Raw genomic sequence first — 265,645 nt, 5'->3', positions numbered from 1 at the left:
ACTGAAACAAATAGAGTCCATCTAATATCTGACATCTTCACAGCTGCAGTAGTGACAGCTTATTTCTCCAGTCCCTACCATAATATGCCCTGATGGTACCACAATCAAATTATACTATTTCTTTCTAGTATTGCAGGAAACAAGATTGGATCAAATGGTAGAAGTTTTCATGTCAAAGACTAACAAATTCCCTTAATATGTGAAGTATTTTGTTCTGCTTTTTAGGAAACAGCCACTTTTGTCCCCTCTTAACCCAATGTTATATGCAATTGGTAGCAACAGAAGATGCTGCCTAGCAGATTCTGACCTATTTACAGAGACCTCCAGGAGCCACTGCAAGGTTTATTAAGGGTACAGAAGTATGGCCTTTAATTTCAGATTTTCTCACTTTGGTCATTTTATTCAAAATCATGCATCAACTAAATACCCTCAAAAGTCATGTATATTTTCGGTCTCAGAAGAAAAATTAAAACAGAAGCTTTTATGTATCTGGGTTGAGATGTTATTTTTTTCTAGTCAATAAAAAAAGGAGACAGGAACAAAAACCAAAATGGTGAGAACAAAGCTATTTCACAAAGATGTTTTCTGTTTTGCTCTATCTCCCCAGGGATTTTTACCAAAAAAAGAAAAAAATAGCATATTTACAGTTATCTAGAAAACTGAACATTTTATCATATTAGGCCTTTTTAAAAAGTTGATGGGTTATTTTTTTTTTTGGTTTTTTGTTGGGTTTTTTTTTCTGGGTGTATACATAGGATTATTTTCAGTTTTGTTTTGTTTTTTTCATGCCATGAGGAAAGGAAGATGGGAGCAAGTTAAAATGGAAAAAAAAATAAATAGCAACAATGATTAAAGAATAAAGTGCTTACAAGAAGAGTTAACAACATTGCAACAGACATCAAAATGTGAGAGGGCAAGGAAAGAGGACCCAATACCAAAATTTTCTAAGTAAAGACCTAGAATTTCAGAGCTGGAAGGGTTCTTTTAGCCTAATCCATATACCTGAACAGTACTTCCCTGTCTCAAACACATAGACAAGATTGAAGTTAGGAAGACCTGAATTCAAATTCGGCCTCAGACACTTATGGGCTGTGTGACCTTGGATAAGTGACTTAATCTCTCCTTCATATGACCTTAGGCAAGTCACTCCTCTTCTATTTGCTTCAGTTTCCTCCCCTACAAAATGGGGATAATAGTACCTATCTTGCAGGGTTGTTGTGAAGCTCAAATGAGATATTGGGGGGGGTTGTTTTTTGCTTTTTGGTGAGGCAATTGGGGTTAAATGACTTGCCTAGGGTCACACAGCTAGTAAGTATCAAGTATCTGAGGACACATTTGAACTCAGGTCCTCCTGACTCAGAGGCCAGAGTTCTATTCACTGTGCCACTTAGCTGCCCCTTCAAATAAGATATTTGTAAAGCACTTGGCACAATGCCTGGCACATAGTGGGTACTATATAAATACTAGTTATTATTACAGCCTATATTTTAAGACTATACAGGCATGCCTCATTTTATTTCATTTTGCTTTACTGCATGTCACAGATATTGTGTGTTTTGTTTTTTTCTACAAATTGAAGGTTTGCGACAACTCTGCATTGAGCAAGTCCATTAGCGTCATTTTCCAACAGCATTGTGCTCACGTCGTGTGTCTGTCACAATTTGTTCATTCTTGAAATATTTCAAACTTTTTCATTATTTTTTTTTCCTCTTATGATGATCTATGATCATTGATCTTTGTTGTTACTATTTTAATTGTTTTGGGGAGCCACAAATAAAAGAGAGTGAACTTAACTGATAAATGTGTGTGTGTTCTTACTGCTCTATCCCTACAATGGCCTCTTAAGTGTTCAAGTGAAAGGAAGAGTCAATTGATACAGCAGCCTTCATTGTTGTCTTATTTTAAAACATTGTCACACCTACCCTAACCTTCAGCAACCCTCACTATTCTGATCATTCAGCAGCCATCAACATCAAGGCAAGACCCTCCATCAGCAATATGATTACAACTTGCTAAAGGCTCAGATGATGGTTACTATTTATTCAAAATAAAGTATTTTTAAATTAAGGCATGTATATTGGTTTTTTAGACATAATACTATTGCATACTTACTAGACTATTCTATAGTATAAGCATCACTTTTATACGCACTGGGAAACCAAAAAGTTAATGTGACTCACTTCATTGCAATATTTGCTTTATTGGAACTGAACCCACAACACACCCAAAGTATGCCTATAACTAGAGGCAGCTATTCCACTTTTGGATAGTTCTAATTGGTTCACAGTTTTTCCTTACATCAAGCCAAAATCTGCTTCTCCCCAACCTGTACTGGGGACTAAGGGTTTCAGAGCCCAGTTGTTCTTACAGGTATGGCCATCATACCCCAATCTCTACCCACTCCCAAACTCATTTGGGAAGCTGATGATTGTTAACATATGCATTTTCCAAAGGCAAAGAGTTTTTAAAGGAGAAAGTGGAAAATGATAGGAACATAAACATTTATTGTCTATTAAGTGCCAGGGGGCAGCCAGGTGGTACCAGACCAGAAGTCAGGAAGACTCATCTTTCTGAGTTCAAATCCAGCCTCAGACACTTGCTAGTTATGTCACTTAAGTCACTTAACCCTATCTGTAAAATGAGCTGGAGAAGGAAATGGCAAGCCACTCCAGTATCTTTCCCAAGAAAATCCCAAAGGGGGTCGTGAAAAGTCAGGCATGACTAAAAAAACAACTGAACAACATGTGCCAGACACTGCTAACTGCTGGATCATAAATTTAAAGCTGGAAAAGAATCTTAGAGATCATCTAGTCCAACTCCCTAATTTTAAAGATGAGGAAACTAAGGCCTAGGAAGGGTAAGAGCCGACTTGTCCAAGGATATACACTAAGTAACAGAGGTGAAATTCTAATTCAGCTCATTTGACTCCCAGTCTGGGATGCTTGTCCACTGCACCATAAATGACTCAATACACATAGGGTAAGAATATTTTCTTACTGGCCAAAATTCGACTCAGAATTTCTAACTGACTTAATGCCATGACATTTGTTATATGTTGGATACAAATTCAAATAACAAATGTAAGCTTTTAATATTCCTAAAAAGAGAGTTTTGTGAATGGCATTTAGTTGGTAATTAAAATTATCACTTCCCTCTTTACCAACAAAAGAGGCTCTCCTTTCAATGATTACAAATCATGCTTTCTTTTACATTAAGGACCCATTATACAATCAAATTTTCAATTTATTCTCTTGCAATACATAATTTAATTTGGAGTGTTCTGGGAACACTTAAACTCTGCCAGTGCACAAAATTAAAAATCAGTGATTCATCCACTACTACCAGTACATACTTTCTTTATCATTCTTCTATCTACATTCACTTAACCTTTCTTTCCCAAAAGAAAAAGTAAAGGAATCATAGGAAAAGTGACCTTTCATTCAATTCTTTGTTATAGTTGAACCTAATTTTTAAATACAATTATTAACCTAATACCTATTTAGGCCAGCTTCTTTTCCTTAGCATCTCCCCTATATTTTCCCACTTGGAAGGCTCCAAAGAGGAGAATTATCGCATGGTTTATTTAGCTTTAAGTGATTAACATAAATAATAAAACTGCTAGACCTAGAGGGCCTGGTTCACTTGTCCTTGCCCACTAAGGGGCTCCAGCTCTGAGCTCATGTAAGTACTGGGTTGAGTGCTGAGGGGGCAGCTTGGTTTCCAAAGGGAGGAGTTAAAGACTTATCCTCTCTGGCTCTTTATGCTCCCGAGCCCACCCCAGAGCCCAGGAGAAAATCATTTAAAGCTTATATTTGGCTTATATCTAGGATTTCCCCAATAGGTAGTAGAAAGGTTCTTAATGTAGAATGTAGATCAGACAGAGTATGGTCATTTATTTCTCCCACACACAAAAATAAAACAGCAAAAGATACAAAAGACTTAAAAAGCATCTATTGACAAACACTTAAAGCATGACACAGCAACCATAACTCCTATTACACTCTGCCAAGAGGTAGATATGTAAAACATAAAAACATGAAGCATATCCACCCTGATAGAACTGAGCTCTCTACCACAGGGACTTTAATTTGTCTTTCTTTCCCTGTTGCCCAGCACAGTGCCTGGCACACAGTAACACTGTCACATTTAATAAGTGTTTCTTGAATGTTGGGGTGATGGGGGGAGAGGAATGAAGCACTTAATGGGACTGCTTAAGTAATTTTATCTTCACCTCAGCCATGTACAGTCTGAACAGCTCCTTCAAGGTCCATGTCTTCTAGTCAGCCAGACCAGGGTTCAGGCTTATCATCTCTTCATGGTTGCTTTCTCTGAGATAAGGTGCAGATATAGTTGCAGAAAGCATCTTCTACAATGCAAGTGAGACCAAAAGAGAGACCCAGAAGGTTCTAACCTCTCAAACACATGAAGTTACCTGCCAGGCTGGAAATAACCATTCAGGATTACTGTTGGGTCACCTATACTCCAGGAAAGAATTACAAAGCTACAAGAGGCAATAAGAGGGGCCCAAGGTTCTGGCTCAGGCTAGTCTAGACAGCATGTGTGCCCATGTAGAAGAACCAGTGCCATCACTACCAGAGGGGAGAGGTGCTCTCCCCATTTCCCAAGAGGTGCTAGAGAAAGATAGTCCCTTTTGATGGGTGAAGAGCAATTGTTTCTCGTGACTCAGTGACTAAACTTCTTGAAACATCTCCTTTTCCCTGCTGCCATCAGAGTGACCAAAGGATTGCTACCAATGAAGGCTTTGCCTATATCCCCATTATAAGTAAACTGAGTTGCCAAGAACATCCATAAGTACCAAGCTGAGTAAAGCATTTAAAACCAAGAAAGGGTACGACTTTACAGTAAGCATACCAGAAAGACTCACAAAGAGATCACATGGACAGGCAGCTTACAGTATGACAGGTAAGAGGATCACTTTGCCTTTTGAGTAGAGGACTCCCCTCTCTTTCTTAAGTATCTAGGGGTCAGAGGGTATAGTCTCCTAGAGGCTAAAAAGGTCAGCAAGATCTGGCTAAAGCTCAGACACATAAGTAAGAAACAGTGAGGCAGGATGCTGTGTAGAGATTGAAGAGGATGGTGTATGTTAAGTGCTCTTTTATAAATCAGCAGTTCTGGGTTTTATCATGTAAGAAACCATTTAAATTTACATTTGCTTTGTTCATTCAGAGACTGTCCAGGAAACAACTATGCAAAACATGAATACACTTTTGGTGGAGCTGTGAACTGGTCTAAGTATTCTGGAAAACAATTTGGAATTTCACAGCCCAGAGATCCTACTGCTAGACGTAGATCCCAAGGAGATCAAAGGAGGGAAAAGGTCCTGTATATATAAATAAATAAATAAATAATATAAATATATATATATATATATATATATATATATATATATATATATATATATAAAACACTCATAGCAAATGCATTTACTAAGAGGGCATAATAACTAGCTTAAAAACATTCCTCCCTACCTCTTCACTCTACCAAACAGACACAGCATCCATGGAAATAGTGGGCACCAGCTTAAGATTATGCAGGTAGTAAGATACAAACACGGGGAACACTCAGGAGTCAGACAACTCACAAATCACAAACAGGCTCTGGAAATCTCTTCCCTTCCATGGAACTCTCACAAAGCTCACTTCTTGTATATGACACCTCTGTTGGGCAGGCTCCCAGGTACTACTCCTATCCACAGCTCAACTTTCAATTGCCAGGCCTAGATCTGGAGACTATAGATGGCTCTCTGCTGCTGCCAGCTCTCACTCCTCAAAGCTTCTTCCTCCCTTCAAGTGACAGCCTCTCTATAGCCATGTCTGCCTAGAACGTGTGTGTTTATTCACATCAACTGGTTCTTGAACTATCTCAAACTAACTCTCCAACTGCTTAATAGTGTGTCTCCTTCTGGACAAGGGCTCTGCCATGGTTGATGGGACGGAATAGAAACAAAACTCTACCTCTCCCCTATCCCTCCACCCCCAAGTAGCTCCTGGCCTTCATTCACCCTAATAGCCATCTATCATCCATAATACCATCAGAGAAAAATGTTCACACTTAGGGATCATCAAGTGTTAACTAATACTTTTTTTTTAAACACAATAATTCATTATCTTTGTTAACTACTTTTTACTTTCTGAAATTATATCAATTAAAGAAGAAGGGAACCAAACCCACTTCCTTTACAAATGAAAAGGAATACTACTGTTACTTTTCTTAGCCAGAAGAAATGACAATATAAGAAATTCAGAGAAATATGGGAAGATGTATGAACTGATGTAGAGTGAAGTAAATGGAACTAGGAAAACAACATGCAAAATGATTACATCAAAGTAAAAGAAAAGTAAAAGAAAATAAAGCTGAATACAGTACAATTATAATTACCAATTTTCATCTCACAGAAGAGATGGGGGATTATGGGTGTGAATTATTGCATACATAATCAGATACAGTTACTGTCCACTGGCTTTGTTTAATGGCTTCTTTTGTTATAAGGAAAGGTTTGGGGATGGAAGGGAAGAGGTATATCTGTAAATAACAATGCTGAAAAAAGAAATTGCATAAGTAAAACCTTTCAAGATCTATGCACGGATGTGTGCTTAATACTGACAATGATAAATTGCCTTGAAAGCCAGTGGCTTCAATTTGGAATCATATAAATAAGGTTATCAAAATGGCCATGATTCTACTGCTATGCTTATACCCCAAGGAGGCTATTGATAAGAAATTCTCAAATTTATTGGCAGTACTTTTTGTGATAACAAAGAATTGGAAACAAAGTAGATGCTCACTGATTGGAGAATGACAAAATAAATTGTGGTACATGAATGGAATGGAATATTACTGACAAAAGTGATAAATATAAGGAAAGATAGAAAAATCTACATTAACTAATAATGCACATTGAAATAAGCAATGCTAGAAAATCAATACATTTATACACAATGACTACAACAATGCAAACAAAAAAATTATGAAAAAGTCAAAAGTTAATGTTTCAAAATTATAAAGAACAAGCATGGCTTAAGAAAAAGATACCTCCACACCATCCCATTGCAGATGGAGGCAGTCCATAAGCAATGTACATTGCACATGTTTTCAGACTATTTAAATGTACTGATCAGTCAAGCTGACATTTCCTTTACTTATTTTTTTTGCTTTAAAAAATACTATTTGTTACATAGGATGGCTCTCTGGAGAGGAGGAAGGAGAGGAATACATGATGTAAAAGACATGAATAAAAACTTATTTTTTAAAAAGTGGCTTCTCCAAGAAGCTGGGAAACAATTTTTATAGCCCATGTCTCTAATAAAGGCTTCATTTCTAAAATGGAGAAATGAGTCAAATTGGTAAGAATACAAGTCATTTCCCAATTAATAAATGGTCAAAGGATATGAACAGGCAGTTTTCAGGTGAAGAAATTAAAGCTATCTCTAGTCATAGGGAAAAAGTGTTACATAAATCACTATTGATTAGAGAAATGAACATTAAAACAACTCTGAGGTACCAACTTATACCTATCAGATTGGCTAGTAGGACAAAACAGGAAAATGATAAATGTTGGAGAAGATGTGGGAAAATTGAAACACTAATGCATTGTTGGTAGAGTTGTGAACTAATCCAACCATTCTGGAGAGCAATTTGGAACTATGCCCAAAGGGTAACCAAACTCTATATACCCTTTGATCCAGCAATACCACTACTAGATCTTATCCCAAAGAGATCATAAAAAAGGGGAAATGACCCACATGCACAAAAATATTTATAGTATGTCTTTTTGTGGTGGCAAAGAATTGAAAATTGAGGGGATGTCCATCTATTGGGGAATGAATGAACAAGATGTATATGAATGTAATGGAATACTATTGTGCTATAAGAAACGATGAGGATTTCAGAAAAACCTGGAAAGACTTACATGAACTAATCCTGAGTGAAGCGAGCAGAACCAGGAGAACATTGTACAGCAACATAGTTCAATGACCAACTTTGATAGACTTAGCTCTTCTCAGCAATGAAATGATCTAAGACAATTCCAAAAGACTCATGATGGAAAATACTATGAAGTCTGAATGAAGATCAAAGCCTATTATTTTCTCTTTTTTTTTCTTTCCCATGGTTTTTCCCTTTTGTTCTGATTCTTCTTTCACAACATAACTAATGTGGAAATATGTTTAATATGATTGCACATATATGTATAACCTATACGAAATTGCATGCTGTCTTGAGGAGGATGGAGGAGAAGGGAGAAAAAAATTGGAATTCAAAATCTTATAAAGTTGCTGTTGAAAAAAATTTTGTTAATAATTCCTGTAAAAATATAAAGGTTACTACTTGGGCTGCATCCCAAATTTTGGGTATATCATCTCAAAAAAAAATAGATAGATAGATAGATAGATAGATAGATAGATAGATAGATAGATAGATAGATAGATAGATTAAAAAAAAACCAGCTTCTCTTAGGAGGTCCTGAAGCAGAAACTGGATAACAAGAGGCACTGTATAGTGAAAAGAGCATAGTATTTGGAGTCAGAGGACCCCCATATAAAACCAAACTCTGCCATTCACTTTCTGCATGACCTAGGGCAAATCACAAATTCTTGTCCTTGGTTTCCTCATCTGTAAAATAAAGGTGATAAACTAGATGACTTCTTATGCCCCTTCTAGTTCTAAATCTTATTAGTGTCCGTCTGGAGCCTCTATGATCCCATTAATTTGTAAGGGATGGTACCAAAGGGATTCTAGGCCAGGTAGTGCCTAGACTACTTTAGCCTCAGCCTGTTCTGACTCTGAGAAACTTCTGAATAGAGCTTGTAATTAGGTCTCCACAGGTATGATTAACCCATGCAAGCACTCAAGACAACACTGCATAGATTGAACATAAGACAGCCTTTACTCCATTTTACAGAAATTATGAAAAACACATTAAGGGCTAATAGTAACCTATAACTAACACAATTCTCCTCCTTGTCCAATGAGTCCTAAAGTCCTCCAGGCTCACAGTGTTACCCAAAGGGACTCCTCTGGAAAGAAACAAACTAGAAATAGTTTGAAATTCTTGAGTTTCCTCCATCCCATTTGGACTTGCACTGTCCAGATGACTTATGGCAATAACAGAGTGAAAAGTCCAGTACTTTTGGGTCCCTATATTGTAGCTTAGGCAGCTAGGTACTTCTGTGGATAGAGCATCGGGCCTGGAATCTGAAAAACTTAAGTTCAAAGCTAGCCTCAGACAGTTACTAGCTATGTGACCCTAGGCAAGTTACCCAACCTCAGTTTGCCTTAATCTCATGAAGGAAACAGCAAACCACTCCAATATCTTTGCCAAGAAAACTCCATGGGTATCATTGGAGTGCAATGGTTCATGGAGTCACAAAGAGTGGACACAACTGAACAGCTGGCCAACAAAATGTTGTTGGTTAGATTCTACTGCTGCTCTTTAAGACCATATTCATGTTCCTCTTCTCTCTCTTAGAGGTTGCTGATGTCCAGGAACCCCCTTCTTCTAACCCTAAAATGGGGTTCAGGAATTCTCAACACTACCCCAGAAAGGTGTGGTTCAGAAATTCCTATCCTGGCAGAGCCAAGGTGGCGGAATGGAAGCAGTGACTTGCTTGAGCTCTCCCCCAAACCCCTCCAAATACCTATAAAAAATGTCTCTAAATGAATCTAAAGCAGCAGAACCCACAAAAAGACAGAGTGAAACAAATTTCCAGCCCAAGACAACCTGCATGATTGATCAGAGAGGTATATCGTGCAGGGCTTTGAGAAGAGCACAGTGCAGCGAGAGCACGCAGGCCACAGCAAACCTGGAGCAGGCCTCAGAGGACTGAATCACAGGCAGCTGTGGCGGCTTCCAGACTTTTCAACCCAGGAACACCAAAGACAACTTAGAAGGTCAGTGGGAAAAGTCTGTTTCTGCAGTGCTGAGAGAGGAGTGCGGGGTCTCAGCTCCAGTTCCCTGACAGTGCAGACCATGGGGGGGAAGGGGGACAGCTGCCTTCTGAGCTTCTGGCCCACAGAATGAGGGGGAATCCAGTGGCTGATCAGAGAGGGATTGCAGGGATCTCTTTGCCAGTGCTGAGGCAGGAATCTCTTGCTTTGCCCATGTTTGGATCTGGGTCACAGTTCTGGGCAGTGGTCCTGGGGTGAGGAGGAGCGCTGGCATGGTAGAGCTTGTAGTGGCTGTAAAGAGGAAACCCTCCTCACAGTTCCAGGACAGAAAGGAGTGCTTGTGGTCAGAGCACAGGATAGGAAAGGAGTAAACACCTTGCCCCTTATCATACCACCTTAGAAGAACTAAAAATTTACAGGTCCCTACAAGTATCTCTGAAAACAGCTGTGCAGACCCCCGAAGCTTGGGACAGTACATTCTCCACATTGGAAGCAGACTCTTACCTTAACAAAGAGTTTAAAACTCAAGTAATTGGCCAGGATCATGAGCAAGCAGCGCAAAAAGAGTCAGACTATATTATCTTACTTTGGTGACAAAGATCAGAATATACAACCAGAAGAAGACAACAAAGTCAAAGCTCCTACATCCAAAGCCTCCAAGAAAAATATGAATCAGTCCCAGCCCTTGGAAGAGCTCAAAAGGGATTTTGAGAAGCAAGTAAGGGAAGTAGAGAAAAAACTGGGAAGAGAAATGAGAGTGATGCAAGAAAATCATGAAAAACAGAAATTCCCATCCCTCAGACCACATGGTTCATCTCTGTATGGGTGCCATGTCTTAGGCTGAGAGACTACTCTACTGCCTCTCCAAGGCTGGGGCCAAGAACTTGACTCCTGAATAGAGGAAATAACATGCAACGGTGACCATGGCAACTGCAACAGGACTGTTTGGATGGAGTTGGGGTATGTATATGAGTGTGGATGCATATGTTCATGCACATTTATGTATTTGGGAAAGAGATGCATTTTCAGATGCTAAATCTCAGCTTAAATACCAACGTCCAGTTATGCCTTTTGGCTAAAACAGCTACAGCTGGCAAGATAATTAATGGTACAGCCTCTTCACTCATTTTACACAATGCGGCAGTATGATACAACCTAATAATTAATAATGTAGAATTGCGAGCTGAAAAGGGTCTCCAATCTTTTTTCTGACTTGTGAACTCCTGTTGGGGAGACACCAGAGAATCTGGTGATTAGGACAGGGAAAATCTGGAAGGGAAGGAGCAGAACAGATTACCAATCACCCTTAGAGGAGAAAAGAATGAAACTGATCCAAATATAAAGAATTACTTCAATAATCCATGAGAAAACAGTACCTACAAATGGCAAGTTGTACAAGACACTTTTCCTAATTCCCCCAGTTGTAAGTGTTCCCCTCTCCCACATTATTCCATATATATTTTGTATATATATTTTTATTTACTTATTTGGTACATGTTTACCCTTGAAGAATGTAAACCCTTTAAGGGCAGGAACTATTTCTTCTTTGCTTTTGGATCCCTGGTACCTAATACAATATCTGACCCAAGCTAGGCGCTTGATAAATGTTGAATTTAATCTACAAAGTGGCAGGTAAAATGCTTTTAGGGAAGCAGTTTGGGGCAGGGGAGAAGGGGAAGTTATTTGCTGCCACCAGGACCTCCCTTAGCAAATTAGGCAAAGTTTTTTCTTTGGCACTCCCCTACTTTCCCTTTCTTCATTCCTCCTGATGCCAAATTATGCCAGCAATAAAACCAGCGCTGTGTATGGAGGAGCCCTGTATTTAAAGTCAATGAGCGTGGGTTCAGATCTGGCTCTGTTATTTATTACCTGTATTATCTTGTCACTTAACCTCTGAAAGTCTCAGTTTTCTCATCTATAAAATACGGACAACACAAACTCTTAGATCTGTCCAGTTCTTAATCTATGTTCCTGTAATACCCTTCCCTCAGTGGTTTAGCTCCCCAGGATGTACAAATCAAATCACTAAGGCAGATTTTTCCAAACCATGGAGTACACTGCATTGGGGATACAAAAGATTCTTGGGAGGGCACAAAGTCATGGCCAAAATTATCGGGAGTTACAATACTTTGAATTACAACTCCTGTATACATATATTTGCTTTTTCTTCCAGTGAAAACAAAGTTTAAATCACATTCAACAAAAGCAAGACTAAAACAGTAAATTCACTCCAACTGAGTGAATGAAGTATGAATTTAATATAGTATATATAACAAAGATAAAAGTTGAGTTGTTTGACCCAATCTGTCACCAGCACTGTCAATCACCAGGTCTAAGCCATGACACAAATGGGTTATGTCATCATACTGCTTGCTACATTTGAAAGTTATATGTAAATTCAGTTAAGCTTCTTTGGGGCAAAACAAAATGAAAAGAATGATAATGTTATATTTCTCAACATAATTTGTTTTGATAAGTACAACAATCTGGTTTCCAAAAATATGCAACTTTTAGAAAAACTGAAGTATAAATAAGTTACAGATTAACTGACTGAAATGTTCAACAACCAAAATTTAAATTTGTGTTTAATTTTTATTTACTAACAAAATCGTATCATTTGGAGTTGGTTAAATGCATAACAGGTTTCAGAGGAAATAAATCCACTTAAGCAGCTGAAACTAGTAAAAGCAAAGACAACAGAAGCAGTCTATCAGAAATAAAGAATTATAAAATAAAAAGCTAAAATGCAGAAAATACAGTGCACTCTATTTGTCTTTGTAATTTACAATTATTAACAAATTACTCTAGGAATATTATCGCTTCATGTGAATTAATAGTTCATAAACTGAAACATCTTAAAAGTGTACATGAAGAATAGTTTGGCACAACAGGAGGATTTTTTCCAGAGAAAATTAGATGGTTTTTAACAAGCAAAAGCAAATTTTTTCAAAAACTACATCTATAGTATTAAAAAAAATTGCTTATATCATATAAGAAAGCTTACCGAATTGAGAGGCATAAAAAAGCCTCTTTTGATAGAAGCTGGTCCATGATCTAAACCAGAGGTATCAAACACACAGCCTAAAAAGCCATGGTCTACAACACTCCCAAGTGCCACCTGAACTAGATTAAAATGTAAGTGGGAAATATTTAACAAAATAAATAAAAATACAATAAAACATAGATAAGATTGCATTTTTAAAAATAAGCCTGAGACAGCCCAGATGGAACACTGGGCCTGGAGTCAAGAAAACTTGAATGCAAATCTGAATTCAGACACTTACCAACTGTGTAACCCTGGGCACCTCATTTAACCTCTGTTAGACTCAGTTTCCTCACCTATAACATGGAGATAAGAATAGCACCTACTTCCCAGGATTCTTGTGAGGATCAAATGATATTTTAAAGGGCCTCAGCACAGTGCCTAGCACATAATAAGCACTACTTAGTTGAGTAAGTCAAAAGGGACCCACAGGCATCCCAGTTTGAAACTATTGGTCTAGGTGATAAAATCATATGCAAAACAACTTCAAATGATTTGACTTGCCCCCCTAAGATATGAAGAGTTGCCCATGTCCAAAGACTTTTGTAATCAACTGAGAAACTAAGATCTCATTTTGCATTGCAAGTGAATAAAGCAACACATTATAGATGCTCATTTGATTTCATTTGTATGACAGATTGCCAAAACTGATGTTAGCAAAGATTTATTTTGCAAACCTATTGATGTCAATGCTATATTAGAAAAATTTCAACATAACTGACAGATATTTTTAATACAAATGATATAACAAGAGAATTGCACAGGACTGTACTTTAGAGATCAATCATGTCAAGATGAAATACAGGTCTAAATTCAATTTTAAAATGCAGAAACTCATGCAATTTCGACACCTTGCATATTTCATAGATAATCACTTATACCAAGAACTAGTTCTTACATGAGTAATCAACTTTGTAAAAAATGATCCATTATCAGTAAGGCTCTTTGCCAAATTGTATGATGATATGGGGGCAGTGCATAAGACACTTCTCTGTCATTACAAAATAAATTGGCTCTCTCATGTCAAAGTACATCAAAGGATATTTGAGCTAAAAGAAGAAATTGACATTTTTCTTAGTGATAATAATAAAGATGAACATTTTATTTTAAAAATTTCCTTTTAAAACACATATTTGGTGCATATTTTTAAAAACCTGAGTACTCTATCAATGCAAGGTCCTCAAAGTCATACTTTGATCCAGAAAAATAAGACAGCACTTGTGAAAAGGTAGAGCTATGGATAATACATTTATAAAATCACATTGTATATATTTCCCAATTTTAAAAATACCTGCTTTGCAAATGAAAAAGAAGCATGGACCTACTTATTAATCCCTTGACCACTCTACAGAATCAATCTTCATTTTATTTTCAAGACCAAAATATTTCTAAATCTATCTGGACAATAATGATATATTTGGTCTTACTCCATTTGAACAAGAATAGTTAACAGATCTGTCTTGGGAAAATACATTGAACCTGAAGATCTTATTATGTTTCGGCTGAGCAAATAAGAGTTCTCTGGTTTACTAAACAAAGCAATACAAATTTTACTATTAGTATTATCTTATTTATATAAAACAGAGTTTTTAACTATACCTATCATAAAGAAAAATATTAATCTCAATTAGTGGTTAAAATATAACTATGAAGAATAGTATCAACGGATGCCACATTTTTAGAAATTCTGCACCGAAAAGAGTCCCATTCATCACATTCACACTGTTGTAAATATGAAAATTTAAAGGATTTTATCAATAGTTGATATTTAATTTATGTAATATTTATGTTAAAAACTGTCATAAATTCTTAATTTTATTTGAATATATGAGCTAAGATAATTATTTGCACAGACTGTTTCAAGGGCAAAGGGAATAAGCATGTATATAACACCTCCTATATACCGGGCACTGTGCTAAGGGCCTTACAAATATCTCATTTGATCTTCATCATAAACTTTGGAGAGAGGTGCTGTTATTATCCCCATCTTACAGTTGAGGAAATAAAGACAAAGAGGTTAAATGATGCCCAGAATCACAAAACTAGTAATTGTCTGAGGCTGAATTTGAACTCAGGTCTTCCTGCTTTAGGCCCAGAGCTCTATCTGCTGTAGTTGCCTAAAAAGTGTGAGAAAACGTAACAGTTTGTTGTTGTTGTTGTTTTAAGGTTGAGATGGTGTTGATGAAGTTTAGAAATTACTGAATTAAAGTGTGAAAGACTAGGAATATCATTACACCAGGGAGTATCTTCATTTTAACTGAATCTCTGATTGGTGAAAGGTGTGTTGTATAGGTTGAGAAACAACAGATTTTTTTTTGAAGAAGAAGAAAGGGAAGTACTCCTCTAGTAATTCTTATTCCTGCTTCCCATCCATCCCTACCAGAACTGAGGAAAAGAGGAGTCACCAACCTGGCAACCGCCTTTTCTGAAAATCTGCTGATCTCAGTGCTAGAATCTGAACTAGTGATAATTAGACACTTTTTCCCTACCCGCTAGCTCCCCACCCTCATCCAAAGGTGGAATTTTAAGAGGTTCCTGTATAAATGTGTTAAGAACACTTAGCAATGCTTATAATCAAAAGGCAGCATGACATAGTAGATATGGTTAAGCCTTTTTTTTAATACATATTGACTATAGGACTAGGTAAGTTTTAGTGAAGTACCTAGTGTATTATTATTAATGTTAATATTATTAATAACAAGTATTAATATTAGGGTACAAACATGTTGGGCAAATAGTAATGAAAAGCTAGTTACATTCAGTTTTTCAAGTTCTCACATGAGTAATCAACTTCGTAAAAAATGGTCCACTACGAACAAGGCTCTTTGCCAAATTGTGTGATGATATGGGTGCAGAGCATAGGACACTTTTCTATCATTACAAAACAAATTGGCTCTCTCATGTCAAAATACATCAAAGAGCATTTGAGCTAAAAGAAGAAATTGCCATTTTTCTTACTGATAATAACAAAAATGAACATTTTCTTTTTTTAAAATTCCTCCTAAAACTTGCATATTTGATGTTTTGGGGGTTTGTTTGTTTGCTTTTGTTTTTTTTAGAAACTGGGTATTCTATCAATAAAAGGTCCTCAAATTCATACTTTGATCCAGAAAATTTAAAAAAACTACATTTGTGGAAAGGTAGAGCTATGGATGATAATTTTATAAAATCACGTTTCCCAATTAAAAAAAATACCTGCCCTGCAAATGATATTAGTAATATTAGTACTTAGAGAAGTACTTAAGATACCTCTTAGTACCCTACTCTCCTCTCTTAAGATTATAAATTGCAGAGAAATTACTGCAGCATTGGCAGACCTTCTCATCTGAGAACCTATTAAATCTCACTTTCTAGAAATAGACTTACAGCAACCTCAATACCCCTTTGAAAATCTGTGTAAAAACAAAAAACAAATCAAAAAATGATGAATCCTGGACCTGGCCTGTAGTTCTGTTTAATTTAATTTTTCTTAGGATATCATCAAATTGACATAAACATTCAGGCTATCATGGCCTTAGAATCTTAGGGAACCTCTCAGAGCAAGTTTGCTTAGTAGAAGTCTGCTAAGTAGAAGTCGGAGTCTACCAAAGTTGTAAACTCAATATATAATGGATGTCCTCAGGGAACATTTAATTCAACATGTCTAAAGCTAAATTCATATTCTTTGCCACCCCCATATCCCCTCAAGACCTGTCTCCACTCACAACTTTGTATTTGCATCGATGGCACCATAATCCTCCCAGTCATCCAAACTTGAAACCTGTACTTTGCTTCTTCCCTCTCATTCACCCCTCTTGTCCATTCAATTTATGGGACTGAAGGAAGGAAGGGATCTTAGGCAACATCTAGTTCAATCATATTTTACAGATGAAGAAATGCCCACAGGGGTGATTTGCCTAAAATGATATAGGAAAGATTGTCAGTCAATAAACATCTACTAAGTGTCAAGCACTGTATTAAGCACTAGGGATATTGTTGCTGTTTGTCCTTCATTCTCGAAGAGGACCACAACATCAGGAAGGTGATGCTATGACTTGCAAGTGAATTGGATTTCTTTTTTTTTGGGGGGGGGAGGGCAATGGGGTTAAGTGACTTGCCCAGGGTCACACAGCTAGTAAATGTTATGTGTCTGAGGCCACATTTGAACTCAAGTCCTCCTGAATCCAGGGCCAGTGCTCTATCCACTGCGCCACCTAGCTGCCCCTCAAGTGAATTGGATTTAAGTGAGGCAGGGCTACGCTAGCTATCACCAGCTTCACTCTCTCCTCTGCAGCCATCTAAGTCCAGTGGCAAGATATAGATCAGGAGGACTAGATATAGCCCCCAAGGACTGGGGATACAAATTCTAAAAAGATAGTCCCTGCCCTCAAGGAGCTTACTATCGAATGGGGGAAAAAACAACATACAAAAGGAACCTGAAAAGTGGGTAGGGTTGGAAGGGGATGGGTAATTTAAGAAGGTACCCAGTATAGGGGCATGATACAGAAGTCCAAAGAAGTGTGGCCAGGTGGGAAATAAAAAGATGCTTGACCTAGGAATGGTGCTAGGATTCTAACCTAAGTGCTTTTACTTCAGGTCCAGCGTTCTTGCCCACTATACCACATTGCTAGTCCTATCTGTTGGTACTACCTCCCTTATCTCTCACCATCTAGCCCCTCCTCTTCACCAGAACAAGAGTAAGAGTCTCCTAACTGGTATCCCTGCCTCCAGGCTTATCCTTCCCATCAATACCAAAGTAAAGCATTCCCGTATTGGTCATGGGTTATGGAGGAGAGAAACAGAAAAACATTCACACTCCTCTACTCTACTGGAAGCAAAGGACTAATCGGGGAATTACAGTGAGAAGGGAAAAGGGAAATGAGTTGAGCAAAAAGTGGTAGCGTATTTGGGGAGAGCAGGGTCCTGAGAGTCATAGCGCCTGATTTAGAATGTTATAGTGTCAACTTTGCTTCCTATTGTTCTTTCCCATGGTTATATCCTTTCCCTAATAATCATGTATGACTAAAGCAGGTGGTAAAATGGACACAGTGCTGGGCCTAGAGTCAGAAAGACACATCTTCCTGAGTTCAAATCAGGCTTCAGACACTTACTAGCTGTGTGACCCTGGGCAACTCACTTAACTCTGTTTGCTTCAGTTTCGTCATCTGTAAAATGAGATTGGGAAGGAAACAACAAACCACTCCAGTAACTTTGTCAAGAAAACCCCAAATGGGGTCGTGAACAGTCAGGTACAACTGAACAACAACAACAGTAAAATTCCAGAGTATGATGCAATCACCACAATGGTATCTGCAAAAAAAGATTGCCTAGAATCTGCCATGATTTTTAAGGACTCTTTCATAAGAGCATAGTATTAGAGTCAGAAGAGACCTTGGAGGTCATCGAATATGACCTCTTCATTTTACAGATGAGGAAAGGGCACCCAGATAGGATGAATGACTCGCCCAAGGTCACATAGGCGATATGAATCTGAGCCAGGATTCAAACCCTAGCTCTTGACTCCAAATCTAGAGCTTTTTCCACACCATATTTACTATCCTATTACATTTGGATACTACAGATAATAGTATTCTACTGACAGTGGTGACCTGAGTTCAAATCTGGCCTCAGACACATAACATTTACTAGCTGTGTAACCCTGGGCAAGTCACTTAACCCCATTGCCCCCCCCCCAAAAAAAAGAAATCCAATTCACTTGCAAGTCATGGCATCACCTTCCTGATGTCGTGGTCCTCTTCGAGAATGAATGTATGATAGATCGCTTCATGTTAATAATCAGGCCTTTGAAAAGAAAGATCTCAGTGGACCATAAGGATCATAAATTTAGAGCTGAAAGGGACATCAGAAATCATCTAGTCCAATGCCCTTATTTTATAAATGAGAAAACTGAAGCCTAGAGAAGTGACTTATTCAAGGTCACAAAAATAGAAAGTGCCAGAGCTGAGACACTTATCTGACTATAACATACATATGGGAGGCAACCTGTTAAAGAAGAGCCTTTAAGCCTGCATTTTGTTATATCAAAATAAGAGTTTTTCATAATCAACCAACAATAAACACAGTGAGATTTTGTATTATATCCACTTTCACTCAATTGTGTAACTATAAAGATGTGGTCTATTATAGTCTATCATTTGTGAAAACCCTGCCTCCTCTCTTCTCATACCTTAATAACAATGCTTTTAATACCTCAGTAGCATGTTTTCATAGATTTTGTAAAGATGAGAAAGCAGGCATATGGATCAGTAGCTACTGTTGTTTTCTCAATTGTCTTTCTTTTTATGTAATAATATCCATGATTTTTTTTCAATGTTTCAGTATTTTTCATTTTCCCCCCAGATATCTTAAGAATTAATGCTCCACATTCTTAACATGGCAAAGAATTTTTCTATATTTGGTCTAGTTCAAATACTTTTACCATTTTGGTGTTTTTTAGTGTCATTTCTACATCTTCTTACAATACACTGGACTATGATGTTGAGTTCAAATGTAGGGAGCCAAGATGGTAGAGTAAGTCGCTCTCACCCTCCCTTATTGACCTCTGAAAGCCTAAAAAAAAATCACCCCAGGAAAAACCTTGGAAAAACTGAACCAGCAGAAAGATGGGGTGCAGCAGCCTTGTAGCCCAGGAAGCTTGGGGGACAAATGGGAAAGGCCTCTCTTGTTCTAGGGGACGGGGAGCAGTACAGAATAGGAGGTGTCCCAGCAAGCTAGCAGAAAGCCCCATCTCCCCAGGGGGAGATCCTGAGCCCCAGGTTGGTGGAGGAGGCAAGCACCAACACCAGGACCCCCAAATGCCTCCGTACTGGCAGAGGAACTGGTGGACCTCAGCTTAGAAACACACCATATACCACAGCATTCTCCAGCAGCCAAGTCTCCTGGTGCCTCAGCTCAACTCTGGGAAGCAGAACTCCAAGATATCCTCCAGCAGTGAAACATCCCTATGCAAGGGCTGGGTGAGCAGGAGCCAAAGAAAGAAGACCAAGTCCCGGGTAAGCAGGCATCCTCCAGGGGCCAGACTCCCCACCTATACCTCTAGAACTCCAGTGCTGCTGATTCCAGCCCAACACCAGGTAAGCTGCCAGCCTCCAACTGCCAGTACCTGAGGCCCCAGCACACAAAACCAGTGACCAGGCCTCAGCGTCCCAGCACAAGAAGCTTGGGTCAGCGCCCCCTGCTCTCCAGCAGGAGAGCTCAACTTTTTTAAAAAGTCAGGAAATAAGCAAATACCATGAGCAAATAGAAATGTACAACGACCACAGACTCTTTTTTTTCCTTTAATTAATTAATTAATTGATTGATTTTTTGGGTGAGGCAATCAGGGTTAAGTGACTTGCCCAAGGTCACACAGTTAGTATCAAGTGTCTGAGGCCTCATTTGAACTCAGGTCCTCCTGATTCTAAGGCCGGTACTCTATCCACTATGCCACTTACCTGCCCTGACCATAGATTCTTATTATGGGGACAGGGAAGGTCAAGGCAGAAATTCAGAAGAGGACAACAGGGAATATGAACTGGTCTGAAGCCCAAAAAGCCTTCTTAGAAGAGTCCAAGAAGGATTTTAAAAGTCAAATAAGAGATGTAGAAGAAAAATTGGGAAAAGAAATGAGAGGTTTGCAAGAGAGAGTCAATAGCTTGGAAAAGGAAGGACAAAAATTAACTGTAGAAAATAAGTCCTTAAAAAATACAATTGGCCAACTGGAAAAAAAGTACACTGAATTAAACAAGTCCTTAAAAAGCAGAAGTGGACAAATGGAAAAGGAGGCACAAAAACTCACTGAGGAGAAGAACTCCTTAAAAAGTAAAATGGGCCAAACGGAGAAGGAGGTAAAAAATCTAATAGAAGAAAACAATTTGTTAATATTTATTAGTTGGGCAAGTGGAAGCTAATAACTCTATGAGAGAATGAGAATCAGTCAAACAGAAACAAAAGAATGAAAAAATAGATGAAAATGTAAAATACCTCATTGGTAAAACAACTGACCTAGAAAATCAATCCAGGAGAGACAATTTAAAAATTAGTGGTCTACCTGAAAACCATGATGAAAAAAAGGGCCTGGACAGCATCTTTCAGGAAATCATCAAGGAAAACTGCCCTAAGGTCCTAGAACCAGAGGGTAAAATAGTCATCAAAAGAATCCACTGATCACCTTCTGAAAAAGATCCGAAATTGAAAATGCCAAGGAATAGTGTAGCCAAATTCCAAAATTACCAGGTCAAAGAGAAAATAAGCAGCCAGAAAGAAACAATTTAAATATAATGGAACCACAGTCAGGATTGAGCAGGACCTTGCAGCTTCTACATTAAGTGATTGGAGGGTATGGAATACGATATTCCCATAAACCAAAGGACCTTGGATTACAACCAAGGATCAACTACCTAGCGAAACTGAGCATACTCTTTCAGGGGAGGAGATGGTCATTCAACAAAACAGGGCACTTCCAAACCTTCCTGATGAAAAGACCAAAGCTCAACAGAAAATTTGATCTTCAAATACAAGACCCAAGAGAAGCATAAAAAGGTAAACAGGATAGAAAAAAATAACATGTTAGTAATAAGGGCAAACTGTTTACATCCCTACAAGGGAAGATGACACTTGTGATTCTTTGAGAACTATATTGTTATTACACCATAGACAGAGAGGGTAGGTATAAATTGACTTTGATGTAATGATAAAAAAATCTAATTAAGTGAGTTAAGTGGATCTAAGTAAGTGGATTAAGTGGATCTAATTAAGGGATTATACTGGGAGAAAAGGAAAGGAGGAGGCAGACAAGAGTAAATTACATTACATGAAAAGGAACAAAAATCTATTCCAGCAAAGGGAAAGAGAGGTGGGAGATGAGCATTGTTTGAATCTTACTCTCATCAGATTTGGTTCAAAGAGGGAATAACATAAACAGTTAGAAATCTAACTTGCCCAATAGGAAACAGGAGGGGAATGGGAAAAGAAAAGGGAGGGAGTAAATAGAAGGGAGGGAAGAAGTAGTAAGGGTAAAAGGGAAGAAAAGGGAGGGGGCTAATAGAAGGGAGGGTCGACAGAGGGAGGCAGGACTGAGGGAGGAGGTGGTCAAAAGCAAAACACTAGTAAGAAGGGAAAGGGAGAAAGGAGAAAGAAAAGCATAAATGGGGCGGGGAGAGAGAATAGGATGGAGAGAAAGACACAGATAGTAATCACAACTGTGAATGTGAATGGGATGAACTCTCCCATGTTATCCCATAATGGATAACAGAATGGATTTAAAACCATAATTCTACAATATGTTGTTTACAAAAAACACATTTGAAACAGAGGGATACACACAGAGTAAAGGTAAAAGGCTAGAGTAGAATATATTATGCTTCAGCTAAAGTAAAAAAAGCAAGGGTAGCAATCCTGATCTCAGACAAAGCAAAAGCAAAAATACATCTTATTAAAAGAGATAAGGAAGGGAACTACATCTGTTAAAAGGCACCATAGATAATGAAGTAATATCATTACTAAACATATATGCACCAAGTGGTATAGCATCCAAATTCTTAGAGGAGTTCAAGGAGTTACAGGAAGAAATAGACAGCAAAACTCCTCAACCTCCCCCTCTCTGAACTAGATAAATCTAACCCTAAAATAAACAAGAAAGAAGTTAAGGAGATCAATAGAATCTTAGAAAAGTTATATATGATTCACCTCTGGAGAAAACTGAATGAGGATAGAAAGGAATATACTTTTTTCTCAGCGGTATATGGCACTTACACAAATATTGACCATGTACTAGGGCATAAAAACCTCACAATCCAATATAGAAAGGCAGAAATACAAAATGCATCCTTTTCAGATCACGATGCAATAAAAATTATATGTAATAAAGGGCCATAAAAAGATAGACTAAAAATTAATTAGAAATCAAATAATCTAATCCTAAAGAATGAATGGGTCAAACAACAAATCATAGAAACAATTAATAACTTCATCCAAGACACAATAATGAGACAACATACCAAAACTTATGGGGAAATTTTATATCTCTAAATGCTTATATGAATAAAATAGAGAAAGAAGAGATCAATGAACTAAGCATGCAACTAAAAAAAACTAGAAGAACAAATTAAAAATCCCCAATTAAAAAACAAATTAGAAATACTAAAAACCAAAAGAGAGATTAATAAAACTGAAATTAAGAAAACTATTGAACTAATAAATAAAACCAAGAGCTGGTTTTATGAAAAACCAATAAAATAGATAAACCTTTGGTTAATTTAATTTAAAAAAAGAAAGAAGAAAAACAAATTACCAGTATCAAAAATGAAAAGGGTGAATTTACCACCAACGAAAAGGAAATTCAAACAATAATTAGGAACTATTTTGCCCAACTGTATGCCAATAAATTTGACAATCTTAGTGAAATGGATGAATATTACAAAAATATAATTGCCCAGATCAACAGAAGAGGAAGTAAAATATTTAAATAACCCCATCTCAGAAAAAGAAATTGAACAAGCCAATAATGAACTCCCTAGGAAAAAATCTCCAGGGCCAGATGGATTTACATGTGAATTCTACCAAATATTTAAAGAACAATTAATTCCAATACTGTATAGACTATTTGGGAAAACAGGTAAAGAAGGAGTCTTACCAAATTCTTTTTATGATATAAATATGATACTGATAACTAAACCGGGAAGAGTCAAAACAGAGAAAGAAAATTACTGACCAATTTCCCTAATGAATATGGAGGCAAAAATTTTAAATAAAATACTAGCAAATAGATTATAGCAACTTATCATGACAAGAATAACATACTATGACCAGGTACAACTTACACCAGGAATACAGGGCTGGTTCAATATTAGGAAAACTATCAACATAACTGATCATATCAACAACAAAACTAACAGAAACCACATGATTATCTCAACAGATGCAGAAAAAGCTTTTGACAAACTACAACACCCATTCCTATTAAAAACACTAGAGAGCATAGGAATAAATGGAGTCTTCCTTAAAATGATAAGCAGCATCTACCTAAAACCTTCAGCAAGCATCATATGTAATAGGGATAAACTAGAAGCATTTCCAATAAGATCAAGGGTGAAACAAAAATGTCCATTATCACCACTGTTGTTCAATATGGTACTGGAAAGGGTAGCTTTAGCAATAAGAGAAGAAAAAGAAATTGAAGGAATTAGAACAGGCAAAGAAGAAACAAAGCTATCACTCTTTGCAGATGATATGATGATATACTTAGAGAATCAAGTAAAAAACTACTTGAAATAATAAACAACCTTAGGCAAGTTGCAGGTTATAAAATAAACCCACATAAATTATCAGCATTTCTATATATTACCAACAAAGCCCAACAGCAAGAGATAGAAAGGGAAATTCCATTTAAAGTTACTGTAGACATTATAAAATATTTAGGAGTCTACCTGCCGAAATAAACCCAGGAACTATATGCACACAATTACAAAACACTTTCCACACCAATAAAGTCAGTTCTAAATAAGTGGAAAAATAGTTGCTCATGGGTAGGCCAAGCTAATATAATAAACATGACAATTCTACCTAAATTAATTTACTTATTCAGTGCCATATCAATCAAACTACCAAAAAATTGTTTTATAGAGCTAGAAAAAATAATAACAAAATTCATTTGAAAGAACAAAAGGTCCAGAATATCAAGGGAACTAATGAAAAGAAATGCTTAGGGAAGGTGGTCTAGCCATACCAGATCTTAAATTGTATTATAAAGCAGCAATCACCAAAAGTACTTGGTACTGGCTAAGAAATAGAGTGGTGGATCAGTGCAAGTTAGGTACACAAGACACAGTAGTCAATGACTATAGTAATCTACTGTTTGAGAAATTCAAAGACCCCAGCTTCTGGGATAAGAACTCACTATTTGACAAAAACTGCTGGGAAAACTGGAAAAGAGTATGGCAGAAACTAGGCATAGACCAAAATCTCATACCATATACCAAAATAAAGTCAGAATGAGTACACGATTTAGATACAAAGGCTGATACTATAAGTAAACTAGGAGAGCAACAAATAGTTTACTTGTCAGATTTATGGAGAACAGAAGAATTTATGACCAAACAAGAGATAGAGAACACTATGAAAAGCACAATGGATAATTTTGATTACATTAAATTGAAAAGTTTTTGCACAAACAAAGCCAATGAAACCAAGATTAGGAGGGAAGCAGAAAACTGGGAAAGAATTTTTACAACCAGTGTCTCTGATGAGGGCCTCATTTCTGAAATACATAGAGAACTAAGTCAAATTTATAAGAATACAAGTCATTCCCAATTCATAAATGGTCAAAGGATATGAACAGGCAGTTTTCAGATGGTGAAATTAAAACCATCTCTAGTCATATGAAAAAATGCTCTAAATCATTATTGATTAGAGAAATGAAAATAAAAACAACTGCGGTACCACATCACACCTATCAGATTGGCTAATATGACAAAACAGGAAAATTATAAATGTTGGAGAAGATATGGAAAAATTGGAACACTAATGCATTGTTGGTGGAGTTATGAATTGATGCAACCATTCTAGACAGCAATTTGGAACTATACCCAAAAGGCTATAAAACTGTTCATACGCTTTGATCCAGCAATACCTCTTCTAGGGCTGTATCCCAAAGAGATCACACAAATGGGAAAAGGACCCACATGTACAAAAATATTTATAGCAGCTGTTTCTGTGGTGGCAAAGAATTGGAAATTTGAGGGGATGCCTATCAATTGGGGAGTGGCTGAACAAGTTGTGATATATGGATGCAGTGGAATACTATTATGCTATAAGAAATGACAAGCAAATGGACTTCAGAAAAACCTGAAAAGACTGGTATGGACTGATGCTGAGTGAAGTGGGCAGAACCAGGAGAACATTGTACAAGTAACAGCCACATTGTGAGATGACTAACTTTGATAGACTTAGCTCTTCTCAGTAATGCAAGGTTCTAAGACATCTCTAAAAGTTTCATGATGGAAAATGCTATCCACATCCACAGAAAGAACTAAGGAGTTGGAATGCAAATCAAAGCATACTATTTGCTCCCTTTTTTTTTCTGTTTTGTTTTGTTTCTTCTTTCTTGTGGTTCCTCCTATTGGTCTAATTCTTCTTTACAACATGACTAATGTGAAAATATATTTAACAGGAATGTATATGTAGAGCCTATAGCAGATTACAAGCCATCTTGGGGAGAGAAGTGGGGAAGGAGGAGGAGAAAATTTAAAACCCAAAAGCTTACAGAAAAGATTGTTGAAAACTAAAAATAAATTAATTTTAAAAAAATTTTTTTTGAAGAGTTCAAATGTAATGGCTCTACTGCCAGTGAAAAGTTTGTCATAAAAATGTTGGTAGATCATTGTTTTTCTTCTTTTTGTTGACCCTTTTCTTGTTTAATTTTTAAATGATATTGGAATGATCTAAGAACTAGTTCTCCCACCAAGCTTTCTGAAAACTTACTTTTCCCTCACTAATTTCTGAGGACCAATTCTACTCATAATCTTCTATCATACTCTTCTATAAAGTTTTGCATAGGACTTCATATTCAAAAAAATGATTTTTCTCTTGGCTGCCACATCTGTCAGTCTGCTTGTCAAAAAAGATCAAGCTTGCTAGGTGAGGCAGTTTTTACCTGTTTTGACCTCCTCATTGTAGCAACTGCTTTACACTTTAGAAATTGTGATATTCTGTGTTGATCTGTTCATTTATTTCTTTCCAATTTTTGTGGTGCTAATAACTTACTTATATAGGTCAAGTTGAGGCTGTTGTAGTTACCAAATTTTCTTACCTTTATTCTTTCTTCTAATTTGGTGTTGCTCTTTACACTAACAAATCAATGGGCTGATTTCACAGGTGACTTGGAACGACTCCCACATTGGTAAGCAAATTTCCTAAGATAAAATCAATTTTTACTTTTTAATGATATTAAGTCAGTATTTGCCATGTCCACGGCTTTCTGATCTTCTTGTGGAAATCTTTTGTTTTTATTGAAGATATATATGAGCCTTCTGTGGAATCCATAAGAAGACTTTGGCCTCATTATTTCTTAATATATTTTTTGTCACCCTTTGCACTGGTCACAAAGTATTAAAGTGTATGCTGATTTCATTTGAAGGGTCTTATCAAGTACTCTGTAGTACCTGTAATACTTTGTAATACTTTTTCTGCCTCTTCATCCACTGTGATAGATTTTGGTTGCAAATTTCGTAAAGAGTTTGGTAAATAAGGAGCAATTATCTTCATGATAATCTTTTTTGCTTATGCTCATTATAAGCACTGCAAGGTTAGATGACTAAGTACACCATGAAGTGTTTCTAGTTTCCTTTGGATGTATGTGTGATAAAACCATCTTGGTCCAATGCTTCCTTTCCCTCTCCAAGAAGTACCTGTAAACCATTACCATTTAATTATAACTTCCTTACATCTTCTGAATTCACTTACGAGAATGTCAATATGGTCTCCAAATCTCAGAACTGTAAGGGACCTCTCAAAGGCCACCGAGTCAAACACGTACCAGAAGAAAAAAAAAAGTCTCTACAACATATCCTATAAGTAGTAATTCAGTCTTTGTTGGAAAATTCCAATGGGGGGAAACTATTCTCTGCCAAGGTAACCCATTCACAACTTTTAGATGACACGAATAGTTAGAAAGTTTTTCACTGCATCAAGAATAAATCTGCCTCATTGCAATGTGCACTCATTGCTCCTACTTTGGGACTCTGAGACCAAGCAAAACAACTATATCTCATTATATTATTCAGTTCCAACAATAATATGTTAACTTGTTGGTCACTGGACAAGGATCTCACATGTATAAAGCTAATGGTGTAGAAACTGGGTCACTCAACATCTTCTGCCTCCTTTTCTTACATTTTACCAGATACTATAGAAGTCACAGGGGGCTGCATGGGAAAGTCATTTTGTTTTTATTTCATAAAGTTGTCATGGCCAACCTACTAGTGATGAGCCTCTTTGTACTTACCTACACTAGTCCCCAGATGGCAGGCGGTCCATTGATGAGACTGGACTTGTCATTGGCTTAGGGAACTCCCTCCACCTATAAGCTCTGTACCTGCTCTGTAACGTATAATCTTTGAGTGCTGCCTGGGAAGCCAGTTTCATATGAGGCAAGACTGAACCTAAGTCTTCTTAGTTCTGAGATAGGCCCTATATCAACTATTCCATCCTGCCTCTCACTGGAACCATACTCAAAGCTTTTCCAGGATAGTAGAATTTGTCATCACCTGTACTCCACTGGCATGGCTTAGGGTGATCTCCATACCTCGATGAGGCAACACAGTAAGACTTTTGCAAAAGATATAAGGGATATCATCCTGGAAAGGTATAATGGGAAAAGGAAGTAGGCCAACAATGTAGCAAGAACAAAGAATCACATATGATCAGCCCTAATGTTACATTGGTACTCATGAACTATTGAAAGACCTAGTAGAAAGCTTCCAGCTTATCTAAATGCAGATGATCCATTTTGAATATTTTAAGTTACAGAATTACTTTCTTCCCACTATCTAGGATACTTCCAAACTTGCTCAGAGAATTCAAAATAATTTTAATGTTGGCCTAAGGAAAACATGATCAGGAAGGTACATGTTTCCAAAATCATTACATGATCCACCCAATCTTTTATTATCCACATTGCACCTTAGTATTGGTGTTGATTCACTAAGAATTGACCATTGAAGAACTTCAAAAGATAACCAAATTACTTTGTTATATAGAAACCTTATTTAAAATGCATACTTTTGGGGGCAGCTAGGTGGCACAGTGGATAGAGCATCCACTCTGAAGTCAGGAGGACCCGAGTTCAAATGCTGCCTCAGACACTTGACACTTACTAGCTATGTGACCCTGGGCAAGTCACTTAACCCCAATTGCCTCACCAAAAAAGCAAAAACAAAACAAAAAATGTATATGTTGCGAGAAATGGCATTTACACATTTAGAGGCTACAACTCGATTGAAGTAAACAAATGAAAAGAAATTCTATGAAACTAAAGGAAAAGAGGGAATGTTATCCAGACACCCTGTCCATTCCCTTCTTTTATCTTGCCACAGACAAGGTTTTATTTTAGTAAATAGTTGGTAGGATCACATATGCAGAGTCAAAAAGGAATTTAGAAGACACTGAGTTCAAACCATTCATTTTACAATAAGGCATCTGAAACCCAGAGAGATCTAGTGATTAGCCTAAGGTCACACAGATAGTGACTGGAAGAGTAGGAATTCAATCCAACTTCAGCTCCAAATCCAGTATTCTTTCCACTCTAACATGCTGCCTTTTTGGAATCATAGATTTAGATTTTGAAAGGCATTTAATTAATTAAATTAGTTATTAAATTAAATTAATTAAAATCGTTAAATTTTCAGCATGAAATCACAAAAGTACAACTTGTGGCTTGATTTGTTTTGTTGATTGTCCAATTCTAGATTTAAGAAAATGATGGAGAAAATGTAGATTCAATGTAAATGTATGTTGTGGGTACATTTTTGGAAAGCCAGTTGTTAAACATTTATCAGCACACCCTTGATTTAACCAAAACTCTCCTTTTATGGATGAAGAAACTGAAGCTCAACGAGATTTAATGCCCTGGCCATACTACTGGTAAATGGCAGAGGCAGGATCCAAACTCGGGTCTTCGTCTGCCAGATCCAGAACACCACAAATTTGGGTGAATGTTTCTAGTGGTGACAGTTGAGAACAACATATCAATCACAGATAATAATCACAGAGGATATGGTGAAGGAGAATTTAAGGGTAACTTCTACTTTTCATAAAGACAAAAGACGTGCAAATAATTCAAATCCACCTTAGTTCTCCATTAAAATACAAAAATTTATAAACATTATTTTTAAAAAGCATTTAGGTATCCTTATCAGAGAAAGGAATTGTTATCTAGTCTAGATTGAGGCCAAAAAAACGTATTTGCTAAAATACCAAAGCAGCAAAATGTAATGAACAAACTACTGTATCACATGCTTTAGGACACTACACATGCATTTGACCTGAAATTAACTCCTGGCCCCTAAATCTTTCTACCTTTTTCTTTTTTCCTTTTTTTTTTTTAACAACTTTTGCATATGCAACCTCTTACTTAGTATTTATGAAAAAATGTTAGATAATACTAACAGAATGTATAAAGTCAACCTGGATTCTTATATAAGAACAACAGCATAAACATTCCTAACATAACATTAATTTCATGTAAGCTTATTCTACAAAGCTAACTAGTTATCTAACTAGTTAACTTATGTTTTTCTATGCTAACAGACAGTAATGTTATGTGTTATCCAAAACTAATTTGGATTTGGCTCCAAAATAAGTACTTACATTTTGACTAGAACACTTCAAATGTTCTGGAAATGCACAACTTCTAAAACAAATTGAGGAAGTTACAATGTGAATACTTAATTTAGGAATAATGGAGAGCTATTGTCTCCAAATTTCTGATAGAATACAGAGAACAGTACTCTGAGAACCATGAAAGAAAACAATCCAATCCAATCAAGGCTTTTGTCCTTCCCTTCTTTCCTCTAACTAAACTTTATTTTTCCTTCTCTACAATCTAGTTCAGGGAAGCTAGGAAGGTGCAGTGGATAGAGTGCCAGGGCTGCAGTCATGAAAACTGATCTTCCTGAGTTCAAATTGGGCCTCAGACACTTAACTAGCTGTGTGCCCCTAGGCAAGTCACTTAATCCTGTTTATATCTTAGTTTCCTGATCCTTAAAATGAGCTGGAGAAGGAAACAGCAAATCACTCCAGTATCTTTGCCAAGAAAACCCCAAATGGGGTCAGGAAGGACACACTGAAAAAGACTGAACTACAACAATCTAGTTCACACCTTCCCTGGGGACAAGGTAACTAGGGCTGGTCAACTGGGCTTTGCCCCAAGGTGTTGAATGTGGAGCTAGGGTGAGTGAGCTATTTTCTTGTCCTGCTCCCATCCCACAAGTGGCCTCATACCAGTGTCATGGAGTCTCCTTCCTTCACATCATAAGGGGAAGTATAGGGGTCCTCCTGTCACTTGCCTCAAGCATGATCTACAGAGCTTGTCACTGATGCAAACACTCTTAGGGATCTGAGGATATTATACATTCTATTGGAGGAGGAAATCTCCTCAATCCTCTGCTCTTTCAATTCCACTTTGGTTGCGGAATAAATAAGAGGATGATAATTTTAAGTCAGGTTATCACAGATGATGCTGGAATATAATTCTTTGCTGCTTGAAATCATTACTGGTTAGAGAAATGCAAATTTAAACAACTCTAAGGTACAACCTCATACCTATCAGACTGGCTAACATGACAGAAAAGGAAAATGCCAAATGCTGGAGATGTGGAAAAATAGGAACCCTACTGCACTATTGCTGGAGGTGTGAACTAGTCTAACCACTCTGGAAAGCAATTTGGAACTATGTCCAAAGGGCTATAAAACTTTGACCCAGCAATACCACTACTGGGTCTGTATCCCAAAGAGATCTAAGAAAAGGAAAAAGGACCTACATATAAAAAGTATTTATAGCAGCTTTTTGTGGTGGCAAAGAATTGGTAACTGAAGGGATGCCCATCAATTGGGGAACGGCTGAACAAGTTGTGGTATATGATTGTGATGGAATATTATTGTGTTATAAGAAATGATGAGCAGGAGGGTTTCAGAAAAACCTGGGAAGACTTAAATGATTGTAACAATGTTCTACTGTGAAAGACTAAACCACTATGATCAACACAATGATCCAAGACAAATCCAAAGGATCTATGAAAAAATGCATATCTACCTCCAGAGAAAGAACTGATGGACTTTGAGTAGACTGAAGCATACTTTTTTTACTTAATTTTTCTTTTTTTTTTTTTTTGCAACATGGTTAATATGGAAATTTGTTTTGGTTTTTTGGGTTTTTTTGGTGAGGCAATGGGGTGAAGTGACTTGTCCAGGGTCACACAGCTAGTAAGTGTCAAGATCGCATCTGAACTCAGGTCTTCCTGAATCTAGGGCCAGTGCTCTATCCACTGTGCCACCTAGCTGCCCCAATATGCAAATGTTTTGCATGACTTCACATGTATAAATGATATATTGCTTGCTTTGTCAATGAATGAGGGAGGAAGAGGGGGAGAATTTGAAACTCAAAATTTTTAAAAATTGACATTAGGAATAAATTTTAAAACAGAAAATAATTCTTTGCTTATTGATATATCACAGTGTGTATAATCAGAAATTTAGCAGAATTGTGGGGTTTCCCCATGAGGGCTAGAAATCAGGCAGGCCCAACACTTTTTTCTAAGCATATTTCAATTTTACTTTCTTAGGAGCCAAGGAAGACTGAAAAAAAGGCTACCTTTGTAGCTTATAACTTAGCAAGTTTTCCAAACTAACCCTACTCCTGTAATTCTCCATGGCAAAGAGGCAACCTGGGGTCTCCAAGGCTATGTGAATTTGGATGTGAACTCTGAGGTCAGCTCTCTAGCCATTTCCCCAAGCTACTTTTCATCAATTAATCAGAGTTTAAAATACCAGCAAAGAGGGTGTGGTTGATACCTGCAATTAAATGCTGCATGTTTTCCTCATTAGGACAGTTCAATTCCATTAAATATTGGTTCTCATTTAACAAATTCTTTATTATGGCTTCCCCTTCTGCAATAAACTATCAATTATCTTCCAAGATTATTCACTTTGGGAATTATTAAGACAGGTCCCAGAACTGTTCTCATTCCTGTTCCCTAGACCTAGAGTACTTGTAGGTCACTTGGGCTCCGGCTAATCCTCTAGGGCTAGTTTTCCCCTACTAGTTGGCCCATCTGTAGGTCTATTTTTCTGCCCACTTGCATTAATTGAGAGAATGATGTTCATTAGTGCAGATAATCCAGTTGACTCTAAAAATAATTAAAATAACTTTCTTATAAACAAAAAAATGAGGTATCTTTCATGTAAACAAAAGCTTTTTATGGGCATTATTAATTCAAGTTGAAGTATAAAAACTTCTATAGAAGGGGTAGAACATTTAAAATACTGACCCAAGACACAGAAATTAAACAGGTATAGAATTCAAATATTCCAGTGACTTCTAAAAATTTTCTATGACTCATAAAAATGCTTTTTAGTTTCAAAGACCATCTCCTATGTCATATACTAATCTTTTCCAGTCAGAGTTAACCAGAGCACTCCTACTGTATTCTGAAGTATTAGTGATTACAATAGGTCCCTTTCTATCTTTCCAGTCTTCATACACTTTACTCCTTTCTACATATTCTTTCTTTTTTAATAGGCAATTAGGGTTAAGTGACTTGCCCAGGGTCACACACCTAGTGTCAAGTGTTTAGTCTGAGGCCAGATTTGAACTCAGGTCCTCCTGACTTCAGGGCCCATGCTCTGTCCACTGCGCCACCTAACTGCACCTTCTACATATTCTATTATCCAGTGACACAAACCTTGTTGATCTTCCCACAAGATACTCCATCTCCCATACCCAGGATCTCTGCCCCCTACGCCTGAAGCTTTCCTTCCTCACCTCCACCTCTTGGCTTCACTAACTTCCTTCAAGTCTCAGAAAAAGTCCCACCATCTGTAAGCCTTTCACAGTCCTCCTCTGTTCAATTTATCCTGTATGTATCTCGTTTGTACATAGTTGTTTGCATGTTGTCTCTTCAGCTAGACTTAAAGGCTATTGTCTGTCTTTGTAGCCCCAGCACTTAGCGTGGTGCCTGGAATACATCAGGTGTTAATTAATAAATGTTTGCGGACTTGGACATAGGATAAGGAAAGGACCTATGACTTCAACAGTACAGGAACTCCACAATAAGGGAACTCCTTCTTTTACCAAAGCAATTCAGCACTTTCTCCAGCAGCATATTTTTACACAGTTCCCAGGGTCTCACAGCCAGTATGAGTATGTGGGTGGGACTCCAAACCAGGTCCTCAAGGCTTCAAAGCCAACTCTGTTTACTACGTGGCACTGTCTTTCTACAGAAATTGCTTTAATACTTTAAGTATCATGTGAACTGAAGTAATATATTATGGTAAGAGAAAAACATCACAACGAATCAAAATTACACAATGACCAAATTACATTAGTCAACCTTCCAAGGCCACTTCCTTTCCCTGACTTTTGCTCATTTCACTGCCCATTGCCCATTTTCAAAGGGTGAACAACTCATTTAAAAAAAAAAAAAGACATGCCCTCCTATTTGGCTTTTTTTTAGGACCTTTGGTAAAAAGCTTGGCGAGGTAGAAGACACAACACAAAAAAACTATGCCAATGTGCTAAGTATAAGTACTAATTAACATCTTTTGACACTATTGTTCTTTTATCTCTGGTACTTGAACTTAATGTTGTTACTAAAGAACTTATTTAAACACATATTTCAATCAGCATTCAAGTATCTATTTTGTGCTGGGCATTGGAGATAAAAAGAGCAAAAGTAAACTGGTCCTCCCTTCAAAAAGCTTGTATTATTAGGGGAGACAATCCTTAGACATGCAACGGCAGCTAGGGATGAAGTGGATAAAGCACTGGTCCCTGAATAGGAAAACTAGTTCAAATACTTCCTCAGATACTTACTAGCTGAGAGACCTAGGCAAGCCACTTAACTTTAGACTGCCTCAGTTTCTAACAGCACCTACTTTTCAGGGTTGTTGTAAGGATCAAATACATAAAATTTAGAAGGCCCACTGTGCTAAACACTAAAGATACAAATAGAAAATCAAGCTAGCCCCTGTACTCGAAGAGTTTACAGTCTAATAGGAGAAGATTAGACATATGGCCTAATGACACATATGATCCAAAACAGGGGTGGGGAATCTGTGGCCTCGAGGCAGATGTGGCCTTCTAGCTCCTTTGCAGCCTTTTGACTGACTCCAAGTTTGACAGAACAAGTCCTTTTATGAAGAGGATTTGTTTTGTGAAGTTTAGATTCAAAGGGCCACACTTGGGGACCTAGAGGGCCACACATGGCTTTGAGGCTGCAGGTTCCCCACCCCTCAAAAGAGATGGTCAAGGAAGAATGTTTTGGTCTAAGTAGTCAAAAGATGGTGAATGGAGTCATAAGACAGTTGCATGACATGCCTTCTTCCAGTGCCTGGTGCACAGTAAGTGCTTACTACACAGTAACTGGCTGACACAAGCAACATGGTACTGATTTGATTATTGTTCCCAGAGCAAGAGATGGAAGCTGGTGGAAGAACAGAGCAGACAAGCCTATCTGGGGCTGGCTGGATACATCAAGCCTTGTGGCCTTGCACTCTCTTACCCATCAGAATTGCTAAACCCCACAAACAGGAGTTCCAAAACACAGTAGATTAAATCCCTCAGGACCTGGTGTCAGTATTAAGAGATTCAGCAGTACAGTGGGCAGCAACAAGACGGACAAAATTGCTATCACGATGGGGTGCATATGGGACTCAGGTAAGGTCTCATCTAACAAGTGGCATTTCAGCTGTGCTTTGAAAGAGGCAGAGGTGAGCAAAGTACATTTCAGGCATGGAGAACAGCTTGTGCAAAAACTTACAGTGATGATGAAATGTTCTATGGGGAATAAAATTGCCAGTTTGGCTGGGACACAGAGGTCTCAAAAGGGAATGATACATAAGGCTGGAAGGACAGAGTGACTCCAGTTTGTAAAGAGTTTGGATGCCAGAGGAGCTTTAGTTGACCCAAGAGGCAGAAGGAGCCACTGGAGTTATATATTGAGTAAAGAAATGACACGAACCAGTTTGGAAGCTATTTAGAGTATAGAAAAGAGAGGGGAACAGCATGCAGAAGGAAGATCAAATAAGCGTCCACAGTAATAGTTCAGGAGAAATGTGGATTCCAAGAGAATTTAAACACATAGGATATGCTAAATAACTGACAATATGAAGTGGAGGTACATACTAGTCATAGGTCTTTTCATTGAAGATAAAATTTGCCTAACAACTATGCAGCTTTATTTCAGCAAAGTTTCATATTTTGTATTCTTCTGTATACAAAAAGCATTTTCTAAACAGCAACAGCTGTATTTTTAAAAACTCATTATTCTCCTCCTCTGTATCCTTTCCCTTAGTTATCTCCTCTGGCTTTTCTACTTCAAGATCTCCTTTAGAGATCTGAAGGGGAAGAGTACTGCCATCTAGGATCAGAAATTATGGTGACAGGTTAGATCATATCAGTCAAAAACCTGAAATTTAGTTTTTAGAGGTGTATGCTGTTCTTCAAGTCACTGGTCTATATTTTTTTTATATATCATACCGTATTGTACCTTAGTCACTTGAAGGCCAAGACACTGCAAATACAGAACAATGTATTCCTTTTTCCAGGTCTGTGAATATTAAAAGGCTCTAATGTTTAGGAATGGAACAAATATGAACGCAACCAGGTTATACAACCCCAATATATATAAATTCAAATTTACAAAACATCCACTGAGGGAGAAAAGAGGTAATAATCCATTTTATAATGGGCTTCTTTGCTTTATAAAATATTTACCACCAGATTCCTTGAAGTAACAAACTCTCTTGAGATATATGTGTGTGTGTGTGTGTGTGTGTGTGTGTGTGTATATAAACTTATAAAAAGCTTTATATACAGGTTCCAGGAATACACTATACATAAACTGTGACACAGCTATTTTTTATTATGTATCTAGAATACTGTAAGGCAGGCAAAATTTAAAAGGGGTTCCCAAAACATACTTGAATGCCAAAAGCAATTGTTGAAATTTGTTAAAAGGCAGATTTTGAGGGCAGAAACCATTTTACTAAATTTATTTGGTAAATTAACTATTGGTCAGATGATAAATTGACAGCCACTATGTATTTATCACCTCCACTTGGTTATAAACTCCTTTAAAGAGGTAGGGACAGTGTGGTCCAGGGTGATCAGTATTCAAAGGACTTGAGTTTTGATTTCAGCTATATAACCCCAGGCAATTCACCTAATTTCTCTGGGCCTCAGCTTCCTCAATCTGAAAATGAGAATCAGATAATCTCTGAGGTTCCAATCTCATTTTATCTTCCTTTCTCTTCCAACATCTAGCACAGTACACCACTCATAGGAGATACCACGTTTACTTAATTGGTCAGTGGTTGTGCTAAATCATTGTAGGCCTAAACTTAACTAACCTAGCACAAAATTCAGCACCAGGAAGTGGACTTCTCTGGAGGCACTGTCTTATACTCTCAATGGCTGACCCCATAAGCCCCCACAGAATTCTATTGTATATCAACATTATTGACAATATATTAGTTAATACAAATCTAACCAAATCAGGAGGTAAAAATGACCTGTTTAAAGAGCTCATTGTTAAAATTTTACTCCCATTAAAAACCCAAAAAGAAATTGGGTTTATTTTTATTTCTTATATATAGTCAATGTGTTAAAATTTAAGGCATAATATTCATAATTTTCAAAAAGATTATTTTCTCTTTTAAAAACAAAGGTTATGACAGCAAACTGAAAAGAAACTCTCAGCAAATTCATGTATACTTTTATAACTTTTAAATAGTCAGCACCACCTATAAACAAAGATAAAAAGCTTATTTTTATCGAAACATACTAGCAGTCCCTGATTTTGAATATTAATTTTTTAATACCATTTGAAAATATAACATCTTTCAAAATGAGGTTTTTTGTAAAAATTTACTTTTTCATATATAACATTGCAAAGTTTACCTTTCATATCACAAAAACAAGAATCAGAAAACTAAAAATGAAGAGAGTAACTTCAATCTGAAAACCAACATTTGGTACCCTGGGATCACATTAATTTCTTGTAAGAGAAATAATTTGTTTAAAACATTAAATACTTTAAGATTAACTTATTTTACTTATGATTTTCAATTTTTATTAATACAACCCAGCACTGACATTAATACAATACTAAAAACCATTTAGGCTGACAAAGCAGGAATGATCGTCAAAAGTGATGGATAACAAAAATCAGTTTCTTGTCTAAACTTTAACATTCTTTCAGATAAGTGTCTTTTTTTTCCCTTAAAATTAAAACAGGGTTGCTTTTTTTTTTCATTACACCAAAATTAGTTTTGGATCTTTACTCCTTTTATTCCCAAAAATGAAATAAAAGAGAACATTTAAGATGCTAACATTTGCCTTTTAGATAAAATCTTAAAAATTTGGGAGTGCTTTCAATTATTTTTTATTATTGTTTCGGCAGGTTTTCTATTCAAAAGTTATGGATTTATTCAACATTGATGTTACTTATTCAAGCGTCTCTTTAAACTTTGTAAGTCTTCCATATTTACATCTTGCAGAACTGACACTATGCCTTTAGACAAGGAAGGATTAAATGTAATGGTCATCAGACAGCACAAGTCTATTAGAGCTCTCTGACATTTCTGTAAACCTTCCTGGAATTTTTTATGCTGAATAGTATCTTTCTTTAACTGTTTCATTTCTGATACTGAAAACCCAATCATATTTGTTAGTATTCCATCTGCAAAAGCCACATCTAGATAAGCAGTGCCATCAGAAATTTTTGCAGTTACACTCCAAAAGCCACCACAACGTGAGAGATTTCCAGTTAAGGTTACAATAAATGCCTTGACTTTCACAGTTGTTACTTCATTGAGATTTCTGGCTAATAGGACGGAAATATAAGTAAAAGGTGGAGAATCCAAATCGACAGCAATAGAAATTCGATCCATGTTGTTCTCTAATGATATTAAAGAACAGGGATATACATAACTGCTTTCATTACTGATTTCTGAAACTAGCTTTGGTACATTAACCAGTTCAGTTTTCAATGTTTTATCATTTTCTAAATTACTAATTGGGGGTTTAATTTTCTCATATATTCCTGAGTTCTTATGTTTAACTATGAAATCCTGAGGCAGGTGTGCATTATTTTCAAATGACAACATACTGCTGAGATTTTGATCTCTAACAGATAGATAACTAAAAGATTTGTCTTTACTGGTTATTTGTTCAAACAAAATCTTTTCATTCTGAACATTTTTTTCATTTGTATTAACCAAAGAAAAATCCTCTGTAATGTTAGGTTTCTGTGAATGTCTCTCTATATTTTTGTCACTGCCTCTGTTCAGTGTCAATGAATTCCTTTCTTCTGTCTCCTGAAGTTCTTTCTGGATAGTTTCCTCTAAAAACAAGACATCCTCTAGTGAAAAATCATCTAAATCTCCTTCAGCAAAATTTACAGATGGATTTGGTAGGTCTTCATCTCTTCTTGGTGAAATGATAGAAAGTCCTGAGCTAGTAGTTACATTGCTGATAGTGTTTGAAATACAGCTTCTGCTAAAATACCCACTTTCTGAAGGAGTGTTATTATTGACCACTACTGACTCATCACTTTCATCAAGGCTTGCTAGGAGTTCTGCATCTGAAGGCTCTAATGCTGGTTCTAGTTCATCTTCAAGTGCAGGAATGCATTGGCTGTGATTTGGTCTAGGTGAAGTTAAAGAATCAGGCTCTCCAATTAGTCTTGCAAGTACTCTTTCTTGGGCATGTTCTTCAACAAGAGCGTCCACTTCACCCCCTAGAACCTTCACATTTTCCGGTTTTAGCAGAAGAACACCAAGACGGTAAGAAATATTTCCATGAATGAGGATTTTTGTACCTGGAGGAATAGTTTGATGAAGAGCTGGAATGGGTTGATATTCCATGCCCTGTATTTGCCTAACTCCATCAGTTATCTGCAACATTAGCATTCGTGTAGGATTTGCTTCCCAAGGCTTTAAGGATATTTGTGTTTCAGCTGTTACTTGATCATTTGACCTGTTCAGTCCTCTCAATTTTTGTAACTGGGAATACACAGGCTGACTAACATCAACCAATGAATTAATCTGCAAAGAATAAAAACCACTTAGCTCTCCTTTTGGGACTTCCAAAATCTTATCAGGTAAAATGGGATACTCCAAATCTCTTAGATCAGTAAGAAGCCACTGGTCAAACACTTGTTTATTAATTTGAGCCTGAGTCAAATTCATATCATTATTTTCTTCTTGAATCCAATTAATACAAGCTTCTAGCCACATCATGGGAACTTTAATATGCCATGCAGAGGAAAGCCAAGTTTCCACTCTTAATGCAACACTAGATATATTCATTTTTTAAATTAATGTCCTGCATCAATGTCCTGAAAAGAAGCAAGAAAAAAAAACATTTCAATCATAATAGTGAATAATACTCTTCCATTCTCTAGGTTGCACATTTCAATCAAACAGATTCCAAAACCAAATATTTTTAAGACATTTTTTTTAGCATATTAAATTTTCTTGATTTTCCACATATTTATAATTCAAACAACAAAAAAGTAATCAGACTTCAATCATTGAAAATGCAAGTTTTCAATACCAGAGAACAGATGCTGAAATACACTTTCCTCTTCTTATTAGGGCAAAGGGGACTGCCAGTGTGGAATGCTGCCGACATTGTCAGATGCAGTCATTTTGTCAAATGATTTTTGTTAAAAGAAAAGGTTTGATTTTGGGTTGGTTGGGGGAAGAAGCTGGATATGGCAAGTATGAGGAAATTAGCATGACATAAAAAGGTATCAATAAAACAAATAAGAAAAATACATATAAAATAAAACGCAGCTCTCCTGAAACAATGCTAAAGCTAAAAACAGGATCACTATATTTGTAATATTTAGCACCAAAACAATGCAGAAAGATAAAATAAAGCATCTGCAAGATGAAATCTATTGAACTCAAGAAGCACCACTGATTTAAAAGGATTTTTCAAATTTATAACCTACAGAATAGGGGTATCAGTCTTCCACTGTTGACAGAATATGGAGTCCTAGTCTTCTGCTACAAAAACTTACCCCCTTCCTCATAAGTAACAAGGCTTTCAGCTATGGTTTATACATTTTTAATATATCCATTGGGAATTTATTTACCCAAGTTATTTCTCATCCTTTGCTGTTCAGAAATGGCTATGGGGATAAGGATAAGATATGCAGTTACAGAAACAGCTATTCCCCTAAACTGCTCAGTGTGGTGGATGTTAGCAAATTGGGGGGAGGGTAGGGAAAAAAAGAGGGTCTATAAGGAGCCTACCCTAAGCAAAGGCCAGGGCTATCCTTGATGTAAAGAGATCCATACTTCATGCTAGCTCTAAGGCAAGAACAGTATATATTTTTGCTGTACTGGAACTGTTCAGCTTAAAATTAGTATGATTCTGCACAACAGTAGTATAACCTGATCTTGCCAGTGCCATAAAAGCATCTACTTTAATATTTGTTGAATTGCTTTCCAAAGAGCAGCTGAGGAAAAACACTATGAACCTCGGTGAGAACCTCCCTTCACCAGTTGTCAAGTTTTTGTTATTCTATACCTGTAACACCTCTTGAATTTGTCCTCTTCTCTCTACTCTCATAGTTGTTGTTAGTTGTTTGAGTTGGGTCTGCCTCTTCAAGACTCCCTTTGGGGTTTTCTTGGCAAAGATACTGGAGTGGTTTGCCATCTCCTTCTCCAGCTCATTTTACAGATGAGGCAAACAAGGTTAAGTGACTTGCCCAGGGTCACACAAGTGTCTGAGGTCAGGTTTGAAATCAGGAAAATAAATCTTCCTGACTTTCAGGTCCAGTACCCTAACCATTGTGCCACCTAGCACCCCCTACTCTCATAGACACCGCCCCAATTATAAAAGCCTCCTAATTAGTCTCCCTGCCTCACAAAAAATGTCTATGGAAATCAGTTTAATTCAATTAAACATTTATTGGAGCTTACTATGAAAAAGGCACAAAGCTAGGAGCTAAGATACAACCACAGGCTTGATCCAGGACCTCCAAATACAGCTTTCATCATAGCTCACAAGCCGAACAAGGTACTTCCCACTACCCATCTTAGCAACAAAAAACCCAGTACAATTCCTAGGAATGAGGACAAAAGAAGTATCTCTCACTGACTAAAGAGAAAAGAAATAAAACTACAAAGATTTCCTAGGCAAGTCACTGTCTGCCTTAGCTTCCTCCACTATAAAATGGGGATGATAATAATAGCACCCTCCTCCCAGGGTTGTTGTGAGAGTAAAATGAGATATTTATGAAGTACTTTACAAATCTTAAAATGCTACATAAATGCTAGCTATCATCATCATTATTATTATTATTATTAAAATAACTAACAAAGTAACTTAAAATAACAAAGTAACTTAAGGTTGAGGAGTGGAGGAAAGGAAGGGAAGTAGTGATTATCATAATACAAACACTTAAAGTAAAGGGGAAAAAGAATCTCAGGAATGATGTATGGTTGGAGATATATTTTTACTAGTGGGTATAAAACCAATGGATTTCATCTTTTTCTTGTAATTTCTTCAAAACAAGATACTGTACCAACACAGGTGAACTAGAATTCTCTATAAAGCGTTGTTATATAAATATATTTCCATTAAAAGTGATTAGTCAAATTGCTTAGATGCAAATCTAAGTTTTCAAATTTGAAAACTGATAAAGGAATGGCTTTCAGAAAACCTCCAAATTATGGACATGATTAAAGAAAACACAATCCCTTGGGGGGAAAATTAAGATCTTTATATTTATATAAAGATGGGCCTATCAGCACTGAATTCAGGAGATAGAAAGGACTCCTATTCAGTGTCAATGTAGTAAATTTTGTAGAGTCAAACAAGCAGGCCTCCCTAAGAGAAATTCACATTGTCTTGAGCTGTTGACAAACAGTTCCTTAAATAAATTAATGAAATAGATGAGCAAAACACCTTTCATAAAAGACCAACAAAACCAAAAACTTTTCATACTTCTACTTCTTCGTCTGCAAAATGGGAGTACCATCTGCCCCTATTTAACTAATGAGGATTAAAAGATGCCTTTAAAGCTTTCACTCCTCTGAGTTTAATGCTACATGCTATTTTATGTTTGTGGTACATGTTTTGGAATTATAAAGAAAAATGGAGGAAGAAGCTAAATTGCATCCTAAGCCTTGATTGAGAGCTTTAATTCTATCACTTAGTATAGCCTTCTTGAAGTGTAGCTACACCTCAGAATTTGATTAGGTGTGCCCTAAAGCTATGAAACATACACCTGAAATGGGGCACGCATATGCACAAGCGTCTCACCCAAGTCAACGTAATTTAACACTTATAATCACATTCCCCACTTTCCCACAACCCTCCAGATTCTTAATGACAAAGAATACTATACCATCAGTGAAAAATGTTTGAGAACTATTAACTTAAGATCTACTTTAACACTGCCTTTATTCCCAATATTTTACTACAAAGGGTTTTGTAATCTTATCATAGCCTCTACAAGTATAGTATAATGAGCTTAGACTTGCCTTAACACAAATTTTACAAAAATTATCAGTGCCTGGAATGAAAGCAGTTTACATCTTTCCATAAAGTTTTAAAAGTTTTATATAATAAGCTATATTTAAGAGATACATGATCTTCTGAGTTAGTTTCTAAAAGTTGCTGATTGCTACATGCTCCTAGGGCAACTCAACTGAGAACACTCTCCTTCCTCATCTCCACTCCTGGCTTCCTTAAAGTCCACCAGCTAAAACCTCACCTTCTACAGGATGCCTTTCCAAATCACCCTTAATGCTAATGCCTTCCCTCTGTTGATTATTTCCAATTTATCCTGTATATATCTTATTTGTACAAAGTTGTTTGCATGCTGTCTCCCCTATTAGACAATGAACCCCTTGAGAACAGAGACTGTTTTCTTTGTATCACAGTGTTGCTTAGCACATGCCCAGCACATCCTGCTTAATAAAAGACTGATAAGTTGACTTAATCAGGCAATGGACCAAATTCAGACCAGCTCCCAGCTTAAAAAAGAAAAGAAAAAAAAACAATAACTAAGTGGAGGAAAGGGGAAATGAGGTCAAGAGTTGTGAGCTCTGTAGTACCTTCATTCTTCTATTCCCAAGTGATCACAAAGAAAAGCAAAGAACCATCAGACATCTAGTCTCTTCCCACTGAAGCTGTTCTCCTGATAACTGACAAGCCCCATAACAGAACTGCTGAGGCATTTAAGGTTGATATATAAGTAGGCGGTAGCCTTTGAAGCCAAACTAGCCCACCTGAGAGTTGGTAAAAAGGTTTTTGACTACATGAAGATAATCTGCCGAAAAGTACTTTTCAGTTTGGGTCAGAGCAACACAGAGCTAGAAACTACATTTGAAAACTAAAAATCAAGGTGAACTGAAAGGAAATTAGTTAGAAAGATACAAAATTGTACCTTGTCATCTTATTTCCTTAAAAAGTTTGTTTTAATTTTAGAATCTAAAAGAATTACCCATCTCAGTAGTCAAAGCTACTTAAGAGATGGATTAACAAAGAGGCATATTTTAATAATAAAATGTTAGTACTAGAATATTGACTATAAATCCTTTTGATCTTCTATCAAAGTCTTACAGGTTTGTGACTAGGATACCATCGACACTATCTAATGTAACATTGTGCCCAAACTGCAGTTCAAACCTAACTTGATAAAATAAGAGAAAATAATGCTAAAGTTACAAGTCTTTGGAGAACATCTAGCCCAATTGCAATTTCTTTCCAAGAAGAAATGGAGGCTCACAGAGTTAAACACCTTGCCCAAGGTCACAGAGCTAGTTAATTGGTAGAGCCTGAGTTCAAACATCACATGTCTGCAAAAATATTTTTCTTATCCTTAGGTACATCAGTGACTATGAATGAGCAATTCAATTTTTAAAATATTTACTGAATGTTTACTATGTGCAAGGCACTGTGTGCTGGATGCAGAGGATACAAAGAGAAAAATCCCCTGCCCTCAATGAAATTATCTCCTCTGGTAAGTGCTGCCAGTGACTTTTTCAGTATCTGTCAACACTTTTACTTCTCTATGGCCTGATATCTTTTAGGCTTAGTATAATCTTTGAAACTAGAGTCAAGCCTTGATAAGAACTGTGAAGTACATAATCTAATCTGCCAGGAATATACTTTCAGTAGCAATGGCAAAGAGGCAAATTGTTTAATCTCACATGTCACAACCATAATCAAGCCCTTTATATCATTTTTATTATCCTACAGATCACCAAGAAATACTTTAGTGGCTCTCAGCTACGGGCTATTTTCTACCCAACCCTATTCTCTACTTGATAAATACTGCCGTTGAGAAAGAAGGTGGGGTGGGGGTGAGAGGAAGATTGGTCAAATTAAGGTTTGAAGCAAAAACAAGCATAACTTTGGGAGTGAAGATCATCTAGTAAGAAGGAAATTATCTAAAGTATGATAGAGAAATGTAAAATAGTAGCATCTTACCTTTGGAAAATTTCTGACTGTCAAAGTAAATTCCTATTTATCATCTCATTTGTTTATTGAACTGAAGCAGATCCTTAGAACAGACCTGTAAAGGTAGGCAGGGCTGGTATTATAATTCTTATTTGACAACATCAAAAAACTACCACAAAGAGATTTCAACTTCCTTAAAGCCACAGAGCCAGTGAGTGATTAGAAGCAGCCTATAGATTCACAATCCTGTACAGCTGGGTGGCTCAAGTGCACTGGGCCTGGAGTCACGAAGATCTGAGTTCAAATATGACCTGAGACACTTATTATAGCTGTGTGACAGTAGGCAAGTCATTTAATCTGTTTGCCTTAATCCACTGGAGAAGATAATGGCAAACCACTACAATAGCTTTGCCAAGAACCCTCCTCCCACCCCCAAAAAAGGAGATGAGGAGTTGGACTAGAATGAACAACAGCTTTCACTTGACCATACTGTGTGGGGGTGGAGGTGGAGGTGGGGGGGAGTATATGGTTGTTACTTATCAACATTCAACTTTTTAAACAACTAGCACATATGAGAAGCTACTTCCCACCCCCACCCCCCAATTCAAATTCTCTTCCTCTTCACTGCCTTAATGTCACAACCACCAATCTCTTCCCAACCTAAGCCTTCATCCTAAGACTAAGGTTTCATTAGGAACAACATCCCCTAGTCCTCACCTCCCTGAAGCCAGGTCAATATGGAAAAGGAGGAGTAAGAGTTGAAGGTGGCAGAACACATACCTAGCGGAATTTAAAATGTACTTTTTCATGGAAATACTGCTTATAAATTAGGGGTTTTTAACTTTGTGTCAACGGACCCCTCTGGCAGCCTGGTGAAGCCCATGGAGCCCTTCTTAGAATAATATTTTTAACTGCATAAAACAAAATATACAGAATTACAAAGAAAACCAATTATATTGAAATTTAGTTAACAAAATATTTTAAGAAACAAGTTCATGGGACCCCAGGTTAAGAATCCCCACTACAAATGGTGATTTGTTTCCAGAGATATTAGTACTATCATATTTAGCTATATTATGGTTTAAATAGACTTTTAGGGATGTGCCTGCTAACTTCCCCTTTATTTCTACAGAAAAATAAGCTTCAGGTTACAAACAAACTTAAAAACTTTAATAATGCAACCTCTGATCTGATTTGCTTATTACTTATTTCAAAGATGTGATTTCACTGGCATAGACAAAATTCTATATTATTAAAGGGATGATTTGCGAACCTTTGGAAATAAAAGCAGTGATCACTAAAAGCTAATACACCTTCATTAAAAATAGGTCATGCTAGCCTAACCTCATGTCCTTTTTTTTTAATGTGTTATTGGACCTATTAAAATACTGCTGTAAATATAACATACCTAGACTTTCACAAAGCTTTCAACAAAATCTTTTTTGTTCTATCTTTATGGACAAGATCCTGAAAGACATAGGTTAGATAATTAACCAATAGGAACCATTATGTGTCAGGCCAAAAAAAAAAAATAGAACAATCCTCACTTTTAAGCAGATAAAGAGTTAATTCAGCATTAATTAAATGACTAGACACAAAGAATGGTCATTAACAGGTCTAGCTCAACTTCAAGAGAAGTCTCTAGCAAAGTATTTAGAGTCTTTGATGAGTCTCTATAATTTTATCAGTGATTTAGATAAGACATCAAATTTACAGATTACAAAGGCTAGGGAAAGGTAACTAAGACTGGATTTCAGGTTCCCCCCCAAAATCTGGAGCTGTTGTAAGATGTCCAAGAGGATGGGCATAATTGGGCCTAATTCCCCAGCTCCACTCCCAAAAAAGGCACCAAATAAAGAATGAAAAACAATGGATGGAACTCGGAGATAGATTTAAGTTTGATATATAGGGTAAAAACTTCCTAATCATTAGAGCTGCACAAAATCGGAACTGGCTGTTTCAGGAGGTAACAGATTCCTCTTCACTGTTTTAGAAATGATTCTTGTTCAGGCACACACTTGAACTATTAAGTCCAATATATAAAAATCCTTCCATAAAAAAAAATTCACATTTCAAAATAATTATCTGCTTTACAAAAGTATTCCAGGGATCCTTTAAATAGAAAACTCTTCTAGTATATTTAAAATTATTTCATTTACACAACTTTTCAGAAACATTACTGCATAATGCAAGACATATCACTACTGTTTGTCATAAATGTACCGAGACAATTTTTTTATAAATAAGGTCTGCTGTAACAATATTGTGTATATATAAAATCTCATATTAACATAGGCTTGAGTGGATCCTGCAATTTTATCAAAATCCCATTCAAATACGTCTATTATACTATAAAGTAGTGTAGGAATACAGTGTATTTATAAATATTATCAGTGATGTTTTGCTGGTTTCAAAGCAAAGATGGCCATACAAGTCGATGCTGTTTTGTCCAGAAACTGTATCTGAATGCTAAGTAAGATATTCTTAATAAAATGGACCGTATTTTTCAAAGTGTCATGTTGGCTTTGAAGTTTCACAAATTGGTTTCTTTTTGGCAAAGAGTGCTAGCTCATACAATCATGGTGCTGTAAGAAGAGTACCACTCCAGGAGAGTTCATGGTGCTTCCCATTAGCACCTTAACTAGGTAATGAGAGCCTGAGGGGCTTAAGTTTGTACACACTTTTAGTCCCCGGTATTCCCTGTATTCAGGGATCACACTCTTCCTCATTTTGTGCCTGCATTAAGCAGCACTTCTACACAGCAACAGCTGAAGATCCATGGAAAGAAGCCTACAGCCCAAGGGCCAAGGGACCTATCACCGAATAATCCCTACTAACTTTAGCACCAAAAGCCTAACAGAAAAGATTCAAATGATTTAAACCTGATCACATTTTTTAAAAACCACCATTATTTTAAGACAAAAGGAATTTTCATTTTATCTACTGAGATACTATAATGGTATTCAAAAAGACAGGATTTGATCTGTAGATCAAAAGAAAAATGTTATCTAATAATTTAAGTGAAAGTGATATAATTTATTATGAATTACCAATTACTATATAATTTATTATTATTAAATACATTTTAAATCATAGTGTAGTAAACAAGATCCATTCTAAAAATGAAGGTTGGGGTAAGAAAATCAAGCAGTATTGTCTAATTTAGGACAAAGAAAAGTAAATAGATAAATTCTTTCATTAATTGCTTTCTTACATCAACTAGTTTTCTATAAAATTTCCTAGACTCTTTCTTCCCACTCCCTCTTTCGCAATAGCAGTAGAAGCAATGGGTTGAAAAAACCTAGGTAGCAGTCCGGTGATTTAAATGAGAGATAAAGTTAGTTACCTACTCTTAACCAAAAAGAAAAGAATTAAGAGGAACACATATAAATAGCTTGGGATTTTTTTTAAACAGATAAACATATAGTTGTAAATACTAAAAAGGCAATATAGCAATCCATATAAGTAATCATAGCTCTACACTAGATGCAAGGTTTACTGCAAAAGTAATCAAGAAACAGAAAATGATCTGGATATACAAAGGAAACCAGGAAAATCCTCCCAGCCATGAACTGTTTAGTCACACTGAACCTAAAGGAGAGTTTGATATTTTTGAGTTTGCTTTACACAACCCAATTCTCATTCGAAATTTTAAAAAAGCACGTCATTTTAGCTGCACTACATAACCCTTTGCAGTGTTGTTACATAAAAATACTATTCAACATTGAAGACACAACTTCTCCATACATAATCAGTCTGCTTACCAAAAAAATCTAAGTTAATATTTACTATCTACTTCAGTGATGTTGAGAATAAGTGAAGGTATAGTAGGTACCATCATACTTCATTTGTTCAGCTTCAGAAGCTAAGAAGCAATTCCACAGAAGATGCTTATTTACCAAATTAACTGAAGCTTGCAGCTTTACCCCAAGACAATTTTGTTAATAATTTGGCCAGAAATGCTTCTAATTAAACTAAAACTTCCTGCCTTCTTAAACAATGTGAAGAAAATAACCTTTTGATTGACTCAGAAGTTAGCCTTTAAGCCTTTGCTGACCCCCCAGCACCTTGCACCTGTCACATACATACACACGCCCCCATACATATACACACACATATATATACATATATATGTGTGTGTATATGTATATGTGTGTGTATATATACACATATATATTATATATATGTGTGTGTATATGTATATGTAATATATTACATATATATAATATATATGTGTATATATACACACACATATACATATACACACACATATATAATATATATGTGTATATATACACATATATATTATATATATGTAATATATATATTATATATATATATATACACACATACATGTTTTACACCAACAGAATTTAAGCTGTGAAAGTTAAGAGCTGAGACTCATTTTTTCTTTGTATTGCCAGCACCTAGCACAATGCCTGGCACACAACAGAAACTTAATAAATGCTTGTTGATTACAATGAATATCAATTAACATACTATGCTGTCATACCTGGACTAGGTCATGAAAGCCTGAGATAAATATGTCTGTCATATACAAAAAATGGCCCAGATAGGCATTTTTGGTTCTTTTGTATTCTCTCATCAGTGGTCACTCTTACTATGTGACTGCATCACAGTATGCACAATATGACTGCATCAAGCAGCACTTCTAACTTGCTATGTATATTGAATGAGTCAAATAAGCACATTGTTAGAATTTCTGTAATATGAGTGAATAGATAAATGAGAATCTCTCTTTTAGTACATAAACTTTAAGGCAATCATTTTAGCTTCTTGCAGGTATTCCTTCATTTCAGATTCTCAGCTATGTTCAAAGTAGCTAAAGCTGCTGGACAGTGACAATGTAGCTGTCAATGGTCACCTAGGAGTTGCTTACCATCATAAAAACCATGAGGCAAATCTTTATGCATAAATTTTTTTAGCCTAGTATCATTGACACAATGGGTCAATGATTCCAAATTATCAAATTATAAAAACATCTCAGTATTACCTAAGTAATATTTTTCCTATAAATTTTATCTCTTTTTTTGTTTTCTTCCAATCACAGTTCCCAAAATTCCCACCCAAACCAAACACTTCTATCTGTTTCTATCACAGAAAAATACCACAACCATGTAAAATTTTTTGTCAGTCATCATCAATTCATTCAAGGTCCAAAGCAATGAAGTGATCATAACAGACAGAGTTCACTGCATTATTAACGAAGTGCTCGAGTGAGCAGTGATGCACAGCTTTGGGAATAAATGCTTGAACTTAAAAGATGAGGAATGAGAAAGAAAGGCAAAAGCCTCTTGATGCAAAGAATAAACCAAAGGATGAAAATAATCCTAGAAAGGAGGAAGGAACACAGGAGAAAAATTAGTTCCTTTTACACAGCTGGTAACTAACCTTTTCCATATTCTTATTACTTCCTTTTCCCTGCTTCACAGATCTAGGTAGTATGCAGCAGGTAGAATCATCTTTTTAAAAAATGCAGTGGAAGTTATGTTTTTCCACAAAATAAAGTCACAGCATTTCAGAATTGGAAAGTACCTTCCTGATCACCTAGTCTAAGCCCCTCAGTCCTTTTGTACCAGAGGAATTGAAGTGTCAGAGAACTGAAGTGATCTGCCCACAGGTCAAAGAGCTAATTTTTGGCAAGAAATGGAACAGAACCTCCTACTATATCTTTTTGGTTATAGCGATGGGTAAAGGAGAAAAGGAATTAAAAGCAGAAAAATATATACCTTGATATTAATATTCAATTTCTTCCTTTTTAAAATGTACCAAATTATATTTAGCATTTATTTTTATTAAAAGACCTTGGTCAAATCATTTCACTTCTCTGGGTCTCAGTTTCCTCATCTGTAAAATGAAGCAACTGGACTAATTCTGTAGCTAAATCATATAGGCAAATCAATGTTCTTCTCTTTCCAATCTACCAAATGGGGTCAACAGTATGTTAGAGGCAGAATTCAAACTCAGGTCTCTCTTGTCTTTTTTCTACTACTATACCTGTCTACCTCCCACCTATTTGCAATATTCTGAGTAATAACTCATCATTTTTTTAAAAATGCCATTGAATTTTTGAGCTGAAAGGGAACTTTGAGCCCAATTAGTACAAACACATTATCAAACAAATGAAAAAACTGAGGCCTAGAAAAGGGAAATGAGTTGCAAGGTTACCAAGGGAGCCCACTGCAGCAATATCCACCTTTACCAAGAATCTACTACATGTCCATTCCACCAGAAGAAACAAGTCTAAAGGGCTAATGTCCTGAGTAATAATTTGTACCTTAAAAATCTGTACCAAACATTCAGCAAGTAATCAGATTACCTTCTTTAATTTCACATTTAAATTTTACCTTGCTAAAAAGACCCTGTACTCAAGGATAGAGACAGAATCTTAAGCCTCACAGCCTCTCCACAGTATCTGGAATTACTTTTAATCTATAGCAAATGTTAAATATTTAGTCATATAATTTTCCACCACTCCCTTAAAACATTGGTGCTTCATAAAATTCTTAGTATGCCATGGTTTCTTTTATTTCTCCTTTGTCACATTTTTTTACCAGCTAGGTAAAAGATGCAGGTAAATGGAGGTAACAAGGATAATACACATTTCCAAATAAATCACACATGCCATAAAAAACCTCAACTGCAGAGTACAAATGAAATCTGCAAAAATCCTGCACCACTTTTGGAATAATATCTATATTTACATAGTGACTGAGGCCTTACAAAGGATTTGATCCATTAAGATTCTGTGATGTAGATTTTGTTTTTTCCACTTTACAAATTAGGAAATTTAGGTTCAGAGGAACTAAAGGACTTGCCTGTGGTAACACAGCTGACCAGTGTCATAGCAGAGATTAAAACCAAGATCTCCAAGTCCAGGATTCACTACAAAAGATGTTCTACTCCTGGTAAAACAGGCTCATCAGCTTTATTATTTTTTAACACACATTGATGCATACAGTAGAATCATAGATTGTAGGAACTGGAAGGGACACAGGAGGTCATAGTGCCTTAAAGTTTACCAAATGCTTTCCTCACAACAGCCCTGCAAGTCAAGAAATCCAAATATTCTCATTTTACAATGGGGAGATGGGGATTGAGAAAACTTAAGAGACTTGCCAAGTACCAATAGTTCATAATCACACTGTTAAGTTCAAGATCCAAATCTTCCAATTCTGGGTCCAAAGCTCTCAGTACTAGACCACTTATGTAAAGGATGGAATTAAATCTGTACGCATATCTATGTCTGGAGGTCATGGAGACAACCAGTTAGATGTGCAGAAGTGAGAATAGCCAGGGAGGAAAATGATAGAAAAAAGCAACACTATGGATTGGAAAATTTCAGATTTATCACATTAAGTTTAAAACTTTGTTTACAAGACAAATACACAACGGAACCTCTATCAATTTAGGTGCACATAAGATGTTTTTGCCCACAGTTCCAAGCAGGGCTTCCCATTTAAAGCCTGGGAATGCTTTGTCTGTTCAACCGGTTTAAGAAAAATAGAAATTAACTTAAAAGGTGAATTCCTGACAGTTGCCATTTTTTTAAAAAGTTGTGAAGTTTAATCACTGTGTGCTTTTACGTACTAGTGCAAAACTAATATTTACAAGACTAAACTGTCATCAGGGTTCTCCAGTACATTGCCGTGACTAGAAACATAAATTTGATTTGGTTAGCATGTTTTTATAAAATCCTGAGCTATCCAATTACATTTGAAGTGACTGTAGTTGAGAAAAATATTTGCCAAGCACACACAAGACTCAAGATAGAATTTGGGCTCTACAACAACATAACTGTAGTCCAAAAATTTTTGTTAAAATTAATAATTATTAAATCCAGGTAGGAACCTCAGTAAAACCTTTCTCCCAAGGTGGCCCAATGCCTCGGGAAATGAGAACAAAGGTGTATAATTACATCTTAAATGCAAATGTTTTGAAATGGAATAAAGACTAAAGAATCTGCACAACACTAACACACTGAAATTCCCTACAAGGAAGGCTGAGAAACAGAGATCCAAAATTTAGAGGCCAGGTTTCCCAGGGCTTTCTGTGGCTTTCGTTAAGGTACTAGGGCTCATCTCATTCTATCAGGCAAGGGGCTCCGAACTGGTGGACCGTACATAGATTTCTGGGGGTCCGTGCATGTGGATGTGAAAAAATAACGTTTATTTTCACTACCCTTCGATTTTCTTTATGCTCGTACGTATTTTATTTTATGTATTTATTTAAAACGCTATGCAGAAAATGGCCCAGGCAGGCCTTAAACAAGGTTCAGAGCTGCGGCAGTGAAGGAGGCTTCCTCCGACTTCCAGCCTCAAAGAAGAACTACCCCACGCCCCGAGACCCACCCGGCCCGGGGGACGCTCGCCGCGAGGGAGGCACCCGCATTTTCTGGGTCATTCAGAACTCGGATCACCAGCTTTTTCTAAGCCTCAGGCAGCTTCCTCTCCAACCAAGGCGAGGCGAGTGCAGAGCTGGGGCACACCCCGCAGCTTCTTCCCAAAACCGGCCCCGAGCTCCGCGTGCCGGGAACCCGGGACGCCCCCTCCCCCCCGCAAGGCCCGGGCCCGAGGGGGCAGGGTGGGCGGCAGCGCGGGCCCGCCGCGCGCACACTTACCCTCCGCCACTGCGCAGCTCGAGGCCCCGCTGGGCAGGGGAGGGGGGAAGCGGAGGCGAGGAGAGCGGAGCGGAGCCTCGGCCTGAGCCCTGCCGTCCCGCCCACCCGTCGCGCTGCCCCAGACCCCGGGCGACAGCTCGGCTTACGTCTCCCCGCCGCACCGAACCACAGCACAAGCCGCCGCCCCGCGCACTCTAACCCTTTTTTTCCTCTCTTTCTCTCCCCGTTTCGCGCCCTATTCGTCTCGCGCCCCGCCGCGCTCGGGAGCGAGCAAACGAACGAGCACGCCCGCGCTCATCCACCCTGTTTCTCCTCCCCTCCCCCCGGCTGTAACTCCCCCAAATTGCAAGCTCACGCGGCAGGGGCACCCCTCCCCCCACGCCCTGTTCTTTTGCCACCCCCGCGCGCGAGCTAGCAAGCGAGAGATTCTTTAGATCTCGCGAGATGCCGGCCCGTCAGGGCTAGTGTGTGAGAGCGAGAGAGGGAGGAGGGCGCTCGAGGCGACAGCACTGCAGACGCCATTATCCTCTGTGTTTCTCTACGGCATCGACCTCTATCGTCTGGCGTTTCTCTTGCTCTTAAACCTACAGGTAATGGGAGTTACTGAGGCCTCTGCATTGTGGGTTCGGGTAGGGCACTGATGCCTCTGAAGCGCTTCGGCAGCCTTTCTAGCCGGGTATTTTTAGGGCTGGAGAGGCCTCTCTGCCCAAAGGGAGGCGCCGGCGGAAGGCGGGGCTGCCGCCTCCTCCTGCGTTGGGATTGACGGCGCCTTGGGCCAATCACGTCGCCCTCGCGCCACCGCTGAAGGCTGAGTAGCCAATGAGGGATGGCGGTGGAGGGAAGGGCGGTAGAAGAAGGGAGAGCGCAGGCAGTGGGGGAGGGGAGTGAGGGGCCTGCGCTCGCTCTCTGTTTAGCTCGGACCGACTGGGGCAGCGGAGGCGTAGAAGAGAAGGCGGCCTCGTGCGGTAAGGACCTGGGCTGGGGAAAGCGTCGCGAGGGGGCTAGAACCCGGGTTGGAGACCATTTCTCCCTGTTTCTTGCAAAGGTTTCCTTCAGGGTGTCTCCGCATGCCCGGGGGTTGGCAAACCTCTTTGGGGAGAATGTTGCCTTGTGTCCCCCTCCCCCCACCTCCGCCATTTCCCTGATCTCGTTTTCATAGGATCCTAATACTCTAATTTTTTTTCCCCGGGAACCCCGAAACGATAAGATGAAGCCCTCCACTGTTGTTGGGGCCTTGTCGGCGAGGGTTATAGGAGGGTGGCGAAGAGGGGGCGGGATCTTGCGAGGGTTGGAAGGAGACCCAGAATCCTTGGTATCTTGGCGAGATTAGCGCCTTTGTGTGGGTCCTTACCGCGTTTTTGCTTCACCGGAGCTGGCGGTACGGGGGGGGGGTGCGTAAGATTATAATGACTGTTACATGGTGGCTCCGCTGCTTTGTCTCTCCCGCTGTGGCGGGAGGGGGGGTATCGGGGGGGGAGGGGAGGGCGGGGGATGAAGTCCTCCTGACCGCGTGGTGGGGGGAGGGGCCTCCGCCTAGTAGCACGTAGGCGCCATTACAGGGGCCGCCATTTCCCGTCGGATTCTGGTGAGGAAAGAGGCGCTGCGTTTCTGCTACGTCCTTTCGCCTTTTTTTCAGTTATCGATTCTTGGGTATTGGCGCCACCGTTGTACCGGTCGGCTTTCGGAGAAGAACAAAAATCTTTGATAGGGGACTGGCGAACCACTTTAGCCAAAATTTCGAGGTTAGCTCGGCAAAGTGAAGGCAAAGAGAAAGGCCTTAGGATGGCCAGCCGCCGCTTTACATACGTGTGTGAACCTCGCCAAATGAGATTTTACCACTCAATCTTAGGCCTGTTTCTTAGATGCAGGGAAGGGAGGGAACGTTTTGTGGACAAAATTGCTACAAGAAAATGAGTTATTAATGTTGGTGGATTTTTAACCCTATCCTATACAAGACCAATGAGCCACCAGTCGGCTCAACTGGCCACGTGTCGGCCTTTCTGCCAGTCAGAATTAGAGGGCGTCTCCTGCTGTGTCTTTCTGTGGTCTCTCTTTTGTAGGGATTAGACTGCCAGAAAATTTCGATCTAAACCGCGGCACAAGATGCTGTTAAAAAAGCTTCTCCCATGGAATTAAAGTTTAAATGCTTTCGTTAATATTAGGTTATGGTTAGATTATATGGGGCATTTGTAGCCCAAAGGAAACCAGCCAGGGTGCCCAAGATGAATTCTTTGCCATTATGTTATTTTGGATCATTATGCCTGATTTAAGTTGTTAGTGTTTAAAAGGAAAAAAAGACAACATTCTTTGCCTTGTTTCTGCTTTGTCTTAGTGATGATGCTACTGTGGGGGGAGGGAGATCGAGAGTGACAATAATACAATAGAAACACGTTTTCTTAGTAGATCTTGCACCAGGCTAGCATATCCACCAGAAATTTGACCTGGTGTGCCTTTTGAGAAAATTGGAATCAAGATTTTAAGTACTAGTATTCTAATTCTTGCTTTAAAATTCTTCCTTAATGTTTTACGTTCTCAAATTTTTTTGTATGATTAAGAAAGAGGGTGTAGTATTAAAAACAGTTTCAAAAGTACTAGGGTTTGCTTTATCAAGACATTTTATTGGAAGCAAAAGCAGGTCCTTTACATTATAAAGTAACCAAGATGAAAGAATTGGCATCAATGTTCCGCACTGTATGTAGCATACCCAAAAGATTCTTGTAGAAATAGCTAATTGTAACTTAGAATTTTTAAATTTTGTATCTGTATCAAGAAAAGTGATCTGAAATACCATGCCTATTTAACATTAGAAAGAAAGTTATTTTCCTTAAAGAGGAATGTCTCATCAGTGTATTTAGATGATGGAATAAAATTGAAATATCCATCCATTTAGAATTAACATGGTTTTTTAAGAATGTGTTTAGGGTCCTAGCTGTGCCCTGGGCATAAAAAATAAAAATTATAGGAATAGGAAGGTTGAGGTTCAATTTAAATTTGACGTCAGAATTAGTATTCAGTAATAGAAAAATCAAAACTGATTTATGTTGGTTTTTATAGGCTACTGCAGCACTAGGGTGTCAGTTGTTGATCCCGCCCAGAACAGTTCTGCCCTGCAAGGATATATAATACTGGTACGTTCTAGAAGCAGAGTCATTTCTTCACTTGTTCAGTTTAGCCAGATAGACACGGCTTACTTTCCAATGAACCAGATGTACTAGCTTGTTTACTCTTTGACAGATTGTCTACCCATTTAATCTGAGAAAATGGAGACTGAGCAGCCAGAAGAAACCTTCCCCAATACTGAAACCAATGGTGAATTTGGTGAGTGAATTTTGATACTTGTTTCCCAGTTACATGAGTAGTACAAATATGATGTGGATTTTTAAATGGAAGTGGCAACATGTTAAGCATTATAGAAACTTTAATATGATTTTTATTCTATATTCATTAAATATCCAGTGTCATTATTGGAAGCACTTAGCCATGTCCATGTTACTTACGGTTAAATTTAGTGCTTCTTTTGGTCCCTTTTTAAAGATCTAGTTCAGGATATTTTGTCACTGTGCATATTGTGCCTGATACTGGGGTGGGGGTGGAGGGTGGAACATTTGATCTAAACCGGGCTTGGAAAAGAATGTAACAGTATTTGTAGACTTTTGGTGACACTTAGCAGCAAATATTTCATCCAAATAGGAGTTACCTTCTATGTTTTAGAAACTTCAGTTCCAAGATTATTCTAACTTGTAAAATTGTCTGTAATTCTCCAAATGAAGCAGAGTTTGGGAAAGGATGATGATGTTAATTAGAGTTTTTTCATTCAAAATACCTAATTTTTAGGTAAGCGCCCTGCTGAAGATATGGAGGAGGAGCAGGCCTTTAAAAGATCTAGAAACACTGACGAGATGGTTGAACTGCGCATTTTGCTTCAAAGCAAGGTATGGTTTAATTAAAAATTGGCTGATATAATGATCAACACAGATGTCAAAAATGGGGCATCTTAAATTTTTATTTAGCTGTATTTCATGAAAGTAATTTTTTTTCCACTTACCTAATGAAGATAAGAGGTTGGGTTCAGAGGTAATAAGAATTTTTTGTTTTGTTTTTGGCAGTTACAAGTTTTGAGTGTTTCCCTGTTGGGGGGGGAATAGCAGGAGCAGAAATTGCCATCTTAAATTTTTTATAGCTATATACAGGTATCAATTATTGAGATTATTCTCAAAGTTATGTTGACATCTTTAAAACATGATGATTTTCTGCATTTATTGGGAAAGGGGTGTCATTTTAAAAGTAAGCATAAATTATGAGACTTGAAAAAATTGGCTTTTGTGTATGCTTTTATTTCTACAGCGTGCTTGGATAAGTGATTTTGAGGCCAGTGAAAATTTCGTCAACTTAATTTTTTTAATGGATCTTAAAGAACTTAGATTTGAGTGTTCTTGAACTGCAAATCTACATTAATATCTTCTGATTTGTTTGTTTTTATAGAATGCTGGAGCAGTGATTGGGAAAGGAGGCAAAAATATTAAAGCACTTCGTACAGACGTAAGTATTCAAGTCTTCAAACTACTATTCGGTCAGCTTCTGTTTACGTGTTGCTAGAAAATTTAAAATTTCAATCAGACTTCATATAATAGTCTAGGTACAAGCCATTTGTAATGATTTTTTTATATAAAAGACTTCGAGTTTTGCCATTCCTGTTACAATTAAAACCCAGATTGAGTCATGTGGGAAGAGGTTTGTATTAAACCTCTTCGATTTCTAACAGGATTCCACTAAATTATACACTTCAAGCAAGATAACATCTTAATTAGAAATATTGACAAAGCTTAAAAACCCCTTAATTGCACCATTTCCCATATGTGTGAATCAATTACAGTATTACTGAAAACCATTGCAGGTGGCTGATTTAACCCAGTGATTTTTTTTTTAATTCTTTTGATAAAACTGTCCATCTGTTCTTTAACAGCTTGCACATGAAGCACAAAAACATTAATGTTAAGGCGATTGCATGATTTAAATATTGGGTATAGGTTAGCGTAGGAACTTTATTCTATAATTGGGAAGCAATTTGTCAATGCCTGTGACTTGCGTGTTCAAATTTTATAGTGGGTTGACTCTTGTGATTAGACACATTTGATATGGCATCTCCCAGAAGTGTGTATTTATAGGACTTGACTACACCAAAGCGCCTAAATTATTTCTCATAGGCTACGCCCTTATATTTAACATCTTGCTAAAATTAAAGCAATTATGACTTTGTGTTGAACACTTATCTGACAGTATTTCGTTTCTCTTTCGGTCGCAGATCTTTGTATGTTCCTCTTGATTACTGTAAACTGAACTTGAAAAATTGTTTTGAAGTTTTCAAACTTGCCTATTAGGACCCAGAAATAAGTTTTAAACATCCAAAAACCAAACTTTTTAATAGCCAGGATTTTTGGTGGTGTGGAGTTTTTGTTTTACTTTTTTTCCTTAAATAAACATCTCTCCTCTTAATCCAGATGTTGTATATCATTATCTGGGTTATTAATTTCCCCATTTCCTCAAGATTTCAATAAAACAAGTTATGACAGGTTTTGTGTCTACCCTCATGAGCCAGCCTGCTACTGAAACAAAGTTTGTAAAAAGTAATTAGTTAGAACCATCATTTTAAGGTCCTTAAATGTTAAGGCACAGTCAGGTATAGAGCAGTCCATTATTGTGTTAGTCTTCAGAACAACTTAAGCTTGTTTCATTAATTGAGAGTAATGAGTATAGTTTGTATTAAATTAAAATTTATTGCTTTTCCCCCTTTTCCCTCTCCTTGTTTTTTTGGCCATATATCTCCGTTGCCCATGTACTGGATCGACTTACCCCTGCGTTGCCCACCATGACGTTGGCCCATCCGCCCCTGAACGCCCATGTGAAAACCCTGGTTGGCTATGCCCAAAAATGTGCTCGTTGCCAAACGGGTACCATACTTGACAACTTCTGATTGAATGCCCATGCCCAATGCCAACATCCACGAACGCCAATGACCAATGCAGTACAATGCCAGTGTTTCAGTCCCAGACAGCAGTGGCCCCGAGCGGTATGTCCCAACAGTTTATGCCTCACTGCCTGATTAGAAAGAGAGAAATGTATTTTATTACCTGCCTTTTATATAATTAAATAGTATCCCCTTTAGACGGTGTATTGTTTTTCAAGTTTCTGTCTTATTTTCCCCATTAAGTCTTTTTGTCACTGAACTTTTACCGTGAGTTGCCCACCCAAACGATCCACTAATTTTATTTCGATGGAAGGAGCACAGCTTCAAGTGTTGCATATTTGCTGCATTGTAAATCAAATTGTTTCAAAATAGTCTTTCGCTCTCTGTCTTTGTGGCCCACCTTGCTTCCCAACATTGCCTGTTCATAATTTTTTCTGATGAAACGCTAACTCTGGTTCACTTTACTTCACTTCTCATTTGTGTTGTCTTTGTTTTGTCTTGCATTTGTATTTGTTTTCTTGCAGAGCCCATTAGTAATCTAATTTCTAACTGGTCTCATAACTTTATTCCAAATATAATGTTCACCACTTGCATATAGTCCCTTTCCCCCACTTCTATGAGAAGGTGTGCCAATTTTTCCAATGTAATAGTTGAGGGTATCCTTAAATTAGTGGTGGCGGGGAACATAATATTCACTTCAGCTTCAGTTCTGGCCAATTTGTTGCCCACTTAATCTGAGCCCTTCCAAAAGTCCATACTCTTCTCTAGTCTATTTCTCTTTCTCTTCTCTCTCTCTCTCTCTCTCTCTGCAAGACTTTATCATGTCTGTTTTGGGCGTTAAAACAATGCATGTGAAAAGTCTGTAAATAAACTGCTTTAAATGGGGAATATTAAATAATCATGTGTTACTTTTCTGTGAAGTTTGCGTTTCTATGATGAACACAAAACTCATTTTTCTTTTCCACCTTTTTTGTACTCTCTGGTATTTGTGATGTTTGACAGCATATTGAGTATCAGTGCAGATATTGAAACAATTGGAGAAATTCTGAAGAAAATCATCCCTACCTTGGAAGAGGTAGGCTCATTTTTATTCATTTGTATATTTGGAATGAAGGGGGGATTATTAGTTTAAACAGGAATCTCTCAGCCAGTGGGGTGAGGTAACAGAATAGTATATTAGTACTTTGGGTACAGTAGTTGATGCTATGATTGCCTAGGCTGCTGCATAATGTGCGGCACTGCTGTGATTATTGTTAGGAATGTCATTTATGGACATTGTTATGTTCAGTGTCCCTTTTTATTATTACCATTAAATAATATGTATAGGCTTCTTAGAAACTAAATCAGTTTTAGTTATGGAAATTTGTGTTTCATTTAGCTAGAATTGGGGGGTGGTTGGGAGGGTAATGTTGCAAGCTCTTCAATTTTCTGACTGTCTAGAAGTATGAGAAAGTTTTGTTAAAATAGTTCAGTTAGACAAGGAGAAGTTTGTCTAGATAATATATGTAAGTTAAAGTGTTGTAGTAGCTTTACCAATATATGCGACAATAGCCTGATCACATTAGACACTTAACCTATTACTCTTATTTTTCTACTTTCAGGGCCTGCAGTTGCCATCACCCACTGCAACCAGCCAGCTCCCGCTCGAATCTGATGCTGTGGAATGCTTAAATGTATGTCATAGTGCCATTGAACCCCCACTGAAGTATGGAGCCTGGCCCATAGGATCAATTTCGTTTTAACATAGTGTACTTTTCCCGTCTCTAGAGAAAATGCTTGAAAATAAGATAATATGAATGGTCTTACAACTCACTGTTGACCCTGCTCCATGCTGCAGTGGGAATTAACTACATTTGCAAAGTGCTTTGCAGTCATTTATATTAATGGTGTTATTTGAATGTTGTTAATAATTTCTGTGGTAACAGCGACATGCTAAATGGCTGCAGTGTGGGTATGGTGTTGCAGGACCTGAAAAAAAAAATAGTTTTTTAAGGTGGTGCAGAATGTCCTTTTTGGGCCTGGCTATTGAGGATAATAAGCACATAACTGGTAAAGTTATTGAAATATAACTTCAGGTTGTTCACTGCAACAGTACATTGTGATTATGCTTATAAAAGATGGATGTGTTTGGGGGATTTTTTTTGGTTTTGCACTAAAATTTTATAAATCTCCATCTGCAGTACCAACACTATAAAGGAAGCGACTTTGACTGCGAGTTAAGACTGTTGATTCACCAGAGTCTGGCAGGAGGAATTATTGGGGTCAAAGGTGCTAAAATCAAAGAACTTCGAGAGGTAAAAAGGCACCTTTTTTTTTGGTTTTTTTGGTTTTTTTGCTCCTACCTTACTCCTTATAAAAGAGAAAAGGTTTTAGTACTATTTAGAAGATCTTTTCTGTGTGTAATTTCACATGTCATAGAAGTGGGATTTTTCTTTCTCTAGATTCCGATTCTGTCTGATCTTAATATTTGGGCAAATATGGCCAACTATTTTAAAATAAAGATTGCTTGTATGTCTGGGCTTTCACATTGCTATACCATACATAGCACTAAGTCCCTAGTTGTATTAGTCCTACAAACAAGCCCTCAATATTAGACATGTTTACTATCTTACACAAAGCAAATGTGAATTTATCAGGAAGTAGTAGTCTGTTAAGATGATTTAAGTCAATTAACTTAAACTTAATGAAAGTATGTTTTACTTTTTTAACTTATCTTACAGAACACTCAGACAACTATCAAGCTTTTCCAGGAGTGCTGTCCTCATTCCACGGATAGAGTTGTTCTTATCGGTGGAAAGCCTGATAGGGTTGTGGAGTGCATAAAGATCATACTGGATCTTATATCTGAGGTGAAAACACTGTCTTTAAGGTTTAATTTGGAGACTCTGGCAGGGCTGGCTGGTTCATCAGTATCTGTAGGCAATGTTGGAGAAAATGGTTAACCTTTTGTAATAGTTCACTTTGTGTGTCTTCACTGGTAACTTCCTAATCAAGCAACTTTACTTACCTAGCAGTTATTTAAGATTTCCATTATTGTTTAATTTGAGCCACCAGTTTAGGCTGGCTATTAGAGAAGAAAAAGTAGAGTGATAATATTGCCATTTTTTATTGTTATTGCTGTCTACAACACAACATAAGTAAATGACATTGCTCAGCTATCTTATTCTACACTAAGTTGTGACGAGATTTATTTACCCCGCTTTTGAGCATGTTTTAAAAATTGGCTTAGGAAGAGTACATTTAATTGGATAACAGTTAAATGCAGAGGAAAAGTAGAAACTGCTCACATTGAAGTAGGGCAAAATCGGGAAAGTCAAATACTGAAAGGCAGCATAAGATGTTGAGCACTAATGCAAAAATGAAATAGTGCTATGGCTTCATTTTTTGTATTTTTATCCCTAGCATGTTGTAGCTATTACTTGTTGATTAATATAATGTAATAATAATATAATTAATAAAATCATAAAGAATCCATGCAATTCTGCTTGAGTTTATCAAGAATATTCAAAGTTGCTGATGTTCTAAAGGTTACTGAATTTCCACGTGGGGATTTATCTCTAGCACACTTCTTTGTTAGTATTAAAATTTAGCAGACAATGGGGGTTAGGTATTATACATTTAAGTTTGGATTTGATTCTTAGAAAAATGACATTGAAGTATTCTAAACTACGAAAATGTCTGCTAGAAATTATTTGAAGTAGAATCACGTCAAAAAATGAGTATGCAAAGTGCCTCGGGAACTAAGCACTCTGCCTTTAAAGGGACATTAAATGATACATGATTCTTGCTTTCAGTTGTGTGTGTGATATTTCATAATCTTTTTTTTCCCCTCAATTTAGTCTCCCATCAAAGGACGTGCACAGCCCTATGACCCCAATTTCTATGATGAAACCTATGACTATGGTGGTTTCACAATGATGTTTGATGATCGACGAGGGCGCCCTGTAGGATTTCCAATGCGGGGAAGAGGAGGCTTTGATAGAATGCCCCCAGGTCGTGGTGGGCGTCCTATGCCCCCATCTAGAAGAGATTATGATGACATGAGCCCTCGCAGAGGACCCCCCCCCACCTCCTCCTGGACGTGGTGGCAGGGGCGGTAGCAGAGCTCGAAATCTTCCTCTTCCTCCACCACCACCGCCTAGAGGAGGGTAGGTTGTGTTTTGAGACCAGATACTTCAGGGGTTGAGTGACAAAATACTTATCTCACTTGTTATTTTTCTACAAAACTAACTTAAACATAATCTACGTTTCGCTTTCAGAGATCTTATGGCTTATGACAGAAGAGGGAGACCCGGTGATCGTTACGATGGCATGGTAGGAATTTTGATTTTATTACATAAAGTTATCTTGCTATGTTTTCTAGTAACCTTGTAGCAATTTAAGCTAATTAGCAATTTCATGTTCTTAAGAAATAAACTTTTAGTTTAATTTGGGAAAGACATTAGATGGCACGTTATAAGTTTGAGGTGCTATTTGGAAATGTTATACATGTAACATTTATTCAGCCAAGATTGGAGAAACTAATTTTGTCATCCCAGTGGCAAAATGCACTACCAGAGCTCCTTTTCCACAAAGTCACCGTATCATATAATGGAAAACAATTAATGAATCACAAAATCTTTCATCAGTATAGTGTATTTATGTTAACTAAGACTGTCTATTAACTGTGTAATGCAGGTTGGTTTTAGTGCTGATGAGACTTGGGACTCTGCAATAGATACATGGAGTCCTTCCGAATGGCAGATGGCTTATGAACCACAGGTTGAGTACCATGAGTTTACGGTATTACATTTTTTTTTAAGTCTTAAAACTTTATTTGAATCATAGATTGGTGTGGGTGCTTAGTGATTTCTGATTTGAACTTAATTAGTAAGGGGTGGGGTTTCTTTTTTATATAGAAATAAACATAGTTGGGATCTTTGTTATTTTAGTAAATGGGGATTAAATAAAGCTCAAGACATTCTGAAGGTGTAGAAATCCTTCTGAAATTAACTGGAAATAATATATGATAATGCCTTATGGGGGGGGCGTTTTGTTTTTTAGAGTAAAGACTTTGATTTCCTGGGTTCAATCAAAAAGTTGCATGAACATTTAATTGTTTTTAACACTGATCTTCATATAAATGTTTTATGGAATAATTTTTCGCATTTCTCTTTCCACAATCTTTAGGGTGGTTCTGGATATGGTAAGTGTTTTTATCCTTAAGTTAAAAAAAAAGTTTCCTGTTTTCATAAAGAACTTGATGCTTATGATTTAAATTAGATTATTCCTATGCAGGGGGCCGTGGCTCATATGGTGATCTTGGTGGACCCATTATTACAACACAAGTAACTATTCCCAAAGATGTAAGTAATTCCAGTTTTTTTTTCTTTTTTGCATATTCTAAAATTTAGAGTAACTTAGCAAAATTGGTTGAGTTTACTGACTTCAGCTTGAGGCATGAGCGTTTTATTTTAGGAGGAAAGAAAAAGATTATAAACACTTCATTAACATTCCTTAATTTGAGTCCTTAAAATGGTGCATCATGAGTGTTAGTATCCCAGGTATTATGGTAACATGAAGCTAAAATTTAAAAGCCCTAATTATGGTGAGGCCAATGTAAAAGAATGTTACTACTCCAAATTGGTCTGTAACCTCACAGGGATTGTGTTGACACCTTCCCTAATTTTATCCTTTTCAATGTGCAGTTGCCTAAAGGAATTCTTTGATCTTTAATTTGAAATTGGTAACTTATTTCTTACTGGCATTATTCATTAACTCAAGACCAGTTATTTAAAATGTATTTGACTGATCGATAATTTTAAATGAGGAAAGTGAGTTTTTCTGCCCAGAAAGTTGGGTGTAATTTTCACTGTCCTAATGAAACACAAATGAAATGCAGATTTATCTATAGAAGTGCTTAACCATTTTTTTGTGTCGTGGTTCCATTTAGCAATCTGGTGAAGCGTGGACTCCTCAGAATGTTTTTAAAAGCTGAAAGTGGGATTACCAAGGAAATCAGTTATACTGAAATTGTTAACAAGTTGATGGACCCAGAATCCCTTTTCTAAGACTTAACTAATTGAATTGCTGATTAATAATTGAGCTGTTTTGTACTCCTGGGTAATAAAGTTGTATAGTTAAAATTTTAGAGTTACTAAAATAGATCATAGGATTCTGTCTAAAATGTAAATTGTGGACTTTTTTTGATTATCAAAGTTTTTATACTTTTCAGTTGGCTGGATCTATTATTGGCAAAGGTGGTCAGCGAATCAAACAAATACGTCATGAATCTGGAGCATCAATCAAAATTGATGAGCCTTTGGAAGGATCTGAGGATCGAATTATTACCATTACAGGAACACAGGACCAGATACAGAATGCACAGTATTTACTGCAAAACAGGTAGGTTGAAGTTAATCTTTAAATTATTTTAATTCACTTTAACATACTAGAAATTGAAGCTTTTTTTTCCCCTCAATTGATATTTCTTTTAGAAGCCATGGTATCTCAAAATCTATTTTGGGGGACCTAACTTCTAAACATCCTGGTAGTTTGCTTTCATTTTCTTCTGCTTTCTTACTAAAATGAAGACACCCTCAGTACTAATCTTGCTGGAAGAAGCCTTAACCAAGCAGTCCTCTCATTTCTCTGGTGAAAACTGCTGCAAAAACTACTTGTAATAAATTATATAGAGCCTGTAGAAAATATGGAAGATTTCATTGGATATTGGCCTAGTTCTGTGTGGAAGACTAGTGATTTTGTTGTTTTTAGATAACTAAAACGACAACAAATCACAGTCTGCCATATGGCACAGGCCATGCCTCTACAGGACAAGTTGAAAACATTGGTGCTGTTAATGCAGCATTTCACACCTGGCATTTCTTTGTCTTTCCTGCCAAATATTAACAGCTTTTTAAAATTTTCATTTTCTTAATCCTGCTATGCTGTCTGTTATTGTTAAGAAGCATTTTTCTGCTGTTGGACTTTTAAGTCTTTAATTTTAATTGCTTATGTTTTCAAATTTACATTACATTTAAACTTTAATTGACAAGTTTGTCATTTTAATTTAGCATTAAATTTATTGTCTTTTTTTTAATGTTGATGCAAGATGTTCTGTACAAAAATTCTAATTCGCATTTTTTTTTCTTTTCTTTTATAGTGTGAAGCAGTATGCAGATGTTGAAGGATTCTAATGCAAGATATTTTTTCTTTTTTATAGTGTGAAGCAGTATTCTGGAAAGTTTTTCTAAGACTAGTGAAGAACTGAAGGAGTCCTGCATCTTTTTTTTTTTATCTGCTTCTGTTTAAAAAGCCAACATTCCTCTGCTTCATAGGTGTTCTGCATTTGAGGTGTAGTGAAATCTTTGCTGTTCACCAGATGTAATGTTTTAGTTCCTTACAAACAGGGTGGGAGGGGAAGGGCGCGCAAAACTAACATTGAAATTTTGAAACAGCAGCAGAGAGAGTGAATTTTATTTTTGTTCATTGTTGGTAGTAAAAAAAAAATAATAATTTTTTTTCCCCTCCTGTAACTATTGTGAACACCTTGCTTTGTGGTCACTGTAATTTTTTGGGGGGGTGGTGGGACAGGGGAGAAAGAGTATCAATAGTCCACGTGTCCCTGGCATCCATTCAGAGCAGTGTGCAGAATGTAATGCTCTTTTGTAAGAAACGTTTTATGATTTTTAAAATAAATTTAGTGAACCTATTTTTGGTGGTCATTTTTTTTTTAAGACATTAAATCTCAAATGGATAAATCTTTCCCCCTAGACAAAAGCAGCACTAATTAAACACTAAGTTTGATTTTCAGCTCCTCTGTGGATATAGGCGTATCTTCTTGGACACATAATAAGCAAATAGTCCTGGTGACAACTTGATGACTTGAAAGTCCATTGCTTGGGAAGGAATTGCATCACATTCATTCATGCAACAAGCTGGTTTTTGCAAATGCTTGCCCCTACTTGCAGCACAATTTTCTATATTAGTAATTGTGAAGAACAACCAAGCTGGGAGCAGTACCACAAATTGGTATAGGTACACACCTGAAGCCTGATTAGCAGCAAGTTTTACTAATCAGAATAACACTTGGTTATGAAAATGACTGAAGCTGAATAAATTCTGGTTATTTTTAGATAATTCCTCACTTGTAGACTATAAAAAAAAACTGTCAACTTGCCTGGTGTCTACTAGTTAAAACTTTGTAAAAATATATATATATATACTTGTTTTTCCATTGTATGCAGATTTGAAAGAAAGATGTACCATTTCTCTGTTGTATGTTGGATTATGTAGGAAATGTTTGTGAACGATTCAAAAAGTGATAAAAAAAAAATACCTGTGGATGTTTTGTGTAGTATCTTGGCCATTTGTATTAATAGTTAAAAGTTCTAATTTCACTTCCAAATAAAAATAAACTCACACAACGCTGGATTTGATGTGCCCAGTTTGGAGAATGAGTGATATTGTTATTTAGTTTGTTTGAATCTTTTTATTTCTCTTTTAAAGAAATAACAATAATCTCACATTTAAATTATACTTTTTTTGGTATGGTATTATAGTTTTACATATAGCAAATTTTTTGTTTTGAACATGGTTTAAAATGCTTTATGACAACTCTTAAGGTTACTTAAAAGTATACCTTGCCCCAGGTAGTTGATTATATCACTATGATAATGAGTTGAATTCTGAGCGATTGTGATGTAGTACATTCTCATTGTCTACATAGTCAATAAAGGGGCCTAAAATGGGTGAAAGGTTCAGTGATAGGATATGGGGGGGAAGGGAATTAGCCTAATTTGTTTTCCAAATGTTGCACCCCTCTACCAGTCTGGTTAAAATGGAATTGCTTAGGTTATAAAATAGCATGACACAAGTTTGCCATGAATTTGATAGTGCCCAACCACATGAAATAGAAACAATTTAGCCAACTTTTTCCTACAAATAATTTAAGGGGAAAAAATGTTGGCTGCAACTGGGTTTTTTTAAATTTACTTATGGTTTGTAAGGGCTCTGGAATGATTAGCTTTTCATTAGTCTTCCCCTTTTGTAGGACTAGAATGCAAGTTTGATCTCTGTTCACTTTACAAATGCATTTGGAGCTAAAGCAGAAACAACTGATCATTTAAGGTAAAAAGGAAGCAAACACTTGTTCGGTTCTATTTGACTGACCTAGTGGGCTATATCCTGCTAATGCTGTCCATGGGGTTTTCCTTTTTCATTCTCCAGTGGATTAAGAGAAATGGGTTAAGTGATTGTCCAGGGTCAAAGCCAGTAAGCTGGACTTGGGTCTTTTCTGACTCCAAACCAGTTCTCCCTGAGCCTCCTTTCTGCCTCAGGCAACAAGCTACAAGGTAAAAAGATTGCTTAAACAGTAGAGCCCCCCCAGTATGGGGCAGCTAGGTGATAAAGTGGATAGTGCATGAGGTCTGGAATCAGGAGGACCTGAGTTCAAATTTGGATTCAGATACTTATCTGGGTGACCCCAGGCAAATTATTTAACCCTGTTTGCCTCAGTTTTCTCTTTGGTAAAATGAGCTGGAGAAGGAAATGGCAAACCACTCCAATATCTTTGCCAGGAAAAATGAAGTCACAAATGAAATGACTGAATACCAATAGGGCACTAAGTAGGACTGGCTAAGGATAGTAAGAAAACTTTCCACTTTCTACCCTTACAGAGCTTACAATGTAGGAGGAGAGATGAAATAAGTTTTGACAATTTAGAAGAATATGGAACTAGAAGGCAGTAATAATAAAGTGGGATTTTTGTTAAGTAGATTTTGAAGTAAAGGACCTTCCATGGAGGGAACAGCTTCAGCAGAGGTCTATATAAAAACAGGAAGTAGTATTTAAAGATCAATTAATAGTTCCATGTATCTGAGGGTGGGGAACCTTTGGCCTGGAGGCCACATGTGGCCTTTTAGGTCCTTGGGTGTGGCCTTTTGACTGAGTCCAAGTTTTACAGAACAAATGCTTTTTATTAAGGGGATTTGTTTGTGAAGTTTGGATTCAAAGGGCTTCACTTAAGCTTAGAGGGGCACATGTGGCCTCCAGGCCAAAGGTTCCCTACCCCTGGGTTAGGCAAAGGAGAATGTTAACTTGTTCAGTCATGTCCAACTCTTCTTGACCCTGCAGACCATTCTGTCCACTGGGTTTTCTTAGCAATAATACTAGAGTGGTTTGCTATTTCCTTCTCCAGTGGATTAGGACTTGTCCAGGGTCACACAGCTGGTAAGTGTCTGAAGCCAGTTTTTAATTCAGGTTTTTCTGACTCCAGACCCAGCACTCTATCCCCTGAGTCACTTAGCTGCTTCTGAAGGGAAGTATAGTGCAAAGTAAGGGAAGAAAGGTAGGTTGGGGGCCAGATCATGAAGGGCCTAAGTGTCATGCAAAAGAATTTGTACTCCATTTTAACAACAAAATTGGCAAAGTGACATTAGAATTGTACTTTAGGGAAATTATGCTGGTAAAGAACAATCAGAGGCAAAGGAGTTTAGGAGGCTATTAATATTACAAGAGAGCAGATAATAAGTTATATATTAGGTATAGTAGAAATAAAAAGACAGCTGCTAGAGCTATTTGGAAGGTAGAATCAGTACTTGCCAACTGACTGAATGTGAGAAGGGGAAAGTGTCAAAGATAACTGAGGGTCATCTATCCCGTGATCTTCAGGCTGGAGGCCTGAAAGGATCATTAGCTTGACATCTAGCTTGCACTGTCACATTCAAGTTTCATTAGACTCTCCTCTGGAGAACAAAGTAACACCATTCGTTTCTCCCTTCACCCTGGGTGATCCTAGAACTCATCAAGTTTGACCATGAGAAATGGGTGAGATATGTCACCAACTCTATTCTGGTGACATGGAGGTCTTCCAGTCTCTTCTCTATTCCTTACAGACCCTTGGCACTGTCATCTGATCTACTGGTGTAATCTAAAGACCCTTAATCCTGGCACATCCTTACTAACTGCATCAGTGTTGCATGCTTACATTTTCCAGGCTTTTTTTCCAACCACCCTGCAACTGAACTTTCTTCTCTCTTGCATTCCCAGCACTTAACATGTAGTATGCTCTTAATAAATGCTTCATTTATTGCTTCTCATTCAATGAATGAGGTGCCTAGGTCAATCACCCCTTCTGGCTCAGATTAAGGCAAGGGGTTTCATAGGGAGAAAGAGGGAGGATCTCACCAAGACAAGTGTGATTGGTTATCTATCTCTGATGTCATTAGCAAGGAGGCAACAGGAGTTGAGCATTGGAACCTGGTTGAGAATAGCATAGGCGGAAAGTTTCTAGTGAATGGGACAGTTGTAGAAAAGTGGAAGGGTGGTAGTACCAAGCAGGTGGAGTAAGCATAACTAGAGAAGAGACATGATGTAACCAAGTTCAAACGCTATTCCTGCTAATCCTCCTGCGCGGCCACGCACACACGCACGCGCACGTGTGTGTGTGTGTGTGTGTGTGTGTGTGTGTGTGTGTGTGTGTGTGTGTATTTTCAGTCCACTTCTCCATTAGGAGGTGAGTCACTATGCTTTATTATACTTGACCCAATAAATGTTATTAAAGCAAGCTAATCTGTCTTAATAACAAACTAATAGTAGCACTTATAAAAGACTTGCCACTGTTTCATGTCAATAGTTATACTCAAACACTCAGATTACTAGAGCTGAAAGGATCATGGAGATCATTCATTTCAATGTCTTCATTCCTTTGGACAAAATATGTCAGGAGTAAAAAGGTAGGATTCAAAGCTTTAGGTGACTTCCTGCCATGGATTTCCTCTGCTCTTTATGGATTAAAATTTTAATAGCAGTTTACGTTATTTATCAATAACTATTGTGCTAGTATTTAAGGTAAAAAAAATGGGAGAGGTTTGGGGAGAGGATGAAAATTGCTGAGAGGTATCAATGGCTACACAATATGACTACTTTCTCACCTCTATAAAATCTTGAGAATGATCATTACATGTAACAAGGGTATCCTTGGTGAAAATGTGAGAGAGAAATTGACAGGCTTTAACTGACAATTTTCTGCTATAGATCACATCTTCACAGTCACATTTTATTTGCAAAGTTATGAAGGATGTCCTACCCACAAAACAAATGGAAGAGAGATTCTCATTGGATGGAAAGGTTGGTGGACAATTTTCTGCCAATTGCATCAAATCTCACAATACTTCATAGGGCCTCCTCATGAAATCCACGGCCACACAAAAGAGATTCAAGCAATTTATATAGGGAAAATAAACTGACTAAAGAATGTGCTTACTTTGATCAGCACATGAAACTAGCTGGGCAACCCATTCAGTTAATCTATCATTAGAGACCTTGAACAGGCACAATAGATGGACAATGAGCTGAGCCTATAATTGAACAAGAAGAGAACAGGCTGGATTGTATTTTGGAAACTGTATATTGCTTGTTGGTTTGTTTTTATAATCAAAACCTGCTTCCTGACACAAAAAGCCACCTTTTTTTTTTTTTTGCTTTTTGATGAGGCAATCAGGGTTAAGTGACTTGCCCAGGGTCACACAGCTAGTAAGTGTCAAGTGTCTGAGGCCAGATTTGAACTCAAGTCCTCCTGACTCCAAGGCCAGAACTCTATCCACTGTGCCACCTAGCTGCCCCTAAAAGGCCATCTTTTTAACACTAATATTTTTCCAACGATACGTTATACGACTATGTTATATGTTATTAGCCCTATAACATGTAATATTGTTATATAGCAATGTTACATGACTATGAATTAGGGAACACCATGATCTATGAAAAATCATAATTGCCAATGACCTGATAACCCATGTGTGGTAGTTGTAAATACACTGTAATATGATCTGAAGGAATCTAAAAAAGCATCATCAAGACCCATGTATGACCAGAAAAGGAGATAGATTTTATGGAATGAAATTTAAAGAGTAATAGATTGATTGTTCAAGTATTAAAAAAAAAATACCTAGACAAAGAACCCCAGTGCATTGGCTGGATCTTCTATGGAAGAATTATGGAAGGACATGGGATTGTGATCCACTACAATGGCAGGTGTACTGATATCAATGAGATCATGAATCTGTTACAGTATTGGAATAAAAAAATTGAATTTTGTCCCCTTCTCTCTACCCTCCATGAACCTCAACTTAGTTCAGATTCTGACCACCTACCTAGACTGTGCAAATAGCCTCCTACTTGATTTCTTGGTTTGAAGTCCTTCTCATCTCCCATCCCTCCTCCAAAGAACTGCCAAAAGTATCTTCCTGAGGCAGAGGTTTGACCATTTCACTTCTGCTCAAAACCTTTCATATTTATTGCCTTAAAGATAAATACAAATTTCTCATCCAAACATTTGTAGCCCTTTTTGATTTGGTTTCAATCTACCTTTCTCAGTTCTATCTCACATTCTTTTCCTTCAGGAAATCCACATTCCAGCCAAACTGAACTACTAGCTTTTTTCCAAATTCAGCATTCCATCTCCTCTCTTCAAACATTGGCACAAGCCATCTGTTGTGCCTGGAAAGTACTTCCTTCTCATCCCTGCCCCTCAATGCATTTCTGCCATCTTACTTTTCTTTGAGGCTCATCCCAGGGCCACCATCTCCATAAAGCCTGTTCCAATCCTCACTCAATTATTATTGCTCTTTCCCTTTTGAAAATTCTATTTATGTCTGTATGTATTGTATCACTTAAGTAGAATGTAAGCTCTTGTAGGGCAGGGACTATTTTTTTCTTTTGTATCTTCAGCACTTGGCATAATGTCTTAACACAGTCCATAAATGATTGCTGAATTTAATTGAAATGACCCAGAAACAGTAATGTAGTATAACCCAAAGGCCTTAATAACAAGAATAAGTCATAGGGTCATAGAATTATAGGGTCTAGAACTGGAATAGGCCTTCCAGCTCAGCCTATTCATTATACACATGAAAAAAGAATCTATCCAAGACAGCACAAATAGGATTATAGATTTAAAGCTTGAAGGGACTCATGCCCAAAATCACCAAAACAGTTTTCATTTTCCACATTCCACTTCTATAAATCAGAGGCAGATAATCTTGACATATTGTTGATGGCATAGAGAGGTAATGATTTGCCATTAGACTGTGAGATCCTTGAGACCAGGGATTGTTGTGTTTTTTCATTTTGTTTTAGGTATCTTCATGTATGCTATGACCATCCAAGATCTCCAGGTAATGCAATCAAAAAGATAACTACTTAATAATACTCATTATCACTATCAAGTGAGGTGTGAAACAGGTTTCACTTGCCAAAGTCATAAAAGATGTACTGCTCACTGTACAAATGGAAGAAAGATTCCTATCAAGGTTTTGGTTTTTGTCCTCTTTTTTATTCCCAGCTGCTTAGGATAATGCTAGTACAAAGTAGGCACCTAACAAATGCCTGTCAACTTGACTTGTCTACAGTCACCAGTTGGTAAGCCAAAATTAAATTCCAGGTTTCATAATTTAGACACTGACAAACATTGTATAACCAAAGAGACTGTGTTGTCTATAAATTTTTCCATCACCAGAATTAATTCTGCTCACAATAATATATATATATATATATATATTTTCTTCCACCAAAAGACATATACTTGATTTATGACTTTTTTTTTTCCTAAGCAGCAAATCAATAGGAATCTAGATTAGGAGTAGGGTGGTAGAACTAGAGGGCAGATAAGGAAGAAAGTCAGCATAGATGAACCTTTCTAGGTTTCTCTGGAATCACATTTGTATTTCAAAGTTCCTACTCTGGTCTTTTCATCAGAAATGCTTAAAAATCCATTTTCCCATACTCAGTTTTGCAGAGACAGTTATTCTTGATTGTAAGCCTATCTCTTTTGCCTTTTAGAATATTGTATTCCAAGATTTTCTCTAGTTTTTAGTAGAGGCTTCCAGGTCTTGTGGGGTCCTGACTGTAGTTTTTTGTTATTGCATTCTTTTTCTTAATGCTTGCAGCATTTTTTCATTGACATGGGAGCTCTGGATTTTGGCTGTGACATTTCTGGGATTTTTCCTTTCAAGGCTCCTTTCAGGAGGTGATTGGTAGATTCTAGCTTTACTTTGCCTTCTTTTTCTAATGGATCTGGGCAATTTTCATTTATAATTTTTTTTAGTATAGTGATCAGGCTTTTATTTTTGTCAAGGATTTCAGGAAGGCTAATAATTCTAAAATTATCTTTCCATGATCTGTTTTACACTTTTAGGAAATATACTGAATATCTGAAATCTTCTTCCATTAAATAAAACTTTTTACTTAATTTTTTTTTTCCACTACTTCATGAAGTCATTGATTTCTGTTCAGGCTATTCTAGTCTTCAGGGATTTCATTTTGAGTAAGGTTTAACTGCTTTCACTTCTAATCTATTTCCCAACTCACTCCTCAAGAGCTATTATTTCATTTTTTTTAAAATTTTGTTTCATTGCTTTGACGGGAGTTCTTAAGTCTTTCAAAGTAAGAAATGCTTCATTAAGGCATTCAACAGATCCAGACTTTGAAGAACAACTCCCCAGGATCCATAGATTGCGTGTTTGTGGAGAAATCACACAATGCTTTGTTATCTTTATTTGATTATATTGTATCTCCCTTACTAGACTGTAAGCTATTTGAGGACAAAAATAACCATGTTTATAGAAATAATGAATCCCCTGAAATGGACACACTATTTGAATTCTCATCACATACTTCCATTGGGTTGGAACCAATTACCATGTTTTACATAATTATAACTTTGCATAGTAAAAGTTGAGTACTTGGAACCACTTCAGGGGATTCATTATTCACAGTAATGGGGACCTAGCTGTATGTATAGCTTCGGACTCCATGCCACATCTAATTCCGTATCTTTCATGCAGCAGGTACTTATTTTTTTGAGTGAATGAATAAAATAAGGAGAATGAATATAATAATGGAGAATAGAAAACTAATTTCTATACTTTCACCCAGGCTTAAGGTACAATAAGCTTTCAATTATAAATACACAAATATTAAGACATTATGCAAGTAACAAAGAAAGGTAAAACACAGTGTCTCCTGCTGAAGGACCTTAAACCTAGTTGGGTAGACATGTAAAAGCTAAGTCACAAGGCAATATAACCCAAAAGTTTGTAAGAGATCAAATGTGGTCATTTTGAATAAGTATGGCAGAGATGAGTATGTCACTTGGTGGAAGTAACATAGAAATCCTACTTTTAAATGAGATGGGATAAGGAGTCAACAAGGTAATGACAATAACTCATTAAGTGGGACAGTGTCAAGAAAGAGACATATACCAACCTAGAAAGTGGGAATAATAAGATCTAACGTTACAGGTGTGATGGCAAATGTTTAACAAACAGCTCTCAAAAAAATATTGTACCCAAGATATACTTAAATTTTTTAAATTAAATTTTATTTTTTTAAATTATCAAGCATTCATTTTTTTTTCTCCCTTCTACCTCACTCCCACTGGAAGTTACAAAAAAATTTTAAATGTATTAAATATACACAATTAAGCAAAATGAATTCCCATGTTGGTCATGCCAAAAATGTGTGTCAGAGACCATCACCTCTCTGATCAGTACACAATTTTAAGTTTAATCTGCATATTAACATTTTTTTCCATCACATTCTGAAGTCCAGACAATTAACAAAACAATAAATTCAACCCTAATTTGCAGCATTTTCTGATTTCCCAGGTAAAATGCTCACACTGAAAATTTAACAATTTGCTCTCTTGAAAATTTATGAGCTGGCTCCAGCATACCCCTGGCTAATATTGTTACAATCCTTTATAACTTCGAAGTTCATAGCATTTTATTTGATTCTCACAATACCCTGTGAGGTAGGTAGGTCAAATGTTGTTATCACCCCTATTTTTTAATTATTTTTAGTTTTCAACATTCGCTTTTATAAGACTTTGAATTCTAAAATTCCCCTCCCCCTTTCACTGCCCCCTTCCCAAGACAGCATGCAATCTGATACAGGCTATACATGCATGATCATATTAAACATTTCCACATTAGTCGTGTTGCAAAAGAAGAATCAGAACAAAAGGGAAAAACCATGAGAAGCACACACACGTTCGCGCACACACACACAAAAGAGTTCTTCAGATATCATCCCTATTTTAAAGATTAGGAAAATGAGGCATATGGAAGGGAAAGAACTTGTCCAAGTCCTTGCAGCTATTGAATGGTAGCAAATGTAGGTTTCCTGAGATCCTAGTCCAGTACTCACTCCCCTGTACCATTCACCCTCACATATAAAGCTGTAATCAAGGAGAGTTAGGAAGAAGCTAAAATTGGTCCTCCAATTGTGAGCAGAACTGTTAGAGGCATGATCAGGAACACTCAAAGTTGTGGTCACTTACAACTGTTTTTCCTTTTCTCTCTTTCTTCCTTTCTGATTAAATAATTTTAAAATTAATTTTATTGATAATTTTTGTTTTTACATTTCTCACTGTGTTTCTCCCATTCTTCCTCCCAGAGAGCCATTCCTTATAAGAAAAAAAAAAGGGAAAAAAAGTTCAATGAAACTAACCAATATATCAGAAAAGCCAGATGGTAAATGCAGTATTGCACAGGTATGGACTACGGACTTCCAGTGGAAAGGAATGGAGGAAGGTGTCTTCTCATGCCTCTTCACTGTGGCCAAAATTTAGTCATCATACTTTCACATAATTCAGTTTCAATTGTTTGGTTTCCATTTACTCTATTGTAGTCATTTTGTACACATCGTTTTCCTGCTACTGCCTACTTCACTTTTCATCAATTCATACGTCTTTCCATACTTCTTTGTATTCATTATATTCATAATTTCTCATGTTCTATTGCATTCATGTATCACTATTTATTTATCCATTTCCCCATCAATGGGAATATACTTTGTTTCTAATTCTTTGCTACCACAAAAAGAGCTGCAATAAATATTGTGATATTATATAGGGCCTTTCCTTTTGTCATTGACCTCATTGGGATATGTGGCTCTGGATCAGAGCATAAGACCATTTTAGTCGCTTTTTTTCACATAACTTATAATTGCTTTCTAGAATGGTTGTACAATTTACAGCTCAACCAACAAAGCATCAGTATTCCTGTCTTTCCATAACCCCTACAATAATTATTCCCATTTCTGATTGATTTCAATTAAAAAATAGTCTTGATGCATTGTGGCCAAATAGCTTACAAATAGGAGGTTGGTATTAAGATTTCTCAGGTATTAGGATTTAGATATTAGGATTGGTAGTAGGTTCCCAGGATTTGGGGTAGGGGATTGAACAAAAAGCAATAACTATTTCCCTGAAAGGCACCTTCCATAGGTCCTTCATGGCCTCTGTGCCCTAGTACAAAGGTTATAGCACTACATGATATTATAGTGCTTTGCCTATAATAAGCACTTAATAAATGATTATTAAATTGAAAGTACCAAAGGAGTGGTTACAAAAAGGGAAATAAAAGAGACATTATGAAAGAATCAATAAGACTTGGTGACTGATTGGCTCTGGAGGATGAATGAAAAGGAAGAATCAAAGGTGACTCTAAATTTTTAGAGTCTGAGTAGACTTTTAGAGTCTAAATTTTTAGATTGGGTAACTGGAAAAATGATGGTACTTATAAACTGCTGCTTGAAATAGCACTTGTATCTATCTTCTCCAGCAGGATAAGAAGGCATGCCTAGGACCCTATGATCCTATAATGTTTATCTCCACATTAAATACTTATTTCTTTTCATAGAATCTTGATTTAACATAAGCCTTTCTCTCAAGTTATTGTATCCTGGTCTTTGCTACACATAAGGAAGAGCTTCTATCCTCCCTCAGGATATTGGTTAATCATTAGCTCTTTTGACTCAGCTCTGCAAAATGACAATAGTCTTATCAAATCCCCTTAATAAAAGGATTTGTTCAGTGAAGTTTGCACTCAGTCAAAGGGCCACACTTGAGGACCTAGAAGGCTACATGTGCCCTCAAGGACCCAGGTTCCCTACCCCAGGTTTGGTTTATTTTTTTTGGTTCTGCTCCTCTTGTACAGGTAAAAGGCCCAGAGCTTTAGCTCAATTGCCCTGCCTGTCTGGTTATGGCAAAAGAAACTAAACCTGGAATAATGGGAATGCTCGGCTATGTGGGTCAAGACACTCATGCTTCACCTTGCCCTGCTCCAAATGACAAGATAATGGAAGATACAGAAGCAATTCAATTAGATCTGCAGCAGCAGCTGTCAGAACTATAGAACAGTAAATAAACCATTCATTTAAGCACTACAGGCTAAGCTTTGTGCTGAATATTCGGTTTACAAATACAAGTATTGGATAAATGTGGTTGGTAGCTGTGTAGTATAAATACACCACTCAGTTTATGTGTGTCATGGATCTGATCTGTGTGCTGGCTCACCCCAACTCCAAGGGATAGACTGAGATTTCTACCCTCATGGGAAGCAATAAGAAGACCATGGCTGTGAGCTTGGTCCTTCCCTTGCCTTTTTCCAAAAGGAATATAGGACTAGAATTATATCTACCTACCATAACTCTAATATTTATCTAGGGTTTTGATATTAGGATAGGATATTTGTCTAGGGTTATGATGGGTTCAGGGTAAAAGCTGCTTCCTTGGTTTCTTTTATGGGAGAGCAATACCTAGCTTACTATTGCAAGTTTAGCTCCTTTCCGCCAAATACTAGTACTTACAAAACTTCCCCAGTAGTTAGTAAATCTATCAAAGTAAGCCATTAAAAGAAATTGGGGAAGTTATGGTTCTTTCATGTATTGCAAACACATAAAGTAGATCTAATCTTGAGAAATCTAAAATATTAGGTGTTCACATAAAAACTTGTTCTCTTTTTAAAGCATGCCCCCAACAAAATAATGTAAAGAACAACTAATAGAAAATACGGCATTTTTCAGGGAGACAGTTTAACCTCATTATGATTCCATTTAGCCTTACATTCATTATCCCTACATAGGACTCAGTATGGCTTCCAAATTAAAGAGGGAATCTAACCAAAAGACCTTACTAATCACTTGACATGCATGGATGACATAAAGTATACAGATCCACTATAAAATACATTAAATAGATCCTTCACCTCATAGAATATTTCTCCAATGATATCAAAATATTATTTGGGCTAGATAAGTATAGAGTTCTTAACATACACCAAGGAAAGATAAAGCTTGAAGGCTTCAGACTTGCATATGAAGGTCACCATCTGCTCCAAGAAAGGCACATTGAACACAAAGATAACAAAGAGAATAGATCTGACTGAAATAGGTCAAGATGTTGGCATCCTGAAACAAAGTTGAATTAGGAATTAACAAAGCAATTAACACCCATGCTATACTAGTCCATATATAAATATATATATGTGTATACACATACACACACACACGCACATATATTTTAGGCTAAAAAAGGACCATAACAGATCTGGAAAATATCCTAACAAAAACTCATGCATACAATATTAACAAAATACAATAACTATGAGGCAGCTGTGGAAAGATGAACACTCCATTGTCAAAAAAAGAATAAAGAGTATTGATAGATATTCCTATAACACATTCAGTCAGTCAACAAGCATTTATTAAGAGCCTTCTACATGCCAGGTACTATGCTAATTGTGGGGATACAAAGAAAGGCAAAAAAAAAAATAATCCCTTCTCTCAAAGAGTTCACAGTCTTATGGGGGAGACAACTACATACAAACAACTATGTACAAACAAGATAGAGGATAAACTGGAGATGATCTTAGAGAGCAGGCACCAGCATTAAGAGGCATCAGGAAAGGTTTCTTGTAGAAGGTGGGATGTTTAGCTGGCACCTGAAGGAAGCCGGGAAGGCAAAAGCCGGAGATGTGAAGGGAGAGCATTTCAGGCAGGCATGAGGGACAGTCAACAAAAACGTAGAGAGACTGGGACACAGAGTGTCTCGTGTAAGGAACAGCAAGGCGGCCAGTATACATGATAAATATATTAGAAGCCTAAAGAAATACTTTAGGACAAACAGACATCGCTTCATTAAGTAACAGGACCTAGGTCTTCTGGATTCGAGGCCCTAGTTGATAACTTAGCCCACTCTATCAACTGGCTGGCTTTAGACTAGGTTTCAGTTTCACATCCCATCTAGCCATCCCCCAAGGCCTTGTTACCAATTGCCACTTTCACTGACCTGCTCCTCCTCATCCGGACTAGCACCCTTCACACTAGACTAGTATCGTTTTCCCCTTCTACGTTGCCACAACAGAACATTCTTTCATATGTATTGTCTTTCCCATTAGAATATAAGTTTCTTAAAGTCAGGGACTGTCGCTCTATAATATTTCTGTCCTCACTACATAGAATAATGACATCTAAGTCCAAGCCCATTTACTGTGCAAGCTGAACTCATATATGAGCTCTAATTTCTATTAAGATAAGAGCTCCTTCAGAGCAGGGATTGTCTTGCTTTTCTGTTTGCATCCTCAATTCTTAGGCCATGATCTTTTGGGGTTTCTGGATCAAGAAAGTACCTTACCATTTTAAATGTTTACCTAGGATTGTTTAAGGGAAGATCTTGGAAAAGCAGGGGCTTCCAGGAGACTTGATAAAAACTTGTATATTTCACCTTTCCTTTTCTTTTTTAAAGGAATATTTCATTCCTGGAGATCTTCGAGTCTTTAACTTCTTTTCTAACAGAGGCACAAAACTAAACATTAAGCAGATACTTGGTTGTGAAAGAAAAGCAAACATTCCAGACTCAGTGTAGGTGATTTAAAATTTTTCTGTTTTCTTCTATTCAAAATGAGATGCTCTGTTCTTGCCTTTCTTCTGGTAGCTCCTTTGGAGAACTGACATGTCAAATTGCTCATGAGCATTTTAACACCAGAGTGGTCATTCTGCTTCTCACTTATTAGCACTCTAACAACTACATCCAAATTCTTTATCCTTACATCATTTTCTTCTCTTCTTGTCTTGTCAGCTTGTCTTACCTACCTGGTTTTACCAACTATCTTCTCCTTGAAATCTTCTCCTACTTCTTAAGCACATCTTCTCCTTTACCTTAAAGTCCTTTTGCTATTCTTTTTTGCCTCAGTTCCTTCCCCTTCTCCTTCGCTTTATACTTTCACACAGACTTCTCCCATGGAAACCAGAAGTAGAATATGAAATGTCTTTAAACAAGGCATTTAAGATGTCTGCCTTTCTGCATTTGCATGTGAGTTCTTTGTGTCCTAGCAACTGATTAGTTTTTTTTATGTGCAAATTCTCTGGGATGCTGTAAAGTATATATAAAATGTGTGTATATATATTTACATATGTATATATATGGGTGTGTGTGTATATGCTATAAAGTATATATAAAGTATACATATATAAAGAATATATACATATTCTCTATATTCCAATCTTAAATTTGTCTTTCAAATCCAATTTTTCCAACATTTTATTCAAGTCTATAATTTCCTTTTTGCTTATTTATCGGATTTGTCAAGTTCTTAAAGAAGAATGTAAAAGTCCTATAGAATTAGTGTTTTACTATCTAGGTCTTTTGACATTTCAGTTAATTTTTCCTTTAAGAATTTGGTTATTATGGTATTTGTTTGCATTTAATGTTGATATTATCTCATTAAAATGATGATAATGTAATCTTCATGGTATCTATGTTTGCTATAGACTTATCAAAAACCATGATTGTAAGTCCTGCTTTTTTGGATTTAGCTCAAACATTTTATCTCACCTCTGCACTTAGAACCCATACAAATTCCTATGCTTTAGCTATGTTTTTATAAGCAGAAAATTCATAGGTTTTTGTTTTTGAATTTACTCTACAATTAATTTCCCTTTTATTGATGAAGTAAGTCCATTAATATTCAAGGTTATAAATGATACTTGGGTTTTTGCTTGCATTAGATTTTTTTTGGGGGGGCCCACAAAGCGTCATCTTGTCTTATTTTTAATAACCCAATCTTTTTTCCCAAACTAACATACAATTCCTCCCTGCCAATCATAGCTAAAGCTTTTCTTATTTTATAATAGTCCAATCTTAACCACCACTCCCTCCACTAAAAGATGGGATTTTAGTTGGGACTTAAAGGAAGCCAGGGAGGTCAGTGGGCAGAGTGGAGGATGGAAAGTCTTCCCAGACATGGGTGACAGAGAAAGCCAAGTGATGGAGTGTTTTGTTCATGAAACCACCAGGAAGCCTCCTGTATCACTGGACTGAAAAGTACATTTTGGGGAGTAAGGTTTAAGAAGATTGGAAAGGTAGGAGGGGCTAGGTTTAAAAAGGGCTTTGAATGCCTAAATGAGCATTTTGTATTTGCTTCTGAAGGCTATAAGGAGCCACTTTACTAGTAGAATAGGGGAGTGACACAATCAGATCTTTGCTTCAGGAAAATCACTTCAGGAAAACTGGCTGAATGGAGGATGAATTGAAGTGGGGAGAGAACTGAGGCAGGCAAATCCAACTGCAGGCTAAGTGTAATGATCCAGGCAGAGGTGATAGGGCCTGCACTAGAGCGGTGGAAGTGTCAGAGAAGTAGTATTCTAAGAGATGTTGCAAAGGTGAAATCAACAGGCCTTGGCAACAGGTTAGATATGAGGTGTGAGAGGTAGTGAGGAGATCAGGATGACTCCTAGGTTTTGGATCTGAGGAACACGGAGGATAATGTTGTCCTCTACAGCAATAGATGAGGTAAGAGTGGATAGGAAGGAAGAGGAAAGATTATCATGTTCCATTTTGGACATGTTGAGTTTAAGATGTCTACTTGCCATCCAGTTTGAATTGTCTGAAAGGCAGCTGGATATGTGAAACTGAAGGTCAGCAGAAAGTTTGGGACAAGATACACAGACCTGAGATCATCACTGCTCCTGCAGACATCTCAATTCTGAAAACCGACACACTATTCAGTTCTCTCAGCATGCCTATTAAAGTCTCTTCTCAAGAATTCTCCACATAACGTTTCTTCACAAGATAAGTTAAAACATTTCTCTCAGAAAAGAAGTTTTCTTAGACCTTACTATCTCTCCATTCTCTTTGCAGCTTTCACAGTTAGTACTTTAAAAAGACACCTTAACTACCAGACTCTTAAGAGTCTATTCCCTCTTAGGTACATAGTAACAGTATCCACAGTCCCTTATGGGAGGGACTCTTGAAGCTAGTATTATACCAGGATTATACTTTTGCTCATAAAATACGTTTTTAAACTTTTCCCTAGTCTAAGTAAGAGCATATAGTATATGAACTACTCTCCTAATCACCTCCTACCTTCTCTGCCCGCAACCTCTTTCTTTGGCTACCTGTCACTTGTGATGCCAAATTATAAACATCATTATTTCACTTCTTCTTCATCCCTTCTCTGAGTAGGCATGGAAAGAGTCCTGGCTCTGAAGGCAGAAGTGACAGGTTTCACATGCTACCTCTGATGCTTCCTATCTGTGGGATTTAGGTCAAGTCTCTAAACCTTCCTAAGGCTCAGATTTTTCATCTGTAAAATCAGAGGATTGTTCCTTGCTGTTCAGATGATCCCATGATTCAGCCTTTCAGATGTTCCTTCCTGTTTCTTTTTTTTGGGTGTGCACTTTTTTTTTGTTTGTTTGCAGACGATTATTCACTCAGTCTAGCCTCTGAAGCTGAGATGCAACAGAATATGGATCAATTCTATGCTGTTTGTGCTAATTTTAGCTTATTAACACCAAGAAAACAGAGGTTCTCCACCAGCCAGCACCTCACCATCCATACATACAACCATCAATTAAAGCAAATGTAGATATTTTAAACGCTGTGGATAAGTTCACTGACTTTGGCAGCACACTTTCCAGGAATGTACACATTGATGATGAGGCTGATCCAGGCATTGCCAGAGCTAGCTCCATGTTTGAGGTTCCCAAGGAAAGTGTGGGAGATAAGAAGCATTAGGCTGCCAACCATACTAAAAAATCTAGTCATTGCGCTGATCTATTATTGTATTCCTGTAAAACCTGGACTGTTTCATTTTCAAGTGGTAATTTCCTCAAATTCTTAGCTTTAATGTTTTCAATGACCTTTATACTAGGTATGACTTAGAAGCTGCACCTCTTTATAATAAACAAACATTGAGTTATATTTGTTACACACTTCTAGATTATTTTGTTAAAATTTTAGCTGGGTGGTCAATTTGTATATCAAAAGCCCTTATATTCTGGATTTCTCAAAAGAAAATAATTAAAATTTTCTGACCCTCATTGAACAAGGTTTTTTTTTTCCCATTAGAACGGAGATATTCAATTGTGCATAACAGAGTATTTGTGTTTTGGGACAATTTTCCTTGTTCTTTGGCATATATCATGCTAGTCTTTCGTCTCTGATCATGTATTAATAGTCAAACAATTTGAATTGGTGGTTTTTGATATGTAAATTGCTGCTTACTATAAATTGCTGCTTACTAGCTGAATGCAAGATTATCTTTCTAAAGTTAAAGCTCTAGAACTTAGCTACTGTAACTTTCATCGAGGTAAATAAGGTTCCTGTCAGTGTCTTCTGGATATTATTAATTTGCACCTTGATTTAGGTCTCTAATACTTTCTGGGAATTTTTTTGTATCATTTCCTGGAATATGGAATTTTAGGCACTGTTTCTTTAGGTATTTTTAGAAGAACAATTTTCCAGTTGTCTCCCTACATTTTGTCCTCTGATAGTTGTGTTTTGTAGAGGTCTAAAACCTACCAGTTTGCTCTGTTTGTCCTTCTATTGCTGCCTTTTCGTTTTACTTAACCACTTTGTACCTCAGAGTACATTTCATTAAAATTTTCCACTAGCTTGTCTATGTTGTCAATTCTTACAGTTTGCTTATTGAATCCTTCTTTCAGCGATTTTATTTCCAATTCTATAGATGTTCTTAATGTCTTCCTTTACATCTCTTATTAAATACATTTAAACCATTTTGAAGGTTCTCTTGGTACATCCATCATCTCTTCTAGACATGGCTTTTATTTTGAATCACTGTTGTATCCAACACTACAAATATTTTAGGTGTGGCAAATATACATGATTTTAGCCTGCTACCTCATTTGGAGATAGGAGAGTGGAGGGGAGCTCATCATATGAGTCCTAGATCCTGCTTGCCCCTCCTCCACTAGACTCAGTGGTAAGGCTCTCTTGCTCCTCAAAAGGGTGGAAACTGCAATCTTCTTTGGCGAGGAGGTGGGCCAGATTCCAGATCAAATATCCATCTATGCCACATGCCACCAGCCATCCCACATAGAGAGCTACCACTCATACATACTTTGTACTTTTACACTGTTTAAGAGACTTGGGCTTAGTCACAACAATTCACTGATATATTGCTGGAACTCTCTCACAATTGTTTTAATTTTAATTTCTTTGATGAATAGAGAATTCAAAGTTTTCCAGTTATTAACAATTTGTGTTTTTTCCTTCTAGAATTGCCTTTTTATATTTTTAGACCAAGTATTTTTCTGGTGCAAATTTTATAAATTGTCCATGGATTCTGGATGCATCATTTTATCAGATATACTGACCACAAAGATTTTTCTCAATATGGTTCTTTTCATTTTTCAGTATACCAGTATTAATTTTGATATATTGCTTATTATATGATGCTTTTTCCTTTCATATAGGCTATTTTATCTTATATAAATTCTATTTTCTTAAAGATTATAATTTTAATCTAAGGAAAAAAGCTTTCCCTTATTTCCCTGGTCAGTAAGGACTTTTGCTCCTCAGATCTCATATAGCATTTTGGATTTTCCAAGGACCTCCTATTACTCATGCTGTGTTTCCAAGCCAAAGTTGTTCAGAAGCTAGGCACTCTCTCTAGGATTTGTTCAAGATCACCTTGATTTTTAAATGACAATTTTTTGTTTTCCAAAATCATGGCAGTCAGAAAAACTTATGATACCTAGCATTTCTTGTAACAAGCTGTCATTTCTCTCAATAAACTCTACTTTTCCTTTATAGTGCCTCTGCTTTGCTAATTTCTTTTTTTTTGTTTTCTTACATTTTAAGTTCTAAATTGTCTCCCTCTGTTCCTTCTCACCCCACACTAAAGAAGGCCACCATTTGACACAGATATATAATGCAAAACCATACTAGGCACCCTTCTATTCATTAGTTCTTTCTCTGGAGGTGGATAGCATCTTTCTTTAGAGGTCCTTTGTAGTTGGTTTGGATATTTATATACTCAGAATAGCTTAGTTGTTTGCAGTTGGTCTTTGAACAACATTGCTATTACTGTATCCAATGTTCTCTTGGTTCTGCTCATTTCACTCTTCATTATTTCAAATACGTCTTTCCATGTTTTTCTAAAATCATCCAGCTCATCATTTTTTTATAGCACAGGAGAATTCCAGTGAAATCATATACCACAACTCATTTAGCCATTCCCCACCCAACTGATGGGCATCCCCTTCTTAATTTCTAGTTCTTTGACATCACAAAGAGAGCTGCTATAAATATTTTTTTAGAACACATAGGTTCTTTTCCTTTTTCCCTGATCAATCTGGGAAAGAGACCGAATAGTGATATTGCTGGGTAATACAGTATGTGTGTATATATATATATATATATATATACACACACACACACACACATAGTTTTATAACTCTTTGGGCATAATTCCAGATTGCTCTTCAAAATGGTTGGATCAATTCACAGTTCCACCAAGTGTATTCATGCCCCAATTTTTTCACATCCCTTCTAACATTTATCATTTTCCCCTATCATTTTCGCCAATCTGATAGGTGTGAGATCTCAAAGTTGTTTTAATTTACATTTATCCAATGAATAACTTAGAACATTTTTATATGACTATATATAGTTTGGATTTTTTCCATTTAAAAACTGCCTATTGATATCCTTTGACCATTTATCAACTGGAGGATGACTCATATTCTTATATATTTGACATTCTCTATATATTTGAAATATAAGACCTTTATCCAAGAAACTGTCTACCTGTTCATTTGATACTACTCTACAATATCTTGAACCTTCCCTCTTAGAAACTACTACAACCCACGAAGCCTCACTAGCTAATTGGTGCCTCCAGCCTGCAGAAAATAAAATGTCATTCCCAGAAAAAGGCTGCATTTCCTCCTTATGGTTCTAAAGGTACCCTCCAGGGGTTGAGGTGATTATCTAATACCTTCAGCTCAAGCCCCTCAAAGTATGTTTCTAAGATTTATCAGTTAAGAATCACTTTAGTCAGCCAGTCTTAAGTAGTTTTTAGAGAGAAGTATTTACTAAGATGGCATAGTAACAACAGCTGGTACAAACCATTCCCCAAAAAGTCTATGACACAGTCTTCCACAAATACATACAGAGTCCAGGGGAAAGTAGGCTCAAGTCCTTTTCTCCCATTTGTGGGAACTGCAGTCCTCAAAAGTTTTTGGTTAAAATCATTGAGGACTCTTCCCTAAAGAGCTTTTGTCTATGTGGGTTATATCCAAAGGTGTGCTGAAGTTAGTTCAAACTATATCACAAGAAGTGATTGCTATATTTTCAGAATGAGCATTTCTTTTTTTTTTTTTTTGGTGAGGCAATTGGGGGTGACTTGCCCAAAGCCATACAGCTAGTGAGTGTTATGTGTCTGAGGCTGGATTTGAACTCAGGTCCTCCTGACTCCAAGGGATGTGCTCTAGCCACTGCTCCACCTAGCTGCCCCAGTATGAGCATTTCTATCACAGAAATTGGCAAGTGCTATAAATCAGGGTCTGATTTATTGTTTTGATTGTTTAGACTTAATTAAGGATGGAAAAAATGTTAAGAATGCAGATTAAACTTAAAATTGGTTTTTCAATATTTACTAGCATACCTGTAGTTGTATCTATTGATATTTACTGTATTGGAAATTAATATATCTTAGTATTATTGTGAAAATAGTTTTGACTTCATGGACCCCCCCAAATGGACCTGGGGATCTCCAGGGGTCCCTGGATGACACTTTAAAAACCAGTAACCTAATGCATGGTCATCATGTGTACAATCTTGTCTTTGGTTCCCAATGCAAACACTGCCATCAGCTGATCTGGAGATAGTAGTATGACACTAATGGAAGAATGGGAGTCCAATATCTTCTAGACTTCTGAAGTTTAAAAGGTGCTCCTTTGGCCAAAGTGATATGGGAGGGAAGGAGACCTGACCAAGTCTAAAGCCAAAGCTAAGGGCTCTTCTTCACCACTCCATACTTCCTCAGGAGTCTGCTAGAAAGCCATACTGTGTTTACTCCAATTTTTTGAATGACTTCTCTAGCTTGGTGATTTATAGACTACCCCTGCTGCATTGCCAAGTTTTTTCAGACTATCTGAACACAGTTCCAAAGTTCAAAGGATTTTTGTACTTTGTCTGAAGCTTATTGTTGATTGGGCATTTTATCACTTACTTTAAATGAGGTGTGGGTTGAATAATTACTCTTACAATAGATTATCATGAATTAAAATTCTGCAAGGGAAGTTGGTTCAGCAGGGATGAGAAATTCTCAAGAATGAAATTCTTAAGTCTCAAGAAGAAACAATTCCAATGAGGAGGAAAATAGGGATTTATCTAAAGGGATACAAAAGTAATTCATCAACCAATTTTGATTTTAAAAGACATACCAAGAAGATGGAAATATGGTCAGGTAATGAGAATGAATATAAAAGTGTAGCACTATCCTGTAATAATACTATTATTCAGAGAGGTAAAGCTCAGAATGAACTATGTCTTGCTCCCAGGATGAATTAATCTATTTAACTTGGACCAGAGGTTGAACTTGATTGCTGAGTGAAAACCTTCCCCAAGGACAAAATCTAGTTGGACTTCAGACCATGCTTCACATCTAGCCATCCCAAATAAATGTGAGAAGAAACTATTATATTTCCATATAAGGAAATTGAAAGGAAAGTAGGTCTGGGTCAGGAGCTTCAAGAACCAGCTAAAATGGGTGAAACTGGTTGTTTGATTAAAGGGGCTGGAAGGAGGACAAAGGTTAAACTTTATTTACAGTGTGCATGCTTGAAACTTATCTAGGGGAACACGTAGTGGGAGTTTCAGGAAGTCTGTGACCTGTGTCGACTTTCACCTATGAAAGTCAGCTAGGAGGGACTTGTGGCCAGGAATAGGGATATAAGGATTGCTCTGGCTTCTGTAGTGTGTGAGTTCCACACCCCCATCCTTCAGAAAGTGTATTAAAGGTTTCACTGCTTCACTCATCCTGAGTCTAACTTACTGTGCCTATTTGGGCACCAGAGGTTATTTTCAACATAAAAATACCACTCTCTCCCTCCTGCCTGTTCCCTCTTCCTCCCCCTCTTGCCCAAGACAAAGTAATCAAATCAATATTACCCCTGTTTCTGAAAAGGACATGACAATGCCCTGTTGATGCCCACTCATCAATACTGTCACTCCTCAGACTAAAATTCCCCTTGCCACCATTCCCTTACATATGTCTACTCCTGATAGAATGGAAGCCCCTTGAGAGCAAGGACTATACATAGTCCTTGGCACATAGTAGGCATTTAACAAATGAAGAGTCATTCATTTAGTAGGTCAGTAGGTGGTTAATAAGCTAACCATGTCAAGAAAAGCTAAGGAAAACAAAAAGTTTTTAAAAGCTATATTAGGGAAAAGAGAAGGAACAAAGAAGGATTGGACCCTTCTTAGGACAGATGAGACAGTGATTAAAAATGACAAAGAGAAGGTAGAACACATCAATTCTTGTTTCGATTCTGTTTTCTTTGACAGGAAGAATGATCTTTGTACTAGAAAAAAAGACAAAAAATTGCTAATAAGGAATTAATACCGATGATAATCTAATTGCCCTTGATAAGTTCAATCACCAGGACAGGATAAATTACATCCTGGAGTACTGAAAAACTAAAGAACTAATTGCTAAGCCACTGAAAGATCATGTAGAAACTTGCAGCCAGGTAATCAACCAAAACTAGACATTTCCTCCAATCCCCACTAACTTAAAAAACTCACCTCCCAAAACAAAAGAGGAATTATGTTCTATTGGTAGAACAATTATATCTGTCTTCACAGGTCAAAAAACCAAGAAGCCTAACTAGATGATAGCCTTATGAATTAACAAGGGAGAATGCTAATATCTAACAAGCTGCATCCTCTCTCCCCACCAACCTCTATGCCTCAGCAGGGCTTACTATCTGTTTAGGCTCTGGATCCCACTCAACAATTTCCCTGATGGTGCTAAAGTCTCTGTCAGCACAGTAGCTTCTGCCCTCAATCCATCATTCAGGGGCCAAAAGTAGCAGACCTCAACTCTGTCTAGCTATTTGCAGAGGAGCAAAAGTGTTTTCTCTGCCTAAAACACTCATTAGCTGTAACCCTATGCAAGTCACTTATCCTCATTTTACTCATGTATAAAATGGGGATAACAATAATAGAACCTACCTCCTAAGGTTGTGAGAATGAGATAATATTTATAAAGTGCTTTGCAAATCTTAAAGTGGTACATAAAAGCTATTATGGAACAGAAAGCAAATGTGTGAAAAAGGAAGCTAAGGACAAAAAAGATGCAAAATACTTTGCAAACTTGCAAGTACTGTATAAATGTCAGATTATTGTCATCATTACTATTTATCCTTTAAAAGCTGGAGGATCCAAGAAGGGTTAAATGTATATGATCCTCACCAACAAGGAAGATGTGGTTGCTAATTTGAAAATGATGCTATGGAAAACAATTTCATACTCTACATTATAGGCACAATCCTACTAGAACCAATTTTTATTCCAATCTAAGTATTTCTGCTTAGAAGATCAAAAACTGACACAGCCATCCAATGCCTGAAAATCTTTCTCAATCAAGCAATTCTGAAGTTACAGTATAGCATTTCTAGACAACAGAAAAAAAATCACAATGAGATAAAACAGTTAACAGTGCTTCAGTAAATTTCTGTTAACATTTTGCTCCCTCAAATAGAACAAGTTTCAACTTTCAGCACATCTTTGGAAAACCATTCAATCCTTCTCTGACTGCTCCTTTCAAGGATTCACCTTTCCAGCTGGTCAAAGATGAACTCAAGAGAGATTTCCATTAACTGAAATGATCAAAAGGACCCTAATATGATGTAATCACTTCAGGGTCTAGTACTTTCCAGAACTGGTTTCTCCCTGGATACCCCTCTATCTAAGCTTTCCTCCTTCCCATCTGACCACACCTCATGCTCTTTCACTGAGTCATCATTCATGTCCTGCTTGCTAACAAATGTGTATATCTAAAGGCTCTGTCCTGGGACCTTTTCCCTCTATACTCTTTACATTCTCTTACTTATCAGCTTCTATAAGTATATGAATTATATGAAATATAATTATGTGAAATTGACTACCAGATCTGTATGTCCAATTTCAGTCTTTCAACTTTCTTTCAGTTCCACATCACCTATAGGTAGACATGGACATGGAGAGACATAGGCTAAATGACAGTAGTTTATACAATTTAAATTTGGTGAATTGCTGGACTCCAAGAGTTATCATAGCTGGGTAGTAAGTGAATAAAGTTCCAGGGCCCAACATCAGGAAGACTCATCTTGGAGTTCAAATCTGGCCTCTGACACTTACCAGCTGTGATGCTGGTAAATAGCCTTATTTGCCTGTGTTTTCTCATCTGTAAACTAAGCTGGAGAAGGAAATGGCAAATCACTCCCATATCTTGGCCAAGGGGTCACAGAGTAGGGCACGACTGAAACAACTCCACAAACTAAAAAAGTAGTCATTAGCAGTTTGGTGTCTACTTGGGAAAAAAGTTTTCAACAAAGTATCCCAGTTTAACATTTTTATGATTTACGTAAAAGCATACTTATCAAATATGAAGAAGACAAAATTGGGAAGAAAAGCTAATGTCTAAGACAACAGGGATCCAAAAAGACCTTGACAAATTAGAATCTAATAAGATGAAAAATATTTGGGAAAAATGTAAAGTCTTACATTTAGGTTCCAAAACAAAATTTCACCATCAGAGAACAAGGCTAGCCAGCAATTTCGTCTCATATGAATCATAAGGTCTTGCAATCTTAGGCTACACTAAGGATGGTATCCAGAAGTAGGGAGATAATAACTAGACTTTCAGTCAAGTACTCTACTTTGATCAGTCACATTTGGAACAACATATTCAAGCTGGGATGCCACACAACAGGGAGAGGAAATAAGCATGAAGGGGCTAGATTGTCAGCACAATGTTCTGCACAGAGTGGAGCTCTTACTGATTACTAAATGGTTGTTCTTATAGGTGCATATATCTTATCTCCCCAACTAGAGTGTAAGCTCTTTAGTGGCAGGAACCAAATCTTGTACTTCTTTGTATTGCCAGGGTGCCAATGAGACAGTTGGAAACATTTATTGACTTAGGTAGAAGACAGTGATTAACAGGAGCAAAGGCAAAGTATCGGCATTTGCAACCTTTATCATGAAGCCCTTTGGCAGTCTACTTGCTTTTTTCCTATTTTTTTCTAAGTGGTTATTTTTTTTTTAATAAAGAGTAGATCATTCTATTCTCTAGTCTTGGGGCATGTCTGACATTACATGGAATTTTCAGATGCCCATTTATCAAGTCATCCAAATAATCATATTAACCCCTTGATCCTCAAGTTTCTTTCAACCACTGTAGGAAAGAAGCTACTAAGTGGTCTAGGCACAATATCAGCAGCTGACATTCCCCTCTAATAATCACCTTCCAATTACTCTGCATGTACCTCATATATATTTATTTACACTACACCTCCTCATTAGAATGCAAACTACTGAGGGCCAAGACTGTTTTGGCTTTTATTTTCACCCCGAATTCAGAGCTTAATATATTCTTGTCGAATGACCATGCTGTGTTGCTTTCACATTCACTATCTCATATAATACTTACAACAACCCTGTACTCTCATTTCACAGTTAAGGAAACAGACTCAAATTAAGAGGCTTGCTGCTAGTAACTATCAGGGCAGAATTCGAACTGAGGTCTTTCTGATCCCAAGTTTATATTACCTAGATTGGTGACCAATATGACATCTTTCCTACCCCATTTCCACTTTCTTAAAAAAATAGGAGGTGTGTGGTGGGGGACAATGACCCATTTATTCCTCTACTGCGCTCTCTCCAAACATATAGGCAAAATCAGTAGTGGTAAATTCCTCATAAGCTCCAGCAAATCAAACAACACATGAATCTCCCAGGTAGAAACCAAATATTGCAATTTGCCTTCACCTGCAGAGCTCTGGCTAGGGGCCAAAGGAAAAAAAAAAGGAAAACAATCAAAAGCAGAAGTAGGAAGGAGTCCCAAATATACGGGATTCTCTGGGATGTCTGCTCGCCACCACGACTACTAAACGCCAGATCCCCCACCCTCCGCACCCCGGGAGGGAGCACGGCGACCCAGAACACAACATCCGGGTCCAAAAGGCACTACCCACTCCCAGTTAACTAAGGCGGCAGGGAGGAGGAAAGCGGCGGCGGAATCTAGGCAGAGCCTCCAACCTAGCCCCGGTCCCCACCTTCACCCCTAACTCGCTCTGACCTCAGAGCAGTCACTTCCCTTCCCCCGCACCTCTCAGCCCCGTTTCCCATCACCCTCCCCTCGGTCAAAGCTAAGCGCGTGACCAGAATATTTCTGAGGAATTTCTGCATCGCTCCGGGGTAGCTGACGCCAGGCGAGGAACAAGATGGCGGACAGGCCCACTCTGCTCTACCTCCCCTACGCTTCACTTGCCCTCAATCCTCCCGCACACTTTGGCAGCCTTGGAGCCCGAGTTTCCTGCCCCATCCCAGTGGCCCCTGATCACTATGGAAACGGGCCAGGGCGCTCAAAACTAAGGCCGGGGGCTGCGGACCATTGGCCGAAGGAGCGCCTGAGCCGTAAACGTCTCCAAGTGCGTGGCTCGCGCTCGTCCTCTCCCTCCCCACTGCCCCACCCTCCTGCTGTTCCCGCCCCTCCCCCTCAGGGAATGCGTGTAGCGCACGTGGTCCACGGGGCCGCTGACCCAGCGCCAGGTCGCCCCTCCCACGTGATCTCCTTCGCCCTGGCCGTGTCCCTCCGCCCCTCCGGTCCGTGCCCCTCCCCACCGACTTCCCCTAAAGGGGCGGGAGAGCGGGCGGTTGGAGGAGGGGCTGTGGTCGCGCGCTCTGTCCGTTAGCGTCCAGCTTCCACTAGCCAGGAGAGGGAAAGAGGGAGGGTCCTGGGAGCTCGAGACGCCTTGGGGGGGGAAGGAGGAGGATCCGGTCCGGGCTGAAAAGTTGCACTTGAGCCGCTGCTGGAAGCTTTGTGCAGTCCACGCGGGGCTCGGGGGTTTGCTTTGGTCGTTTCTCCTTTCCGTTTTCACAGTGCCGGAGGAAAGGCGCGATGGAAGCCCCCTTACCCCCTCGGGAGTCTGCGGAATTCGTGGCGGTCCGTAGCCAAGATGTATTTGTTGAAAAAGCCGGAGTCGATCGAGTGGCCGAGATGCTGCTGGAGAAGGTCCCGGGCCGAGAGTTCGGCTTGGGGGGCTGGAAGTCCTTGCACGAGCTGAACCCTCAGGCGGCCGACGAAGACGCGGTCAACTGGGTGTTTGTGGTCGACACTCTCAATTTCTCCTTTTGGTCCGAACAGGAGGATCGCAAGTGTGCGGTGAAGTACAAGGGTAAAATGTACAGCGGGTACTGGGCCCTTTGCGCTGCAATCCACCGAGCCCTGGATGAAGGTTAGCCCCGGGCCTCATCGAGGCCGAGGAATTAAGTTATGAGGAGCTGATTGGTGCGGCTTGGGAGAAAAGTTAGGGGCGTGAGCAGAGGGAGACCCTACGTTAGGCTGAGCAAACTACGGCCCTGCAGGTGGGAAGAGGCTGCTATTGCTACCTTGCCCTAATTTTGACACTTCCCAAAAAACTGGTACTTAAAAGATCTATCAGTGAGTATTTATTAAGCACCTCCTATATGCTAGGCACTGCGCTAAGCCGAAGTGCAATAAAGGGCACTGTTACCTGAAGTTACATACAAAATGATAAAATCAATAAACATACTTTTAAAATAACAGAAATGTCATAAGTGATATTCTATTGTAAGGCCTGCTAAGGATAATAAAAGTGTAGAGCAGAGACCCACAATTGGGATTTTGCCAGTGATTTTTTTTTTTTTGCTTTTGGTGTGAGTTTTCTGTAAAATTTATTTGGTTTCACATAAATGTTTCTAATAGAGCATGAAAGTATACAATGTTTCTTTTGCTATTGAAGGTGGTACTTTGGCATTTTTATTGTGAGTAGCGAGTTCCAAGAGGCAGTGGTAGCTTAGTGGATAAAATGTTAGGCATGGAGTCAAGAAACCCGGAGTTCACACCCCAATTCAGATACCTATTGGCTGTGTAACTCTGGACAAGTCACTTAACCTCTAGGACTTCTGCTGGGTAGAGGGAGTTCGCTAAGCTCATGAAATCATAGGCACTTACGAGATTTGAGTAGTACAGTGTAATTGTTACAGAGGAGACATCAGAAAACCTCTAGTTCTGCCTCCTGTTTTTACAGAGGAGGAAACTGAGGCCCATAGGTGGGAAATGCTCAGGGTCACAATAGGTAATAAATAGCAGAGCTAGAATTTTAACCTAGGTCAACTGATTGTCAATCCAGTCAGTACTCTTCCACTACTACTCCACAACTCCAGATTAATCATTTTTTACACTTTTCTATCAAGCATCAGTATTTAATATAGCATAGAGCACAATAAAACACTAAAGCTGTTTTTGCTTTTGTAAAATCTTACTATGGGACAGCTAGGTGGCCCCCCCAAAAAAAAGAAAAAGAAACTGACACCCAGAGATTTGGTTAAGTGACTCAGCCAAGGTCACATAAGTAGAAAGTGGCAGAGTGGTAGAGGTCTGAGCTCCCAAGTTCACTGTGGTTCCCAAAGTACTCTTTGTCCCTGAGAAATGCATGGGAATTTTGATAATCCTTGTTTTGATTCAAAGTGCCTTCACTACAGCAAGACGACTAGATTTAATCAATAATTTTAGAAAAAGCACATTGTTATTGTTCAGATATAACTATAATTCATATTCCTTACAACTATGAGACATGTATGTTTTAATTTTAGAAAATATACTATATATTTGAAAGCAGTGATTTACTGTGTTTTGCAAGTTGAAGGCACTAAAGCTAAATTCATACCTCAAAACTTTCTGGACCTTAGAGTTCCACATTCAACAATAGTTCCACAAGGAGACAAAGAACTGATATGAAGTTGAATCATGACTCTTTTCTAATCATTTATATTTTTGACTAGCGGAAGAGAAAAATAAATACTTTTCAAATGCAACATACTAATTCCTCTCAGTAATAATTTCAATGCAACAGCTGCTAAAGCAAAGAAAATGTATTTAGGAGGAAATATAAAATTATGGGCATAGCCCTCCAAATGTGCAAAGACTGTTTAGTAAGATTTTTTTTCTCATGAGGCAGTTGGGGTTAAGTGACTTGCCCAGGGTCACACAACTAGTAAGTGTTATGTGTCTGAGGCCGAATTTGAACTCAGGTCCTCCTGACTCCAGGGCCAGTGCTCTATCCACTGCAGCCACCTAGCTGCCCCACATGTCACTTTCTTCATCTCTAAAATGAGAGGGTAATTTCTAGGTACCTTCTGAAGTCTTTTTCATCTCTGACTCTATGATTCAATAGACAATATTACATTTTGCACTGTTAAGTGAAAAACTTCTCTTAGCCTTCAGTACCACTTGTCTTATCAAGATTCCATACAAACTAAAAATCACATCAGCTGTTTTCAGAATAGGTACCCAGGAAATTTGGGCTCCCTCTGCATATGAATAATTTCTTGCTAGAATTTCTTTTCCATTGGGTTTATAATTTAAGACTGGAATTTAGGTTTGATTAGGATCTTAACAAAATACTGAAAATAGAACTTAACAGGGTTTTTTTTTGTCTTCATATTTATGTAAAGGTCTTAAGCTGTTCTTTGAATTATCTTTTTTTGTTTTTGCTTTTCTTCTCCTCCCCCCATCCCCTCAAGGAATACCCCTCACTAGGGCTTCATACTATGCCACAGTTACTCTTGATCAGCTTCAGCATATTTTGCGCTCTGACACAGATGTGCCTATGCCTTTGATAGAAGAGAGGCATCAGATTCTCAATGAAACTGGAAAAATTTTACTTGAGAAGTTTGGAGGGTCTTTTCTTAACTGTGTTCGCAAGAGTGACAAAAGTGCACAAAAACTGCTGTCCTTGGTAGTTGAAAGTTTCCCTTCTTATAGAGATGTGGCTGTATATCAGGTGAGTTGGGTTTTTTTGAGAAATTAAATGCCCCTCTAAAAATTATCCATACTATTACTTATTGTATTATGGAACACTTCTCAAATTTACAGTGAAAATTTAACTTTTAAAGGACAAAAATGCAGTTGTAAGCAGCTACATTGTGCAGTGGATAGAGTACTGGTCCTGGGTCAGGAATACCTGAATTCAAATCCTGCTTCATACATTTACTAACTGTGGACCTAGTCAAGTCACATAAACTCTCTCAGCCTTAGTTTTCTCATCTGTAAAATGGAGATAATAATACCACATATCCCTCATGGTTGTTGTGAGAATCAAATGAGTTAATAGAGGTGAAATATTTTGCAACCCTTAAAGCATTATGTGGTTGCTATTGTTGTAATAATAACCAAATATTTTATAATTAATTTTTAATTTTATGAAATACATGTAGTCCTTAACTACCAAAATACTGTCCTCAGCCCTTCTATTCTTTCTCTATAACTTGGTAATCTCATCATTCACTGTTTCTGTTATGACCTTATATGTATGAACTTCACTGTCATTTGGGAAGGGGCCCTAGAAGTCACAGAGTCTTAGCTCTTTCATGTTACAGATGAGGAATTGAGGTCTAAAGAGATTTAAGTGACTTACCCAAGGTCTCACAGATGGCAAGTGGCAGAGCCATGCTCTTTGAACCTGGGTTCTCCAGCACCAAAGTCAATGTTTTTTCCACTGTAATATGTGACTTCGATCTCAAGTTTTAGTCCAGCATTTCTAGTTTCCTACTGGATAGCTCCTCTTGGCAGTTCCACCATCAAACTCAGTATGTCTGAAATGGAAATCATTGCCTTCTGCCCCCAAATATTTTCTTCCTTCTGGTTTCCCTATTTCAGTTAGTAGCGTCATTTTCTTCCTAGGCTTAAAAACTATCATGTCAGTGGTCTCTGATACTTCCTTTTACCTTCTTCCCCAAACCCAATTAGTAACCATTTGACTTATGTCTCTACAGTGTCTGTTGTATTGATCTCTTCTTTTACATTCCCATTGTACCACTTGTGAAGTAACACACCCGGTTCAACTCCTGATGACCACTCATCAAGGCTACTGCAGTAGACCTCTAACTGTCCTCCATTTCTCCAGAGTATCCCTCTTTCTAGCCATCCGATATGTTAACTATCTTGAATTATTTCCCTAAATCACAACTGTTATCCCTCTGTGCTCAAAAACCTTCTGTGGTTCCTCATAGCTTGTAGAATCAGGTCCATACTCTTTAGCACAGCCTCCAAGTCCCCTGTCACCTGATTGCTGTCTTGTTTTTCAACTTTATCTTCCAAACCTTTACGCGTATATATTTATCTTATGCTTTCTGACAAGTCAAGCAATTCACCATGCCCTGCAATGATGGTATGCTGCCCTACTTTGGCTAATTCTGCTACCTTTATTTGGGATCCCTCTTTCCAGCCTGTCAAAATACTTCAAGGCTTAAGACTCAGATTCTACTCCTGTCATGGAAGTCTTACCCTTCTCATCAGCTGAAAGTAAACCCTTATTTTTCTATCTGGCCATAGCACTTTGTAGCTCATTTGTGACAACTCATTATGCCTCTCCTAGATCTTCATATCCTCCACCATACCTTGCCGCATAGAGGTCTGATGCTTACTTGTTGAAATATATTTTAAGTTAACTTAATTAAAAATTTTGTCTTAATTTAGATAGCATCTAAATGGAATAAGAATCTAAATTAAACTTAGTTAAAAATTTACCTCTACAAATGCCTGAAGCTTAGCATTTTCTTAATCTTGAAATAATAATCCAATTTCTATTCATGAGTAATTCTCTGTAAACAAAAAGCAGTAACAAATTTAGTACTAAAATAATTAAAAGTTCTATTCTGTTTCCTATAAATATTGACTGACTTTCTCATCCTTGCTTTAATTTGTATCTCTTGGTTCTTTATTGTTTACCCCTGCTTGCTTTCTCTAGTAACATATCGAATGGAATCTAAGATAAACTTGCTTAATACCAAACTCTACTCTATAACATATAGTATTATTGTAAGATTCAAATGTTTTTCTACATGGTGCATTTTGTTTCATACTTCAAAGTACTTTAACAGTATTTAGTTTTATGGAGAAAACAAGATGTTTGCTGGAGTTATGTTACTTATAAAATTGTTGGGTTTTTTGAAAAAATGTTTTATTATTTTTCCAATTACATGTAAAAACAATTTTTAACATTTAGTTTTTAAAATTTTGAATTCCAAATTCTATCCCTCCTCCTTTCCTCTCTCCCCTCCATGAGGCAGTAAGCAATTTGATAATAGGCTATAAATATGCAACCATACAAAACATATTTCCATACTAGTCATGTTGTGAAATAAGACAGAGACCAAAAAAAAAATCACCATGAAAAAAATAAAGTGAAAAAATAGTATGCTTCAATTTGCATTCAGACTCCATTAGTTCTTTCTCTGGTGGTGGATAGTATTTTTCATCAAGAGTCCTTTGGAATTGTCTTGGATCATTCTATTGCTGAGAATAGCTAAGTCATTCAGTTGATCATCACATAACATTGCTGTTACTATGTACAATGTTCTGGTTCTGCTCACTTCACTTTGCGTCAATTCATGTAAGTCTTTTCAGGTTGTTGTTGTTGTTTTTAATCATCCTGCTCGTCATTTTTTATAGCACAATAATATTCCATTACAGTTATATACCACAACTTGTTCAATTGTTTCCTGATTGATGGACATCCTCTCAATTTTTAGTTCTTTTCTACCACAAAGAGAGCTGCTCTTATAAAATTGTTTTACAGAATGCTCTATAATTCTGGTGCCATAGCACCAGAAAGGACCTCAGAGAAAATGTCTTAAATTTATCTAATTAATACATAATAAATACTTTAAATTCAGGCTCATAAGTTGGGCTAGATCTGATCTACAAATTGAGAGATAACTATATTTTCTCGTGTATTTATTGACATTGAATATTGTCTTCTGACTTGATCATTTCATTGCTTTTTCAAGGTCATTCCAAAGTTAGTGATGGGTTGGGTTTTTTGTTGGGTTTTTTTTTTGACTTATGAAGTAATAACAGCTCCCATTGGCTTGGTGGTGCCTATGAAATTATCAGTTATAGCCCTTGGTCCAAAATATATGCTGTTGTTAAAAGTATTACATATTTTACAAAGGGCTTTTCCTCTTACCCTTTCATGTATGCTGGGGCCATAGTGGTTGTGGCCTTGCAATTTCTTTTTTTTTAATATAAAAATTTTGTTAATGTTGATTTATCAACAATCATTTTCATATGCTTTTGAGTTGAAAATTTTTCTTCCCCTTCCTCCCTGCCACACTCCCCAAGACAGCGCACAATCTGATATACGCTTTACATTTACATACCCATTAAACATTTTCACATTAGTGAAGTTGTAAGTAAAAATTAAAACCAATAGGAGGAACCATCAGAAAGATGAAACAAAACTCAACAGAAGGTAAAAATAAGTGATAGCGATTGGACTTCCATAGTTCTTTCTTTGGATGTGGACAGCATTTTCCATCCCGATGGCCTTGCAATTTCTTGAGCTAAATTTTCAGAGACCTCAGGATGTAGTAAATTCAAGACATATTGAAGTTCTGTTTGCTTTTAGTTGTCATAGATTCTGTTGTCATGGAATCATGGATTCCTAGTATCATGGAAGAAAGGAAAGAAGAAAGCAATTAAGCTTTATAGAGGAATTACTCTGTTTTAGTTCAGTTCATCAAGCATTTAATGACATCTATGAAATAATGAAAATCTGCTGTATCCCCTCTTGCTTTATGTATTACATACATCCGTAAGAAATTGCATGTAAATGATTTTTTAAATAAATTAAATAATGTTTCAGATGTAAGCACACTGGATTTCCTTCAAGTGAGGTGCACTGTAAAGGAAACATTGCTATATTGAATCATTCTTCCTAAATCCCCTGATATTCCTCATTTCCTGTGTCTGTTCCATTCTAAGGTTTGCAACTTCAAAGTCATTCCTTAGCCATGCAGTCATCTGCCATGTTTTGTCAATTTACTTTCTTCAGTATCTCTCCTGTTCTCCTCTTATACCACAACAACTCCAATTTAGGATCTCCTTAACTGTCTTCTGTACTACTATAATAGCTTGCTAATTGGCTTCTCTCCTTCCATTTTCTCCTTTTTCTGACATCCTACACAGTTGTTAAGTTGAGATTCCTAAATTACAAATTTGAACATGTCATTCCCCTGCTCAAGGGGCTTCATGAGCTCCTTACATCCTTCAATACAAACTCCTATTTGACACTTGAAATTCTTTGAAGTGTGGCTCTCAACTTCCTTTCCAGGCTGATTAGACATTATTCCTCCACTTTCCCCATTGCACTCTATTTTAGCTCAGACTTGGCATACTTGTATTTAATATACCATATTCCATATCACATCTCTATTTAAGCTGTTAACCCATACCTGGAATTCTCCCCCTTGTCATCTCCATTTCTTGAAATCCTGGGTTCCTTTTAAGGATCAACAACCACCTTTTCCTCAGGAATGAATGGAAATCCTCTTTTCCGTTAAAGGGAACATTTTTTTTTCCCATGCAGGATTATACTTAGTCTTGCCAGTTAGGTTATCATTCATTAGAAGCCCTTGTATTTGGAATATCATATTCTAAGCTCTCCTTTCCTTTATATTTGGCAGCTCCTAAGACTTATGTAAACTTTTTGACTCATTGTTTATTTGAACTGTGGAGGGCTCCCCTGAACTTGTTTTCTTGAGTTGCCATATTTTCCAAAAACACTGGACTCAGGATATGCAGGAGGCCTAAAATGAGTCAAGGATCCCCGCCGCCCAGTGGACATAATTTGCTACTTTCAACCCTAATAGAACTCTCAGTGTGCCCTTGAAGCTGAGTCAGCCACAAATTTAGCTCTAGTCAGTCTGGCCCAGACTGATAATCAAATTGTGCAACTGGGATAAGCAGGGATAAGATACTTTCAGGTAAGCAAGACATTCTCCCTCCTTGATCTGGCAGCTGCAGAGGAGGAAAGAGGAGCTGATGCCACTCTTTCCATTGTACCCACTCGTTTTCTCCCTGCCTTTCTCCCCTTGGGGAGGAGACTGGACCTATTCCCCTCCCCTATGACTTACCCTTTTTGATGTAACCCTTAAATACCCAAGGCTCTGCCTGTTGCAGACTCCTTTGTATACAGTTTAAAGAGTTCTGACATGCATGTGCTTTAGCTTTCTCTTGTAACAAAATAAGTTACTAATCATTTCTTTTGGTGTCATGACTGTTGATTGACAGAACTTTTTGTCTACTTGTATTTTTTCTATGACCTGAAAGTGTTGGATTTTGGTTATGAACCTGGGAATTTTTATTTTGAGGTTTCTTTTAGGAGATGACTGGTTGATTCTGTTTTCACTTTGCCCTCTTGTTTCAAGAGCTCAGGACTCGGGGGAGTCTCTCAGTAGAGCAGTTTATCTCTAAGCCCTGATTGATGGAGTGCTTACAGTGGACCTAGGATCCATCTTGCCCAGATTATTGTTGTTCAGTCATCTTTCAGTCATATCTGACTTTTTGTGACCCCATTTGGAGTTTTCTCGGTAAAGATACTGGAGTAGTTTGCCATTTTTTTCTCCAGCTCATTTTACAGATGAGAAAACTGAAGGAAACAGCGTTAAGTGACTTGCCCTAGGTCACATATCTAGTAACTGTCTGAGGCCAGATTTGAACTGAAGGAGATGAGTTTTCCTGCGTTCAGGCCCTGGCACTCTATCTACTGTGCCACCTAGCTGCCCTTTCCTACACCTCTTCTTCAAGAGGTCTTTGCTGATTACCCCACCCTTGCTGTAGTCCTTCCCTAAATCACTTTGTATTTATGCAAATATGTATATATTTGAATATGTTGTATCCTCCTAGTAGAATGCAAAGAATATAAGATCTTTGAGGACAAAGATTGTTTCATATATGGCTGTATGATTTATATGTGTGTATATGCATACTTCTGTCTATTGTATATAATCTCTAGCACTTAGCATAGTATCTATCACATAGAGGAGCTTAATACATGTTTATTGGTTGATTGACTTTCCTCTTTTGATTTCTTTGATAATTTGAGATGTATTACTACATAGAGGACAAATTTTTAGTCTACATATAATTAAAAGTAATTAGCAAGCATGTATTAGGTGTCTACTAGGGCCAGAAATTATACTAGGGATATAAAGATCAAAACCATAAAGTCAGAAGCATGTAATAAATTTTCAGCTAATTGTTAGCAAGTATTCATTTTATCATATCTTCTTTTTTCCCCTTGGGCTATGAGCTTCTGAATATGTTTGCTTCTTGTAAAGTTAATTAACTGACAATAATAGCACCTAAATCTTCTTATAGTACTTTTAGTTCCTTTAACATTTTAAAATTTTATCCAGAACCTCAACTGGAAGGGACTTTATTCTCATCAGATATGATAGCACTTTGTGTTCCTTTTGTGTGTTTGTCATATTTGCTCTATATCATGTTTACCTGTCTGCATGTCTTATTTTTCCCTAGAGATTGAAAAACTTCTTGAGAACAAAGATCATGATTTTATACTATATTCTCCCATTGCCAGAAAGGTGAAATTTTCATAGTGGGCACCAAATGTTTGTCAAATGAATAAGTACATTCATAAATTAAATTCCTACTTATTTCTTTTGTAAAAGATCACTTTTTATTAGCGTAAGTAAAACCCTCAATTCTGATATTAGTGTTTATAAAAAGTATTGATCTGATCCCTGCTTCTAAATATGAGAAATGTTGAATCTTAATGTGTACTTGGAGAAATTCAGAGAGATTATTCAGCAATTAGCACTAATGAAGAAAACTTTAATTCAAACAAGAAAATGATTAATTTGACAGATGTGGACAGTTTCCTAATTAATGGATTTGCTTCTGTAATTTGTGGCTGGGCATATCAATAAACATTTAAGTTTGAGTTCTTAGTAATTTGATTTTTAACCATCATCATCAACAAGCATTTATTAAACGTTTACTATGTTCTGGGCACTGTACAAGTGTTGGAGATAACAGAAAAAGTAAAAAAAATCCCTGCTCTGAAGAGGTTCTATATTCTAATAGAGGAGACATCATGTAAACAATTGTGTATATACAAGATATATACATTGTAAATGGGTAAATAAAGTAATCTCAGAGGGAAGGCACTGGCAGTGGGAAGTGACTGAGGCTCTTTGCAGAAGATGGTATCTGAGCTGAATCATCAGTGAATTTATCTCTAAACACTGGATTCATGACTGTCATAATTGCTAGTGGCTCTGGCAACTTACTAAATTATATTATTAGCTCATAGTCATAAGGTTTTTCTATTAACAGTTAAAAATGTTAGAGGGGAACTATTTTGAATAAGCTATATTTACTGTCCTCCACTGCAGTTCTAATTTGATACCTAATCTTGGCCTGGAGGTGACCCTGGCTTCTTAACTAAATTTAGAAGGTTTCATCACAAGGTTAGCTCACTAGCTGATGCTTTTTGGGGTGGGGAGGAGGGGAGGTTGGGGAGACAGGTGGAATAACATCTCATGAAGACTACTTAGGATTAGAGTAGTTGCTTTCAGTATTGGAGGGGGCATAGTCAAACCAATGAAATATGGCTACTTGAAATAAATATATTTACAATAGCAAAATTATAGGAAATATAAAGAAATGTTATTTAGGACTTAATGGTGTTTTCAATGACATCAGTTATAATTAAGGAGCAAAAACTCTCTCTGGACGTTAGTTTTCCTCATCTGCAAGATGAGAAATTTAGACCAAATTTTCTGGGTGCCTCTCTTTTTCCCTTCCCCTCGTCCAAGCCAGCCAGGCACAGAAATGAGAACAGTACCTTGGCCACTGCAGCTCCATCATCTGCCCCACTAGCTGCTGCACTGAGGTGACTGGGCAGACTTTGGGACTTGCTGTTCCCCTCATTTCTTAGGTGCCCAGAGAACTAACCAGGGCACAAGCTGTGTGCAACATTTCAGCCCCTGCCACTTCAAGATGAAACATTTCTCAGAGTGTGCCCAGAACAAGGGTAACTTCAAGCTTGCTGAGAGATTCAAGGAGGAACAGAATCAGTCAGTAATTATTTATTGGGGATACAAGTACAAAGAATGAAATAATCCCCACATGCAAGGGGCTTGTGGTTCTAATGAAGGAGACAAATACATAGGTAAATATATGCAACATTAAGCGAATAGCAATATATGCAATGTCATTTGAGAGGGAAGACACTAGCAACTAGAGAGATCAGGAAAAGCTTCACGTTGAAGATGACGTTCAAACTATGTCTTAAAGGAAGAGAAAGACTGTTAGGTACAAGTAAGGAGGGATCAGTGTATTCAGGGGTATAAGATGGCCAGAGCAAAGGTATGGAGATGAGTATAGTGTGTGTGAACAGCACAGAGAAGAACAGTTTGGCAAAATTGCAGAGTATGGGAAGGGGAAATGCAGTACAGGTTTGCAAGTACGTTATTCTGATTAAGAATGAAGAAATAGAAAATCATTCCTGAAGATTCAACTAATTTAGCATAAAACCATAATTGACAGTGAAATAGTAAAGCAGGCCAAGACCACCAGTAACTTTGTATCTTTGATTGTGACCAATACCTTTTGTTTCAGATCTGAGATGGAAGGTATTCCCATTGGAGATTTGTGGGGTTGTATAGATTATTGGAACTAGGCTATGTGGTCTCATCAAAATGAGTGGTTGTGATGTTAAATCTTAGTAAAAATAGCACCTTAAGTTGTAGCTAATATTTCAAATAAAGTGATTTCTTTTTGGATGTGGGGAAAAAAAATGAGAATTTTGGACTAGATGATCCTCAAGGCCATTTCCATTTCCAGTTGTAATGTTTTGTGTTTCTGTAAACATTCCTAAAAGCATTTCTTGAGATAATAATCAGAATGCCAGTGAGACATGAGTGTTAGAAAGTTACTGATTTCAAGATTTTTCCTAGTTGACTTTTGTGGTGTTCTTTATCCATTCTCTACCATCTGTATTTAATGGTTTTACTTTTGTAATACATAATGACACAATGATTTTTTTTGGGGGGGGAGGTTAGGCAGTGGGGTTAAGTGACTTGCCCAGGGTCACACAGCTAGTAAGTGTCAAGTATCTAAGGGTGGATTTGAACTCAGGTCCTCCTGACTCCAGGGCCACAGCTCCATCCACTGTACCACCTAGCTGCCACCTAAATGCCCCCTATGACACAATGATTTTTACCTGTGAGCTCCACTGTGAAGCCTCTGCCTCTTAGCACCCACATTGCCACTGCTTGAGCTGAGCTTCTCCCTGCAGGAATCACTGACTCAGAATCACTGACTCATAATCACTGACTTAGTTAACTCAGTCTATTTAATAGATTTTAGTAAGCACCTACTACATTCAAAACATTTTGCCTATGCAGTCTATAATTCATCAATCAGCCAAGCATTAAGCACTTACTATGTATAAGATATTGTACCAAACACTGAGAATACAAAGAAAAAAGAAAAAAATAGTCCTTGCCCTCAAGGAGCTTCCATTTTAATGGGAGAAACAGCATGTATATAAATAAGTATATACAAGAGAGCTACAGAGTAGATGGAAGTTAACCTTAGAGGGAAACAAACCAGAATCAGGGGGGATCAAGAAAGGCCTTGTGGCCTTTTCTTTTCCAGCTCCTGGGGAGTCGGCCGCTAATGGCAGAGGGTCTGAAGTTTGGAAGCTTTTCCTGCAGCTCTTCAGGCCCCTAGCTATCAACATGCCACAGAATGAATGGAGTCACACCGAAAACAGTGTGGCTACCGCTTAGATTACCATGAAAAAAAGAGAAAGAAGAAAAGCTAAGACGCTTGAGAATGTTCAAAGAAAGTGACTGGTGTAAAGGCCAAAATATACCATGAACAGTGTCATGATAAGAAGATTCAAATGAAAAGAGAAATACCAAAGGAAAGAATAATAAGGGCAGCTAGGTGGTGTACTAGATAGAGCACCAGCTTTGGAGTCAGGAGGACCTGAGTTCAAATCCAGTCTCAGACAGTTGACACTTAACTAGCTGTGTAACCCTGGGAAAGTCACTTAACCTCATTGCCTAGCCAATAAAAAAAAAAAAGAAAGAAAGAAAAAACTTCCCAGGAGTAGTACCTGCATATCTGCTGGACAGAAAGAGACAAAGTCCTTTCCAACATGATTAAACAGAAACAAAAAGAGAAAACTGGTAAATGGGAAGTGCCCTTGCCAAAAGTTCATGCCCAGGGAGAAACAGAAGTGTTAAAGGTTATTTGTACAGGAAAGAGAAAGAAGAAGGCTTGGAAGAGAATGGTTACTAAAGTCTGCTTTGTTGGAGGATGGCCTTACTAAAAAAAAAAAACTGAAATAGGTAAGATTTATTAGGCCAATGGGTTTGTGTTTTAAGAAGGCTCATGTAACTCATCCTGAACTTAAAGCCACTATTTGCCTACCCATACTTGGTGTGAAGAAGAATCTCTCCTCACTCTATACAACTTTGGATGTTATTACCAAAGGGACTATCATTGAATTAAACGTGAGTGAGCTGGGCCTTGTGACATAAGGAGGCAAAGTTATCTAGGGAAAATACGCACAGGTTACCAACAATCTGGAAAATGATGGATGCGTAAATGCTGGCCTGCTTGTTTAGTTGACTGACTGACTGAAGTGTCACATCTTTCACAATTATTAAGGATTCTACAATACATCAAGGAAACCACAACAATTACTGCGTTGAACAGTTACAAAACAAAAGCAAAGACTCATTTCTTCTACGCATTGGTTGTTTAGAGATGAAATACTATTTTCTGTTCTTTTATGAGACTTTTTCTCATTTTGGAGTGGCAATAAAAAAATCTTACAGCTAAAAAAAAGAAAGAAAAGAAAGGCCTTGTGTATAAGGTGCCACTCATCATGTAGCATTAGAACTAAGTTTTGAAGGAATCTTTAGAGGAGTCAAAGAGATGGAAGTGAGCAGAGAGAGTATTCTAAGCATGCAAAGATAAGCAGTAGATCTAGCAGGGGAGATAATACTATACAAATCACTATAATGTAAGATGAAGTATAAGTGCATAAATAAAGTGTGAAAAAGGTACTTTGTGTTCTAAGGCAGGATGAACTGGGCCTTGAAAGGAGGCTTAGAATTTCAGAAGGTAAAGATAAATATTTTTCTCTCTCGTGTAGGAAACCAGATTTATCTGGGACCTACTCACTACACATGGGGCATATGTGACCCTATCTGAAAGGGTGAAGATGGATATAAACTTTTAACAATGATGAGCAATAATAATAATAGCATTTACATGGAGCTTTAAGATTTGCAAAGTACTTTACAAATATTACCTCATTGGATCCTCACAACCACCCTGGAAGGTAGGTGCTACTATTATCCTCATTTTACTGATGAGAAAACAAGAGGTTAAGTGATTTGCCCATACAGCTGATATACATATACATGTATGTGTATATATATATATGTATGTATATGCCCATACATTTGATCATAGAGCTAGTGCCCTGGATTCAGGAAGACCTGAGTTCAAATCTGGCCTCAGACGCTCAAAAGTTACTAGCTGTGTGACCCTGGGCAAGTCACTTCACCCCACTGCCTTGCCAAAAATAAATAAATAAATGAATGAATGTAAAAAAAAAAAAGGAAAAGAAATTATGAGTAGGCAGACTTAAAAAAAATATTTTCTGTTTCTTACATCACCATAGTATGACATGTCTCTCCCCCTCTCCATCCTAGAGAGCTATCCTTTATAACAAACAGAATGTTGTGGAGAGGGGGAAAAAAAGTCAGCACATCTGACTGGAAAAGTCCAAAAATACATGCAGACGTGCTATAATGTGGACCTCCCACCTTCAAGAAGGACCAGGTTGGGAGTATCTTCTCATCTCTCTATATTTGAGACTCACTTGGTCTTTGTAATTTTGTTACATTTACTCTTGATTTTTTGGTGTGTCATTGTTCTTTCCATTTACATTGTTGTAGTCACTGCATTTTGTTTTCTTGTTCTGTTTACTTCACTTTGCATTAGTTCATATAGATCTTTCTGTGCTTCTGTGTATTCATCACATACATTTTTTTTTTGTGAGGCAATTGGGGTTAATGACTTGCCCAGTGTCACACAGCTGGTAAGTGTCAAGTGTCTTGAGGCCACATTTGAACTCAAGTCCTCCTGACTCCAAGTTTGGAGCTCTATCCACTGCACCACTAGCTGCCCCATACGTTATTTCTTGTAGCAGAGTAATATTCCATTACATTCACATACCACAATTTTTTAGCCATTCCTCAACTGGTGGCCTTTGTTTCAAATTCTTAGCTCTCACAAAAAGTGTTGCTATAAATATTTTGAATTATATGAGGACTTTTTTCTTAACAATGGCTTCCTTGGGGAATAAACCCAGTAATAGTCTCTGGTTTAAAGGGTATGTGACAGTTTATTTTCACAATTCCAAACTGCTCTCCAAAATGGTTCCATTTTACAGCTCCACCAACAGTTTATTAGTATGCTGGTCTTTTCACAACCCTACAACATTAACTGTTGCCATTTTTTGTCATTTTTACCAGTTTGCTGGGTGTGAGATAAAACCTCAGCTTTATTTTGATTTGCATTTCTCTTATTTTTAGTAAATTGGAGCTTTTTTTTTCAGAGAATTTTGATACAAAGATTTTTTTTCTTGTTTGGCCACTTCCCTTCTTATCCTAGATACATTAATGTCTGTGCTGCAGCTTTTTAGTTTCAAGTTCTTGTGCTATGAACACAATTATAGTTCTTCAGTTACTTTTAATCTTTTTAAAGGAAGCCTTGTTCCGCCTGGCTCTGTTCCTCTCACCCCATCACCTCTTCTCATTTGATACCCCTTTCTCTATAGGATTTTGTTGTTCTTTTTTTCTCTCTCCTGCTTTTATCTGGATATATAATTCTTCCCCCTCTCATTTCCTCTCTCTTAGTCAAGTAGATTCTTCCTTCCTCTCCTCCCTTCCAGCTAGTCTTGTTTATTAGTTTTTAAGTTTCTTTTTTTGTGTGCCTTTCCAAAAAGGATTTCTCACTTTTCATTATTCATCCTCTCTTTTGGTTTACTCTAGACCCTCATTCTCTAATTGATGTCCCCTATCTCTTTTCTTCATTCAATCAAAACTTCTTTGGTGTCCATTCTAGGGTCTCCCCTCTAGGTGGTTTCTGCCACTGCCTTGTAGTGCTTACTCCATGTGTTCCCATTTGCTATTGTATTTGGCTCCCAGAACAATGCCAGTTATTGCAGGTGTCAGAGAGGACGCTGTGCCATTGGAGAACCCCTAGTCACCCCCAGAATCACTATACCTTTTCTTGTTGACCTTTTTTCTATATTTGCCTGGAAATCTCCTTCCTGAGTCCATGCTCTCTACTCTTCCAGGTGCCAGTTACCTCCAGGGATTCCAACTCTCCCCTCTCCCAGAACAAGTAGACTTTTAAAGCTCCAGATCCTCCAGGTCTCATCCATTGTAAGGTCCTCATCTCCTGCCACCAGCCATATCTTCTTTTCTTTCTTTTTTTTTTTAAATTAATACATTTATTTATTTGGTTTTAGTTTCCAGCAATCACTTCCATAAGATTTTGAGCTCCAAATTTTCTCCCTGTCTCTCCCCTCTCCCTTCCCTAAGACACCATGTAAATTGATATAGGCTCAACATATACCTTCATATTAAACCTATTTTCACATTAGTCATGTTGTAAAGATGAATTAGTACCAATGGGAGAAACCATGAGAAGAAAGAAACAAAAAAAGAGAGAGAGAGAGAAAGCAAATAATATGTTTCGATCTGTATTCAGAGTCCATAGGTTTTTTTTTTCTGGATGTGGACAGCAGTTTCCATCATAAGTCTTTTGTAGTTCTCTTAGATCTTTGTATTCCTAAGAAGAGATAAGTCTATCAATGTTAGCTATCACAGTGTGGCTATTACTGTGTACAGTGTTCTCCTGCTTCTGCTCATTTCACTCTGCATTAGTTCATGTAAGTCTCTCCAGGTTCTTTTTGAAGTCTGCCTACTCATAATTTCTTTTTCTTTTTTTTTTTTTTAACATTCATTCATTTATTTATTTATTTTTGGCGAGGCAGTGGGGTGAAGTGACTTGCCCAGGGTCACACAGCTAGTAACTTTTGAGCGTCTGAGGCCAGATTTGAACTCAGGTCTTCCTGAATCCAGGGCTGGTGCTCTATCCACTGTGCCATCTAGCTACCCCACTCATCATTTCTTATAGCACAAAAGTATTCCATCACAGTCATATGCCACAACTTGTTCAGCCATTCCCCAACTTGATGGCAACTCCTCAATTTCCAATTCTTTGCTACCGCAAAAAGAGCTGCTACAAATATTTTTGTATATGTGGGTCCTTTTCCCATTTTTATGATCTCTTTGGGATACAGACCTAGAAGTAGTATTGCTAGATCAAAGGGTATGCACAGTTTTATAGCCCTTTGTGTATAGTTTAAAATTGCCTTCCAGAATGACCATCTCCTCCAATAGAAGTATTCATTCATAGAAGCATACCATCTCCAACCCCTCCTTTTCAGTGTTTCCCTCCCTTCTCACTTACTTCCCTGTAGGTTCTTCTCCTTCTAAGACTATAGAGATCAATTTTCCCCTCATTGCTATTCCTTAATTTGACCTGGGCACATCACTTACTCCTCTCTATCCCCCCTCCCCACCTCCCACCTCCCACCTATGTACCCTCCCATGTTGTAATATCCCACAAAAAAAAATTGTTTCACTGGTAGTACAGGACCTTACCAGCCACTTATTCCTCAGTTCCCTGCAATCTGGCTTCCATTATTATCAAGCAGCTAAACCTGCTTTCTCTGTCAGTCAGTAAACATTTAAATATCTATTATATGTCAGCCAAGATGTTAAGCTCTAGGGATAACCAAAAAAGCAAAATATTGACCCTGTTCTATAAGAGCTCTCAGCCTAATGGGGGAGACAACATGAAAACAACTATGTACCAACAGGACATAGACAGGATAAATGGGTAATAATTAAGAGAGGAAAGGCAGTAGAATCAAGGGAGATCAAGAAAGGTTTACTATAGAAGGTGACATTTTAGCGGAATTTTTAAGGAAGCCAGGGCAACCATAAAGAGATGAGGGAAGAGAGTTCTAGCCATGGGAGACAGCCAGTGAAAATGCCAGATACAGAGTTTCTTGGGTGAAGAACAGCACTGGATCACAGAGGATGTTGGGGGACAACCAAGGTCTTTTCCAAGCTCATCAGTTACCCCGACCAAATCTCATGGCTTTTTCTCATGTCTCACCTTTCTTGACTTTTCTGTAATAGTTGACACTGTAAATCACTCTTCATTTTGGATGCTCTGTTTCCTTGGCTTCTGTGGAATTGCCTTATTTAGGTGTCTTCGTACCACCTTGGTTGATCTTCTTCCTCCTGTTCCTAAGTGTAGGAGTGCTCCAAGCCTTTGTCCTGAACTTATCTTTTTCTGTGTTCTCATTTTGCTATCTCACCCATTCTTTTGGCTTCAATTGCAGTTTCTATTTCAGTGACTTACAAATCAACATATTTAACCCCAAGCCTCACCTGGAGCTTCAGCCCCAATTTCTTATCTCCTTACTCAAAATATCCCTTTCAGTGTCCACCAAAACCTACCCTTTACAACGTCTTGCCTATTTCTGTTGATGGTGCAGCTTTCCTTCTAGTCACCTAGGCTTGAAAACTTTGCAGGGGCTACATGACCACTTGTCAGGCATGTTATAGAAACTATCTAGCCAGTTAACTGGTATTTGTTAAGTACCTGCAATTGCCACACACTGTGCTAGACATAGGGACAGTGTAGACCAAAATAAAGCAGTCCTACCCCCAAGAAGCTTACATTCTACCAGAGGAGATAACATTTTCATATACAAAATAAATAAAAGATAATTTAGGGAGCACACACAGCTGGGGACATCAAGAGAGGTTTCATATAGAGAGTGGTACTGAAGCTGAGTGCCAGCTTTTAGAAGGTGCCACTTTCTCTGAGGATATTCCCTGATCCCCCTAGTTGTTATTGTTGTCTCTTGATACAGTTTACCTTCTGTTTACTTATCGTTCATGTTGTTTGTATCGTGTCACCCCAGTAAAAGTGTAAGCTCTTTGAGGGGAAGGGACCATTTTCATTTTTGTCTTTGTACTCTCAGAACCTAGCAGAGTATCTCAACACATTGGGAGTTCAGTCAATGTTGAATTGAGCCAAAACGGGCTTTCTCAATGAGTTCACAAAGGAAGTTTTTCTAACTATTAAAAAGCAACAACTCACAAGTAAGACCAATAAAACATTCTTTAAGGTATGTCATTTTTATAGATATGAACCTCACAATACTCAAGTAACAGTTGTTTTTTTCTCATTTATTAGGGTAAAAGGATTTCATTTTACAAACGGGCTCAGATACTTGTGGCAGATACTTGGTGTGTTTTAGAAGGAAAAGGAGATGGCTGCTTCAGTGACATTTCCAGTATCACTATGTTTGCTGACTACAGACTACCTCAGGTTCTTGCTTACTTGGGAGCAGTAAGATATTCTGATGAACTACTGAAGAAACTTCTTAAAGGTTTGTAAATTGTTTATAATATAACTGTTTGCTTATACTCGTTGGGTTGTTATTCTGCATTTTGTGAGCTGGTGTACTTAATAGGAAGACCTGAGTTTGAATCCTTCCTTAAACACTATGTGACCCTTAGCAAGTCATATAATCTCTCTCTCAACCTCAGCTTTTCCATCTATAAAATGAGATGATTTATAACAACTACCTCACAGGGTTATTGTGAGGATCAAATGATATAATTATTATAAAAGACTTTGCAGACTTACTGTATCATTCTTCCCTGAGCCAGTGCTGTTTGCAGTCATCCTGAGCTGGGGGCAAGACTCCTGCACCCACCTCCACTGTTTGGCTTCTTCTTAGACTTTCTCTTGCACCACAACTAGGGAGTAGGGATGTCACTGCCTGATTCCTACCCCAGTGGGGACCTGCCTTAGAACCTTCTTCATTGTTAAGTGCTCTGAAAACAAGACCCCTCCCCCCTTCTCCAGCACAGGCAAGGCACTATGGCCTCCTATACCTCTACCTGCTTGTGTTTGCTGTGAAGTGGGCCTCCTTGGGTCTCACAGGATACAGCATATCCTTCTGCGAGGAAGCTGAACCTCAACGGTGGATCTACGGTTGTCTAAACTGCTGCTTACCTCAGTAGTCTTCTCTCTGTATTCTTCCTGGACATAGAACTCCATGGTCAGAGCATTCATTCCTTTGTATTCACCCTGTCACTCCAGATGTACCTACCCCTTTCATTGTGCCCTCTGAATACCTGCCCCATAATTAACAAACTTGCTTTCATTTTAAACCTTTTCTGCTCTATTCATCTTCTGGTCCTCACTGAGATAGATCCCTCCTAACTGCAATTCCCTTGTCACCCTTTCCAGTACTGGCTACATTTTCTTTTGTACCCCAACTCACTGGTCATGGTTGGGGAATAGGAATATTTCTTACCCTCAGTTGCCATTTGACCACCTTCACTAGCATCCTCTCTTCCTTTGAGATTCATGCTATCTAACTTTATCACACAATCCTAAATCTGCTGGCTGTTCTTTATAAGCCCCTCAGGACATTCTCCTTTCTTCCTCAGTGAGTTCAATGCCCAACTCATAATCTTTCTCTCCTTCAAGTGTCCTAACATCCCAATTCCTCATTCTACCCAGTTCTCATGTTCTACTTCTCCACTCCACCCCAGCTATACATATCTTGACCTTGTGTAACCTGTAAGCGTTCCATTCTATGTTGATGACCTCTCAAATTCCTTTGATCATAATCTGTTATCATTCCATCTTTCCTTGTGTTTATAACTTCTAATCCTATTTTTCATCCTTATCATCCTCACCTCCATTCTGTCTCTGGCTACTCTTTTCTTTTTTCCCTATATCTTTGTCAAGTTCTTAAAAGAACTCAGCTCTACACTGCATTACACTCTCATTTCACTCCCCTCTCCCACCACAGGTCTTATTGCCAATCACACTTTGCCAAACCCCAGCCCTAGATTATTCCCACCAGTTGTCTCTTTTATTACTGTTCAATAGAGCCATAGGAAATCACCAAACCATGCTGACTGGGCTCTCACTGCAGCAAAGCAAACATTCTATTCCTTCTCAATTGATTCACCATCTCACTATCCAAGTTGGGAACCTTGGTGATTAGGAGGATGATGGTGGCTCAACAGTTATATCGAAGTTCAGCAGGGTGGAGAATTTGACTATTCTAGATTTTCTTGTCTCCTCAAGCTTCCTTCAATACTTCCTCACTCTCTGTTTGCAAAGGAGCTCACCTCATACTTTATCAAAAAAAAAATGTCAAGAAGAATGAGACCATTCACTAAGAACTCCCCTACTCTCTTCATCTCATATCACTCAGTAGGACACAGTGTACATTGACCCACCCTGGTTGTGATGTCATTTTGGTTCTCTTCAAACACGAGAACAAACAACAACATGCCCCCTGAAAAGTACTTTGTCCTTTTCCCTCCCTTTTCAGCTTCTTTTTTTGGTGTTGATCTCCCATTAGGTGAGGGAAGGGACTTTTATTCTTTTGTATCCCTACTGCTTAACACTGCTGGCACTCAGTAAGCAGTTAAGGTTTATTGACTGACTGGCCGAAAGAATGTAGATGGCTCATGTCTATCCATATCCACCTAGATAAAACTCCTCCACTCCAGCTCTTTCCATCCCTTCTACTGTGACATCTGGAAATTTTTTCCTCTTCATAATTAACAAGCAGAAGCTTCATTTTAGACCTCTTCCCCTCATGGTCATTTCATCTCAGGTGCTCTCAGAGACCTGGCTCCTCTTGGATGACACTTTATCCCTAGCCATCCTTTCCAGTAATGGTTGCCCCTTCTTTGATGCAACATTAGACCAGGAAAGGGAGTTGGAATACTCCCCATGGTCATTTCCAGATTCTCCATTTAAGAATATCCAAGAGGAGAGAGGGTGGTCATTAGTGACAAATGATAGAGGGATGAGGATTGATTAAAGATCATTTGATTTGGCAATTTAGAGATCATTGGTGACCTTGGAAAAGACAGTTTCTTCAGCAACTTCTCCGTAGAGGTTCAATTTATGCAAATTTATCACCCAATTCAGGTCCAAGTGGCCATAATCTCTCAGTATCTGGTTTATAGTATTCCTCATCACTCCTAACTTCCCTGTTGCTGTTGAGAATATGACCATCCTCCCATTCACCCAGGCTCATGATCTAGGTGTCATTCCCACCTCCTCACTTGCTTATCCCCCATATTCACTCAGTTGGTTAAGTCTTGTCATTTCTACCTTCATACATCTTGTATATATGCCCCCTCTCTCCTTGACACCACTATCACCCCAGTGCAGACTCTTATCATCTCACATCTGGACTATTGCAGTAACCTACTGGTTGCTCTCCTTGTATCAAGTCTCTTTCTTCTCTCCAAGCCATTCTTCACTTAGCTGTCAAATTGATCTTCTTAAAGTGCAGGTCTGACCTTGTCACTTCATTCTTTTCTTTACTCCAGTTTCTGGTGGAGAGTTAACCTTTCTTTCCAAGGCCAATCTATCTACCTGTACCTTTGATTGCGTGGCTTTTTCTCATCTTCTCTAGCAAATGGCCTCCACTTTCACCCCTTCTTTCTCTAATCTTTAATCTCTTTGTATCCACTGGTTCCTTCCCTTCTATCTACAAAAATGCCCATGTTCCCTGTTGTGAAAAAAAAAAAAACATTCACTAGATCCTATCTCCCTACAAGCTAAAGTCTTGTATATCACCTCTCTTTCCCAGCCAAACTCTTTGAAAAAGTTGTCTATACTTACTGCCTTCTTTTCCTCTTTCTTTTAAGCCTCTTACAATCTGACTTCCAATGTAGTTACTCAACTGCCCCTTTCCAAGATTACCCATGACCTCTAATTATCAAATATGATAACTTTTTCTCAGTTCTTATCCTTTTTGTATTCTCTGTGGGATTTGGCACTGTTGACCATTGTCCTGGACACCCTCTCGCCTCTGGGTTTCCTAACACTTTCGGTTATTCTCCTACATTGTATAACCACTCCTCCTCATTCTCCTTTGTTGAGTCTTTTTTTTTCTTTTTTTCTTTTTTTTAGGTAATTGGGGTTAAATGACTTGCCCAGGGTCACACGGCTAGTAAGTGTCAAGTGTTTGGTCTGAGGCCGGATTTGAACTCAGGTCCTCTTGACTTCAGGGCCAGTGCTCTATCCACTGCACCACCTAGCTGCACTGTTGAGTCATTCTTTAAGATACACTCACTGACTGTGTGAATACCACACAACTCTATTCTAGGCCCTTTTCTCGATTTCTCTCTTTATTCACTTGGTAACCTCTGTGGCTTTAGTTACCATCTTTATGCAGATAGCTAGCATGAAGATCTATGTATCCAAATCTAGTCTCTTGAACTCCACTCCTGCATAACCAATTGCCTACCAGATAATTTGGACAATATGTCCTGTAGACATTTCAAACTCGGCATATGTCACACTGAGTTCATTATCTTTCTTCTCAGACTCATCCCTATTCTGAACTTCCCTATATCTGTCAAGGTACTAGCATCCTTCCATTCATCCAGATTTGGAACCTTGAAGTTATGCTCAGCTCCTCATTTTCTCTCATCCAACATAACCATTCAACATCATATCTTTTCTCCTTCTGATCTCTTGTATCCATCCCCTTCTATCTCTCTTACAGCTTTCACCCTATCTCAGGCCTTTATCAGCTCTCTCCTGGGGTACTGCAATAAGCCTTTTCCTTGATCTTCCTACTCTGTCTCTAGGCATCCTTCACATAACTAACAAATTGGTTTTCCTGAAGTGCAAATCTGACCATACTGTTGTCCTAAATAAGTTCCAATGCCTCCCCATTTTCTCCAAACAAATTCCTTTGTTTGGTATTTAGAGCCCTTTTCCTACCGTGTCCCACCTTACCTTTCCACCTTCATTATACATTACTCTCCCTGTATGCTACAGTCCAGCCATATGGGTCTTCTTGTTATCTTCATAAAGAGAACTCCAGAGGATCCAGGAAAAGAGACAGAGAAGCAGCAGTCAGAAAGAAGAATTACAGAAAGAAGAATTACAGAAAGATGAAGAAGAGGAGCAGACTCATTAAGCAGATGATGCAGAGTCAGACTGTTCCTGAATGAAGTCAAGGGCATCTAGGCCTGCAGCCCAGAGTTAGAATTCCTGGTGAGGAATGTTTTCTACCAGGGCAAGATTGGCACCTAGCTGCTAAGATAAAGACTGGGCTACAGCTGTGGGAATCCACACAGAACAGATGCAGTAGTTTTGTTCCTGGAAGCTGCTTTCCTCCTTAAGTGATTTACATTCTATGTCTGTTTGGAGAGTTTCTGCTCTCTCAGCTGTGCCTCAACTTTCTGGAACATCTGATGCTCCAACTGGTGGATGGAGTGCTTCCTTCTGGACTACATATGAAAATGGCCTTAAAGAAATAGTATATTATATACTAAGAATTAAACACAAAATCAGAATCTGAAGGGAGGAAGAGGAGAAATAACTTGGCCATGACTCCAAGAGAAGCAAGAAGAAGTAAGTCAGGATTAAAAATGAAATTTAAAAGTGAAATAAGAGTGCTAGAAGAAAAAATTGGAAGAAGAATAAATAAACTCAAAAGATTGAAAAAATAGTAGAACTGTCTACCATAAAAACCCTGGATGACTGGCCAAAGGATATTTTGAGAATAATTAAACTCTTGGAAAAATACAACTAAGAAAAAACTTGGATGTTGTTATTTCAGGAAATCATAAAAGATAAATGCCTTGAGAACCAGAGGACAAGGGAAAAATAGAAAAAAAATCCATGATAACCACCTGAAAGAATCCATAGCCAAAATCCAAAGCTCTCAAGTCAAGGGGAAAATATTGTGACACACACATATGCACACAAAGATTTCAAATACTGAGGCAAAACTCAACTATTTAATAAACTCAGTTGTCCAGAATATAACTGAGTTATAAAGTCATAGTCATGGAATTTTAGAGTTGAAAAGGACTTTAGAAAGCAGGTGGTCTAGTTTGCTCAATATATAAATGAGAAAACTGATGCCCAGAGATACTGTGGTTTCCCCAATATCACAGAGTTGGTTGGAGGCAGCCAGTACTAGAATTTGCTGGACCTCAATTTTTTGATGCTTAGTTCATGCTTGTGATCTTTCCACCATCACATTAATTCTGAAGAAATAAATTCAAAAATCTAGAACCAGTTAAAATAAGTGGCACAAATGATAGAAGGGATGTGGGAAAATAGGTCTACTAAGACACTGTTAGTGAAGCCACGAACTAATCCAACCATTCTGGACAGTTTTATGTATGTCCTTTGACCCAGCAATACTACTACTAGGTTTGTATCCCAAAGAGATGAAAGAAAAAGGAAATGGACATATATGTACAGAAATATTGTAGGAGCTCCTTTTGTGGTTGCAAAGAATTGGAAACTGAGAGGATGCCCATTAATTTGAGAATGGCTGAACAAATTATGGTATATGAATATGCTGGAATACTATTGTGCTATAAGAAAAAATGGGGGGGATGGTTTCTGGGAAACCTGCGAAGATTTATATGAACTGATATAAAGTGAAATGAGCAGAACCAGAACAGTCTACATAGTAATAGCAATATTGTAAAAATAGTCAACTGGGAAAGACAATGATCCATCACAACTCCAAAGGACTCAGATAAAAAGTGCTATCCACCTCCAGACTGAGAACTGATGGACTCAAGAGTGCAGACTGAAGCATATTTTTTTCCTGCTTTTGTTTTTTTTTTTGTTTTTTGGGGGGTGGCACATGGGGGTGAAACATGGCTAATGCAGAAATATGTTTTGTATGACTTTATATGTAAAGTAGGTATTGTAATTCTCAATGGGAGGGGGAGGGGTTAAAGGAAGGCTAGAATTTGAAACTGAATATAAAAGTAAAATAAAACCAAAACCAAAAAAAAAAAGAGCACTCCAGCTCCTTCCTCCTTGCCTTTGCATTGGCTCTTCCCATGCCTGGAAAGCACTCTTCTCTCAAAGAATCCCTATTCTCTCTGAAGGCTTAGCTCAGGTACCACCTTCTATGTGAGACCCTTCCTTATTCCCTTTCCCCATCACTTTATATATTTTGCATATACTTATATTTATAAATGTTGTTTCTCCTGACTAGGCATGTAAACTTCTTGAGGGCAGGGACAGTTTTTCACTTTTGTCTTTGTGTTTTCAACACCCAGTGTAGTGCCTAGTCCATAGTAGTTGCTTAATAAATGTTTGTTGATTGATTGATTTCCCCAGAAGCTAATGTCCAAATGTTAGATCAATACGTTAGCATCACCTATTTATATGAAGACCAAAAAAAACCCTCAGAAATTATTCGCTCCTTCTCTCTGCTGCTTCTCCTATTTTTTGCTTAGTTGTAAGGATGACTGGCATTGGTGAAAGGCATTTCCTCACTGGGAATTTCCATAGACTGGTGAAATTACAGGTCTGGTTTCTCCCCAGAAAAGACTAACAGCAAATGTTGGTGGACAGAGTCAGTGGGTAGTAATAGTTTCTGTGACCTCAGATTTTTCAGCAGTTTATATGACCGGTATATTGACTATATAATACTTTGTATTTCTCATTTAAATTTTTTCAGTTGTGTTAGTATTATGTTTTTCCCCTATTTTTCAGAATAAATTCCTTTTATGATTAGATTATAAAATAGATTTAATGTCTTGCAGGTTAAAATCATTGAATATTTTCATGAGGTTTTATATGGGTTTGGGCAAGTAACTCTGCCCCTGTATTAACCTGTTTGAAAAATCTCATGCTATGATAGAAAATGCTACTATCCGCATCCAGAGAAAGAACTAAGGAGTCTGAATACAGATCGAAGCATACTATTTTCTCTCTCTCTCTTTATCTCTCTCTCTCTCTCTCTCTCTCTCTCTCTCTTTCGGTGTGTTTTCTTTCTCATGGTTTTTCCCTTTGGTTCTGATTGTTCTTTACAACATGACTAATTGGAAATATGTTTAATATGATCATACATGTATAGCCTATATCAGATTGCATGCTGTCTTGGGGAGGGGGGGTAGTGGAGGGAGGGTGGAAAATTTAGAACTCAAAATCTTATAAAAGCAAATGTTCAAAACTAAAAATAAATAAATTTTTTAAAAAAACCAACTCATGCTGCCTTATGTAGTAATGTTCATGTTCTGATTCATTAACCAAAGTGTTATTTGAAAGGTGATTATATTCAACTAATTTGATACCTTCTCATTTGGGTACTAATTCACTGAAGTATAAAATTTGCCAGTTTAACATTTCTTAAATTGAATTCAAAAAGAAATTGATTAAAATACAAATGCTTCTCAAGATACTGAATAGCATATTTTGTTATTTGGCAACTTCTTTTATGGTGGGTATGTATATTATATTGTCCTTAGATGAACACAGCATTTAGCAATTTATAAAACATCTTTCTGTTCTAATTTCTCTTGAGTTTTTTAGAATCTTATGGGCTAACACAGTGTCAGAATGTTTGCTCCTTTCAAATCCTGGAAGGAATTTTTTATTTTTTAGCTCTTAAAGGAAAAAAATAAAAAATAACTCTTGTTACAAAGCTCCATACTTTGAAAATATCTTAATTACTTTCTTTGGCCAGAGTAATTTTTTAATGAGAGGTACATCATAGATAATCTACAGCCTCCACATTTATTTTCTTACCCTATCTGCTGTCAAATGAAGGGGTAAGAGATCTTTCTCTGAGGCTAACCACTCTGCTTGTGCTCTAGATACTGTCTTTATCTTATTCCTGAAAGATACTGCTTCCGTAGTTAATAAATAGCTCCATCTTCTTTTCCTATCTGTTCTCAGACATGTAATTTTTCTCATTAAAAGTTAGTTGATTCAGTTTGTTCCTTTTAGGTACTGTTTTATTTTGGTCTCCTTCCTTTTGCTATTAAACTTTTAAAACACTGGGTCTAAATTTACTGTCTCCATTTTTTCATTATCCACTTTTTCCTTAACCTCCTACAATCTGGTGGCTATCCCTATAACTCTTATGAAATTGCTGTTTGGAAGATAAACCACTTACTAATTACTTTATTGTCAAATGTAGTGACATCATATTTTTTTAAATTCTCTTCTGCTTTTAACCCTGAACTGTCTCCTCTCTTCCTTCTCCCACCTTTTGAAATTCTACCCAGACTTTAAAATCTAACATAGATGCCACCTCTGTTAGGGACATAGGCTAATAGAGCTCAGGGTAACCTTAAAGAGATCATAGTCCTGTCCTTCTGTGTAACTTTGGTCAACATACTTTGCTTTTTGTGCCTGTTTTCTCAGTTTTTAGGAGGCATGTATAACTCACTGGAGGGGTTAATCCTTAAACTTTCTGTTTTTCTCCCTCTGGATCTTCTCATCCATTCTCATGATTTCAATTGTTAGTCTACTCATTATTACTAGTTATCTCTCATCTAAATTCTAGTTCTCTATTTTTTAATTGGAAAAAAAATTTAATTTTAAAAGAGAAAAAGAGGTGAAAGAATAAGCATCTTGAGGGCTGATGTAACTTTTTTTCTTTAAATAATTTATTTATTTTTAGTTTTCAACATTCACTTCCATAAGATTTTGAGTTTTAAATTTTCTCCTCCACTCTCTCTTCCCTCCTCCCCAAGACAGCGTGTAATCTGATATAGGCTCTACTTATACATTCATATAAAGCATATTTTCCCATTAGTCATGATGTAAAGAAGAATTAGAACTGATGGGAGAAACTATAAGAATGAGGCAATAAAACAAAACAACAAAAGAAAAGGAGAGCAAATAGTTTGCTTTGATCTGCATTCAGACCCCATAGTTCTTTCTCTGGATGTGGATAGCATTTTCCATTGTGAGTCTATTGGAGTGTCTTAGGTCCTTGCATTGCTGAGAAGAGCCATAGTTGATATTTTCAACTGCAAACAATGTAACACTATCACCTTAAACTAAATGTGACCTTTCCCTTTTTTCTGACCCTACTCTGGGTTTCCCTGCAATGTTTGAAACTGGCACTGTTCACCATCCTCTCTTTCTAACTAGACTCTCTTCTTTGGCTTCCCTGGCATTGTACATTCATGGTTCTCCTTCATCCTTTTCCTAACCCAGTAATGTGGCTGTTCCTTTCTGCTCTTGGTCCTCTCGTCTTACCATTCTCTGTTCTTTCTCAGTGATCTCATCCACTCTGTTATCATCAATTATAACTTCTATTCAGATTCTACTCTCTTCTTCCCCCTTTCCCCTTTCTCTTTCAAGCCTATAGTTTTATGTTATGATACTTTTTTATAATATTATTTTTATTTTCAATTTAACCAATTAAATGGGCAATTCCACACACAAGGTGTATAATTTTGATTTTTCTTTTATGTATATACTATATTCAAGATATAATTTTCAAAGATTTTCTGCTTATCTGTTTCCTTTCATATTTTTGTACATTTTGAAAAAATGCTCCAAGGATTTTTTTTCTTCTTTTTTTTTGGCCATTTAATTTATCCCTGACCTCCCCCCCCCCGCCAATTGAAAAATACAGAAAAGGAAAATCAAAAGAAGTGTGCATAGACAAGTAAAAGAGATGTTTCATTCTGTACCTTGAGTCCATCAGCTTTCTGTCAGGAGGTGGTCCAGAGGATAATCATTGGTTTTCCTGAAACTAACCTTTTCATAATCTTATATTTCATATCAAAGCTATCTATAGTCATGAAAAAAATGCTCTAAATCACTACTGATTAGAGAAATGCAAATTAAAACAACTCTGAGGTACTACCTTATCAGATTGGCTAATGTGACAGAAAAGGAGAATAATTGGGGGATGTGGGAAAATTGGGATACTGATGCACTCTTGGTGGAGTTGTTAATGGATCTAACCATTCTGGAGAGCAATTTGGAGATTTTTTAAAAGGATGGAAGGGGGGAGGACCTATTTGTACAAAAATATTTATAGTAATTTTTTGTAGTGGCAAAGAACTGGAAGTTGAGATGTCCAGCAACTGGGGCATGGCTGAACAACTTGTGGTAAATAATTGTAATGCAATACTACTGTGCTATAAGAAATGATGAAGAGGCTAATTTCAGGAAAACCTGGGAAGACTTAACATTATGCAGAGAAGTGAGCAGAACCAGGAAAACATCATACACAGTAATAATAATACTGTACAGTGAAGAACTGTGAATGATTTAGCTGTTTTCAGCAATAGTGATCCTAGACAATTCCAAAGGACTCATAAAAAATGCTATTCACCTCTAGAGAAAGAACTGATGGAATTTAAATGCAGATTGAAGCATACTGATTTTCACTTTATTTTTTTTCCTGAGGTTTTTTTCCTTTGCGTCTGCATCTTTCCAACATGACTAATATGGTTACACACATACACACATTTCATTACATTCATATACCATAATTTGTTCAGCCATTCCCCAATTGATGGGCACTCCCTTAATTTTCATTTAATTTCTATAATAAAAAGTTTCTATAAATATTTTTCTACATATGGGGTCCTTTTCCTCTTTATTTGATCTTGAAGTTTGGACATAGTAGTCTATGTGATAAAGAATATAGTTTAGTGATTTTTGAGGCATAATTCTCAATTGCTTTCCAGAATGTAGTTTTCCCTTTTTTGCCATCTTTGCTAAAAACAGGTGTCAGATGGAACCTCAGAGTTGCTTCAATTTGTGTTTCTCCGATTATTGGTGATTTAGAGCAATTTTTTCCATAGGGTTATTGATTAGCTTGGGTTTCTTCCTTTGAGAACTGTCTGTTCGTATTCTTTGACCATTTATCTATTGGTTAATGACTCTGATTCTTAAATTTTGGTGAGGCAATCAGGGTTAAATGACTTGCCCAGGGTCACACAGCTAGTAAGTGTCATGTGTCTGAGGCCAGATTGTACTCAGGTCCTCCTGACTCCAGGGCTGGAGCTCTATCTACTGTGCTACTCAGCTGCCCCTAATCCTTAAATTTTAAATCACTTCCTTATATATCTTGGATATGAAACTTTATCCAGGAAACTTCAGATTTTTTTTCTCAATTAATTGTTTCCCTTATAATTTTAACTATTGGTTTTGTTGATGCAAAACCTTTTTGGTTTTATGTAATAAAGATTGTCCATTTTATCTGCTATAATCTTTTTATTCTTTGATTGTGAACTATCCTTGTGCATCATTATAAAAGTTAATTTCTTCCTTATTCCTCTTTTTGACAGTTTTTTTCTGTGATCAGGTGACTGCCACTCCATAGAAAACATTTTTAATTTTGAACCAAAATTTACATCCTACGTGAAATAATAGTTTAAAATATTGGCATCGTTGCTAATTTCATATTATGCAGAATGCTTATCACTTTGTATTTTTAAAAACATTATATCACAAAGATAAATATTTACAGTATTTGCAAGTATAAATTTAGTTACAAAGTCTATATATTTATTATTGTATGGTTGTGTCACTTGTTTTTAATATTTTTTCTAATGTTTTTCCTGTAGGAGAAATGTTTTCATCTGGGGATAAACAAGAGGTGGAAATCAGAGGCTGTTCTGTTTGGTGTGTTGAGCTGATTCGAGATCGACTTCTAAAACTTGTTGAAGAAAAGGGAGTAAAAATCTGTATAGAAATAAATTCAATTCTTCTTGATTATTACTTATGGGACTATGCCAGGGATCACAGGGAAGATATGAAAGGAATTCCATTTCATCGCATACGATGCATATATTATTGATTATAATAAGTTCTAGTCAATCAGACCCCAGAGTTTTGTAACATATAATCAGCTGTGCACCTTGTCTTTTAATATGGTTAACCAGGAAAAACTATAGCACAAACTATGGGGAAGAACAAGGATTATTTCACTCTTTCTTATCTACTACTGTGCATTCCAGATTTGATTTTTTGTTTGATCATGTTTTATTCTTTACCTCTTAGTGCTCTAATTTCAGTATTCCAATTTTTCTTACTGCAAAATTTCTTTTAAAAAGTTAATCATAAGGACAGCTAGGTGGTGCAGTGGATAGAGCTCTGGCCTTGAAGTCAGGAGGATCTGAGTTCAAATCCGGTCTCAGACACACAACACAGTGTACTAGCTATGTGACCTCGGGCAAGTCACTTAACCCCAATTGCCTAGCAAAAAGCAAAAAAAAAAAAGCATAAAAAGTTAATCATACCTTTTAAATGTCATCAATTTTCAGAGGGATTTTGCAACCATTCCTTGAGTTGATAATCCTTATTTTATATACATTTTCCACTAGCTACATTCATCTGTTTAAAATTCTCATATATGTATATGTGATCACAGGTTGCATTTAAGTGGAAAAAGGGGAATCGTGTGTATATTCACATGAAAGTGTCTTTAAAGATTTTAATAACACTTCTACCAATAATGATGCTGTTGCAAAAATCAAGGGACGGAGTTGTAATTATGTTTGGTATGTAACAGTCACTACAAGATTAAAGATTCTTTTTGATGTAGTCTACCTTGTAAATGTCTGATTTGGAATTGAATAAACTTTTTTATACAAATATTAAACTATTTTTTAAAGTCGTGTAATTTTGAGAGCCTAATAAAGCATCAGACACTTAACAAAACAGCTTTATGTGCATCTTTAAAATACGATTCTGAGTTTGGCATGAAAATTTTTAAAAGTATATATATTCGACTCCAGTCGCCATACTCTGATTTTGTCACATAATTTTGCCTCCATGAGGAAAAAGGATGGTGGAAAAGAGCACCGGATTTAGAATCAGAAGACATGGTTGAGAATCCTGAATGCCCGTGTGACCCTAGGCAAATCACATGCCTCTGCACCTCTGAAATGAGGCAATCAGACTAGAGGTTCTTAAGGGGCCCCTGCTGCTCCAGATCCTACGAGTCTGGATGTTCAAAGTGGGACATGTTCTCGCCCCTGGGCCTTGGTGGAGAGGGTAAGGAGGGAAGAGGCCCACGGAGCTCGTGACGGATGCACTGCTCTTGTCACGGGCCAGGAGCTACACACACGCACACTAAAAGGAGACGCACCCGTGCAGTGAAGGGGGCAGCAAGAGCCTAACTCAAGGTCAAGGTTAAAAGCATTTCCGGGGCAGCAGCCTTTCAGGCAAATCACTAGGCGCGGATTGCTTTACTTACTTCCCGTGCGTTGATCCGAGGTCGTTTCCATGGTGACCCAGTTCCTGCTGTCTTGGGGCTGGGACGGGTTTGGAAGGCGTTGAGGTTTTATTATGAGGCGTGGTTGAGAGGGGAAAAGCTCGTGCGCCCCATCCGCGCCCTTCTCCCAGCCACGGGGGAAAGGATGAGCATTCAGTGCCTCTTCAAGAGGGATTTTTGTAGGTGGACTGTTTCCTCTGAGGGCCGCACATGCGCAGCGGGCTCCAGCGCTCGCCTCTGGGGTGGGCCAGAAGGCTCCGCCCTCCTCTTCCTCCGGGTGTCGTGTCTTCTCTGATGTCTTCCCCAGCCGAGGCCATGTGCAGCTGTGTCGTGTTTGAGAGATGTGTTTGGGGCAGGAGCGCCATTCTCTGTTGAATTTTTTTTTTTTCTGGAAGGGCCTGAGAAAATAATAATTTACATTAAATGCTATTAAGGAGGGAGGAAAAGGACTAGGAGAAATGATAGAACCCTCTATTTCCGGAGAAGGCGTCTCTGTCAGGGTTGGGGAGGGCCGGCTATTTCGGGTAATTACCGATTTACAAAAGCAAAAAGGCAGCAATAAAACTTGTTTTAAAGAAGAAATAATAGAAGCTAGCTGTTTCTAAAGGCGGTAGGTAGGTGGCAGAGTGGATAGAGCATTAGACTTGGAGCTGGGAAGACTGGAGTTCCAATCCGGCCTCTGGGTTAGTCCCTTAAGCTCTGTCTGCTTCATTTCCTCAACTGTAAAATGAGAATAATAATGGCACCTACTGTTGTTGTTAGCATAACACATTTATGCAGTGCTTTGCAAACGATAAAGTGTTATTAGAGGAGACTACAAAAGTCAAGTTGATGAGCATTACAAATAGAGCAAATGGAGGGAAAAAATTATGTAGGAGTAACCTCGTTTTCCAGTGGTTGAAAGAGCTTGAATACTAGTGGATTATTTAGATCTTCACCCTTTTAGTTTTTAACTTTACCTTTTATTTTGCTGAGAAAACGGGGCCATCCACTATTACCTGCCCATGTTCCCTCCTTTTCACCCCATTAATATTTGTGTATCCTTTCTTGCTCCCTTCTAGCCTCAGAGAAACATGTGTTTACCCCCTTTCTAAATCAACTTTTCCATTTGTGCTTTTAATCTCATCACTTCTTGTCTGCTGAAGTATTTTTTCCCTTGCTGTTTGTCCTTCTGGAAGAGGACCATGACATCAAGGAGGTGATGCCATAACTTGCAAGTGAATTGAATTTAAGTGAGGGAGGGTTGTGGAAAGTTACCAGCCTTACTTTCTCCTCCGCAAGGTCTGGATCCAGTGGCCAGATATGGTTCAGGACAACTGGAGATGGCTCAGGATGTAGTGGGGGACCTTGGCTTTTTCAAGCTAAGGTCTTTAACAAATCTCAGTTTGCCTGAGGAACTGTCCGTTCAAGTGATTAAGGCTTAATAAAAAATGAGACAAAGAAGGGCTCATGGTCCTCTTCTAGAAGGAAGGACAAACAGCAATTTCCGTGAATAGGAAAGGAGCTGCCCACTGGGGCCTTCTAGAGCTTTCTTCCTTCCTTCCTTTTTTCCTTCCCTCTTTCGTTCCTTCTCTCCTTCCTTCTATTCTGTCTTTCTCTCTTTCACCCCATTACCTGTGGGTAGTCTGCCCCAAGGGACTGTAATTTGTAATTTGAAACTTTTTTTTTCTTAAAGACCAGCCTTAACCCCAAATCACTCTGGCTCTCACAGTTTAGGTCCCCAGCCAAGCCCTACTTGGTCATTGTTTGGGCCCTGATTTGCTCAGGATGAATGTGAATAACAATTGTTGCTATTTTGGCTGAGGGTCTTCCCCTCCCAGATCCATTTTTTCCACTACATTTCTCTTTAAGCCTCTTCCCTGAGGCCCATTCTCCTGATTGGTGAATACTTAGCCCAGGCTGTGCTCACATCCTCACTGTGACCCAGGCTTGACTCCTCCCTCACCTTTGACTTTTTCACTTCCTCAGCAGCCCCTTTGCCCTTTTCCTACATCACTACCACATTCTTCTTCCCTTTTATATGTGGTCTTCCCCTATTAAAATGTAAGCTCCCTAAGGGTAGAGACTATCTTATTTGCTTGTTTTCATACTCTGAGCACTTAGCATAATGCCTGTCTGAATAAGTGCTTAATAATCTGCCTGTCTTTCTCTTCATTAGTGCCTTTATGCTTTAGTCACATACCGACTGCTCACTTTAAATCCCTTCTTCAGACTTCTATGCTGTTTTTTTAAGTGACATCATCCTTGGGCTTAGCCTTTAAAAGCAACTCCTCTTTCTTGTTCCTCCTTTCATCCAGTCACCAACACTCATGATTCTTCCTATATCATGTCTCATATTTGACCCTTCCTTTTCATTCCTACCATTATCACCTTTAATCCAGACCCCTCATCACTTTGCATCTGGATTACTGCAGTTTTAGCCTTGCTGATCTTCCTTACTACAGTCTATTCTATATATTCACACACTTTCCATGCCAACCAAAGTGGGCAATTTGCTGCTGCTTAAAGTCAGTATTTCACCTCCTACCATCTTGCCTTTGCATGTGCTGTCTTGAATTCCAAAATGCACTCCCTCTTCACCTTTATTCTTAGAATCTTTAACTTCCTCAACTCATGTGCCTCCTCCTATGGGAAAATTTTCCTGATTCCCTCCCTAGTTATTAATGTTTTTTCCTGCCCCCAAATATGTTGTATTTATTCAACATTGTATCTTTATAGTAATATATGATGGAATGTATGCTCCTTGAGGGCAGGTACCATCTTTCCACTATCTCTTTAGTATCTACTACAGTAGCTTGCACATTTATTTTTACTAGGCCTGTGATTGCATCAGTGAAAGAATCTCCCAGGTGAGGAACTTTCTTCGGAAATGCATCTCAATACCTTCTCTGTACATATGATAATAATAATATTTACATAGTACCTTATGGTTTACAAAATCCTTTACATGTTATCCTATTTGATCCTTTCAGTAAGCCCAAGAAGTAGATGCTTTTATAATTCCCATTTTACAGATGAAGAAACTGAGGCAAGAAGGCAGTTAAATGCCTTCCCTCAGTGTCACATAGCTAGAATACATCAGAGGTAACATTTGAACCCAGGTATGAGGCTGCACATTGGATAGAGCACTGGGACCTGGAGTCAGGAAGACCTGAGTTTAAATCTAGCCTCAGACACTGTAATGCAGAACATTATTTTACCATTAGGTAGTACGGCCCTTTAGGCCATGGAAAGCAGAAGTTGCTGCTTAATCTTGCCCCAGACCTCTTTCCTCCTAAATCTAAAGATAGTGAAATGTACTCTTGCATAGCTTAAGCACAGCCCATACCTCCAGCGCAAATGGATAAGAAAGCTTGCAATATAATTGCTTTAGATAATTATGTTTATGTCAGAAACCAGGACACCTGGTCTGGTTTGTGTGATCCCTGACCTGTAATGATGCTTGTGCTTATACTTTTGCCCCAAAAATGCCCACCTAGTCTCAGAAACACTATCTCTGACAACCACTCCCCAGCCCAAGGACACTGTGCCTAGCAATATTCATGCATGACCCTTATCTGGCTGCTCAGGCCCCAGCCCTCAGATCATATCTCTGGAAGCCTCCAAATTCCTTAGTTGTGAGAAAGTTTTTTCCTTTGTTGCAGAGCATTCTCATGTCTAGACAGAGGGAGAGGGGTGTCCTTGACCAGCCCAAGAACTCTTCCTCTTGCCAGGCTTCAAAGATCCATCCCCCTCCCTGTGCTGTATACTCCCTATATAAACCCTAGCTCAACCCCTGATGGGGGCTGCTTGATTTGGATGTGAATACCCCTGGCAGCCACGTGCTAATAAAGTCCACAATTTAAATTAGTCTGGGTATAACTCGCTAATTTCTCGGTATAACAACACTAAACTGTATGACCCTGGGCAAGTCACTTAACCTCCTATTTGCCTCAGTTTTCCTCAGCTGTAAAAATAGAGATAATAGCACCTACTTTACAGAGTTGTATAAGGATCAAATGAGATAATATTTGTTTTTTAAAAAAGCCTTACATATAGTAAGTACTAAACAAGTGTTCATTCCATTCCATCTCCCTAAGCTTCTAGGCTTAGCTTTCTATCCATTATGTCATGCTGCTTCTTACATGAGACATGTGCTTAATAAATGCTTGTTGAATTAAATAATTGTGCTGCTGTCAAATTAATTTTTACTAATTCCCTTTTTTCTACCCCTGCATAAGGAATTGTAATGGATTCTTGCTGCTGAACAAGTTCTCTCTACACTTCTTTGCCTATTTAGCAGAAATAAAATTTCTATTGCTGCTTCAGGTAACCTCCTCTCTTCCTTGTGTGTCATAGCTAACTGGTGTGGTGCAACAGCCAGCACCACCCTTTTACCATCTTGTTGCCATTGTTTCCTTGAGAAGCCCCAAAAGGGCTCAGTAGGAGGCATGACCATCCCCCAGGCGCTGGAGATGAGAAGAGATAAATGGGATACACTGATTCATACTTAAAAAGGAGTAGGACTTGGGGATCTCCAGATGGAATGATTAGAGAAGAGCAGAGTGCCTAAATAGGCCCTTTGTTCGTGGGGTAGACCTAGCATGCAAGGTCAGAAAGAGTGAACTGCCAAGTACATGCTTATAAGGGATGTGGATGGCTGCACTAGGAAGGATTGTCTTTTAGATTGACATTCCTAGATACTGTCTAGTAAATGAGCCAGAAAAATTACAGATCCCTAAAGTGACTTAGGCCCTTTCTGTCTGTCAGTGAGCCAGATAACAGTGAGCTAGTATTTCATTTTTTTTAAACAGGCTTTGGATACTAACAGGTTATTTTAGCATCCTTGTAAGCAACATGGTCATTGCTAGCCTAGAAAACATTATATAATCTCACTTTATTGTGTGCTTTTTTTCTTAGGTTGGGGGGAAGAGGGGAGAATAAGTCAATTATTAGATGGTTGGTGAACAGAGATGGGTATTCAATTGTTCAGTCGCATCCAACTCTTCATGATGCTTTTTGGGATTTTCTCTGCAGAGATACTGGAGTGGTTTACCATTTCTTTTTCCAGCTCATTTTACAGATGATAAAACTGAGACAAACAGGGTGAAGTGACTTGCCCAGGGTCACATAGCTAGTAGGTATCTAAGGCAGATTTGAACTCAAAAAGATGGATCTTCCTGACTCTAGGCCCAGCATGCCACCTAGCTACCCTTGGAGATGGGTATATAAACTCACAAAAGACAGTTGATTTTAGAGGTGTTTATGAATTGCAATGAGGGTATGAATGAAGAGACTTTGTAGATGGCCACGGACCATTTGAGCAGATATAAAATACTGGAGAAGGTGTTCAGAAAGAGAGGGAGGGCAGCCTTGTGTAAACCTACTGAAATTACAGAATTTTCCTAGTTCACTAAAGAGATCTCCAGAGACAGAGTTGTTTAGAGACTAGCTACTAAATCCTCTCTTCTTGGAAAAGATTTACTAAACAAGATGATATTCCTCATAGAGAAGGATGGATAGACAATGGAATATTTGATGGGACTACTGGGTATTTGATGGGACTACTGGGCAGTTAGGTGTGCAGTGGGTAGATCTCCAAACCCAGAGTCAGGAAGACCTGAGTTCAAATCTGGCCTCAGATACTTACTAGATGTGTAACCCTGGGACAAGTCACTTAACCCTGTTTGCCTCAGTTGAGCTGAAGAAGAAAATGGCAAACTACTCCAGTATCTTTGCCAAGAAAACCCCAAATGAGGTCATGAAGAGTCTGGACATAACTGAAATAATTGAACAACAACTGGGACTTGGGTTGCTCTCCTCTTTGGTCAGTAGCTTGATACAAACATGGGTTCAGACCATGGGTCAATCAGTCAGTTGATAAGCATTTATTAAGTGCCTACTATGTTTGAGACACTGTGCTAAGCACTGAGGATACAAAGAAAAGCAATGTCCAGATGTGGCACAAATGCCAGTTGAAACCTTCCATTGAAGTGGCATCCTGAAGGCAATTCCCTAAGATCAGAAATGATGCCTTGCTTCTTGGGCGATTAATGATGCTCTGGCTGCTGAACTCAGCCTGGATTCTGACTCCCAGATTCCTGTGACTCTTGCTCCTGATTGAGTTTGGAGACTCTACTCCTTTTACCTAGAACGGGAAAGAACAAATGAAAAAGCCAAAGAGTCCTGTTGGCAGCGGGGTGGGGGTGGAGGCAACATATGGTATTAATAGGGGGGAAGAAAGCCTCACTACCTTTCCTTTATAGCAGTCTCCTACCATACACCATCACACCACTGCTGAAGTTGATGAAGTCAAATGTAACAAAGAGGAAGAAGCCAAAGCTGACATGCCTTTTTAAATGTCTCCAAAATCTATCAGATATCTCCTTTCTGAGTTCACAGTGATGGTGGAGAGGCAGAAAAGGGGAAGGGAAGGGGAAGAATAACAGTTTTGTAGACTGTCTGTAAACATTACTGGTACACTAATAGAAATTTTTATCTAATCAACAATAATAATAATAGCTAACATTTACATAGTACCTACTATGTGCCAGGCCCATGTTAAATGCTTAACAATTATTATCTCATTTGATCCTTACAACAGCTCTGTGAGGTAGGTGCTATTATTTTCCCCATTTTACAGATAAGGAAACAGAGACAAAAAGAGATTAAGTATCTTGCCCAGAGTCATACAAGCTAGTAAGTGTCTGAGGTCAAATTTGAACTCAGGTCTTCCTCACCTCAGGGCAAGTTCTCTATTTGTGTTACTACATAGCTGCCTGAACAAAATATTGATAATTCTATTTGAAGAATAATTGAGCTACATCAATCAGAAGAGGAAGCTGTAGCTGATGTACCTTTTTGAATATCTCCAAAGCCAATCAGAAAGCCTCCTCTTCACCAACCAGTTACTGAGCTTATACATGCTATGGTCTCTCCACAACACTTCCCTTACATGTCATAGTAATTCTCCCTGAAGCAGCAACCAAGCATCATCATCCACATAGAGAGATGCCCTCTCAAATGATCTGGGCATGCACTGGACCCCATTACTTACATTTTATATGTAGCATACACTATGTATGTAGGTTATATATATATCATATCTATTAGAGATATGATGTTATCCCTATCTTTCATAGTTGCGACTGACACTTTAATTTCAGTAGAATTTACCCCCTTTCTTAAGAGTTGCTTTTTTAAGTTGTAATGATGCATCTTTGCTAGCCTATTCACATTCTCTGACAAGTTTTCCTTTATGGGACTTAGGCTAGACAGTTTTTGGCTACCTGGTGGTAATGAGATAGAATCCATAAACTTAGCCTCCTTAACAAGATGCCCTGACCAAGTAAGGTAACCGGTTAAAAGCAAATTGGTAGGAAGTTTACCTAAGTTACGCTTTTCTTTACCTTCTCTTTAAGGATATTTACATCAAAGATTGCGGCAAAGGGAATCCCAATCCCAAAAGGGAAGGCATTCATGATAGAAACAGCAGCCAAAGCTTATTGTGTGGTATTCACAGTTACCTTTATTTTTAAGGCTGTTATGGCTAATAAACGTTAAATGTTTTTCTTGCACACCCTAGGCACTTCCCAAATATTTGTTGAATTGGATTGGAAAGTGATTTATTGGAAACAGCAGTTGGTGTTGCATACTGGGAGACAGGAAAAAGCTGGGATTTACCAACAGGTCAAGGAGACTTTTTCTGCTTCTCCCTAGGAGGGGTCCTGCGTTGGGTTTTCTCCTTCTCATCAGATCCTATTCTCAATCTTAATCTGTCACTGTTCTTATAGAGGACAGCAGGGGGCGAAAGTTTAAGTGACTGATCTTTTTTTAAAAAAATTTCTCTTGAAAGGTAGCTCTGTGTGTGCTTCACTGCTCTCCTAGCCCAATGCTTCCTCGTAGACATTGGCCCCTTTATAGGGGTAAGGATGAATATAAATGAGTTTCTTCCTTTTTCCTTAGTTTTATTGGTAGGCCCAGTGAGGGAACATATAGGCTTCTTGAACAAAGGCCTCCGTATAGAGGTATGCTGGAGCCAGCTCTAACTGAAGAGCCAATTGTTAAATTTTCAACATGAGCCTTTATACTTCTGAAATAGGCAAACACTATAAAAAAGGGCATGATTTATTGTTTTGTTGATTGTTTGGACTTAATAAAGTGTTAATAATGCTGATTAAACTTAAAAGTGTGTCCTGCATACTGTTTTTACGAGTTTGTTTGTTTCCTGGTGAGCCAGCTGTCAAACATTTGACTAGCACGCCCTCGCCTCTCTCTAAACTGCTCACCTTCTTTTGTGGTTTGGCCAGGATTGTTAGTGGTTCTAGGTGGCTTCCCCTCGAAGTTGCAGCAGGGGTCGCTGTCCGCGGAGGGTGAGAGACCTGAAGACGGGACAGCGACGCTCTTGCCCGAGGTGTGCCTGGGCCCCGTCCACTCTCTGGCTGGCAGGCGCCGTTGCCGTGGAGAGGGCGCGGGGCGTTACGCCGTTGCCGGGGCAACGACTGGCAACAAAAGGGGAGCAGGAGGAGGAAGAGGAAGAGGCTCGGAAGCCTGAGCGAGGCAGCGCTCGTGTTCCTGCTGCTGCTCCCCTCGGCTGCAGGGTGGCTTTCTCCCGAGCCCGGTCAGTGTCCGGCGGCGGCGACGGCGGCGACTGGACCTTCCCCATCACTTCCCTCTCCCTTCTTCCTCCTCCACCTCCTTCCTTGTGGTTCCCATTGACCGTCGCTTGGCCTCCCTGCCCTCTCCCGGCTGGGGAGGCCAGGCCTTGCGAGGCCCGGCGCTTCCCTCTGTCCCGCCTCAGCCCGCTCTGGCCCGCGCTGTTACTGAAAGCGAGGGAGGCTTTTCTCCGAGGGGCGGGGTGTCCGAAAGTCCGCCCCGGGGTCGGGGAAACCGAGGTTAATCTAGGCCACCCTCCCATCCCGCTCACTACTAACCCCACCCCAGCTCACCCCAACCATCCCCCCGGAAATATCTGGTCCTTGCCGGCCTGGGAGCCTGTTTGCCAGTTGGGGGGAGGTGTGCCTTTTTGATTGAAAGACTCCTAGTGTGTTGGGGATTCTGAGGGCATCCAGGGGGCTCCTTGTGACAAGGTATCCTACCACCCTCCTTTGATGTAGAGCAGGAGTTCGTGGGGCTCGTGAACTTAATTTCCCCCCAACTTTCAATATAAATGGCTTCCTTTGTAATCATGTATATTTGATTTTGTGCATTTAAAAACAACATCCTGAGAAGGGTCCCTAGACTTCATTAGACTGCTAAAAGGATCCATGATACATAGCTAAAAAGACTTTGGACATAGAAGCACCTCTCAATTTCGCCTCTCTAGGGGCAGAGCACTTTATCCAAATGGAAATAAATTGTGCTATACCCAGTTAAGGGACAGGGAAGGATGTTGGAGGACTATGGGGATGTTAGTGGCATGGTCACCTCAAGTTTATCTTTGTTCCTGTAAGTACAGGAGATTAATGACTTTGACACAGTCCTTGGGTTTTCAGTCGTGTGTTTTAGGTGTTGATGTAGTTATGGATCTTTAGTGTAGTGTGAACAGTCTTTTCTAATTACTGTTTAAGACAGACTTATTGGGAACCGTGCCCAATTCAGAAGTGAGCTTTGTGGTGCAGTGAACAGGTCACTAGCAGCAGAATCAGAGGACTTGTGTTTGTATTCTGATTCTCTCACTTAATGGGTATGTGTGAACTTCTGCAAGTTGCATTTTCTCCCCAGTATAATAACAGGGCTGTGGCCTTAGTGATTAGTGCAAAAGAGGAAGAGAAAAGAGAACTCCATGTTCATTTCATTCCCTCGTGGTAAAAAAAAAAATATTTCTCGTCTAAATAACCAACTTGGTTCAGACATCGGAGTCAGATATACTTCTGTGATTAAGTTACATGGACAAGGACGTGCAGAGAGGAAAGAGCACTGACTGGACTTGGGAGTTAAAATACATAGTTCTTTCATAAGAATGTGACTGAGTCAATTCTCTCGAACCCTGTCTTTCCTTATCTTGTAAAATGAAAGGGCTGAGCGAAATAACTGTTAAGGTCCTTTCTAGACATAAAATATTTTACGATTATATGCATTTAATACTTTAAATTTTATCACTCCTATAAGAAAACATTTTCAGAAAGTGGTTTTTTGTAAGCTGCAGTTTTTAGACAAAATGATTACATTTTGAAAACCCAAGGACACAGAAAGTAGAGAAGATTTAGAGATTATCGCACAAACCTGGTTAGTTCACATGACATCAGAGATTACAGACTCCACCCTGGTAGTGAGCCACTCTGAACTGAGTTGGTTCCTTGAATGACCTAGAGCCCTTGACTTTATAAATTAGTGTAGGAACCTCTAGAATTTGGGCCATTATGATATAGCTTTCCAGAATCCAGAGTCACTTCCATACCACAAAAAAGCCTCTTAACTATAGTGTTTGAGTAAACTGTGGATCAGTCTTATTTTATTCAAATTCTTTTATGCTGATTTCGTTTATACCCCGTCTTTTGTGTGGCCTTGTTAATTTTATGTGACTAGGTTAGGTGAACTTTTATGATCAAATTCTTGCTGAGATAATCATCCCTACTTATTTTTTTTTAAACAAAAGCATCATTCAAACAACATTTTACTATTATATTTTTTATAGCAATTTCACCCGCTAGAGTAGAATGAAGAAGGGTTTGATTCAGCTAACATAGGTCACAACCCTTGCCTTTGTGTATTTGTAGTTGTTGCTCAGTTTTAGTCCAGTCTGACTCTTCATAACCTTATTTGGGGTTTTCTTAGCAAAAGTACTGGAGGGGTTTGCCATTCCCTTCTTGCTTATTTTACAGATGAGGAAACTGAGGCAAACAGGGTTAAATGACTTACCCAGGGGTCACATAGCCGTTAGTGTCAGAGGCCAGATTTGAACTCAGGAAGGTGAATCTTCCTGATTCCAGGCCCAGCATTCTATTCACTGCACCACTTAGCTGTTTTATGTGTTTATAATATATAATATACTAGTATAATGTACTAATGTACTAGTATTTATGGTAGTAAATTTTTAATGAATTGTATAATTTTTAAAATGAATATAATTATTACCTCAGGTATTATGGGTATTAATAGATTTTTAAAAAAATAATAAATCCTCCTAGTTAACCCTGTTTTCCTCTTTTGAGCACAGTGCACTTTTATTTTTTTGGTGAGGCAGTCAGGGAAGTGACTTGCCCATGGTCACACAGCTAATAACTGTCAAGTGTCTGAGGCCGTATTTGAACTGGAGTCCTCCTGCCTGCAAGGCTGGAACTCTATCCACTGCACCATCTAGCTGCCCTGACACAGTGCACTTTCTAATTAGGATCCAGTTTTCCACGTAATGTCCCAGAATTTTCTAGTTTTTTAGTGTTTAACAAAGTTTTTCCCCCCATTATACTGTTTTTTTTAGTGTTCAATTTGAATAGTAATTCACACCTACCAGTTCTCAAAGCTTCAGGTAGGTAGTGCAAGAATTGTTATCCTTTGTTGGAAAGTTTGAGGCTCAGAGGTGAATTGACACAGCTAGTCAGTGTCAGAACGTGGATATGAACCCGGGTCTTCCAGATCTAATTCCAGGGCAATTTCCATTAAATCAAACTCTCTTAAGGATGGGATATTCACGACCTCTTAGAGGTATGTATGTTTTATCTTTGGCCATTACTAGTGGGTTGACTTTTTGTTTGGAGATATTGCAGTCCAAGGGAGTCTGTTTTTGATGTTGTTCTCTGGGGGCCTAAGTACCAGAGGGTACAGCAATGTTGGAAATGTTTTTTTATATTACTTATGGAAGTGCTGTTTCATAGTAGTATTACGGTAAACCTCAATATCACAAGTCACTGAAATTTCTGATATGTAATTGTCCAAAAGTTTTTCATTTCACATGTATAGTTAATTACTAACAACAGCTCATTAAAGGGATAAGTCACCTTTTATGAGGACGCTTCAGGGACCAACCCCAGCCCATGGCTGATTAATTGCTGACTTAGTGTTCTCTAAGCAGTAAATGTGTGGTGTTTGTAGAGATCATGGATTTATTTATGTTCTCCCCATGAGTCTAGTCTTTTCTACTTAATCGTAAGTTCCTTAAGGGTGAAGATTGTAGTGGTGTCATTTTTAAACTTAGAGGATTTACATGCTTATTGAATGAATGGGGGAAATGGCTTCAGTTGTATACATTAATAGTTAAACTAATGACTTCAAAATATTTCATTTGTTTCCATGTTAGTAATGCAACATTAGAATCTTCAGAATGTACAATTCTTTGCATCATAAAAATGACATAGGACTGAGAAAATGATTTATTTAGAATGCTTTTGATATATAATATAACCTTGTAGTTATGGATCTTGTTTTTATTCCTTTATCCATTTTAAAGAGCATACTAGTGCCTTCGATTGAATACATAGCCGGAAAATTTAGTAGAAGAGCTACAATTGTCCAAACATGTATTATATAATCTTAATATTTTAACCTCAAACCAATCATTATTTAGACTGATGCACTGGCAAAATACTTTACTGTACTTAGTTATATAGAATTGGAAGGGATTTCATTGGTTATCTGGGCCAACTTTCTAGTTATGAAAGATACCTCTTCACCCCTTACAGGTGCCCTGAGAGGTAATCATCTAACTTCTGGTTGAATACTTCAAGTAATGAGGGATTCACTGTCTAATAAGTACCCCGCTTCATTTTTTTGACTCCTTTAGTTGTTATAAGACTCTTTCTAGCTTCAGTTACCCTCCATATTAGTTTTACTAATTGGTCCTAGTTCTGCTCTCAGGAGCTCCATGGAACAAATCTAGTACCTTGTTTATGGATTACTTTATATTGCCTCTTTGCTTGGCTAATGAGAAGTGTTGGGGTTTTCTCCTATAAGATGACAAGCTTTTGTTTTAAATAATTCATTTTTTTGTAAGTTATTTAGATATAGCTAGTTTAATTTACTGTAATGGGGCCTTCTCTCCATTATAGGTGGTTACTTTATCTAGTTTGATCAAAATATTTCTGACAATTGAGAAAAAAATAATTTTTTTGTCATTTTTATATACAGGATTCAAGCTGTTATGAAAACACAAATAAGAAGGATGTTTCACACATTATGTATTAAGAATTAGGAAACCAGTTCACTGGAATTTATTGTACCATGGAAGAAATACCAGTGAGAGTTGCAGTAAGAGTCAGACCTCTGCTTTGCAAAGAAATTCTTCATAATCACCAAGTATGTGTGAGACTGATTCCAAATACCCAGCAAATTATCATTGGGAAAGATCGAATCTTCACTTTTGATTTTGTGTTTGGCAAAAATTCAACCCAAGATGAGGTTTATAGTACCTGTATCAAACCTCTAGTTGCATCATTGATTGAGGGATATAATGCTACAGTTTTTGCCTATGGACAGACTGGATCTGGGAAAACATACACCATTGGAGGAGGCCACATTGGTAAGATCCTGTTACTTATATATGGTTATCTGATTTACTACCAAGAAGCAAACTGTGAAGTGAGACTAAAAGAAATAAGGTAGAATATCATGAAGTTACTAACTTTGAAGGATTCATCTTGAGCACTGAATTTGAATTTTTGTGTGTGTGTGCTTTCTTTTGACTGTGGACAAAGTGTGAGACTAATGATAATAAAAATAGCTCACATTAAACAGCACTTGAAGATTTGTAGAGCACTTCACATTCTCCTAGGAGCTTGAAGACCTGTGTTTTAGTCTTTTATTTTTTGCCATTAGCACATGAGGTGACCTTGGGCAAATTCTTTTTTTTCTCTTAGGCCTAGGTTTCTTCATTTCTAAAGTAAAGGGGTTGGACTAAATGATCTTGAAAATCCCTTTCTACTCTGACATTCTGTAAAAGACTAACTGAAAAGAAGTTCAAATTAAAGGAGACAGGGATGCTCTCAAATCCTGATCTGCTCTTACTTATTTTGTTTCAAAAAAGTTTTTGTAACGATATCGTCTACATTGCTAATGATATATGTAAATATTTAAAGAATTAACTGAAGTCGTTATTATGAAGAGAACTAATTTGTAAATAAATCTAGTTTAACTGTAGTAAGAGATGTCATCAGGTTTGACTTGAAGTCAGACCATAAAAACATGTAACTTCCTCAACAGTTGGTATAGCCGAATGCTGACCATTTAAATTAGAAGATTCAGGGTAAAATCTTGTTAATCTTAGTCTCACAAAATATGAAATTTTCCTTTAAAACTCCCTATCAGGCTTCTGGTTGAATACTTCAAGTGATGAGGAATTCACTGTTTAATACCATGGGAAGTTTTGCCTTATTATTTGTTAGTAGGTATTATTTAAACTTTGTTTCCTTTGTCATTTAAAATAACAATTATGGATGGAAAGAAATTTCTCATTTTGTAAAATGGAGATAATAATGCTTGTATAATCTGCCTCAAGCTACAAAAGACTAGAGGAAATAATATAGAGAGAAACTTTGTAATTGTAAAGCACCATATAAATGAGTAATTATCATCTACAGTGCAGTATTTATCTTTCACTGACAGTTTTTATTGGAACTAGACTTTAGTTGTTAGTACTTTATAGTCTAAATGCTAATCAGGGAGTAATGGGTTTTTAAATGCTCAGATATCTTTTTTTACAGATAATTTTGTGACTTTTAATATTTAATCAGAAACAAATCTAACGAGATATAATATAGCAACATTATAGTGCATGTAAATTTCCTCAGTTGCTAGATACCCTGATGGTGTTTTAAACATTGACCACCTGACAGTCAGACCTTTCCTGCCTATAAAAATTCTAGTTTTAAAAAAGGAAGTATCATAGAATAATAGAATTTGGAGCTAGAATAGAACTTAGAAGTAGTATGGTAACATTGGGAAGACAGTGGACTTTGGACTAGAAGATCTAGGTTAGAGCTCTTAGACTGACACTTAGCTTTGCATAGCTATTAGCAAGTCAGGTATAATCTGTGAACCTCAGTTTCTCATTTGTCAAAAATGAGGATGATAATATTCATATTACCAACCTCACGTGTGCTACAAGGAAAATGCAAATTGCAAGGTATCAGGTGGTGTGTTACCATAATCTAATTCGAATGATTGGAAAACTTAAGCTTTTTTTTTTTTTTAAAAAGAGCACCACATTATATTCTTCTTAAAATGCAAATCATTTCTGTATGGCCTTTGTATGGGTTTGTGGTGTTTAATTTAAAAAAAAAAAAGGAAGTTTCCCATACTTGATTTTCTTCAACTCTTTCATTTACTACATCAGCAGACTGAGGCCTAGAGAGGTTAAGTGGCTTACCAAGGACACACAGCTAGTTTAGTGGCAGAACTGGAACCTAGAACCCTAGTTTCAAACTTTCTTTGAGACTTTTTTGTATTACTCTCTCAGTTGTTGTCTGTAAAAGTGTGCCTCTCCTGTTTAAACATTAACAGCCTGGACACAGACTGGTTAGGGAAATGAAGATCTCAGGAGTCTGAGAGAGGCATGGGGCTTTGGTCCTTATTTACTAAAAGGAGATTGACTTTCCTTTTTCACATGGTCAGTGAGGTTCTTGTTGGTTTCCCCTTCTCACCCTCCAATTTTCTCCCAACACACATATTCCTCCAAGATCTGTACTACTTGGAGCTGATGTGGTCAGAGGTCAAACTTTGACTTTATAGCAATACTTTGGCTTGTATATATGGATAGACATTCTTGTCTACCCAAAGATCCAGGTTGGGAGGGTTTTTTTTTTTTCAGATGTGGGCTGTATCTGTAGACTCATTCTCTGGGCTCATTGCTTTTGTCCAAAGATGGGGTGGGCGGAAGCTGACTGAGTCAGCCCAATCAATCAAGAAATACATGGAGGCATTGTTAACAAAATGAGAAAAGGCTATATCTTTCTTTCTTTTGGTGAGTCTACCTCTCATTCTGTAACTCATCCATGCTAGTCTATATATCTATCTTATCTATTATGTATCTGTCTACTTATGCAGGACCATTAATTGATTTGTTAAACTTGAAATAATAGAGATTCCCATTTGGCTCTTACCAATGAGAAGTTAGACATTTAAAGGAAGTAACCTTTCCTGTAAGCTTTAGAAGGAGAGGACAGTTGGCTACTATTTTCTCAGTATTGTTTGGGAAGAGTTTCTCAGTATTATTTCTCAGATTATTTGGGAGAGTAGAAAAGCTATTGCTAACTATTCCCTCAGTGTATTAGGTAACTGAAAGCAATTGGAAAATGAAAGAGGAAAAAGCCACAACATTTTTTTGTTGCTGTTTTTTTAAGAAAAAGGATGATTGCAATAGATAAGGATGGATGGGTCCAAAATGCCAAGGAAGGCTATTTTGAGAGAAGAGCTTAATAATCCAAAGTTGGAAGAAAACAAAATAAATGGAGATGGCTTTTTTTCATTCTAGTTCCATGATTTTGAATACAGACCTCAGCCTCCTTCTAGAGCTGAAAACAAATTACATAGGTCTTGTTTTAGTGTTTCATATATCAGGGTATTTTGCATCTGTAAGATGAATCATCAGACAAATACTAGAGGCAAAAGAAAGTCTGCCAATGAAGCATGACCAACAGGCACACTGACCCTGTGTGAATGCATATGCCAGTTGTCATGTGTATTTTCCAACCATTTACTCAGAGGAACAAGGTAGGTTTAATCTGCCCTTTATAACTGATTTTGGTATTTGTTTCTGATTGTGCTGCCTTTTGGTGTTTTCATTAGTATTATCGTTATTATGTATACAGTTCTTCTGGTAAACTGCTTTTTTTTGTATTTGTATAGCTTTTCCCAGGTTTTTCTGAATTTCCTCATATTTTCTCATTCATAACTAGGACTTGAACATGGATCCTCTGTGTCCAAGTTCTGCATTCTTTCCACCACACCATATTCATTTACAAATGATTTAACTTTAGCCTTATTTTGTTGTCATTACAGTTATATTTTCTTGCCAGACTCAACTTATTTTAGGCTTTACTATTGCTTACCTCATTTTTACAGGATTGTGCCACACTTCTGTATTCTTTATTATATAAGGGTAGGGGTCAGTCCAGTCAGTCACACACCCCCCTTAGTCCTGATAACTTTATCAGGTAGTATTTTTATGATCTCAATAGAATCAATCAAAGTCATTTCTACTAGGTGTGACAGAAAGTTTATTTTGATTGACTGAGGGACTTGATCAAGGCCTAATGGGCTTGTATAAAGTCATCAAGTCAGTTTAATATCATTGTCATTTGAGTAAGTTTTAGCTGAGGCCTTGAAAGTGAATCAGTCGTTGGGAAGGAGGATATGAGCCTCAGGATCCTCCCCTCTTACTTTCTTGCCCCCCATCCCCCTTGATCCTTGGAAGGAGATACTGTGAACTTCTGAGAACTGGAGGATTTTACACATCCAATCTGCATCTTAGACTTAACAGATTCCTGGAAAAGCTGGTACAGTGTCAACTCCAGGGGCCCAGGGCAAACTAGACAAACTGAAGAATGCAGAATCATGGAGTAAGACTAACAAGCTCAACAGAGAAACTATGCCATTTCCAAAGGGAACCTTATAAATGCCCCCACAAAGGGAGAAAAGAACTTCTAGCAACCAGGATTTAGGAGTTATCAATTTGCAACATGTACTTTCTAATCTTGAGCCTCCTTTTCCCTGGACCAGGGGTGGGGAACCTGTGGCCTTGAGGCCACATGTGGCCTTCTAGGGCCTTGGGTGCCACCTTTTGACTGAGTCCAAGTTTTACAGAACAAATCCTTTTATTAAAGGGATTTATTCTGTGAAGTTTGGATTCAGTCAAAGGGCTGCCCTTGAAGAACTAGAGGGTCACATGTGGCCTTGAGGCCACAGGTTCTCCACCCTTGCCTTGGACTTTATACGTACTTATGGGAGAGTGTCACAGACTTTTTTTTTTTTGGTGAGAGAGGGTATGTGAGTTTGGCTTGAATAATGTGAGTTTGAATAATATATCATTCAATTTTAGGCAAATTATAAAATGATACTGGGTTGTATTTAATGTGAGCCAAAATCCAACTAATGGAATACTGAAGTTTTAACACACTGTGTCATCAGTTTGCACTTGGCTATCATCACATGGGGATGTGATTTGCTGCTGTGTACCATATGACCAATAATTTTTTTTTTAAAAAGAACCTATGACAAAAGGAAGAATACTTCACATGGAAACACTGGCGGTGCAAAAAAAAATGTTAATGCCTTAGAACAAAAATTTATTGTAATTAAATGACAGGAATGTGGTCATAGTAACTCTACTATTAGATATTGGAATGCCTGAATCTGTGGTACAGAACATTGTAAAACACCCAGCGAAATAAAAGAAAAAGGCAAAATTGCATCCAACTTTTTGTGGTTTGCAAACAACTCTAACAAATAGAAGCATTGTAGTGATAAAGCCTTTTTTGACTGTATGGATTGAAGATTATAGTAAAAAATGCATTTCTTAGCACAGCAGCCATTTAGACAAAATCTTCAAGTTTATTTAAGACAGTAAAAGAAAATAGAAATGAAGTGGGTGGTGAAGAAACTTTTACTGTAAGTGTTGGTCAGTTTGCTTTAAAAATTGAGTTTAATTGCATAATGTTGAAATTACTGAGAGGAGGCTGGTTCAGGTAAGAATAACGCATCTACATAGTCTCATTCAAGAAAGTCATTGAAGAATGTGGATGCTACACTGATCAACATATTTTTAATGTGGATGAAATAGGTTTATTTGGAAAAGAATGTATTTCTAAGAACTTGTATTTCTGTGTTTAAAGTACCTGAGAATTGACCAACACTTTTATTGAGAGGTAACAAAGAAAGGATTTTAAATTAAAACCAGCACTTGTTTATTGGTCCCAAACTTCTTGCACTCTGTGAGGCTACAACTGTCAGTCCCTTCCAGCTCTTTAGTGGTCAAATAAGAAAGCATCATGGAAGCTAAGATAATGGAATAGCAGGAAGAACTGCAGGGAGCTCTATCCTCACCACCCTTCCTACCTCCCACCTAAGAAACCACCTTGCTCTGAACAAAGCTAGAAAATGCATCACACTGAATCCTGATGGAGAAATAAGAAAAAGTCATAGTGTGTCATTTGTCCAGCCCAGTTTGTCATGGGGAGACAGAGAAGTCTGTAATCTGTCTAGGAACAGGACCTGGAATGAAGCATATCATATATAGAACACTCAGTTGTCCAGCGAGAGGCTGTGCACCAGGGAGGTCTCAGAACAATACCATGGCACTGAATGCATGGTTTAGGATGGGCCACATATCTAGGATGGGTTGCAAGGTTGCAAGACTTAGGCAAGTTAGCAGCTAGTGGTATAGCTGAGACCCCAGACTCAGAGCAGGGGCTCACTCCCAGCATCTAACCCAGTCTGAAGCTTGCAGAGGGATAACCAGGGCAAGAATCCCAGATCAAAGGGGAGCCTTCAGTTCTGGCAATTTGAACCAACAGAGCTTCCCAAATGGCTCGTATGGGCAGAGTCCTGCAGCAGTATACTCTTGCTCAGATTCAAACCCAGTTCAGGAACTTGCAGAGCTCGGTCCACAGGGGCAGTAATCAAACTGCCTTTCATGAGACTGCTTTGAGTACACTGAAAGTTTTTCAGTCTCCAGCCTGTCCCTGAAATCCTAGTATAACACAGAACCTCAAGAAAGCAGCAACCAGAAGTGTGCAGAGCCCAGTCCTAAGACCAAATCTCAAGTCAGGAAGTAGTCTAGAAGAATGAGCAAATAAAAAAAAAGAATCCCACCATAAAGAATTGTTGTGTTGACAGGAACACTCAAGATATAAACCTCAGAAGAGAAGGGACTCCAAAGAGTGTATAAATAAAGCCTCAGAGGAAAACACAGTTTGGGCACAAACACAGCTAGAATTCCTGGAAGAGATAAAATAAGAATTAAAAATGCTTTTATAAGTGAAAATAGCGTGCTTAAGGAAAAAAATGGAAAATAAGTTAGATCTATGGAAGAACCAGTTGGAAAGGGAATTTACAGCCTGGCACGAAAAATATAAAACTCTGCCTTGGCAACTAACTCCTTGAAAATTCACATGGATCAGATAGAAGCCAATGATTTTTTGAGACCATAAGAATTATTAAAACAAAGTCAAAAAACTGAAAAAATAGAGGAATATATGTAAGTTATCTCATTTCCACTGACCTGGATAACAGATATGGAAGAAAAAAAAATTAAATGTCATTGGATTACCTGAACACCATAACAAAAAAAGAACCTAGAACATGATATTTCAAGAAATAATAATAATGATGATGATAGTAATAATCATAATAGTATTTCTGTGCCTGGTATCATGCTAAGCACTTTACAGATATCTCATTTGATCCTCACAACCACTGTGTGAGGTGAGCGCTATCATTATCCCCATTTTCCAGATGAGAAAACTGAGACAAACAAGAGCTTAAGTGATTCGCCCAAGGTCACACAGCTAGTGTCTGAGGCTTGATTTTAATTCCTATCTTCCTGACTCTAGGACCAACCCTCTATCCACCATACCATCTAGCAGCAGAAAATTATCTAGCTATTTTGGAACCAGAAGGCATAGGGCAAACAGAATCCACCTATGGCTTACTGAAAGAAACTCCAAAAGGAAAAGTCTCAGGAACATCATAATCAGAATCCAGAGCTTTCAGGTCAAAGATAAAATGCTGCAGTGCTTCAAGAGAAAAATGAATTCATGTACGAAGTAGCCACAGTCAGTCTAAATAGTCTGAATCACCATGATTTAGAGCCATCATGAGAGAAACAGAGAATTTGCAGTATGGTACTCTAGAAGACAAAGGATATGTGTTTACAGCCAATAATAATTTATCTAGCAAAACTGAGTATTGTGCTACAAGGGGAAAAAATGGATCTTTAATGAAACAGGACTTTCTAGCATTCTTAATAAAAAGACCAGAACTATGGAGAATCTTTGAAGTTCAAACACAGGAATTAAGAGGAACAGAAAAAGGTAAACACAAAGGAACGATCATAAGGGACCAAGCAAGGACAAACCACATCTGCTAGACTATATGTAAAGATTTAATGAAATTCCCAGAGGCTGTGCAGTAACTACCTGCCTTTACTTCTGTCTAATATATGGGTCTTCAGAAAATCTTTTGTTTAGGTATATATCCACATTATTCTCTTTAGGTAGCTCCCCCACTTATACCTCTTCAGAATTATTTCTCTTTATGTTTTCATGATAAAATTTTCAAGAACTTACTCCTCTTGGACAGACTTTCTCTGTAGCATGTTAGGCAATGTGATCCAGACTACTATTTCTCTGAAATCTAGGACATGTCATGCTAAGCCCATCTTTTCTCTTCTCTATGATAAAAGTCCAAGGGTCCTGTCATTTCTCCTTTGGCAACCATTTCTTCTCTACTGACAATACTGCTTCTAGATTAGTACTTGCCTTGTCACTTTCTTCATTCTTTGAGAGGATATCACTGCTCTATCATGTACCTTAGTAGGTATTCTTAATTGTTTGCTTCTGTCTCCTCAGATGTTCTGTGGTAGTGGTGTCAAACTCAAAAACAGTGGCCTTTAAATTGTACATAAGGATCCCAACAGCTGCATATTGACTTAGAAAACCACTAACGTTATCTATGTTTTGTTGTATTTTTGTTTATTTATGTTTATTTTATTTCTTTTGTTAAGTATTTCCCAATTACATCTTAATCTGGTTTGGGACCCACTGGAGAGACCCGTTAGCCGCATACCATAGGCAAGGTGGTGTTTGACACTTCCTCTGTTCTTTGGTATTTTCCCTTGGCAATATTGCTTCTGTTTCTACTTCCATTAGCTTTTCCTAAGTGCTCAGTTCCCCTTTGCTATCTCCTTTATTTAGGGATCTTTTCACGTGAGTTTTTTTTTTTTTTGCTTTTTTGGTGAGGCAGTTGGGGTTAAGTGACTTGCACAGGGTCACACAGCTAGTAAGTGTCAAGTGTCTGAGGTTGGATTTGAACTCAGGTCCTCCTGACTCTAAGCCAGTGCTGTATCCACTTTGCCACCTAGCTGCCCCGATGTGAGTATTTTCCTTATTGATATACAGCACTACTTTGCTTTAGCTATGCTACCTTTCCCTCCATTAGTTTCCTTTTCAGTATGATATAATCTTCTAGTCAGGAGATGCATTCTGCTAGATATTTTTGAAACTTACTTATGAGGTCAGTTTTTTTCCCTTAGCGTTGAAAGGTCAAGTTCACCATGTAGCCCACGTTTTGTGTATATGTTGGCACATCCAAAGTCATCGGTTTGATTATTGACTCCTTCCTTGGATTTGGTTTCCTCTAGGTCACTGGGCATTTCTACTGTTCTACCACTTTCTTTGTTATCTGATGGTCTCTTTTAATATTTAATATTTGTATCTAATAATAATATTAATAAACTGTTTTCTTGCTTCCCTCTTTATTCTATTCAAAGCACTCTGAACCAGATTGTAAGAGTTCTTAAAATATGTTTTTGTTATCCCTTGTTATGTGCACTCCTTCCCTGGCCAAAAGCATTTCATTGCAAGCCATGATTGAGAAATTCAAATTCTGTCTGAAACATCATCTTTTTACCATAAATTCTCCTCTAATCCAGAGCATCTGCCTTTAATTGGCATGAGTGATGAAAACCTTGAGACTGTTTCATTGTGTTCTCATTTTCTCTTCAACTCATTGTCTATTTGCCTCTGTGTCTCTTTCTGCAGTTTTCCTTCTGTTTAGTTGTAAAGTGTCTACTCTTCTGGTTCTACTTTCCTTACTTCATTATGACTTTTTTCAAATGTTACATGCTGTAATATTTTTCATATTTATAACTTCTTTGCATAATCTTTTAAAGAACAAATTATGGCAGAATAATAGCTATGGTTTTTTTTTTTAAACTATAAATAGTTGGTAGATTATCCCTTTAATAAAAGTAAAGAATTTTGGGTACTTAGGTAAATTTGTTTTTTAATTTTTTAAAGATTTGTTTTTTAAGATTTGATTTAGGAACTATTATACAACTTCTCTGAAATTCAGCTCTTATTTATTTTGAGTTTGAATGAATAATAAATTATATTTTTCAAGGTTAGAGAATGTGTGGGATGTTCTTGTTAAACAAATATTCTTATAAACAGAAAATTTGTAGCCAACAACATAAAGTATGAACTAAACCAGGATGTATATAGACCACCTCTGTTTTTTGCTATATAATGCTTTCTTGGACACCAGGTCAGAAAGTAGGGTTATTTTCTCTGGCAACCTGTTAGTATGGAGTAGGCTCATACAGATTAGCTTGCAACCACCATTTTCGTCCATTAGATGGCCACCCTGCATTATTTGTAAGGAAAATTCAGCCATTATTATTTATTTTCCCTGTGACTATAAATTTAAGAATGAGTGTAACTAACAATTTTGAAACAAATATAAAAGGAGAAATCTTGAAAGTTAGAAGTGAAATATAGAAAATTGAAAATAAAGATAATATTGATAAGATAAAAGTTTTGTTTTTTTAAAGACTTAACAAAATCTGATTAAGAGGGAAAGGTAATAAATAAGGTTGGGCAACTAGATGTCACAGTGGACTGAGTGCTGTGCCTGGAGTCAGAAAGACTCAACTTCCTGAGTTTATATCTGGCTTCAGATACTTACTAGCTGTGTGACCATGGGCAAGTCACTTAATGCTGTTTGCCTCAGTTTCTTCATCTGTAAAATGAGTTAGAGAAGGAAATAGAAAACCACTCCAATATCTTTGCCAAGAAAACCCCAAATGGGGTCACAAAGAGTTGGACACAGTGAAAAACGACTGAACAAGACAAGAAAGAACAAGGTTAATTCTTAACAAGTGCAGAAGAAATAAAGAGAATTATCCAAACCTATCATATATGGATATATGCCTGAGAAACTGAGAATTAAAAGTAAATGGATGAATTTCTACAAAAAAATATAAACTTAACTAAGTTTAGAAAACAGATTTTCAAACCACCCAATTTAAGAAAAAGAAATTGAATAACCCAAAGAAAAAATCCTTGGGCCTGATGGTTTTAAAAGTGAATTCTATCAAACATTTAAAGAATAATTAAACCTATAAAAATAATTCTCCAAATATAGAAAAGTATGGCACTCAAGCAAACACCTTTTATGAGAAAAAAATGTGATCCTAATACACAAACCAAAGAGGCAAAAAGAGCAAAAACCTTAGATTAATATTAGTAATGAATATTGATACAAATATTTTAAGTAAAATGATTAAAAGGACACTACAATGGTTGGTGAAAATCCACAAATTGGATTCACATCAGAGGTACAAGAATATAATTCAATATGAAGACAATTAGCCTTGTCACATCAACAATGAAAACAAGATCAGTTCAATAGATGGAGGAAAAAAAAACTTTGATAACCAAATACTGTATTCACATGTTTAAAACCTTAAAAAAAAAAAGCACAGGCATCGAAGGGTGCCTCTTAAATATATCCCAGGTATCACTGATATAGTGTACAAATGGATGACTTTGAAATCAAGAAGATCTGGGTCCGAGTTGTGCATCTGACCCCTACTTGTCTGGATGATGTTAGGCAAGTCTCTTTAATCTTGTGGTCTAGGCAGCTCTGTATAATGTGCTTAAATTGCATCGATAAAGAGAGTTTCCTTGGGCAAGTTCCCTATACCAACGAACTAACAAATTAAACCCGTATCTCTGTATATCTAAAATCTATAATTCATATTTGGATTTTTTTTTATTTTTGCAATTGAGAAATGTTAGTTTTCCCAGTACAAATGAGGTGAAACGAAGATGTGTCTACTTCCCACTATTATTTGACATAGTTCTAAAAATGCTGGTTATTACAGATCAGAAAGCACAATTAAAGTATGACCAGCAGCAAGTGTGAGACAAAATTCTCCCTATTTGCAGACATTATGGGGCATCTATGAGAAAATAGCAAAGAAATTAGTCAAGCTGGTTAGTAGCTTCAGTAAAGTGGCAGATATGAAATAATCTATGTTTCTATATAGTAAATAACAACAAAATGTATTGGCTTTAGCATAGGAGAGATGTTTGAAAAAAACAGATTACATGTTGGAGGGAAGGATGGTGATAAGTGAGGATTGAGGATGACACCTAGGTCACAAGCCTGGGTGACTGGGAGAATGATGGTCCCCTCTCTAATAATAGGAAAGTTAGGAGGAAGGGAGGGTTGTGTTGAGTTTAAGGTGACTACAGGACATTTTAGTTCAAGATATTCAGTCTGCAGTTGTAGATGTGAGACTGGAAGTCGGGAGACTTGAGAGAGGTTAGGGCTAGACAAATCGATTGTTGTTTAAATGTTATGTTGTTTTTAACTTTTACTAAGTCCATTTTGTCTTCCAACTAGAATGTAGGCCCTCTGAGGTCCTTAGGCTTCTTGGTGTTCTCTATAATGCCTTGTACAAAGTTGAAGTTAAGTCAGTTTTTAAAAAATTTACATTTAATATAGTTATATTGGAAAGGTAGAATTCATAAACAGTGGAAGTTATGAAATACTATATAGCTGTTTTCATAAATGAAAGTTATGGTAGCATCCTCTTTTTCTACATTTTCAGCATCCGTTGCGGAGGATAAAAAAGGTATCATTCCACGTGCCATCCAAGACCTATTTCAAAGCATTTCTGAAAATAGCAGCATTGATTTTAACATAAAAGTATCTTACATAGAAGTCTATAAGGAAGACCTCCGAGATCTGCTAGAATTGGAAACATCAATTAAAGATTTACATATCAGAGAAGATGAAAAAGGAAACACAGGTAAAGAAACCTATTTTAGTAAATTTGATCAGTATGTTAATTAATAATCCTTAAAAGTTTTATCCCTGGCTGTGTTTCACTTCTTAAAAAAAAATAAGTAATGGAGGCAGCTAGGTGGATACAGAACTAGCCCTGAAGTCAGGAGGACCTGAGTTCAAATCCTGCCTCAGACCAAACACTTGACACTTACTAGCTATGTGACCCTGGGTAAGTCACTTAACCCAAATTACCTAAAAAAAGAAAAAAAAAGTAAGGTAATTGCAAAATATTCTTGCCTTTCCTTAATTAAAAGACAAATAGTTTATGAATTACTGGTAGACTTTATGATAAACCATGTAGATAAGAAAATAGAAACTTAGAATAGTTATTAAAATAATTTATTTTGTACCTACTCAGTTAGTGTAATTTCACTCAGAGCTGCACCTAAGTGAAATTCATAGCAGAAATGTAAAGGAAACAGTGTATATTTTGGTACTTTGTTATCCTTCACTCTTCCAACACTACTGACTCACCTTCTTTCTTAGTCACACATGTCACTGATAATTCTTTGTCATTTTTATGTACACAGATAATTAATGGTAACATATATAGCCTGTATTCCTCACCCTTGCCCTTTGAGTCACTTTCGATTGTGATTGTTTTAAGATCAAGGTTTTCCTACCTTCACAGCCATATGACATCAATAGGAGAAGGTTGGCATTAAAAAGGAGGATATTTGTGCTTGGGATCCTGAAAAACTGTTTATAGTTTCCCAAATGCAGTCCAGTCTTCTGTCTTTCTCCTGTTCAGTTCTGGACTAAGCATCCACAATACTACCTATCCCAAAAATATGTACTGGCAGATTAAAACCAAGTTGTTAAAGTTCAGAAACTAAAATAAGCAATATTGGAGGACTGTAATATTCTTGATAGAAATTACTTCTGTATTCAGAAGGTCTGGGTTATAGTCTAGTCTCTATCATTTATTACTTGTGATCTTAGGTAAGTTCCTTCCCCATTTGGGGTTTTAGTTTTCTCCCCTATAAAATGGAGAGTCCCTGAGAGACTGTGATTTTTTTGATTCTTTATTTTATCTGTTGTTTTGTTTTCCCAGAGCACAAAGTGAGAAGTCAGGAAAAGTATGGTAGTTAACGGATTATCAAACTAACTTTAGGGCCTCTATATGACAGGGAGGCAGGGTAGGAGAGTGTGCTGACAAAAAGAAAAGTGGCACAATCTTTAGTGGCCCTTGGTGCTCCTAAGGAGAATGAATGGAAACTTCCTCACCTGCCATCTGTGATCCTCAGCTTACCTTCCTATGCTTATTTCACATTAGTCCCCAGCACTAGCTCTAGTCCTGTTTGACTGGATGTCATTGTAATCCTCTCTGCAGGCTGCCTCTGTCGAGTGAATGGCCTTTTCCCTCATCTCCAGCATTTAGATGCCTTTTCCTTTAAATTTTTTTTTATTGTAAACCTAACAATCAACAAACACAAATGTTTTAGTAAACAAAAATGAACAAGAAAGGTGATTGTAAAAGAAATTTAGAACTTCTGTTACACAGTTTTGGTTTTGGAAGTTTATTATTATTATTATTATTTTTTTTTTACCAATATACTAAAAAAAAGTCTGATCTTTGCTTGTGTGTTCTTCTGTACTTTTTGTTTTCTTCTCTGTATCTGCAAGAAAATGTTTTACTGAAGCTTTTTTCATGTCTATCTTTATCTAGTAATTTACCACCTTCACCCATCTCTTAATAGACCTGTTATGACAAATATCCAATCTGTTGGATATGAGGTGGAAGTTCAGTTTTAATTTGTTTCTCATCATTAGTGCTTTGGAGAATTTTTTTATATGATTGTTAATAGTTTTACATTTCTTTATTTGAGAACTGTTCATCCATATCCTCATATAGGTATCAATTCTCTGTATAACTTGGATAGTAGACTTTTGTGAGAGATATTTTTTTGGTGAACATTTTCTCCAAGTTAACTATTTACCTTCTAATTCTAATTGCAATAATAGTGCTTGTTCAAGAGCTTTTCCATACTACATAATTGAAATTACCCAGTTTATCATTTAGGATCACCTAATTTCTTATTTTCATTTGTTCTTTATGACATTTCTCACATATATCTTTTTCTTTCCACTCACACAGCCACCACCCTAGTTCAGACCCCCAGCACTTCTCAGTTGGACCGCTGCAGTATCTTTCTAATCTAATTAGTGTCCTAGCTGCAAGTCTTTCCTGCCTCCAATCCATCCTTTACTCAACTGCCAGTGACTCTTCCTAAAGGGTAGGTCCGATCACATCATATTCAGCTTCCTCTTCTTTCCCTTGCCCCCAGTAAACTTGGGGCACTCCCTGTTATTTCTAGGATCAAATGTAATATAACTATAATATCCTTTAACAGACAAATAAAGCCCTTCTCAACATGTCCTCCTCCTATATTTCAGCCTTCTTGGACTTTATTACCTATGATCCAGATACGGTGGCCTATTGTATATTCCTTGAGCAGGATGGTCTTTCCTTCTGTTTCCATACATATTTTTAAAAATTAAATTATTTTAGAGGTAGCTAGGTAGTGTAGTGGGTAAAGCACCAGCCCTAGATTCAGGAGGACCTGAGTTCAAATCCAGCTTTAGACACATAACACTTACTAGCTGTGTGACCCTGGGCACGTTACTTAACCCCATTGTCTAGCAAAAGCAAAAAAAAAATTATTTATTTTAAACTTAAATACTAAAACTTAAATATACAATAAGAAAAGAAACATATTATATACTTAAATATTGAAACTTAAATACAAAATAAGAAAAGAAAAAAGAAGCATTGCCATGTGCACAGCTGAACGTAAGAGAGGATTCAAAATATACAACAATAAATATCCATTTTAAGAAAGCCTATATAATAAATACTATGCATTATGTTCAGAACTGTCCATTTTTGGGGCAGCTAGGTGGTGCAGTGGATAGAGCACTTGCCCTGGAGTCAGAAGGACCTGAGTTCAAATCCGGCTTCAGACCAAATACTTGACACTTACTAGCTGTGTGACTCTGGGCAAGTCACTTAACCCCAGTTGCCTAAAAAAAAAAAAAAAGAACGGTCCATTTTGTCTTTGCTTCCTTGTAAGTTTTCTTTTGTTTTCTGCTGTTCACTTTTTACTTTGTTCTTTTTTTCTCTCTCCTTCCTTCCTTCCCCCAAGAAGGCTACATTTAAGCACAGATACACACACACACACACACACACACACACACACGTACGTATACATGTACATATATACACACATACACATATACATATACAAAACACATATATACACACAAAGATATAAACATACATATATACACACACACATACATATACTTAGATATCTGTAATACTCATATAGACTTATACATTCATATGCGTCTGTGTAAGGCTGTACTGTACTTATTTATCCTCTCTTTCTCTGAGGGTGGATAACCTCTTCCTTCATGAGTCCAGGTCTTTTCCAGATTTTCCACCAGCTCATCATTTCCTGTACCATGGCAATATTCCAACCTTATGCTGTCTAGTTACTTTAAATAGTCCAAAACAATATCTCCCCCATGCCAGGATAGCTCTCTTTTCCTAATCTTTTAGTTTACCTGGCTTCCTTTAAGAGTCAGTTCAAATCCTACCTTCTGCATCCCTACCTTTCCATCTACTCTATATATATCTTGTGTACCAGTTATTTATATGTCCTCTCCCCAATTAGAATGTGACCTTTGAGCGCAGGGACTCCTTTTACCTTTTTTTACCTTTTCAGAGCTGAACACAGTGCGTAGAACATAGTTAAGCACTAAATAAATGCTTATTGATTGACAACCCTGCAGCTGTGGTTGTAAAAGGAATGTTATTCTTTCTTCTTTATTTTTTACATGAACTTGAATATTTAGGCTTTGTATCCATTTGGAGTTTATTGTGATACATGATATAAAATGTGGATTTAAGTCTAATTTCTACCTGATTACTTTACAGTTTTCTTAGCAATTTTTGTGAGATAAGAATTCCTTAATCTAGTAGTTGATATCTTTGGGGGGTTTTTTTTAACCTGATGCTGCTACTATATTTGATTATTTCTAGATTCTGTTTTCATAATTTATTCAGTTGATCAACTTTTCTACTTTTTAACAAGTACCAAATTATTTTGATAATTATTACTTTATGATACAGTTTAAGATCTGGTAATACTAGTTTCCCTTCATGTATATTTTTAAAAATTGTTTCAGTTGAGATTCTTGACCTTTTGCTCTTCTCACTGAATTTTGTTCTTATGTTGCCTACCTTACAGAAGGTAGAACTAGAATCAAATTAAAATAGCTTGGGTCATTTTCTGATTTTATTCTATGTGTTACCAGATGGTGGCACCAACTGGTAGCATTTGGTGGTTTAAGGTAGAAGGTAAAAGGAAGAGTTAGTCTGTTCTCTTCCTTTGCAGTATGGTCATAGTAGTTCTTCCCAAACCATACCTTGGTAATTTGGCATGGCACTAAATATGTAAAGAAAAAAATTTAGGTAGTTTCATTATTTATGTTGACATGGCCCAACCATAAAGAATTAATATTTCTCTAAGTATTTAATTGTTCCTTTATTTCTATAAAGTGCCTTGTAGTTTTATTTATTCTCTTCTTTCAGAGCTTTTGTGTCTCCTCTCTTTCTTGGTTCTTTTTCCTGTCTGCCTTCCCCTTCTCGATCTTGTTTGCTACATCTTTATGTCTTGTTCGCTCCCTGGATGTCCACCTACCAATGATGTCGTGGATCTTTTTTTCTTTTTTCTCTGCACTTTCTTTCAGTGATCCTATCAGTGGTCATTTCTCTGTAGGTTTCTCTCAGATCTGGCCTTATCTTTCTCATGAGTTCTAGTCCCACTGCCCCGTTGGCATCTCAAACTCAACATGTCCAAAACAGAACTCATTATCTTTCCCTGAAAACTCTTCTCTCATCTGATCTTTGAGGAACCATCATCTTTCTAGTTACTCAGGTTCACAACTCATCTCTCTCTCTTTCTTGCTTATTCCATATATCAAGTCAGTTTTCAAATCTTGTAATTTCTTTCTCTACAATAATGTTTACATATGTCCTCTCTCTCCATTCACACAGCAACCATCCTAGTTCAGACTTTCATTGCCTCCCACTTAAACAATGAAAATAGCCTTCTAGCTATTTCACACATAGGGAGATTGATCTCCCTGCCTCAAGTCTCTGCCCAACTGCACTTCATTCTCCACTTACCTGTTAAAGGAATTTTCCTGAAGTATAGGTCTGTTCATGTCACCACCTATTCAACAAACTCTAGTTGTTTCTTGTTGTTTCCTGCTCAAATATATAATCTTTCCCTCATTTTAAAGCTGTTCACAACCTGGCCCTTTCCTGCCTTTTTCCATCATCTCATATTCTGCTCCCCTTCACATATTCTGTGATCCTGCCATACAATTCCCTTGTTGTTCTTCACATAAGAGATTTCATTGGTTGTTCTCCATGCTTGGAATGCTGTCCTTCCTAACCTATGACCCTTGGAATGCCTGATCTGACTTTCTTTAAGACTCAAGTGTCAGTGCTATCAACTCGAGGAGGCCTTTTCTGACCCCACTTTCCCAACTATTAGTACCATATGCTCTAAAATTACTTTCCATCTACTCTATTTTTTATCTTCCAATTTATGTGTAACCCCTCTCTCAGATTCCAGGCTCACTTATCCAACCCTCATTCACACTGGCAGGTTTAGTCCTCAAAGAGATGGTTGCTACTACTACTCAGGATTCTAGAGGTAACCCTGTAGATGGCTGTCCTCCCAGCCCTAGCTTATGAGACCCCAGCAGTGTGTTCCTCCATAGTAATCAGCCTGTAGACTTGGTTCTTTAGCAGAGGCATTTACTCAAGTGGCACCAAGAGTTATAAAATATTTCCCCTTGCACCAACAGGGGAATACAGAACTCATAACTCGAAGAGTGGCCTTAAACTTAAGGAACAGTGCTAATGAGGCCCACATATAGGAAACATGGTGTAGCCAAGGTAACTCACAAGTTCAGAATTGCAGGGTTTTGATGTCTTCTCTTTCTTTGGAGGGTTCTTATGAAGTTAGTTGTGGGGTGTGGTGTTATTGATGGTCAAGTCACTCCACTACTCAATGGGTTATTACCTCATGAGGTGCAGTGTTTCCACTGGACAGACAGTGGCGCTCAGCCGGGCATGCTCCTTGTAAGATATAGAATCTTGGCCAGAAAGTCCAGTCTGCTGTTGAGATAGGCCAAATCAGATTGTTTAGTTTTTGCTCTGACTCCTTACTGGGCTTGACTACTATTGAATTGGGTCCATCAGGCCACTCTATCACTAGGCAGCAGCTGCCAGACAGGTTGTGCTGCCACTGGGCTGTTATTGCTCAACTGGACTGGAGAGATCATTTGGTTTCTGGGCTCTCTGCAGGGTACTGTATCTCTTCTGGGTAGATTGATCCACTGGACTTGGGCTTACTCTTTGACAGGCAGCTGCAGTCTTTTTCTGCTTTCAGCCACTGACTTGGCTGGATGGTATTGGGTTTTCTTAGCTGGGTGTATGATGGTGTTCTTTTCAAATGGAGTTCTAGAATGATCTCTCAGGGCAAGTATCTTTATCTTAGGATTTGCTGGAGCTCTTTCCTTTGACTCCATCAGAGCCTCTACTCTGAGGTTGTTGTTATCTCAAGAATGGAGGCCAGAGAGGTCTGAAAAGCAACTTTCCTCTGTAAGGCCCTCACTCTACCTTGCCTTGGGGTCCACAGTCCCAGTTTAGTCCATTCTTTTTTCCATACTCCCTGGGGATTTTATTCAGAAGAGTAGCTAGAGACCTAGCTGGAAATGTAGTTAATGCCCTGGAGGCAAGTCCCTTGACTCAGTGGCCTCTGTATATGTAATTGAACTATTCAATCCTCAGCCCCTTTCTTTGGTGAAAAATGCCCATTTTGGATCAGAAGGACTTCTTGTGTTTTAGCCCCTTCTGACCTTCAGCTAGGAGTGTTTTGGACAGAAAAGACATAGTAAATGGTAATTGAATTTACTGGCTGATTAATAGGCTTGTCCATATTAGCAGGGAGCAGTGGGGCCTCATGTGAAGCATCATGGCATAAGTGGCATGGTGGGATGTGAGACTAGGCAAGATGAGATGAAAAGTCTAGAATCGTAGGGTGAGGGTGACTTTCAATTCTAGATAGAGATGGAAGCTCTGGTGCAAGTGACACTGCATGGAGACATCCAAGAGGTGGCTTGGTAGGCCTGAAACTGGACAAAAATGGAAGTTTACCAACCAGAGCCAAGAACTCAAGACTATGACTTTCAGTTCTGGATACAACTAATATGCCAATTCTTTCTTCTTTTTTTTTTTTTTCAGTGAGGCAATTGGGGTTAAGTGACTTGCCCAGAGTCACACAACTAGGAAATATTAAGTGTCTGAGGCCAGATTTGAACTCAGGTCCTCCTCACTCCAGGGCTGGTGCTCTATCCACTGTGCCACCTAGCTGCCCCCCAGTTCTTTCTTTTAGAAGAACCAAACCACATAAATATTGATATTATCATAATTTAAAAAGACAAAAGATAAAAGAATATTATAGCTAATTGGAAGGACAGCTTACTATTTTTCCTTGGAGGGTAAACAAATTTTTTTTTTATACCTGAAGGCAATAAGAAATATTTTGTAGAGTGACCAAGAGGTCATCTTGATCAGTGTTTGTGTTGAGTATAGGCAAAAAGATTATCATGAACATAATTTAATTGTAATGTTTTTCTAGTATCTGTGGAAAATGATGAAGAATTAGGAAACTTGATAAATAACTTGAGATTATCCAAACTATGTCAGTTTATACAGAGTTCTAAGGTGCAGAGCAAGATACTGAGAAATGTTAGGGAAACATGGTTCAAGATTTTAAGAAAAAAACAAAGCATGTAGAATACTCAGAAATCTCATGTCTGTATATCAGAAATATTTCTTTAAGAAAAAAATCAGAAGCTACTGGATTTAGCAAGCATAGTACAGTATCACAAAAAAAAAATTAATTTGGCTCTATCTTAACAGATAGCAATTGACTAATAATTAATGAAAGAGTCATTTCCAAATCTGCTTCACTGTGTAGTCCAGAACATTGTCTAGTTTGAGGGAATGTTAAAATCAGCAACAGCACAGAAGAAAGGATAAATATGAGATGAATATATAGCATGCAATAATAATAGATCTAACTTGACAGTCAAAAAAAGCTATTGATACTGAAAAATAGGAAGTAGATAAAGAAAAAGACATAAATGGCAAGTATAGCCATTTCATTAGGATGTTTAATCAGTGTTAAATCATTTGCCAAAATAAAGAGGCCAGAAGATCCCACAGACCCTCTCAGCAAGTGGAAAAACATGGAAGGGCCTCATTGGTTTAGAATAGAAATTAATTTGCAAAAATCTTATGGAGGATAACATTGGAAGATAATAATAATAGCAGCCAGCATTTATATAGTGCTTCAAGGTTTGTAAAGCGCTTTGCTTATATTATCTAATTTTATCCTCACAACAACTCTGAGAGGTGAATGCTATTGTTATCCCCATTTTACAGTTGGGGAAACAGAGGCAAAATGACTTGATTACACAGCCAGTTAAGTGTGTGAGGGCAGGATTGAAACTTAGATCTTTCTGACTCTAGGCTCTGTCCAATATGCTACCCCGTCACCAAGATAATAAGTTATTTTGCTTAATAAAAGAGCAGAGAAGAACAGAGGGAAAAATAAGTGCAGAAAGTTTGATGTGAGAAGAGTAAAGCCATATTAGCCTCAGATCATTTTAAAGATAAAAGGAAGGCAACAGACAATTGAAAAATTGAACAGATTTGTTGACATTTATATGACAACCTATTTTCACCATTGATGATAGTTGAATTACTATGTTTGGACTTGGACATATCACTTCTTCCCTATATAGAGGAAGTGAAAATGGCACCAGAGGATTTATTAATCATGCAGCAAACACTTGCTAAGTGTTCACAGTGTGTTAAGTGCCGGGAATACAAATGTGAAATGAAATAGCTCTTGCTATCAAGGAACTTACATTCTATGAGCATGGGACCCGGGATGGGGTTAGGAGGGTGGCACAACCAATGTAAAAATGAGTAAATACAAACTATATACCAAGGAATTTTGGGTGAAGGAGAAGGTCCTAATACCTCAAGAGATCAGGAGAGGCCTTATCTAGGAAGTGGCGCTTGGGGCTGAGACATGAAGGAAGCTAGGGATTGCAGGAGGCAGGGAGTAGGTAAGAGTTCATTCCTGCTAAGGTACAAAGTCTGGAAGCAGGAGATGGAATAGTATGGATGGGGAACAGCAAAGAAGCCATTACAGCAAGAACATAAAGCACGTAGGGGGAGTAATAGAAAAACAGCCCGGAAAGGTAGGTGGGAGCCAGATTGTGAAGGGCTTTCAATGCCAAATACAGGAGTTTTATCCTAGAAGCAGTAGAGAGTCATCGAAACTTCTTAAGCATGGAAATGACACAGCTTTTGATGGCTGATAGAAGATGGATTGGAGAGGGGAAAGATAGTGATTAGGGAAAACAATGAGGATATTGTAGTAGTCTAGAGGAAAGGTGAGGAAGGACACCCGAAGAAGTGGGGGTGGGACATAGAATTTCCAGCAAAGGAGACAAAGATTGGGCAGATAGGTAGGAGGAGAACCAGGAAAGAGCATTGTTATGAAATATGAAAGGTGTAGAGAATACAAGAACTTGCTGTGTTTATTGTTTGTTGGTTTACAAAAAAAGTCTTTGACTCAGTAGAAAAAATGTAGCCTACAAATGTAGGCTTTCATTTGATAAGGTATCTTCGTGCGTATATGGGATCATACAAGATTCTTTGATATATTTAACAACAAAGATAACTTTGTTCTGTGATGCTCTGATTACTAATTTTAGGCAAAGCATAAAACAAGGAGAAGTTATGTTTATCAAACTTGTTCACCCTTGTCATGGAAGATGTCTAGTCTACAGTGCAAATGGAAAAGTTTTCCTTAGATAGTGAGGCTCTCCAAATGCTTATGTTCACAGATAACATTGTGCTGATTTCATCATGTCTCCTAAATCAACTTCACATCTCAAAAGAGTTCAGCCTACCAATCCAAATAAGAAAAACCAAGTAAATTAAGGACACCCATTTTCCAGGTTATGATATGTAATTAGATGGACCACTCATTAAGTTAGTCTGTACGTATATCTTGGGCAGGCTTGGCAGATGGACTGTGAGCTATGCCCAGAATTGAATAACAGGAAGGCAATGGTTTGGATTACATTTGGGAGATTGTGCAGTGTGTTCAACAATTGCAGACTGCTCCCTGAAACAAAAAACTCATCGTTTTTAACCATTATTCTCTCACATCTGATATTCTCCAGCTAAAAATCATAGAACATAACAATCTTTGGAGAAATTTGTGGATGACTCAAAGGGCAGTGGAGACATGTGGTGGGTGTAAATGGAATACAGCATATTATCGATGCTGACCTGCGTGCAAAATATGTCATAAAGGGTTATCATTCAGCAGAATTATGATTGCAAAAGGATGTGGGCTGGTTATAGAGTTGTAACTATATAGTTATATAGTGATCATGAGAGGCTACATAGCTGAAGTTCTTCCCTAGTACTGGGTGAATCTGTTTGCAGAGAAGATATGGGAAGACATGAATAAGAATCACACAGGATAAGAAAGTGTGAGGGCCTTAGGGAGAAGGACTGAGGTTTATGGGGGAGGTTTGTACCTTAGCAAAGGCTTTGTAAGTCAAATGAGGCTGAGAGCCAGGGAGAATGTTATCATCAAGCAAATACACATAAGTTCACTTGTGGGCTGTCTCCTTGCCTGCTGTATGTCAATAACATGGATGTTAGTAACTGAGTGCCTGAAGTGCAGGTAGCCAGAAATTAAACACCTCTAAGTTGAGATTTGCCTATACTGTATACAATCCATAACATGTGCCCCATGTAAAAGGGATGTCAGGCCCATGCCATATTTTGCTTCTAGGTCACGAAGGATCAGCTTCTCTCTGACACCAGCCACAGATGCCTTGGTCTATTACAGCAGGGTATTTTAAGGATTTATTTTGAGATCTCTTTGAATGACCCGCTGAAATTGACTTAGAATGACTGGTACTGGTGCTGAAGATAAGCTAATATAACCCTGTAATGTGAGGTCACAGATACCGGTGATATAGAGGGTTTTAGGTACATGGTACTTGATTTTCGGTATTGTAAAATCACACAGCACAGTAGTCCCTAAGTGGTCAGTATGGATTGATGGATCAATTTTTGGAGCCTCGGTGGAAACCATCAGTGTGGAGCCAACAACTAACATGTTTGGTTTTTGTTTTTTGTTTTGTTTTTTTTTGTTGTTGTTCAGTCGTTTTTCAGCTGTGTCTTACTCTTTGTGAACCCTTTGAGATACTCTTGGCAAAAATACTGGAGTTATTTGCCATTTCCTTCTCCAGCTCATTTTACAGATGAGGAAACTCAGGCAAACAGAGTTAAGTGACTTCCCAGGGTCACAAAGCTAGTAAGGGTCTGAGGCCAGATTTGAACTCAGGAAGATGAGTTTTCCTGACTCCATGCCTGGCACTCTGTCCACTGTGCCACCTAGCTGCCAGCCACTATCATGGCTCCTTCCCTGCATTAAAATAACTCAAGAGTTATGGTAGAAACTTCTGATTTTCCAGTGGCTCATGGGCACTTTGTCTGTATCTTGCTCATGGGTCTTATTATCAACCTACAGATTTAAGTTAATTTAACGTAAGTAAAAAGTTGCTCCTTTCCAAAACAAGATTGGAGATTTGTGCTAGCGTCAATTTATAAGCTTTAATATATCCAAATACATTCTTTCATCTGAATTTTTATAACTTTTCATCTGAATTTTTATAACTTTTCTGTGTAAGTTACAGCCAAAGTTCGTTTAGTCATGTTCAGGATATTTGAAAATGAAAGTATTGTTTCTCCTATAAGGCTCTATACCAATCATTGTGTGAAGCTAACAATCATACTTTATATTCAGCCCTTGAAGTCAGTACTAGCAGAGATTACAAGCTCTGGAATGTCTACCTAACAATAATAGTAATAACCATTGAGATTGATATAGTATCTTACAAGGTTTGCAGAGTGGTTTATTACCTTATTTATATCTCACAACAACTCCCGCCCCCCGACAGGTTCAATAAGTATTATCTCCTTTTTGCAGATGAGGAAACTTAGGTACAGAGATGGTAAATGTCTTGTCCAGGGTCATACAAATAGTATCAGGGTTTTTAACCCAGATCTTTTATTCTTCAAGGCTGAAACCTGCCCTTCTGCCACATTACCTCTCCAACTAGAAAGGCTTTGTCAAACAAGGACCACACTAGCTAAACTTGGCATAGACTGATCACCAGAAGATTGACCAGGAGGTGATGACTCTTTTTGGGGCAATAGCAACTTTTGGAGACATCTACTAATAATGTGTGTCAGGGTTTCTAGTCTACGGTGGAGGAGGGAATACCAACCTTGATGAAACTGCACATATCTTTGAAATATGGAATTAAAGTGTAGATCACCACCAAAAGTTGATTTGTGTTTTTCACTTAAGGAACTGAAGAAGTTTTCTAAAACTTCACTTTTACTGTGCATTTCATATTGAATAAAGGTGGAATTCCCTTTTATTATATAAAAATTGTTAATGTTAGATAATTAATAGGATATAAAATGCTAGTAACAATTTTGCCACATTTAGCTACAATAGACTACAAAGGCTTATAACAAAAATAAAATACTTTATAGTTAGTAACTAATTGCTGTTAGAATGTTTTTAACTTACCTGTTTAAAATTGTAACCATGTGTTTGCAATTTGTGCATTTAATTTTGTAAAGTTTAAATTTTGGTTCCTTTAAAATACATCCTTTCCCCCCTCAAATGTCAAACTATTGCTAATTATAAGCTATTCTTATATTACTTTAAAAGTGTTCCCAATTTTTTTACGGCAGTACCTATGTTGGATGGGTAGTCTTACAAAAGTTAGGACTATTGTCCAGTAATAAAATTTATAATGAATCTTGATGGAAAACTAGTGGTTCTTAAAATTCTTTTGCTTTTTAAAGTGATTGTTGGTGCCAAGGAATGTTCAGTGGAGAATGCAGATGAAGTGATGAGTCTTTTGGAAATGGGTAATGCAGCTCGTCATACAGGTACTACGCAAATGAATGAGCACTCTAGTCGATCTCATGCTGTTTTCACAATCAGCATTAGCCAACAGGATTTTACACCATGTCGTAAAAGTATGGAAATGGCTCAAGATATATCTCAGCAGTCTACTCGACAAATTGTTTCGAAATTCCATTTTGTGGACCTGGCTGGATCAGAAAGAGCAACTAAAACTGGGAATACAGGAGAACGATTCAAAGAATCCATTCAAATCAACAGTGGATTACTGGCTTTAGGAAATGTAATAAGTGCTCTTGGAGACCCACGCAAGAAGGGTACACACATCCCATATAGGGATGCTAAAATTACCAGAATCCTGAAAGATTCTCTGGGAGGCAATGCTAAGACTGTTATGATAACGTGTATCAACCCATCATCCTCTGATTTTGATGAATCTTTAAATTCTCTCAAATATGCTAACCGAGCACGGAACATCAGAAATAAACCTATTGTAAACTACAACCCTGACTGGGACAGGATGGATGAGATGGAATTTGAGATAAAATTGCTTCGAGAAGCTTTGCAGAGTCAACAAGCCAGTTCTCTGAGCCAGGCTACTCCGTTATCCCAGGATGTGAACAAAGATAAGAATCGGATCCATTCTCTTGAAGAGCAAGTAGCCCAGCTTCAAGGCGAGTGTTTTGGTTACCAGAATTGTATTGAAGAGGCCTTCATGTTCCTGGCTGACCTAAAAGATGTTGTTAATTTAACACAAAGTCAGCAACACAGATTACAAGAATGGTTCAACATGACCCAGGAGATGAAGAAGGACATTTCTAACCCATTCAAAAGTAATCAAGCAATTGGCCATGTCCAAGATGGACCACACCACATTACAGTTCTCCAGCTGAAGAGGGAACTTAAAAAATGCCAGGTATTTAGATATAACCTTAAAAAGACTAAATTGAAATGAAAAATTCTGAGAATATTTTAGAAAATTTTAGAGAATTTAAAGGACCATGAGAAAGTCTTACCATTTTTTGTTTTCTTCTTCCTTTCCCATTAACTTTTTCCTTTCCAGTCTTCTCTTTATTCCTATTTATTAACCTGCTCTGCAAAAGAAATGTGCATTTTTTTTGTATTTAAGAGTTTTATATACTCTGTGCTTAGTTCATAGGGCAATTAAGTGGTTCATTTAAACATTTTTTGTGTTGTAGTTAAAAATACCCCAGAAGTAAACATGTATATGTGTGTGTGTGTGTGTGTGTGTGTGTGTGTGTGTGTGTGTGTGTGTGTGTGTGTGTATTTGCTTGTGTGGCCTGCAACAAGGTGTGTTCCCCCTCTCCACTGGGGCTAAGTGATCCTTTAAGGAAAAAAGATTCCTCACTCCTGAATTACATACACACACACACACACATACATATATATGCACATATACATATTTATAGTAAAAAACAAGATAAGAAAATTTAGCATTTTAGCTAGATATGGCAGAGAAAGCTGTATATTCTCTTAGTAAGTCTTATGTGTTTAAATGTAGCATTGTCTTAAAATAGGAGAGGCAGGATGACACTGTGATAAGAGAGCTGGCCTAGAAGTTAGGAAGATGTGGGTTCAAGTCTCACCTGGTACATGGATTGGCTCTGGGACCCTGGGCAAACCCCAGGCAGCTCTGCAAAATGATTATCAAGTTGTAGCAGAGGTGCCTTTGTTCATTATAGGAAGGTTCTCACTGAGGGTTCCCTATACCCACCAAAGAAATTAGGTCCAGTTCAAAAAGAAAAAAAGGAGACAGTCTTAAATGCTATCCCTCTGCTTCTCAAACAAATTTGCCGCATTGTCTGGGTTTTTAATATTAGTATTTATTTATTACTATTGTTGTAGTAAATTCTGATTTACCCTGTAGCTATCTTATAGACTTTTTTGAACAGTAACATTACTTGGCCTTAACCAGGCCAAGGGCTCAGGGAGACTGAACTACCTCCATAGGCAGAAAGGGAAAGGAGAATTATTAGAGCATGGAAGTGGTGAATTTGGGATATGAATATAGATGAGGAAGAATTTTTTTCTTTGGGCTCCCAAAATGACTATAATCTAAAGTCCATAAAGTTCATATCCAAGGGGAAGAGTAACTTCCCTTTCCTACATGCAGTTAAACTTGCTCTCTGTCTACTGTTTTTGATTTATGAATAGTTGTAAATAAACTGTGGCACCTTCCATTTTAAATAAAAATTTATTAAATCCCTCTCCCACCCCCACCCCCAACACATAAAGAACTGTGCTGTCATGAGAGATCTACAAAAATTAGATAAGTTAAAAAAATTCTATTTCCTCTTGGAATTCACAATATAGTAGAAAGCTGTGACACAGAAACTTACAACTCAAAACCAAAAGCATATATGATGATTTCACACCAGAGACGGACACCAAGTGCTTTGTGAGGTCTGATTGGTGGTTGAATAGGATTGATGCTAATTGGGGGACTGGGAAAGATGTCATAGAAGAGCTGCATTTTAAGCTGGGCCTGAGTTACCTAAAGTTATTCTTTAGTTTTATGCAGTATATATTTCTTTGCTTCTCCCTTTTCTCTCTTTTCTTTTCTGTTTTTTGCTTTTCCTTTTTTCTCCCTGTTTACTTTCTGATACTTTTTAGATGTAACAAATTTAGTCCTAAGCTGAAAACATTGATGGACCTCCATCCTAAGAATTAATTACTAGAGTGGTAGCTTTGATGAAACTACAGGATACCTGGGAAGACTGTAGGTGCGGTAAATGTTGGGAGAAGAAGAGAAAATAATAGCTGTCTTCTTATCCTTGGGACTCAGAATATCAGGCACCAGGCAAAGGTTTATTTCTTTGATTGGGAAATTGAAGTAGCTCCTGTGAGTTACCACCAAGGACTGGTTTCTTTCATGACAGTGATCATCTTTTTATTCCTTAATTCTTCACACCCCAGTACTTATAACTTTGTCAGGTATCATCAGAATTCTGACTTGAGCTACTATAAAATTTCCATTTTTCTGCTGAGATGACAATTTTAAAGGAAGTATGATTCCAGCAGGATTTTTATTGAAGAGGAGATGATAGGGATTCAGACATTATTGACAAGAATGGCTTCTTTTAGAAATTGGCAAAATGCATTGTAGCCTTTTAGTTTATATTAGATTACTAAAATATCCTGATTGGAAAAGAGCTTGGGAGCTTAGTCAAGACTTTTCTATGCTGGTAAGGTATTTTGCCTGCAACTTTTAGGAAATCTGGGGTTATATCAAAAGGCATCCTAAAATGAAAGTTGTCTTTTAATGAATAATAAGTTAAACAAAATATCAGTGTATACAATATAGCATGAAAAATGGAAAAATATGTAGAATTGGAAGAGCAAATAGATTAAATCCATTAATAAATAGATGGAGATATTCAAACTAAGTTGAATCAGTAGCTTATGTATTTAGTATTTTGCTCAATACTCTGTTGTTTCTATAAGACATACATAGTATTTGTGAGTTTTAAAAATATATTCTTCAAAAAATATATATTCTTCATTGTATAATGTAGTAGATGGAGCCCTGGATTTAAGTCAGGAGATCTGAGTTCTAATCCTTCCTCAGAAGCTTGCTGGCTCTGGGATCCCAAAGCCTTAGTTTCCTCATCTGTAAGATGAGAATAATCCTTGCATTACCCACCTCACTTTAAAATGCTGTATAAATTGTTTTGTTGTCAGAGCACTGAATTACCATGTCAGTGGTCAATGACCATCTCAGCAAACACTATAGTAATTTTAATTTTAAGTCACTTTGTAATGAAATACATTTTGACAGACGATAAACTTCTTGAAGAAAGGGAGTATTTCCTTTTTGTATCTATCTATGACACAGTTCGTGGCACCTAATAAGTGCCTCATAGATGCTTATTTAAATCAAATTGACTTCTGTAGGTTAGGGGTTCTATTTTAAAATATTTTTGAACATTTAAGGTGGATACTTACTTGCCTGTGCATGGAAATACTATTCATGATAAAAATTACATGTGTATTTATTTCACTTCATGATATTATTCAATGGATCGTAGAATTTCAGAACTGAAAGGGGAACTTGACTTTTATCTAGTGTAACTTCTCCCTTATTTTACATATCAGGAAACTGAAGCCCATAGAATTAAAGTCATTATCGAAGGTTACAAAGCTACCTAAGTAGAAGACCTCTAGGAATAGAACTTCAATGTGCTAACTCTTGGTACAGTGCCCTTTCTACTATACCATACTGTCTGTTGAAGAACTGTGTGTACACAAGAATTTTTATAGCCAATATTTTAATGTGCCAGGATTACTTCTTATTTAAAGAATTTTGGTTGTGCATGACTGCTTGTGAATCTTGTTGTAAAGTGACTATTTTATGTTTATAAAGTTTTTGCTTTAATATTAGTAGCCCCATTCACAAATAGGCATTGGATTAATTCTTCTATTTAATTGCTAAGAAAAGGAATTCAGGGGGAAAAAAGTCCTTGAGATTTTTGAAATCTCAATTGGATTTTAACCCAAATTCTTTTTCAAGTTAAAAGTCACTGCCTCATAGCTCAAGGTAATTTGGCCCTTGAATTCCTAGACTACAGCTCTAATGAACTGCCTTCCTATTGGTTAAATATTTTCAAGTTTTTTAAGGGATGGGGCAGAGCTTGGCAGAGTTTGTAGTCTGCAGGAAAAGCTGTTAGGGGGTTTGAGGGTATTCACTGAAGTGTTGGTCGTGGCCTCATGCTTAGGAGAGTTAGTCTTTTCTCACGAACCCTAATCTTTTTCTTCCATTGTGACTCAATGTGTTTTAATTGCTTACATCTAGTGTGCTCTAGCTGCTGATGAAGTGGTATTCAATCAGAAGGAACTAGAGTTAAAGGAATTACAGCATCAAATGCAGACAATGACACAGGAAAACAAAGAACATTTGCTATCTTTGAAAGAGGCACAGAAAGTGAATCGATTACAGGTATGACTTCATCATGCCAATTTAGTTGAAATAGAACATATAACTAAACTTAATGCTTATATTAGAAGATGACTCTAAGAATAACATAGCACAGTCTTAGGTCATTTCAACCTAATGTATTTCATAACTATTACTTTCAGAAAAATAGGGTTTGAAGAATTCTAAACATAGAATCCTAGAAGAGTTAAATGCAATAGTGGCTAAAATTGGGAGATCTTATTTTATTTTTTAAAGTTGGAACATTTGAAAAAAACCATTTTTTAATGTGTCTTTAAAACCACATGACCTGCATTTTATTCACATCCAATGATGGGGTTAGACTCTTGTGGTGGCCTATCTTTGTGGTATTTTGAATGCTTTTCTTCATCTTTTCTTCCCTGGGTTTTTAAGATATTGTAGCATTACTGTGTTTTGTACCATTAGATATAAAATAACAATTCAGCCAGTCATTGTTTCTTTTAAAATATTCTCATATTTCCCTCCATATTATATCTTATTTAACTCTCATTTTGAAAATTTCTTTACTCCTGATTAAATATTTGTACATTTGGGCTAACCTTTCACGTACATGGTATTTGTGAAATATTTCTAGGGTAAACAACTCCTACCCTCCTTCCTTTCCTGGTCTATGATTTTTGATGCCTGAAATGCCTTTAATAGGATATAAAAACCTTTCATTTCACAAGTAGAGATATGCTTTAAAGTGCACGTACTCTTAGGAGAGGTAGATTTGGTATTAAAGTATAAATAGCTGATATCAGATCCTTTTATGAGAATTCGTTTTAAGAAGGAAGAGGAGGGAAAGGCAAAGGTATTACATGTACAAGATGGGGAGAAGGAGTAGGGAGTAACTAGAAGAGGGATGGCCTGGCATGGATTTCAGAAAGGAGGGTGAGTAGGGGAAGGGGTGGGGAAATCTTAACTTCATCCATCACTATTAGGTCTTTATCTTATGCCTAGCATAAATAGATCTAGTAGTTTGGATTTATTTTTTGTAATGATAATTGACATACATTGATATAATAGACATTCAGATTAAACAATGTTTTAAAATAATTGAAGGAAATGCTAAATTTTAATTTAAGATTAGTGATTTCAGTCTAAGTTCATAGAGGCTTGAAATCTGTGTTGACCCCTGGTTTGTGGATTCCAGGTTAATAGCTCCTGCTCTACAGTGTCTCTTTTGGAGGTTTCATCAGTTTCCAAGGAACCAAGAATCATCTTTCTATATAAGACTCCCCCATTTTTTTTCAGCCTTAATCTTGAACTTTAGTTCCACATTCTCAGCTGCCTGCTAGATACCTCTTTCTGGATGTTTCATAGCTATTTCATACTCAGTATCTCTAAAACAAAATTAATTATCTTCTTTTCTAAACCTGCCCCTCTTCTGAATTCTCTAGCTTGAGGTTACCACTATCTTCCCAGTCTCCTGGTGTTGCCTTTGATTCACCTGATCATCTCATATCTAGTTACCAAGTGTTATGTCTATATTATGTCCGACTCATCTACTCACCACCCTTGTTAATGCCCTCACTTCCTTTTCCTTGGACTTACTGTATTACCCTCCAGCGGATCTCTTTACTTCCATGCTTTCCTCTCTCTAATGTAACTTCTACTACTGCCTAAATAAACTTCCTAAGACACAAGTTTAACCATGTCATTCCCCTCCTCAAAAATCTTCAGTGGCTCCAATGCCTATAGGAGGAAATAAAAAAAAAAATTTATCTTGGCACTTAAAAGGTCCTTTACAGTATGGCTCCATCTTACCTTTTTAGCTTTATTTCATATTACTTTTCTTTGTAAACTCTGTGTTCAGCCTAATTGGACTAGACCTGACTCCCAAACTCTCAACACTCCATTTCTTGCTCATTCCACAAATACCATTCCACTCCATACCTGGAATGCATTTCAGACTCCCTCCTTATTTCTGTCTCTAAGAATCATTGTTTTCCATCAAGATTCAACTCAGGTACCACCTTATTCCTGATTCTCTCTGTGGTTAGTGCTTTGTCAGTTTTCCCTGTACTATACTTGTGTATACATTGTTGAGGCACTACCGCCTCCCCTCCCAGTGGAATGTAAGCTCCTTGAGGACAGGAACCGTTTCTTTTTTTTTTGTCTTTGTATCTCCAGGACCTGGTACAGTGATGTTTGTTGAACTGAATTATAGTTAAATTCATTAGAAATTAGTAGCACACATTTTCAATTTGTTAAGCATAGACTAATTGTCAGGCACTGAAAAGACTAAAAGAAGTTAAGAAGTTGACTCAGAGCTTAAAATTTAGCAAATTCAAACAGCACTAAAGAAAATGGAATCTGTATAGTAGGATCTAGCCTTCTTATTACACTTCCTTTTCATCTCCAACCTGTAGGCCTTTGGTTGTTATGTCCTGAGATTGTCTCCTCTTCTGACAAATAAGTATGAGGGATTTTTCTGTCTGATGCTGATACTGTGTGTATCTTCTTGCTTTCCCTTGCCTGTTAGTTCTGGTGGATCTACCTGTTAGCTCCTGACTCTGTGCCTCCACTCCTGACTCCCAGTTTTGCTTTACCCTTCAGACTTGTCATCCTTCTATTTATTTCTGTCTTGTGTGTCCTTGTTTCTATCCCATTGATTATGGGATATCTGCCTATTTTAAGACTGCTTTTTATCAGCCTGTTTTTTGGTGCCATTGATGCTTGGCTTTGAATTTTAAATTATATATCCCCAGCACTTAGCACAGTATCTGACACCTAGTAGGCATTTAACATTAATATTTATTGATTAACTAACCATATGTCTTCTGGAATCTTACCTATTTGTTGACTTGCTGCATCGTCTGAACCTCAGACTTTGATGTGTTCTTATTTTTATTCATCCCAATTTTCCATCTGGTGTCTATATTCTACTGCTGCTCATTATGGTTTATGCTTTTGGTATCTATGCAGGTGGTAACAGACCCAATATTTTAAATCAGATCCTCTAATTTCAAATTCAAATCTCTTTCCCTGCACTATTATATAAGAATTCATTGGACTATCCTGTCCTACTCTATCAACTGATTTGTATTTTGACTGAGAAAATCCCTTGACCATAAGTATAATGGTCACCCACTGTCTTTCTACCCTGGTCTGTTGCTACATTTTAGAAAGGACGGAAATAATGTCAAGTGTGTGTAGAAGCTGGTGACCAGGGTTGAGGGGAATGGAATGCATGTTGTACAAAGCTGGTTAAAAACGAAACAACAGAAACAAAAAAACTAAGAATATTTAGCATAGAGAAGACACTTAGGAAGAAATGTGATAGCTGTCTCAGATCTTTTAAGGGTTGTCAACCAAAAGAAGTATTAGATTTTTTTGTGCTTGGCTTCAGTAGACAGAAATATTAGCAAGTGGAGGAAAGGGAAGAAATCAGATTATGGTTGAATGTAAGGGAAAGCTAACTATTAGAACTGTTGAGAAATGGAATAGGCTATTTCAGGAAGGTGTGGGTCTCTAATTGTGGGAGATCTTCAAGTAGATCAGGATGACCACTTTTCAGGGATGTTGGAAAGGGGATTTCTCATACAGGTATGGATAGATGACACTTTTAAGGTTCCTTCCAACTTAGAGATTGTGTGTACTAATGATTTCATAGTAAAATATCCCTTTTAATCCAGATTACCAGGAGTTTTCCAGAGAATTTAATCCTTTACCTTGTTAATTTTTTTAATTTTAACTTTTGGGAAAGAAAATCTCTCTACAATGAACTGTATAATTTCTGGTGTTCTTACAGATTGAACAAATCCTAATGTTTTTTTAATGACTCATTGACATCATTATGAACAGTTTATTGTGGAAAGGAATTAATGTATTGATGGGAGATTTAACTAAATGTCCTCCTCAGTCATTTCTGACTCTTAGGATTCTACAAATCATCATTTTGATGTTGAGAAGTAGATGGTGTGGGTCATAAAATTTTAAGACTCATTGGCATGTCATTGGAATGACATGAGGGCTATACCTTCAGCATAAGGTATCAGGTGTCCTTAGGACCTGTTGGAGTTAAAGGATTCTTTTTCTCATGCCTCATACAGTGTAGCCATCTCTGACACCTGCAGTTTCAAGGAGGGTAAAGCGTTGAGTTATTGGCTGGCACTTGTTCTTCCTAAGCCCTGGATTGCAAAATCATTCCATCATCTAGCTCTTGAAGGCCTGGGGGCTCTTATCTGTTGTCACACAGTGTTTGTTATGAGGAGAGTCTTTGTTGCCACTTCTAATCTCTGGTGCTATTGTTTTTGCTTTAAGCTGTTCTTTGATCTTCTGGCTTTTCTCATATTTCAGTATTTTATTATTCATTTTCCCAGACTTTTTGAATGTTAGTTATGGTCATGAGACCATTGGAGTCCTCCTTTCAGTGTGGTTGGAACACTGGCCAATTCTCATTCATCAGGTGTAATCTATATATTTATATTTGGGATTACTCTTCAGAAGATCTTTTATTTATTTATTTTTCTTCAGTAGACATTTTTCTGCTCAGATCCAAGTTATTCACCATTTCCTACCTTGGAGGATGCCAGAAGGCTGAGTTTCAGAAACATAGGAGTTTAACTAAAACTAGGCTCATTAATTAATGTAAAACTGATATTTAATCACCATGTTCATCTATATGTATGTGGTTAGGTTTTGACATATAATTTTTTTTTCTTTTTCTCACCAAGAATGATAAAATAGTGGAACAGCAACTTCTTGTAAATCAACTAAATGAAGAACTCACGAAGCTTAACATGTCCATAGCCTCTGTGTCCAGGGGAACTTGTGGAGATGGACCAGATACCAAGATATCAGAAAAGAGGCCATACACTGTACCACTTGATAACAGTTTTGGACACTATATTTATGTCCCAACATGGCCAGATGCCCGAAAGGTAAAGTCTGAATATGTTTCTTACACTTTACCATATTTTTTTTTGTGTGTATATAATATATGTATATGTAAACACATACACATCTCTTTTTCACATTTGAATCTTACATATACATGTAAGAATATAGATTAATTTATATATATATATGTACATATATGTATGTGGATTGCATATATATATTATACCTTATTTGTAAAAAAATGCTATAAAGGATTAAGTATATGTTTGGAACAAGAAATGGGTCTGCTCCTGTAATGATAGTGAAGGATGACAAGTAGCCCATGTATTGCTGTGGTACCCATAAAATATAAAAGGAAAAACAAAAACTTGGAGTAAGACCTCTATTAGCATATTGGGTAGATTCTCTATCAAGGGTCAGTGGTAGAACATGGATAAGAATTGCACGAGATAAGGAAATGTGGATGGGTTTTGTTCTGCACCATGGAAGGAATGACTACATTGATGAACTCACAGATATGCTGAACCTATATATAGTCATACATAATAGTAGTATTGAACCTGGATATGTCAGACCTAAAGTACCTATATTATGGAATGTTTCCTGGTTGTTGTATACCTGCTAGAATTTTATTTCAGATGATAAACTTTCAAATTGTGTTAATGCCTCTAAGACACTCTACAGACCTTAAAGGGCTATATAAATGTCAGCTATTATTTTTAATTTTATTTAACTTTTTTTTGGTGAGGCACTTGAAGTTAAGTGACTTGGCTAGGGTCACACACCTAGTAAAGGTCAGGTGTCTGAGGCCAGATTTGAACTCGGGTCCTCCTGACTTCAGGGCTGGTACTCTCTCCATTAAGCCACGTAGCTGCCCCATATGTCAGCTGTTATTAATGAGGTGGATAAAAAGCCTGACAGACAGTTTCTGGGTAATTAATCAATTTATTGATTAGGATTGCGGAGAGTCAATAAATTGATGGTCAGTGGTTTCTCTCAGTAACTAAAGACAAAAGCATGCAGGTCCCTGAATACTTTAAATACCTTTGGAAAAGGAAGTGACCCTGATAGGTGAAAATCAACCCTGACTGATGAACAATTAATGGGGGGGAGGTAGACATATTAATGAGGAGGTAGGCTAAAAGTCTTCAGCTCCTTCTTCTGAGAATGTGATTTAATCATGTGACTCAGCCACCTCCAGCAATCTGGACAAAGGAATCCATCTCTACCCAGACTACTCTGGTTGGGTTTTTTCCTTCATAAGCTGGGTTCCCCTAGACTCTAAATGGAGAGGTGTAATGACATGGGCTTATTTCTTAAAGGCAAGAATTCACCTAGATTAGATACTGTTTATAAGGTCTTCTAGTTGAGTGGGGTCCCACCCAAGATCACTGACATGTATCTGGAGGATTTGGGTAATCTCATCTGTCAGCATTGTCCTTCAGAGACTGACTGACTAATCTACAGGGACTGGGTCCCTGAATGAGGAAACAGAAAGGAAAAAACCTCAATCCTAATTTAATAATTGGTTATTAATATAATAGAACAATAATAACTTTTCTCATTAATAAATAATACCTTTAAATTTAAATATATATTTATATTATAGGAACTTTTTGGAGGAAAATAGAAATTAAAACAGATATCTAAAGGAATTGTTTAGATTTAATACCCTTGAGTTGCCATGGATGAAAAGTTGTTCTCTGCTATTCTACTTTCAGATTACTTCAGGCCCTGTGCTTGCATTTTTTTCCCCTTTATTGACCTTTTTACCCCATTAGACAGAGATAAAATTGCCATATACTTATTTGGAATTTTTTAATCCTGCATGGATTAAGTGGAAAGATCAATAGTTTTAGAGTCAGAGGTCCTGATATAAAATTCCATCCTGACACTTATTAACTTTGTGTCTGTGGGAAAGTCCCTTGAGCTCTAGGTCTCAGTTTGCTCATCTATAAAATGAGACAGTTGCACTATATGGCCTCTAAGGTCCCTTCCAGCTCTAAATCTATGGGCCTGTGTTCCTATTAGCTTTCCAAAATAATACTTGTATAGTATTAATTCATGCCCAATTGATAGTCAAAGCCATACGTTATCAACATTGAGCTTTCACTTGTCACTTTTACTTTAGAATTTTTCTTTTTTGATTAACTATAATGGAAGTTTACTTGTTCTCATATAAATGTAAGTGTATAACTTTTAAGTAGTTATTATCCTTCACAATATTAACATATGCCAGTTTTGAATCGAATAATTGTTCTTCCCTGCTGCAGACATTCCTTGTGTGTTGCTTTAACTTTTTAGATCAAATGGTAGTGAATTTATTCACGTTAAAGAAAATAGGAAAGTTGACAGATTAACAGGGATGCTTCCCCCTAGGTAAACCTACCTAGAAAATAATTGTAACAATTGAAATAAAGATAAACAATACAAATAATAGTAAGATAAATTTTTAAAATTAGTAAATCTTACAGATTAATTAAACAATCACATTCCATTGAAGAAAGTATTCTAATACCAAAAAGAAAAACTGGTAGGAGCTTGGACAAGTTACCTATAATGCTCAAAACTGCACCATCTACTAAATATTATTAAGCAAGTACAAATGAGCTTATATTAACTATTTGTTGTTGGGGATGGTGGGTGAATCACTTAAAAGGTCCACACAAGCCCTCCTATGTATTCACTTGATCGAGTGGTAGCTGGATTTCGAACCCGAAGCCAAATGTTATTGGGTCACATAGAAGAACAAGATGAAGTCCTTCATTGTGAATTTTCTGATAACAGTGATGAAGAAGATACAGAAAGTCAAGAGAAACCTGGATATCGGTATAGTAAAAATATAGATTTCATAGTAGTAGTATTACATATTAGACATACATAAATAACATTTTTCTTCTTAAATGCAGTGGGGTTTTTTTGTGGTAGTACAGGGTGTCCCAGAAAAGTCTTCATGCAGCTTTAACTGTTGGAGCTGGTGCAGCATGAAGACTTTTCTGGGACACCCTGTGTATCATGCAGCCAGTGTGCATTGGTATATAAGTGAACTCAAGCTGTCACTTTTCATGAGAATCTAAATGAAGAACATCTCCTGAGGATCGTATATGTAAATGAGATGGAATTTCACTTTCCTTTTTTAAAACCAAGGTTACATAACCCTCAGATCATTTTGTGGATGGTTTCTAAAACTTAATTCCTTTCCAGATGGCTTGTTATCTTTCACAAACTCAGCAAACGAATGCCAAAATGCTGATAACAGAGGGACAATAGTACCTTCATGTTCTGTGATGAAGTAACTTTGTTGAAAAGTCACTACCTGTAGTGCTTTAACTTTTCAGCATGATGGTGGAAATATTTTTTCATAGTTTATCAAAAATTGTGGGTAACCTATAAGGATTACACAACATCCCTAAAATCCAGTGGCCTATTAGCTGTATACTTTTCACATACGTATTTAGAAATATCCATAATGTGTAATTTCAAAGATTTAGTCTCAATGAAAATAGCTTTCTAACTGTTGTATAACACTTTTACCGTTACCAGTTACACTGAATAACAATATATTAAGGGTTTATTATTTTGATCTTTTTGTTGTCAAAAGTCCTTTATCTTTTATTGTTTCCAATTTTAATTCAGATACATGTATTCTCTTTGTTTTCATTCAGAGAGCTGCTAGGGTTCTTTCTCCCTTCATTTTCTTGGTACTGGTACTATTTACTTTTCACAGGAGGCTGTTGCTGTACAATTGCTTTGTTTTAAGGGGATCAGATCCATATGATTAGAATTGTAAATTTGCCAACTTTCCTGTCGCCCACAGTGTTAAAGATGGAATAACAAATAATAGGTGTTTCACTAGCTTTGTGGGGTTTTCTTGGCGGGAAGGGGGTGCAGTTAATAGCACTGGAGCTACAAATTAAGGCAAAGGAGATTTTTATCTTATCAGGATCAATAAATACTGTTCCGTTTTTATTTTTGTATCCCCAGAACCTAGCATCGTGTCTGGCACACAGTAGGTATTTCACAAATGCTTGTTGATTGTTGGTTGATTGATTGATGGATCTGAGAGAGGTGGGCAACTGTTTTTTTTGGAAGAGGAGATGGGAGTATAGAAGACCATGTTCTTAATGCCATTATGGTAGTAAAACTGGTAAATCCTAAAGAGTTTAACCCTGGAGTAATAACCCTTTTTATGAGAGGAATTAATGATATTAAGCTAAATCTGTTTAAGCTAATGCCTCCTAATAAGGGAGCTAATTTTGGAAGCAGACCAGTATTAATATTAATTAACAAGGTTAAAGTTATCTCTGTTCTTCAACTTATTTTAGCGCACCTAGAAATCTTAGATGGATTCGAAAGCCAACCTCTATTTGTTCTCTTCTGGACATGAGCAATGTTCCGAATCAAAAACAACCATCATGTTTGCTGAATGAAGGCCCGCAACCTACAGAAAGTTTATCAGGTAATGATGGCATTTACAACTGATATTTTATGCTTTTTTAAATCTCTGATATCTAGTTTATGAAGCACTGCTATAAAGTAGGAATTCTATGAGATTTTTAGAAAAGGGAAATTAAAAGGCTGGGCTTTCTGCTTAGCATAACCTTCTCCTTTATGCTATCAATTCCACTTCTAATTCTCCGTGATCCCTCTTTGCCACTGATAGAACATTTTTTCACTGGGATCAGTTACATCTATGTAGAGCCAAAATCCCCCCAGGTCAAATCTCTCAAAGGATGAGTTTTGGTAAACATTAATTTATTCTTGGATCTTCTGTGGTTGTGATCTCTTAACAGGAAATATGTTTCTAAAGCATTTCACTGCAGCTGTTCCACTATAACATATCTGCATCTGTCTTGATATTTTTATACTATTTCACATGCTCCTTTGTGGGCAGGATTAGCACCATGTTTATCTTTGTAAAACCCCTTAATGCAATGTACTTAGTAGGTGGTTAATTAATGCTTGTTGAATAAACATTACATCACTGCCTTTTAGAATACACTTAAAATTTGACACCAATGTTATAATTGACCTCCAGCAGAGATCTTCATTAGGCCTGTGTGCTTACATCTCTGTATATTCAACTTGATTTAGTACTTTTCTTTTAAGAAAATATTTTTAATATTGATTCAGTGCCTGTATTAAGTTAGGTGATGTAGTAAATCCATCATAAAATATTTTTTGATCTCCTGTTATGGACTTGTTACAATGTCTGTGTACTATATCAAAATGACATTGATATTAATTTGTTTGGAGTATGTAATTTTCAATATAGTTAAAAATTCAACTCAACAAAAATTTATTAAACACATCACAAAGAATAAGGTACTGTGCTGGGGATAAGAAGAAAAACAACTTAACCCATGCCCTCTAGAGTCTTACAGTCTGATAATGAGAATATGATATACACGCAAACAAGTGTTATACAAGACAGAATGTTGATAGTAATGGAGATGATCCCAGCAAAGTATTAAAAATAATTAAAGGAGGAAGAAATCACTTTCAGCTGTAGTGGGGGAGTGAATCAGGAAAACTTTTATGGAGTAGATGATACCAGAGTTGTGCCTTAAAGGAGAGAAGCATTTCAACAGGTGAAGATAAGAAATGAACGCCTTTTGGGTGTGGCGGAAAGCTTGAATACATTCATAGAGGCAGAAGAGGAGAGAATGAAATGGGGAGACAACTAAGTAATGAAGTTTAGTTTGAACGTAGTGTGTGGGAAAGGGAATAGAGTAAACTACAGCTAGAAAGGTTTATAGGCCAGAGGTGTCATATTCAGTGGCCTGCAAAACTCCTAAAGGCAGCTGAAACCTGATTAAAATGTAATTGGGAAATGTTCAACAAAATAAATAAAAATACAATACAACATAATGTTAATTTGAAATTTTTAAAGTCAGTATGCACTGTCTGGGATCCATTTCTGTTTGAGTTTGATGCCACTGCTCTAGGCAGTGTAAAGATACTGAGAAGGTTTTTGCCTGTGGAGGTGACACGGTGAGAGCTGTGCCTTAGGAAGATTAATTTCGGAGCTCTTTGAAGGATGGACTGGAGAGGGAAGAATAGAGAGAATGGGAGGCTATTTTCACTGATGGTCATGGTGCAGTAAATTTGAGAAGAATGAGGTAGTGGAGGGAGGCAACTGGAGCCAATTGTACATATCCATTCCCATTTTAAACAGAATACCCTAACTCTTATTGAATTGAATTCAGTGTCTTTCAAGATGCATTATAATGCATTAGTTGTTGAATATGAGTAGTCCTTTTCTCTTTTGCAAAGCTAAATACATTTAACATAGACTAGCCTCCTAAAATGACCATTACTGCATATTTCTTCCTTCCTTTCCTTGCTTATCTTTGCCTTCATTTTCTCCCTGGATTTTTTTTCTTTTTTTAAAAATTTATTTTATTAATTTATTTTGATTTATCAACAATCACTTCCATATGCTTTTGAGTTTAAAATTTTTCTCCCCCTTCCTCCCCACCACCCTCCCCAAGACGGTGCACAATCTGAAACAGGCTATACATCTACATTCCTATCAAACATATTTCCACATTAGTGAAGTTGCATGTAAAAATAGGAGGAACCATCAGAAAGAGGAAACAAAACTCAACAGAAGAGAAAAAAAGATATTCAAATTTCACAGTTATGATTACTATCTATGTCTTTTCCTCCATCCTTTTCTCCCCCTGTTTGTGTTTTTCTTTTTGCTTTTGACCACCTCCTCCTTCAGTCTCTCTTCCCTTCTATTAGCCCTTTCCCTTTTCTTCTATTTTGCCCTTACTGCTTCTCCCCTCCCTTCTATCCCGCCTCCCTTTTCTTTCCCCTTTTCCCTCCTACTGCCTATAGGGCAAGTTAGATTTCTATACCTAACTGATTATGTTATTCCCTTCTTGAGCCAAAATCTGATAAGGTAAGGTTCAACAATGCTCACCCTTTCTTTCCCTGTGCTGTAATAGGATTTTCTGTCTTTTCCTGTAATGTAATTTACCCTTGTCTGCCTCCTCCTTTCTCAGTACATTTTCTAAGATCAGACTAATCCACTTACTTAGATCCATTTAACCTACTTGATTAGATTTTTTTTATCATTACATCAAAGTCAATTACTATGTACCCCCTTTATGTATACTCCTTTAACATGATGTACTAACAATACAGTTCTCAAGAGTTGCAAATGTCATCTTCCCTTGTAGGGATGTAAACAGTCTGCCCTTATTAACAACATTTTGTATCTTTCTGTCCCATTTACCTTTTTATGTCTTTCTTGAATCTTGTACTTGAAGATCAGATTTTTTGTGGAGCTCTGGTCTTTTTATCAGGAAGGTTTGGAAGTCCCTTTCCTTGAATATCCATCTCCTCCCTTGAAAAATCATGCTCATTTTTGCAGGGTAGTTGATCCTTGGCTGCAATCCAAGCTCCTTTGCCTTATGGAATATCATGTTCCACGCCCTGCGGTCTTTTAATGTAGAAGCTGCAAGGTCCTGTGTAATCCTGACTGTGGTTCCATGATATTTAAATTGTTTCTTTCTGGCTGCTTGCAGCACCTTCTCTTTCATCTGGTAATTTTGGAATTTTGCTATTATATTCCTTGGTGTTGTCAATTTGGGATCTCTTTCAGGTGGTGAGCGGTGTGTTTTTTCTATGGTTATTTTACCTTCTGGTTCTAGGACTTCAGGGCAGTTTTCCTTTATGATTTCCTGAAAGATACTGTCCAGGCTCTTTTTTTCATCATGATTTTCAGGTAGTCCAATGATTTTTAAATTGTCTCTCCTGGATCGATTTTCCAGGTCGGTTGTTTTACCGATGAGGTATTTTATGTTTTCATCTATTTTTTCATTTTTTTGTTTCTGTTTGACTGATTCTTGCTCTCTCATAGAGTCATTAGTTTCCATTTGTCCAATTCTAGTTTTTAACAGATTGTTTTCTTCTGTTAGTTTTGTACTTCCTTCTTCAATTGGCCAATTGTATTTTTAAGGGATTTGTTTTCTTCAGTGTACTTTTTTTTCCAGTTTGCCAATTGTGTTTTTAGGGACTTGTTTTCTTCAGTGTACTTTTTTTCCAATTGGCCAATTGTATTTTTTAAGGACTCTTCTACCTTCTCATTAGACTTTTAAAATCCTTCTTGAGCTCTTCTAAGAAGGCTTTTTGGGCTTCAGACCAGTTCATATTCCCTTTTGATGTTGCAGATGTGGGTTTGTTGACAATGTTGTCCTCTTCAGAATTTCTGTCTTGATCTTCACTCTTCTCATAATATGAATCTGTGGTATGTTTCTTTTTACTCTTGGTTTCTTTATTCCCTGGCCTTTAAAGAGATTGAGCTCTCCTGCTGGGGAACAGAGGGCACTGACCCAAGCTTCTTGTGTTGGGAGCCTAGGTCTTGGTCACTGGCTTTGTGTGCTGGGGCCTCTTATGTTGGCAATTGGAGGCTGTAGGGTTTTGGCAGCTTACCTGGTGTTGGGCTGGAATCAGCAAGGCTGGAACTTTCAGGCAATTCTAGGTTGCCTGGTTTTCCTTTCCTTTAGCTTTCATCAGCTCCTTTTAGATGGGTGCTGCAGGGTGTTTATCTGCCTGGGGTCCCTTGCAATGCTGCCTCCCTTGTTTCTGCCAATGCACTGAGGCACCTGGTGGTTTTCTGAGCTGGTTTCCACCTGGGCTTCAGGATCTCCTCCTGGTTGACAGTTGGAGGCTGTAGGGTTCTGACAACTTGCCTGGTGTTGGGGTGGAATCAGCAAGGCTGGGACTTTAGGAAGACTCTAGGTTGCCTTCTTCAGCTCCTTTCTGATGAATGCTGCAGGGTGCTTATCTGCTTGGGGCCCTTTGTAGTGCTGCTTCCCTTATTTATGCTGAGGTACTGGGAGACCCGTTTGCTGGGCTGCTGCACTGCTATTCCCCATCTTTCTTCTAGTTCAGCTGTTCCAGGTTTTTTTTTTTTTCTGGGCTGATATTTTCTGGGTTTTCAGAGGTTGATAGGTGAGGGTGAGAGCAACTGCCTTTTTACTCCCCCATCTTGGCTCCTGGAAGCGGAACATTTTCTCCCTGGATTTTTTTCTTTTTCCTTTTAGTTCTTTCTACTACTAGTAATTGTACCTTGAATTGTATCAGCCAGGAGAGATCGTAGATGCAGTAAGTAGTTAAGTTGATAATTTAAAAACATTTTAGGCAGATGTTCCTATTTCAAACTATACACTTCAAACACTGAATTCATTTTCCCTCAAACCTGTTAATGCCATTTTCCCCATTTTTGTTGCTGGAATCACCAGATTTCCAGTCCATTCAGGTCACCAGGCTCAAAACCTCAGTCATCTTTAGCTTTTTTCTCAGTGTTGCCCTCTTTATTCATTCAGTTGCCAAATCCTAGTGATTACTGTCTCTACAATATTATCTCTGACATCTGTGTTCTTCTTCCTACTTCACACTGCCCCATCCTAGTTCAGACCCTCCTGACATCCTACCAGAATGATTCAGATAGCCTTAGGCTGAAAGCAGGAAAGCCAATTACATGTCTTTTCTTTTCTTTTTTTCTTTTCTTTTCTTTTCTTTTCTTTTCTTTTCTTTTCTTTTCTTTTCTTTTCTGCGAAGCAATTGGGGTTAAGTGACTTGCCCAAGGTCACATAGCTAGTAAGTGTCAAATGTCTGGTGTGAGACCGAATTTGAACTCAGGTCCTCCTGACTCCAGGACCGGTGCTCTATTCACTGTGCCACCTAGCTGCCCCTACATCTCTTTTCCATCCACCTTTATTAGAGCTGTCAATTTAATGTATAGGTCTGATCACATCATTCTTCTGTTCAAAAATATTCATACCTCTTAGAATTATAGGATCAAAGATCTAGAACCAAAAGAGATGTCAGAGGCCATCTGTTCTAACCTCCTCATTTTATAAATGTGGAAACTAAAGCCCACAGAGGAGAAGTGATTTGCCCAAGATCATGCAACTACTCAGTTAACAGAGTCAGAATTTGAACCCAGATCTTATGGCTACAAAGCCCCCCTCTCTGTGATGCCACTCCCAACTTTTATTGGTTCCTAATTGGCTAAAGGTTAAAATAGAAATCCTTGGCCTAGAATTGATTCTTTTTCATAATCTGGCACTGACCTACATTTCCAGACTTTTTTCATATTGTTTCCTCTCATGCATACTGTGTTCTCATAAAATTGAGCTAATCAATCAATCAAACATTTATTAAGCACCTACTAGTGCTAGGCACTGTGCCGGGTGCTAAACTACTAGATTGTTTCCTGATCTAACCCTGTACTCAACCTCTTTTCATTTACACATGCCCTGCAAAGGTCAGTAATTTCTTAAATGTTAAATCTGATGGCCTTTTCTCAGTCATCATCATCCTTGATTTTTTTGCAGCTTTCACATTGTTGACAAGCTGAATTGAATTGAATTGAATTAAACATTTATTAAATGTCTACTATAAGTAAGACATTTTCTAGGTGCCAGAGAAAACAGTTCCTTATATTCTACCAGGGCTTTGGTTTCTCAAAGTTGAAGCTATAGAATATTTGGGAAAGGGAGGTGTTGACATTTGCTTAACACTCCTCCTAAGGGATTTGTGATGAACCAGTGAGAGAGTAGAGAAGATGGGTCACATTCAACCTCTTCCCCCATACCTGTTCATGAGCTTGTGTGCAAGGCACTTCTGCCCCTTTACCCTTTAAGTACTATTGCACTCCATCTACTCTTTCCCCTCCCTCCCAGTGCCAGCCTTCATGCCTTGCACTGGTGGCAAGAAAAGTTCCCTATGGTGTCTGTCCTTTCCTGCTGTGACTGTGTGGCTGCAGCAGGTATCCCTCAGTGGCAGGCTCTGCACACCAGAGCAGGGGCTAGTGAGCAGCCCTTCCCTTTCACCTTGTTTTTTTTCTTTTTTTAGTGGAAAAGAATGATACAGGATAAGCAGGTGTGGGTAGGTTGTGATTATATTGTCTTTCTCCTCAGAGGAGGAAAGGAATTCTAAGAGGCGGAGGAGAGGAGAGAATGCAATTAGGCCACGGGGGGACAGTCTATGTACAGATACACAGGAGAGAAGCTCATGTAAGCCAGTGTGGCTAGAACGTAGTAGAGTACATGAAACAGAGCAATATAAATTAAAGAATCACAAAGTTTTGTGAGTTGGAAGGGACCTTAGTGATAGTTTAATACACATATGAAAGGAATTGCCATTATAATATACCCTACAGATGATCGGGACAGCTAAGTGGTGCAGCAGATACAGTACTAGGCTAGAAGACTTCATCTTTCTGAGTTCAAATCTGGCCTCAGACACTTCTTAGCTGTGTGAACCTGGTCAAGTCACTTAACCCTCTTTGTCTCAGTCCAGCTCTTTGCAACTCCCTTTGGGGATTTCTTGGCAAAGATGCTGAAGTAGTTTGCTGTTTCCTTCTCTAGCTCACTTTACAGATGAGGAAACTGAGGCAAACAGAGCTAAGCAACTTGCCCAGGGGTCACATAGCTAATAAATGTTTGAGGCTGGCTTTGTCTTCAAATCTGGATGAGTCTTCCTGAATCCAGAACTGGCATTCTATCTACTGTGCCACATAGCTGCCCTAAAATCATATTACTAACACAGACATTTTAACCATATCTCTCCCCTGGTCAAGAAATTTTAGTAGCTCCTTATTGTTCATAGGAGAAAATATAACTCTTAACTTAGCTTGTCATTGTACTCTTAAGTTCTCCTCAAGCTAGATTATTGCTGTCCCCTAGTAATCTTGTCAGTGTTATCTCCTGGCTCATTGTGTTCATGCAGCAAGCCATTCCTCATGCCTGGGATGTATCCCTTTCTTAACTCAGATTGTTGAAATACCTACTCTACAAAACCTCTCTACTTTTTTCTGCCCAAAGTAGTCTCTTCCTCCTCAAATTTTCTTAAAGTGCTTTTTCTCTTTCCTTTGCCCTAATCACATACTCTGTCTCTCTCTCTGTGTGTAGGTAAAAACATACATACATACATACACACATATATATGTGTAAATATATATATATATATATGTATATATATATATATATATATATATATATATATATATATATATATATATATATATATATTGTTGTTGTTTCTTATCTGCCTATTAGATTATAATCTCCTTGGAGGCAGAGATCATGTCATTTATCTTTTTTGTAGCCCACTCTAGCACTTAGTGCTCTGCTTTGCATTTACTAGCTGCTTCATAAATGTTTGATTTGAATTTTGCTTCTTTCATGTTTAAGATATAAAAGTTGAATGTCTCCAGGAAAGTCAGGTATTAAACTTGCAAAAACTGAAGAATTCAGAACTGAGACTCACGGAAGCTAAGCAAAAAATGAGAGAACTTACAATCAATATCAAGATGAAGGAAGAACTCATTAAAGAATTAATTAAAACAGGTAATAGTTTCTTGTAAGCCAGCTCATATGCAACAATGTTTTTGTTGTTAATATTATGGTATTTTTGCTTTTTCCATGCATACTGCAGCCTCATTATGATCCAACTCAATAGAACATAGAATTTTAAAAAATCAATATTCCTCACACCCTGCGCAATGTATCCTCCTTTGTAATGAAGAAAAATAACTCACTTGGTGACCATGTCTAACAGGATACACAGACAACATTTCACACTTGTAGTCTCCCAACTTTCTACTGAAAGGAGGGAAATGTGGCTTATTTTCTGTTCTCTGAGACTGGGACTGGTCATTACAATTGATCACAGTTCATCTGCCTCTTTATGTTCTTTTCATTTGCCTTATTTTAGTCACTTGGTTCTGCTGCTTCACTGTGCATTATTTCTGATAAGTCTATTTCTTTGAATTCTTCATAGTTGTTTCTTATAACACAATAATATCCCATGATGACATATACTTTAAATTAAGACATTTTCCAGTTAATGGTTATGTCACTTCATTTAAAAAAATGCTTCTATGAGCAGCTTGGAAAATGTGGAAGCTTTCCTTTTGTCCTAGACCTTTTTGAGGTGTATGCCTCATTGCAGGATTGTTGGGTCAAAAGGAAATGGACCAATTAGGTACTTTTCTTATAATTCCAAATTATTTTCCAAACCATTTGGACTAATTTATAGTTTCAACAAGTGAATTGTGAGCCTGTCATTTCATAATACCTTCAACATTTACTATTTCTGTTTTTTGTCATTTTTGCCAATTTGAGGGATGGGTATGAAGGGAAAGTCCAGAGCTGTTTTTATTTGCTTTTCCCTTATAATGATTTGAAGCATTTTCTCAGATAGTTGTTTAAATTTTACTTTGCTTCTTTTGAAAATTATTTGTATCCTTTAACCACATGTATTACAGAATGGCTCTTGGTCTGATATGTGTTTATCAATTCTCACTGTTTCTAGGATATCAAACTTTTATCACATATTTGTGGAAAAATTTTCCCTACTCCACAGTTTCTCCTCTTATTCTAGTCTCATTGATTTTGTGTAAAAGGTTTTTTAATTTTCTGTAATTAAAATTGTATCTTTTATGATGACCTCTGTCCTTTGTTTAAGAATTTTTGCACTCATATTTTTGAAAGGTGCTACCATCTTCCATTCTCTGATTCTTTTTTTTTCTTTTTTGATGACATGATCTTTTAAATTTAGATCCCGTTTCTATTTTGAATTTATTGTGGAATGTGGTGTTAGATGCTGGCCTAAAAGTAATCTCTGGGGGCAGCTAGGTGGCGCAGTGGATAGAGCACTGGCCCTGAAGTCAGGAGGACCTGAGTTCAAATCTGATCTCAGACCAAACACTTGACACTTACTAGCTGTGTGACTCTGGGCAAGACACTTAACACCAATTGCCTAAAGAAAAAAAAAAGAATACAAAAGTAATTTCTGTCAGACATCTGTCCAGTTGTCCCTGCAGTTCTTTTAGAATACGCATTCCTTCTCCTAGTAGTTTATGCTCATGAATTTATTATGCACTTTGATTGTTTCTGAGTCTTGCTCATTTATTCTGTTCCACTGATAGATTTTTCTGTCTTTTAACTGTAATACTTTTGATGATTATTGCTTTATCCTATATTTTGAATTCTGGAAGCACTGAGTCTGCATCATTCCTATTTTTTTCATTGTTTATATTAATAATGTAAACGTTTTATTTCTTTCAAATGAATTTTGTTATCACTTTGTCTAATCTTATAAAGTTACCCCTTGGTAGCTTTGCAAACTTGTGAATTAATTTAGGCTATATCCTTTTAAAAATGTATTACCACAGCCCAATCAAGAACATGAATTTATACCTCCATTTATTTGTTTTCCTTTATTTCTGTAAGGAGTTTTCTAGTTGTATTTAAATTCTTTTTCAGGTCATGTTACATTCATGTCTTAATATATTATTCCCTCTCCTGTCCCCAGAGAACACCCAGATATTTTGTGCCCTTTATAACAGTTTTAAATGAAATTTCTATTACTATCATTTCTTCTTGTTTGTGTTAGCACAGTAAAGTAATCTTGTGATTTTTATGGACTTTATCTGATGCTACTTTACTGAAACCCAATTTCCTCTCTTACTTTCTTTCCTGGTTTTCTTTTTTAGATAAACTATAATATCATATGAAAATAGAGGTGATTTATCTATCCTATACTGATGTTTATACCTTTAATTTTTCTTTTATAACTATTGCTAGTATTTTTAGAAATATATAAAATATTAGGGATAAAAATAGATATTCTTGTTTTGCTTAGGTATTAGGAAAGCTTTTTGTATTTCTCATTTGCAAATAATGTAGATATTTGGTTTTTTAAGTTCATACTTTAGTCATAATAAAAAGAATTATTTTATGATCTATGACTTTTAGAATTTTTACCATGAATGAATACCATGTTTTTCTCCAACTTTTGATATAATAATATAGCTTTTATTCTTTATATGATTAATTATACTAATTATTTTCTTAATATAATGTTATCCAAACATTCCTGGTATAAATCCAACTTGGCCTTGGTTAAATAATTTAAGGTATTTGTTACTGTAATTTTTTTATTAGAATTTTTAAAGAATTTCCATAGTTATTCATTGGTGAGATTGAACTATGGTTTTCTTTCTCTACTTTATCCCTCCTTGGTTTGTAGGTAGTATCTTAAAGTAGCACATTAAAAAAGAGTTTGGTATATTTTTAAAAATTGTTATGAATAATTTCGTAGAATAAATTTTTAGTTCTCTTTAAACATTTGATAGAATCATCTTGCAAATCTATGTGAACCAAGTTTTTTAATTTGGTAGTTCATTTAGGACTTGTTTGGTTTCTTTTTGAGATTGGGTTATTTAGGATTATGTTTAGAATAATTTTGTTAATTTGAATATTTTATATTTATGTTAATAATAATCATATATTTCCTTTAAGTTCTCAGGATAGCTGATATGTAATTGTGCATTGTAGTTTCTAATATTTTTCCTCTCTGATCATTGTAAATTCACCTTGTTTATTTTTTTTATTTTAGGAATTTGATATTACTCCTCTTTTCTCTTTTTTCTCTTTCTGGCTCACTCTAGCCCTCATAGGGTTAACTTCTTAATGTTTATCAGTTTTTTATACTATAAAAAAAATCCTTTAGTTTGCTTAGCATTTCTGTAGTCTTTATTTCTTCTATTTCTCTTCTAATTTTTCTTCTCTGCTTATTTTGGATTTTTGGATTTTTTCAGATTTAAAATTTTTTAAACTTACTAATTCTTTTTCTTATTTTTATTTTTTCTTTTATCTAAATGGTTTCAGAGAAAGAATTTTTTTCCAAGGACAGTTTTACTTGTATCCATGAAAGGTCTTTATATAATGTTTTCTTTTAAAAATAAAATTAATCTTATTTGTATTCATATCTTCTTTTTTATATCACATTCATTTCTAAATATATTTCTTCTCCTCCCCTACACAAAGAGCCATTTCTTGTAATAAAAATTTAAAAGAAAGGAGGGAGGAGAAGCAATTCTGCCTCTGCCATAAAAGTGCCAGGAAGTTTTAATAGTCACTGCTTTACAAATAACCTATAGATTATTTTGGTAAGCATTGTCAACTTTTATCTATTTCATTCATAGGCTTAATATTTTTTCTATATCTTATCATTGAAATGAATTCTGCAAATGATTTTTGAATCATTTAAAATTTCTTTGTATTAAGGTAATGATGCTAAGGCTGTCAGTAAACAGTATTCTCTGAGGGTAACAAAACTGGCACATGAAGCAGAACAGGCCAAAGTGGAATTAACTGAAACACAGGAACAGCTGCAGGAGCTGGAAAACAAGGATCTGAGGGATGTCGCTTTGAAGCTGAGATTACAGAAAGAGTTTCGAAAAAAGATGGATGCAGCAAAACTAAAAGTGCAGGTAATTAATTAGAAAAGGTTGTTTAACTCTTGCAGCCAAGTATTTTTCTTTCTGGGATTGTGGGTAGGAAAAAGTGGGATGGTAAGATTTTGTTGTCATTAGCAAAACAAGGAAAAAGCAGTAAGGGAAAAGGAATGGTTTCCTTTTATAAAAAATCCAGTTTGTTAGTAAATATTAGTAAATATGTGTTCATGCTATATGTGTATGAGTGGGTGTGTATGTGATACATTGTGTACACTATTGATCGGTACTGACTTGACAGAAATGCCTTTGAGGCATCACTGACCCACTATGCTCTATGATCCTGCTCTCTTTTTTTATTTTACCAGCATGCCTTGGCTAGCTGGTGCTCCCTTTCGTCTTCTGGCTGCCACCACTTCCTTTCTGAGGGAATTTTTGGATTCTCTCAACTCTTTTGGCTTTTGGGAAAAGACACAGGTATTTTTCCCACTTTAAGGTGTTTTAAAGATTTTATTACTAAGCATTATAGGAAAACATTATGTGGGATAAAAATTTTTTTAAAAAAAAAGTTGTTTTATTGATGACTTTTGTCTCCACCAAAGTGATTTCCACATATTATTCCCTGCCTTGATCCATAATAGAACCCTGTCTGTAACAAGTAAAAACCGTTAAGTTAAACTGACTAACCCAGGACTGAATATGACCACATATGCAACATTATGTACCTGTAGTCCTCCACTGAGAAGGAGAAAGGTTTGTTTTATCATTTAACCTCTGAAACCAAAACTAGGTAATCATCAAGGCAAGTCAACAAATAGTGTGAACTCCTTGAGGGCATGGGCTGCTTTTGACTTCCTTTGTATCCCAGTGATTAGCACAGTACATGGCACATAATAAGCACTTAATAAAAGCTAGGCCCTGGGGCAGCTAGGTGGTCTAGTAGATACAGCTCTGGCCTTGAGTCAGGAGGACTTGAGTTCAAATTCAGTCTCAGACATATGACATTTAACTAGCTGTGTGACCCTGGGCAAGTCATTTAACCCCAATTGTCTCACCAAAAAGCAAAAAAAAAAAAAAATAAAAGCCCTGTGCTAAGTGCTTGAGATACAGAAAGAAAAAAAAAAGACAAAAATAGTCCCTGCCATTAGGGAGCCCATGGTGTAATAGGGGAGACAACATGAGAGCAACAGTATATACAGTTGTGGCATATACAGTGTAAGTGGGAGATAATCTTAGAGGAAAGATACCAGCATTTATATAGCACTTTAAGATTTGAAAAGTGTTGAACATACATCATCTCATCTGATCTTCATGACAACCCTTTAAACTAAATGATATTATTATCCCCATTTTGCAGGTAAAAAACCAAGGCTCAAGTTCATTGTCTGTCTCTTATTCTATTTCTTTTTTTTTTCTCTCTGTATAAACAAATTTATACAGGTATCTCCATGTTTCTCTGAATTCCTTCTCTTCCTCATTTCTTATGGTACAGTAATGTATACATAATATTATGCTATATTTAATACTGCATTCAGAAATCACACTTTATTCAGCCATTCCCCATCCAGTGAGCACCTCCTTTTTTCTAATTAAAAAAAATTATTGACTAAAAGTACTGCTTTTCTCTTTGTCTTTGACCTCCTTGAAGTATATTCCCAATAGTAGGATTGTTGGAGGCAGAGGCTGTTAACAGATCAATACTTTTCTGGTATCCCAGATTATTTTTTTGAGTAGTTAGATCAGTTCAAAGCTCCACAAATAGTATATTAGGGTACTTATCTATCAATGGCTCTTGTCTTCCCTTCTTTTTAATCATTTTTGCTAATTTGGATTTCTCTTATTAGTGATTAAGAATGTTTTTTATGTTTAATTGTTGGCAGTTTACATTTCTTTTGAAAACTATTTGTATCCTTTGAGCACTTATAGTGGGAAATGAGTGTTGCTCTTAAACATTTTTGTCATTTCTCTGTGTATCTAGATTAATTATTAATTATTACAATCCTGGCCCTACATATGATAATAAATGGATCTAGGCCTTGTAACTTCTTTTTCCATCCTCATGAGGCTGGCTAAGTCTCCAGTCTTCTTTCCTGAATTTTTTTGGGGGGAGGGTAGCGTAATCCTATCTGGCAGAGAGGTTGTTAAATCAAATAATAAGTTTATTAGCTGACATAAATTGCATTTGGCAAGGCTGTTTTATTCTTCAGCCCTTCTAGAATCCACTTTTCTAACCTTATTAATGGAGGGTAGGGTATAGGGTATAGGACGTGTGGCAGTTAGCTCTCTTTCATTAGTCTTGTTCCTCCCAGACAAATCCTCTTTCCAAGTTTCTGGTCTCTCATGCCATAGATCTTCTGATTATGGAAGAGCCTGGGAAAGTAGTATTCTTGCTTTTTGAATGAGAAAGCTCTTCTTCACTGAGTCTGCAAAGATTTTCTCCTTTAGGTTTCCAGTTGGAAAAAGTATCCAGTCAGCATGTTATACTTAGTGGAAAGAGTATTTGAACCTGTGAGTCAAGAGGAGGCCTGGGTTTGAATCTCCCGTTCAGTATTTATTAACTTTGTTACACTGGTCAAATCATTTAAAACACTCAGGCTGAATGAGAGAAGTTATTGTCTGTAAAATTAGACTAATACTTGCATTCATTATCTTACAGATTAATTTTGAAAATTATTTGGAACTGTTAAAGTATTTCTGTAAATATGAATTATTATTATTACCATTATCACTGGACAGCTTGGTGGAGCAGTGGATGGAGTGCTGGGCCTGGAGTCAGGAAGATTTGAGTTCAAATCCAGCCTCAGATACTTACTAGCAGTGTGACCCATAACAAGTCACTTAACCTCTGCCTCAGTTTTCTTAACTATAAAATGGGATAATGAGAGCATCTACCTCCCAGGGTTGTTGTCAGCATCAAATTAAATAATATTTAAAAAGCACTTAGCACAGTGCCTGGCACATAGTAAGTGCTACATAAATGCTAGCTATTATTATTACTGTTGTTGTCATTATTGTTGTTGTTATTGTTGTCTTCTAGGAACATCATAACAATAAATAGTTGTAGAAACTAGTTCTCATCTTTGGACTGTCCTCTTCTCTCTGGTTGCCTGAAGCAAATTTCCTAGTTTGCCCTTATTTATTTATGAAGCTAGTTTTTTCTGTTCTGTTGCTGTAGACTGGCATTTGAGGCCTCTCCCCTCTGGTGGCTATATGAACCTCAGATCATCAGGCTTCTTCGTCTTCTTACTGGCATCCCTATCCATATGTCCTCTCAGACTAAATGCTGTTTTGGGGGTTTTTTTTGGAATGCCTTTTCTTGTTTATACCAACATTTCCTGCTTCACTTCCTAACTAGCCTTGTTTATGGAATTCCCTCTCCTGTAGCTGATTGGGCAATGATATGGACACATCCTAGGGACAGTGGACAATGGACAACACCTTTTCCTGGTGTATGCTTAGGCTAAGGCCGCACCCAAGGACCTAGAAGGTCACAGGTGGCTTCAAGACCGCAAGTGCCCCACCCCAAAAGGTTAACTTTCAAAAATATTTTCATATATGATAAGCAATTCTGCATCCCATTGGCCACTAAGCATAAGGTTTGGTACCACATGCTGTTTTAATACCACTGATGAAGCTGTAAGGGTAAGAAATGTGAATTATTATAGAGGTATTCTCCGTTGCTTTAAAGTTTGTAACATTTTAGAACCTGATCTAATTGTTTTAGGAAAGACAAGTCAACAAGCATTTATTAAGCACTTAACATGTGGCAGGCATTGTGACTAGTGACAAGGCAAAAGACAGTCCCTTTTTTCAAGGAGCACATGGTCTAATAGGGGAGACAACATGCATACAACTATGCACAAACAAGACATGTACAGGATAAATTGGTGATAAGGAAAGGCACTAGCATTAAGAGGTCTTGGAGCCTTCTGGGTCTTGTGACCAGCAAGATGGAGGACTAGAAATTTCTTTGAATCCCTTTCAACTCTCAGAAGTCACTTGGGCCAGAAACTTAGACCGGTAAACTGTAAATTGCCCTACATTGGAGGAGGCAGAGACATTTTGAAATACAGCCCTGGATGGAAACCACAATTGGAGAGGGAGTTAGAAAGTGAGCAATAGGGGAAAATGGGGGGGGGGGAGGGAGTGAAATTCAAAGTTCTCTGGAAGAAAAAAACTCAAAGATCTTGACTGTAAGCAGATAAATCAATTAGGGAAAACATTAATAACAAAAGAAAATATGGTCTTTAGAAGAAATAGATGAGTTTAGGCATCTATGAATAAATATTGCATAATAAAAGAAAGTGATCCAACACTTGATGACACAGAGGACCCTGTGGAATTTGAAGAGAACATGGAGCCACAACACACTCTTTCTGAGTAGTTCAAAAGAGAAATTAGGATGAGAGTAGAATTTATGGCCCAAACAACAAAAATAATGGGCAGAATAGAAAAAAACTGCAATCTGGGATGGCAAGTCACACCAAAGAAACAAAAGAAAGAGAAGGATAAGTTGAGAATGCAAATATACAGAAGAGAAGGGCAGTAGAGAAGAGAAACAAAAACCACTGACACTAGAAGAAAATATGCTCATTATCCAAAAAATAACCATCCTGATCTTGAAAACATGATGTATAGACAGCCTAAGGATCATAGTTCTACCAGAAAATTGTGACAAGATTAAAAACCTGAACACTACAATGCAACAAATAATACAAGAAAACTACCCAGAAGTTCTAAATATAGACAATGAAATAATGAATGAAAGAATTCATAGATCACCTCCAGAAAAAACTCAAAGCAGCAAAATCCCAGAAAGCCTAGTGGAAAAATATAACATTTCAGATTCAGAAACAACAACTTATAACGGCCATCAGTTGAAAGACTTTCAAATGCAAAGGCAAGGAAATTTGAATAGCACAAGATTAAGCTGTGCCTATCGGAAAACTCAGGAGGGAATGGAATATTATGTTCTGAAGAGCAGTGGAGCTCAAGATGCAGTCCAGGGTGGTCTACTCTACAAATCTGAGTATAATCATTAATGAAAAAAGATTAGTTTTCAATAATTAGGAGGCATTTGGCACATTTTTAGAAATAAAGCCAGACCTGAAGAGATTATTTGCTTCTCAAACACCTCAGATTACAGAAATGTGGGAGGGGTGAATAAGTGCATCAGTCAAGGACAGCAATAGCAACAGAGTGATAACAGAGAGACCAGGAGGAGATGTCTCTCTGAATGTCTAGGAGATACAGGTGAAGGCAGAGGTCCAGTGGAGGTAACAATGAAGACGCACCTGGGGCATCATGGACACAACCTGATAACACCCTGCCAACAGGTGAATCAATATTTTTTGTGGGACTTCCTAACAAAATGGCAGCGTACATGTAAGTGAGGGGAGTGTGTGATGTGCCCAGGGTCCAATCAAGGGCTAGCAATGAGAGGCATGTGACCCCTGTAGTCTCAGTAGGAAAAGGCCTAAAAGGAGAGTGGGTGAGGAGGAAGGGAAAGTATTGAAAAGGGGAGGGGTAAGGAAGAAGGCTTTGTTTTGATAGTGGGAAGAGATTCCACTAATGAATTCTATTCATAAAGAGAGATGTTCTGTGAAAGGAGATGGGGAATTTGCACAGGATGTGCCCTGGGGGATTTGGTGCTTGAAAAGACCACTCATCCTACCTTGAGAAGGGGGGAGTTGGAACCTATGAGGAAAACTAGCACCTGGGAGAGTGGGATGGTATGGACCTTGGGATGAGATTTTGAGGGAAGTAGGGAAAAGAAGTAACCAGAGGGAGATTATAAATCAGTTGTGGGCTGCATATTCAGGGACATGGTGGTGGAGGTGCCCTACCATGAGTCAGTGTCCTCTCTGACACCCATTGTTCTAGGAGTGAGGCACAGTGGAAAAAGGGAGTCCATGGAACACGCTCTACCAGGCAAAATGGCAGAAACTGCCTAGTGGGAAGAGCCCAGAATGGATACCTTGGAAGTTCTGACTGCATGAGGAATACAGAGAATAGAGAGAGTGTAGATAATTATATAGGGGTCATGACTAGAGAATGAGGGTCTACAGTGGACAGAGAGATGAGTAAAAATGAGAGGAATCCTCTCAGGAAAGAGGCATTTGGACTTGAAGGGGAAGAGGTGAAGAAGAAATCTTCTTGACCAACAGGAGAAAAAGAGGGGAAGAATTATATAACCAGATTAAAAAAAGGAAGGAAAAAGGAACAAATAAGCAAAACCTCAAAGGGAAAGGAATAGCAAATGGGGGGGGGTGATCGGGTGAGAGGAAAGAGAGCCAGTGGAAATAAGGCCACCTTAAAAGATTAAGCTAAAGTAACAGAAGGAAGAAAGTACTGTGTTTACAGCAGAAGAGACAAAAAAGTCATATCTTAAAATAAGTATTGGGGACAAATGGAGGAAAATACAAACAACTCATAACTTTAATGAAATGGGTTAACCAATCCAATAAAATGAAAAAAAAAGTGAAAGATAAGAAAAAAACAACTCTATAGTCTGTTGTCTATAATAAGCAAATTTAAAAAACGAAGACATTCACAAAATAAAACTGAGGAGATAGAAAAAAAATTAGTATGCATCATGTGAATCCAAGAGAGCAGGAGTTGCAGTCTTGCTATCTGACAAAGCAAAAACAAACATTCAAAAAATAAGGGGTAAATAAGGAAACTACATTATGCTGCAAGGATCCATAGACAACAAAACCAAAATCAATTATAAATTTATACACTTCAAATGTCTTGGCCTCCAAAGTTGTAAAGGAAGTGTCTGAGCTACAAGAAGACATAGATGGGAACACCATAGTGACAGGAGATTTAAATACCCTTCTCTCAGTTTTGGATGAGTCTAACATAAACAAAAGGAAAACATGGAACTGAACAAATTGTTGGAGAAACTAGTGTTAAAAGGCCTATGACATCTTCTAAATGGGATGGCAAAAGAATATATATAATTCTCAGGACTACATGGAACATTTGTAAAACATGACTGTGTATTCATGTACAGAGATAATACAAACAAATAATAAAAAGGTAGAAAAAGTTAGTATAGACTTTTCAGACCATAACTCAATAAAAATGGTGATTAAGGGACCACAAGCAAAAGACAGACCTAAATGGAGACTTAACAATGAAATCCGAAATAATGAGTGGGTCAGAGAACAAGCCATAGAAACAGTAATAATGTAAAATAAAATTATAATGATGAAACTGTGCCAAAATTTCAAGAAGGTAGCTAAAGCTGTCCTTGGGGGGTGGGGGGGGAATCATATCCTTACAAACATACATTAACAATATTGAAAAAGATTAATGAAGTACATATCCATAAAAAATTAGAAAGCTAAGAAGTAAACAAATCTATAATAGACACAGAAGAGGAGATATTAAAAATTAGAGGAGAAATAGGTAAATTGGAAATGAAAACCTTCAGAGAAATGATAAATAAAACTAAAACTGGTTCTTTGAAAAGACTAATAAAATTGATGAACCTTTAGCTAGTCTGATTAAAACGAAAAGGGGAGAAAAATCAAATCAATAAACTACCAGGTGAGTAAGGTTGAAATCACAACAAAACCAGAAGAAATTAAAAAAAACACATTATACACTATTTGTTATGTTAACAAAACTGAAAACAGAAGAAACAAAGGAATAATTTCAAAAATATAAAATAGTCAAACTATCAGAAGACCAGATAGACATCTTAAATAACCCAATCTCTGAAAAGGAAATAGATCTAGTTTTAAAGAAATTGTCAAAAGAAAAAAAACTCCTGATCTGGTTATAGTCACAAGAGATTTCTAACAGACTTTAAAGGCATTTAGTACCCATACTTTAGAAATCATTCTCAAAAATTGAGAAAGACAGCATCCTACTAGAATACTTTTATGAGACAAAGTTCTAATTCCTAAACCAAGGAAGGATAAAATACAGTAGGAAAACTACAGGCTAATATCATTAACGAACATGTACTCATTTTTTTTTTAAAATTCTGTCAGACGACAGCAGTTTATCCAAGAAGTTATTCTGACCAAGTGGGATTCCTACCAGGGATGTGAAGATGCTTCAGTTCAACATTAGAAAAACAATCAACGTAATTAATCATATTAAAACCAAACGTCCCAAACTACATGATCATCTGAGTAGATGCAGAAAAAGGTGCAAATAGGGACCTTTTTTAAATATCATTAAAAGCATCTGTCCTTAAACAAAAGCAAGCATTATGTGCAATGGAAATGCACTAAAAACCTTTCCCATAGATGCAGTAGGGAGGCAAGGATTCCTACTCTTCCCACTATTATTTGATGCAATTCTGAAAATGCTAACAGCAGCAGTAAGACAGAAGGAAATTACAAGCATCTTTATAGCCAAGGAGGAGATAAAACTGTCCCTATTTCCTAATAATGTTATAGTATACTTGGAAAATCCTAGGAAATCAGCAAAGATTCTAATTGAAATTATTAATAGCTTCAGCAGAGTTGCAGGCCACAAAATAAACCTCAAAAATCAATAGCATTTCTATAATAATGACAAAATGCAAAAAGCAATAATACAAAGAGAAATAAATTTCATTCCAAATAACTACAAAATGCATAAATATCCAAGGATAGACCTGCCAAAGCACACAAAAGTCTTTTTTTTTATATAAATTTATTTATTTTTAGTTTTCAACATTCACTGCCACAAGTTTTTGAATTCCAAATTTTCACCCCATCTCCCCCCTCCCCCCACCCCAAAGTGGCATGCATTCTGAATATCCCTTCCCCTAGTCTGTCCTCTCTTCTATCTCTCTCCCTTTCTCTTAGCCCCTTCCCCTTCTATTTTCCTGTAGGGTAGGATAGACTTCTGTACCCCATTCCCTGTATTTCTTATTTCCCAGTAGCATGAAAGCACACAAAAGTCTTGAATAGATTCAATTACAAGTCAAGTCAAATCAATAAGCATTTATTAGGCAACTACTATGGAACAGGAAGGGCAGCTAGGTGGCGCAGTGGATCGAGTGCTGGTCCTAGAGTCAGGAAGAGTTGTCTATCTCTCTGAGTTCAGATCTGGTCTCAGATACTGTGTGACCCTGGGCAAGTCACTTAACCCTGTTTACCTTAGTTTCCTCATCTGTAAAATGAGCTGGAGAAGGAAATGGCAAACCACTCCAGTTTCTTTGCCAAGAAAACCCCAAATAGAGTAACAAAGAGTTAAACACAACTGAAAAATGACTGAACAACAACATGGGACAGGCACCTAAGTGGTAGGGATACAAAGAAAGGTAAAACAAAAGAAAACAGAAAGGAAACCACAAAACCAGTCCCTGCTCTTAAAGAACTCACAGTCTAATGGAGGAGGCAACATGCAAACAACTATGTACAAATGATCTATGCAGGACAAATTGGAAATAGTGAACGAGGGAAAGCACTAGCATAAATGATGGTTTTACAACTGAATCCTTTGCCCATGTACATGTCTCACATATGCATACATATTACAGTGTCTTAGAAGACCCTTGCCCATCAAAAGTCCTGGGCAGTCAGTTGGGATTCTTGACACTTCCGTGTGTCCACTGTCTTTTCATCATAGTTGGAGGCATAGCTGCTGGCCCATATCCTGGGAGTACTAACATGTGTAAATGCATTTTAAAATGGATCCACAGAGATTTTAAGGGTTGGAAAGGACTTCAGAAATTGTTTAACCAGTCACCTCCCCTCACCCACAATAAATTCCTCTACAATACACCTGGCAAGTAATCATCTCCTGCTTGAAAACTGATAATTCAAGCTATAATTAAAGGGAATGAATGCACCAACTCCTGAGGCAGCCCACTGTGCTTTGGGGCAGCTCTAGATATAGGTAGTTTGTCCTTACATCAAGTCTAAATTAGGTATTTTGTGGCTTCTATCTGTTATTTGTAGTTACACCTTTTGAGCAAAGCAGAGCAAGTCTAATCCATCTTCAACATGACAGACTCTTAGAATCCTTTAAGACAGTTGTCAAATACCTTCTCTGTCTTCTCTTCCCAGGCTAACCATCCCTAGATGCTTCAAGTTATATTTAAGATATGTCATGAGCTCAATATTCTTCACTATTTTGGTGGATATCTTCTGAAAGCTTTCCAGCTTATCAATCACCTTCCTCAAATGTATTGTCTACAATTGAACATAATAATCTAGATTCAGTATGATCAGGTCCTACAGAAATAACTTGCCTGCTTATTCTTAGAAGTTGAGCATCTCTTAATGCAGCTATAAGGCTGAATTAGCTTTCTTGACTACCATGTCACATTGGTGACATAAAGCTTGCATTTCACTCAAACATCAAGATTTTTTTTTGAAGATTCGTTTTGAATTTAGCGGACCAACCCAAAGAGAACATTTCTATATACAAAGTAGAACAGAAAAAGAGGATTGCATGTGATAATGCATCTCTTTTATGCATTGCTTGCCTTTAAAATTAATATATATTATACATATATACATATATATATAACTTTTTTTCCAACTTATTGCTTTCAAAGGTGACCTGCTTATCTGTTTTCCCCTCTGAACTTATGCTCCCTTTTAGATGTTTTTAAGAAGCTTCAATGAATGAATCTTCTTTCTTTCTTTCGTTTCTCCTTCCTTCTTTCCTTTTCTCCCTATCTTCTTCCTCCTTAAAGAAATAAGGTACACTGGGTTATTACGTTTCACTGTTTCTGATTTTCCCTTGTCTAATCTATCATGTGTCTCTCTGTTTTCTAACCAGTACTGGACGGTTTCGATGACTGCTGCTTTATAATATAGTTTGAGTTATGGAAGTGCTCTTCCCTCTCTGTCCTTACTTTTTTTATCACTTCCCTTGTTATTCTAGATCCTTTGTCTTTCCAAATGAATTTTGTTATTATTTGTATCAAGTTCTATATAAAATATCCCCTTAGTAATCTGATTGGTAAGGCACTAAAAGCATAAATTAACTTTGGTAGTCTTGCCATTTGTATTATATTGGCAGGGCATTGCTATGAGCATTGAATATTCCTCCAGCTATTTAAATTGTACCAAAAATTAGGACATATAGATTTATAAATGATATTTCTCTTATGAAGCCCTACTAAATGTATCCTTAATTTTCTTGGAATATGGACTGTCAAGGGGCAGCCAGGTGGCGCAGTGGATAGAGTGCCAGCCCTGAAGTCAGGAGGACCTGGGTTCAAATCCAGCCTCAGACCAAACACTTGACATTTACTAGCTGTGTGACCCCAAGCAAGTCACTTAACCCCAATTGCCTAAAACTAAAAAACAAACAAACAAAAAAAGAAATATGGACTGGCTCTCCAAAATTTATGGTATGGTCATCAGTCTTATGAAACCTCCTACTTTTTCTCTGCTGGGTTCAGAGCAATTTTCTTCCTTGCAAATTCATTACAGAAAGACTGTGGAACAGCATGTCATCTTTTGATCTTTTAAATCCTAAGAAAGTGATATTTGTAAGAACCAACTGAAACTAACATGGCACTCTTTTTAACTGAGCAAATGGGCTTTGATCTCAAATTGCATAGTCGCGTATCAGACTAGCTCCAGTTCTGGCTCTAGTACTTGTGATGTGGATTGGGTCCATGACAGTCACCTCATTTATTCAAAGGTTGATTTATACAGATGGTGGGTTTTCTACATCTTTAGTCTTTTCTTGTCTTTCGTGTTTTATGTCTTTTGGATCTTTCACTCTGAGAGGTGAAGAGAGAAGAGGTAAAACTCAAATTAATAAGGTTTGAGAGAAAAAAGAGGTGGAAACCGGTGGGTAAAATGAAGTTTTAAAATTACCTTTACATTTCAATTTAATTATATAGCCTATTTCCCATGAAAATAGTTACACATAACTTATCTAAAGTTTATTGTTGAATAGGTTGTAAAATAAAGGAAAAGGAGTAATTGTGGTTAATATATTTTATATGTGAGTAGGCTTTTTTTTTTTAAGTAGTTGAACAGAACAAATCACTAGCACAGTTCTTGGGCTATGCCAGATGCTTACTAAATAAATACTTGTATAAAAAGGATTTTGAGTTACTCTGTGGCTCTCTACTGTCATTGTAAAGACTTGGAATGTTAGCAAGTTTTGATTTTTTTAGGGGGGTGCAGCTAGGTAATGGGGTTAAGTGACGTGCCCAGGGTCGTCACACAGCTAGTAAGTATCAAGTATCTGAGGTTGGATTTGAACTCAGGTCCTTCTGACTCCAGGGCAGGTGCTCTATCCACTGTGCCACCTAGCTGCCCCATAGTTTTGACTTTTTTGTTTGTTTGTTTGTTTTTGTTTTTGGCTAGGCAATGGGGTTAAGTGACTTGCCCAGGGTTACACAGCTAGTAAGTGTTATATGTCTGAGATCGGATTTGAACTCAGGTCCTCGTGAATCCAGGGCCGGTGCTCTATCCACTGTGCCACCTAGCTGCCCCTTGACTTTTTTTTTTTTAAGGATAATGCTTTGGTGCATTGTTTTTATTTGTTTGAGAAAGGGGTACAATATTTTATATAAAGGACATGATATAATATGGCAAAAAGGAGAAGCTGTAAGGTATAGTGGCATAAGGATTGGCTTGGGAGTTTTAAGTTCAAATCCTAATTCTATTTAAAAAATTTTTATTAACATCTTCCTATGTCATTTGCATTTTCCAATATGTTCCTCTGAGAGCCATCCTTTATAACAAAGAATTAAAAAGGGAACAAAAACTGCCAGTAAAGCAAAACTAACTGACGTTTTATGCAGTGTTCTACACGTGTTGTCCTTGTCCTTTGCAAAGGTGGGGAAGTGCATTTTTCAGGACCAAATCTATATTTTTGTATTCAGTTTTCCTTTCTTTCTTTCTTTCTCTCTTTTTTTCTCTTCCTTCCTTTCATCATTTAACATAAAATAATTAATAAAGTAATTATTAGGGTTGATCTTCAACATTCTTAGAGAAGATGCTTCCAGGTTTATTTACATTTGCAACTATGTTTTATTTTTACTGAAAGCATATCTTATTTGTGAGAAAATACATAGGATTTTTTTTCAATTATATTAGGAATCATTTAGAAAATTATCATTCCTTACCATTTTCATATGTTCTTTGGTTAGAACCATTATGATTGTATAGTCATCTCACATTAATACTTTTTTACATCATGAAAGATTGATTTTTCTTTTGAAGGGAGGGAAAATCCTTATATGAAAAGATTACCTCTTTCCCCCTTTTGAAAATTCGCATTTGGTTTTTGACTGCCATTTTCATAAATCTATTGAAAAGCTATATCTACATAAAGAATTCTTGTTCCTTTTATATGCATGTAAGTATATTATGTGAAACTGTTAGTTTTTCCTATTCTACAAGGGAAGGAGTAGAAAGAGGAAATGGAAAAAATAAAAATTCTTAAGTTGTAATCTCTTAATGCAGCTATCAAAATATAAGAAATAGATTTTATTTAAGTCTAGGAAAAAAGTTCACTTTTGTTAGTGAAAAGGACCCCTTGGATTTCTGGATAGAATTGTATAGGTACAGCTGCCTGTTTTTCCATTACCCATATTTTTCAATGTATTATGTGATCACAGGTCTTGCAGAAAAAGCAACAGGATACTAAGAAGCTGGCATCGCTGTCTGCCCAAAATGAGAAACATGCCTCTGAACTTGAGCAGAATGTAGATCACATGAAATATCAGCAAGCACAGCTGCAAAAGAGACTTCGGGAAGAAAATGAAAAAAAGAAGCAACTAGATGCAGAGATTAAGAGGGATCAACAAAAAATCAAAGTAAGAAAGCTTCATTCATCTTTGCTAGAGAACATGCTGCTGCTTAGTGCGTTCTTTTACCAAACCTGATAGGTAGCTTTCTGAGGTATCACTGATGAGCTGTAGTTCTTCAGTAGCCCTCAGTAGCTCATAAAACCATCTTCTAAAGTGAGAAGTTGCTATTTTCATTGGTGAGGGAATACTAATAACTACTGAAATCGCTGTTCTTTTTAACTTTAAGAGGAAATTTTACATGTCTGGGGTCTTATTCCCAATTTATATTGTTTGCTGGAAAAAATGTTGTTAATGTTCTCAGTTTCCATTGCCCTTCTGCCCATCATCTTCTTCAAAACTAGAGCCATTTTTCTTTTTCTAAACAAATAATTTACAAGAATAAGGAGAAAGGTGATCAAGTCATTTTCTTAAGTTCATGAAGTAGGTTGGTACTAGAGCTAGAAATGGAATCCAGGTCTTCTAAGCTTATCTGAGCTTGTTTTGAAAATTTTAAATAAAATAAAAAAATAAATTCACATAAGAACTAATTTCCCTTTGTAACAGTATTTTGTCTGTATTTTCATAGACTTTCTAAATGACTGTATGCAGGTTGTACTGGTTTTCTCTCCCCTTGAGAATACTACCTGAGAATGTTTGTAAAGAGTCGTATTTGCTTTACATGTTCTCTAAGATTAGGAAACTATTCTAGACACTTCTGACTTCTCTTTTTACAATCTAGCATTATAAATTTTATATGTGACATTGTAGTATCATCCTTGCTATCATACTGTGGCATCAACCACTTAGGGAGATCTGAATGTAGAAGACATCTTCGAGTATAATCAGAAAGCTAGCTTTTGTAACTATAGACTTACAGGGAAGGCCTGTGGGCCCTATGGATAACTCAGCTTCCCAGATATCATTTTATTCTCTGAACTGAAATTCTTTCTCTTAGCTAGGTCTTCCTTTTTAACTATACTATACTCTAAACACACATGGCTAATCTCTGGCTCCGTACAGCTGAAGCAACTAAAGCCATGACTATGGTTCTGAATCTTCCCCCAAAACACTTGTTGCCACAGTATCTGGATGTCCTAACTCTGGCAGGTCATCTTGCTTTTCTTTTTTTGCCCTTGCACACAGCAGGTCACAAGCATATTTTTCCTAGGGTGCTTATTAATAAGGGAAAATAATTTTTATGGGCATGTTAATGATAAGGCTCAAGAAATCAAATATGCATATAAAAGAATTCTAGGGCACAGACTCTCAAAGTTCCTTATCTAGTTTTACTACCTAACGTTTGGCCCATTTTGATTTATTTTGGGGCCCCAGAGCTCTTGTTTCTTTTTGAACCAAAAATAAAATGATATTTCTCTGCTTCACCCCCCCCCCAACACACACACTTCAATTCATTCATCTGGGTTGTAATCCCAAGGCCCACTTTCCTTTTTTTTTTTTTCTGGTGAAGCATTTGGGGTTAAGTGACTTGCCCCGAGTCACACAGCTAGTGAGTGTTATGTGTCTGAGGCCAGATTTGAACTCAGGTCTTCCTGACTCCAGGGCCGGTACACCACCTAGCAGCCCTTTCCCCTTCCCCCAGCCCCAAGACCCACTTTCCCTGAGTCAATCAATAAACTTCTTCATGAGTAGAATCTTTTAGTATCCTTAATAACCACCAAAGTAACTGCCTACTTAATTCCTTTTGAATGCAGGATAATTTGGTAACCATTATGAATCCAACTGGTATCCATGACCCTGACCCATGATATACTAGCTTAGATGCAGAGATAGTACATAAACCCTGGGGGAAAAGGAATAGGAGAGGAAAGGGAAAACAGGGGATTGAGACACCATTACCTAAAAAGTCAAAAAGATTCTCCATTTCCCCCTTTTCAGTGCAACCTTTTTTTTAAACAACTGTCATCTAGCCAGGGTTGTTCTGAAATGCTTGTAGGGATTCCCATCATGAAGGAGAGTGAAGCCGGTCATGGCAGTCATCCCTTTCCTACTCTTCCCTGTGTCTTTACTGGCAGTGATCATGAAGCTTTGGAAGAATAAAAAACAGTAACTTTAGGAAAAGGTTGCAGACCCACTTTATATACGCAGTAGAATTCATTATAAAGGTGAAGTCTGTCTTGGTCCCTATTCAAGACAGATTTATTTAATAAATCAGTTTTACATACAATGTGACTCAATAGATTAGATCTCAAGGATAGTATTGATGGTCAGACACCAGTGCTTGTTTTCCATTTCCTATTTGGTATTCTCTTCATAAATACGTTTAGTCATATGAAAGTTATATAGATCCCAGTAATTTGGAATTTGTGGCTGGATTGGGGCTAAATGGCCCCACTAATGTTGGCCATGGACAATAGTAATATTGATGTAGTACTTTATGATTATAGATTGCTTTACATAAATCATCTTATTTGATGATAGTGAGTTACCTAGTTTTACCAGTTGAGAAACCTGAACCCAGAGAGATTAAGTAAACCATAAATTACACAGATAATAGGCCGTGTTGCATTTTTAGAACTATAGAATGGGGATGTCGCGTTTCCAGATTTTGCCTATAAATATGGATAAGATATGGTGTTTCTACAAGCAATTAAAAATGTTCTTTTGCTTTTTTAAATGTGCTGTAGTAATATTTGCTTGGTTTATTTTCATCTATAATATTTCTTTGGCTGTTTTTTGTTATGAGGGCATTTTGGACAAAGAAAAAAAGGATAGAGGGAAGAAAATAGTAACAAGAGGAACAAGATCTAATGAAGTAGGTTGAAAATGACAATAAATAGAGGACAAAGGATGAAGTAGAGGAGGGGGAGAGGAAGGAAGGAGGGATAAAAATGAAAGAAGATTGGGAGTTAGAAACAGCAGATACAGTGGTGCCAGTGACTGAGGGGTGACTGAGGCCTGGCTGGGCCTAGGCAGCTGTAGCATTGTCAGGGCTTGGAAGAGCAGAGTCAGCAGCACCTTCCTCTTTATTCCACCTTCATTTTAGGACTGTTTCTTTAGGCTGGGTGCCTTTCTTGGAGCATCCAGAAATTGCCTAAGTTGGGACCTGACAGAGGTAGGAGGTAAGAGCCTCTAGTAGAACAGTTCATAAAAACCAAGGGAAAGTGACTTTGGGGGCCAGGAAAAATATGGGGGCGCTAATGAGGGTACTTTTTATTGCTGTCCACCCTGCTGCTGAGTCCTGCTGTGTAGTTGCAGTTTTCTGTGTAGTTAAGTAATCAACTCACCCTACCAAAAGCTAGAAAATACTTAGAAAATTTGCCTTATAGTTATTTAATAATGACAAGCTGCTAATCAAATGAAGTTATCAAAGGTATTTTCGCATTCTCTTTTTATATAGGAGCTTCAGTTAAGGACAGAGCAACAAGAAAAGATGTTAAAAATGAAATCTGAGGAGTTTGATGCATTTAGGAGGAGAAAACAAAAGAGTCCATTTGGAAACATAGACCAGCTCCAGGTATGTCTGGTTGATTTGTTTGTTTGTTTTTTGCTGTTTGTCTTGCCAGTTTGAAGATGTTAAGTAGAGGTGAAAATTGTTGTGCTCAGCTTAAAATTTGAAAATGCTGGGTGGGCTATTTATTTTCACTTGGCCTGCAAAATTTCTGTCATTTCCCCATAAACTTTTTTTTTCTTTTTTGATGAGGAAATGGGGTTAAGTGACTCACCCAGGATCACACAGCTAGTGAGTGTTGTGTCTGAGGCCAGTTTTGAACTTAAGTCCTCCTGACTCCAAGGCCAGAGCTCTATCCACTGTGCAACCTAGCTGCCCCCCCATAAACTTTTTGGACAGCTAAAAAAACAATTTTAATACTGAGGAAAATGTTCTTCCCACCTCTGAAGATAGATGTTTATTTGAAGGCTTTTTTTATATATATAAATTGGACAGCTTGTTATAATCACCCAAATAAGCATAATTTTGTTTCAGTACAAAGATAATTGCACATTAAAAATAGAACTCTACATTTTCTGGTGTGTTTAGTCAGATTGTATACTTTGCATGCATTCACATACCAGAATTTGCTTAGCCGTTCTTCAATTTGTTAAAAACAAAAGTGCTGCTATTAAGTATTTTTTGTCCGTATAGTTCCTTTCTTTCTTTCTTTGATGTCTTTGTGGTATAAATAAGGCTAGTAGAATTGCAGTTGGGACAAAGGGTATAAAGTACCAAATTGCTTTCCAAAATGGCTAGACCAGTTCACATTCCACTAGTAGTGCACTCTTGTGTCTGCCCTCCCAAAGTTTCTCCAAGAATTGTCATTTTCTTTGTCATCTTTGCTACCCCACTAGATAAAATGAAGCCTCAGAGTTATTTTAATTTTCATTTCTATTATTTTTAATGACTTGGATTTTATTTATAGCTTGCATTTCTTCTTTTCAAAGGTACTTGTTTAATATATTTTGACTTTTTATGTATCAGAGAATGGATCTTGTTCTTATGTAGTTTAATCAATTTTTTATATATCTTGGGATATCAGATCTTTATCAGAGAAATATACTGCAAAGATTTTTTCCATTAAACTGTTTCCCTTCTGATTTTCATTGCACTGAATTTGTATAAAAGTCTTTCAATTTTATGTAATAAAAATTCTCCATTTTATTTCCATTGATTCTCTCTATACCTTGTTAAATCAAGAACTCTTCCCCTTATCTATGGTTGTGAAAGGCATTTCCACAAAGAGCATTTTTGATTTAATATCACAGCCCCTGGCAGGATTCTTAGGGCAGTATGTGGCATAACGTGCAAGGTTATCTTTAACTCTGGCTTATATGATCAGCCAGCCTTCTTTCTAGTCATATATCTTTTTGACAATGACTTTTACTATTCTTCTTGCATACAAATTTTCATTAGTAACAGGCTGTACCCTGTTTACACCTACCATATATCCTTCATTGTCATTTGCATAGTCCACACTTTTGATCATTTTGAGATGATGAGATTCCATGATTCACAGCCATAGAGCATTCCTGGAAATTAGTATTAATTTTATTGTTTTTGTTGTTTTAAAGAGCAGTTTTATGTTTCAGTATTAACATCAAGATGATAATCAGAAGATTGTTGCACCTTTCAAGGAATCTTGTATTGTCTTAAGAGAATAACTCTTTGGACAAGGCCTTTTTAGAGACTCCATTTTGCTCTGCCGAGTCACATTCTTGTATAGTCAGCCTCTAAGAGCTGATGACTCTTTCCCTACTCAGCCAGGTAGTCCTCAGACAGCATGCTCACTCTGTAGCACAGACTAGGCTGTAAACATAGTAAGACCTATCAACTAGCTTTCCCTCTTCTAGCAGAGATACCTACCTCCTCACTACGACATTCTCCTTGATATTGAGAAAACAAAAGCAAAATAAGTATTTGAGTAGTTTTGCTTTCCGTTTGTCATCTGTTTTCGTGGTCTTTGCTTCCCTAATTAGGTTGTCACATGTCACATTTAAGTATGCACTAGACAGAATTTCAAAAAAATTTCAATTTGTGGTTACCCTCTTCATCTAATCCTACTGTAGCTCCTTGGGTATTCTGATGTCATTCATCATGAACACCCAACTCAGTGGAAGTATGTTAGAGAATTACTTCTGGCAGACTAGGTGCATTCTAGCATTTATTACTAGGGACGCTACCTTGCTATTTAGTTAAATATGTCTTACTGATGATGCCAGTGGAATGGTCTAAGAAGCCAGACAAAACCATGTCAGAAGCTCAGATACTCAAGCTTTTTGGTCAAGTTGCACAGTATGAAACTTTTCTCTAAGTAAGTAGAATTTGGTCAGTTTTCAGCTTTGTATTGACTGTAAGCTTTCTGTTAGGATATATGATCTCCTAGGTGTGGGAATGTATATGTGGATATATTTTGTTTTTCTTCAGAGAACTGGGCTGAATTAGTGAATGGCCCATAATATTTTGCATGTCCAGTTCTCGAAGTGGGAAGGAACTTTCAAGGTCATCTTGAAAAGAAAACTGGTGGAAAGTGGCTTCTCCAGGGTACCATACACAGTTAGTGGCAGAACCTTATCTAGAACTATGGCTGGTTTTTTTGCCTGGGAAATAATGTTTCTGTACGTCTGTATATGTCTGTATGTTAATATTCCCAGAGGCCTGGCATTCTCGTGTAACACACACACTTCAGATTCTTTATGCTATTATATTTAGATTAACAAAATGTATTGAACAAGAATGAATACATTCTGTAGCCCTGTAGGTTCCATTAGTGAAGTGGGAGAAACCAAACAATGGATCATCAACTCTATCTGATATAAATTAAGTATCATCATGGCTAAGCCTTACTATCTCATCAAATTTCTCAGTGTATCCAGATTTGCTTAGTAGTCAGCAGAGTGTAACTAAACTGATAGTGTTAATTTCTTAAAAATTCACCAGTCTTTTTTTAATTTTATTGATGCCTTTTGCTTTGATAATACCACATTCACTTCCCTGATTTATACTTCTTGCCAATGAATGCTCTGTTATTACAAAGAAAACCAGGTAAACAAAACTAGTCATCACAGTAGTTATGTTTGACAGTGGATGCACCATTGTATACTCATAGTCCTTTATCTCTGTGGATTGTCAACTCTGAAGTTACAGGACCTGGATTCCATTCTTGACTTTGAATTCCTGTTTGACTGTGGATGAGTCAGTTAATCTTCTTGGGCCCATTTTCTCATCTGTAATATGACGAAGTTGAACTAGATGACTTCTGAGGTCCCTTCCAATTCCATATCTATGATCCTATGATTTGTTCTCTTGAACTAAGATTGGGCATTGCAGTTATTCAGAGTTTGACTGTCTTTGAGTGTTATTTTCATTTACATTATATTATCATAGACATTGTTCTCTTGGTTCTCTTTACTTCCTTTTATATCACTTCATATGTATTTCCATCTTTCTCTGAATTCCTCACATTTGTTATTTCCTACAGCATAATAATATTGTTACATTTGTATCTCATAGTTTGTTCAACTATTCCCTCCTGGCTACCAAAAATTCAGCTGTGGATATTTTGATATATAGGAAACATTTCTGTTTTTTACTTCCTTGGGTATATCTCAATAGTGGGTTTCCCAGGTCAAAGGCAACTATTATTTACAGTTGAACAATTCTTCTCATAATTCCAGGTTGTTTTATAAATTGGTTGGACCAACTTATAGCATCAACATTATCTTGGTGTGTCTATCAGTTGTTTTTTAAGAAGCTGTCAAAGCAGGAATATCTTGATATAATTCCTGTAATTTCTTGATCATGGACCTATAAACACATGTAATTTTAGGGGTATATGTTCTATGTTGTACAAAACAAAACAAAAACAAAATAGGAAATCATGTAGAATGGGATAAGTACTAGAAAACTAGATATGGGTGAATAATTTTCAAAAAAGATTGAAAAGTATGAATTTGGACTTCCAGCCAAGATGGCTGCCTAAATAGGAAGCAGATTGCTCTGCTCTCATACACCTACTTCAGCAAAAACCTGAAATCACCACCAGACCAAAGAATCAAGAATTCCAATGGGAAATTACAGTAAGTGACAATTTCCATCCCAGAAGAGCAGCAGAAGTTAGCCAGGATCCCAGACATAATAGGAAAGGGAACCATCAGCAAAGTCAGTGCTAACGTAGGCAAACAAACTAGCAGCCTTCTAACAGGATCAGAGACAGGCCAGATATACCTGTAGCCTGAAAGTTTCTTTTTCCAGATGTAACAAGGGCAGAGGCTCCCCCTTCTCTTGACAAACCCTAGGAACTTATCAGACCTTAGGGCAGGACTCTTAGAAGTCCAAAGAGAAGCAGGAACCAAAGTAGCACAGCCATACTCAGATTGGAATAGCCCTGAGCCTCTCCAAGGTCTCTGGCGTTCTATCTTGAGATGCCATAGAGGGTCTTGAAGATCCATTGCTCTAAACCTTAAGGATCCCAATTGGCCTAACCCTGAAAGGTAGAGGTCAGCTTTAGAACACAGGTGACCAGGGACCAGACCAAGCCAGGCTGAACACCTCACCCTAAAGCACAGCAGGGGGCAGGCAGAGCTTAAACCTTCCCACAGAGCTCTAATTCAGAAACCTAAAGCTAGTGAGATTCGTAAAAGAAAAAACATTGACCTGTATCAAAAAATATTATAGATCTAGAGATCTATACTCCACATCAATTGCAAGCAGTGATTCAAAGGAAAAAAATGTATTTTCCCCAAGGACTATGTGAATATTCAGAAGAAATGATATTAAAAAATGAAATGAGAACTAGAGAAAAATTAGGAGACTAGCTTAGAAGAAAAAGTGGTAAACCTTAATTAATCAAGTAATCAATGACTTCATTAGACAAGAAATACTAGAACAAAATTTTAAAACATTTTTTTTGGTGAGGCGATTGGGGTTAAGTGACTTGCCCAGGTTCAAGTATCAAGTGTCTGAGGCCGGATTTGAACTCTGGTCTTCTTGACTGCAGGGTTGGTGTTCTATCTACTGTGCCACCTAGCTGCCCCAAAAGATTTTTTAAAATGAAAGAAAAGGTAAAATATGTGATCTCAAAAACAGTTAAACTGGAAAACAGATCAAGGAGAGATAACTTAAGAAACCATTCAACTACCTGAAAACCCTGATTAAATAAGACTAAAGACTGTATTTCAAGAAATCTTGAAATGATACATGCCAGTTAAAATTGCCCAGACCTATTAAATTCCAGAGAGCAAAGCGAATATAGAAAGAATCCACTGATTAATTCTTGAAGGGAACTTCAAAAGGAAAAGTCCTAGAAATGTTATTATCCAAATCCAGAGCTTGACCTCATCAGGAAAAAAGAGGGGAAAAAATGGGTAAGCATTTAGAAATAAGCAGCTCAAGTGCTAAGCTAAGGAATCCCTGTCAGGATCATAGAACATCTGGTAGCTTATACTATAAGTAAGAGGAAAACTTGGAATACAGTATTCCAAAAGGAAAAAGAGATAGGTTTATAACCAAGAATAACTTATCCTGCAAAGCTGAGTATAATCTTGTAGGGGGAAAATGAACCTTTAATATAATAGAGGACGTTCAAATAATTCTGACGAAATGCCCAGGGCTGACTAGGAACTCTGAAATAAAAACACAAGAGTCCAGAGAAATGTACAAAGGTACATTTATTTGAGCAGTTGGATAGAGCTGTATGGTTGTATAGCTCTATGTTCTTTCTCCTCCATTTTAATGGGAGAAAAGAAGCTAGTGCCTCTTTGGAACTTTTAATGCCTTCAAAGATCCTTAAAGGGAGCTAAAAAAAATTAAAAAAAAAAAACAACAACAGAGGTCCCTGGGGGTAGATTGGTTCTTTTTTGAGAGTATGAAGAAGAGGAGAAAAAAAGTAATGGTAAAAGAATATAGTACTGTAGAAAGGAAAAAGAAGCGAGGAAGAGGACTTGTTATTTCTCCTGTTTGGATATGTGAGAAGAATGTACAAATATGGAAGAAAAAGGTGGAAGAAGGAGCATTAGGAGAACTTCTTATCTGACATGGACAAAGGAGGGATAAACATGCAACACAGTTTGATGTAGAGATTCATTGAACTCAACAGAGAAACAGTGATGGGGTAGGAAGAGGAGCAATAAGAGAGAACAGCCATAAGGAAAGCAAACTGACCCTAAAAAAGGGATGGGGGGGTAGAAGGACTAGAAAAGAGTGCCTGTGAACTGAGGAATTGCTGATAAAAATGTGACATTATGAATGTGATAGAATAGTGTTGCATCATAAAAAATAGTAAAATGATTGCAGAAAATCTTGAGTAACATGAGCTGATGCCAAGTGATGTGAACAGAACCAGGAGAACATTTTATACAAGGACAACTGTACTGTTTAAAAAAAAGAAAACGGAAAGATTTAACTCTCATCAGTGTAGTGACCAATCCTATTTCATATCAGAGGACATAAAAATGAAGCATATTACATGTCTTCTGATGGAAGTGATGGACTCAAGGTGTAGAAACAAATACTTTTGGACATGGCTATTGTGTGCATTTGTGTGCAACTATGCTTGCTGTTACAAGGTTTTTTTTTTCTTTTAGTTTTAATGAGGGAGGAGAGTTGAGAGGAAGAGAAAGAGTAATAGTGATGTTAGGGGAAAAAAAAGGTGCCGTTGAAACATTTTTAAAATGCATAGATAGGAACAGACTCCTAAAGGAAGCATAGGAAGCAGGGTAGTTTTGAAAGTAACATGTGGGATTATTATATACTTCTAAAAAAATAGCATGAAATAGAGAGCACAATTTCACATATAATCCTCCTTTTGTGTTTTGCTGTGGGTGTGAAAAAGCCCTTTTCGGGATGTTTAAGTTCAGAATGAAAATAAAATTTTTATAAACATGAATTCAAAAAACTACATAAATGTGATGTCATTTTCTAGGAGAATTCTAGAATAGATAAAATGTAGGTACTCTCTGGGAGTCAACCAACATGGATTTACTAAGAACATATAATGCCAAATTAACCGCATTTATTCATTTGATAATTAATAGAGGGGATGCCATAGACAACTATATATATATTTTTTGTTATTCCAGATATTTTAATAAGAGTTCTGTACAAGGCATTTAAAACACTAGTTTGTGAGGATAAACTCTGTTGGAGAGAGAGAATACAGAATGCAAGTAGCCACGGAGCTAAGGAATTTTCTTGAGTTGGGTGGGATCTGAGATTCCACTGTTTTCGGATCAGCCTTGTGCTGCTCCGTAATCTCATATTTCTTTTTATTCTGTGTCAAAAATCTCTCCTTCTTGGTGTCTAGGTTCACGGAGCTTCTTCAAGTAAACATCAGTAAGGTGACTTGGAATTTTTACACCTGAAAAAGGTTAACCCTGGTTGAGGTGGCAATGACACATTTCTGATGGTCGGAAGTCCAGTCACCAGTAGCAAGCCACTAGCCAGTTGCTTCAGGAAAACCACTCTCTTGCCCCTGTGGTGGCCAGTGAGCATGATCAGAACCGTGCCCAGGGTAATGCTAGCTCAAAATCTCCTCACATGCTGGCTGAAGGGCTTTCTGCCATGATTCAGCAGCTTTCTAGGCATATCCACAGTAGGGCAATACCTTGGCGTCTTGTGAATCTTTACCACATCGGTTTCTCCATTCTTATACCACCAACTGGCTTTGAGATAGTAGTAGGCACCTTCTCGTTCTTTTTCTTTTCTTTATTTTTTTTAAGGAGTCCTTATTTATTTATTTGGCTAGGCAGTGGCGTTAAGTGACTTGCCCAAGGTCACACAGCTAGTAAGTGTTATGTGTCTGAGGCTAGATTTGAACTCAGGTCCTCCTGAATCCAGGGCCAGTGCTCTATCCACTGTGCCATCTAGCTGTCCCTCTTTTTCCTTTCAATCTAGGTTTTTGGTGAAGCGTATTTCTGTTTGTACATGGCTCTTTGGGAATACATTGCTGACCTCGATTATCTACCAGTCTCTCGAGCCAGGATTGCGTTGTGACTACAGTGCTTCTGAGGCTTTTTCACCACCTTTTCAGCCACATTTTCCTTTTTGTTCTTCTCCTTTTTTCCCTTTCTGACTTTCTTTTCCTTTGGAGGTTTTTTGGTCTGCCATCTTGAGAGAAGGGAAAGAGCAACAGTTGTGATTTTCACAAAACCAGTGTCCTATGAAATCCTGAGAGACACAATGATGAAATTTGGGCTGGATGACAATGTTGTTAGCTGGAGAACCTGCTGGTTGAGTAACTGTATTTAAGAGAATGCTATCAGTACCAACCTAAAGTGATTCCTTTAGCATAGCATTGTTTGTAACATTTGGGCTAAGTTCTCTATAGGTAGATCTTGGGTTTGACCTAAGGGAATCACTAGCCAACACTATATCTTTCCTGTAGCACTAGAAACAAAAATAAATGGTCTCCTAGAGGCTAGAGGCTGAAGCAGTGATCATCAGTAAAACCTCTTAATTCTATTTCTCTTTATCTCCCAGCAGTGTGGAAGGTGTGATAGTTGAGCTGACATGGTTTCTGTGTTGCCACGTGGAGTGCCTGCAGATCCCCTGCAGCTCAGATTATTGCTTTCTGCACTACAGTTGATATATGTATGAACCACGTTAGCAGCCAGTTACTCCCTTCTACTCTCAATTGATACATTCAGTTCTCAGGAAATCTAAAACTTTGACATATCAAGGCTCTATCAGGGCTCTAGTCCTATCACTTGTGCTTACTGAACTCATAGTTTCACTTACTGATTCGTCCAGGACTTTAAGGAATTCTTGGTCACAAACCTTTGGAGGAAGTTTAACTGGCCATCTGTGTCATCTACAGGGGCACTGGTGCTCCTCACGAAGAAAAAGAATGGTGAACTCCACTCTGCCATGACTGTAGCAATTCTTATTTGTAGCTAATATCCTTCACCACAAAATTTAAGCCTTCTAGATCATTGGTGGCATGCCTTGGTTTTCGCCATGCTGGACCTTCTAGGATTCTTTCCCTACTCCAGGACTGTTGCCAAAGGGATGACTAGAAAACAGTAATTCAAACAATATGAGTATGAGTATTTTGAATGACTCTTCTGCTAACCTCTTATTAATTTGTGAATTTTATCTTCCAAGATATGCAAGAATTGGGGCTGGGGTAATTCTATACCTCAGTAACATTGTCATCTATAGACAACATATCTAGTTAATAGGAACGCATGCTGATGTGATTCTCTAAGTACTAATTGTATGTAAAGTTGGAAAAACACAAATTTAGCTAAAAGTAGCCAAATTTAGGAAGAGCTGGAATTTTTAGAATACATACTATTAAAAGGTTAAAATGAAACTATAGAAGTAGCAGCTGCTATAAGCCTCTTCCCAACTTCATCTGATCCTGGCCCTCAATGCCTTGAACTTTGTTTAAGCCCTCTCAGTTAGGGCACTGTCAAGGTGTGGTGGTGGACACTGACTGAAACTGGCCGTTTCTCTACCCACAACTGTTGAAGAAAGCAGCAAATTATTCTGGCTTTATGATTCATTTAGCCATCACACCTCCAGCTGGGGGCCATAATTAATTTTCTGTTTCTTGTCAAAAAGCATTTAAGCACCTAATATGTGCCAGGCACTGTGTGAAGCAAAGGGATACAAGAAAGGCAAAAAACAGCCTGTACTCTCAAGGAGCTCACAGTTTAATGGATGAGACAACATACAAACTACAAAGAAGATATTTATGGGATAAATGAAGATAATGGAAGGCACTAGCATTAAGCTTGACAGGAAAAGTCTTTTTATAGAAGGTGTGACTTTTGAAGAAACTCAGCCTTTTTCTCTGTACTGTATATCAGGCTCCATTCTACTACCCATCTAACCCCCTCCCAAACCCCAACTTGCAGCCAGATAGAGGAAACCATTTAGTGCCTCATTACCACTAGGATAACTGACTCATCTTATTACACTTATTATTATTATTTTAATCATTATATAATAATTTGACTTTAACTAATTCCATTAATGCCCATTCAGAATACACCACTTGTTCAGACTGTAGATTCCACTTTCATTTATTGCCATCCCTCGTGATTTACAGCTATTCAGTCACCTGCTACCTCTAAGTCTTAGAAACTGCCCAGGCACTTTAGAGACCATCAAAAGGCTACAGTCTATGTATAAATACACCACTGGATCATCAAAGATTAATGACTGAGTTTGGTTGCTTATCAATTAGAAACTGTCTTGCTAACTAAACCTTCTGGAAATTGGAAGACCAGGACATTGGTCCTCTCCTGATCAATCATGTAATAAGCTTGCTATCTTTCAGCTAAGGCTCCTTGATACTGTGCAAATGCACTTGGTCTTCTACTGGTTATTGTGATTGAAGTTATTAGGTCTTATTTAAAGGGCTATGAAGACCTTGGTCTCTATATTCCATGGCCTTTTCCAGTAATGACTGATGGCTAAGGAGTTGATGGTTAAGAAAACACTGGATTCCAGTATCAGTGGGGGGCCACTCCAGTACTTTGTGGATTGGAAAAGTTACAGGGCTTCCTCCCAAACTTTTATAATCCCACATATTCTTTCCATATCTGGCACTCATATAATCCTCTTATGGTTTTAGGGGTTGTGGGGAAGGGTTCTCAGAGGAAGGAGTATAGTATAATATTGGGGCCCACTTGCTACAGATGCAGAAGATAAGCATAGGGGAACCATCAGGCAGAGGTAACACATATATAAATACCCATATACTATGGAATTCAAAGCATACAAATTTCACTTCCTGACAGTGATAGATTGCTTCCTTTATAACCCAATTCCTTGCTTCTAGTTCCATTTCTTGTTCCTTGGATCTCCCCTGACATTTAGTCCCTTGTGTTGTTCTTTCTGGATAAACCTCAAGTGATAATCCAGTTTCTGGGATACCACCTTTCACTGGAGTTGCCAAGCTTACACACAGCACCTTAGCCCACAGCTCAGGTCCAAGGGCTCCACAATTTAATGTTTCAAGTGCATATTCCTACTGCTGGAATTTCTTAATTCTGGGGGGCATTAGAGAATGTAGAAAACATTTTCATTTTTATACCTCTCTTAAGTTGACCTATTTAAAATGGACAGGATTTATCTTGTGATGATTTGTTTTTATTAACAGTAAAAATAAGAGCATGATATTATCTTCTAGGAACTAACTTTTAAGTATATAAAAATCGTTACCCCTTTGACTTTAAGACCAATTTTTCTTAATGTGTGTTTTTGAAAAATAGACCAAATTTCTATTTTTAATAGAAAAATTTCTTTCAGATAGTTAAAGAAGAGCTTAATGAAACCCTATAAGGGCAGAATTGGTTTGCAACATTATAATGATGCTTACTAAATATTTGTTGATGCTGATGCTGAGGATTCAGAATTTAAAAGAATATTTAAATATAACATGTAAAAATAAATTGTGGTTTGGAATGCTAAAAAAAAAAAGGTTTCTTTCATCCTAAATTTGTTAACTAGAGCTACCATATTTATAATTCCATAATTCTTTTACTAATGACACTTAAAACCTTTTTTTTAATGATTCCAGATATCTGAATTTATGCTACTGTGTAGATTCTGATTTACTTTTGTCGCCAACCATTACACAGGTGAGAGTTGAAACAAATGAAATGTCTCTGGATTTTTAATGCAGAAACTGGATGAACAGAAGAAGTGGTTAGATGAAGAAGTAGAAAGAGTTCTTCATCAACATCAAGAATTAGCTGAGCTGGAAGAAGACTTAAAGCAAAGGGAGGCAATTGTTTCCAAGAAGGAAGCATTGTTACAAGAGAAGAGCCACTTGGAAAGCAAGAAATTGCGATCTAGTCAGGTACCTAGCTGTAGTTTGAGGGTTGTATAAAATGTATCTTCTCTTAGAAGTGGGTCATCGCATTATAAAAAAAGTGAAAGGAATAAAATTTTCATGTTCTCAATTAATTTTTTTTGCCGTTTATTAAAATAGCAAATGGCCCAGTTATTCGCGACTAAAATTTATAAGCAAACTTGTGAAATATTTAGTGTTCTGTTAGGTTAATGGTTTGGCTGCTGAACTTTCATGGAAGTTTTGAAGGAAAAGCATCTCTAGAAGTTTCATATTGAATATTGGTTGTTGGGTAAAAGACAGTTGGAAATATAGCATAGGAGTAACTACTATCATCCCCTATCAGGACTCTTCTATCATTCTCTTTTCTAAGCTGGTTTTTCATGGGAACCTAACAAATGAGAGAGGTCTTCTGTAAGGAGGGTTTTCATTTTGCAATTAATAAAACATAGAGGGCCTTTTCAGAAATTTTTGTTTAAGGCCCACCATTTGAAGTAGTTAATGAAAATGCTTTTATAAATAGCTGTAACTCTTACCTTGATTTCATCTAATATCTGTATAAAAAGGAAACACAACTTTCAGAGTTAGTTTTTGCACCATTTTTATTAATACTCATATACACTTTGAATTAATAACTTTTTGAGTGGTGGGATGGGTTGTGTCTTTTAGGCTTTAAACAAAGATAGTTTGAAAATATCAACTCGCCTGAACTTGTTGGACCAAGAGTTGGCTAATAAAAGCATGCAGCTCCAGAGCATTCCAGCTGAGGAGCAAATAAAGATTTCAGAAGAAGTCCAGGCTCTTCAGAAAGAAAAAGATCAGCTACAAAGAAGAAGAAATAGTATCGATGAGAAACTTAAAAATGGTAGAGTGTTATCCCCTGAAGTAAGTCAATATTCACTGGAACTGGAAGTGCTGTACTAATGTGTAACTTGAATAATTCCTCAGTCTCTGGAAGTGCTGTACTAATGCGTAACTTGAATAATTCCTCAGTCTCTGTCAGGTAAACATAAAATCTGGTAAATTTTAAAATTCATTGGAATCTCCAACTGTAACAAATTCATCAAGTGAAATCAATGTAATACAGTAAAGCATGATTGTACACATATTGTGGAGTCCTCACTCTTAGAGCTTTATGGATACAGCTCTTGGCTGGCATTCCTAGGACTAATAGGCCAATGTGTTCTCCATAAGCAAGGGTCACAAACCTGTTCTGACATGTTCAATAGTATGTCCAACCATTTACAGATATTCACATAATAAATTTTAGGTATAAGTCTTTTTATTATGGATCACATTCCCTCTTTCCCTTCAGCATTTTTAACCATATAAATTAGCTAGCTTATTAGCTTCCAAATTCCCAAGCAGCTTCTCTCTCTTCAAAAGTTTTAACTGTTGATAAAAACATCTGTGACTTCTTTTACCAGAAAATCAGAAGTGGCCTTTTGAAGCAGAAATTTCTCCAGAAATACTTAGGATCTGTTTCCGGTCAAAATTGAAAGACAGGATAAGAGATCTAAGAGAAGTTGAACAGCTGGGAAGAATGAGTGATGGAGGGGGGGAGGCTTTTGGGGTTTGTCATGGAGGGCTGTGGGAAACCAAGGGAAGATAGGGATATATCTGTGGTATGGAAGACATTCCAGTATGAAACAAATTATTTTATGGTAATTAAGGTCAGCTTCATTGGTGACTATATGGAAACAGACTGATTGAAGAGTGACTTCTGAAATACTTTGAGTCTACAATGTCCCCACCATAGCCTCTGAAACCATGCAGTTTTCTGTGCAGAATTGGGTAACATTTATCAAATTAGAGATCCATGCTATTGCAAATAGATGGAAGAGCATAAAAAAGAGCAGAATTAATCAAATAAGCATTTACTGAGAACCTGCATTCCCAGAACTAGATCAGGCCTTATGGAAGAAACAAAAGGAAGTATGAAACATGGTCCTGCCCCTCAAAGAGCTTTTAACCTATCTTTCCCCTCAAATCTAAATAAGTTATGGATAATAACACAAATGATGAATTAAGGTCAGGGAATAATATAGCAAAGCAATGATTATAGGGTAGGGCATTGAGCCAAATCTTAAAACAGGTAAAATGCTTGACTTTATGGAGAAGGGTCTGCACACGGCCAATTTATGTAGGGTAAAAGGTAACAGTAATGAAGTATGACATGTTCATGGAATAGAAAGATGATCATTGTACACAAATACATATTAAATGTTTACATATTGGATATGGCATTAGCAGAAGGGGCACGATAGGTAATAATGTGGGAAGAGAGTCAATTAGTGGGGGACCTTGATTGTTAGGCTGAGAATTTAATTTAATTCATTAATTGGTAGGAGTCCATTGAATGGTGAAGTTCAAAATGGAAAGGATAGAGGAGAGGCAGTGGTGTGCAGGGAGGAAGAGCTACATAATTTTGATAGGTGTCTTGAAGCAACCCAGAATTTGTTTGGCATTTTGCTGAGCCCCTTTCACTCTCTGAGACTTTATTTATTAAACACAAGTTCCTAATAACTATATTCTAGGTTAATATAATTATGCTTTGCTTTAGTCAGCTTTAAAGGTGATATACCTGCAACTCATCCTTTTCTAAAGATGTCAGTATTGCCATATAGACTGGCCAGCTGAAGATGATAAATCATACACTCTAATGTTCTAACATGATACAAGGCCACCACCACCAGACTGTCTTATAATTTGGACGACAACTCATTTGTTTAAAACTAGTTCTGAGCATAGTTTTTCTTCTCAAAATAATCCTTTTCCCCTTAAAAGTTTCCTGGTGAATGATAAATGTGAATAATGTATATCATTTGAATGAAAAAATTCTAGTTACCTCTTCTGGTATAGGATGCCTAATAGCTTGGATATCAACAAATAAGCTCAAGTGTTTGAACTTAAATAATCTAGATAAAGCACATGAAGCCAGCTCTTGACTGTTACATGTGTATACATCTCCTTGGTGAATTTCCATGACAAACAACTTGGATTCTGTCTTTCTACCTAGCATCTATTTATCAAAGTTGCTTCTGCCTTCTCTGGGTCAAGGTATACTCCAGAACTGCACACATTTTAAATCCATAGAACCTTGTTATTCATGGGCCCCAGGGGCAGAACTGCTTCATGGATTCACAGGGCAGGGCAGGTAGACCAGCCTTACCCCAAGCCTGCTTTGTGGCCTGGATTCAGAGCCTAGTTTTGACCCTTGTGTGGTCTTGGATAAATCATTTCATGTTTTGGGACCTCATTTGTAAAACAGAGGTCATCATCCAACTTCCAGCTTTACCAGGTTTAAAAGTGCCATAGAAGTGTATGTATGGTCAAATTGTTATATTAACCCAGGTAAAAAACATATGGAGAAGGACATTTCCTATGAAATAAGATGCATTAAAATACAAATGATTTTTGTATTATTTTTTTTGGAGGGGGTGAGGCAATTGGGGTTAAGTGACTTGCCCAGAGTCACAGAGCTGTGAATGTTATGCGTCTGAGGTCGCTTTTGAACTCAGGTGCTCTATTTACTGCGCCACCTAGCTGCCCCAATTTTTGTACTATTAACTCATTAGGCCACATCCACACAGATGTTCCATACAGATTTAGGAATTTAGGTAATTATATATAAAAAAATATTGGTCCTTTCTCATGAATTTTTAAAATACTTTCTGATAATGATGAATATTATTTTGTTCCCTATGGGGATAAATTCAGATCCCTATGTTGATATTTAAGTGACTCTTCAGAAAACTAGAGTGAATACCCAATAGTGTTTTCAACACTTATTCTCTCAGGATATAGTTTAAAACCATGTTATAAAAGAGAGTCTTATTCAAACACTTGGTGGGATAAATTACTATGTATTTTTCCTCTGAATTGCCAGTATAAAGTTCTAAATGTCAGCATACCTTTTCCCAGCTTGATCAAAAATATTTCAAATTCTTGCTAAGACATATAATGACATTCTCCCCCTCTCCATTCCCCCTTATACACACACACACACACACACACACACACACACACACACGTATATACACGTACCTGTCAGCAATCTGTTATCAGTAGGGCTTGGAGTAGAAGGTTATATTCTTTGGGTAACAGTATATAAATTGGTTCTATTTCAAAGACATATCAAGACAGTTGTCAAGAACTTCTAAGACAATAATGATTGTCAATAATGATTCCCAAGGTTTTCCTTTTGTTAACATGAAATTCATTCTAAGCTCTTACATTTCTTTTCCCATCATATCCTAAGGATTAAAAAAAAAAAAGCCCAGTCTTTTTTTTTTTTTTGGTGAGGCAACTGGGGTTAAGTGACTTGCCCATAGTCACACAGCTAATAAGTGTCAAGTGTCTGAGGCCGGATTTAAAAGCCCAGTCTTTTATCATATATTAAAAAGTCCTCATTGCTGCATGGCAACTGGTCCCATCACTTTTTTGGCAAATAAGAGGGAAGAGAAGTCAGATTTTATATTCTTAGGCTCAAAGATCACTGCAGACAGCAACTACAGCCAAGAAATTAAAAGATGTATGCTCTTTGGAAAGAAAGCTATGGTAGATCTGGATAGCATATTAAAGAACAGAGATTTCATCTTGCCAACAAAGGTATATATTATGGTCAAAGCCATGGTTTTTCCAATAGTAATATATGGCTATGAGAGTTTGGCTATGTAAGGAAAGTGGAGTGCAACAGAATTGACGCTTTCGAATTGTGGTACTGGAGAAGACTTTTGAGAGTCCTTTGGACAGCAAGGATGATCATATCAGTTAATATTTAAAGAAATTAATTCAGGCTGTTCACTGGAAGGTCAAATACTGAAGCTGAAGCTTAAATATTTTGGTCACATAATGAGAAGATGGGACTCACTGGAAAAGATCCTCCTGTTGGGAAAGATTGAAGGCAAAAGAAAAAGGGGATGGCAGAGGATGAAATAGTAGATAGTGTCATGGAAGCAATGAACATGTGCTTGGAAAGACTTTGGGAGCTGGTGGAGGACAGAAGGGCCTGGCATCTATGGTCCATGGGGGTCATGAAGAGTCAGACACAACTGAACAAATGAACCAGTTGCTTTCTCTCCTTCCCTTTCAAAATGCTCCCTTTGATTTCTATTTGTTAATGCTCTACTTAGCTGTCTCTTATGTTTTACCTTTTTCATAGCATTTTCTGATCCAAATCTCACTACAGAAAAGAGAATACGGACTTTATTGCCTGCCTGTTAAGCCTATTAGGAGAAACTAGAGGTTGGTGAGTGCTCTAGTTATCAGGTATTTTTCTTTCCACAGTAGCATACAGAGTGGAAATCTTTTTCTCTGTTAGTGAGATTGTGTTGAGGCCCAACAATAGAACCTCTTCACTTGAAATTCAGTGGTTCCTATTGTGTTTTATCCTTAGGAAGAACATCTTCTCTTCCAGCTTGAAGAAGGGATTGAAGCACTAGAAGCTGCAATTGATTACAAGAATGAAAATATCCAGAGTCGTCAGCATTCGCTTAGAGCCTCATTCCAAATCCTGACCCAGAGTGAGGCAAATGTTATGGAAAAACTGATTTGCCTGACTCCTGCTGAGATCAGAGCTATCCTTTACAAATACTTCAACAAGGTTTGTATTTTAAGTGGCTGAACATTAACTGCAATTATTTTTTAATTACATAGTTTATCCAAAGAAACATCAACTAATTATTCAGTTTGAAATTTTTTTTCAAAAAGGTTAAAGTCTGTATGTTATCAAAAGCCTAATAGTCCTTAACCTGGCTACAGATTTAAGCATTGCTTTCCAGTAAAATCATTATTTTCCCCCCTCTTTGTCCTGATTAAGCTGTTAAAGTACTTTATCTCATATATACATATATACATATATGTGTGTGTGTGTGTGTGTGTATTTATTTATTTTAGACAGTTGGGGTTAAGTGACTTGCCCAGGGTCACACAGCTAGTAAGTGTTAAGTATTTGGTCTGAGGCTGGATTTGAACTCAGGTCCTCCTGACTTCAGGGCCAGTGCTCTATCCTCTGAGCCACCTAGATGCCCCTAAAGTGCTTTATCAGTCTAAACATCCTAAATTTTTACAATCTTATACCTTTGGTATTTTTAGCCAAACTGATATTTAAGGTGATATTAGAAGCTTTTTGGAAATATGTATCAAAGGATGCATGTTATAACCTTTGGCCAGTATTGTGTATTTATTGGCTCTTTCTAGTAAAATAAAATCCCACAGATTTGGACTTTAAGTCTGAATTAATGACAAATAGGGCACTTCACCAGATTCTGGTTCCTTCTTCCCCCTAGTAAGAAGACATTAGGATGAGATTTCAGAGTTGTATGTATTACAGGAACAGTAATACTATATTTCAACTTTATTTGAATATATACATAATAATTTTATTGCTATTTTATGTTATTCTATAATGTGAACATTTTAGCAAATCCAAAAAAGAGTTTTCTACCTCCCTCCCATTTAATACAAACTTGTGAGGTTTTATTATATTTTTGTAAATTTCCCATCTTATTCATTCTTATAAGGGTGAATGAATTAATATTAAGTTTAGAATAAAGCCAATTAACATGCAAAAATATTTCTCTTAACAAATGTAATGATGAAAGTTTAGAACATTTAGTGTTTTAAATGTTATTATAGAAAAGGACTTTATTAAAAAAGATTCTAATAGTGGATAACATCCTAGAAAAAGCCTAGTAGCAAATGAGTATCAATTGATCTTGTATTTTGCTATAAATCCTTAGTAAAAGGTACATTAGAGAGTTAACAACTTCCTCTCCAACCATAGGTATTAATACTACTTAAACAATGACCCATAAATCCAAAAGAAGTTCATGAAAGGAAGAAACACTTTTTTCTGGAAAAAATGTTACTCTTTAATGACTAGAGAATAAGGGAGGCTTTCACTAAAGTTATTCTGTGATGCCTCATGAAAGCATGATAGTGACAACATAGTGTTGCCCAATGACAATTTGGATGACAGGTTTGCTGTATTTAGGATGAGATAAGTTTTGCAAACCAACAAGTTGGCTACCACATGATTAATATTTTCTGGCACAATAGCCAATGGTGGGGAATGTACCCATGATGATGAATTATGAATATTTGAAATACTGAAGAGAAGTGGGGAGAGCCTTTAATTTTTGTTAGGGGCCAGAATTTCAATTTATGGAATTACTTCTAGTTGGCTACTGCTTCCCAATTTCTAACTTTGCATTTTCCCCAATTAGACAAAACTGCAAAGGTATGTAATTTTTAGAATATAAGCCTGTAGGAGGAGGAAGCCTCATGTATATATGGTATATGTATAACTTAGTATAGTGCATGGTGCTGTATATATCATTGACCTTATATTGTATACAACATTTATTTGTATCTCCAGTGTTTTACACATACTAAGTGCCTGATAAAGGTTTGTTGAATGAACAAATATAACTTTTGCAAAGGGAAAAGGAAGGGAACTCATGATTGTATATAATTTAAATCAGTACACATAGGAAGTATAAGGCAGGATTCAGAGAGGACTCCCAAAATTGGAAAAGAACCTCTGAAGCGATCTAAGCCTGATCAAGATCCCTTCTACAACATAACTAAGTAGTGGTCATTCAGGCTATGATTTAAGACTTCTAATGAGGGGAAACCAACCAGCTCCCAAAGCAGTCCATTCCAATTCTGAATGGCTGGTTGTAAGGAAATTTTCCTTTTAAAACTAAAATGTACTTTTCTTTAACTTCTACCCATTGTCCCTTGGTTATGCCCTCTAACCATATAGAACAAATCTAATCCTTTTTCCACAGGATAATCTTTCACATACCTGAAGACAGCTATCACGAGTTCCCTGAATCTTCTTTTTTTCCATGCTAAACATCTCTATTTCCTTCAACTTTTTCTCATTTGGCTCTTCACTGTTGGAGAGCATCACTCCATCTTATTCAGCGTCCTTCATAAAATATAACACTCAGAACTGAACAAAGAATCCCAAATGTGGTCTTAACCAGGGGGAGAGTACAGCAAGACTATCCCTTCTCTAGTTACAGCCATTATGCTTCATTTAATGTAGCCCATTTGCTTTTTTGGCTGCCATGTTATAATTTTAACTCATACTAAGCTTATGGTAGCATAAAGCCATCAGATCCTTCTCTGATACTCTGTTGTTCTGCCACACCTCTCCATCATACAATCGTGAAGTTACTCTTTTTTTTTTTTTTTGGCAATTGGGGTTAAATGACTTGCCTAGGTTCACACAGCTAGTAAGTGTCAAGTGTTAGGTCTGAGGCCGGATTTGAACTCATATCCTCCTGACTTCAGGACCAGTGCTCTATCTACTGCACCACCTAGCTGCCCCAAGTTACTTTTTAAAATCCAAGTATAAAGACTTTATATTTATTCCTTATTAGGTTTCATCAGCCCTAACATTCTTAGCTGTAGAGATTTTTATGGATCTTGACTCTCATCAAATATATAGTTATCCCCACTTACTTTTGTGTCATTTGCACATTTGATGGGCATGATTAATGCCTTTATTCAAGACATTTGTAAAAAAAAATGTTAAATAGCACAGTTCTTAGATGTTTTTACTGTAAACCTTAGAATAGCTATTTTGTGGTATGCTTAAAGCAGTTACAATATATGTCTATGCACAGAAAGAATCTACTAGAGAGACTGAAATTAAATGGCATTCAACTTTTAACACCTATTTTTCTAGGCTTAAGCTGGGAGATAGTAATGTTAGGTGGTTTTAAAAGATTTAGCTTCTTAATTTTCTTTTAAGAGCAATAGTGCTAAAAACAAAAAAGTACAAAATGCAAATTGAAACCATCATGTCAGAGAAATTCATTGCAAGGGAAAAGACAATTCTTGATATAATATTTAAATTACTATTTCTTGTTTTCCTTCTCTGATTATTTATTCCCCCACCCCTGGAACTCATTGGTTAGAGGTAGGCATTGCCCGAGGATTTGTCCTTGATAATCTTCTGTTTACAACCTAAACCTCTTCCTTGGCAATCTCAAATATTCGCATGGCTTCAGTAAATACTTTTATTTGGATAACTCCCAAATCTCTCATCTCTTTCCTTGGCCTCTCCTCAGAGTCCCGTCTTTCTGTCTGCTGGATATCTTGTTTTCTTCTACTCCTGAAACCTTCCTCTTCTCCTAACTTCCCTATCTTTGTTGAAAGCACCACCATTCTCTTAATAGCTTATATTTAAAATTTTGGATTTTTCTTTTTCATCTTCCCTCACCCCAGTTTATTTATTTAATTATCAAATCCTATTTATTCTATCATAATCTACTTTTTCATTCCTACTACTCTGATTAAAGGCCCTTGCACCGTCTTGGCTTTCTCTACTGCAATCCATGCTTTGTACCACCATGTGTATGCATGAGCATCCTGATGCACAGAACTGAGCACATCACTTTCCCTGTTCACAAACTATAAGTGACTCCCAGTTATCTACAAGTAGATTATAAATTCTTTAAGCCTGGCATTCAAGATCCTCCAGAGTCTGGTTCCAACCTACCTTTACACCTGTCTTTCACAACATTCCCTTTTATACAACATGCTTTCTAGCCAAATTGGACTGCTTAATTCCATCAATCCTCTTCTCATCATGTCATCTTTAGTCCCCACACCTTTCGCTTACGTCAGATCTCAAACCTTGAATGAATTCCTCTCCTTTCTCTTTAAGGCCTAATACAGACATGATACTGCATCCTTAAAACCTTCCATTCCAATTCCTCCCCACCCCAAATCTAGAAGTAACTTCTCTTTAATTTCTCCATACTACTTTATATAGATCTCTCTCTTTGTACTTACCATCTTATTTGTATTATAGTTATGTATAGCTATTTTTCTGTTAAATGATGGGGACCGTGATTGATTCTGTATTTGTATCACCAGTGCCCAGCACAGTGCATGGCAGTTATTCATTAAGCATTTTATTAAGCACCTGCTGTGTGCTAAGCACTGCACAAAGTAGACACTTAATATTTCTTGAATTGAATAAAATTCAATACCAATTCAAATTTCTAGCAAATGCTAGTAAATGCCAAATTCTTTTATACTGATGTTAGATAACTCTAATAAAAACCCAAATACCTTGGTTTGTCCATTGATGCTACAATAACTCCAGAAAGTCATCATTATGCTGACTAAGGAAAACGGGTTAATCAGGTAACCTGAAACATAATTGAGAAGTTAAAATATTATATATTTGGTAGGTGGTTAATTTGCGAGAAGCTGAGCGTAAACTAAAGTTAGAAAATGAAGAAATTAAAATGAAGGTTCAGGAACAAGACAGCATGATTCGTGAACTGGAGTCTGCATTAGAGCACCTCACGCTGCAGAGTGACAGACAGCTAACTCTTCAACGCAAGGAGCATGAGCAAAAGATTCAGTTACTCCTGCAGTATTTCAAAGGTAATTTTTCTGCTTAGTGAAATGTATGAATGCTGGAGTATGTACAGGGAAAAGGCTTCATGTAGGGGAGCTGTAAGAGTACAAGAGACAAAGTAATGTACAACTATTAAATGTACAGTTTTAAAATTATTATCCTTTTATAGCAGTCATTACTTTTTTGCTTGCCCCAGACAGAGGGTACTCATTTTCTATGGAAGGCAAATAATTTCCTACCTATGACAGGAGACATCAGAGTTATTAGAACCTTTAGTTAGATTGCTCTTAAAATTCTTCACCATATATGCAGTTGATTAGCAATGCTATGGTCCATTTATAGTCAGTATACATTGGCATCCCATCAGTCAGCTCTGATGGAATATTTCTTTAGCAGGTGGTCATTATATTACCTGGTCACAAGGCCAGCACAGTAAAGAAAAGAGTTGCACTAGCGACAAATCCTCTGCCAGAAACCTCCTGGTTCCCCTTGACTGCTTAGGCCTGATTCCCTGGAGTCTGAAGCTGTGCATGAATTACTAGGAGGGTCCCAAAAGAAGTAATGTGGGTACAAAGTCAGTCAAGAAGGGTATGATGATTTGGAATGTTAAGACAAACTGTCTGTGTATTAGTCCTCTGATAAGTAACTGAAGCAACCAGTTGCTTCCAAGATGAGATTTTTGTCAGGGTCATTTAATTTACCACATTCAAACATACCCATATTGGGATCTCATTAAGTTAATTAATTTGTATCTTACTTTAAATGTTTAGAAAGTGATATTTTAAATGTTTTAAATTATGACTGCTTTTAAGCACTATCTATGCAAGCTAAATATGATTTTACATTATTTTAATTCAAGCTGCACCAGAAACAAACTCATTCAGTTTGCAGAAATGTATCAGCTATGGAATTATATACTCTGAAAGACCTGTACATTTCAAATACTGGGTATTCTAAAAGTCTTAGTGAAGTTTTAAGTTTTAATTGCTCAAAACTATTAAGTCTAAGTGTGTAGTCTGGCGGCTACATGTGATTTAACTTGATATTCAAATTTTTGTTTTATAGAGCAAAATGGAGAAGGTATTGTGGAAATTTCAAAGGCCTATGAGGATAAAGTTCAGCTGTTAGAAAAAGATCTTTATTTCTATAAGAAAACTAGCAGGGAGCTAAAGAAGAAGCTTAAGGAGTTAGTAGAAGCAGCACCTCGACAGCAACCAACTAGATGTAAGATGTTTACTATTATTATTAGTGTTTTCCATACTAACATTGCTGTTATAATTCTAAGTCCTAGAAACCTGACCTACCATTTAGCCAGGCCTGTATTCCTGTATGTAAGGAGAACAATGGGAAAATCAACAAGATAACATATGTTTCACAGAATAAAGATGTATGTGTGTGTGTGTGTGTGAAATGATGCATTTATAAAAATTGTTATACACACTCTTCATATCAGTGTGTTTTTTCATTGTGATATCTTGGACATTAAATAATACATTACAATAATTTATTGTTGGGTTAAGCATTTCCTTTTTATATGACAGTCATCCAGAAGTACCATATTAAATTAGGACAATAATGTCAAAGAGCTTTGAAAAACTGCCATAAAAATACAAAATCATATGATACAGTCTACCCGGTTTTAAATATAATACATAAAAATCTTGTTTTACAAAACAGATAAAGTGATTTTCACATTTCAAAAGAATTAGCCCTAGCATTCCTTTAAATTGAATTCTTAACTTCTAACTTTATTTTGTTAATAAAAATGACTTATTTCTCAATAACACATCTATTTAAAATCTAATAAAAGAACATTTAGTTGATAATAGCTATATAAACCTTCAAAGTGAGGGTTATACCAGTAGACCTAATCATGTTCTTAAGCTTACCTAATGATTATATGTGGAGTTTTAAAGTAGTGATATATACATATGCACATATTGGTAAGAGGAATTTTTATACCACTGAATATTTGAAACTCAAGAATATCTTAAAAAATAAAAAAATAAGTCTTATGTCATATTGGTAGATACAATAACACATCCTGCCAAAATAGACCAGACATTTTACTTTCTTATTAAACTAATATTACAATAGGCATTTCTAATATAGTTCACCTACTTGGCAGAAAAGCTAAGGAAAATAAGAAGGAAAAACATGTATAATCTATAAAGCACATATGGAAATTGACAAATATCTAAATAAAGCCATTTTATCACAACAGTAAAGTCACGATTAAGAGCCCTAATAATTTTAAGTGGCCATAGCAGTTGACAAAGTTGGAGAAAAATACCAATAAGACATCTTTCAAAAAAAAGAAGTGTGATATGCTGGAAGACCACTGGACCAGGAGTCAGAAGATCCAAGTTCTAATTCTGGCTCTGTCATACTTTATGTGACCTGGTGGCAAATCCTATAGCTTCTCTGGACCTCAGTTTGGGTATCATAAACTATCTCACCTGCCTCACAGGGTTGTTGAAAAGAGGGATCAAAATAGACAGTGAAAAGCATTTTGAAAAATGTAAAATGATGTATGCATGCAAAGTATTATCATTATTGTTGAAACAGGGATCAGTAATTTCTTGGGAATAATTTTGAAGATAGTATTTTTATATTGGGCAGTTTTTATCTTAACGGATTATTATAATGTAATGAGGTTACACCATGATGAGTTATAAAATTTAACAATTAAAATATATTTAATTCTGAATTATTATACTAGTTGTTGAGATTATTGGTTTTAATTTGACACCTGCATCTGTTCCAGCTCTTTGTAGAAGTCCTAGTCATTTATCTTCTCTCTATGTATTTGTATGCTATTCAGACAGCAGAACAGCTGTTTTATTGAGTAGAATTTGTTGGTCTATATTTTCATGGTTCTAATATACTGTAGTACCTTTTCCAGTGCACTAGTGATTTCATACTTAAAAGTGTACTAATTTATTATAGTTAGGAACAAATTATTTGATGTGTTATGATTTTAGTAACATTAATGAGCATATTTGGGGGGGAAGTGTTCTGTGAATTATGGGTATATACCACCTACCTGGCAAAGTGAGTTACTTTTAAATTCCCACCTGTTAGCCAGTTCTCCCTTCATCAGTTATCATAAGTGAACTTAGTTGGAAAGTGTTGGTTCTAGCCTGTGATTAAAAAATATCAATAGATCAACAAGATCTATTGACAAAAAACAGATGAAAGATAAAACTTCTGTCTATATATCTAGAACTATTTCTTTTCATCAGCAGTGAAAGAGTCCACATGTGGTAGGGTGGGGATATTCTAACTTGTCAGTCCTCAAGGAAGGAAGTTAAAATGTCATTTAATAAGATGAAATTGGAAAATGTGGCTGGACCAGACAAAGCATACACCAAGAAAATATATGTTGTAGACAGCACAAAGCATTGGGAGATTACTTTATAAGATCCCAGGGAAAGATATATAAAGAATGTTCTAATTGCATTAAGCCCCAAACACTCTAGGACTTCCTTGATGACAGAAGATTACACAAGACATTAGCCTTAATAATCCATACAGAAAGATTGGATGGAAGAAAAGATAACTCATTGTTCAAAGTTTTAGGTGCAGCTGGATGGTCTTTTCACCAAGTTTGGGATCAGGACTCTGATCTCCTAGACAGCACTATAAATATATAAGTTGAGTCTAGAGCTGAATAAGAGCTGGATTTCATTTGGAAAAATTATTCAGTGTTTTCAACAATTTTAAGCTACTTCCATTTTTTAATGCTGATGTTCTGGTGATGCTATATGATAGATATGTGGTGGGTAAAAACAGGCTGATACATGCCTAACAATGACATACATCTATGAAGTGTTATAAGAATATCATTAAGTACTGTACAGTCAGACAAAAAAGTGGACTTGGCATGTAGTAAGAATGAGGGACAGTGGGTAGACATCCTAAGTGCTACACTTGTACCCATAAAATGTAAAGAGACCTCAAGGTTCCTAAAACATTGGGTAGATTCTATGAGGATTACACGTAGGAGAACATGGACAAGAATTGCCAAGGAGGAGAAGGCATCGGGTAGATTGTACTCTGTACCAGTGAAGGAAATTATCTATAATAATGAGATCATGAAGCCATTGCAGTATTGTAGTTGTTAAGTGAGATGACAAAATCTCCTTCTCTTGTTAGCTTTATGTAAGAATGTGTGTCTGTTTGCAAGTAAAGAGTGCTTCAGGTAACTGGGAAGTTCTTTAGAGGCAGATCCATCGAGTGAAGAAGGGATCTAGCAAGACTGCCAAAGCTACCAGAAATGCTTGTCTTGGTCCTTGTAGTCCCAGGAGGTAAACCTTCCCTCTCTAGTAATAATAAGGAATTTTCTGTAGCTTTTGTGTGTGTGGGGGTGGCCCTCCTACCATGAACAAAGCAAATTTGAGGCTCCAGAGTTAAACCTTCATGAGCTCCTTGTATATTATTTCTCCTTGCAAAGAACCCTAATGATTTTTTAGTTTGAGAGTTAACTATCTCTTATTGCTCTTTATCTTACAGATAACTCTGACAATAGATAACATAGATCTTCCTCACATAAACTTAGGTAGATAGTCAAAACTATCCCGTTTTATTTTATACCACCTTCTAAGCTTTTTTTTTCTGTTATTTTTTTAGATTTTTTGGTCTATTATAGTTACTATGATTTATATATTTTATAGTCAGTATAATTGCTGTTTTGGTTCTTTCTTCACTCTGTATCACTTCATATAAATTTTGCAATATTTCTCTGTATTCATATTTGTCATTTCTAGTGACGTATCTGCTATGTTACCATGAGCAAGTCACTTGACATCTCTATGGTCAGACACAGAAGTTCCATTATTTTCATATAGCACAGACCAGTAGTTCTCATAGTATGGTAGTTGACAAGGCTTTCAGAAGGTCCACAGGCCAAAACTGTTTTTAATGATAATACTAATATGGTAAATCTCAATAGATATAGTCTACATAAACAAAAACTCTTTGGGGACCTTAACAATTTTTAAGAGTGTAAAGGGGTCCTGAGACCAAAAAATTTGAGAACCATTGCCACAGCCTGCGAGCCAGTCCTCAATTGTTAGACACGTTTTTGTTTTTGTTCTTTGGGAAGGAGAGTTGCTATTGTGAATAATGGGTCCATGGACTGTTTTTTTGTTTACATAGGTCTCTCAGTAAAACTTTATAGTAAAGTTCTAGTTGTGGAATCTTTTAAGTGAAGGGCACAGTTTTATATCTCTCATTACAGAAATGCTCTATTGCTTTCACAAAAGATGACACCTTTATGCAGGTCTGCCAGTAGTTTAATAGTGTAATAGCCCCACCAGCATTAAAATTGACCATCTAACCATCTTTGCCAATATAATGAGTGTAAGGTACCTGGCATCCGAATTGTTTTCAGTTTCTTTTCTATGATTATCACTTATAGGGACTTTTAAGCACTTTTTGTCTGATAACTTTTAGATGATTAGGTAACTTAGGGAAGCAGGCACCTCAGTCATTCAGACACCGAGAATGTAATGGAAGTTTCTTTCAGATGAACATATATAGCTTTGACCCCATTTCAGAGAATGGAGTTGTGGAAGAATCCTCGTTACTTCCCTTCACCAAAGAACATGAATATTATGGGGAGCTTAGGAGAATCCTCATGTAGTTCTGGTAACCCTAAATTTCCACTCCTATAATGCAAGCCTCAGAAATGGGATATAGAGAAAAACCTGGATTCCTCAGTAGAGGAGGGATAAGTTATACTACATACGTTCCTGTTAACTGCCCTAAAGTGGGGATTTCCTTGAAGCTCTGAGGTTAAGAGAAGTTTGGTGCTGTATCAGGTATACTCTTGACACTCCTAAGTTCAAGAGAGTTCTAGGTCCCCTAGAAGTCATTTCCTGCCCCTGCCATGTACCGTTGCTATTAGAAGTCCTAATTATTTTTTTAAAAGGGATAAAACCATTCTGTCTTCGAATTTTTCTCCACATATAATTTGAGAAAAATCTTTGTAAATGAATGACACACATACCTAGTACACTGAAAAAAGAAGATCTGGGATCAAATTTCACTTATAATGCTTACTACCTGCATTATACTGGACGAGTCTGATTACCTTCATTTGACTTCAGTTTCCTCATGTGTAAAATAAGGGGACCAAGAGATTAGAATGGCCTCTGAGGCCCTATCCAGCTATAAATCTGTTTCTTATAAGTATAGGACAAACTCCAACAGTATTTATTTCTCCCTTTATGCGGCTATCTATAAAAAAAATCTATATTCCAAAACTTGTTCTACATTTTTGAACCATTAGAGCCTGTTTTGTAAAAAGTAACCAAGTTACCTATAAGTAGAATTACTGAAGTACAACTCACTCTTACATTTCCATTTTATGATTTTAAAAAAAAAAAAGGCAGGGGCAGCTAGGGGGCGCAGTGGATAGAGCACCAGCCCTAAAGTCAGGAGGACCTGGCCTTAGACCAAATACTTGACACTTACTAGTGGTGTGACCCTGGGCAAGTCACTTAACCCCAACTGCCTTAAAAAAAATAAATAAATAAAAAGCAAAACACCTAACAGTTCGCAGAACTACTGAATTAGAAGATGCTTTGCAGGCTATCTTGTCTAACTCATGTCTAACCAAGAATCCTTTTTACAAAATCCCAAACAACTGGTTACCTAGTCTCTACCTGAGAACCACCAGTGAGGACAAATTAACTGCCTAAAACAACCCATTCCACTTGTGAACAAACTGTTAGGATTTTTTCTTTATTTCAAGCCAAAATCTGCCTCACTGTGACCAGATCCATTTTCTGAACACTGTTTTGGAAAATAGACTTCTAGAGTGATCCAGAGTTTCTTAGCACCATAAGAATGCCATAAGTGTATTTGTTATGGCTTCAAACTTCTCCAGTTTAGAGTTCCAGGGAATTCCTCATGTTAGTGAAACTAACACTGAATAATTAACTTTTGTATTTCTTCTCCTTCAGGATGTTAACATAATAATGTCTTGAAACTTTTAATAGTTAAGGTACTAGAAAATAAAGATACTTTTATAACAACCCTTCTGATTTGGAAATAGTAACTTAACTCTTTTCTTCCTGGGTTGTTTCCCATTAGATAATGATGCTGGAGATGGAGTCCTTTCTCAAGAGGAAGCAAATGTCTTTCCAGAAGAATCCAAGTGGGCATCCAGGACTGAAAATATCAAACCCCTTGGAAAAGTAAAAGAAAAAACAGAAAGCCCAGCAAGTAGCTTAAGAACACAACCAAATCCACATAAATTTTGGGAAGATGTTTCTGAAGTAACTCAGACATCAGGCTCTTTGGCACCAAGTGGGCATTTGTTAACAAGCAATGAAGATAAAACAGAAACCGATGAAAATCAGTTAACAAAATCTCACACTCAACTGTTAACTCAACCTCAGACAATTGTAAATGTGACACAGCTACCAGGGGTGACCCCTGTAAAATTATGCCGTCGAGAGTTACGTCAGATTTCTGCTTCAGAATTGTTATTACGACGGTCCAATCTTGCAGTTGGGGTTGGGTCAATGGTTGCTGATTCAATTGAAGTTTCCAGGAAATCCACTGACTTAAAGACTTAGACATTTTTATTTACCATAAGTAATACTTTCTATTTTTAATAGATGTCTAAATGTCTTCCCTTTTTCTGTAATATTTTAAAAACAAGTTAAAAAGCTCTATCTATTGGGGAGGGAGAAAACACATAGATTCTTTTATATATCTCTATATCTTTTTGTCCTCTGTTTGGAGGCTCTGAATTCACATTTTCATAGTAATTTCACAAAGCACAGGGTTTTGTTCATTTGTTTTTTACTGTTTTAACATGTAAACATAAAAATCTTTTCTTCTAAGGATACTGATTTTTTTTTTCAGAAACTAACCCACTAAAAGCTAGCCAAAGTGTAATATAGTTTAAAAGGTGTTCAGAAGGTATTTCAATTAAATTATTATTGTCTGTTAGGGATAAAGCTAACTACTATATATGATCTAGAATAAATGCAGTTTGGCCCTCCCATTTGCAAAAGACCTAAAGCAACCTTAGCCAATGGAGGCACTCCAAACTTAATCCAGACTTTAATTACTTTAGGGTACTCTGGGTGTATTTGAATTTGTGGCATCCTAGTCTTCATGTTTTAACTATACCTTGTTTTCTTTTCCTTAAATTGTTTTATTCTCATTATGTTTATACTAAATGTGTTCCATGCCTTGTTTTTTCCTGTATATTTCTCACTTATGCCAGTAGGGCTAGGAGAGAAAGATACACAGAGAGCAGTAAAAGATGTAAAAATATATTCCATGTAACCATAAAATAATAGCAATATAATCCTATGTTAACAGTTGAAGGAAAAGGGGACTGGGTAGTAGGATGTGGTTAAACAGCTTACAGCAATACTACAGTTGTTAGCTAGCAAAAGACCATTAACAAATCTGAGTCCATCCTCCATAATCCTAGAATTAAGATCTTTTTTTTCCCCTGAATCCACCCCTTATTTGTAAATAGGCAGGTTAGATTGAATTTGGGCACAGATGTACATCTGGGCTGTAATATGTGAAAGAGTGGAATTTTTACTTCATGTTGTTAGAAGATTTAAAAAATTTTATTCAAGGAATTGTATATAACGTAAACTTCAAGTTTAGAAGTAAGAGCCAAACGTTGATTTGCCCATCACACAGACTTGGCACTCTCTCAGTTCATTTTATGTTTCTCCATATTAAGTCATAGGCCACACCCAGTAAAGTGAATCTCAAAGGGATGGTGTTTAAATTACTTAATTATAGTGAATTTTCAGTGTACTGAATATTATGGTATACATACAAAATGTTGACATACTGAGCTTTATTTTTAACTGATATTTTTGTTACAATGGGTATTAACTGTAGTGGGATTTGACCTGAACAAAATTTACTTTCAGCACATCCTCTCATCTTTGCAGTATCAAGTTCTTATTTTATTGCTTTTAAAAAGATTCCACCTTTTCAACATTGATGTTTTGCAAGTTGTTGGTTTTCTATGTATTACATTCACATAATTTAAAGACACACATATTTGTGACACTGAATTAATAAAACAAAATAAGAGCAAATATAGTGAGTCAATACATGAAATTTTGCATTATTATTACAATAATCTTATGTAGAAGGCACCCAGCAATTTATAAATATTACCTTGCTTACAAACAACACCCCCAGCCAGGGGACTCACCTGTTTCACATTTACCCAAATGCAGTAACTACTTTTCTTTCTCACCATCCTGGCCTCTGAGAGACCTGCCACTTTTCCAGCTATTGCTGCTACTAATTAATTTCTCTGTCTTCTCTTTTCATTTCACTGTCTCTAACCTAGTCCTGTTGCCAGAGCCCACTGACCAGAATTTCAACTCTTTCTTATCCTGCTGTTGGCCTGGACTAACTCCATGCAGCATTAAGACCCCTGGAGGGGGGAGGGGGTTTCCAGCTCTTATGCCAATAGTATAGAAGAGGGGAAAAGGGATCCTTGCTCAATATTAGATGTAGAAGGAACTGTAATACAGAATAAGTTTTCCTATCAACACAACATTCCAAAAGTACTGTTAGCACAATACCACATACCTAGTTCAGCTAAGCTATAGGTTTAGTAATAACCCCTTGTGGATTTGCCTTGGAATCTAAACACTCTATAACATAGTTTTTATGAGAAAGTGTGGTTGGTCAAAGTTTCCTATAAATACTACCCAAATAATGAATTTTTGGAACAAAACTTGTTTGTAAATTGGATTGATTTTAAATATCCAAGTTTTTAGTTAATTATTCTCTTCAACCTTTGTTTAGGACAAAAGACTAGTTTTTAACAAGGGGTCAACATTTAATAATGCCATTGATCAAAGACTTTGCAATTCAATTAAGAATGATAATTATTTGCAAGATTAAATAAGACCCTATTCCTTAACTGTGTATTTAAGCAAATTGTGGCTGGGTTGGCTGTTCATAAATAAGTATATATGTAAGCTGAGAGCCCCCTGTACTTTTTCAACCCCTGCACTCAGAGTTTATAAAGATAGATTAATGCTGCTTTCAAAGTGAAAGGTTTTCACAGCAGTGGTGGTTTAATATTCTATATATTTACTACTGTAAGACACTATCCATTATTACTGATTCTGTTGTACTGATAACTAATAAGACCAAGTTGGCTTACTGCAAAGCAATAGTGATTAGAATTCATAATAGAAATATTAAGAACACCCTAAAAAGAATAATTTCTCCTTGTTACTATATACTAAATTTATTATCCCCTTGATAGAACTAATTACATATGGAGACATTCTCCTTGAAGAGATGTCACTGAAAAGGCAAATGTAAAATAGATCGCCTTTATTCCTTATATTTAGGAGACTAATAAAACAATCTCTTATACGTAGAGCGATATAAATGTTGTCATTAACATATTTTAAAAATTAACACTGGACATTTTGATGTATTTCTGACTCCAATATACAATAGAAAGAATAAGGTGCCTCCAAACAAGCCAGGTAAAATTTTCTTTAAAGCTGTTCAGATGAAACTCGACTTTAAAAAGTGTTTCCCTTAGGGTCGAGTCTGTGTGTAGCTGTGCCACTATTTCCCATATGTGTAAATTCGATTCAATTTAACAAGCAAATTTTAACTGTCTACTAAATGCTAGGCAGGATCCCAAGGAAATAAAAATGCAAAAGAAAGACCCTGACTATGAGGTACAGAGATAACTAGATACAAAAAGTATACAAAAGAAACTAATTCTGATGGGGTGAGTAGAGTTCAAAGGACTGGGACCTAACCACAGGAAAGGTCAAGATCTTGTAGGAAATGGCACTAGAGCAAAGCTTAAAAGAAGCTTGTGATTCCAAGAGGTGAAAGTGAGGAGAGTGGTCTAGGCCTGGGGAAAGGAGATGGCATGTCAGGTATGGCCAGTTTATATGAAATGCAGAGAATGTGAAGGGGAGTAAAAATTCTGCATGTGTTTGTGCTTTTAGGGTCCAAAAGATCCTTCTAAGCTTTTGGCTCCAAATAATGACATAAGTAGAGAACAGAAGGGGGCAGCCAAGAGGTTTGCTGCTGCAGAGTGCTAGATTCTTCCCTGGTCCCTGGGATCATTAGATTATGAAGACTATAATGTAGCAGAAGGCAATTCTATCCCACAATAGCATATCCTCTATAGAGTTCTCATGTTGTAAATTTTCTCATCCCTACTCTCCAATCTAGTAATCTCAGGGTTCAAGAAAAAATTATCATATCACGCAATAAAATGGCATCTTTGCACCTACTGGCCATTATTCCTGTCTTGATCTACATGAGGTCAGTAAATTGACTGATGTAAGAGGGCTCCTATGTTAGAAAAAGGTAAGGACTTTAAGTTGTAGAAAAGGAATAAGTAAGCTCTTCTGGGAGACTCTGAAGTTATCAATAGTAAACCTAGATCATGAGGCAGAAGCCCACACAATATGTGTATGTGTGAAATGATTTATAAACAGAAGATTTTATCAGGTCCCACTCAGTAAAAACAAAATAAACTATCTCACAACAAATAATCGTGTGCATACTAACATGTTAGCATGTATAGAGGTCTGCTTTTAGAATCAAGAGGACCTAAACTCAAATCCTTCTGATGAACAATAGCTATGTGACCAAAGGCAAGCGACTTGAAAATCTCTAAAACTATAAATTAGAAATGAACGGTCCTTCTCCCTTAGTAGAGGGAATTTTCACATTAGTTCCATTCCTCCCATCATCTGCACAAAGCAAAATAGATAGTATATAGATAGCTATATCTGTATATATCTTAATCTCAGGATACCCTTAGCCTTAACCTCCCTTGCTTTAGACAACTAAGGATGTTCCATCTGGGAAACACCAAAGGCAGAGTCACTTTCACTCTCTATTAGATTTTTGTGGCTGGTTTAATCTGTAACCATTCCTATGTGTATTCCCTACAAATAGTTCCCTGTCCTATGTTCCCTCCAGTTCTTCCAGTCTCTGTGATCAGAGCCATTGTTTGCCTTTTCTTTAGCTATACCTCTCCTTCCCACTCTTTCATCCTGATCCAGCTCTAATCCCTATACTCCTGTCCTATCCCTTTCTACCACTATGCAACCTGTATCCCCTCTCCCTGTATATTAACAAACATCCATTCCTTCTAACTCTGCTCCTCCCCATCATCCTTTACTCCCTAGGAATAAACATACTCTTTGTTCTGTCCCCTGTTCCCCACTAACACCCCTTCCAGACCTCCTCTGACCATTTAGCAAACTTTTCCTCATTTGAAGTCCATGCCACCTGATTGTATCTGATGACATCACCCTTTTCTGGCTCCTTGCTGCTGTTATCACCTCTGATTCTCCTTCCTCAGTGAATTCCACTCTCTGACCATAGAAGGCTATGGTCTCCAGTCCACAAACGTTGTTGGCAGACTTCATCAGTATCCACGCAGAACACAAAACAACATGGCCAAACTCTGCCATGTTCATGAGCTTGAATGCGGAAATTCATGTTCTATCATTTTTCCATATCTCTTAACTGCTATTCTTCACCACAACCTCTAGTTCGTCTATAAAACCCTTCCTGCTCTGAGTCTATTTAGTTCTGGCCTTACTTTCCTCCCTTGTTTTGTCCTTCTATTTAACCAAGTTCAATAAGGTACTGTCTTAACCCCTGAATTTCTTGTCTTTGTAGCTTACTAATCCTCTATGCTGTGTAACATTCACCAACTCTCTCCCTATTTACAAGTGGCTAAATATTGGTGGGGCAAGTAATAAAACTGTACATTTTAACCTCAGCTGAATCGTCACTGCTGCTCAGAAAACCTTATATGAATCTCTACTAGATGCATTATCACACTCCCACAGTGGCAAATGAATCTCAAGTTGGAAGGAACCTCAGAGACTTTTCTAGTATGACACAGACTTGAATAAGAATTTTCTCTACAACACTGCTAAGAAGGACACTAAATTTACCCCTCTTACCAGCCTTTCCTTTTCCATTGGGTGGTACCAAAAATGCCCAGTCAGTTAGGTACAAAACATGGGTGTTATCTATGGTTCTTTCACTTTCACCCCTTATTGTCAAGTCTTATGGATTCTCTATCCATGATCCCATTTGCATCTATCTGTTTCTCTCCACTCCAATTCAGGGTCTCATCATATTTTGCCTGGATGAATATAATACCCTTATTTTTTCTTTTTCTTTTGGTGAGGCAATCACGGTTAAGTGACTTGCCCTGCCCAGGGTGCTAAGTAAGTATCAAGTGTCAGAGGCCATGTTTGAACTCAGGTCCTCCTGACTCCAAGGCCAGAGCTCTATCCACTGCACCACCTAGCTGCCCCTTGTAATACCCTTCTAATTGTTCTCTACCTCTGACTTTGACCTCTCTAATCCTTCAGCCAGCTGACAAAAAACACTTGCTAAAGTACAGTCTGACCATCTTTCCTCTGATCACAATCCTTCAGCAGTTCTCTAGTGCCCCTGGAATAAAAAATAAACTCTTCAGTCCAAAGCTTAAAGTTCTCCCCAGTCTGCCTCCAACTTATTTTTCCAGCCTGCCTTTCTTTCTTTGTTATATTGCCCTCTCCTTATGCACCCTGTGTTCCAGTCACACAGGGACAACTGGTTTGTTCTCCAAATTTGACATCTCATTACCTTCAGTCTGTGGTTTATCCAGGCTGTCTCCTGTGCATGGAACATGTTCCCTCCTCATCTCTCTCTGCCTCTCAGAATCCTTCAAGGCTTTAGCTCGGGTACCACCTCTGAAATTTCCCCTCATTTGCTCCATGTGGAAATGATCCCTTCCTCCTCTCAGCACTGTTTGCATCTTTCTTTTGTGCCTATCACATCCTACTGCATACTAGCACGTGTTGTATCTCCCCCCCCAGCTTGATATAAGGAAAGGAATGGGGTCATTATAAACAATCTTTCTTTCTTTTTTTTTTTTTTTGGTGAGGCAATCTGGGTTAAGTGACTTGCCCAGGGTCACACAGCTAGTGTCAAGTGTCTGAGGCCACATTTGAACTCAGGTCCTCCTGACTCCAAGGCCAGAGCTCTATCCACTGCGTAACCTAGCCGCTCCCTTCAACAATCCTTCTATCCTTGCTAACACTTTACCTTGTGAACAGTGGGAGCTTAATGTCTGTTGAATTATGTCATGTTTTGTTATCTTAAGTTAATTCCTTAAGAACTTGTGATTTATCTTGAATGAAGTTTTAAGTAATTTTGTATAAAGCACAGTTAACCTGAGTTTTAAAATTCTATATTATATTACTATATACACAATTCTTTCAATTCATATACATTTTTTTCTCTTATATTCATTACTAACAAAATCAATCACATTTGAATCGATATTAAAGTATAGAATTTCCTTGATAGTCTTAATAACATGCAGGCATTCTCTCTGAACAAATACTAAGAATTTCATTTATTATATTTGTATCTGACAGGTGCCTAAATGCTTGATTGATGGAGAAGCAAATGTAGGAGAAATGACAATAACAATATTATCAATTTGTAGAAAAAATCTGAAAGGTTTATTCATGAAATATATATTCATGATCTTTGAGTACCAAATACTGAAATAGTAGGGTGTTTATTTTAATTGCTATCCTGTCTTGATCCCAATGTGGAAGGTTGTATGGAGGCAGGCAGAGTAATGTCTGATTATACAAAAATAATCTATAGTGACATAAATGCATATCTAGAATTCCTACTTTCTATCATACTTTTGCTATCACTGACCTTTATATGAAAGATACACATATATACATATAGGAATTTCCATGATTAAAACAAATGCAACTATTTAAAATGCTGGCAATTTATTATGCCCAAATAATGATTAAATTAAGCTTGGGCATTATATTTTACTTTGTTTTTTTAAGCACATTTCTAGTATAGTAAAGTCCAATATGACTGACAGAATATAATGGATAGAGGGATGGCCTGGAAATCAGGAAGACCTGAATTCAAATCCTACCTCTGACCCATATTGGCATGTGATCAAAGGCAAGCCCTACTAATCTCTCAGTGCCCTAAGCAGTTCTCTTTATAAATGACAGTTGTAGATCTGCATTAGTGAAGGAAGTTTCTATACCAAGAGTTTCAAACATTAATGAAATCACAGGACCACATTTTTAAAAAGTCAAATATAGTAAAAACCTTATTTAGAACATTAATGTTGAGATTTATAAGACTAATCTGTACCATATACAGTTTCCTTGTTATAGTCAGGATACTACCAAATAAGCGTAAAGGATGTAGAACATAATCAAATCTTTAGAACAGCAAGGCAATTTATTATGGGATTTCATTGTATATATAACTCTTAGACATGTTAAAATTTTGATGTTTGGTATTTGATGGTTGTATAAATTAATTAAATGGTACATGAGATATTTTAAAGGGCCCTTTTCTCATAAAGAATTACTGTTCATCACTTTAAAATTGGTTAGTTACATAAAACAAGATGTGATTTTTTATGTCCAAACTGGTAATAGTTCTCCTAGAACTATTTGTATATGTAAATATTAAAACTGTGTAGGAATAGACCTTTCAGTTAAAGACATTACTCAAATGCCATAGCTATAAAATTCATTAAATTTAGAAAAAGGATTGTTATTTGTTTACACCCAACAGAGCTTTCTAAACTTATTCCTATATTTAGCTATCCCAAACCTTATGTAGATAGACATAGATGTGTATATAAGTATATATACATTACATACTCACATTCTGATTGGAAGGAATATATATGTATGGGTACGTATGTGTGTAAATATACACACACTATATATTTATATATATGTGTGTGTGTGTGTGTGTGTGTACTATATATGGTACTATCCAGTACTACTATGTATATATACACACTAATATATACGTCTTTGTGTATGTGTATATGTTTACAATATATATAAGTACCACTCAGAGCTGCTAGGTGGTGAAGTAGATAAGAGTGCCAGGCCTGAAAGTCAGGAAGACTCATCTTTCTGAGTTCATATCTGGCTTCAGATACATATTAACTGTGTGACCCTGGGTAAGTCAATTAACCCTGTTTGCCTTAGTTCCTCATTTGTAAAATGAAGTGGAGAAGGAAATGACAAACCACTCCAATATCTTTGCCAAGAAAACCCCAAATAGGGTCACAAAGAGTTAGATGTGACTGAAAAACAACCAAATAACAACAACAACTATCTACATACATACATACATGTACACAAATATAGTGTATATACACGTACATACACATATATATTCCTTCCAATTAGAATCAGACTTTATTTTATTTGGAGATATGGCATACTCCAAATTTTAAGATAATTCTATTCAGCATGATTAGAATGATTTATTGTGGGAAATTGAAGGTTTTAAGAAAAGACCACAGTCATTTAGCTGAGAAATAATGATTTTGGATGGATTCAAAATGAAGAAAAGTTAGGATACAGTGATTTAATGAAATGAGAACAGGAATGATATAACCACAAATGACTATGTAATCATTTCAGATAAAACTGACAGGTCTGATCTACAAAACAGACCCCAAACTATCCCAACCATTTTGTTAAGTCAACTTTTCTTTTGTCTAAAACATTCCTGAATTTTCTTTTTACTGAAAAGAATTAGATTGAGGATAGTTACTCACAAAGCAAATGATATGTTTGTGTCACTGGTTTGATGTTATTGATTTGTAATGCTAATATTCCATATAAGAGCAAACAGATAAAACATAATTAGCATTATGTTTTTAATATTCTTAGTTTAACTGTTAGTAGCTTAAAAAATGAAAACTAGAGTATTCCTGTTAATTCCTAATGCAAATTTTTCCCTAAAGGGAAATGTGATAAGAAAAGATTTTTTTTTATGAGGAGTCAAATGTGGCTTTAATTTTTTGTCTAATGGGAGTTAGATGAAGATAATATTAACAATCAGGGTTTTGGACAATGAGTATCATGAATGAGGCACATACATATGTATCTATATACTTATATATACACTTACATATATATCACATATATTTAGCTAAAAAGCCATGGATTAGGATATATTTTCTGAATCAAGCAACAAAATTAGAGCTAAAAATTATATTACTGGCTTCTTACATTTAAAATGAATCATTTTTCTAATCAAAATATCATATTTGTTATCAAATAAAGGAGCATTTTGGTAATAACTTCATCGCTAGTTAGAGAGAATATTACTACTGCAAATATGTTTTCCATGGTGCTGCCTTGTCAGCATGGGATGAAATCTAGAATAATATTTTGGGGTAGCCAAGCATGATATATCTTTTATAGAAAATCCATTTTATATGGCTTATTCAGCAACAATGGAAAGAACCATTTTCCTGTTTCCTAGGAAGTTGCACGTGAAGGGAGGAACATAAAAACAACAAAAAAACTTACTCTAAAGATCTTATGAAGGAATTTTCTTTTGCACTTCTTTACATGGACTAGGAGAGAAGGGGTCATCTGGTCTTCCTTCATCATGATTCTGACTGCTAGCCTCTGGTTATGACATGGCCTATTTATTCAAGTAAGTGAAGGTAATTAAAGTTGTTGGTTACAGATGAACAATATCTAGGATAATCATTGTTTAAGCTGAGAATAAAATTAGCTTTACATGGCAATCAGGAAAAGCGGTTTAAATTTTTATCATTTAATTTTCTATTACCATTAATTTTTAGAGGCAGCTTGGGTATCTTAGCACTTATCATTGTGCCTCACACATATCAGGCACAATATTAGTTTACTAAATTGAATCTTATCTGTACTTCTTTCTATTTATTCAACAGGACTTTAAATTTAGATGATTCAGTTACCTAAGAGCTGTTGAAGAACTGCCTATAATTGAAGATTTGTATGCTAAAAACTGAGTAAAATAGTAAGTAACTTTTTTCAGGTTTGTGCTAGCAAAAGTCAGTTATTATTAGAGACATAGGTTTCCTGAGGTACAGACCACATAAAAACAAAGTATTAAAATTAATTTTGATGTTATTCTAATGGCTTCTTCTTTATAAACATACAGTATGAAGAATGTTTCCATTAACGAATGCAAACAGTTACCAATAGTAAGAAATACCTTGCCTTAAGTTCATCATTGCCACGGAAAAAGTGTCAGTATCCATAACAGCCAAGAAACAGCAAGTCAAGATGGTAAGGGTAATGGAACACACTTTCAGAAATATTCTAATGTATTGTGAGCAAATAAGTCATTGTGGGAGAATACCACCATCATGACTCAAAAGAGAGCTATTAAGCAGTTCTTGTTCAGTCATTCAGTCCTATCAGACTCTTTGTGATCTGTAGACCATATTGTCTGTGGGGCTTTCTTGGCAAAGATACTGAAGTGGTTTGCCATTTCCTTTTCCACTGGTTTAAGGCAAACAGAGGTTAGTTGACTTGCCAAGGATCATACTGCTAGTAAGTGTCTGAGGCCACATTTGAACTCAGGTCTTCCTGACTGTAGGCCCAGCATTCTACCCTAGCGGCCCCTACTAGTAGCCCTAAATATGTTGTTTCCAAATTTATTACAAACCTAATTGGCATCCCCTCAAGACCATCTAAAACAGGCTAAAAAGTACACGGCATAACCTCTTTGTGCTTTAGGAAGATCACTTTGATAGCTGGAGTGGTACTGGAATGGGGGAAATTGCAGCAGGGAGACCAACTAGCAGGTTACTGAAATAGTCCAGGCGTGAGGTCATGAGGGTCTGCCCCAGAGTGGTGGCCATGTGAGTAGAGAAAAGGACATGACTAGGAGAGAGAGAAGGTACAAACAAAATTTAGCTGCAGATTGGATATATGGAGTGAAAGGGGAGAATTTGAGGGGAAAGATAATGACTTTTCTTTTGGACATGTTAAACTGAGATGTCCTTTCAAATTCAAAATGTCCAAGGTCAGGAAACAGATTAGAGCTGGGTATATGAAGCTCTGAAAATCATCTTCATAAAAATAACAGCTGAATCCATGGGAGCTAATGAGATCACTTAAGGAGAGAATACAGAGGCAGGAGAAGAAAGAAGAGGAGAAGATAGAAGAGAAGAAAAGAGAAGAGGAAGAATGGAGAGGGGAGGAAAGAGGAGAAAAGAGAGGATTCTAGGCTAAAGGAAAGCAGAATAAGAAGGAATAGTCAGGCAGGCAGGGAGAACTGGAAGACAGCAATGTCATGAAAAAACAGGAGAGACTAGCCAGGAGCAGAGGGATTGATAGCATTAAAAGCTACAGATGTCATGAAGGATGAGGAGTGAGAAAAGGCCTTTAGATTTAGATTGCTGGTAATTTTGGAGAGAGAAATTTCTATCAAAAGATGAGGTTGGAAGTCAGACTGAAGAAGAGTTAGACTTAAGTAAGCAGAATACACAGAAGCACCAACTGCAAAGGGTTTAGCCAAAAGGGAGTTTAGCCAAAGGAATTTAGCCAAAAAGGAGACAATATGGATGGGATAACAGCCACAGGTACGGTATAATCAAGTGAATTCTTCTTTTATTAAGGATAAAGGAGGCACAGTGGATAGAGCACTGGCCCTAAAGTCAGGAGGACCTGAGTTCAAATACGGTCTCAGACCGAACACTTGACACTAACTAGCTGTGTGACCCTGGGCAAGTCACTTAACCCCAATGGCCTTTAAAAAAAAAAAGGATAAGGGAGATCCACTTTGTAGGAAGTTGGGATATATCTAGTACATCTGAGAGGGGGAATGATAAAAAGGGGTCAATCTGCTGAAGATGTGAAGAGATGGGATCAAGGGAATATACAGAAAGACTGTGATGATAGGGACGTTCTCTCAACTGATGTTCATCAGAACTACTCTATCAAACAAGACAGTATTTGTAAAGGGTTTAGCACAGTGCCTGGAACATAGTAGGCACTTAAGAAATGCTTATTTCTGGGGCAGCTAGGTGGATACTTACTAGCTGTGTGACCCTGGGTAAGTCATTTAACCCCAACTGCCTCACACACACAAAAAAAGAAATGCTTATTTCTCTCCCTCTCCACTTCTATATCATGACAAGTCATGGAAGTCAGACTTCAGTGTATTAATTAATAAATTCATAATTAATATTATCATTATTAATATTAATTTTACTCAATCAATAAGTTTAATTATTATTTGTTGATTATTATATGATTTATATTTATATATAACATGTTATATATTCTTTGCATTTATTAACAATATATTATATAATAATTATATAATATATAATTAATAATTATCATTGATTATTATTAATTAACTAATTTTAATTAATATTAATAATAAATTAATAAATTTAATATAATTGATAGTAAAACATGTTGGCTGTATGAAGATGAAGCCTTTCCATGAAACATAAGATTGCCAGAAATTTTAATAACAATGTAGTGTAGTTCACCTCAAAACTGATGTACTGTAAATATATTCAAACAATGTGGGGTTTTGCCTACACCAAAATTGAAACAGATTTTATAGGCTTGTGAAATATGCCTCGTCGCTATTTGTGCACTTACAAAGATCTATGAAAACTTCAATAGCTAACATATAGCACTCTAAGATTTGCAAAGCTCTTTACCCTTATTATCTCATTTGTTCCTCATAACAACCTATTATTATCCCCATTTTCACAGATCAGGAAACTGAGACTTGGAGTGGTTAAATGACTATGCCTAGGGTCACTAAGCTAATAAACGTTTAAAGCAGGATTTGACCTCAGTTATCCTGACTCCCAAGTCCAATGTTCTATCCACTGTACCATTTAACTAGCAAACTCTTTCTACTAAGCTTCAAGTTCCAAGAGGATAGGGATAGGATTAATTCCTAAACTTTTCCTTTTTTCTGGAGCTTAGCACAGTGCTCAGAGACACAGACTAGATGCTTACTCTTTTTAAAAAATTGATTAGTGAAATGGATGAATATTTACAAAAATATAAATTGCCCAGATTAACAGAAGAGGAAAAAAAATTCTTAAATAACCCCCTCACAAAAAGAAATTGAACAAGTCTTCAATAAATTCCCTAGGAAAAAATCTCTAGGGCCAGATGGATTTACAAGTGAATTCTATCAAACATTTAAACAGCAATTAATTCCAGTACTATATAGACTATTTGGGAAAATAGGTGAAGAAGGAGTCTTACCAAATTCTTTTTCTGATACAAATATGGTGCTGATACGTAAGCCTAGAAGAGTGAAAACAGAGAAAGAAAATTATAGGCCAATTTCTCTAATGAATATAGATGCAAAAATTTTAAATAAAATATTAGCAAAAAGATTACAGCAACTTATCACGAGAACAATACACTACGACCAGGTAGGATTTATAGCAGGAATGCAGGGCTAGTTCAATATTAGGAAAACTATAAGCATAATTGATCTTATCAACAACAAAACTAACAGAAACCACATGATCATCTCAATTGAAGGTATTAGAATAGGCAAAGAAGAAACAAAGCTATCACTCTTTGCAAATGATATGATGATATACTTAGAGAATCAAGTAAAAAACTACTTGAAATAATAAACAGCTATAAAATAAACCCACATAAATCACTGACATTTCTATATATTACCATTAAGAAGGCCCAACAGCAAAGAGATAGAAAGAGAAATTCCATTTAAAGTTACTGTAGACATTATAAAATATTTAGGAGTCTACTTACTAAAACAAAGCCAGGAACTATATGAACACAATTACAAAACACTTTTCACACAAATAAAGTCATATCTAAGTAATTGGAAGAACACTAGTTGCTCATGGGTAGGCCAAGCCAATATAATAAAAATGACAATTCTACCTAAGCTAATTTACTTATTCAGTGCCATACCAAACTACCAAAAATTATTTTATAGAGCTAGAAAAAAATAAGATTCATTTGGAATAACAAAAGGTCTAGAATATCAAGGGAACTAATGAAAAGAAACGCTAGAGAAGGTGGTCTAGCCATATTAGATCTTAAATTGCATTATAAAGCTGCAATCATCAAAACTTTTTGGAACTGGCTAAGAAATAGAGTGGTGGATCAGTGCAAGTTAGGTACACGAGATGCAGTAGTCAATGACTGTAGTAAATTAGAGATGTTTGATAAATCCAAAGACCCCAGCTTCTGGGATAAGAACTCACTATCTGACAAAAACTGCTAGGAAAACTGGAAAAGAGTATGGCAGAAACTACGCATAGACCAAAATCTTACAGTATATACCAAAATAAATTCAAAATGGATACACAATTTAGATATAAAGGCTGATACTATAAGTAAACTGGGAGAGCAAGGAATAGTTTACTTGTCAGATTTATGGAAAAGAGAAGAGTTTATGACCAAATGAGTTAGAAAACATTATAAAATGTAAAATAGAAAATTTTGATTACATTAAATTGAATAGTTTTTGCACAAACAAAGCCAATGAAACCAAGATTACGAGGGAAGCAGAAAACTGGGAAAGAATTTTTACAACCAGTGTCTCTGATAAGGTCCTCATTTCTAAAATATATAGAAAACTAAGTCAAATTTATAAGAATGTAAGTCATTCCCCAATTGATAAATGGTCAAAGGATATGAACAGGCAGTTTTGAGATGATGAAATTAAAACTATCTCTAGTCATATGGAAAAAAATGCTCTAAATCATTATTGATTAGAGAAATGAAAATAAAAACAACTCTGCGGTACCACATCACCCCTATCAGATCAGCTAACATGACAAAACAGGAAAATGATAAATGTTGGAGAAGATGTGGGAAAGTTGGAACATTAATGCATTACTGGTGGAGTTGTGAACTGATCCAACCATTTTGGAGAGCAATTTGGAACTATGTCCAAAGGGCTATGAAAATGTGCATACCCTTTGACCCAGCAATAGCACTTCTAGGGCCATATCCTAAAGAGATCATAAAAATGGGGAAGGACCCATATGTACAAAAATATTTATAGCAGCTTTTTCTGTGGTGACAAAGAATTGGAAATTGAGAGGATGCCCATGAATTGGTGAATGGCTGAACATGCTGTGGTATACAAATGTAATGGAATACTATTGTGCTATAAGAAATGATGGAAAGGTAGACTTCAGAAAAACCTGGAAAGACCTGGACTGATGCTGAGTGAAGTGAACAGAACCAGAAGAATGTTGTACACAGTAACAGCCATGTTGTGAGATGACTAACTTTGATAGACAGCTCTTCTCAGCAATGCAAGGGTCTGAGACATCTCCAAAAGTCTCATGATGGAAAATGCTATCCACATCCAGAAAAAGAACTATGGAGTTTGAATGCAGATCGAAGCACACTATTTGCTCTTTCTTTTTTCTTCTGTTTTGTTTTGTTTCTTCTTTCTGGTGGTTCTTCTTATGGGTTCTAATTCTTCTCTACAACATGACTAATGTGAAAATATGTTTAATAGGAATGTACACGTAGAGCTTATATCAGCTTTCACACCATCCTGGGTAGGGAGGCAGAGAGGGAGGGGGAGGAAATTTAAAACTCAAAAGCTTTTGGAAGTGATTGTTGAAAACTAAAACTAAAATTAATTTTTAAAAAATTGAACTGAATTTTTAAATGGGCTTTTTGTTTAGGACAACACATATACACATAAAAGTTACATAACACATTCTCATAGCACTGAAATCATGTCTAATTAATCTTTGCCTATTGGGCAGAGTAGTGATTAATGTCCTTACCTGGGCTACCACAGATGAAGGTGTGTTTTAAAACTGGTGCTTTGAATTATCCAATTGCTTCTCAGGCTGTTTCCCCTAAGAATGGACACTGTAACAGGAACTTCTTTAATTGATATAAAGTCAGACTCCTCCCTTCTTGTAGAAGATATTCCAATAGCTTCCTAATTGGTGTCTCTGCCTCCAAGTCTCTTCTCTTTCCACTCCATTCTCCACTTAGTTGTTTAATTGATCTTAAAACACACTTCACTCCTCCGCTCAGAAAGTTCCATGGGCTTCCTCTTTAGAATAAAGTATAAAATCCTCCATTTGGCATTTAAAGCCCTTCACAAGCCAGCTGCAGCCTACCTATGCAGGCTAATTGCACATTCCTCTCCCCACAGAGTGTTCCAGGTGCTGTGGCTTACTTTCAGCTCTCATATATGACATTCTACCTCCTGCCTCTGAACCTTTGCAGTTTGTTTTCTCTGCCTGTCATGCATTCATTACTCACCTCCATATTTTAGAATCTCTATCTAGCTTCTTTCTAGATTCAGCTCAAGTGCCAACTCCTACACAAGATCTCTGCTGATTATTCCAGTGACTAGTGGTCTCTTCCCCCACCTCACTCCATTACTCTGTATTTATCTGTACTTATGTGTATGTGTTCCCCATAATAGAATGTAAACTCATTCCACATGCCTGTTAACATCTATTTATGTACTCCTTTTAACTAATATTATTCTTTTAAAAATTTTCCTGTTTTATGTGTTTAATTTTATAAACATTTTTAGAAGAAACAAGATGTAAATCCTAAATAAACAAGAAATAAAACATTGAAACAGCTGCCCAGAAGGCTTATAACCAAATGAGTCATTTGAAGATTAAGACTTCTAGAACATATTGAACAGCAATTATCTATGTGTACATACATATTCTCCATTAAAGTTGTAATAATGTGAAAACAAATAGTTTCTCAAAAGGTTATACCACCAGAATACATGGCAGATTTTACACCAAGTTCAATAAACATTAGTGGACTAGGTGCCATTTGTCCAGGGATCAACCTAAGTTCAGATGGGTTCATCATCAGATGATCAAAATTTTTGACCACAACAATTCATAAAAACAACCCTTTAAATATTACTGAAGTATACTATGAAATTCAAGAAATAATCATTGGAGGCAGGATAACACCGATGTACTATATATTTTCAAGGTTTAAGTTTTCCTGGAAGAGTGTGTAATAAAGATTTTTGGTTTGATGATCTCAGGAGGGAAAAAACTTATAATGTAGAAAATACCTAAACTTGGTTTCAAACTGAAATATGCTTCATTTGCATTCATTCTGACTAAAGTTTAACAAGTTATCTAAAACTGGTAAGACCTTAACTGAAGACAAAAGCTTGATTGTTGTCGATCTTCTAAATTTTAAAATGTTAGAATTATTCGTTATTCAAAAGGAGCTTCAAATTCCACAGCTCAGTTTTAGAGTTGTTTGGTCCAAAGTATTTTCCTAACGTCACTCCGACACTCCGTCAAGGCACTTAAGCTGTGTCTATACACAAACGATAGTTTAGTTTGTGTTACAAAAATCAGTGGATTCAGGGAAGTTTTCACTTTTTTGTTGGTCGTTCACAGGGTAGTTGTGAGAAAGGCACATTGTAAACTGTAAAATGGTATACAAATATGAGCTGTTATTAGTTATCATTTTTAGACTCAATTCCCAGATCTCTCAAATGCTACCTTTCTCATTTAACTGAAAAATATGTAGAAAAAAGTCCTTCATGCCTCAACTTTTCTGTCACAAAATGGGGTTCATTTAGTGTTTATTACAAAGTCAGAGAATTATTCTACACCAATCAACTAAAGATTTATTTGCAAGAATGATGATATAGCAAAGCTACATTAAAGAGTACCCTTGACAGTTTAACTGAGAGTGCCTTGGTAGAGGGAATTTTTCACAGGGGAACTCCTTATACCCATTATCCCAAGGGCAGTCTCTATCCCCATGCCTATAATGCAGATGAAGCTGGGCTGGTTTACCTTGTTTAGCAAACTCTTCAGAAGTAGTATAAATTATTATCATAAAAAAATTTCTGGAGAATTATTTAAAATATTCGAGGGATACAAACTTTTCAAGCACCTTCCATCACCTAAATATACCTTACATACAAACAGCATAAATAACTAATTATTCAGTCCTTGTTCATATATACTGATTAGCAGAGACTCTTATGCGACACCTTAGCCCTTTTGAGATTACACTATGCATTTTTAAAAATGTTTTTCTAAGTGCCTCAAAAGTAATAAAACTTTATGTAAAAAAATTAAGCCAGACATGGAGGAAAAGGCTCACAAGGCTGGCTGATGGAGATTCCTTGAGGTCCAAAAAGGCTAAAGTGGATGAGGAGTGGAGGTGGGGGTTCTGCACTAAGTCTGGGGGCATGATGGGGACCTTTGTAAAAAGGGAGCGCACCAGTCCAGGTCCGACAAGAAGGTGAAAGCTTTCCACTGATCTCTAGTGGCAACAGCAGTCTTCCAGCCTGGGTGAGAGAGGAAGACCCTGACTCCATGCCCCTCCCCAATTAAATTCGTAATTCAAAAATGAATTCTTTATAGTCCAGATAAATAATATGTGTATAAAAATACTGTGTGTGCCTACTGAGAAGAGGCAAGAATTTGGAATGGTAGGTAAGCATTATAAATATTAATATTTTAGCAGTGGTCAGTGATGCATCTAGAACAAAAAGAATAGAAAATTTGAAGCTGCATTGTACTTTTAAAATTTACTAAAGTTCCTTCATTTGCAAAATTAAGGGTGTAGAATACTGCACATCCTGTCAGATATATCTGAAGTATTAGTTGGTTTTGATGAACTGCTTTTCTTATACTTCTTTTAAAAAGCCTTCTTTTTTTAAAGTGATGGATCCCTGGAATATATCTGGAAATTACTGTAGTGTAAGAAAATTTTTTTAAAAATAAAATGAGGGGTTTGGATTAGACCTCTAAAAAACTTTTTGACATGGGTAGGGCACACATCAAATTTTCTGGAATTAAAAATATTTTAAAAACACTAAAGACTTAAGGGATGAGAATATAAAAAGACTTTGGAGATTAAATTCATTATTTGGTAAAAAAAACTGTTGGGAAACTGGAAAGCAGTATGGCAGAAACTGGGCATAGACTAATATCTTAAATCATTTACCAAGATAAGATAAAAATGGATATGTGACCTAAATATAAAGAGATATTACAAGAAAATTAGAAGAACATGGAACATATTACTTATCAGACTTATGGATAGGTGAATAAATGCTATAGAGAGCAAAGTTAGGTATAAAATGGATAATTTCAATTACATTAAATTAAAAAGGTTTTGTACAAATAAAACAAATGTAGCCAATATCAGAATGAAAGCAGAAAATTGGGGAAAATATTTTATAGACACTTTATTAAAGATCTCATATCTAAAATATATAAAGAACTTTGTCAAATCTATAAGAGTACAAGTCGTCCCCTAATTGGTAAATGGTCAAAGGAAGTGAACAGGCAAGGAAATCAAAACAATTTATAGTCATATGGGAGAAAATGCTCTAAATCATTACTGATTAGAGAAATACAAACTGAAACAACCTTGAGATATCATTTTACACCTAGAAGACTGGCTAAAATGATTGAAGGGGAAAGCAGCAAATGTTGGAGGAGAATGTGGAAAAATTGGGACACTAATTCATTTTTGGTGGAATTGTAAACTGATCAACCATTTTGGAGAACAATCTGGAATTATGCTCAAAGATTATAAAACTATGTACACACTTTGACCCAGCAATAACATTACTAGATCTGTTTCCAAAGATGATTAGGGAAAAAGAAAAAGAACCTATACATTCTAAAATGTTTATAGCAGCTCTCTTTGTGGTGACAAAGAACCGGAAATTGCAGGGATACCCATCGATTGAGGAATGGCTGAACAAGTTGTGGTATATGTGATGGAATACTACTGTGCTAAAAGAAATGATGAGCTCAAAGATCTTAGAAAAACATGGGAAGACTTGCACGAAATAATGAACAGCTAAATGAGTAGAACCAAGAGAATATTGTATTAAACAACATTGTTTTAAGAACAATTTTGAACGTGTAAGTTATTTTGACTATTATAAATACTTGAAATAAATATAAAGGACATATGAAGAATGCTATCTGCATCTAGAGAAAGAACTGATAAATAATAGTATCTATAGAATAAGTTTACACATATATACCTATTTGTGTTTAATGGTAGCCATCTTTGGGGGGAAGGAGAAAAAAAGGAAAAAAAGGAAATTTACATGGTAATTTTGTGTGGGTATATTTGAAAGGAACAGCAAGTTGTGCATAGTAAATTTGCAGTATTGTGCGCCAAAAAAACCCCCCAAACCCAAAAAACAGTAATAAAAGAATAATCACTGCTTACAACAATGGTCTGTTTCTTAAAACTTACATGTTTAATACAGATTGTTATTAGCTTATGGCTTCCTAAAAATCATGGAAGTAAAACTTTAATGCTTCATCTCTCTCTTTTAATTGGTTCCCAAAATTTATGTTCAATAATAATAATAATAAGATAGCTAATATTTATATAGCACCTACTATGTGCCAGGCATTGTGCTAAGTGCTTTACAAATATTATCTCCTTTGATCCTCAGAATAATAGTGGTAGGTAGGCAGGTGCTATTAGTGATCTAGATGAGGAAACTATTTACAAAATTATGTAAGAATCAGATTAGAATAATTTATATTTCTATGCCACTTTCTAGCCTTCTGGCAGTCTTACTTGTTTTCCATTTTATAACTATTATTTTTGATCAATCCATATTTACTGCTATTTGATCTCCAGCTTAGGTTTTTAATCATTTATATTTGATATAGCAGACTTAAAATTGTTAGTACTTCTACTGTCTAGGTGGTGGCAGTGGAATAAGGAGAATACGAAGTTCATAAATGAGTCTCAAACCAAAGGATGAGGAAGTCTGCCTCTTCTAACATACTTTTGTCATATTTTACTTACATGTTTGCATTTTTTTCCCCATCACATAATAGTATATGGAGAGATGGTAGCTAGCTGCCTGTACCAATGAGGCTCAAAAGAGGCTCCAGAAATTTCTGCCTCAGATATTTGAAACAACAAAAGCCCCAGTTAAAATCCTTTTATTATCTGGGAAGGATAACACAATAAGCCATTATTCTCATTAGCACCTAAATTCAAATTTACTGATCAGATTATTTCTGATCCCTTAAAATCACAGGAAAGGGCAGTAGCCAGGAAAATTTTGACAGGAAGTATGGTTAGTCAAGAAAAATCAGTAACATGGGAAAGTAGGCCTTGGAGGAATGGGAAGAATTTCAATCTGAAAATTTGTAGAAGTTTGTTGGCATGTGAGAGAAGGGGGAAAAAAGGCAGGATAAAAGTAATGATAACAATGATAACTAGTTTCTATACAGCATATTAAGGTTTGCAAAGCATTTTTACATATATTGTTTCATTTGATCCTCACAATAATCCTGCAAGCAAGCCCAATTTAGCTGAAGGGGAGTAGTGTGAAATGAGGCTGGAAAGATTAGAAATGACAGACTATGGAAGGCCTTGAATGCCAGCCTAAGGAATTAGCATTTTTAGCCAGCAAGTAATGGAGAGCCACTGTTTGGGCAGAGGAATGTGGTCAGACATATTAGCAAAATTACTTTGGCAGAGTTGTAGAAAATGGGTTTAATGATCATATTTATACAGATAACTCCAGGATCTTTTTATCTGACCTTTCTTTCCTGAGCACTAGTCCTGTACTACCAATTGTGTACTGGCCATTTCCAACTGCATGTCCTGCAGGCAGCACAAGTGCAGTATGTCCAAACTTGAACGTCCAATACCAAATCCATTATATTTTCCCCTAAACCCACCCCTTTTTCAAACTTCCCTATTTCTGTGGAGAGCGTAACTATCATTCCAGTCACCCGGGTTTGCAACTTCAAAAGTCCCTACTTAGCTAATCATTTCCTTTACCCCATGTATTCAATCAGTAGCTAAGTGTCTCCCATCTGTCTGCTTTCTCCAGACACCACAAGTGCCCCTTAACTCTCTTCTGGACTACTGCAACAGCATCCTAACTGGTCACTCCTCTCTCCAATTCACCTTCCACACGGTTGCCAAAGAGAGTTAACCTAAAAAGCATGTCTGTCCATATCACTCCCTACTCAATATACAATGGCTCCTTATTACCTCTAAGTTCAGATATAGACTCCTCTGGTATTTAAAGGCCTTCACAACCTGGCTCCAACCTACGTTTCCAGCCTCATTCTACATTTCTCCTTTTCTCCTACTTTGTGGTCCAGTCAACCTGGCTTTCTCGCTGTTTCTCACACACAAAACTCCATGGCCCATATTTGTGACTTTGCACTGGCTGTCGTCCTTGCCCCGAACGTAGTTTCTCATTTCTCTCAAAATTTGGCTAAAATGCCACTTTCTCCATGAAGCCTTTTCTGATTTTCCCAACTGCTGCTAGTGACCTTCCCTCCACACATGACACTGATTTTATTTTGAATATACTTTAAAATGTATGCTGTCTTCCATGATAGCATATGAGTTCCTTGAGGGCAAGGCACTTGTGCTAAGCTGATCCTTTTTTTTTTTTAAACAAACATCTCGGTTGATCCTTACAATAACCCTGCAAGGCAGGCGCTGTTATTATTTCCATTTCACAGTTGAGGAAACGGAGGCTGACAGGGGTTAAGTGACTTGCCCCGCATTACACAGCTAGTGTCTGAGGCCAAATCTTGAACCCAGCGATCTATTCACTTCACCACCAAGAGGCCAAATCTGAAGGCTCATTTTAAGGAGCTTCAGGCCGCCTGAGTAACATTCAATTTACAGCTTGGTAATACGGATGAAAAACTTTTTTTTCCAGAGCTCGCATGACACCGGGGATAATTGGTAGCAACTGCCCACATTTAAATCGCGACTTGTTTAATAATCCAACGCTAACTAGATCTTTCAAAGATGCTCGGCAGCCAGACCCCTAGGCAGAGTTTCTAGGGTTCACAATCCCCTGCTACACCGGACCCCTAGACTCATTCCCTAGACAGCAGGCAGACTATTTCACAAGTCACCAGGCAAACACTGGTTAGCTCCCGAGTTAATACAAATGCAAGCCTAGCTCTGCTCAAAGACACCAGCACCAAACGCTCATTGGCCTCGGGGAGACTTAATCTTTTGTGCTTCGCCCGCTGCGGCCCCCCCTCTGGGGGACTCGCTTCCCCACCACCCCGAAGTCAGCGCCGACACACTCTCTGCGAGCTATTTCGACCCTGCCCGGCCCCCGTAGCTCCCCTTCTCCAGCAGGTGGTTCTGGTTTTCTCCCCCAACTCCAGCCGCTCACGTCACTTGAGAACCTCTGCCCACGCGCCACCGCCGCAACCAACCGAGAAAATAAACAAACCCCGAAACGGACCGCTGGGGCGCTCGAAGCCCCTCCCCTCTGCTCCGCCCTTACTCCCCCCTCCCGCCAGCCCCCAGGTCCATCCAGCATAGACCCAGGGGAGGGGCTGCTCTGCCACCGGTGAACTGGCCGTTCTCTCCCTCTCAGCCACGTGAAATCTCGCTCACCTCGACCCACATAGGGCTTTTCTGTGCCCCCTCCCCGCTTTCGCCGCCCCCCCCGACCCCCCGGCTCCACAGCTCAGCCTGCTCACGGCGCCCGGGACCCGTTATACACCACCCCCTTCACCCCTCCGCGGCCCTGCTAAAAACGCCGCGGCGTCCGCAGAGCAAGCTGGGGTGAGTGAGTGCGCGTGCCGTGCAGGGCCGAGAGGCGCACCCCCCCCGCCACCGCTCCCGCCCCCCACCCAGCGGCGGGCGCCCCTCCCCCTCCCTCCCGACTTCGGACCGTCTCGCGCCGCCGCCGGGCTCCGCGCGCTCTCCCGTCTCCCCCGCGCCCGCGCTCCCGCCCCCTTCCCCTCCCAGTTGTCGGAGGAGCCAGAGACCCAACGCCCAGCGCGGCTGGCCCCGAGGAGCCGCCGCCGCGGCCAGCTAGCCGAGGAAGAGGAGGAGGACGGAGTCGGGGGGAAGCCGCGGAGGGGAACGCGGTGAGTTCGAGGAGCGACTGGGCCGAGTCTGGGCGAGCTGGCCGGGAGGGACCCGCCTCCCCTCAGGCCCCGCAGCCTTGCCCTCGGCCTGGGGTGAAGGGCGCCTGGGGCAGCACCCGGGGGCGGGGGCGAGGCCCGAGCTCGCCCGAAGGGATGGGGAGGCGGCCGGCCGACTCAGGCCGCCGGGGAAGCGGCGACCCCCAGCCGGCGCCTGGCCCCTTTCAGCCTTATCCTTCTCTTATCCCCAAACTGGGACTCGGGGAGGAGGGGGATGAATTAAGGCTTCCCTGACCTGGGGTCATTGGGGGAAGAAGGAAGAGGGAGAGGGGCGTTCTTCCTAGGTATACCCCCATTCTTCAACGCCAGACCCCCTGCTACGAGCGGGGTGGTTGCGCCCCCCTGGGGTTGTTGATCAATGCGTCCCGCTCGGATTGTTGATCCCCCCTTTGACCCCCTTTCCCCGGGTGTTGCTTAGTGAGGCCCCCTTCCCCGGGTGTTGAGCTTTGAGTCCCCACCGCGGTTCCCGGTTTTTGCCCTAGGAGCCCCCCCTCCTCCTTGGGTTTGGTCCCCTCCCTGGCTTCCCCGGCCTGAAGATGCACGGAGGCTCGGGAAGCTGAGCTCCTTCCTCACTGCAGGTGCCTCCCCCGCCTTCGTGCCTGGGATCTCCGCGGCGGCCCTGCGAGCCACCCGACCATCCTGGGAAACTCTCCCCTGGCCAACCGGGCAAAGGGCAGTCCCCGGGAGGGACCGGTTTTTGATTGGTTTGCTTGTTTTTTACTCATTTCTTTTTCCTCAGGTATTGAATTCTCCTTCATGCTGGGCTTAAGTCTAGCCCAGCCAGATTCTTTCCTTGCTTTGACTTGTGCTAATAAGATTTTGGGCACCTGTTAACACCATAGGAGTGAAAAAGTTGGTTTTTGTTCACGAATGAGGTATAGTTACTCCTTTTTTTGATGATGTGCTGTTTTGCCTCTCACAGTTGATTGAGTTTGATTTGGATAAAGACTTTTTTTTTTTCCTGGAAGGAGGAAGTTCTGGTTTTTAGTCATCTTTAAGTAAGAAAAATACTTTTAAGCATTTCCTACCCTTTCAGGTGTTATGTTCTTCTAATAGCAAATGTCCCTCAGAGTATCTAAATAATTATTTAACAAGACTTTGGTATAAGAAAATTACTTGATATGTAGCATTTGGGCCATTGAAACATTTAATCCTAAATTAATAGGAAATTCCGTTTTCTCCTATGCATTCTCTTTCTCTTGTTAAATCCCTCAATCCTGGGTGTTTTTGATGTCTAAGAAAGGTTACTAATACTGTAATGATCCAAAAAACCTTTATTAAGCTCCTAATGTTTTCAGGGCACTGTGCTAAACCTTAAGGAGTCATTTGAAGGCAAAAAAGAAAACAGTTCCTGCCTTCAAAGAGCTTGCTTTGTTGGGGGCAGGGTGGAAATGTATACAAATATAA

The 265,645-nt window shown here is 37.3% G+C and overlaps 6 protein-coding genes and 1 pseudogene across 17 annotated transcripts in view; 5 read left to right on the top strand and 2 right to left on the bottom strand.

Moving 5' to 3' along the window:
• Positions 1-36,544: 36,544 nt before the first annotated feature.
• Positions 36,545-54,097, bottom strand: RMI1 (RecQ mediated genome instability 1). Of its 5 annotated transcripts, none has more exons than XM_020967013.2 (3): positions 53,770-54,097; positions 45,159-45,243; positions 36,545-40,041 (listed from the first exon to the last, which is right to left on the bottom strand). In XM_020967013.2, exon 3 carries the CDS (start codon positions 40,010-40,012, stop codon positions 38,144-38,146), a length of 1,869 nt encoding a protein of 622 aa, XP_020822672.1. In that variant the 5' UTR covers positions 40,013-40,041; positions 45,159-45,243; positions 53,770-54,097; the 3' UTR covers positions 36,545-38,143. The 5 variants fall into 5 exon arrangements, with proteins under 5 accessions (XP_020822672.1, XP_078008798.1, XP_020822674.1 ...); XM_078152672.1 differs by lacking the exon at positions 53,770-54,097 and adding an exon at positions 46,537-48,027; XM_020967015.2 differs by lacking the exon at positions 53,770-54,097 and adding an exon at positions 45,909-46,494.
• Positions 54,098-54,218: 121 nt separating this feature from the next.
• On the top strand, positions 54,219-68,151 carry HNRNPK (heterogeneous nuclear ribonucleoprotein K). The gene is given in 18 exon segments (XM_078152673.1): positions 54,219-54,359; positions 56,824-56,897; positions 57,004-57,087; positions 57,604-57,701; positions 58,252-58,308; positions 59,793-59,836; positions 60,737-60,809; positions 61,336-61,407; positions 61,915-62,028; positions 62,455-62,583; positions 63,574-63,792; positions 63,794-63,882; positions 63,994-64,048; positions 64,412-64,516; positions 64,904-64,919; positions 64,997-65,079; positions 65,949-66,118; positions 66,876-68,151. Coding segments are annotated over 16 exon segments (1,416 nt in total). The 5' UTR covers positions 54,219-54,359; positions 56,824-56,897; positions 57,004-57,029; the 3' UTR covers positions 66,910-68,151.
• A 26,656-nt stretch (positions 68,152-94,807) lies between these two features.
• On the top strand, positions 94,808-127,492 carry QNG1 (Q-nucleotide N-glycosylase 1). The gene is made up of 4 exons (XM_020966927.2): positions 94,808-95,311; positions 97,623-97,882; positions 114,286-114,481; positions 126,456-127,492. The coding sequence occupies exons 1-4, from the start codon at positions 94,975-94,977 to the stop codon at positions 126,686-126,688; spliced, it is 1,026 nt and encodes a 341-aa protein (XP_020822586.1). The 5' UTR covers positions 94,808-94,974; the 3' UTR covers positions 126,689-127,492.
• Positions 99,739-109,073, top strand: LOC110194543 (ribosome biogenesis protein NSA2 homolog; annotated as a pseudogene).
• Positions 127,493-133,958: 6,466 nt separating the features above from the next.
• On the bottom strand, positions 133,959-137,003 carry LOC144456512 (uncharacterized). The gene is made up of 2 exons (XM_078151720.1): positions 136,375-137,003; positions 133,959-134,234 (listed from the first exon to the last, which is right to left on the bottom strand). Exon 1 carries the CDS (start codon positions 137,001-137,003, stop codon positions 136,410-136,412), a length of 594 nt encoding a protein of 197 aa, XP_078007846.1. The 3' UTR covers positions 133,959-134,234; positions 136,375-136,409.
• Positions 136,617-241,542, top strand: KIF27 (kinesin family member 27). Of its 4 annotated transcripts, none has more exons than XM_020966940.2 (18): positions 136,617-136,706; positions 141,149-141,539; positions 153,633-153,833; positions 166,944-167,920; positions 171,818-171,961; positions 176,641-176,847; positions 179,466-179,635; positions 181,132-181,265; positions 189,022-189,177; positions 192,904-193,109; positions 206,620-206,817; positions 210,149-210,265; positions 221,877-222,053; positions 222,714-222,929; positions 227,443-227,649; positions 232,265-232,463; positions 233,503-233,661; positions 239,539-241,542. In XM_020966940.2, the coding sequence occupies exons 2-18, from the start codon at positions 141,242-141,244 to the stop codon at positions 240,024-240,026; spliced, it is 4,254 nt and encodes a 1,417-aa protein (XP_020822599.1). In that variant the 5' UTR covers positions 136,617-136,706; positions 141,149-141,241; the 3' UTR covers positions 240,027-241,542. The 4 variants fall into 4 exon arrangements, with proteins under 4 accessions (XP_020822599.1, XP_078008796.1, XP_078008795.1 ...); XM_078152669.1 differs by lacking the exon at positions 136,617-136,706 and adding an exon at positions 139,238-139,729; XM_078152670.1 differs by lacking the exon at positions 153,633-153,833.
• Positions 241,543-263,503: 21,961 nt separating this feature from the next.
• The window catches only part of GKAP1 (G kinase anchoring protein 1), a 64,027-nt gene continuing 61,885 nt past the window's right edge, over positions 263,504-265,645 (top strand). Inside the window, exons 1-2 of one of the 5 annotated variants that reach the window (XM_020966963.2) lie at positions 263,969-264,181; positions 264,978-265,113. The gene's annotated coding sequence lies outside the window, so the exon portion shown is untranslated. Of the gene's footprint in view, positions 263,874-263,967; positions 264,182-264,977; positions 265,114-265,645 lie in introns of those variants that run through there. The other 4 variants (XM_020966964.2, XM_020966965.2, XM_020966962.2 and 1 more) reach the window with 4 other exon arrangements.

This window comes from Phascolarctos cinereus, unplaced genomic scaffold (assembly GCF_003287225.1).
Source record: "Phascolarctos cinereus isolate Bilbo 61053 unplaced genomic scaffold, phaCin_HiC Scaffold_4;HRSCAF=312, whole genome shotgun sequence".
In the NCBI taxonomy this organism is placed as follows: Eukaryota; Metazoa; Chordata; class Mammalia; order Diprotodontia; family Phascolarctidae; genus Phascolarctos; species Phascolarctos cinereus.
The sequence above is the reverse complement of the archived record's forward strand: the minus strand, read 5'-3'. Positions and strand labels throughout refer to the sequence as shown.

Excerpts from the sequence above, each read along its gene's own strand:
- RMI1 (XM_020967013.2), bottom strand. The coding sequence starts at position 40,012 with ATGAATATATCTAGTGTTGCATTAAGAGTGGAAACTTGGCTTTCCTCT.
- QNG1 (XM_020966927.2), top strand. The coding sequence starts at position 94,975 with ATGGAAGCCCCCTTACCCCCTCGGGAGTCTGCGGAATTCGTGGCGGTC. Across the intron at positions 97,883-114,285 it reads GAGATGTGGCTGTATATCAG|GGTAAAAGGATTTCATTTTA; the intron begins GTGAGTTGGGTT and ends CTCATTTATTAG. Across the intron at positions 114,482-126,455 it reads ACTGAAGAAACTTCTTAAAG|GAGAAATGTTTTCATCTGGG; the intron begins GTTTGTAAATTG and ends TTTTTCCTGTAG.
- LOC144456512 (XM_078151720.1), bottom strand. The coding sequence starts at position 137,003 with ATGGGAGGGTGGCCTAGATTAACCTCGGTTTCCCCGACCCCGGGGCGG.
- KIF27 (XM_020966940.2), top strand. The coding sequence starts at position 141,242 with ATGGAAGAAATACCAGTGAGAGTTGCAGTAAGAGTCAGACCTCTGCTT. Across the intron at positions 171,962-176,640 it reads AGAAAGTGAATCGATTACAG|AATGATAAAATAGTGGAACA; the intron begins GTATGACTTCAT and ends TTTCTCACCAAG. Across the intron at positions 179,636-181,131 it reads CAAGAGAAACCTGGATATCG|CGCACCTAGAAATCTTAGAT; the intron begins GTATAGTAAAAA and ends AACTTATTTTAG.